Source organism: Megalopta genalis, chromosome 6, assembly GCF_051020955.1.
Source record: "Megalopta genalis isolate 19385.01 chromosome 6, iyMegGena1_principal, whole genome shotgun sequence".
Lineage (NCBI taxonomy): Eukaryota > Metazoa > Arthropoda > Insecta > Hymenoptera > Halictidae > Megalopta > Megalopta genalis.
Window position 1 is genome coordinate 3,806,647 of NC_135018.1, and position 240,648 is coordinate 4,047,294.

Here is a 240,648-nt window from a genome sequence, read left to right on the forward strand (position 1 = left end):
CGGATTCCCTCCCCCTAACCAGCTTGTCTCGCTCCCTCTTCCCTTCATCCAGCTCATTCCAGACCATTGCCTCCTTCTCCCTGTCTCGTTCCGTTAACCTCTTTGTCGGCAGTCTTTCTCCCTCCTTGCGTTCCTCTCGGTCACACGAATCCCCTCTTCCCCACCACCGTGTAATCGAACCACCCACCAGATCTCTCGTTCGCTTGGTTCGCGATCTTCTACGTTCCTCTCTCGCCACAGTTCTCTCTCCCTCTCATTTGTCCGAAGCTCGTCTCTCTCACCACAGCTCTTTCTCTCTCTTTCTCTCTCTCTCTCTCTCTCTTTCTCTCTCCCTAGCTCGTCCGTACTCGTTTCTCTCGTTCGTCGACGCCGTTGTTCCCGTCCTCGTCGGTCTCACAAGCTGGATTCTGAACCTTTCTCTCTCGGGCGCGCGATACCGTCGCCGGCACGGTCCTCGTCGCACCCGCTTGCCGGCTAATTAGACCGTCTCTGTCGGTCGGTCGTCGCCGGCGATCGTTCGGTCTTCGTCGGGCCCGTGGGCGCGGAGGCCGGCGCCACGAATCTCACCGACTCACCGCGGACATCTTCGGCCGCGCTCGGTCGGTTCCGGCTTGCGGCCAAAAGAATTCGTCAGTGTTCGCCGCGCTGCCCTGCCGGCAAGTTGTACAGGAACGGAACGGTAATTCGTTTCCCATCGTGCGTGTATGTATATATAGTCACGAGTGCGCGTGCCCTGCTACGGAGAGAGAGCCTTCGCGTTTAGTCGAGACGCGACGTGCACGCACGCATTACCAGCTAGCCTGGCAGGTAATCACCGTGGTTCGAGCCAGTCCCAGATGTAAACAATCCGAGAAGGAAAACCAGTGGGAAAGTACCGGCCGAGGATTTCGAATTTCCAAGAGGACGGGTCATTCGTGGACAGCCCCCGCGGATCCAGGAGCACATCGATGAGAAATAGGAGGGAAGATCGTCGACGAGGGAAGATCGCTTCGATCGGAAACGTTTCATCGACCTCGTATCTTGGCGGACGTGACGCGGCGATTCGGCCTCGCGAATCGATTCCTCGAAAGTGTTCGCAGCACCGTACTCGACACGAGATAGCGGAGCCAAAGATTCTCCTCTCCTCGCAGTGGGCCAAGTTCTCTATCAAAACATGGCCACGTGACCGACGGCGCGGCTTGTAAACACAGAGAGTTTAACCACGTGGTTTCCCCCCTCTTCTACCTACCGACGCTCTCTCTCTCTCTCACTCTCTCACTCTCTCTCTCTTTCCGCGTTTGTGTATGTGTGTGTCTTTCTCTTTCTCTGTCTGTTGCTGTTTACCTCTGTCTTCCTCTATCCCTCGCACCTTCTGCGTCTCTATCTTTCTCCTTCGCTCACGCAACACGCAAAACAACCTACAGCGTGTATTCTCGGCTGGTCCGTAGTCAGTCGCGGGAGAGTTCGATTCGAGTGATCCGCGACACACTCTGCCTGGCTTTTCCCGTCCCGTTTCTCCGCCCAAGATTCGACATCGTTGGGCGAGTTTTTCCAGGCCCGCGCGCGGAATCGTGGGAAACTGATAAAATAAGGTGACACTGTGACGATCTCGCCGCGGGTCTCGCGCCGCAAAATTCCGTTCGCGTTCTTTTGGAAAGAGTGCGGTCGATTAGCACGCGAATAGGCCGGCGGGCGAATCAGTGACCGAGGTGGTGACCGATCGTGGACGCGTTTTTTTTTGTTCCCGCCGTGTGCCGGTGGTAATCGTGGCCTGCCACGATTCTCGCGTGAGAGGAAAGCACGTTGCCTTGTCCGGGGAGAGAGAGACAGCACCTCGCGCGAGGTGATCTCGCTTTGCCAAAGTGGAGTATACGGAGGAGCCCAGCATGATGGACTCGGTGCCGGTTTCTGCTTCGGGGTCGAAGACCGGATTACCACCGCAGCAGCAGCAGCAGGGGGTACCGTACGACCTTGAGAGCGGATTCGAGCCACAGACGAGAGCTCGGTCGCACACGTGGCCGCTGCCAAGATCGGAGGAGTACAGCGAGGGGAACGTGGTGTCCGGGAGCAAGGAGGGCGTCGAGGGCGTCGAAAGTGGCACGCCGCCTCAGCACGCCGCTCTCGGCCAAGGTGCCGGCAGCCTGCTTCCGGTCAAGAAGAATTCGTCAAGACGGAACGCCTGGGGGAATCACAGTTACGCCGATCTGATCACCCAGGCGATCACCAGCGCTCCCGACGAACGTCTCACCCTTTCACAGATCTATGAATGGATGATACAGAATATCCCATACTTCAGGGAAAAGGGGGAGAGCAACAGCAGCGCTGGATGGAAGGTGAGTGCGGCTTTACCGACTAGTTTTCAATCAAATATTCGATTCTTTCTGAATTACTTTCACAGAGAACATACTCATCTTTCAGACATGCTGCTATTGTTACCATTACGGTTCACCATTCTACAGCCTAATTTTGCTCCCTTTTTCTGATTACCTTCCTTTCGTATCCTTTCCTCGGCAATAGCACTACTTGTTTGTCCGACTATATCTTATTTATTATATCTATATATTTATTGAAGTATATACTCTACGATTTCTTACTTTTTATTCTTACTTTTCTGTTGTATCATTATATATAATAATGATAACAATAATGATTTATTTATATATAGGTGTAAACAAATACTTTGTTGCAGAAGAAGAAGTAAAAGAATAGAGATTTTGAACAATAATTTTTTTCTCTTCCTATTGTACTTGAATGATGGTTATACGGGGGGGGGGGTAGAGAGAGAGAGAGAGAGAGAGAGAGAGAGAGAGAGAGAGAGAGAGAGAAATCTCTTTCCCTTTTTCTTCTTTTTCTACAACGAAAATTCTTTTGCCCATATACGTGACTAAATTATTATTATTATTATTATTATTATTATTATTATTATTATATTCTTTAGTTTATACCGAAACCGAATTATTTTGTCTCCGAGGTAAAAGCCGAACCAAATTAATAAATAAGATAAATTAATGTTAAATGAGTCAAAACAAGTTGCTACTTCATATTTAATTTATATTTATCTTATAATAATGCCTTCTTCCATCGAAAGAAGTACCGGTAACTATTTTCTTAAGTTTTCAGAATCTTTACTATACGTTTCTAAACGTTTATTTATTCTTTCTACTACATTTTGCTGCTGACTATGTTCTTGGACATATTCATGCATGAATGTTCTTTTCTTAGTTACATATTGACCCTTGTCCAATTAAATCGGGTTACTTTTCACCCACGATATAAAAGTGACTAGATAAAGTTTAAGAGACATAATCTGTTCTATAAATCGCTTTATTAATTCTAAACAACATGAAAAATTTACGTTAAAAGTTATCTCGTCTCATCTCAGGTTTTCATTCTTAAAGGTGGAATTGACGAAATTCATTATTTAGTATTTCATTTTTTGCATGGTGTCAATTTGATATTAAAAGCTAGATTATACTGTAGAAATGAGGGAGGGATGAGGGTTACGTAAAACATAATCCAATGAGAGTTGAGGTTTTGGGTGATTACAGAAATGGTTTGACATTTGAGTAGAACATTCTTGTCTTCTGATACCTGTGAAAATACCTGTAGCGATAATAGTTCACCTCACCTTTGTTACTTCAGGCTTTCTTCATAGGAGTGGAGCGGACAATCAGAGCATAATAATAATAATAATCGTATGTATATACTTTATTTATTGTAACAAATTCAAAGTTACCTTTGCTTCTTTTACATATGAACAATTAACAGAATCTCGTTTCGTATTTGTGAAATGTCTAAGTAGATCAGATTTGGATTAAGTTTGCGTTTACGTTAATTTTCCTTTATTCTTGCTTTCCATTTATTATTTTAATTTCATTTAATTATCCGTAGAAAATGCGATGCATGTGAAAAGTCGTATACAACGTAGATAATATTTTTTTCACCGACGAACGACGCACCATTCAACGTTTTTACCGGCATTATATAAAATACGTAGGCAATGTACAAAATTAAACTCTTTTTACATTACGCTCAATACACTGTGCTCACATACACAAAGTTACGGAAGGCTTCAACGAACGACCTCGAAGATGCGCGAAGGCCTAAGGGTGTGCTCGCAACGGTGTTCGACTCTCTCCGATTGCATCTCTGCAATTTAGACCCAATTGATTAATTGGCACTCTGAAAATTGCTGAAGTGATTGTTCTAATTTTATAATCTCTTTACGGAAATCACGACTATCTTCGAAATCGTGACTATCTTCAAAATCGTTATCATATCATCGTAATTTTATTTTCATTTTGGATAATTCACAAGGGGCTGAATTACACCCACTGTTTATGGTCGTGCTAAAGAATTATTTTTCGCCACTTTACTTTTAAGCCTTGAACACACACAGCGGTGCATGATTCAAATTTAATTTAGATTATAGATTCGAGTTGATTATATAATTTGAATTTTTGAATTAAATTTTCTAAAAATTTCCACAAACGTTGTGTTTACGATCGTTTGATAACGAATCTGGCGAAAGTATATGTTATCGCGACTACGACTTTCTTTATCTCTCGCCTTCGAATAATCCAATGAAAATGGAAAAATGATCTTTTGCTGGAAAGTGGTCACGTACAAATTGATTCTCGGTTTTAACGAATACTATTTTGTTTAAAATACACATTTGAAACATGCTTCCATTAATTTCATGGAAAATTAGGTTCTCCCGGAATGTTGTGAAACGACTATCTTTTAATATGAAGTTTCATAATTAAAATGTTAAATTTAAATTAAATTTTATACTTTCTATGTATGAGTTCCTCAGCTTTAGTGTTGGTTTTTCCGCACGGGCATGTAACAATCTTAAATGTAATTTAAAATGTGTTTCTTCACTTTTCCTGAAGTGAACGAATGAAAAGTGGACAGATGCAACAATACAAAATTATTCGTATGTGCAATGTTTATTCATATGTTATTCATAGTCTTTAACGCAGTGGTATTAATGTCAAATTCAAATCGCTTGATGCACCGACTGTCCGGATCAACGTACCTCGGTACTTTTCTAGATCATAATGCCGACACGGTAGTGTCGCAGCGGTGGTCCTCGCAGAGGAAGTAGGGTTCCTGCTCCCCAAGATCAGCGTTACACGGTTTGTAATTATGAACGGAACAAAATTCAGTCACAGGCAAGAAGCACTAACTAATGGTCGCTGATTGTTTGACGATGGCACTTCTTGTCTTTCGCTTTCTATTGGTTTCCCTATGTTTCTCACGTTCTACGAAGATGCTTTCTAACAGCACCACATACATGGATACAGATTTAACAAATAGATTTTCTCGATAAAAGCTTGTTTTTCATAAAAATTTGGTCTTAGAGCAAAATGTTTCAAATCCGTATTATACATATAAACTTTCGACGTAGAATTTTTATTCATTTCTCGTCCTTTTCTCGAAATAATGCTATAGTTAGGCTGCGGATCTTAATGCAAATTTTCATTTTCATATGGTTATCTACAAAGTTTAGTATTTAAGAAAATTTTCCTTCGTCAACTAAAAGAATGTAAAAGTTCTATTAGATCTTGCTGGTCTATACGCTTTCATGCACTTGAAAATCTGCATATACCATAAATGCATAAAGATCCGCACATATACCATATATGTTATATACCATAGATGCATAAAGTTATAGTAAAAGATTATATCGTATAACAAATTGACTTTGTATATTCCTTCTTAGAAAATAAAAATTAATAGTAAGTGGCGTAAGTTTCTGAGGGTAAAAATTCAGGGTGTTCTTTCTGTTGTCTTACAAATTATTTTAAAAATTTGAACTTTAAATTGTGCACTTCCGAAATAATTACATGAAAAATCCCAGGATACTTCACGCAATTTTCACACTTCGAATAAACAAATTCAGTTTTATTTGTAATTAGAGACGGATTTAGATTTTTGCCGCCCTAGGCTAACATATTTTTGATGTCCCGTAAGGGAAAGAAAAGATAATATGGTAAGCATATAAAATACTAGATTTAGTATTTTTTTTTTTTATGAAAACATATATTATTTATTATTTTAATTTTGTTGTGCTTTAACAAGGCGTCGGTCTCGACCAAGCTATTAGTCCAGTTGAAATGTAATATAATATGTAGGAAATAATTAATATTTTTTGTTCAATTCATAATAATCAGTTGTAAAGCTAGTTAAGGTCGTATGATTTTTTACTGTACATAGAAGAACCTAAAGTGGAATTTTCCACAAAAATCGCCTCTCTAGGCTAGAGGTTGTAACACCGGTAGTAACACGTTACTTATCTCAAGATATATGACAGATATTAATGCACGGTTCAGATATATGAATGTATAATGTAAAATGACTTTTGAACCACACTCATCGATACTACTTAGGTAAATACAGAACTTAACTTTTCTTACTGCTTTAAAATTGTGATATAAAGACGATGAAAGTTAATCCTACGCTCCATGATCAAGTCAGACTCGCGATGGAGATTTCAAACAGAATCTGCATAAATGTGCATGCTATTAATCTCTGCTGCATCGAAATCAAATTCTGTATAAATTTTAGAGAAGATATGGATATAGGACAAATATAAATGCTCATCTAAGAAATTATGAAAGTCAAGCGATTTCCAATCACTGTAGTTGTGCAAGAAATTCCAGATTGAGGAAATTTAAATAACTACGAATACGTTAAAAGTAGATTGCCATTATCAAGGGTTCTAACGAATAACGAAACTGAAGTCTTACAGTTTGGATCCTGAGAATCCGGGTACAGCTTCTGTCCACATGTATGGTTGCACCGGATGTGCCATATACGATGTCGATAAGACGCCAGACAAAATACTCGCGGATCAAATACTGAGTCCTCTGTAAGACAATGATGCTTCCAGGGAGGTACGCGCTGCATTCGCAACCTAATTCGTCTAAAGGGACAAGAATGATCCATAAATATCCTTAACTCTGTGATCGATCAAGAAGGTTCCCGCAATGCTGGTCGCAGAGTCCAGTCTATGAGAAAATAAAAATTTGTCCGGAACGTAACACGTCGAATAGAATGTTGAAAATCCAGCGTGGCACGCGACGAACGGTTTCCAAACAAAATGGCGGCGGCGAACGCGTTGAAATTCCTCGTCGGTGAACGGACGCAAGGAATTTATTTGCGATTTTTGTCGCCAGACGTCCGCCGGTGTTTCGCGTCGGTTCTCAGGAAAACGGAGATGAATTTACTGTATTAACGGATTTAAGACTTTTGATGCTGGATAAATAATCCTCCTTGGGCATTACTTTATAATACAAATAGCGAGGAGCAGCTTTATTTTGCTGAAAGGAATTAATGTGATACATGAAGATTAATTTTATTTTATTACTTTATTTATTTATTTAATTATTTTTATCCATCTGTGATCATTAAACTGCAGATCTTTATGTAAATTTTCACATTTTTATACGACATTTTACGAACTGCAGAAAGTTTCCTTTGACAACTAAAAGATTACTAATAATAATTATTATTATTCTAAGAAGAAAATAATAATATAATAGGCTATGTTAATTTATATATCTTGCATTTACAAAATTTCAACACGCATAAAAGTTCTAACGATTGTTAACAATTTCTCGATGCCAACATGATTTTTCACTCGAAAATAATATTTATTGTCTTCGAGTGAATAAAAAGTTGGTTTGGATTGATTAAACTTTCATCGACATATAGAGTTTTTTGGAAAACTCCATAAAATCCATAAAATTTCCAATGTAATTATAAAAAGTGTAAAATAAATCTTTGCCGCGCAAAGCTTTGTTATGTAAATGTTCTGGATTACTATACAGTTCTTCCGTTACTGCCCGAAGAATTGAGTCGAACGAGTTTGTACAAATGAAATCAACAATTGCACACAATGGCGTTTTATTGGTTACGCTGGCATCAGGCGAATGCGTGTTCGATCGAACCGATTCTAATGTTAATCGGACACTCCGTAAGATCTCCTTTTATGAAAGACGTATAGCCGTTGACCAAATGGATGTAGTAGCCATGACAGTTTGAGTAATCGTTGCCGAAAACTTCGAGAAACTCTGGTGTAATTGTAAAAGAGCCAGAAACTTTTTTTTTTACAAAATTACAAAATTGGTTACAAAATAATAAACAAAAACTATAAAATATAATGTAGTAATAATAAACATAAATAAGGATAAATAATATATATACTAATAAACAGATAATACAAAAGAATAAATTGCAACACTCTTTCATGACTTCACGCGTCTTGTGCTTCACTTCTAATTAGAATATTTGATGATTTTGATCATCTTCGCTATCTTATTTTCAGCGTAGACATTAAGGAAAAGATTCGAACCTGTCAGAGTGACGGTACACGATGAAAGGAGAAGGAATGGAAGTTGTTTACGATTTTTTGGCGTCGATTATATCGATTTGGGGTATTCCCAGCTGGTGAAAAATAACTGTGTTGAGACTCGGCGAACAGGTTCTCAAGATCTACCAGTTTCATACGGACACGTTGCTTTTCCTTATGGCACTTTCTGGTTTCTAGGATATTCAAGTAATTACATTAAAATCGAGGGAAACATGACGGTTTTCAGAAAAATATGCCGACCGTCCAGAATTTTCAAACAAAATCGATGTTGAAAATCGATCTGATTAGCACGTGGTCGCACTTAAAAGTAAAATTAGCTGTCGACGAACAGGCGTGTGTATGCGAGAGTCATTGAAATATACTTTTAAATATACATTTAAATACAGATTTTACGCAGGTTGATTATCATTCATGCGTTAAGTTACACGGGGATTCTATGTTACTTTTCTTTGATATATGCATATTTTGTATTGAAAATAGATTCTAAAATATGAAATGAATATTTCGGAATAATTCTTCACGAATAACGTTTCTAAACTAACATTAATCGCACTAAGAAAATTACTAATTGAGGACATATCAAGGTTGAAAAAGTAAGAAACGATAAGATCGTTATTGCGTGAAATAGGAAGCAGAAAAATGGGTGCTGTGTAAACTACAGACATTCGATTAGATTTCATACTTTTTAGAAAACAAATAAAATGCTAATTCCGCTTTGATATGCCATCTTCTGTCTTCATATTTCCTCGATGTCTGATGTTTTCAATAGTTTTGAATTGAAAAACACCGCAACTCGACATATATATATATATATATATATATATATATATATATATATATATATATATATATATAATACATTCACGATAGATAAATGTATAGAGACCGCAGTATAATTATTATATATATATATATATATATATATTATTATTATTATACTGCGGTCTCTATACATTTATCTATCGTGAATGCGTAAGCATAATTTAATAATTTAAAGCAGCAAACATATTCAAAGTATACTAGAGTATCAATATATCAGTCTCAGTTTATTAAAATTATTGAAAGGAGAAAGAAATGTCTATTTGTGGTTCCTGTTCCTTACAATCGATACAAACAATTTCTGTCTTGCATAAAGATCCGCAGACCAATAATAATGATAAAAGAAAATTAATAACTTAGGGTTCGACATAGTCTTAAAGAAATAAAGGTGTGCGTGAATGAAATAAACCTGCCAAACGTAACAAGGTTAAATGCAAAAATCTTTCGGCGAATATGGACAATTGAAAGATACAATCGAATACGAATGACGAGTTAACTTGTCTTCCCCAGTTATCAGGTTAAAAAAAGCCGCGTATATCGATTCACACACGCGGTTTAACAGTTTACGGAGCTAACTTCTTTCCGCGGTGTAGCACTTTTCCCTCAAAGCGAGCCACCCCGCTTTTGCGAGCTGCGCCTCTGAAATCGAGGGAAACAAGAAACTCGACCGGGTAAACCGGGTAAAAAAAAATATCGTGCACCTTATATGCTGCTCCAGTGATTCTTGCCGCTCGCAGTAGTCCATCAGGATATGGTTAAAGCGAACTAGAACCTTTGGGACACGTGGTCTTATGATTGTAGCGACCCACGGTTGTTGATTCTTCGAAACAAATGCACAAAAATCTATATTGCTCTTAAAATCTTATTAAAAGAATCGTATTAAAATCTTATGAAAAGAATGCAATGCACAGACTTGAATGGTATGATAATTTGGTCACCAGAATAACGCAGTCAAAATTGTACAGTTTCTAACACTAAACCTACCGTGTACTAAAAGTGACTGACGTCGTGTGTTGCATTATAAGAATGACGAAACTAAATTGATTTAAACTTGTCGACATTTTTATTATATGTGCTCTTGACAGTGTCTTTATGACTTCAAAAATTTTAAAATAATAAATGTGAAACGAATGTAAATAGTGCTAAGATTAGTGTCACATTTGAATTTTTTTACATGAAAAAGAACATTATTTACAAAAGATATTAACAAATCGTTGAATTCAACGATTATTATACATATTATCTGTGTAGTATTATTTACTTAAATGTACATTGCACACACGGATCAAGATCTTCATTTTCGTCGAACTTAGAAAGATATCAGTCGGTGATAAAGTATAGTCTTCATCGTTTTTAAAAAGCCGAAATGATTTCTTAAATAATATCAATAAGATCAACATCGGCATTCTTGAATTCTTTTAGTATTCATACTGTTTCAAATTACACCTACAAATTTTTGACATGAACGCATAAAATCCGCAGTCTAGTGATAAGTTAGAACTAAATTCAAAAGGTTTATTAATCAATTTGTTCGATATATGAGAACAAAAGAACGTATTAATTGCACCTATGAAAAATGTAGAGCGCGTAAATGTATGAATCAAAAGGTAAACATGTGCGAAAATACGTTAGCATTAGAAGATCCCGAAGAATCTGCACAGGAGCATCTATCTATTACTCTTTAACGGTAAGGGAGACTGTCTGAGGTATAAATTTGAATGGTTTCGAAGGGAGACTTCGGCATAAAAGAAAAGTTTTCTTCCCGGATAAGTTTTTTTTTCTCTGAAGTTCCTAAGATCACCGATATTTCACAGAAAAACCGTATCATTCTCTATTGCACATTGCAGCGAGTGTCATAGTACTACGTTCAGCGTGTTTAGGTTTTCATCTCGAAGCGAACCGAATGTAAATAGTTTAATCAAATTCAAGACAAGAATGACGATAGTATTTTTATATTAGCGATACTTATTCTCCGGGATACAGTATGTAGTGAAATGTTAAGCTGAGCAGAAAGTTTTGTCCATTTTCTTTTTATGGAGAAAATTCATTTATGTAACTGCCATTATTAATAAGTATTTAACAGAGCGCTAATAATATTATCTATTTAAACTGAATTATCTAAATCTAAACGGTTGAAAGCATGCTTTATAAGATTATCATTGATTTGTTAAATGATTTGTTAAATATTTTACTAACTTTTCCATGGAGTCCTTGTCATCGAAGCCAGTTCTTATGTAATTAGGAAATCGATAGTGCCTTAATAATCTAGAAACTGAAGAACAATCGAACGGCATTTTATCTCGTTTTTCGAGAATCATCGATCTACTTCGGACTGTTGCACAACAAAATGCATGCTCATAATAATATTAGTAAGTGACAATGTAAACTCGCTAATAGTATACGAGTCAGTTATTTTATCGTTCGGAAGTTATTCGATAACCAGTTAATACGTAATTACAAAGTTGTTGGGAATCGGATTACGATTGTGCTAAGATAAGATTGATTTTTACTAATTATTAATTGATCATTAGCGATTATAAAATAATGGAACAGGGTCATTGAAAATTGTGGACAAAGTGTCATTCATTAAACATATAGTAAATTGATTTATGTGTCCACGAAATTGGTGAAATATTCTCAACAAATCAATATTGGTTGAACAGAAATAACCAATTTTCTACAACCTCGTGCAAAACAGCTTACTGATAACAAAAATATGAAAGATTCCAGAAATTCTTTCCACAAATGACATCAATTTTGTTACTATAAACAGGACAAATAATTCGATCGCTCATGGAACTATATGCATATGAATGAGCAAAAATGATCGTAACGCAAATCCCGAAGTAGAAGACACTTTTATATGCACAGATAGATTATTCTACTCGAAAAGCTAATTTTCGGCGCATCAACCTGATATTAACGGATTGTTGCATCACCGTCGAAGTATCTGAAGCTTATGCGAAAATGTTCGAATAGTCGCAACCCTACTCGGGATGCGAGACACGAGACCGTGTCCAATCGCGTGGTGTCCGTGCCCCGTAGACATCTGCGTGTCCGGTGTGTGCTTTCTGCGCACGGTTGGCCGCGTGCGCGCGAGCGTATAAATAAACGAGAATAGTCGGCATTATCTGCGACGTGCATAACTATTGTGCTCGATGGCTGCAGTCCTCGGATCGAGACAGAGCTATTCGATGTTGCACTTTTCTCGCCGCACAAAGGGGGATAAAATGTCAGTCATTTTTCTAGTTTCTTTTCACCTATCCGTGCGTGGCTTCGACGATCGAAAGCACACTTTAGTTTAAACGCGCGTTACGTTTTGCCAGCGCGAGCTTGCACGATCCATAAAGCTCGAGATAAATTCCGTGATCGAAAGACATTTCCTATATTGTATGCATAGGTCGTTAATAATTAATGGGCATACTGTTTAATTTAATTTATTTCATTTAGCATAAGCGAACCAGATGCCCTCTTAATTTACCTACAATAAACTAACAAAATAGTAACAATAGAATAATAATGAAAACGGAAACAATATGATTACAATAAACACAAACTAAAAATCCTAGCTTCTAATAACGTCATACAGTTGATCTTTAAATTTATTGAAATCATCAATGTTGAAGTTAATGTCGTTAGTATAAGTGTTAGCCAAATTGTGAATCCTATTGAAAGGATCAGTATAGCTAAAACGACAGACATAGTGATGAGGCACAAAAACTTTGTGGGTTATTGTAAAAAATTGTGGATTGTTAAAATCGCTGATGTTTAATATAATTTCGCGCTGCAGTTTATATAATTTCTCATTTTGTTTTACGGAAGTCGTCCTTCCATTTATCGAGCAAGTTTTTCATTCAATTTTCGTTAAATTCTGGAATATTCACAGAGTTCTGCGCCAGTTAGAGCTTCGACTCCTCGATGTAGAACGCAGTCGTTGGTAGATTCCGTCTTGGCTTTCGCATAGGTAGAACACTGTATGTACTTTGAAATTTGGCAAACCACCTTCGAAATTCTTCGTCATACCAGACTGGCGTCATATCAGGTTAAGGTTTCTGATGCATTAGTTCTTTGAGGAAAATCTTCTTAGTACTTTAAAATATCCTCGTCCGCAAAGTGTTGAATAGCGTAAGAAGTAGCTCTTCTATTAACGCTAACACTTGTGATAGGAGATTAGAATATTAAATTCTAAACAGTCGGGTTATCAAACTCTGTTTAGCTATCTTGTCACCTGTGCACATGTCCGCACATTATCAAGCATCGTATTATGCTTCAAGACTGATGAAAATCTTATTACACAATTAGTAACGTATTATCACAGTGTTCCGGGGAACCAAAAGTGCTAATAAGCGCGTAAAATCTGCATTAGAGCGTAGAGCTGTTCGTGTGACACCATAGTTTAATGCTTCTATTCTGAAGTTTCACAACTTGTGTACCGAGGTCGATGAAAAAAGAGACCCTACGACGATAGAGAAGAACTAATGTCGCAATGTCACACATTGGGATTGTGTAGAAAACTTGTCCTATAAGAAAATAACTTCGGATATTGGAAAGTTCATCATACTGAAAACTTCAGACTCGTACTTATTGTAGCTGCGCCTCGTGCAGACGTTTATCGTCTTCCACCGATTTCTCTGGCTCCGCCCAGCGAACCTCCTTATAGGTCTAACGAGCATCAGGGAATTATGAAAAGGAGGAGTTTGTAGGACCAGACGGTGAGAGTTCCGTTGACAGTCGCCAAAACTCGAGCCATTCAATAAGGTGCTCATTCAGTGTTCGCGGTTGCAGCGATGTTTGCTTAATGGTCGCGGGTTCGGGACCTTATTGTGACCATTATCTGGAGAGGTAGAATTCCAGGAATTACCGACCGTTTCCTTTCTACAGCTACGCTCGGATCTGAATGGGCAGGGAGATCGAGTGAGACACGTCGGGAGCGGGTCAGATAAGTGGAGAGCTTATTTAGTAAACCAAAACACCTGTTCAACCACTAGAGGGGATAGAATGCGACTATCAACTGGAAAAGAAGAGTGACCGCCGAGCGGGAACCACTGTACTGTGCAAAGATGATAAGTTGGTTAGGGGAGCGTCGCGTAATCCGATTTTTAAACGTGACCATTTCAGCTAATAATGGCTAACATTTCAGCTAACATTGCCTGATGGGAGATGTCAGACACCAAAATTTTCCTAATATTTAATCTCTGTGTTCTGCTGCCATCTACATTCATAATTGCTGTGCTCTTGCGTTCATTGCGACCTACAATGAGTCACAGACAAAATCGTACACCATATATTACAAAATGTGTGTGTGTGTGTTACATCTCGTAAAAAAGTTTGGGGATGATTTGAAAAAATGAATTTGACAGGTATATATTGTAACTGTGTCTACATTTATTATGTATTACTGACAAAACAAATAGATCTTTTTAAGTACACAAAAAAAATGTAGTTACGAGGATTTTCAGAGTGGAAGATTCCTTACAGTTAAAATCATACATTTCAAAAAAATTGTTTAACAAGTTGCTTAAATTAAATCTTAGCATTTTGTTGGGTTCCTTCGATTACGCTCAACCGCAATCTATTTGGCATCAATCTTAACAGTTTTTTTTTTTTATAAAACTAGGTTCAATTTGAGCCTATTGCTCTATTAATGCTTTTTTCAAATTATTTTTATTGTTGGTGGCAAATGTCATTTTGATTGACAACAATCGGATGTTGATAGTTAACATACTGATTACGAATTCGACAATTTCGAAAGTTCCACCAAGTTAAGTATACAGACCTCGTGAAGGTCTCATTTGAAATAATCTTGAAGTTCTTCGTGGCCATTTACTTTAAAATAGAAGCAAATCATTCAGAACAATTATAGATGTTTATTAATATTTATTAGTTGGTTTGATTGTAATGTTAGAAAATTATTCTTCAAACTCATGAGGAAAATATCATATTTCATAACAGTAGAACGCTGCATCAGAGTGCAGCGACCGTAGACTATTGCTTTCATCCTTCTCCTGTCTCACGAGATTTCTTTCTTTCTCTGCACGTTATACTTTCCATACGATGATGAAATATGTTGGAATGAATGGAGCGAGGTGACACAATATTTTTATTTTAATTTTGATTGTAACAACTGGGTAATCAAAGTTTCAGTTCTATTTAACACATTCACTGCCGAGTCTAGTTTGAAGAAATCTGTTCATTTCTTTTTTCTTTAAATGAACAAATATAATAATAATAATAATAATAATAATAATAATAATAATAATAATAATAATAATAATAATAATAATAATAATAAATCATTTCTTTTTTTAGTAATGTACCTTCAACAGACGCGTTGTGATGGGCGTCTATCACGAGATCTCGCAGTTTACAGTGAATGAATTAATGGGTACATTTGGCCACGATGATGCTCTATGAAACAATCTTTTTGTGTGAAGTAAAATGGTTATTAAGCCTCGGAAGATTAACAGTTTCCGACAGTTGCGAGAGACGAATGCAGGGTCACTTTAATTCATAATAAAGTTTATGTTGGAAAGTGGTGTTTTATCGCTCGCGGGTCAAAATGACCCTGCATGCGACGTTCGTGGGTTAACGGCTTGCACTACTATTTCTTTCACATCTGCGTTGATTAGCACTTTTTCGTCTTTAATAATTTTCCTGATAGAACGAGGTAATTTCTGCTTCTTCTATGACATGTCTTCATTTGCTTTCGCACCTACAGTTTGATAAGAGAAGGCTCAATATTAGACAGTTATAATTGGAAAGTTAACGTGTATGATATTCAATACTATTTCGATTTATCTGCATTTTGCGGATTCTAATTATAGTTGGTATTTCATCTATATTTGGCTGATCATATGACTATCACCGTATTAAACATTAGAGGTGTACTTATGTTAAAGCGCTGAGACGCGATGGTAATAACCCTTGGAAAGTCCCTAATACTTGGTACATCTATAGCCCGCCCCCCCCCTTCCCCAATAAACTTCAAATACGTCCGATAAACTTACACAAAATTGGTTAGGTAGCCTAATGGATCAAGTTCATTGTAATTTACTGTCGTATAATTTAATTCTTTAAGTATTCTAAGTAGTATCTTAACGTTCAATCCTTTTTGTTTGTTACAGGTGAGTCAGATCGTTCTACGATCTCTTATTGTAAAAGCAGTTGTGTAATTATTATGATTTACGTTCAATGGAATTATGGAGGTTTGTTAAGCTATAATTATCAATTACATAAGGAAACGATTTGAATTGTCAGAAAATAGTTCATTGGGAATCTTTTCATAGAACGCAGCTAAAAGTGGCAGATAAAATCAAGAGTTCGAAAACATTCTCACAGAATCGGAAAACGAACACTTAAAGAACTGTTAACGAACCGTAGTAAATTAATTAGTATTGATGATCATTTTGATGACACACCATATTTTGCTGATTAATCTATATTTTCTCAAATTCAAATTCTCCGTAAAATTTTAAAAATATGACAAATATTTCATCGTTAATGACTAACATTATTCGATGATATTCGCCGACAATTAATACTATATAGGATGGATCGGAATTTGTAGTACAACCGAGCAGGGGGTGATTTTATGTGGAAAAATAAGAAACAAATTTGGTATAACATTTTTTTATCCGGGGTTCCGTTTCCGAGAAAATCGTCTTTAAAGCTTGTTCATATTTGTAAAGGATTTAGTTCTGTATTCTTCGATCGCAGTTGCCTCTCCGTCCGAGATAGCGTTTACAAAACACCATATTTGTATATTTCTATATTAGAAATAATAGAAAATAGAAATATGCAAATATAGAATTTTTGGTTTTTTCGGAAATATAAGAGAAGATGTAAAAGTTACTTTGAGTTTACAATTATTCGCAGAACTGTAGGTGGCCACTTTTAGTCGAGAGAGCCTGTATATTAAAAAAAAAACTTTGTTAAAAGATATTATATACAAATGTGATATTTTGTTAAGTTTTCGTTTAAATATTAGTAACAATGTAAACGGTATTTTGAGTCTATAATTATGCACGTCAGCGTATGCCAAGATGAGAAACAACATTTACACAACAAGGTTCAGACACAAATACGAAAATTGAAAATTAGTTGCTTTCATAAGAAATACATTGTCGTGATGAAAGGATTAAGGGCAGACAGTCCTCTATCTGTCATTGTCTCTCAGAGTTGAAAAAGTCGATTTAAAACCACTCTGAAAAGATAGCAGTCTATCACAATGGTAGGTGTATCACACATCGAGCTACGTTATCAATTCGTGCGCGAATTAGAGCAAAATAGGAGATACGAGGTGAAACGTGTTAAATGGCACGATATAAGCAACTCTCCCCTATATTTCGAGTGAGCGTTGTTGGGCGGGTTTAAAGCAGGCTTTGCGCGTTATTTTTGCGCGAGGCAACCTCTGGCGTCGTTGCCGCGTCTCCCTCTCGTCTCTCTCATTCTCTCTCTCTCTCTCTCTCTCTCTCTCTCTCTCTCTCTCTCCTGACTGTGCTCACGACCCTGCAACCGACCACGTTGCCGATATCATCATCGTCATCTTGAGGTCATCTCTCCGTTCGCCTGCTTTGGCCCCACGAAGATCAGGTCCGGCAGTGGCTTTCTCCGCCTTTTTTTCTTTTCATTTTTATTTTCATTCGTACATTTCCCTGCTTCCTTCGATCGCAGATCACACGGACGGAGCGTCGCACCGCGCTCAGCAGTGACCCAGAATGTCGAAGAAATCGGCATTTATTATTTATTTATTTATTCGTTCATTCGTCGAGGACTAGTTTTAATTTCGAGTGCCATTTTTCAGGTTGAGTTTGAATAGCTTTTTGGAAGAAATCGAAGCGTTGTTTCAGATTCACTTTTTGGACACGCGATGGTCATTGTTTCGAGTATCAAATACGATTTTTTTTTATATTGAAATACTTAATATTATAGTTATTCCTAGAAAATACATTCGAAGTTCCTGCTATCAGTTGTATAAAAATGTGGAGTACTTACTTCAAACACCGAAAAAATAGAATAATGAAATTGTCAAATTTTTAGAATAGAATACACTTATCTACCGTCAAAAGTTTAAGAAACATGTTACACGGATACATATTGTTGCTCGTAGTAAACCTTCTTAGCATAGGATAAAAATTTGTATTGCATCAACGTTTTTTCTAATTTTCTAATTTATTATTTAAATTTTATTCTACTATTTTTTATTTTTTTATCTTGTCTTATTTTTTTTTTTTACTTTTATTGCCTTGTTTATAAAATTTAAAATATCAAATTTTACTCAAATGTTAACGATATGTAAAGTTTCTTAACTTTTCTCTGCGAGTGTGTATCCTTGATGAGAGATAATGCCATATACAGTGAAATATTGAATCGTTCTACATTTCTCTACAATTTTCATTAAACTGGGTTTCATAAAATTGTAGATTTCATTAGGTAGTAAAGATTCCAGTACGGATTTTATTAGTCATTAAACATACTAGTACGGATTTTATTTGTCATTAAAGATTTCAGTACGCTTTAACTTAATTTAATTTATTTATAAATTTAATTTAATTTAATCCTTAGGCCAGTTACAGTATTTACGCCTTCCAATTTTCTCTATTAGAATTATCGTCGAGGTTTCTATCACCTGTTCGAAACAATCAAGCTTCAGGTTAAAAATCGTCTCGCGTAACGAAACACAAGCGACTTCGACAACACTCGAGTTCGAGTTGTTTCAGCGAACTTAACAAAATTGGTTCTCGGAGATCTTGGCTGCGAAGTTCTCCAGCATCTCACTCCGCCGAGACTTACTCCAGAGGATTACCACCTTTTCCACTCTCTTAAAAAATCAAAACCATTTCGAATCGAAATCAAAATCTGTTCAACTCGAGATCGGTTCGAGTTTCTCGCCGCAATGATATGAAACTGTAGAAACTTCAAAATTGTATTCGACCCGAACACACCGACTTCTCTGAACGAGGATTTAGGAAATGGGCAGAATGTTGGAAATACTGAACGAATATTTCGCTAAAATATTTAGCAGATCCAGCGTGTTACTAAATATTCATGGAATAAAATTACAATGCGGATTTTGCTGTAAAGTAAACATTTTCTTTATTTAATTAGTATTTATTAACTTATCATTGATTCTAACAATCTTACTAGCTTCGAAATAATGAAAAAGTATTTTTTAAGAGAGGTATAATTACGCAACCAACAAGTACTTAAATCGCTTTTTATTAATGAAATTTGTTTTTTTCTTCGCCAGTGTTGCTCTTAATCATATTGTGTTATGAGTTTATTTTGTTTTTACACCTATTGTTACATCTATTATCCCCTTTCATATTTTTCCTAATTTTCATTAATACAGTAGATCTTCTGTTTATCCGAATCATCATCATCATCTAAAGAAAAATTCATGCGCTTGCATACCATTCATTATAAATCGAATACTGTGCCTTATGATAAGACCGTAGATTTTTATGCAAACATAGCTCACTAAAATCTGAAGACAAATTAAAATATTCATTCTTTCTAATATTATTTTAGAACATTGATAATATTACCGTGGAGATGAAAATTCTTCTTTATTCCAGTTTCACGAGCATTGATAGTAAAACTACAATACTTCATAAACTTTCCTGGCCTTTTAACGGTGTGGTATTCAATGAGATGGAAATAAGCAGTAAGACTGGTAAATATCCGTCAGTAAATACAAAATAATGAAGAAAATTGAAAGTGGCATATGTAGGTACAGCTTCGTCAGTAAGGAAATACGGCGACGTCAAGGATTAGAATTACAACTCAAGGATGACAGACATTAAAATGCGAAAGCATGTCATTAAAAGTTCTTCACGCTTCACAAATTCGTCGAGTGCTTATGCTAATCGCAAGAATTCCGCGGTAAGAAGAAATGAAATAATCAAACATTGCACTTTGTCGCCGCTTTACATACGCAATGCACAGTACAGAAAATATCGTTATCTAAGTTAACATACGCGAAAAGGCTTTGGAATTTATATGGAAAGTTAAATGCAAATCTAAAATTTGCTGGAAAAAATTGTAACATGGTAACACAATTATTTAAACATTTTTTTAGCTTAATCCTAAACTTCAAGTGTGCTACAACATGTGGGAGTGAAATATTTGTGATGTACTGTTGTGAATACTTTTCGGGAACAAAGTGTTTCTAAAAGCCTGCAAAGTAAGTTTTAATCAAATTCTAATTGCAGACCGTTTGGTATGCTTTGTTTCTCGGGAACATCTTCATTACTCATAGCCGTGGTACATTAAAAGAGTGCTTTAAACAATTGCACTATATTATAAATTTGTACATCTTAAAAGTCAGTTTCTTTAGAAGATTTCGAGAGTGTATCAGCTTTTTCTTAATTAAATACAATGCGGTATTTCCTTTGATTCAACTGAATTTGTTTTACATAAACGATTCTAAGAATAGTACAAAGATTACTTTGTTTAATTACTTCACTTTATTCTGCTGGCATAATCTCCGTATCTTAGATTTATATCCATATATAATTATATCTGACAATTATACTGATCATATAATAAAATAACATATAAATAATTACTAGATAGCCATAAGACATGCTTGTTTATTAATCATTCACGAGAACGTTACGGGTTGATTATAATTGTATCATTTTTAATAGTTGTGTTACATATGATTATTTCGCGTCTACGCAGATAGATGCGTCACGAACTTTAGTAAAATACAATTATAATGAATATTTCTTGAAGTTTTTATGTTCTTGAATCTTCTTTATCTTTCTACTGTTTCAAATGTCATCTACTCATCTTCCTCACGAATTTATAAAATCAGTAATAATCTAGTAATCAAATAAAACGTTACGTCCGAATAATCGCAGGAAATTCGAATCGATGAAACCACAATTATTTTTGCATCAACCTAATAATTAGATTGCGGAGTTAAGTCAAACTTTATTGTCAGTAGTAACATTCCGAATGAGTTCTAAATAATCTAACGGGATTGTTAAATTTATCTCCTGTATGATCCGTTTGTATTCCATCTATTCACTTTTGTTATAAAATGCATAAAATCTGCAATCTGCTGATAAGTGCAGCGAGTAAGGATAATATTTCGATATCATTTGAAAACCTTTTTAAAATTGGACTCAGTAATTCGAATTTTTTGAGATGTTAGACTGACTAATTTCCTAATCAAGTTGTGAAAACATTTCTGCAAAAATTACGACTAATTGGAATAGTAGAAAGAAAAATATATAACGAAAATTTAAACAATGTATTTTGACGATCTCGGTAACTTATGAGCACGACGGATAGACTGTGGATTTTATGCGCTTGTAACAGAAATAGCTACGTGAAATATCAAACGATAAAGAAAAATTGGAGTACGTCCGTCCGTCTCTTTAATTTACTGAAATGATTAGAAGAAGAAATACATTTTCATTTAACTTTTATTTCTCACAATTCAATCAGAAAGCTTTTATTTTGCATAATCTGCACTCTTGTTATGAGCTTCAAACAATTAAATATAACTGTAAGAGATCTGGAAATTGTTACATCTTCCAATGCTTAACTATGCGTTAGCCGGTCTCTGAAATTTTCATTGTAAAGTTCGGATTGTTTAAATGTTCGTTGGGGGCAGTAAACCAGTCAGTCTAACGTTCCAAAACAATTCAAGTTATTCGGTCCAATTTATAATGATCATTTGGACTCGACTTTCAGGCGCTACTAAAAATTATCATGTTGCCATTAAAAACAATCTTTACATTACTAAATTGGTTTGTATTTAATAAATCGTTAGAAATTGAAGCGTGTGACAAGGTGCCGATTACTGTGGAGCGACCAATTGCTGAACCTTTGCTATAAAATTAATTATGCTTGAATAGAAACAACAAGCACGGTAATAAGCACCAGTACCTTAACACAGGCTGCTCGAACCCGATTTCGGAAAGGCGCTCTATCGGCTGCGGGATCATTGGCGATAGTCAACAGTCCATTTACCTTGCCTGGAGCAAGGCTGCAGTTTCTACGCCGTAAATTGTGACAGAATCATGCCAACCGTGTGCTGGCAGTCTCTCTCGGCCGTGCCACGCCGCCGCGGGAGCGACAGCGTTCACCTTTCTCTCGTAGAATTTCTCGCCTCGGGCGAGTCTCGAAGACGCGTCGTCGCGCGACAGGTTTCTTGTTATTTGAATTCCTTCCGCGAGCCGTGTCACCCTCAAATAAGCGCAATTATCGTTCACGGGGGCACGACGCAAGGTTCATGGAAGCCCAACAGCTTTTCACCTTGTCTATCAGCGCTCTGGGTGTGTGGCAGCCGGGAGGTGGTAATTGCGTACAACTCACCTGAATCGCGTACTATCTATCTTCGCTTTATTGCCTGTGGTAAACAGTGTGCCGGATGTCTTTTGGTACTTAGAAGTTTTTCAACAGTTGCTCTCTTTCACTCTGATCTTCCGTCCCGAAACACTGGAGAGGGAGGGCCTTAGAGTAGTGGAGTCGGTTACTGTGTGGTAACCAATTACTGTGCGTTTGGTGTTTTTTTTCGAACATAATTCACTTTGTATTTATCGAATAAGATATGTTAAATTTTTGTATTCAAAAATGAACGAAGGAAAAGAATAAAAGTATGCCAGTCATAGTTAAAATGTCAAATTGATTGAGTCAGTAATTCTTTGTTAATCGTGTCTCGACTATCTGTGAAAATCTCGAATCAAAAAAGCGTCTCGGTCGTTTTTGAAATTACGAATTTAAAAAAATTGACGAAGCTGTAGCGCAGCGAATGGAAACATTCAAGTTCAAGTAACGGACTTAAAACTGTGTATAGAAAAGCTCTTAATTAGATTTCGCATTTTGCAACAAACGACGACGGATCCTTTTCGCAAAAATATTAGTCGGTACGTTTAGGATCATTTATAATTTTATCTATCAACTTTTCCCTGCGTATTTTTCAACGTACTTATTCTAGACGTGTTAGTTTTCTTTTTGATAAAACTCAAAAAATCATATATTATTGATTTCTATTTAATTCGTATTAAATTATTTTTACTGATAACATCCTCAGTTTCTTATGCAAAATATGATTACGAATTTATAGAAATGAATGCTTATTGGAGGTGACTGGGTATAATTCCGTAGAAACAAATTACGTGCTCGTATAAGTTGAACGGTCATTTTCATTAAAGTTCTGGTTTCTAAATGATTCTATCAGTTTCTACGAATTTCGCATTTATACGAATACTGGAGTTCTCATTAAAGCCTGGCATCATTTAATGATCGAAGAATAATTAATAACATCTTCTAGACACCGCGAAAATCATTATAAATGCATCGATATCTGTAATTGTAATTTGCAAAGATGTTCCCACTGGTGGAATTCAAAATCCCAATTACCAGTCTCTTAATTACTATACTGCGGAAATTTTCACGTTTAATTTCGGTCTGTCTGGAAAATCAAATTTCATTTAATTTCAATGCTTTCTTTTTACCGATATAATGATATTATTACGGCGACTTGTCCAAATTAATTCTCTATAATGCGATACTGCTCTGTGATGGACAACACCTAATGGAATAATTGAAGATAGGGGTTGCGACGGAACTGTTGTACCGACAGACAGTTGATAATCGAGATTAAACCACCGAGCGATCAACTTACCGACATTTGAGCAGCCGTTGTATAATTATGTTGTGTTATTCTGTTATTGTAAATGAAATGCCGCGACGAGTTGTGCAGAGAGTTAATGAAATTCGCAACAGTATCTTTGTACTTACACGAGTGTAATACACAATGAACTAGCTCGATTTCAAAGTGTTCGCTGCCACAAGAAGGAGCATACTCGACTTTGTAATTGTAATTTATAAACGTTATTCAAGGTTTCGAGCGTAAATTATGGAAGAGTTGGCGATCGCGTACAGGTCACCTGAATCGCACACTATCTACCTGTACGCTTTTTACTCGCTGCAGAAAACGTATGGAAGGTAATATCATCTAATACAGTCTTGAAACTTGAAAGTGAAGGACTCCGTAACACGTGGGCAGGCGATAATTAAAATATTCCATCGAGTAATCAAGAAACTCGACGGCCGATTACGTCATTTGAAACGCAACATGGGAGAGTCGCGTGACATGGTAAAAGGTGTCCAGTTCGATCGCGATTCACCATTTACAAGATTCTTCCTTATTCATTTTTTATATATTGATTCGCGATAGCAATATTGTACAATTATTTCTTGCATAAGGGTGAAACATTACGTCGCAATCCTCTTTGCGAACGGTAAAACCGAGCTCGGAAGTAATAAATACATTTACGAAAAGAGAATTCGAGTATCATCTTCGGACCTTTTTTACAAACATTTTTTGAACATTTTACAAACATTTCTGACTATAGCACTTTTTAGAGTACTATTTTTCTATTGATCTTTTGCACATATTTTTACGATTATAAGCAACATTTTGCGGATGTCGCGGAAAGTTCCAGCATATTTCATGAAAATTCTTTGTATACCATTTTATACGAACGTCGCCCGCTGCTGGAACACGATGTCCCGCATATGCCAATGCTTCTAACATATTTTTAGAAAACGGCAATTAAAAAGAAATTTATTTCCTCCGTGACGCATTCTGAAAGTATAAAAATAAACGTGGAATCTGAGATGAATAGAACTGTTTAAATTAAAAACGGTATATATATATATGTTCGGAGGTCTAATTAGAATTCGAAGGTCTTTCCATCATTGTGTTGCCTCGAAAATTATTTTCGTAATCTAGTAAACGTAAAATTCTATGTCGAAATTGTAAAAAATAAGACGTCGAAATGCTTTTTATATTCTATGATCTAATAATGTGCAGAAAATTAAGAAATCTTTGAAATTGAAGATTTCAGTTTTTGTCTTTATTAAATGAGTTTCATCCGAAAATGTGCTTCGGATGCTCGAACTTTCAAGAACGTTGATATTCTTATGTTGCAATATACTTTCGGTATTCTGACACGGTTCCAAGAAAAATTCCCGACCCGACGTTTTCGGGAGCTCGTCCCAGCTCTTTCGTATGTAACTAAATAACTACATAAAATCGATCGCACAGAGAGTAGATATCATGACACAAATACTTTAAATAATTTCTAAATGATGCGTTTCATGAGAAATGTACAAGCATATATAAAAGTTGCCAGAATTATGTTTTGATCGTATAGTTAATGTTCGTTTCGCATTGGACCATAGGATTTTGACATTTCGTAGATTTGAGTATCAAACTTCGTTCTTTCCAATGGAATATTTTATTTATTATTTGAAGATCGGGGTTTTCATGAAGAAAATGTAAATATTCTTAAGACAAAATTAATTCCACAATTTTAGTATTATTGGAAATATTTATTTCAAGCAAAATAGAGTACGCAAGATTGGAGTCGTTAGATTTGTATAATTCTGGAAAAGCACTTGTGCTTGACTAGCCTTCAAATCTCATGTTTGAGTTACGTCTATTCAATCACTTTTTGTTCTTCTAATTACGGAATACCGCGCGCAGTTCTCCAAAGAAGTTACCAAGAAGATGTAAAATGAGAAAGGAGTGATAACTGTGTTATTCCTCATGGTACACGAGATAAGAGCCAGACAACGATCAACGTAATCGGCCACTATTAACACATTGTTGACCAGCAGTTTACGATGTCTGGGCATAAGTACACGAGTTAATTCGTGACCGATCATCAATGTGTTAACACTCTAATTCAAAATGTTGGTTGTTCCTATTTAATCGAGACAGTCGAGATAAAAAAAAAATTGAATTCATTGTTTCCTTACTTTTATTTCGCGAATAATATTTGCATGAATAACCTTTTGTCTGCTTTAAGTTGCTTGTGAAACTGGAGATCATTTCATTGTACTACTGCGCGGAGAAAATTCAAGTGCATATATGTCACTAAATCATTTTCAACGGTATAAACTTTATCATTAATCTTTTGTTGTTATGAAATGAAATTGTCGTAAAGCCTAAATACTGATAATCGAAATCAAATATAATAATATTTAGATAACAATGAGAATGTGACAAATTATATAATTATTATATCTAATTTAAATTTCCTGGAAAATAAATAACTGAATCCACATTTTTTTAGTGCACGATGGAAACTAATTCCCACCAACGGGCCATTCATGCCAAATACCATTTCCATCGCAAAGGACTAATTACTGCGGATTCTACGTTACATATGTATATAGGTATAACGTTCACTGACTTGTGCCTGACCCTTTCTCTTGGATTAGATTAGGGGAGATTTCTTGGAATGCATGCGACCCTTGTACTGCAACTAGGTCACTTCTTATCATTTTTATACTACAACTTTTGGCACTGAAACCTGCATATACATTGAAATAGTTATATTGAACGATATGACACAGCGAGGGTAGTCCCGGTCACGCATATTAACAGTATACAGTACGTTAACCTCTTACAGTTCATTAACTCACATGGTGTACCAATAGCGTCGAGAATTTTAGACATTCACGAGAAGTAACAGTATAAACGAGCATTGTCGTTAATTAATATTTCTTAGCCAATCATTCTCGAAACAAAAAATCATTTTACGAATCTTAAGAATCATGTTGTATATTAAATTATATAAATTTTCATATATCTGAAACTCGTCATTGTAATATTATAAAATTATATTAATAAACAAATGAGTTTATTATAACGTTCAGTTTGAGACAATTTAAAAGTGATTTGAACTTTCAAAGTGTTCGAACACTTTATCACGCTGTTTAAATACTTGTATTGGGTCGTTAGACGATTTTTAAGCGATCAGAGTAAAAAAATTTCTTGACATTTTTCTGATAGCTTTGAAATCTTATTAAAAGCTACATTGTTTTATATTTGGTAGATGTACAAGAATATTTATTATTCTATATCGATCTTGCTATTCTACTATAGTTATCCCATTTACTTAGTTCGTATACATCAACTACATTCGATTTTGATAAACGCTCAAATAATTCCTCCATATTCACGGTGTTGGTCGAACATTTTGTACAAAAGGGGTAGCGGCAACAAGAGGATAAAGAAACATTGGCAGCAAGAAATATTATGGACGTTGCCAAAACTGTAAATAATGGTTCGAAAGTGTGAACACGTGACCACCGTTATCATCCCGCAACGCGAGAAACAACGCGTTCGTAGAAACAGAACACAAAAGAAAACATAACGCAAGAGTAAAATCGTCCGTGGGCCGGTGCTAATTTCCAGTCGTGAAAATCGAGCGACTGCGATGAAAAAGGGAACAAGAAACCGAAAGAAACGTTTTCCCTTTCAACCATACACGGTATCGCGTTTCGGTGGCGCTTGCACGTTCTTCAGGCTAAACGCGGCTATTGCATGTGCATCGATAGATGCACACTCGATGACGTAATGGTCAGAGCCGGAGCGTAACCGCACTCTTCACGTAACATACCCTTGACTCTCCTAATGAGTATCGTACATTCGTTACGTGTGTTACGCTTCGCGGGCAGACGTGTGCACGCATCGCGCGGAGGCGCACCGATCACCGTGCAGATTGCACTCTGCTCGAACCAGAAAACAAAAGAAGCTTCTTTTCTTAATAGTTTTCCACGCGTCGAAATCTTGAATCTCGCGCGTACTTTGAATTTTCCATGGTTCACTCATGTATTGCAACCCGACCTGGATAAAAATATTTCAACTAAGAAATAGAAATATTTTCATACATACAATATTTTCATCAAATCTATTTTTGTGCGCTCGTTTTTATGTGATCTTTTGTGCGACTTTTTTCTGCGGTCCCTACCTACCGCACAAAAACAGATCATATACCGTATAAAATAATCGCCCCAAAAAATCGTATAAAAAAAGACCGCACGAAAACAGGTTTGAGTGTATACCATCCCTCTCAACTGCGCTTTCGTATCCTTCGTTAAATAAAAAAATAGTAATTTATTTCTGTATTAAATGAAATACTGATTGAAATACTTAATTGATGTTGCAAATACAAATACATTACGACGCGTAAAACTCTGTTTTATATATATTGTTCTACATCGAAGGAAAGTAATGCTAGACTGCACCTCGGTTTCAATATTTTTAGAACAAATGGAATTAATGACATTGCACATGTTACGTTATAATCAAGGTAGTACGTGACGATAATATTTGAATTCGATGGACAAACGTCGATATCATACGAAGCGTTTACGCTATCACTATCAAATTAGATAATAAAGGATAGAAATTAGATAATAATGTAGAATTTATTGAAAATTTCCACTCAGAGATGATGACGTGCGTGGATGTAGTGGTCAACAAAAAGATACTGCATCTGGTACCAGTTCCATGAATTTCACATAAATAGTAAGAAGTTAACGAATGCACACTTTAAGGATTGTGACGTCAAGACGCTAAATATAATTGCATGTTGTTTAGCATTTCATGATTATGTTACGATTCGTGTTGATCAATGCGTATAGAATTTTATATTCTCAGAAACAACAATATGAACGTCGTACATTGGCTAATTCGGTCGTTAGCCCCGAATTTTAGTCACAAAGAATGGATACCCAAATATTTAATGAACTAATTCTAGAAAATAAACTCTACTTTACTACTCTGTAAAAGAAACATGATAAAAAGTCTCATTATACGCATGCAAACTCGTATTTTAATTAGTACAAATGACCATTTTTGTCTTTGTACTTGAAATGTATTTTTATTCACACTTGAAATAATTTTTGTCTTGCCTTATAAAACATTCTTTAAACAGCGTTTTTATCTGTTCAGCTATTACAGTAAACTAAACTGTTGATAATGTTTATTTTTAAGGCACTATCTGTGACTATTGACATTAAGCTACCAAACCAGTCAAAACGAAATTGCAAAAATGTTTCGACGAGTAATTTCGCGATAGACTATACTTTATTCGAAAATATGTTGTAATGGAATTCGTATGAAGTTTGAATAAAGCGAATCTTGTCAATGTTATAAAACAATATACATTAGTTGCATATACGTAGGGCTTGGTGGTTTTAGTGTTAAGTTACTAATCCGTAGTTATTAAGACATAACTGATTTGCAAAATAATAAAAATTTTGAGAGACTGATGCATTTGCGACTCTAACGGGTTTCACGCTTACTGTTCGCGCTTGTTTTCACGCCTGATGGCCCGACTTAAACGAATGGCTTCGTGAATGCAGTTTCCATTCAGCGACAACAACAAATATTAGTAAGCTGGGATTTCGAACGACTGATCTTTTCTATCGGTAAAACCGCACCTACCAATAATAGTGTTACGTCTTTTCGAATCTGCAGCCTGTTATAATAGTACCGCGGGCAGCATTTACACGCACCTTGGTTTAGCATCGAACAAACCGACTCTTGCTGCAAATAAAACACAGCGACGCTTCGCGTCGTGTCGTGTCGTATCGTGTCGTGTCGGTTATACAGGCCGTTGTTGACTGCGACCAGATACAATGAATGAAAAATTGCGACATGAGCAGAACCGGCGATACTGCGTTTTTCCAGATAGCGGGAAACGACCTTGATCGGAAGCCCCGTTCAAAGAGCCGTCGCGCAGTTACCTGCGTACAAGTATGTATCTCGTACCTACTCAAGATATTTTGCGTATCCTATTTCCGTGATGTGGCGTGGCCGCGACTTAAGCAACTGATCTCCTAAGTCCTGCTCAGCAATTTCTAACATTCTATGTGTTTAGTTTGATCCTCTAACGGTCGATCGGGCTCGTGAGATTTTGTTACATCAATTTCGAATTAAATATTTTGAACTTCATTTCGATAGCAAATTAAATTGGAAAAGACATATTCAGGAAAAAACCTAGACAATCCGTGTGCAGTAAATTCTCCTCAAGTTCTCTCCAACCTGTAAACAAAAATGGACAATTTAGGAAGATGAGATAGGATTTTATTTGGGCTTCACGGCTCATTTTTTTTTTAATTATAAAAACTGGGTGCAAGGCTCGAGTAATCGTATCTCCTCTTCCCAAATTGTCCATTTTTGTTTACAAGCTGAAGGAAAATTAGGGAGTATTTACTGTATTGGCTTACAGGCAACCATTCAAAACAAAGTATCAACAACAAACTATGACTACATAAAAGAATTTTAGCGTATGCTGGCCGACGTCGGCCAGTTGGTTCGCATAGATAGTTGCTAGTACATAATTTCTTACTAGTGACGCCCACATGGTGGAACAGACATCGGCTGGCTCGCGGAAACTTATCCTTATAGTGACGTCCCTTTGACGAAATTGATATCGGCATGTCCATACCGGCATTTCCTTACCGAAACACTAAAATCGCATCAAATCTCCGACCACACAAAGCCACTAGGTCCTTGGCTCGTTACAAGATAAGAACTTTCTTCAACAACGATGAATTTCGAAATCTAGTTAAATATTAATGTCACTCATATACATATGTGATCGACGCAACACGCAACGTGTTAAAAAGAAAATAGTCTGGTCAATGTAGATATGAAAAAAATAAAATACGAAGGAGTTACTATTTTCGAATTTAGTTGAATTATTTAACACTTCGACCGCCGCGTTACCCTGAGATTTGAAAGCTAATTTTGACGATAACCTATTATGTATATCTTCCTAATTTGACTAGGATTCGCGAAACGTTAGAATTTAAAGAAAAAATTTGATTAAATGAAATACATTGATTTATACAATTGTTGAGATTGTTAGAGTAGTTAGTAATTAGTTAGTTAGTAATTAGTTAGTGAAGTGTTAAGAGAAATGTTTTTCATATTTTGGAGTATTCTGCAGTAGAATGTTAGATGTCTTCTTCATAGTCTCTATTAGAATGTCTTCTACTAAAAGAGTCGCCGCGAATTAGCAATTCCAAGTACTCCTCCACGTTTTTTTTTTATGTGACGTAATAGCTTTCCATGGATCGGGAAGATTTTTTTTTCGACACGATCGTTCCAAGGGATTTGCGTGTGGTGTAATCTTGACTGACGCGCCGCCGTACTTTCCGAACGAATTCGTGGCACTTCGAAACCCAATGACGAAACAACGCCGGCAGCGTCCGCCCCGACCGACCATCGCATCAGAACTTTCGTCGAGGAAATTCTGTTCTTGCCATCGGTGTTTCAGCCACGAATTCCGACGGTATCCTTGACCTTCCGCTCTTATTTACTTTCCACTGCTGCCCGAGGAATTCTATTTTGGCAGAGAAAAACTATTCCGAGACAATAATATCAGCTCGCCCCACGAGTCCTGTCGTTTTCTTACTTCGAATACACACACACAATTCTAATATTTATATAGTTACGTTTAATTATCAATATGCAGACTAACTTGTTGATTCCTGTTTTTATCTATTCTAATCAAAGCGAGATAAAATTTAAGTATAACCGTTTAATTTTTACTTGAAAAAATTTTGGTTACTAATTAATGATTAATAAATGACTAGATTATTGCTAGTTTTTATATTGACTAGAATTATATTGGCTAGAATTTTATATTGATTACGAATAACACACACCATTATCGACAGAATTTTATTTTAGTTACTTATTATATTTTAGTCCGGTTCTACATTGTTTATAAATAATCCATTCCTTTGTCTCATTTAATCGAAAAAAGATATTCACGTCGATGTTTGTTATGAAATTCGGAAACAGTAGTTTGTTACATTTTATTTGGGCCATTCTGTATTTATCTATTGATGTATTGCATCGAACATAAAACTCAGTTGAGTAACATGGTCTTGCGGCTATGGACGATATAACGTCACTCAATGAGCCGTAGTTTATTCTATATATTTTTCATTTGCTGTATATGCAAATGGCAGACAATTTCAAAACATTGTCGAATGAAAAAAATGTGTTCAAGATGAGTGGGACAAATTAGAAATGAAAAATTTAATAGATTTTTTCAAACAAAATTAAACTGGCGTAATTCAATTCAATTCTATTTGTATATGTTCATAGTCGTCTTATAAAAATCGTTTTTATAAAAACAAAACCTTGATTGTAATGTTAAATAAATAATCATCACTTATTCACTCGTTCTATTCAACGATACGATTTTTTTTGAAAATGTTTATCTTAAATAATTACAAATAAAAAGACATTAGATTGAGATACAACATTTCAATTAGGAAATTCAAAACAAAATTGTACACTAATAAAAATAACAGTATATTGTTGTGATTTGACTTGAAAACATTCTCGATGTTAATTTCAAGCGTTCGATATCGCCGAAATTTTTATCGCGTCAAAAATTCTTCAGTTGTCAGTATAACTGGTAATCGGTTGGTGAAAGGTCAGGGGATTATGCATATATATATAGCGTATGCGGTATGAATTCCTAATTGTAACGTTGAATCTTTCCGTAAGTTATTTTGGTTCAATCCGTGGGATTAATTAAAGTGATGATCACTTTTCCTGAACTTTCACCAACCACACACTCTAATGACCAGACAGCATTTCTTAATCAATAAAGTGTTTGACAAGATTGAATGATATTATCACTATCGAATTAACTTTTCAAGTCGATACACGAAAAATTCTGCGAATAAGAAATCAGTACATGGCATGTTTTTCACTGAAATATACGTATAATATAATAAATAAGAACTGAATTGAAAAAGCTCACAGTCATGGTCAATTCACTGCTATCGAGAAGACAATGTTAAACTTTTTTTAAAAAAATGCTTATAAACATTTTTATCATACAACTTCGTTAATTGTTGTGCATTTAATGAACCAAAACATAAATGAATAATCTTGTACCAATGAATACTGCGGCATAATATCAATACATACTACTAAATTCTCGTCACTCTGCGGATCTTTATGCAAAATAAAAATATTCTGTGCCAATATACAAAATTTCTTTCCTTAACAATTATAATACGATAACAATAGTATATTGAGATTCTCAAAGTTCTTCGCAAATTCTTTACCATAGTTTTTCATCTCAGTTTTTCAGTTCCGTCGTAAACGCGTCACGTTCACAGTCTGCACATCAAAAACATGCGTTTGTATTGCATTATTGCAACGGTGTACGTTAAAGTCCAGTATATATCACTCGAAAAATAAATAATTCGTTATTGAACACCTCCAAACAGTCCATCACAGATTGGTGGCACTAGACTTGATATATTACAATAACTATGAAATTATCGAATCTGAAAACTCCAACACACAGATCGCACGACTTACTGCTCTAAAACCAAACAAAATCGAAAAGGTACCGGATACTAAATATTTCGATCCTCGTTATGAACTGTTCAACTCGAAATCAATTCAACGAATAATACCTCCGTGAAACGAGCAGAAAGCAAGCGAGAAGTACTTATCGAGAACCAGCACGCTCGTTCATGCTCACGACGACACCGGTTCGCATAAAAATCCGCGCGCTTTTCGCGCGTCACGGTACCGCTCTCCAAAGTTGTTTTTTCTTCGACGCTTTTTTTTCGTTCATCGAGTGTCAAGTAGGTTCAAGAACACGCTCTTTGAGCGTAGCCGAGTTGCGTCACATTTCAATGATCACTCGCGCGCCCGTGCGCGTGTGTGCTCGCGCGTCTGCATGCGTGCATCGGTCCAACACGCGCGCGCGTGTTACCGAATATTTTATGCGGGACACCGTATCTCGCCGTGAGAAAAAGCAAAAGAGAAAATGAGATTCTCGCCGAGAGAAATGGAGAGAAGAGACAAAGTGAGGAGGCACGGGCTCGAAACTGTTGAGGACGGAGCGACGAGGATCGACAAGTATGACGACCACAGGGGACAGGGAGGCCAAAGAAGATGGCGGCGAAGAGGGACGAGAAGGGGCACGCGAGGTCACTGCCTCGAATCGGAGATCAGGCCCAATCAGTTCGAGACAGATAAAACTCATGTCGCGGTTCCCCGGCAAAAGCTTTCTGGCACTTCGCACGATTAGTGTGAAAGAAAAATCTTCTTGTTCCCTATCGTGTCCTTATGCTGACTTTGCAACCGATTAGTGTTACACAGTAGTGGCTTGCCGATGAATGGTCAAAATGTACTCTCAGGAGACAAAGCGTTATACGAAGCAGCATTGATGCTAACCGAGCCGGTCAAAACGCCCGGTTTCGCAATTTTTCTCTTCCAAAGTTGCTGTAATTCTGTAGACTCTTACGTAGGAAACGATTGAATGAATTTTTTAATCTGAACAAAATGGCGAAAGATTTAAATCAATCAACATTATCATAAAGTAATGTGCGCCAATTACTTTTAGGACTCGGCAGATTTAGTGTTAAGCTTTAGAGAGCTGGCATTTTTGCATTGAATAAAGCCGAATTTCTCTTAACCTTTAACTGGTGTAATGATGCTCATAAAAATGACCTATATCGTGGTCATGATAGATTCCAAATAAAAAGTGCAAGAGAACGTGTTAACCCTTAACTACACATCTATTGAAGCTTACGTGGCCGCCGCCGTTTTCGTAAAATCTTTCGGTTTGATCAGAATTTATATGAAAATTTTGCACAGCTATATTTAATTAAATTCTGTTACGAATAGATTGTGATTGGTCCTAATCTTTTGACCAGAAGATGTACGTTATACGACGTTTTTGGTTTGTTCGGAAAACAAAGAAATTCTTCCAGCAGGCTACGTGACGCCATGTTGCCTGGCATACATGGTATAATGAGATAGAGCAGAAGAACTCGTTGTCTACTAGAATTACGCGTAAATGATATACGAACCTGATGAACGTCTCCGCGAGTATTTTGCATAGTACGAGAAATATCATTGCGACATGTGAATGGTATTTAATATCGTAGAATGGAATTCATGTGGTTACGTATTAATTTTAAAATGTATTCATTTTTATCTATTAATTTTTTATTCGTTATTTGACATTTATTCTAATTTATCAAGTTGGAAAGGGAAACAGAGAACAACATTTTTCCAACAGAAATTATCTATCTATATATCAAGCTTACATATTACTTACCTTTTGTTTAAAATACTTGTATTATTATAACTCAAAATATATATCTATATATTGAGTTATAATATTTAATTTTCGTAAATTAACTGAATAATAAATATTTTAAAACGTTGGTATGTGATGTAAGATTGATTGTAGGTATACAAAGTTCATTGCGGTTCCAAAAATGAATTTCTGATCATTCTTGCAATAATAAAGTATCAATTTCGTACTTTTTAGCACTTCATTGTGTTTTCAATTTGATATGACTAGCAATGTAACAAAACTTCCAAAAAATGTTCCATAAGATGTGTCCAATTGCCTTTTTCTAGAAAGAAGAGATCGAATATCTCTATAAAATACTTTTCTTTTGTAATTTATCAGATTATTTATGAATCCACATTGATTTTTACGTTTTATCGTCCATTGTCAATACGAAAGGATTGAAGGTTACTTTGAATACCCTTCCCCAGCTATAACCCTTGTAAGATAACTTACACAACTTTACTGAGTGAACTTAAACTTTGTTGAGGAAGCTAAGAGGAATTATTCAAAGCGGTGGTTTATTGGGGATGAAAAGTGTTTCAAGAAAGTCCAACTGATAATTAGGTTAACGAATATGAGAGTACTGATTGTGTGGGTGATGTCAAAATTCCTTCGCCTAAGATGTCGCTATTAATAGTTACGATACAGCAAACTTATGAATTTTAGCAGATCATAAGCCTGCTCTCCAATTTCCAACAACTGAAGTTAAATTATTTGGTATCTAGGCAAAGGCAGTAAACACTATAAGCTAAACTAAAATTCGGACTAAACTAAAGTAGTAATAGTAACATATATCATGGTAACGAACGCGTTAACCTCAACGTGCACTGTGCGAATCTATTAATAATTTAAACGTCTCAATAAAATGGCGTATAATATGCGCATGACTGATATATATGTATGTACTACGATACTCTTATCTTTTCGAATCTCGTTTAAAGATGCACAGACTCGTCAGCGCGACTTAAATGTTAGCTCAAGTGTGCCAGAAGAAACAAAAACACGCATAAACTCAAAAATTGCTGGTGGATCGGCCCATTTCACAGATCGTTCGCTTCGTTCGTGGTCTGTATAACCAAGAAACATTAATGATAATTATTACGCCTGTGATAGACATTCAAAGATACAAGGAAGTTCTGTTCAGAGTGAAATTTTCGAAACTTATAATTTAGATGCTAGATTGCGGAAGCTTATTTATAGGTACATTTACATACACATTGCTGCTTGCTGTATATAAAACGCAATAAATATTGAATTTTGACTAAATATTTCTCTACGTTGGCTATTAATTCTCGCATCAGAGTTAATTTCGTAGTTTTAGTAAACGTATGTATTATTAATTTTATACAACCTTCTTCGAACGCAGAGCAGTGTCCGAAATTATTTTGATATCTTTAAATCTACATTTTTTTATTGGTTAAAGTAGAGAGCTTTTTTATTTTCTTTTGTCTTTCCAAGTAATAGTAAAATTAAAAAAAGCATGTTAGTCATTGTCTAGTAGACTAGTTCCCCAGTCATCTAAAATAAAAGTTACATAGTTACATAGTTACATAGTTAGTTAAATAGTTACATAGTTACATAGTACATAGTTTCGTACGTTGCTGTTCAGTCCATAATATGTAGTTTTCGGTGTTCATAGTGTTACATAAGTTATGTGATAAGATATTTATACCAGCATGATTAGGAGTCGGTCTACTTTCTAATAGCATTTTTATCTTTGTAATGAACGTAAAGTAGATATCAAATATTCTATATCAACCTCACTTTTCGAGTATCTTAAAATTATGGACTACAGCTATGTTGTTAGATTATTGTAGAAATAATGCAGCATTGTAGAAGTAATTTGATTACACGTTATGTCGATCCTGTTTGATGAACATGTGTTTAATGAGCTATTGTAAGAGACGCTTCACTGTAACAACTTTCGGCAGATATAAGATTTTACTATGACGAGTAATGAATAATTCGAATAAAATATTCGACTAAACAGAATTCATTCGGATAATTATCTTAGATAAACATTTATTCCAAATACATAATTCGAGTAATGCCAAACTCTGACTGGGAGCAAGCATAACTACATTTATATTATACTAGCTCTATGCTCCATACACTGTTCAAAAAAAAAATTTCGAAAGAAATCGAGAATAGTGCGCAAACTCCAAAATTTATTTTAGATAGTGATGCTTTCATCATTATCATCTACTACGATGCTCGTTCTTTACGCGACAATGAAAACGGGTAATTAGTCGATTTCCGAGAACGAACGGGTATCCGCCCGTGGCGGTAGTCGTTCCGTGATATGTTTTGCATATAGTTCACCGATGGCAATTGTGCAGATACAGTTACGCGTCTTCACACTCGTAACGGCTGCTCTTATCGGCACGCGATTTCGGCCGTCACAAGGGATATAATTTATAATTGGTTGACAAACATCGACTCCTATCGCTAGAAAACCGCTCACGTGCTCGCCGATGCAGACATAGTTGGCTTCACCCCGTTTTTCCTGTTCCTGGGGATGCGGTAGACGATCGGATATCTAAAGCAAATATTGAATAACCGTTCGCAAAGATGCCCCGTGGCTGCCCACCCCTCGAAATTTAACGAAATCTGGAGGATTGATTGTGGAACTTGTAAAATATTACTGAGAAAACAGCAGCTTTTGTAGACCACTGCAACACAATTGCAGCGGATAGGGTAAAATTACGTTTGAGACTTTTGACATGATTTTGGGCTCGTACACACCGCGACAAAACTATAAGACATTCACGAACATTGCGAAAAATTCTATGTGTAACTTAGAGATTTATTTTTCTTTCACTGATAGTATTATGTCGCATACTTTTTTACATCTAAAAGAGTATGTCGCTCAGCTGTACGACATATGTAAGTCAACGGTCTCGGAAACTGAGGCAAAGAATTTAAACATGTTACTCGATCCGCGACAAAACTAGATCGGCAAACTAAACACTACGAAAAGCCAGATTGGAATTTGCAGAACATCGGATACATTGGCGTAAAAAAGGTCTTTTATGATCTACTGCTATTAATAGGTTCCATTAACTGTCCAGGAAAATAATGATATTTTTTAACTATGTTTTTCCTTGCTGGAGAAAATACTTAAGATTAAGCTTAAACAAGCGTAGGTGCATTAAAATTGTAAAGCAAGTTTAAATAAAATAAAATAAAAACGCTTTTAAAACAAGCGTTTAAATAAAAAAGCATATAAAGTAAAGCGCATTTGTGTTTTACTTCACCAACTGAAGAATTACATACATACTATTGCATAGTTCCCGTACTTTCTCGCCTTAGTCATTTGTTCCGTAAATCCGAAGACTCTGCTGCGGAGTTTAATGTTTTTAACATGATTACACTGAAGATGCTATGTTTTTGTCGACGTCGGCAATTGTTATTTGTAGTGAAAACGTGCTTAGCGTGTGTACCATTATGATTAAAACACTTTTTGCCCATTTTTATACTTAGCATCATAAAATGAATAAAATCAAATGCTTTCACAAAAAAGGACGTGTAATCTTTTCCGCTGAAAATATGACTTCCTTTATCTCAGGCGCTTTGCTCCAAAAACGTGCCGGAGTTGCTGATAGGTAGTACTCGCGAAACGCGTGAAGCGCTAAAGGTTAAGATCCGTCATGGTGTTTCTCGCTGTAATACTAACAAACTGATACTAGTAATTACTTAAAATATATACATAAAATAATGAACAGCTATTAAATAGGAAGAAGTCGTGTGTTTGCTGAATCATAATTTAATCGACCTGATTCCCTTGTCACTGATAATTTTGATTATTTTCAGACGGAAATTTCTATTTGCAATGTACTGACTAAAAATTAAGTGTAGAATACGTATTAAATGAAATTACACGTTAATATGTTTGTATGATAATGATATCAATTTCAACTACATAATATATGTAATTTTCATTTACATACTTTCTTTTACTATCTTTATACCTCTGATAAGACTAATGAAATTTATGTCCCATTATAATAAATAATAATACTGAATACAATTCATGAATAACAATCTCGTGAACATTAAGATGCGGGATTTTAAGTTACGCTCACTCCAACTAAATGCCGTATAATATATTCCGCGTTGCTTCATGTTGAAAATATTTTGCAAACATTATGTGACGATGCTTATTACTTTCAAAAGTTTGTTTTACAGTGTACATAATAGAAGTTTTACAAGGTCATTAGTAAGCCGATATGGGTCCTTTACGTCGTTGTTAGATTATCGGCTGTCCGAAGGTTAATTCAACATCGAATCCACATCACGATTAGATGCACGATTTATTAATATTACAGTTAAGTATTATTACGAAACCGATCGGTGACATTCAATGTTATTTTTATCGCGGACAGCTGGCTTGAATTTTTTTCCATACGCTCACATGCGATCGAATCGCAATTATGATTTCGCTATAATGTGGTATACACGTGATAGAATGTAATCTGGCCGCTCTTTGTTTACATTTTTCATTGGTCATTCATTTCATATTTTTCCATTAGGTGTAGATTATACATACAGTAACTCCATTAATATTCGGATTAACTTTTTAAAACGCAATAACTTTTTTAAAACTGGAGTAAACGATTTGAATTTTTTTTTTTTTTAGATGATAGAGAGACTAGTATACTAGACAATGACTAAATTACTTTGTTACAATATTCCTATTACTTGAAATGATAAGACAATATAAAAGACTTTAACTTTTTTATCTGAGCCTATAACAAAAATTTTAAGAATGCGTTTTGTAGATCTTGGTAAGTTGTATACATGCTGAAAATTTCATCGTAGTCATTTACAAGCGTTCAAAGATTGTAAAAATTGCCAATTTCTCACATTTGTGAGAAAGGTTTGTTTGTTTACAGGTCAACCGATTTTGATGAAATTTCTAACATGCATATAACTTGTCGAAATCTACAAAACACATTTTTTAAATTTTCGTTGTAGGCTCAGATAAAAAAGTTAAGAAACGAGATTTTTTAAATTTTATTTTGTTATTCTAAGCGATAGCAAAGTTAAAAAAAAGCATTCTAGTTACGGTCTAGTAAACTGGTCGCTCTATCATCTATAAAAAAATTCAAGTCGTTTAGTCCAGTTCTAAGAAAGCTATTGCGTTTTGAAAAGTGTCCAAATATTATCGGAAGTCACTATATATATGTATTCGTTATATCCTAACAACGACTCTACGAACATAATTCTCAGATAAATGTAGCAGTCGAAAATAATTTATATTATTCAAACTGGAATATAAGTTATTTAAGTAGATGCGTAATAAAACAATGCATTATCCGTTGATACAGATAAACACGTATGAGCGGATTCCACGTTCGCAGTTAACGGATGAATTATGAAGAAGTTGATGTGCCATGCAGTGAGATATGAATTTGGTATATGCAACTCTTTGTTTTTTAAGCCATTTAGATTGATGCCAGAAAATTCAACTTTTGTACAATATCTTGCGTTTTGACATTTCTTTTCAATGTTATATGAGCAGGTGTAATAAATGATCAGTCCTCGAGTACTAATTCCACGAGCAGTGCATAACCGCGTATTCGAGCTACATTAATTAGTACCTCTGACGCGCTATGATCTATAGTCCACGGACATAACAAACCGATTTCGTTTTTTGTTAATCCTTTATCGAAGTAAGCCGCATTATATCTTCTATCTGTGATTAATTTATATAGATTGGCACAGATTCAACCTTATCAATGACTACTAAGTCTCGCAGCGAACAAAAGTTTTCCTACCTGTTTCATTTTTTCCAGTTAACACATTAAAGGCGGGAGTCGTAGTACTACAATTTATCTCGACTTCTCATAAATATGTACTTTAAAACATTTTTTCTAATTAGTGTTTATAGTTCTCTTTTAATATTTCTTTTAGTTTTAAGAGTTTAAATAAACTTTTTTAAGTCTAAATTTTTTTATGATTACGCGGGCGGTCGCCGCGTTACTAGCATACTTTCGTCAAGATCCCCTGCCTTTAATGTGTTAACAGACTAATAAGTAGTTCTCCAGTGTTTTTTTTTCAGTAAAAATTTATTCAGTTTTTATTTTAACCCTTTTAATGCCGAATAACGATATATCGTGTGTTTTCTTAATATTTTTATGAATAATGATTGAATAACAATGAATGAATAACAGTTTTATTTCTTAATTCATATTCCTCTAATTATCAGTGAAAAGATTCTAATTATCATATTATAATTTTTATAATTTCTTTCTCAAACAAATTATTTCTGGTTTAATCCGAATCCTAATTTCGCTCCATTCCTTGATAAGCTTCCGATAACAAACATCTGTTGGTGACGGACTTGTCGTTATTGGGAAAAAGACACCGGCGCGATTACTTTTGTACACTATTTTTTATATTATCAAATTCCTGTGATTTCGATAGAGACGTAACCGTGGCACTATTCGCTTCGAATAAACTGAATGGAGCGATTCAGATAACCGTAAATCATAAACAATTGTTAGCATTATTTATGACTCGATAACAAAGCGATCTTACTCCGATGATGCTTGCTGTTAATCGACAGTACTATTTTATTATACAACATGCCGATGTGAGTTGGGTACTATTTCCATCGTGTCGTTCGTAAGCTACGAAGGTCCGATGTAAATCCGATTGTATAGGCGAAAATAGAATTAATATTGCATTCTGTACCGTACGATTTTTAATAAGGGAGAGACACTTATAGAGATAATTCTATAGCGGTTAAAAATAGTACATAGCGATTCAATTAAATGAAAATGTTGTAAAAATAAAAATCAGAAGGAAACGTATGTGCCGCACGTTCGATTGATTAAGTATCATCAGGTCCAAAGGTGGAGCAACGAAAGATTATCTGTTAATATACTTATTACGTGTCTTACAAATTTTGCGTGCATGGATTCCTTCGTCGCAGTAATTCATTGCCTGTTGATCTAATTTCTCCAAAGAATTCAATGGAAATAATCAATAGTGAATTGTCGTATCTTTATTAGCAATCATTTTAGTATAGTTCAGACCAATCAGTAACAGCACAAAATTCTCCAAGATCAGAAATATCCACATAATACAATGAAAAACCGAAAAGTTAAGATTTATCTTTTTAACATTCTCGTATCGCACAGATCCTAATCGAATTCGCTACACCCGCTGTATGAACCAGAAATTAATTTTTTAATCTACGTATCAGTTGATAAAAATCGTCGTGACACAGAACATTGGCCAATCGAATGCAATAAACACGAGTTTGTAAATTAGTATTTCAGCTGGCCCTTCTATTATTTCTTTCTCCTTGGTTTAATCTGCTTCTTTGTCATTTCTCAGCTCTAACTTAATTACTTATGTACCGATTTACAGGAAGATGAACGAGGATTCCACAATTTTGTTTTTATACAAAACCAGAAATCATCAGGGAGTTGAAAGGATCTTACACAAAAGATTCTTCGATCCATTGGTATTCTTTCTCTTTAAGATATGACATCCTGAACAAGATTGATTGAATTAAGCAAACACACGAAATCGCAGACGTAAAGAAATCGAAGTTTCTGGAGTCTCTAAAACACTTTTCTACTCTTTCTAATGTTTTTTAATGTTTAAATTGCCGCTATCAATTCTTTTTATACAAAAATTTGCAGTTATCATGTATAAAAAATTATTCTGCGATTTAGTTGCCTTGCAAATAATCACTTTTGGTCATCCTTTAATTTCATCAAACGTTACTTTTAACTAGATTGCAGATCTTAGTCACTTTACAAACACTAAAATTAAAGAACAGCTTCCTTCGTTGATTAAAAATTGACTCGTTGTTGCCTTGCTTTGCTAAACTTCTTTTGTTTTGCATTTTGAAAATATGCACACGTCATATATGCATAAAGATCCACAGCTTACATACAATGTTCTACTTATAACATTCCACCTAAAATTAAATTGTCCAATTCCGGAAGTTATGCAGCACATTTTGCACTCGATGACGCATATGATACGTCAATGTCAGAGCCACTTATACACCAAATAATGATTTTAAACACGTTCATCATCCAGACATGGAAACATTAAAATGCTGAGTCTAAATTTAAACACTTTTGCACTGTTATCTATTCATCTGACAACATTTTTCCATCGTTGCTCTCTCGATTATTCCCTATATCAGATATACACTTCGCATGCATTTTAAGCAGACATTATTCAAAACTAATTGCAACTGCGATGCACATACGATCACATGCGATGCAAAATGCTGTCGAATTGCAGAATTTTGGAGGAAAATCGAACTAATCTCATAAATGACCACATGTTGCTATGTATTTGCGGAATATAAAATTAGTAAGTAAAATTTTACAAATTTTTTAATCTTAGTCGCTGTGTCTTCTGTTTCAGTACATTATTATCATTTGCAAATTATTAAAAATTCTTGATCGAATCGAATTCTTTCCTTCGCTCGTAATATAATTTCAGAATAATTTTTAGTCGTCTTATCTGAAATCGTTTCTCGATGCTTGAAGTTCTCTAACAAAAGATGAATAACATCCAGGGTGGCAGTTTGTTGTAGAAAAAAATTATACAGCAATGTAACACAACACCTTCTTGATACAAAATATTCAAAAGACTAATACTAAATATTCATAAACTACACAATATTTTCAGTCACTTCTTTAAAAACAATTTCAAGAGATAAGAAGTTTCTGAATTGTTATTACAGAAATTATTTTTCTAGTAATTAGGATGTAATTAGGATTTTTTTAGTAATGATATTTAACCCCTTAACGCGCAGAAACGTATTAACACGGGCGTGCAAAACCGGCCAAAATGTGCAGACCCGTATATATACGGTCGGCGTCGCAATTTATGTTATGTTACCTATATTAATTGAAAAACAGTACGATGGGTACAAAATTCGATCTGCAATGCGATTCAATATTCACTATAATTATTTATCCACTATTTTTATTGAATTTTTAGTAATTTTTGCATTTTTTTTACATATTTATTGAAATTAAGGTCCAAATATGTATTTTCTTAGATAAAAAAAATTGATTTTTTTTGGTCGGTTTTCTTTTTTTAAATTGTGCATTAAGGGGTTAATGGAACCTAACATATTCTATCGATCTTTTCGGGAAGTAATGTTTACATTTCACTTATCGTTTGATGATATTGCTAAACAATTAGTTAAAATCGTAGAAACAATTTCTCCAATTTTGCTCACAGATTACGTCAGAATACGTCAAGCGTGATTTTCGAAACGCCGAACCGTGCAGCTGGCTTTCTTTATCGGACTTATGTAGATACGTGGCTCTGTCATTTTGGCGCACCGAGTATTTACATTGAAATTATTTACGTCTATTAATAATTAGATGCCGAAGGGGCGCGAGTGGGTTCTATAATTGGTCCTCGGATCCACGATCGTCATCTCGATGCGTTGCGGCGGGGACACGACTCCGGGTGCCAAGACTGCCTTGGACTGTTTGTCAAGACTGTACATCGTGTTTCTTGTGCGTAGTAAACGAAGTAAGTACTGCTAGCGGAGCGGCACGGAGAGGTGGACCAATCGCCGCGCGCGACGAAAGGGGCACGACTGGCTCTCTACTCGCGTCGCAATTCGCAATTCCGCCGACTTCGTCGTTCGTCGTCCGTCGTACGTCGTCCGTCGTATGTACGTCGTTTCTAATGCGAGTGTGTTTGTGTTTAGAGCGCACGCAAACACACGCGTGTTTACGGCGCACGCAACATTGCATCGCGTCGCAGAGGATTTTCTGCGCCGGTGTGTTGTTTGTGTGCGCGCGCGCGCGGCGCGTATGCGTGCAAGTCGCGTACATAATTATACGCTACTCTCGTCACCAATCGCACTCGCCAGCTTGGGGTCAAAGTCAACCGCAGGCGGCTATAGATCGCCTGAACACGAACACTATAGTCGATCGAACGCGTAGGTATTTCGTGGTCCTCCGCCACGCTATTGGGGCAAGAGACATCTGAAAGCGGTAAAAAATCTCGATTTATAAGTGTCCATAAAATGAAAAGAGAGAAAACTACACAGGTTAGTTAGTTCGCTTAGTTAGTTCGCGATGTGGTATAATTTTTTTTTTCATTTTTATTAAGTCTAGCACGTCTAAGGAAGAGTCAAAAAATGTCCAGACAATTTTAAACGTGCATTTTTATTCCAACAACGTTCTTTTATAAATGTCTATGTTTTATTTCGGTAGCTAGTTAAATGTATTATTTAACAGCATTGCATAAATAAATATACCTCGAACAGATAAAATAATATTTACAGCTCAAACCTCCCGAACCTTCTAATACCCTAAGAGTCTTAGGGTTAATTATTAATACGGCTATACGATTTCAAAGAAACCCATCTCAAAATTACTAAAATATAATAAAATTATTATTTACAGTGCTGTTGTTTTTTTTTTTTAGATTGAAATCAGTGCACAAGGCATGTATTCGAATTATGTAAAATTTCATTTTGACGCGTTGCCGAGGTGAACTAATTAATAAAAGAATGTTACAGTAAGTGGTAAAATCAAAATTAGCCTTTTATTTTTCCAAGTTGACACGGTCACTGCAAAGTTGTTGTTCTATGTACGTAACACTGTTCTTTGGTTCGGTTTTCGAACTAAAACCGATTAAAGGATTAATTTACAGTTGCGGTTTCTCTAACACCTTGAAGAAGTGATTGAGAATTTACAATTTTGGCTAAAAATTCACAAGCATTATTTGTTTCAATGTTTGCTGTCTTTTTACATATCTTTATGTAGCTATCCGAAGTAATTAAGAGATCATGAACAAGATTACGTTAATAAGAATGAATGACATTTCTGGCCCATTTTTGTTGCAATAAATATTTTGGTTTTAGAAATAAGTTTCTTCGTTACTCTGACTTTTGTGAGATAATAAAAATGACAAACTATCCTACATAAAGATTTATGGTCCGACAGTAGCTGCGTTTCATTTAAAGATGATAGTTTATCCATCGGAAGTCTGGAACCATTTGCAGAAAACTAGCAATAAAGTTCATAAATATTCAAGTAACAATTAAACAATGATATAGATTTAGCATAAGACTCATAAAACATATGACTCGTTTTCTTGTATTTTATGAACCTTTTCTTTTTGCTGAAAGGTTGATTCGTACTCAAAACAACTGCGCAATTCTAGTTTTTAATATTGGAAAATAATTGATTTATTATTATCCGTTTACAAGCAAGAAGCTGCTCGTTCAAGTGCAAGCGCTTTGCAACGAATGGTAAATAGCTTTTTTACGTATTTATTATTTATTGAATGCTCCACGATTGCACACTTAAACATTGATGGCACTAATTAAGAACGAAAATAAAAATTACGCTGCTTTTATCTTACTCAAGACGATAAGTGCGTAATGGCGACGTTTGACGTAGAGACCGGTTTAGATGAACTGAACATAATCGAAAACACTTTCGATTATCTCACTTTCCAAAGATGCATTTCGCGCTGGCGTGGAACAGAAGTTGTTCGTATCTATAATACTAGGACAATTGCGTTTGCGTGGGTCTTATAGAGAATTCACAATGGAAGGTAACTCGAACAGTTCAATACCGGTGAGAACCGACTTCAACCTGAATCGCCCGAACGGCGAGCCGATATTTTAACATTGTTAGACGTATTGAAATAGTCCACAAGTTCTCTGATGAGATCAGTACTCATTTCTAACGAAATTGGGCGTAATAAAACCTTGATTATCTGAATTAATCACGGATTAGTCGTCGCTGTATGCGGGAAATTGGAATATTTTGTTAGTTCGAAAATTGCTGTGATTGTGCCATAGTAGCTCCTCTATTCTCTGAATCACGGGCCGTCATCCGTTGACGTTTCTAAATATGTAATAATATGCAATACAATTATTATAAAATAAGGTATCGAAGAGGTGAAAGACCTTTCTTGGTATCAGTTCTCGCACAATATTCAATTAACTTTACTGCAGTGTCGCAGAAAATCTGTGCTGGAATCCGCGATTTTCTAATTAGCAAATATCTATCTATGGTAGCTTAATTTCAGATTCTACAATGAAAAGAAATCGAAAACGGAATAGCAACAACGATAATGTCGTCTTTATTGTACGCAACGATTTAAAGTACATTGCGAGTAGAAAGTAAAAATCGAATGGCATAATAAAATAAATATAGAGCTCAAATATAATACTAATTTTTGTAAGAAGAGATAGAATTGTATAGACATATTAATTAATTAATTTCTTCGCACTCGAAAGAAAACAAACTTTTAGTAAAGAGTAAACAAAGTACTACTGTAAACGCCATGAGAATCTATGGCGTTAGACAAACTGCCCAACATATATTTGTATAAAATACAGAATAGCGAAATATTACATATAATTATAAAAATCAACTGTATCGTTATTCTTCATGTATTTATGGACACAAGTTTCTATCAGATTTGTCACATTTCGGTTAGATTGAGATGCTCCAATTAATTTCAACGTTGCCGATCACCGGTGACCACTGCGTTAGCGACGAACATCACGGCATTATCGCCTGTGACCAGCACTGCATCAGCATGTTTGTTAGTATAAAACCAAGGCCAACGGAATACTGCATTAAATATTACTTCCAAGGGCAAGGTACAGTAAACGCCGTTGTTCAACGTAACACAGTCGTTACAGTGACAGCTTAATAAGAAGAGAGTGTTCTTTGAATTTATGCATTTTCTACATCAACTTTATGAATTAGTTATGCAATTGTGTAACTGATTATATAAAATTTCATGTCATAAAGTATTTGTTAATGTGATGTGTTCACTTCGTATTAGAAATGCAACGAAACTAAATCTACGGAAAAAGGAAAACAAATTTTTCGTTGATTCCAGCAAACGTTAGATGGTGATTTGCGTAAAAGCCTGCACGGCACTAATTAGTGTTTGGTGCGTACTTGCACGGTAACCAGTTTTATTTTACTGGAGAACCAAGACGCACGACTTAGAATACGAAACATGACGAAACGGTGCCGCTGTGTCAGGATTTCGTAACAAAAACGCGCTCGAAAATACCGAAGAAAGTGGCTGCGGGTATGTTCGTTCGTATTGAAATTTGTTTCACATCCGTCTTCACTCCGCCACGGTTTAACGTTTTTGGGTCGCTCGGGGTTCGAACTGTGGAATTCAAGGTTCACCGCGAGATCAACGTCGTTTGCATACATTAAGGAACGTTATCCGAGTAATACGTGAACGCGATCGAAATTCTTCACTGATTTCATTCCATAAAGAATAATTTTATTAGTTGATATTAATATTTATTGAAACGACCGTCACAATTTCGGAATAGATTTTATTTGAATATTCACATTTGAAAATTATTAATAATTCGGACAAATTATTTTAAAATGTTGCGCGTTGTTGCGTACGAACAAACGAATAATATCTTCTTCGTAGTCTTTGAATATTCGGCTTGGAGTCGAATGATTTATTACTATACAGCAGATCTTTATGCAAAATAAAATTTGTCTACCTCGATTGCAATAAATCGCAGTCGAATAGAGACGTACTCGCTCTGTTGACAAATATAGTAAATTGAAAATAATAAAACAGTGTTTCTAAATTCTTCGATTGTGTTTTCGTTGTTCCACATTTCATCTAATCATTTTTCTCATAAATGCATAAAATTCGCTGTCCGTTTATTACTTTAATTTGCATTCCAAAAAGTTCATTATTTATGGACACGCAATGATCGAGTCCTTGCGCAGTGGATTAAAATGTAGTAAACATCGTCTCATATATCGACGACGATTTAACAAATTAAATAGTTTCCGAAGGTAATACGCCTTTGAAGAGAATATGAAATTCCTCGGTAAAGTTGTCGCATGTCACTTACAGTCTTAGTAATGAATGTATTAATATTTAATTTGTATTAATTTTCCGCTTTTGTTTTTGTTACCGTTCCTTTTACTTGTAAGAACGTAGTGAGTTACATAAAATATACATCCCGTTTAACTGACATTCTTATACTGCTGTTCCCGTTTCAAAGGCATCAGTTTTCGCGCGCTTTTTCTTATACCGTATCCTCATCTGAACACATTAAATCTAAATATCTCGAAAACAATACATTTTTAGGAAAAAATATTAAATACGAAAGTTACGCTTTAGAGCCTAAAAAAGAGCACTATGATATCGTACCATTTGACACAATTAACCTTACATTTCCTATAATATTTAAGAATAAATTGGGTTACTATAAAAAAAGGAGTAACTTAATACTTGTACGTGTTGTGTCAAGAAGTAAGTAGAAAATTAATACGTAACTGATATGACAATTTAACTTTCATATGTTAATCCGACGCTACATAATTTTTGCATGTATTTACAAATTCACGTAACTATAATTTACAAAAGCGCAGTTGGTGCCAGTTTGATCGAGCCAGAGTAAGACATTTTCGACATATTGTGTCATCATACTTTTATGTAACATTGTTATATTCTTGCAATTCGGGCGGCTCTTGTCTGCATTATTTCTTTCGTGGATAATGTTAATTCAATTGCATTTCTAAATTCACTAAATACTTTGCACAAGAAATTATAAGAAATCTTCTCAAAAATGGGGTTATCACGTTAATCCCTCATCCAGCAAATTCGAAGAACTCGATGAAATCAAAGCAGCTGATTTAATGAAATAACAGGTGTTACACTAAATGCAATTTGCGGATTTCAATTACACATCTACTACTAATTACGCTTCTAAATTTGGATAAATAATTTTCTCACACATATATGGGATTGTCAATATATTAATCGTTATTAATTCATTAATCCGTCATTTTACTGTTATCGAAATTCACTTCCGACGATGCTCAGTAGGTTGGAAATCCGTTTATCGTGTCCAAAATGATTTCAGCGTTCTTATAAGACTTATGATCATAATACAGGTCATAATAGCTCATTGTATTCGTCTAGGCATCAGCTATATATAATGTTATCAAATCAAAAATATACTATATATATATAGTATATTTTTGATGCTTATGATTTTGATATTTGATATTAATGTTTATAAACACTATCTTAGGCGGAGGCAAGTGCAGTAGAAGAACAGACGACAACTAAATCCTTTACAAAGATGAACAAACTTTAAAAACGATTTTCTCGAAAACGGAGTACCAGACAAAAAAATGTTATACCAAATTTTTTTTTCTTATTTTCTCAAGTAGAATATATACATATATATATGTATATATGTATATATATGTATATATTCTACTTGAGAAAATAAGAAAAAAAATTTGGTATAACATTTTTTTGTCTGGCACTCCGTTTTCGAGAAAATCGTTTTCAAACTTTGTTCATCTTTGTAAAGGATTTAGTTGTCGTCTACTCTTCTACTGCACTTGCCTCCGTCTAAGATAGTGTTTATAAACATTGACCATGATGGAAATATTCCGTTTACTACATACTTCGCAACAAGTAATGTTTGTAAACACTTTTCTAACGCTGGATTGCGAAACGCGGCAAAACTATTGATCTTTGTGCGAGCGTGGTTCGCCGCGGCTTTTCGCGTTTCGAACCGATTCGCGCCACTTGGATCGGCCGTTTCCGTCTTAGTTCGGTCTTTCTCGTGTTGCCACGGCTCTCGTGGTCTCGTTATCCAACAAGTGTCGGTAGCGCGGGTAGAAAGTGGCGGCCTGTGCGCGCGGGCATATCGTGGCGCTCTAAACTTAGCCACGCTCATATAAGCGCCGCACCGTGTGGTCGCCAGCTTGCGTAATCGTTCTGTACTTTTTAACGGCGCTCCGATGCAGATGTAGATAGGCGGGGTCCGATCGCTCGTCATGATAGCCGCCTTCGAAACTGTTATGTAAAGATAATGCTTGCGGAAAAAGAAAAAAAAAACAAATTTTTGCTCGGATAAAGGGAAACAAGGTGTGAACGCCGATTATTCAAATGACATTCGCCGGTCCTGTACGGAATAATACAGAAGTTAATTTGCAGACTGCAGAACCCTTGCACTGTCTTCAGTGAATCGCAACGTTCACTATTGCTTCACTGGCGAGGACAATCTATCGTGTTATGACATTTTTTCCTTGTCTTTCAGATTATTTTAAATTTATTATTTTATTTCAAAAATCTCTATCTGAACTATCAATCCATTAATCTGTCATAACTATAGATTGTTGAATTTTCAGTGAAACACAATCGCAAACGCAACAACAAAAAGTATATAGCACCGTTTAAAAAACGAGACACAGCCGTCGTATTTCCTAAAACAATAATACCGCAAAAAAATTGTACTCTGCCATAATTTCGGCCTCTCGTATTTATTAAATGTTATCGAAACATCTTTCTCACACCTATAATGTTTTAAGAGACAACGATCTATTTAAAATTGAACACGGACGCTATGTTTATGTTGACTGCAATTAACGGCGAAGGCTGCGTACATTACTATATGTATGTAGTAGTAATTAACCGCGCGTATTAGAAGCAATTAGATCCTGTGATAAAGCGTGAAATATTCCGAAAACGATAACTATTCCAAATCCTTACTATTTCGACGCTTTCTTTCATGATAGTAACGGCGTAGAATTAATCGTTTTACATCTGTTTGAATAATTTGCCATTGATCTACATTTACGTCAGAAGAATGAAAAGTATTCAGTATGAAGACTAAAAAATGTCAGTTATTTACAAACACATGAGTGAGCCTAATCTTTGACTAGGTCCGTCGATTTTCAAATTCCAACCTTATGGATGAAATTACTTTGATTTAGCAAGCATTTTTAAAACACTTTCGAGGTTAACAATTTTCACCGTCAAATAAAGATGAACATTGCACATCAGCTTCAGAAAATATTTTTCAATTAAGCCTTGTGCATCCATCCTGAATGTCTGATCTGCTCTAACGAAATTCATGACTAAACCTGCGGATTTTATGCATTTATGAAAAAAAATGAACAGATCTAATACAAAACAGTGAAAACATTATCATGTTTAGAGCAAAATCTGTTTCCATTTAGCCTGCGTTATAACATTCTGTGAAACATGCGAATATACATATATACCGCAGGTTTTAATAATATTTATTAAAATGTCTTGTACAAGTAATATTTAGGTACATTCTTTTATGATCGCAAAATTATTTAAAATTAATTTATATACAAACATATAATTACTTAAATTTTATATTGTCAGTCACCAGTGATTGACGCGGTCCGACATTGCCCTTAACGCGTTAAAAGAATATCAAAGTACAGTTGCATTATTTCCAAATTATTAAAACATGAAACAACGTCTGCGTATCTCCTGTATTTTGTAATTAGTGCAGACAATTATTATTCGCAGTCTATTCATAACCTAAAATAAAATCTCAACAATGACATTAATTGAAAAATTTGCACGTTTTCGGCTATATTTAAGACATTGAAATTTTGAATTGCCAAGTAGTGTCCATCGACGCTCTTCATAGTCAATGTTAAAGATGTTGGTATTCAGAATTATTTAATTAATTCATTAATTTATTTATTTATTAATACTTTAAACCAGATGGATTATTTGACAAATACAGAATCGTTACATGTACATATGTTCGATATCACTTATTATTAGTTTTCAAATTCTCTCTTACTGAACATTGTTTAATTAAATTATAAATTATTCTTAGCCCAATATCGGGATTACATAAGTAGAAACTAATGTCCTGGAAGCTTTGTTTCTAGTGTAACAATCATAATCAAATGTCAGAAAATTATTGATATTCACAGAATATAAGTTAAAAGCGTTTCATTCATTCAAATTCGGCAACCTGAAATTCGTAAGCCTACCAATTTTCGTAAAAATCGTACGAGGTTACGAATTGTGGTCAACTTTTTAAGAAAAGGTACCGCCGTACGTCGCAACTGCACGAGTTACAAAATCAGATTGTTAGCTTTCCAGATCGTTGTCGGCAATCCGCCTTCCGTTTGCCGCATCTATCGAACAATCAAAATCGCTAAACAATTCAATGAGTCAAACCGAAAACGGTCTTCGGTAAAAAAAGGGAAAACTTTGCGGACCGGCGACGAACCACGGAGCACGTTCGCGACGGTCACGTGCGGTCGGACGTCTCGATGAAATTCATTATCGCGATTGCGACGCGAACGCGCGGGAAAAATATTTATTCGATCGGGTTCGCGCAGAAAGAGACAACAGAGCGCTGAGAACGCTCCGAGTGCTCCTGGCCTTTTAATGGTGGCTGATAAATACGGGCCGTATTCGTATTGCGCATCAACGCCGGAGAGTTACACGGATAACCTATGATCCGTGAGCGGTATAGTGATTCCCCTGCGCGGAGCGCAAATCGTGCATGCGTAATTGCGAATTATCGCTTGATCGGCTTGCGCAATGCTTATAACTCGTGGCTCCAGAATTCAGAAAATTGGTCACGAAACAACGCGGAGTAACGCGAGGCTCGTGTCGCATTTGTCAGCAAGACATTGTCAATTAGAACTATATGTATGTAGAATTGTGGAGCATGCGCCAACACTAATTACTCGCGGAAAGTTGCTCGAACTCGTTCGCCGGTGAGGACAAAGTTGTTTGTAGTTTTATACTCCGCGTCGGTTCCTGCATACCTAGTTCATTGAAAATTCCTCGGCTTGATTCGATCATAATATTTTGTACGGGTATTATGGGATCAATCAGTTCAAATCATTTTCATTCATCTTTAATTGAGGCCATACGTACCAGAAGGGCGCGAGTGCAAGAAACTGATTATGGGAGAACGACATGGACCGAGAGAAGTATGTAGTCGTATGGATCTTTGAGAACGGTTTATGTAATCTTCAAGGCTGGCATATTACACGTTTTAATGCAAACGAAATATTTATATATAACGTTATGTCTTTCATGTTACAATAGTTTACAATACTTTAGATATTTTTATTGTTTTATCTACTCAGTTTTGTTATAAATTGGTAGAATTTACGGTCAAATTCTGAAACATAATATGTAATTTTATAATGACACAACGTCATGCTATTTTTGTAGCGGTCGAATTTAGAATCATCTCGTAATGCTTTCACTCGATTTATTAATTTATTTAACTGAGAAGTTTGCAAAAGGAAATCGAAAGGAAATTATTGTATGTATTATTAAATAGCATGTTAATATTTATCCGTAGTTCAGATTCTCTTTATCAATTCTCTTTACCAATACCGAACAGCGACGATAACATTTAACATAAATCAGTGATTACTATTATTAACGTGTTCTTCAGTTCCAGTGTTGCTTAAATAATAACTATTTATATTCTTATAGTCATGAATTCACACACGTACACACATAATTTACATTTAAGTTCTTCTCTATCTATATTTACGCTTCTGTGATTCTAATTTGAATTCGTATCTTTAGAATTACTTCATTGTTTATTACTATCATCAATTTATTGATAAGTATCAGTAAAATGAAACAAGCATCAATCATTCGAAGACTTATTTTTAAAAAATATAAAAAATGTTTGCCATCGCGCGAAACAATCGCGTTTCGCTAAATACGAGAAAAAAATGTGCATTCTAGTCGTTAAGCTTTGGCCTTGAAACGTGAGGACACAATTTCGAGTGCTAGTTAGAAGCTTCCCCGGATTGAAATTCGAAATCGCACGACTTGAAAAATAATCGCTTGCCTTTGAAACGCGAGCGCGGTCCCCGTAAAATTGTAAACAAAAATGCGAGGCAATCGTTCGAGTTGTTTGCTTTTGTTCATGTATTTTTTTCCTCCTTTTTTTCTTTTAAATATATAGGAATTTCGATGTAACCGAGTTCGAGCATAACCATACTCCATATACGGCGGGCCGAGCGTAATTTATTTCGTAACGTGAGACTCAAGTGTGCTTGTACGCGCGCAATAATATTACCGATCAATGAATGGACGTTCACGTAATTCCTTTCGATAAACAAAGTCGTAGTGTTTCGGTCACATCCCCCGTATTTTGACGTTCACGTCAATACACCGGCGTATTTAATTGCATCGGCTCTGTTTAACGGTTTCTATATAGAGGGGTGCCTGGAAATTCTATTATCCGAAATTAATTAATACGAATACGCGAATTTGTGTAATTCTAAGGCGACAGATTATTTTTTACACGGACTTCGTCCGAATCGATGCTGCAGACTTAAATGCTGCTAATTTATGTGCAATAAAAGTTTCATTCAATGATGAAGGTAATATCGATTAGTAGAAAATTTATGGTAATATTTTGTTGTACGAAGTTTAGAATGAATTGATATTGAAAAATCATCAAATTGCAAGTTCGTTCTTGCAAGCAGTAGAAACAGTCAGCCATGATCAGACCGTTCACTCCGAAATCATGGCGATTGATACTCTTCACCGAACTTCAAACTTGTCGTAGTACTGACAGCATTGTGAGATAATTTTATTGTAATTATTCCACTTACTTATTTGTACATACAGTAATGTCTCCCTAATCGTCACCGAAATTGTGCACTAAAATAGACAATTTGGGAAGAGGAGACGCGATTATTCGAGCCTTGCGGTTCGTTTTTTTATAATTACCGATTGTCAATACATATAAAAACGAGCCGCAAGGTTCGAATAATCGTATCTCCTCTTCCAAAATTGTCCATCTTTGTGGACAACGTGATCGTCAATTAGGGAGACATTACTGTACATGTTAATTAAAACGTCTTATGTGTTCGTACTACAAACCTATTTGCAATTATTAGAGATTTATAAGACAGAAGGAATACTAAATTGTTTGCAACCAGACCATGACTTTGTTGAAGACTTCCGCACACGATTTATTTCTCGAAAGTTTTCAGTTAGTTAATCAAAATTCAGTTATCCAATCATTGTTCAAAATTTTGAATTTTTACGTAATCTCGTATCAAATTCAAAAATCATCCCACTCAATTTATGCGCATAAAAATAGATTTCACATTTCTTTTATTGTATGAAGCGTGGACAGTTGACAAAGTACAATGTCTAAAATCTCATCTTTTATGTCACCGCGATCATGTGAACATTAAGCTAGCAAATTGTCGAGAGAAACTAAGTAACCGCTATAACGTTAATCCAATGTTTATATTCGAAACTGTTAACCTGCAATCATTTCCATAAATACAAGCGATAACAGATAACAACCACCCGAAGTTCAAAATTATTGGAAGATAATGATAACCCGTCTTGGCCGATGAACAAGTTAATTGCATAGCGTTCGTTCTCGTCTTATTTTAATCGTATAAGTTTATTAGTATTATTGCTACTGAACAGTAATTAGAAAATTAGAGATGTCAAATCGGTGACAGACTCTTATAATCCCTCGATTTAAATCTCTCAGAACGTCAACGCGATTTGTTTAAGAGATTTATTGGCAATTTCGATCGTACCATATAGAATATTTAAGGTGTTGGGTTAAGTGTAATCAGTGCGTGAGAAAGTATTCGATTGAATCGCTATGAAAATCCCGCAGACAGTCTCTGCCAAGGCGAATCGAATGAGTAATTCGAGCGAAAGGAGGATACATAAAATATATTAATATCTGACACTACCATCACAATCTCATATTTCATAAAGCTGTAATAGCATTCTTCGTTATATTTCCATGAGTGAGAGTAGTACATTTAACCCTTAGCTGGGGTGTATTGGGGTTATAAGTGTTTTGCACTTTTATATTTGAGGTCCACCTTAACCCCAGTGTGCCAGTTATTTTTATGCAAATCAACGCACCAGTGAAGCGCTAATTTTTTTGTCGTCTGACAGATTTTTTAAATTATACAACTTACTTTAAACATCCTCTTTATCGCCATACTTGTATCCCACAGGTCTGTAAATGTGTTTCCCACAATTTTATACAATTTTACAGCTAGCATTCTCTGAAAGACTGTGCAGCACCCACCCTGAGCAACTATAATTTAATTCAGACATATGTGACACATATATATATATATATATATATATATATATATATATATATATATATTCTTAACCAGAGTTGGACAAAAAGTAGTGTGGTTAATGATTAACAATTGTAATTTGTTGGTTATTATTATAAATTGGGCAAAACGTTACTTAACGGTCTGCACGGTATTGTACTTTAGAATGAATTTCTCTGTGAAAATAACACATTATTATTGAATAATAGTGATGTAGAACACGCGAAGAAAGGAAAATAGTATTTACAATGTGATCTAGTGTTGTCTTACTGAAGATTAGCGTTAAGCCATGGAAATATTGCGAGTCAGTCAATACTATCGGCGAAGCTGTAGCCACTTCTTGACGATTATTGCATGTATTAAACGGCAAATCAGTCATTTCAACCGGTTTCATAGCGCCCGTGTTAATTATCCACGAGCATCGCGTCCGTTTTACACTGTTCATCGTCGCGTGCATGGTTATCGTAATCGCGAAACATGCATCGTCATCCGCGCGCAATCTCGAGGACTTTTTTTTGTCCTCGGTATTCACCGTGCACGCTTACGGATAACGGAAACGGATACCCTTCCTCTGATCGCAGAAAAGAATGAGAATCACGATTTTGCCAACTCCGGTGATAGTTTCCTATACCTTGCAATCTGTATCGTGTGGATCATTAAGATCAACGGCAAACCTTACAAAGGCTGTGTTCTAGATGCTGATTGATGGCTGCTATCACGCGTGAACGTTTCCTATTTCACGATTGTTGGATACAGGTGCGGCTTTGATGCGTGCGCGATTCAAATGAATTGATGAGGAAATGAATAGAAAGGCTAAAAGAACTTCAAGGTATTATACAGTAAGGAGTAAAACTGAAACAATAATCGCAAAAATATTTCCATTTATCATCGTGAACTGTAATTCTTACAGAAAATAAAGATCACAACAACATTTCATATAGTGTAAGCTGCTACATATACATATATTTTGTGGAGAAATCAATTTTTTTAGACATTTGTAATCAAAATTCATTGTCTCGGTTTTGTAAGTACTACCGTGCGTCCGCCAGAAGAATGCACAGCAGTCCGTTGTCCCTCCTATGATCACAGCCAGTGATCGGCTATTGGCCGAAGAGGGTGACGTAGATCAACGGCGGGTCTCGAGCCAATGGCCGATCACTGCCTGTGATCATAGGAGGGATAGCGAACTGCCGCAGAAGTGGGAATGTAAACATACTATGTGCCTTCTTCTGGAGGACGCACAGTACATTTGTGCCGAGACCTGGCGCAGTGTTTGCTGTCGAATTATCAAATGTGTACTAGGGTGTTTACATGAGGAGATAGATGTATAAACATGAAAATGAAGGCAATGTTTTATGATACTATTAAAAAAAATCACTTCTGACATAAATGAAGGATTATTCGTTTAGCTTTGCACTTGACTGTGCACGGTTTTCAAATCGTTAAAATTATTAAACATGGAAATTTACGTCTGGCTCTTGTTTGTTGGTGAAGACAACTAATCTTCGTCTTTTGCTAACCAGTTTGTTCGTACTTTTTATGGAAATAAATAAATACTGACACACGTATCGTTCATTAATTTCATTTGCTCATTATAAATATCCTGCGGATTTTATGCATTCGTGACAAAAGCGTGCAAATAAACCACAAAACAACTGGACACATCAGATACAGGGTGGGCCGGAATTCGTAGTACAACCGAGCAGTGGGTGGTTCTACGTGAAAAAAATGAAAAACAAAGTTATAACATTTTTTTTATCCGGGGTTTCGTTTTCGAGAAGATCGTCTTTAAAGTTTGTTCATCTTTGTAAAGGATTTCGTGTCGTCTATTCTTCTACCGCAGTTGCCTTCGTTCGAGATACTCTTTATGAACATTAATTGTTGCGAAGAGTATGTTTTCATCATTGTCAATGTTTGTAAACACTAACTTGGACAGAGACACCTACGGTAGATAATAAACACAACGATATACAATTTTAAAGACGATTTTCTCGAAACCGGAGTCTCGGATAAAAAATGTTTTACCAAATTTGTTTCTACTACTACTACGAATTCCGGACCACCCTATATATAATACTTTGACATTCTTTATTACATTATATATTTTCTAAAAGTGTTACTATTAAACGAAACATGAAGAAAATCAGAAATATATTGTATACAGTATAATTACAGTAACTTACGCACTTTCCAAAGAGATTGCGACAGCTAACCGATTAAAAATGTAACACACATTCATTTTCATCAAATTATTCAAGGTATGCTGAGATTGAGAAATTTATTGAATCAATTTCTATGAAAAAGTCTTCACAATGTCAGCAATTTTAAAATGAAAAATGTTGCACCGGTTATTTTGACTAGTGCGCTAGGTTTCGTGTGAAATTTCCTCATCTTTCATTCAAGTTTATAGACAAACTAACGTTTTTCGGAGAGAGATATAATACAAAAATGTGATAAAACAATTGATGAAAAAAATTCCAAATAATATATAATCGGTTAGATTTTTGTCGGAAAGGTTCGTCGTTCGAGTGTTAAATCGTTGATGTGGGAACGTGAAATATTAGCGCGATGGGTGTTAAATGGGCGCGTGCGTCGCAGGATCGAAAGCGTGGCCATAAAAGAGGCCAATAGCAAGCAGGTCGTTGGAGGTGCTCGCGGTGTCTTGATTCCGATTCCCGTTCCTTTCTCGCCACTGCCCACCTTGCGCTGTGCTATTTCGACGCCGCGGGTACAGAAAACCGAGGGAACCGAGTCTGTGAGAGGTCGAGCACGTTCCAAAAATATACGGCGAGCCCATCGAGCGGCATTTATGCGTTCCCGCGGCGTGGGAGGAGGCGGTAAGGTCGACTGTGTTTTCGAACGTTACGTTAGCTCGCGCGAACGGAGCTTCCTATACCTACCTCTGATCTCGGTGAATTAGTTTAGTGCGATTTCGAAGAATTATGGGAACGCTTCGATGTATCCGAAGAAACGTTCAACCATTGTCACTGTCCGAAACTTTTTGACAGATAAACGGTTTTCTATTTACAGTCGTTGGAGAGATGACCGGTTCCGGATCCTTTATTTTAGAACTTTTTGACGAGAGAGCAACAGGGTGTACATCGAAATTTCACCAGTAGTCATTGCTTTTGAAAAATGAGGAGTATTTAAAAATTGAATGCAATGAATGTTTCGTAAGCGAAAAATGTCTAAAATCTAATCCGAGATTGCGCTCCAGCTTTTCTGTTCGATTTGTAATTATGTTTTACACTCTTTTACACGCGTCCACTCGAGTCAGATTTCAGTTGAACATGACAGGTAAATAAAATTTTATATCTTAGACGTATAATGGTTTAGTAAACTTTTAAGATACCAATAGGGATGGCTTCTGCTTGTAATCGATAGTCTGTTAAAATATTGATTCTGGATCATATTAAGCAATAAATTGCAAGAATTTTGGACTTATTTCAACGATAATGCCTAGAAATTTATTTGCATTTTCAACTAATTTGACACGCTTTCAGTAACGCGTCTCGTATTTCAATCATGTTGGAGTAACATCTTCTTCAGATACTGGCATACTTTCAATAACTTCGAATAAATGATGTTCCAAAATATCTCTTTAGTCGTGCAGATTCACAATACTTGCTACCAGACGCAGCGTGCCGTGGTTAATTTTTGTTTCATGGAACCAAACAGTTCTTTTTCACTATAGCACAATTTTTATGTTTCTCGATAACAGCGATGCGGCATTCAATAATTGCAATATATAATTTAATAATTTCGTATACAAAAAGAGATTCTATAATAGAGAACGGCTTTCTAAATCTAAAATGTTGAATGACATGGTCGGAGAAGTCTATTTAAAAAATTACTATATCATTATTTCGGAGCCATACGAGTCTGTCAGCGCTCCAAAATGTAAATCTAAAATATGGAAACTAAAGGATTAATCATTTCGTTTGTCAGTGGCCGACTTCATAATTCGATGAGCACGTTAGAACACAAAGCAAAAATTATGATTTTGCTATACAAAATTGAATTGAAACAGAAATCATTGGAATTGATGAATAATAGACTTTGTGTCTTTATTTATGTATTTTAGATAATTATCTTACAACATAAAAAATGTAATGATTAAAAAGAAATGTCACTTTGACATGAATATTGTACAGTGTCGTCGTGTCGTCGATATCCGAATTGTAATAAAAAATTGTAACGTAAAAATCAACCTATATTGTAGATGCGTTCGTGCATACCTGAAATGAATCTCAGTTGATATTTCCGATGTTCATTACAACAAGGGAGAAATAGGTTGAAATGAAATGAGATGAAATGAAAAGAGGGGACTTAGGAATGTTCAAGAGAAATTACCACCGGTAAAAAGAACGATAAGAAATGCCACTTTGACATGAACATTGTATAATGTCCCCATGTTGTCGATATTCGAATTGTAATAAATAATTGTAACGTAGAAATCAACTTTATATTGTAGATGCGTTCGTGCATACCTGAAATGAATCTCAGCTGATGTTTCCGATGTTCATTATAACAAAGAAGAAGTAGGTTGAAATGAAATGAAATGAAAAGAGAGGACTTTAGAATGTTCAAGGGAAATTACCACCGGTAAAAAGAACGATAAGGTACGGTAGAATCACGGTAACCTGGAGATATTGTTTCTCAGAATTATTGCAAGGATGAAAAACTCGAATCATAACAAGCCAGGCGCGCCGAGGTCATCTGGTCGTTGTTGACACATTGAACTATTGAAATATCAATCGATTTACAGTGTATCCAATCGTGCTAACAATTGATCCAGATGTATTGAATATCCGAGACCCCATTAATTTATGTTCAATTTCTTTTTACCTAAGCGCACGCAGAAAATTTTGCGTGGCATATTTAAATACTAAATAAATTGAAATCCACGTAAGAACAAAAAGGCTTAAGAATACACAATACAGTACAATAAATTGAAGCTCCGGATTTTTGTATACTTCTTCTTCATTTTGGGCGAGATAAAACCAGGGAACAATTAACCAAAACTGCTAACCAAAAATTGTTACGTATGACGAGAAAATAACCAAATAAATTTCGAAACAATTTGCATTGTTGACATTTTCTAAAGAGACCCTTAAGCTAAACTTATTTCCCTTTATGAAGTATGATTACAATTGAACAAGAAAATTAGGACTCGAAATTGATTTGACGTTCTTTACGTTTTAGTATATGCTTTATTGCTGTGATGATAACTCGAAATCTATCTATCTGTCTAAAACAGATGATTAATTTCATGTTAAATGTAATTTGGCAATTGTAATAATATTTCTAGTGCACGACATGTTACATTGAGTTTTATTCCCGGAGCTGTGTTTCATTATCGTTATCAATTTTATCATGGTTATTTGCACTACTATTTGATGATCGTTCGAAATATAAGTAAGCATAGCAGCATGCTCGTCGAAATCGTCGCGATCCTCGAAGACCGACGATCATTCTGTCATTTCATTACGCAACGGGTGAATGCCAATGCATTAATGTGCCATTAATGACTTCCTCGTGTCTAATTGCAAGCAACGAGACACCCGGCGTGTTGTAATCCCGGTGCTTTCGTTTCCTTGTGGTCACGTTCACGTGCGAGTTTTTCTTCGCAGAATGTTACGACGAGAAAATTTAATTACTAATTGCTAATAATCTCGTTACTTCTGAGTGACCGGAGCCGTCTGTTCTCTCGGATTTATCGGAAACTCACGTTTCGGTGTCTAGATTAATTCCACAGGATGGTATCCAATAAAGATTTTCATCAATGGTGATCTTCCCGTTTTGAACGAGAATCAAATGTTTCATATAATTTAAACTGTGGCTAATCATTTAAAATACTCACAATAATGGTAATTGTACCATTCTCTATTGTGCAGGTTCTTTTCGTGAACGCATTCATTACTGAACTCAATAAGGAGATACAGTCTGTCATGATCAGACAAGTTAGCAGATTCCTATTCAACCGTAAAATACAAAATTTTTAATTTGTCTGCAACCGTGTAAAGAAATACAAGTATATATTATAAAACGTATAAAAAATATATATTATATAACCTATAATACATAATAATATACAAGTAATAATAATATATGTATAATATATGATATATATAAAATATAAAATGTTTCATTATATTTAAGAAATAATAAATAATATTTTAAATATTAAGATCTTATTTTGGGTCGCCCCACGATGTTACTTATGCCGAAAAATAGGTGTTCGTTCAAAACTGATCGTTTCTTAGGAAATGAAATTTTGTGAAAGTTTGGGTCTCATTTAAAATCCTCTTACGTCGTATTTTCAACAAATTACAAGACATTCGCAGAGGAATCGAAAATTTTGCAGTGTCGTGAACAGAAAATTGTCCTTCCTGAATGATGCCAAAAATTATTGTCGAAGGTAAAAATGAACACGTGGAAATCCATGCGTGATCAGACTAGGACCGTGCGCGTGTATATCGCATGGTGGTTTTCCATTGAAATCTTCGTTCGATTCGAAACGGTCATGTAACGATCCTATTCGCGGAAGGAAATCATGCGGCGTGTCTCCTCGAACAGAAGGAATTCGAGCGAAGAGACGCGGTCGCGGCGCAAAGAACGGAATTCAGCGACACTTAAGCGAAACTGAATAAATTTCGGCCGTGCCGGAAAGGGCCGTGTGTTGTTCAATTTTGAAAGACCAGAGTGAAGCACAACAGCGTATGTAGGACGTGCACGTTGTACGTTACACATGTCGCAAGAAAACAGAGTCATTGGCGTGACATATGAGACGATATCGAGACGGGAATACCTGATAGAAATGTAGCCCGGTTCTTTTAGACACGCCGCTTCCCTTCAAAGGGTACTCGTTCCAATATCCTTCGGTCTGACAAACACGCGCAATGGAGTCGCTCGAAACAAAGAAAATAAATATACTTGTAATCTCGAACGATAATAGAGATACGAACCGTCGCGACGGTTAATATTAGAACTGGTCTCCTTTGCGCGACCATGTTCTCAATGGGGATCGATCAGCGACTGATTTTACGCAAAGAATCGTGAAAGTCTAAGTATCTCTTCTTCCCAGGACATTACTCGGCGATTTTTATAGCTGCGCATTCATCGACAAACAGTTTGCCATCAATAGGCTACTTCTCTGTCTAGACTTTGCACATTTATAACATTCATAAATACTTGAAATACAGGAAATGAAGATTGATATTGATTTTATTTCTAGCTCAAGCATTCATTGACAACATCAATTTTTCAGTGGTTTTGGCTTTTATGGAGTTAGCTGTGAAGGTAGAATTTGCATAAAGGGGTCTGCAGTTTTGAACGTGTATTTATGGTAAAGAGTGTTTCAACAACGATTTTCTTTTCACTGCTTACCGAAGATGTTAGCTTCGAATCCAAAAATTCAAACGAAGACTGTGGAGGCATGCCGTAATCGTTGAGTCTCACTACTATGATATCATGTGACAACTATTATATTGAGAACATTCATATAAACAAGGCATTTTCGAATTCGATCAATTAACTGAATTTAAACGAAAGTACAACGCTCGGATGTTAACGGGTACAGTGCGGATTTTATGCATTTATAGCGAAATCGAGTGAACAAAATGCAAAATAGTAAAGGCATCAAAATATTATATGGTTAAATTAAAATATTAATAATACTGTGATTATTATATATTTACGCTCAACTTCTGTTTTCCACAATTGATTTTTTCATTTTGCACGAAAATCCATAATCAGTTCACGGAAAAAGCTATAAATGAAAATTGTCAGAATTGATTTTATTTTTTAACTTGATCTCTTTCTATCTATCGACTTCTTTGCTAGCGATGGAATTACGTAAAAGTACGTGAACGATACAGAGACAAAAAAAGCGAAAAGTTAAGTACGAATGCCATCTGGTAGAGGAGTTATTCTTGGTTATTATCACCTATCATCGTTCGATTATTCTATTTATCGTAAGCACCAGTGTGTATGTCACATAGGCGATGTCGTCAATTCGAATTCGATGTCGTCAAAAACAGAATCTTCTACGAACAAATTCCATTTTACACTTTACTCCAAGACACCGTCATTTTTATGGTTATATCACAACTTCGGAAACACCCTGTACATGCACCGTCGATTCCGCGATGCACTGTTTGTGGCTTGCGTCGCGCTTGACCTTTGACTTCTTTTTTGCGATTGTGCGTTCACATTGACGGAAGTTGCAGCAATCGCTTAGCATTTCCCAAGCGGTGTCTTTCTCGTTCCACAATTATTTACGATGATTCGAGGAAGTTCTGTGAATACATTCGCACGATAATCGAATCGTGATTATTGCTCGAACCCTTTGATTTTCAAAGTGGACGGTTCTCTCGAAAATTGTTTACCCCAAAAGCTGCGTTCGATTATTCGAGACGAATCCCATATTCAGAAGTTCCTCCTGTAAACAGTAGTGCAATTTTGTGTTGATTGAGTACCTTATTATAAAAGTGCAATTTATTGTGCAATTAGTTGCAATTATTGTTTCCAATGAAATTGTTAAAAATGTTCGAGCAACAGCAAATATTCTGTTAATAAAAATATGTACGATTTCATCTAGTGGGTGAACGAACGATTTTAGAATAAACTGAATTTTGTTAAGATAGCAGACATTTAACTTTAAAGTACGATTTATCACAATAATGATATCTTTGCTTTTCATATAATTGTTTATGTGTTCGTTCTTGCTCGTTGTACAATAATCTCTTCGACATGATTTCTTGAATACTATTTATGAACTTATGCTTAACATTTTGCACTCGGATTCACCGATACGGCGACACGATATGTATATTCATGTCAGGGTGGCATTTCTTTTTAATTATTTATATTTATTTATATATTATATAATTATATATATATATATATAATTAAATAAAAACACAAAATCTTTTATTTATTAATTCCTATAAAATTTCACGTCAACTTGCTATAGCAAAATCACAATTTTTGCAAAATTTAAAATGCCTACAATTGCATTTTGCACGAAAACAATTAAGTAACTAGCAATTTTTATAACAGAAAAGTATTAATCGTTAATGAATATTACTATTTCCGTAATACATTCAAGAGAAATTTGTCGGGCGGTTTAGACTACAATATGGTGCAGGAATTCTTGAAATTGCATTATCGCGCCCGTTATCATGAGCACACCGATAAGTTTAAAACAATGCTCAATTTGATGACAAATTGTCGGGCCTCAAGGAGAAGCTGGTAATATTGATTCGTTTCCTTCTCGAACGGAAAGTTATACCGTTACCATTAATTAGACTGCTCGTTATTACGTAACTGTCGATGCACGTGAAATAATTTACGGAAACTTGAAACAAACGCAAGTTTGTTCATCTTTTTAGTCTTTTATCAGACTTCAAGGGAAATTAAAATCTAATTAAATTTGACGAAACCTTTTATTAGTTGTAGGGTTGAAACAGTTATCGACAATACAGTCAGCAAAACCAGATCACTTGTGCACATTGCAGCACAAATTTGCCAACAGTAAACCGGGCATATAATAATTTAACAAAATTTAATTAATGATTATAAATGTAAACGGAGGAAAATCATAACGACGATAGAAATTGATGATACTGATGAGACATAATAAGAATAATGTAAGAACTTGTATAATACTCTCTTCATTATTATGCAGTGTTAGGGTCAATGAAACTGGTAATAGATTCTGATAATTGTGTTATATAAATATTAAACGTGCGATTAGCTTTTGTACAAGACTATGTAACTACAGGTTAAAATATCTTTCTAACTTGTGTGCAAGTGATGTGCATTTCTGCAAGCAAAAACTTCATATCTTATTATTACATGATCTAATCTATATCTACATGTTACATCTATGTTATATGACCACAATATAAAGGTCAATGAATTCCATACTCTGGAATGAAATCATTAAGGAACAATGATAATTTATATTCATTGTTTTCTCAAGTTTCAATTTCTAAATTCAAAGTAAAAAATTTAGATCTCCCGATTAATTCTCATCTCTTGGTGATTTTGTAAATCTGGTTGATTCAGGAAGGTGATTTTTAATTGTTTGACATAGTAAGAGTTAATCGCGCAGCATAAAATTCAGTTTGTTCTAGGTATCATTCTTTTCTACAACGTCCAATTTTATTCTACAATATTATACGAATTAATACGAACGATTTAATTCATGTGGTACACAATTTAGTCCGATTTTTCCGTGTGACTAGGATCGGTATACATTTGGCAAGTTTCCCCTAAGGACCCTAGCAACAGCACAGAGCGGGTTGACAGCGTTTGAGGGTCGCGCGTTACGATCGCGACGTCACCGCTTGTTATCGTCGTTATCGTTATCAGCACGCCGGTTAATCTGCCGGATTTTTCGCTCCGCTCGGTAGAATTTTTGGCCGAGGAATTTCCAGGGGCTGAAAAGAAACGAGCCTCCGTTTCGTTACATTCGTGTTAACTTTCGTGACGAGACGCGGGTGTTATCTTGCCGCGTTATCGGCGCTTTATCGTCATGCTCTGTTTGACGTGGCTTATGTGCTGCCCGTGTACGTGCATACAATGACAATGCCGGCGTAGATTTCAATGGTTATTAAAACGATAATAGTCGGAATTCGTGCTCCTTCAGCAGACACGATGATACAGTTCGCGATCGGTATAGGTACATACATACTTAAGTACACAGTCTCGGTGCCATATTAAATGGAAAATGATCTTTCGACTTTTCATTTTCACACATATTGGCACACGTTGAGATTATATATTATGTATAAAATTTCAGGCTGACGTGCTAACAAGATTATAAAACAGTAAAGTCAGATTTGTGACGAAGATCTCGAACAAAATATGCTAAAATTACTTGTACTCGAACAGGACACTCGAGATTTAATCACAACATCCTGAGAACTAAACAATGTCCTCCTGAATGCATTTTATGTGGCGTACTTATTAGTATCCATCGTACATTACTTGACTATCCCAAGTATTCCCTGAAACGAAACAGATTCTTTATTAACAACAAATCCTATGGAAAATGATTGACTAATAAGCCTTTATTCAAGCATATAACTATAACGGAAATTATTAAAAGTACGAATAAACCAATAACTTTTAGTGCTCGGTAGGTTCAGTGTTAAGTATATAATTTAATATAAAATTATAATATAACATTTAATATAATTCAATATAAAATTCTATTAATCGGATTCGTTATTCTCGTTTGTAACGTCGCATTTATAGCTTAGTCATTAACGACGATATTTCCTGGATCTATACTTTAGCTTATACACTTCTCTTCTAGGAAATTATTAGCGATAAATAAGTTCAAATCGTTCTGGTCTGAGGATCGTACAGCAAATAGTTAATCGCGTTTTCCTCGATACATCTTTTTTACAGAAAAAGATCTTAACTCGTAATTTCTTCCATAGCTACGCTGATTAATCTTCCCTTTCAATCATTTCATATAGGAAGAAGAAAATTTATTTGTTTTCTATTACACTTACCAAATTCTTTCGAAATCTTCGTTGTCTCGATTAGATGGCAAATTTATTTTTTGTGACAAGCCTAAAAAAAGCAAGAGATTCGAGTAACATCTTAATACCCGCTCGTGTTATAGGCACACTAAATAATCAAAGAGCGGTTGTAAATTGTATAAATTTGATTAAATTTGAAATTATTCTTCACGTTTTATGCATACAAAACAGCTTCTACTAGACGAATTACGTCGATCTTCTTTTGATGATCAAGTGAAAACGAGCAGATCTGAGTAAAAATATTTGAGAAAAGGTATTAGAAAATTACTGATTCAGGTGATATTTCCTTAAGATGAACTGTAAATAATTATTTAAAATAGTACTCATGTGCCTTTTCTATTAATTATTTGAATTCTATTTCTTACTATTAATATTTATGAAAGAAAGCAAACCTATAGAAAGAGACAATTTGTTTTCCAAAACAAATTATTTTGAAAAATAAGCTGTTTCTTATATTTCCCATAATTAATGAATGTAATTGAAACATTTAACATCTGTTTGCTTTTATAATGTACATATTTCAAATAATACATATCTGAAATGCGAACACGAACGCCAAGAGACACTCGCAGTTGTAATAATGTTCAAATATTTCATTTTATGCACAATAAGACAAATATTTATTTCAATTAAGTATTTCAGGTTCATATATCGTAAAATCTATATTTTAAATACTTATTATATATTTGTAAAATCAATTAAGTATTTCAACTAGAATTCATTTAATACAAAAATAAATTATTATTTCAAATGAAGCATACGTAACAAAGTTGAGAGAAATAGTATTTGCAAATATTTGTATTTCTTAGTTGAAATATTTTTTTACCCAAGTCGGAAGTTAAATATGAAAATTAATTTACTGTGCCGGATGACACATACGGATGAACATATTTATGCATTAAAAGGTTAAAAAAGAACTGACCGCGCGAAATGCGCGCGCATTATGAGACGAATCGAGCGGAGTCAGCTTGAATTCAGCGGCAACTACCCCGGCGCGAATAAATATGACAGCTATCGATATCCGTACGTATATCATCGAGTCGTTGTATGTACATATGCCTCGCATTCATTACATTTTCCGAGCGAATTGCCACTTCTGTCACCGATCAAAGGATCGCAGCGGCTCGTTAATGGCGGCGTATTTATTCCTCGTTGCTCGTTTCCTCTCGTCCGCGACAGAGAAGAAAGTTCCTTGGCATTAGACTCGCTACTGCCGGATATTCGTACGGCCTTCGGCGGCGGGTTACGAGACGAATGTAAATTACAGATGAAGGGCCGAGAATCTGAGGACGTTGGTGTCCTCGTGCTCGCCGCATACTTCGAGTTCGGCTTCTCATTGCCTTGAACCCAGCTGTGACGAGGTCGCTGGCACTGTGAAAGGGCCTGGTCGTAGAAATAGTCGGCGCCAAATATATGATATTTGTCATGCTTCTTTTCGAAAAATATTTCGAAAAGCGCGAAGCCCTCTTGTTACGAAGATACGGGGGTAAAAATCCTTAACGCTATATACCTGATCTCCCTTAATGACTAGACTGTGGAATTTATTTGCAAAATAAAAATCATAAGTAAATTGTGGAAAACATATGCTAGCTGAAAATATCTATCCTCTTTTATTAATTACAATAAATTTAAAATAATGAAAAAATATCGATGGAACCTTCTTATGTCTTTATAATTGTGCATTTCACCTGTTATCGATTTTTGTCATAAATGCATAATATCCGCTGTCTAATCGATATGCAAATAGTAAATTCGCGTTAATTTCACCCCTTGCATTTTTCCTAAAATTTTGGGGAAGTTATTAAGGGCAGGAGAAAATATTGTTTAGGTATACTATAGTTTAAAGCAACCCTCTGAGTAAAAGAGTGTACTCGCCTAATTTGCCTCTCCCTAAAATTATTTTAGCATGTTCAGAAAAAGAATAATAAAACTGCTAATGAGTTTAAATTCTCTTGTGAAGTTTGTTTTCTAATAGAGAAAATTGATTGCGGTTACAAAATTTATTGTGTATCGTGACATTAAATTATGACCGCTTCGCTTCTCGTTTTCATGAAAAAAGAACAGCTAATTTGATGAGCCGTTTTTTACAGTGTTCGATGTAGCATTATCAATTAACAAATTAAATTATTTATCGCGGTATATAAAAAGTACGGTGTGTACAAATCAATATCTAGGACGTGCAATAGAGACGGAAGTTATTGCAATTTTGTAGATTGACCTGTTATCTTTGAAGCTAATAGTACTTTTTAGAGATCGAGTTATTACATCTTTGTCATTGATTGTTTCATATCAGAAGATTATTAATTTCATTCTGAACTGTTACTTCACCTTTATGTACAACATTTGTAACATCCATAAACGATTTTCCGTAACGATGTCATTCGAATCACGATTTTCTTTTCACCGTCGATACTTCATCAGCTTCTCAACCCATTTTCAGCACTATCTACTTGTGATAGTGCCGTATCGCGTACTAAACGCAGCAAAACAAATATTTTAATTTCATCGGTACATAACTCGTGCAAATACTCTTACGATATTGAAACAGTGCCGATTAACTTCGCTGTTCACTTACATTCCGTTCGATTATTATTTTTCATTTGACATTATTGCACCTATTTGCGTCTGTATATGTGACGTGTACAAGGGGACTGCGAATCTTACGCACTTTTGTAGCCATGTAGCACATGTAGCCATCAAAAAATGATATTTTTCTTATGTATATTATGATACACGATACAATTGTAGGTAACAATGAGCATAAAATGAATTTGATTTTCATTTTTTGAGCGGGATATAAAATAGTGGTCGCATATCTATTTAATTAACCCCTTGCCGTACTTTGACGAGTCCGACTCGTCGTGAAAATTTCTACTAATTACTTATTGAGTGTAAATGTTATTCTCTCTTTTAAAATTGGAATAAAATTCTAATCTCTTTTTATGAATATTTAAGCATTCAAGTAAATTTGGGCACACAGTAAGCATCAATTTTCTTTTCTTTCTATGAAATGATTGCAATCGAAAAATTTCTAATCACAGTAACTACGAAGAAAATGGTATGTCAAGGGGTTAATCCGAGAGCACGACACAAAATGTTTAACCATATCCGTTGCAGATCTCATTGCATGTACGAAATGCAACGGCCAAGATGCATCTCGTCAGGGGACGCGTTTACCGGTCAAATACCTACCGAAAGGCAGGTGATTTTTCCAGGGAAAAAACAAATGCACACTCGAACTAATCGCAAGTTGTGGAAATCCCCGGATAAGAATGCAAATAACGGGCTAAATCTAGCGGCAGAACGTTCCAATCAACCTAATATTTATTCGTGCTTCGATTACGATCGTCGAGGCTAAGCCGGCCGCTGGCGTTGTCTCATTTCGAGTAAATGAGAAACAGATAATCGTGTGGCAAGTGTGTCGCGATAAGATACTGTCGAGGATTTACCGAACTGCCGCCAGTTTCGACATGCGAACCAGACAAATTTCAATATAGCTTCTCGCGTCATTTTCTCCGAACTAAATCCAGGGTTTTCGAATATTTAGTAGGTGTTCGAACGCTGTATGTGTACCTAAATCTTGGATAACTTGCTATCCGAATAACAGCGTACATTGGGAAATGCGCTGGTGATTTAGGAACTGGTATAAGTTTTGCGTATTTCGTTTTGAGATATTTAGACTTTTGCATTCAGGCGTATTAAAAAATGTTTTTCTCTTATAGGACAAAATATTTTCTAAATTGTATGATGTTTCGCGATGTCAAATTTATATACCATTGTAAAATTTGTTTAATAACAAGCATAGAAAACGTATCTTCTGAATACTTCAATGACTTATACCACTTTCAAAATGAATAGTAAATCATAGACATTGACTTACAGTAAACAAAACTAATGAATTTGATTAAAAATACGATAAATGAGTGAACTTACTTACTGTTGTACTTACAACATACATGTATGTTGTATTTTTTTTTAGTTTAATTACCGAGGATTTTATTTCCGGCTACCAAACTTTGTAAATTTAAGTAAACACTTACTGTGTACTAATTAACGCAACATTTACCGGCGATCATCTTATAATTTCCAAAAGTCCATAATTTGTAGTTAAAAATTGCTTAATAAATTGTTTAGTGGTGCCAAATCTCAATTCTTTTGGTTTCATGAGTTCCACCACCTTCAAAATCACCGGCACAAATAAAGGCCACTGCATCAGTTCTACTTTAAAGATTCAATTATTATTTCTTTAAATACAATCATTCAGAAACATTTCATTAGATATTTACTCTGAATGCAGCAATTTTAAACAAAATTCATTCATCTTCTTAAAGATACTGTTACAACATTTCTAATCTTACACGTTGCCATTTTAGAATTACTTTAATGTTTGTTATAATATTTTAAGATAAATAATTGTATGCACCTTAGTCTCGTACAGGACACGGAAATTATTTTCAACAATAATATTTCGACGATGTGAACGGTATATGGACACACCAATGATATTGTTAACTCTGTTTACACTCCGATATTGTTTTCGCACATCTCCTTCGCTATCTTGTAAAGTGACGTATGTAGTACGTTCACGTCAACATCTACGAACGTGTTGAAACGTTCAAAAATATAATTGAAAGATTCACTTAGAAAAGTATTTTATCGAGAGTTCGTTTCCCTTGAGCCGTAATTATTTCTTCATCGTCACTGCGTTGTATTCCCTCTCTGTTCCAGTTCTTACGCTCGGCATCTTACATAAATAGATTTGTCGATCGCGTACGTTGCAACGTCAGTGTCAATATCACCGTTTCCGTAATTTCCGGCGTATAAAATCGAGGAGATCAGGAAACCTTGAGCGACGGGAACGCCGTCGCACTCGGAAAAACGTAGCGGCCCGATAAACCTTACATATTTATCCAGTTTATGCATGCGACCCTATAACATTTGATCTTTGCCGTTTTACGTAAAGGGCAATCCGCGTGGCTGTGATTTAATATTACGTCGAGGAGTAATCGTTTGTTTCGATATTTCTTCATAACTGCGTCAAATAAATTTGTCGATAATCATCGTTCGAAAGCGTAATAAATGTGAAAACCTGTCAGCAGCCTCAAATTAAACGAACTGTCAGTTTCCCGTTCTCACCTGCGCAAATTGAAGTATCAGATTAGATGCATGCGACATTGTTTTCTTGTAATTTGAATTTTTAATAAATTTAAATACGCTGATCAATTTATGCCAGTTCTTACAACATCTGTACTATAACAAAAATTAGGCAAATACGAACGTTATTTGTTCCCTCTAAATGGAAATTTTGCTCTCCTGTCTGTTATGAATAGACCGCGGGTTTTTATGCAAGATAAAAATTGTCCTCTTTAATTACAAGATATAGAGAAATTACATTGACATATATTTCTTTTCTTAAATCATTCTAATGAGTTCACAGTATAATACAATAATATTCTCAAATTGTATGAATGTTTTTGCTATTTTCCATTTGATCTATTGAATTGTTGTCAGAAATGCATAAAAATCCGCAGTCTAGTTATGAAAGTCTAGAAATGAAAGCAAATGAAGGCATATACGTATGAAAATCGTTTCGTACTATCAGGAAATGATTTTGTTAGTAGCGTAATTATCGTATTAAGTACATCGTATCCTCTTATAAAATCTGATAAAATGTCGTCAAAAAGCAGCTGTAAATTTCCCAATTTGTTGACAGTTTAAAAAGAAGTAGGTGAATCCGGCGTTTTCTTTCGGTAAAATATCGTGACTTTTCAGTGGATGTTAAGCAACGTGTAAAAATCGTTTGAAACGCGTTCGGAGTGGATTATTGAGACACTGCCGTCGTGAAAGGTGGATAAACAGGTGCGATATCTTTACTAAGGGTCGCACTTCCGCGGTATTCATATTATTTCCACGCGGAACGCGTAACAATAACAGCATCCTATTAAGTGTGTCGGCTATCGGCTATAAATAAACGATCGCATCGACAGCGGATCGAGAAAACATTCGTTAAGATACCCGGCCAATAGCGCGCATGCTAGGGGCTCGTATCTTCCGCGAATGTTCCGAGTTTCCCGCGGTTTTCGCACTTCGGCCCGCGAAGTTCGCTGTAAAAAATACAGAAAAGGTTTGGTAATAGCAGTTTTGATCGATGGTAACAGCTGCTTCTTGTCGATCACAGTTTTACCTATTGCACACTTGCGATAAAAGTGATATAACTGGAAAGGTGTTTCATTGCAGAAGCAGAAAGTAATTTCTGGACGTTAATAGATGTTATTTTCATTCATGAATAAGAAAAATGGAACGCATGAATGAAAGAAAGAAATTAAGTGTTTACCATTGCAACTGTTTTATGCATTTGATGAAGAAAATAGCTTCATTGACGATGAAGACGAATGTTGATCGTAAAAGTCGTCAGTAATTTTCGCATGTCGGTAGTTATGTGATTACATGGTTTAATGTAAAATTTAATTATTATAGATTTTTATTATAAATCTGAATTCTAATATATTTTTAATTGAACAGAGACAAAAGCATTTATCCTGTTATTTATATTTGCTCGAAATATCGTGAACATTTTTAATCCGTCAGAAAATATGCATTTCTTAATTTGATTAAGATTTGATTTACATTTGACGACTGACTAAATAACAAAAAATGGGACTGATAAACATGTCAATAATTCACATGCTCTTCATTCACTTTTTCAATATTTCGCAGTGCTCACTGTAAGACGATCACATTCTTATATGGTAATTTAACTAATATTATCATACTGTCCGTCAATATTTCTATGGTTTTTTCATGATCGCTTAGTCGCTTCACTCTCTAGCTAGTAATGCAGTGCAAACACATCTTCACTATAGGATCTTTCGATCGATAAATTAATCGATCGATTTCTTCTTAAAAATAAACAATAGACAGTAGCACTAATATTAACCACGAAGTGATTAAACAAAATAAAAAATTTTATAAAAAGAAATAAAAATAAGAAAAATTAAATGAGTCATAGTGGAGTACGCGGTCCGTTTACCTAAGTCGGGGCGAGCCGCAACCTTCTCCGCCCTACCCTAATTACAATTTACAGAGTATCCGCAAATCAAAAATTGGAATAGAAAGGGGGAGCTCACAGAAGTCGAACGTATTATTATCAAAAGCAAAAATACTTTTATTTTTTGTAAGAAATAAAATATTTTCATTTCTTGAAACAAAATTTTTTCGGGTATTTTCGAATCCTTTAAGGTTGCCAGAAAAAAATCTCGCAGCTATGTATCTTTAATAGTTTCAGAGTTATAAATTCAAATGTGAAGGCAGAGAAGCGGGAACCTTTGAGGGCTTGCAACCCTTGAAAAATTTCGAGATAAGACAAATGATGACTTAACCCCCCCTCCCCCTAATTGCATATGGACTACAACACATTTTAATACTATCAAAGTCTTTGACATCAAAGTACAAAAGTAATCCGCTTGGCATGGAACGCGGACCGGATGCAATATAATAATGAAATCTAACAAAGGCTTCGACGCTAAATAGATGCAAAAGTTGACCAAGTGGATTCTGAAGCATGAAAAAGATGACTAAATAATAAAGTTGAATGTCCGATAAGACGCCAAGAACGCGGCAATATCGTGGTTGCCACAATAGTTTACCTTTGGCTTTTAATATCCTCATTATGTACTCGTCGACTTCTGTACTATGCGGACACGTGGAAGTAGCTAAAATTCGTCTTTAATCCTACTCGTATCTAATGATGAAAGATTCCTTAATATTAATATTGCACCCGTTGTTGTGGTGCAAGGGGTTGAATTGAATTCGAAGCATACGAAGTGAAATCTTCGTTGTGGAGTCAGTGAGTCGCAATCAAAGGACACAGAACAGCGTGGAAACGCTTAGCTGGATTAGGTTAGTGTGCATTCCAGAGTCGGTTGCGTCGAAGTGTTTTTAATGCCAAACGTTGCCCGAGCTGAACAACATTGACAAACGGCGTCTGCTCGTCGTCGTAGATTGCTCCAAATGTATAACGGATGCGTTATTGGTGGGGAATAATTTCGTCGCGATTCAGAGGAGGTGGTAAAGGGAGAGGGAGGAGGAGGAGAAGGAGTGAGAGAGAGAGAGAGAAAAAGTGAGAGAGAGAGAGAGAAACCGATAACAGGCTCAGAGATAACCGGCTCTCTATCGCTCAAGTTTTCATAGAGGTTATCGTTCTGACCACCGTTGCCACGTCCATCGCTGAAACTGACGAGTGTTTTCCTTCATCTGCGCGTTTCATTCTCGAACAGTGCCATCGTTTTATCGGCGAGTCATCTTCCCTCTGCACGGTTGCTTAAAAATTAACCGCGCGCCGCATCGCGAAAGTAGTTTCCTTGTTATATGTTCATAGCTCCTTTTTCATGACTCCTTCGCGTATTATTTTCTTCACGTCTACATCGACTAGCCTGCTTTGTTGTTAAGCCTTTCAATGTGTAGACCAAACGTGGTACGGGCGATAGTGACGTAGTTTAACCTCTTGCACTATGACGAGCCCAGAGTTAGGACAAATTTTATTCGGATGACGGATTAGGGATAAAGACTGACGAATCAAATTTTATTCGGCGATATTTAATAAAAATTAGTGAAGATTTTATTCGAATAAGAATTTATTCGTCCAGAAATGCATACGGAAAATTATCGATTTGACTAAAAATGGTATACAATATAAAGTGTATTTGTTTAATAGTTTATCAACGTATTTCTTCCACATTGCTCTTTACAATTAACTTTCTTTCATATGTCGCATCGGAAAGTTTGTTAGTTTTGGGTAGAGTGTATATTTCTTGTATATCTTCATTTACTTTTATTTTTAGATTTTGATAATAGAAGAATCAATTTTATTTTGGTTTAGAAGAAATGAATAACGTCTATATTTAGTAGATCATGTATGAAATCTTCATTACGAGTTTGACTCATTATTATACTTGAAGGGATTATTGCGTTTGATGAATCCTTTTGGAGTTGGAGGGTCGATTAACCCCTCATCAGACGATTTACATCTTTTATTAGTTTTATCTTGTAACTAGGTTGCGGATTCTGTGCGTTTATGGAAAAGATTAGCTGTAGATCAAATATGAAATAACAGAAAGAGAAGTTTACAGACTTTGAACAAATTGTTGAATTTCTTTTCACCTTATTAAATTCTCAAAAGCTGAAATATGTTTATATTTCATTGTTGTTTCTTGTTATTAATGCCGGCAATATTTATATTGCATCAAAATCCGCAATCTACTTGTAACGTATTAGTCGAGTAAATAAAATCGTAGTTCATTAAAGTGTGTCCAGGAAAGGGGAAATTGCAGAAGTATTCACAGTTTTCTAATTAAGAAGAAAAGAGAAATCCATATTTAAAACTGGAATTACTGAACACTGAAGTATTTCTCATAAAAAGGACTAGATTACATTTTGCAAGTATAATTACATTAATATTTATTAAATTTGCGTTTTGTAATAAGAGATATATAAATTTTTGTAATAAGAGAAATTCCAATTTTTCAAAACCAGCTTCCGAAAGTTGATATCGCATAGAAATTAATACTTTCAAAGAGCTTTCATATATTCGATATGAAAAATTTCATAAAGTTTTATTGTGACGCGCTTGCAATTATGTTTTGCACATAAAAATATGTTACGAATGCATGTAGGTGTATTGGATATGAAACAATCAGAGATTGACAAGGTACAGATTTCAATGAATTTTTATTCTGATATTTGAAAGGAGATTTTCTGTAAACTAATTTTAAACATGTATTTAATTTTATTTTATTCTATAGAACGTGTACCTATGTAATATTACATTCATCATTTTACAAATTAAATATTTGATATATGAATTTTGTTTAGAATATGGGAATTTTGTGTATCTATGCCATAGATTACTTTAAAAAAATATATTTAAGAAATCGATTATATTACTGTTTTTCTCTAATTTAGACGAGTTTTATAAATACAATAGTTTATTTTTGTATCTTTTTCATCTTTATTTGGAACGTGTTTCTTAAGTATTTTGACAAGATGATGACAAAAACATATCAAACCTTATATCAGAAATTTAAAATATTTATTTCCGTATTGATTCACGGCTGTGAAATTTTATTTACAAAATTCAATATATTCAATTTAATATTGTTGTTCTTAAATATAAGTCAAATTATTGTCAGGGTATAGTAACCAGGGAATGGCACGATAATTGACGCACTTACCTTACATGGAGAAAAATATTATTCGATCAAAAGTCTAAAACTTCACCTGTTATCACTGATAAGAGGGGAAAAAATAATCACTATCGTACCGCAAGAAGCTCTCACAGATTTCCGTGTTCGTTATGGGACAATTCGTGGAATTGTGGTATATTTGTGGTTACCATTGGTAAACGCGTTGTCATAAAGATACGGTCACCGCATCCTATTTACGAGTGTCTTCAAACAGACCGGACAATTCGAATTTAGCACGATGTGCAATAATTCTTTTTGGTAATTAAACATTCCGAACGAATAAAATATCATTCGAACAATGAAAAACGCAGGCATCTGGCGGATGTCCAAATCCTATAAATAGATCATACATTTGTAACATATTATATTTATATTGATAAAACTCCATAGAATCTCCATTTTGTTTTTACCACCAGGAATCTTATGGTTAACAAAAGAAGTATCATCTTTACTTTAGTTTCCGTAAAATTAAGAGCGGAAATGAGAATTTGCGTGGATATCCGCAGTGAAGTGAAAGAATATTCATAGATGTATTATTTTTTATTTGAACTTTATAAAAATTGCATTTTGCATTTTCGAGATGCGCATAAGGAGACACTGCATACCAGAACTAATTTATCTAAAAGAACAATACTTATGCTTGGAAAATGTTCAACCTTATTAAAATACATGCGGCGGAATGAAATTTTTATAAAAAGATTTTGCATTAAGTACTTCAAACGTAACCACAGCAGAGTCGAATAAAATTATCTATTAATTTATTTTAACTTCCAAACGAAATTCTTTATAATATCAAACATTTTGATTCAGCGAAATGGATTTGAATTCCGTTAAATTGATGCTGACCAAAAAGTGCGCGATACATTTTTTGATATCGAGTCACTCCGTGCACAGGAATTCAATTGATTTGATTATCCGCGATTATTTGTAAATTATTGGCATTATAAAAAAACCATTATTTATATATATTATATTATATTATTTATTTATATTATTGTTATTTTTTACTTTTATTTATTGATTATACTTTTCACTTTAGGCGCTACCCATCAAGTTTTGTTGAACCTTTCCAATGCAATGGACGCATGTGCGTGTCTGGCGAAAGTTAGTGGACACATATGTGCCTCCGGCGAAAGTTAATGAACGCATATATATGCGTTTGATTAACACGCACACACGCTTTTAGCAATTAGCAATTTCAGCAGTTCAACATGCGTTATATTTTTGTATTTAGTAATAAATTATATGAAACCGTATGATATGGGATCATCTTCTTGTGCAAATGCATGAATGCCATGTATGTGAAGTGATGTCCACGTGCGCACAGATTACCCATACGGTACGATGCCACGCGCCAGCCGAGCGAAGTGTGCGCGAGCGCACGTGCTCGAGTTCGCAAATGCATCTTACAAGTTGCTGGGATAGAACAGGGGGAAAGAGCAGGAGGAATCCCGAGCGAATGGGCAACTTGTTGCATTTCGGCCGGGAACGGCTCGATAATATACTGCACAGGAATCCTATACATATACTGCACTGTGTACGTGCCAGGATTGTTTAAATTTCCTTTATCTCGGGCGCTCACGGTCCTATCACGTTGACTGCTGTGTCACTCATCCGTAGGTAACAGAGATTCCGGTTTGAAGCTAAAAATGAATATCGGTGGCAAGATGACTAATAAGAACAATTTAATCGAAATCCATAGTTTTCGGAAAACTGAAAATATGTATTTTCCATCCGCGTAGCCGTCGACAATGTAAAATTAAACAAATTATACTTGGATATGTATTTTTTTTTTCAAGTCATTATTGTATTAACGAAATGAAAATATAGTAATTTCTCCCTAATTCGCGCTTAGACTGCTCACAAAAATGGACAAATTGGGAAGAGGGGACGCGATTTATTCGAGCCTTGTTGACAATTGCTAACTATAAAAACGAGCCGCGAGGCTCGAATAATCGTATCATCTCTTCCCAAATCGTCTATATTTGTACGCAATCTGAGCGCGAATTAGGGAGAAATTATTGTAGTCCTGAAGTTTGTGGGCTTACCAACTATAATACATGCTATGATTATGATACTACATTTGGGAAATTATTATTTCAGGAGGAAAAAATTTTGATTTTTATAACATCTTCCTATGCGAAGTTGGGTAAACGTTTAAACCTGTCTTCTTCGAGATAATGTGACCAGTTATGTAGTATTTCTGGAATTATTCATTATTTTCTATGTGCATCGATACCATTAGCGAACATACTTTTCTTTATCCAAACATTCAATGAGCCCTCAAATTTCGACAAAATTTAATGAAATGTTGCGGCGAACATCAACAAATTCATGAAAACTTAGTAAAAGAAAGTACGTATCGAAGAAAAATCATTCGAAAAAAATTACGTGCGCAATGAAGATGAAGTCGAACTTCCAAATATTTCAAGAGACGAAGATGATGAGTTTGTGAAAATGAAAATGAAAAGTTGCAGTAGCGACAGTGACGTTAAGTTAAAAACTCTCGTTTGCTGAAATATAATGATTTTTTTGTTAAACTATATGAAATACGTGTGTATTTATAAAAATTGTATCAGCTTTTATATCCAATACTTTTTTTCTTATGTAGAGGGTTATAGAATATGTCAGAAACAAAATTACCTAAAAATCAATGTCGATGGTACCGGCGTCGCAAGAATGATAAAGACTGCAAAATGGTAGTCAGAAGTTAACGTTAACAGTCGGATAGAGTCCCTGTCGGTGATATTTTACGGAGTTTTATAATAAAACCGACGCGTGTTACTGTAGTAGACTGGCTGATTTACGGCGTCCCTCCGCGGAAGTCCAACGCCGCTGGAGACGCCGGCTTACCGTTTTCGTTCCTGGTTTTTCTCGAGCTAATGCTTTCATTTAATGTCTCTCGTCCTTCCGGTAATCTGTAACTTTGGCTCAGTTTGGGTTTTGCTTCCTCGATTGAAGTAGAATCATTCGTGCCATTTGTTGACGCCAACATCTCTTTGGCCATGGCTTGACAACCTTCTTGATAATAAGAAATAATTTAATGGTTGCCATTAAATTAACTCTTTAAATATAATATTGTAAAACCTGTCTAAACTTTTGATGTAATTGCAAATTCATGTAAACAAATTTTCGACATGAAACAGACGCAACAATTACAAGATGCAAGAGCGTTGACTTACCCCTAAATCATTGGCTTCAGATTCTTCTGATGAACACATGATTATATGTAATTACTAATTACTAATTAGTATCTTGATTAACATTTCGTTGCATTGTGCAGCAAACGTGCTGTACTATACACACATTTTTTTATTAAATATGTGTTCGATATTTGTGAAGTATAAGTGAAAATAATCGTAATTATAATAAATAATATATATATAATAATAATATAAATAATAATATATAATATAATAATAATGTAATAATATATAATAATAATAATATTACATTATTATTATATTATATATTATTATATATATATTATTTATTATAATTATGATTATTTTCACTTATACTTCATAAATATTGAATATATATATATATATATATATATATATATATATATATTATATATATTATATTATTATAATATATAATAATAATAATATAATAATAAATAATAATATATAAATAATCATAATCATAATTTTACGGATATCTTATGCCTATGTTAACATACAACATTAAGAACCTAAAGGTAATATCAAGAAACGAGAAAATGAAACACTATGCATAAACCAAATGACGCAAGGGGCAAGGGGAATCGGTCGCTCGCTCCACCTAGCCTCTTCTAATTTTCAGACTTTTAATTATTATTGGCTAAGTTACGCACTGAGCAATAGTGTGATTGGATGAAGCGGGCGACCGATCATCCTTGCTCCTCGCGTCGATTAGCTTGTGAATCTTCTCGTTTGCAAGTAGAAGTGCATCTCGGGAGGTCATAAAAGAGTGGGAACTACGTGCGTGCAGGTCAGGCGGAGCTAGTGGTATACACCCCTTGTCCCTCTATCTAAACAACTGACTTCTTCCGGGCAACGCGGACAGTAGTAAACGGAATGTTTCCATCGTTGTCAATGTTTGTAGACACTATCTCGGAAGGAGACAATTCGCTGTAGAAGAATAGGAATAACCAACTAAATAAAGCATTAAAGAATTCCTCCGTAAGAATATTGCAAATTCGAGTGTTTATCATTATCATGTTATAATGATGGTTTTAATAATTTCTGATTTTGTATGTTCAAGTAAAATTAAGTATAATTTCTGCTTTATTGCTCGACGTAACATCGGGCTGCTAGACTAGGATGTTTCACTAATTATGTCATGCAAGAGATGATATCTTGAATTTCATTTTAGTGGACCTAAGCCTTGCTCGTTCGTTGTGAAATTGATTAAATCTAACTAAAAATAGAAAATCGAGGACGCTTTCGTATTTTCCTAGATTGGAATTTAGACGTTATTTAAGATCTTCGTGTTCTGTACCAATGTCCATTAATTTTATCGCTAACCTTGTATGTACTTATGGACACATTACTAGGAAAACCGGAATGACACGATCGAATAATTCATTATCGATGGAACATAATCGTATAAATAAAGCAGTCGTATTAGTCGATCTCGGGAAGAAACTTCTTGCGTCTGTTAAATTAAAAAAGATACTTATTTATTGTTCCCTTAAGGAAGATATTATTGTGTCACTGTTTTAAATGTTGCTTGTACTTTACGTGGAATTTTTAACCAAGCTTTCAACTAAATAAAAAATTTAAGGCGCGTTTCAAAAAGAAAACTGGGTCTGTGAAATGATATAAGACGCGTACGTAACAGACACTTAGTTCGAAGTTAAAACATAAACGATTTATTCCGGAAAAAAACACTAAAACTAAAAATATGTCTGCAGATAAATAGATAAGTAAAATAATTTCTACGTTATAATATTAGAAGTTTCTAACAATTTTCCAACACCTACAACTTTATTTGCTAGTGCTTTACAGCTAACGAACCTTCCAATAACGCTTTGTTCGAAGCGTATATTGTTCGGATAGCAATAAGATATTCGGACAGACCGCTTTGCTACATTGTCAATGAAAAATGTTCTCAGATATAGAAACCTTGTCGTCGTCACGTTATCTTTGAACATGCACGACAAGGACACCGTACGCATTGCATTTTTCGCGTAATCCCCACTTGGCGGTCTTCGGGCACGATTTCAGAGCCGCTCTTCACTTTTACGCCAGTTGAAAGGTTGCTCAAATATCGATGCTGCTTTATACTTGCATAAACCCTATAAACGTAAGTAAGAACGGAACTTCGGGTTATTGCATTACACCGTGCTCGAAGTACATTAAAGACACAAGAATGTTGCAGGTATCGGGTGGTCAAAGTATTAATTTTGGATTTTACCGTAATGCGTGGCTGGTAATCGTTGCAGAAGTTAGTAATAATAAATTGTTCTCGTTCTATTCAAGATTGATTCGTAGCTAAATTCAACTGATTACCATTAACACCTAATTATAAATAAGGAGTTCAAGTTTCTTACTAAACATCCGGTTTTAGCATGTGTTACGAAGTGCCATTTCATGGGTTACAAATAGACCGCGGATTTGATGCATTTATGAGCAAAATGCGTAGATGGAACATAAAGTAGTGGAAAGATTGTAAGACCTTAAAATTGCTGTTGCATCACTTATATATTAAGAAAGAAGTCAAGCTATTATTTTACTTTAGTTTGCTGCAATTGAGGTAGACAATTTTTATTTCGCATAAAGACCCATAGCATAGTTATAAACGATTATAAAAAAACCGAACCCGAATGTGATTATGGCTGGGAACTCTGATTTGCAGCTTTACGATCATAACCCGGATTAGTGTCGAACATCTAGCAACCAGTTATCGAAACTACGTGGATTACGGGGATATTAACACGTTCGCGGAGAGTAAAAATTGTAATGAGCAGCAAAAATAGACCGGTGACTTATTCTTAAATCATTACATTAATGTGCGCAATAATTTCAAAAAATAATGTGACTTAAAAATTTGAATGTGTGTTAATAGCATTCATGTAATTTTGCATTACAAGAAAAATCAATGCTACAGCATTCACGTCCGCGAACATGTTTAGAACAGAATCTGATACAGGTTGCGTTTTTTATCTCTGCTAGACATAGAAAATGTTGACATATCTGTTTTGTATTGAGAGAGTGGCAACGAAACACTCACGATCCAACAAACGCCAAGGGTTTGCTTGACCTTCTTCGATGCGAAGTGTCTAAATAGTCCTGAACTGGGTCGCGTGTCATGGCAGCTCAGCTACCGTCGAAAGGGTGTAAAAGTCAGCCTTACCACCTGGGGATGTTTCCTTGTGATCAAGCTTAGCCCTGCGCTCTTCTATATTTAACCGATCCCCGCGTCAGCCTACCCCTTTGCCGCTCGAGTCGTTTCGAAATCTTTGCTCCTCGCCTCAAGAGTCTCTAAGGCTCCTCTCTCACGCCGGTCAGGGATAGGAAGAGCAGCGGCGTCCGCGTTAATGCAGAGTAACGAGGGCTTTGTAACGGAGGAGAGCTGCCTTATGGCGTTTGTTGGCAGAGGCGAGAAGCGAAGAGTCGCGGCCAACTGGGTTTGATCCAAGAGCACGTCCTCCCGCGAAGGGTAAGAAAGCTTGTAAGGAAATTACCGCGCGATTAAGTTCCCTTCGCGGGAAAGCGGAGCGACCAGCTCATTGAGCAACTTTCTTTGCTTTCTTCCCCCCTCTCTCCTTCTCTCCCCCCCCCCACTTCGCATAGAAATTGAGGAACGAAGAATGTCCGCTGCTCATTGGCACGCCACCACGGGCAAATTGCGCGTCTTGGCCCATTGGAGAGACTTGGGGAACTCTTCTGTCGCGTGCGTTTCTGCAGCGGCGATGTGTGGATTGAATAGAGGCGTGCAATAACTAAAAACTGTCGGGTCAGGAATTTTAATTGGGATCAGGTTGGGATTCTGGACGCTTTTTTCGGATAAAATGACAAAAACTAAGCGACCTATCTAATTTGAAAAGTGTATTTTGTCGCATTCATCAATTGGTTGTATTGAATGAGACAGGCGTACTCATAAATAGGACAATGTAATAAAATAAAGTAATGCTGATATTAATCTTATAAGTACTACTTTTTAATTCATTGTAAGTGCATATAATATTATATCTGATCTTAAATTATACATATACCAATCTTCCAGAATTCAAAGAAATAAATATTTTACAATAATAATAATAATCGGTTTATCGACCAACGGGAGAAAAGTCCCTGTGTTACAATAATATGTCTATATGCTGCACAAATAGCATAACAAAAAAAGAAAAGAAAGCAATGATACAATAAAAAGATATGGTAAAAGAGAAGAAAAAGGTGGTAAAGAAGAAGAAAATTATAAAGAACGGTACAGTAAAGATCCTTGATAGTAACATGAAAATTCATAGTTTCTGCGCTGATTTCAAATATGGTGAGAATCCAGTGAACTTCGTAAATAATGCATTTAAAATATTTATCGTGGTCAGACTCCACATGGAATCTTTCAGTCTCACAATCAGCTCTCGAAACGATGACCATGTGGTTCCAAAAATTGCAGGAACAGCGTTAGTGTGTTACCAGTCTCTTCCCCGATAGCAACTCTGTAATCCGCCCTTGAAACCGTCAGTTGTCTTTTATACGGTATCTGCAGGAGCTACACTCATTTCTTAGCACCTAATGTCATTACATATTTTGAACGCAAAAAATGATGTTCTTCCCAGAATTGTTGATAGTGCTAGTATCAATGTTGAATTTACTTTGTTTATCATCCTCATCCTTATTGCACCTAATATGATTTTATTTATCGTAATTTTCTTGTTGCTGCAGACGGATCTGTACCTTATTAACCAGTTAGCTGTTGCAATCTCTTTGAAATGTGTGTAAGTTACTGTAATTATACTGTATACGTTTGATTTTCTTCATATTTTGTTCAAATACAACGCTTTTATAAAATATATAATTTAACCAGTTAGTTGTTTCTGACGAGTACACCCGTCACGAAGAAATGGTAACATTCTGCTTTATGACGAGTATGCGCGACAAAAACAGCTAATTTGAACTTAATTACTAACTTGAACGAAAATAACATTTTCATAGATTATTTTACAAAACAAAGCAAAATGAGAGAAAGTTCTTTATGGTGGAAGTAGAGTAAAAGTGTAATTCATGTTTGTTGATATAAATGCTTTTGTAATACCTGATAATATAAGTGAACATTTTTCTGCACACTGTAATTTCTTCCTGTTACAGGTGAGTTCGCGCGTTCGAGTGCCTCAATTTTTGAACTCTTACAGTTAGAACGTGACAATTCGGTAAGCTGTACACTTACTGTAATTATTTTATACAATTCTCGGTTATTTAATGGAAGACTCTGGTTTGGAAAGTCAAAAATCGATGGCCCTCAGCGAACTTATCATAGTTCACTAAGAGTGTACTATGGTTCATTAGTGAAAACTAGTTACATATGTATATTTAGAAATTTTCTTGATTGCGAATATGGTGACCTGTTAAGTAGAATTTTCTTTCCTTACAATAACAGCTTTTGCGGATAAGTGATAACCAAGAACCATATATTTTTTTACCGATCTTTGTATGCTATCGTTCATTGAAAATTTTCTCAGTTTATAAATGCATGAGGTAGTCTAATAATAACCCAACGGCTGGGAGTAACTTGAAGAACAGAAGAAAGAACGAAGTCTTCCTTGCGAATGTAAAGAAATTGGAGCGTAGTAGCTGAGACAATCCCAAACGAAGAAAAATGACTGTCGTGAGCTGGTGGCTTGATAAGGTAGATGTGCTAGTAATTGCGTATTCCAATTTAACGATCGATCTAATGAAAATCACGCGTATTATTGTCCGTGGCGGGAATGTTGATCGCATTCGCTGAACTATTAACATATTAGCACCTTAATTACCGAATTGCAATATATAATACTGAATCTCCTGCAAACTCAAATACGTTTGCTAAAAGGATTTCACGTTGAGGAATCGAAAATAGATAATTATGAATGAAATATTAAACACTTGGAATATTCAAATACTGTTTTCTGGATACCTTGAAAATTAACGAAGATGGACGGGATTACTAAATATAAAAATTGATTATCTTCTTATAGAATTGTGTGACGGAGCAGTAAATAAATTAGTTACGTAATAACGGAAATCGAAATATTGACTCAGAATAATATGAAACAGAACTGTGTCTTGGATTTCAAAAATAATACTCGTCAGTGATTTTATCATTTACAAAATCAACTCGCGCGAGACCTGGATTCTTCAAAATGGTAGAAATTCAACAGAAATTAGATTTCTCTCGAGACAAAATTAATGAAATGTTTTTTAAACGTTTCGTCACTTCTTCCCCTGTTCGTAGGGAATCTAATAAATTAATGAGTACCAAATTACAAATTTGATACACGTTAAGAAATGTTAAGGATATCCAAGTAACAAATGACTTACACATCGATTCATTTAAAAAAGGAAACCTCTGAGAGATATAAGTGTTAGCGAGTAATTAATTGAAAATGTTCCTATTCACATTTTATTATACACGCGAAGTTTATTAGCAAGCTAATCTTTGCAATGTACAGGGTGTCGCAAAAGTTACTCAAAATTAGGAAATGAGAGGTTCCTGAGGTCATTGTAAGTAACTTTTTCCTTAGCGAAAATGCGAGCCGCAGCTTTGTTTACGAGTTATTAACGAATAACAGGGACCAATAAGAGGCGAGGTCATCTGGCGCGAGGCAGCCGAGCCAATGAGCGAAACTAGGCTTCGTCCGCCTTACGCCAGTGTACACATTGGTCAGTGTTTTTCGTTAATAACTCGTAAACAAATGTGCGGATTGCATTTGCGCTAAGGAAAATGTTAGTTTAACACGTTGACTGCCACGCGTATTTACAACAAAATCTCCTACAGGCCACCCATGCCGCTATAGGAAGGGTGCGCTGTTAATTCATGTCTGTTTCTGTTCCTGCATGAACAGTTGGAATCTTTGACAAGTACCGAATGGTATAACTTAAAATCTCTGCCCTTATTTTTTTCAATAATGAAAAGAGATCGGATTGCCCGGAAGGAGAAGCATAAATAGAATTACATCGTCAGATTCTGATTCGGATACTGATAAATACAATCTTAGTGATAATGAATGTTATGAAGATACTATTGACGAGATTTTACGAGAATTGGTCATGGAAGAAGAAAGAAATGTTGATGATACCGAGGAAGCTACAGTTCAAATAAAAGCTCAAATAAAAGATACGAAATGGACCGGTCAGAGGCACGAGCAAATCTGAAAAAACCAACAACTTTTTGTCCAAGCTGTCCTGATCAACCTCAACTTTGCAGAGAATGTTTTAATGTTATACACTGCGAATAATTTTTTTAATAAACCATTTTTATAAGAATTCAATAGTTTCATTACCTCTTGTAGAATATTTGTCGAAATATTTTCGGAAATCCTTTGTAAGTAGTCAAATCAGCGTCACCCGAATTACGGGTGACGTGGCCTGATGAGAACTTTTGCTGTCACCCGAATACGGGTGACGCGGCAGTCAACGTGTTAAATGACCTCAGATATAGTGTCAGGAAGTCATGAAGTATCGTCACGGTAAACTCGTGCAGACTCCTAGGTGTCTACCCATAGAATGACCTCTTCCGATGCCTTTTTGGGAGGGCTATTTATTTATGTCATTAGAAAAGGACAGGATCTCTTGTTAGACAAGGATAATCAAATGTCTGCGAGAAACGTCTGTGGCGTGAAAATTTGGAGGAGCAGTTATCGGTCGCGAGAGCCCCGGCTATCAGGTATGTACATATACCTGAGGTAACCGGACTCTTCTCGAACCAAGGTTACTCGCTGACGAAAATGGTACCGGTATGGGCGAGTCTAGTTGCCAGATGTGGCAAACCCCATCATAAACCAGCACGCACCGTGTCAAGGTAAAAGGTTGGGTTTCCCGGAACGTGGCAGCGATTAGGACACTATACATAGTTTCCCCCCAAAAAGTGCGAGAATATATTTCGGCCAACACCCAACGCATCCTCTAAACACGGGAACAATAGAGACGTATTCGAACACAGAAAAATCCGGCTGGTCCGACAGAAGCTGCAGCGGAATTTGGACGTGTTTTCTCAGCAACGTGAGCATGTATAATTTGACCGTTGGTGCAACGATACGTTGGCCGGTGCAATGCTGTCGCTGACGTCACTGGTTCGGACGATTAGTTTGTCAGTGGTTCTCCGTTTTGTTGATACTCTGTCTGGAGCGAAAGGTTAACGCGCAAAAACCGTCTGGTCCGTTCTCCGATTGCTTCGAGCGTGGCTAGACAGTGATTTCCCGTGTTGCACGGTGCACAGTGGTCTGGAAACCAGCTTTCTCTGACCTGAAATTGTGAATTCTGATGACCTTCTTTGAAATTGAATTTTTCGAATCCAACATCTCGAAAAACATTATTTCCGCTAGACAACGTTATTACGAAATCTCTTCAAAATATCGACATCCAAAATATTAATTTCTGACAATTTTTTGATCAATTTTTTGATCATTTTTTATCATTGTGGATTTTATGCATATGTATGTATATGACAAACAAGAGCAGCTATGAGTTTATCTGTAAATTTACCGAACGCGACTAATGCGTATTGTTTTATAACAATGACAAGATTGAATTTATTGAGAGTTTTTACAATTTCTATGATAATATGTGCTTGAACAAGGACGATTATTTAAAAATTTCACACGGAAACATTTTTACGATATCAGGATTTTATATGTACATCAGAAATTGTGGACTGGAGAATTTAAAGAAACTCATTTCTTTAGAACACAAAATCGTAAAATTCGAAATGAAATTGAGTATTTTGAATGCTGCCCATGAAGTGGCAGAATATTTTGAAATTATTTGTTTCTTGTCATAGCGGAATTCTTATTTTTACACTGAAAAATTCTATTCGACCTCGAATCTTTATTTTCAAGAATTTCCTTTATGCAACTTAAAGGCAAGAATTTTCTTGAAAAAAGTTCCATAAGTGCTGTTGTAAATAGAACCTATTAAAATGTTTAAGAACTTTCTCCATCCCTGGTATCAACCAAAACAGGGCAAATTTTATTTGAAATAAAAAAAAAAATAACTATTTGGAACAATATAATTCAGATCGTTATTTGAAAATAAAAATAATATCGATTCGTTTGGCATAAAGCAATATCGAATAATAATTTATTTCTTTATTTGTGGAATTGATCACAAAAAATAATGCTGAAAACAATAGTAAATAAAAAGATTTTATTTTATAGAATATTGAAAACGATTTGTTTAAAGCGAAAACATTAAATTTAACTTCATAATTATTTCAAATAGTGAAATAATATGTTATAGTAAATTCTCCATAATTGACCTTCAGCTTGGAGACAAAAATCGACAAACTGAGGGTCAATTGGTGAGAATTTACTATATTCGGAATGATGCTAATGATGAAAATAAATTTTCATTTCACTTCCTCTGCATTTTGCAGTTAACGAAGATCATTTTAATTTAGCATGAAACTTCGCAGTCTAGTCATTAAGAACTGTGTCCCGAACGCTCGATAAGGTCGTTTTATCGGCAAGAAATTGCTTCCACTCCAGAAAAACTGCAACACGATCGACAACGAGGATCGCAAGCTTGAAACGCGCATCGTTGGATTACGTAATATCACGGATTGCGTCGCGTTATCCGTAAACGCGAACAGTTCTCTCGAATTTTCCACTGGCGAGCAATTAAAAAGCGGTCGATCATCATCGACATCGGTATCGGTCGCCGCCTGTGTAATTACGCCCGAGGAAAAGTGAAGTCAACGGAAACGTAATCGTAATCGGTCGTTATCAGAGTCACGTACGGACTGCGACGATTCGAGGCGACGCTGCGCGGCGCGGCGACGCGCGACGCCGGCGATTCGTGCGATGTCATTTGCCGCGCAGTTGCGACGCTCACCAAGTTAATGCGGATAATTTGAATTTGCAAGTCTCATTGAAACGCGCGCGAACGCCACGGGCACGTACAGTAGCCCGTGAAAGTCTGTTTCGCGTCGCGATACACGGTTCCGAAGCCGGCCCGCGAATCCAGTCGTAATCGCGAATTTTTATTTCCGACACCACAAGTTCGAATCCGCCGAAATCTCGCGTTCGCAGCAGCATACTCTTTCTGCCAAACTTCTTGAAAATTCGGCGCAGGAGTTAACCGATGATCGTTGAATTTGCAGATGGAAATTCGAGATCTAGTTGTTGTTTTTTTTCACGTTTAACAAAGTTGTCGGATGCTTACAAGCATCCTGTATCTGAATTTGGATGTAGGTATAATCATGCTAGCAAACATTTACCGTGCAGAAAAGTCACGCGAGTGCTTACTATGCACGATCTGACTGACCCAAAACTCTATAAGTTGAAATGAAACAGTAAAATGATGCTAAATTCTCCTTATTGATTATATAAAACAGAATACGTAATAATGTATTCTTTCTTCGAATGAGATATTGATACAGTATTAAATAGAGCAACAGTATTTTTAAATTCTTCTCGTGTCTTCGCTTGTCTATATTTCATTTATCCGTTTCTGCTGAAAATTCATAAAATCCGCAGTCTAGTAATAATATTGTATCTGTGATATGTAGTGTTGCAGTTACTAATACATACGAAAACAAATTGTGTAAAAATATATATAGTTATACTCATAAAATTGAGCGTACATATTTAAACATTTTCAGCATGCATATAAGTTGCCGAAATCTACGAGAGGCGTTGGAAAAACGGGAGCTTTTTAAACCTTTTTTTTCGTAATTCTAAGTAATAGTAAAATTTAAAAGAAGACATTTTGGTCCCGCTATCATCTAAAAAAAAAAATTCAAGTCGCTTAGTCTGGTTTTGAAAAAGTTATTACGTTTTGAAAGATGTACGCTCAATTTTGTGAGTAACTGTATTTAGAAAGCACATTATCTTACAGTTTGTCTTAAGCAGTTTATTTGGTTGGTTAGGATCCGCAGTTATTACACTTACGACTTCTTAAAAAGAGTATAATCAAATATTTAGTAATTTCAATCAGGTTGTAATCTCTTTTGCAATGTGCTTTACAAAAATGATTCTTATGTAGGTTTTTCTAATATAAACTTTCTTGATAACTGCTTCTGAGAATCATCCATAAAAGTCTACATTTCATTACAATACATACATTTTTTATCATTATTCGAGAATAATTGCATTAATTCTGACTAAACAGAGGAAAAATGTCATATTTGCAATTTAAAGAAACTATTATTTATATAATAATTCAAGAGTTTACAATCGATTTCGAATCTGGAGGCTGTAGATATTTGTCTATTTCTACTAGCTGTTTTAATGCGAATATGATTCAAATTCATAACACAGAACAAGTACGGAAGCAAAAAAGTTGTAGCGGACTTCAACACTATCTATCTGACTCGTGTGATTACCAATTATAGGCTAGAAATGAAATGCTGCAAATGCTATGCCTTCTGTATGCAAAAGCTTCTCTTTTGCACATTCTTGAATTAGTCTTCGACCGAATATCTAAGATTTAAAAATCGATGCGCATTCTGCCAGGAGCATTTCATTAATTCGACAGTCTGGTATTTTACAAAAATAGAATTCACGAATGATTTCATTTCATACTTTCGGCCAACTGGATCGGCAATTTATCCCGCTACGCTTCGCGAGGTCCGATACGATAAGTCAGATAGAGAGAAAGAAAAAAAAGAGCAGAGGAGAGAAAGAGAGAGAGAGAGAGAGAGAGAGAGAGAGAGAGAAGCACTACGGCCGTCACTTTCGAGTTCTATTCTGAATCGGTGAATTTCCGTGGGGCCTTGAGCCTAAAAAATTCCTACGAGTCCGACGGCGACTTTATTAAAATGCCTTCTTTCTCAAACGGACGTAATATACATAAACGCATTTAAATTGAATCGACGAAGGTCACCAGCAAATGTCCAAAGAAGGCCCGATAAATTCGGTGAACGCGCGCGTATTTCGCACTACGCACATGCCTGTTTTTCATGGGGCAGCAGACGCGCGACGAGTCGGCCGAAAGGGAAACACAGAACTGCGCAAAAGAGTTCTCGAAATTCTGCAGACCGTTCCGCCGGACAAAGGTACAGCGAAAGATAAAAGTATTCGCGCGCGCCGTTGAATTTTTTGCTTGAACCGCCACGGCGGCGGATTATAATACGTGCACGTGAATCCGCTTGCTTTGGAAAACTCCAAAGTCTGTGCACTCGAATTTCCGACAGAGAACATATTCCTCCTTCACAAAATTCAATTCTTTTTCTTTTATTTCGAAAATCTCTTACTATTTCATTTAAAAATTTTGAGGCGAGAAACACATTTTTTTATATTTTCGAACAATTTTGACAGATCTTCACAGAAAGTGCAGACACAGTGATTGATAAAATATGTATGTATAAGTGTGATTTCAAAAAGTGATCCACTGAATGGAGAAATTAAATTGTAGAGAAAAGATTTTCGAAAATGTCCTTCCTGTTAAATTTATATAGGATTTTCATTAGTACTAAAAGACATTGGTCTAATTTGAATGGATTTGTTCTGCAATTATTATTATCGTAATTATTATAAGTTTAATTATTTCAACGTGGTCGCACTAACTCATTAGCGACCACTTGTCTTACAATTAACTATACCATAACTAACATGTACAATGGCATAAGCTATTTAAAGATGTTCTAGCATAATTAGATTCATCCCAATTGTTTCTAAGTGGCAACTTATTATTTATAATGACACAAAACAGAGTGAATTCTCCATTCAGTCCGATACATTGGTGTGCATAGTAAATGCAAAAGACGTTTCATTTATGGTAATTCATGCAAGCAACAAGAATTTTCAATCGTCGTTGCAGAATATTGAAGAAATCCGAGAAGACAGTGATAATGAAAAAAAGGTTGCTACGTTAATTTATGTTTTGAAAAAATGTTACTTGCACTAAGGCCACATGAAAAACGTTTGCTTTAATACGCTGACTGCCGATTCTTCAATCACAACAATTTCTTGAAAAAAAATTTTTTACTGCAACTAAAACTGAATGATTAAGATTTATCAGAGTGATTACTAGACTGCAGATCATTACGTGTTTTTGATATTTACACATTTTTACACTACTAGAAGACTACTTCCGCAATAAGGAATTTTCTAAATGGTAAATTGAATCCGTTCCTCTTTTTGGTTTTTATAAAATGATCCACGAAAATTAGATCTACTGATTACTCTTCTGTGCTCCTTACATATCTGATGATCCTCGACCATTACGACCTCGACCGTTACGTCGGCATAAAAGTTAATTTTTCAATCCGAACAAATAATTGTGACGTTCAACGCGTTAATCGTTCCAACCGATGCGACGTTAGAACGTGAAAATAAGAGACAATAGTGCGCGAATACTTTTTTGCTCCACTGTATGCGAAAGCCTGGAATCGGGATCTGTTACAAAAGCATCGGCCAGTTTTGTATTCGGCTGCAGTAAACGTGTCGCAGCTTTTTTTTCGTTTCTTTCTTCTTGTGTTTTGTATTCTTTTTTATACTCAAAACTGCACATGGTTTCCGTGAATCGCGGCGCGTACAGCATTGAATCTTTTTCAGCAGTGCAACGGAGAGATAAAAATGTCTGTTAACCACATGATGCGAGATTTTTCGTCGAAAATTCGGAGATCTCGTGAGGTTACGGAACGATGTACAGATCATTTCTTACTGATTATTTGGGAATATTGTGTTCTACGTCTCAAATTTGAAAATTGTATTCATTCGTTTCCTCCTTCACCTTGACAGCTTAAGGTACGGGACAGTCGTACAGTGACCACCGCTCTATGAGTTTTATTGTTATATCTTAGTTTAGAAAGAACAAAATTTGTATTTTAAAAAAATTTATTTGTAGTTGAGACAGTAGGTAATGGAAGGACGCAAAATGTTTTTTGTAACATTTAACAATAAGAATTGAAGATTGGAAAAAATACGAAAAAGCGTTTGTCTATTAGCTTCTTTTTTTTTCTTTATTTCTCTTGCTACAATCTCATTCTTTCTATTTTTCTTTGTTCCTCTTTCAATTTCTTTTTATTTGTATTTGCTATATTTTTCTTCTTTCAGTCTCTTTGTTTAAGTTTGCCTATGAAATCCTCTGAAGTGAAAATTTCAGACTGCTGTGTTCGTTGCTTTCTTTTTCTTCTTTCCTCTTGAGATTCGTGACACTTTTCTGTGCATAAAGACGAAAAGAAGACTGGAGTATTATATCCTGTAAATAATTTCAAAATCCCAATAGATCGTGTTACTTGCAAATAAAGAAAATTCGATTCTGACTCGATCGTAATAACTAGACTGCGGATCTTTACGCAAAATGCAAATTGTCTACATGTGTTGGAAAACACAGGAAAAGTTGCATTTTTTCTTTAATAATTTTAGTGGGAGGTCGAAAGTAATACATTGACATTGTTAAATGTTTTTAATCTTTCCACTGTTTGACATTACAAACCCTCGTTTTTGTCATAAACGCATAAAACCCACAGTCAAGTGATAATCGCTTGTTCATAATGTTTACTTAAGATTCTTTTGTTTAAAGACGAAGATGGCCTTAAGCGTTGGATATGCTTCGACACCAGTGAATAAAAACGAAATAGTTGATCTGTATATAGTAATATAAGATATTGTAGAAAGAAACGCATACGTAAATCCAGGAACATCTACGATGTTACATCGCTGTCGTCATGCTCGACCTTGATGACTATTCGATGCTTTGCTACGAAACCTTTCGGCATGTGTAGCTTGTACATATGTATATGATTCCATGGAAAGAGACGAGGGCCAGCTCGAACACTTTCTCTAAATGTAGATTGCCGTGCGTAATTCTGGTAGATCGTAACTATAAAATACTCGGTAATCCTAGGAATTTGTAATATTATTTGCGAATCGTTAAATTGATTTGCAAAATACGACTTTCTCATTGATTCGTAATTATATCAATTTACAACTGGGAGTTGCACTGCTTTTCTTCTCGATATTTATTATTATTATTACTATTATTATATGGGCAGGAAGTCCTTACATACATGTACATTGCTTAATTACAATAGCCGCTTGTGTGACAAAGTTTGACTGCATGACAAAGAAATGAATAGTAACTAGTCGAGCTGCAAATGGAAAATTACCAATTGAAAGCAATTCGTAAACGATGCTTAAATACATATCAGCACACTTCATATATTTATATATTGCATCGATTTTATTACATTAGTAATAACTGGGCTTTAAATCTAATAAGAATAAAATTTGTTGCTTAATATACAGTTTAACAAAGTCCCTTTCGATTTCAAAAACTTGAAATATGTTGTGAAGATCATCGTTTTTAACCATTTTTTCCTGTACATATAACAGGTGCTTTCTTATAGTTTTTGAAATGCTCGAAAAAAATGGTGCCGCTATTTTCTACCATTTTGCTATAGCTGCGATTTTTATCTGATTATGTAATATTGATATGTGTAAATTTATAAGGTAAAAAAAATTTTTTTTAAATCGTTTAGTATAGAGTAAATTTTAGGAAATTCTGTATGCTACTTCAGCGTCATAACGATCGAATAAATCCCAAAAATATCTCAAGGAAATGCGGCGGTTTTTGAAGTTAGTCATTTCTGGTCATTGTTGCATAACTCGAACGGTATCATATTTCTCAGATTTTAAATAGCACTCTATTGTATGCAAATATATTAAATGTTTAATATAAAATTATAATCCGAAGAATCCAAACAATAGAGTTGACGTCTGCACAATACTAAAAATAGTGCTTTCATTAGCCTTTATATCAGATGATCATTATTGATACATAGCAGTTGATTGAACTTCCTGTAATCCTTATCATTCGTGATTTCGTTATAGCTCTACCTATAAAAATTGAATTCTCAAGGTAAATTTACCCCCTTAAATAGACAATGTCAGTTAAACAGAAATTATTTATTAGTATCTCTGCCACATTTTAAACATGGAAACGTTTATATTGTTTATTCGGAAAGTAATTTCGTTCTTTCACAAGAAGATGAAAGACAATTCTTTAATATTTAAAGTAAATATTATTTAATGATGTATTGTTCTATAACTTTTTGATATTTTCTGGCAGTTTTGTAATCTTATGCTCGTACAAGTCATGTTTTTTATTGGCAAAATACTGAATCAAGAGCCTTTTTAATACTTTTACAGAACAGTGAAACAAAACAAAACAGTTTACAAAACAAGAGCCTTTTTAGTACTTTTACAAATTACTTTCCGAACCACCCATAGCTTAGTTTAGTTAGTCGTATACTAGAGTTGCCTAAGCCTGTATATTTTGCATCGAAAATTTTATTTAATATCACTTACAGTCTTATTGTAAATATTTTGTAAATATCAAAAACAAAAATGATAATTGAAAGTAAATGAAAGTTAAGTAAAAATTGTTATATTCTATCGCTGTTAAAATGAAGCCACGGAATATTCTTGCAACATATAAGAACACGGAGCAAAAACAATCAGTTTGTACTAATAAGATAATGTTTCCAATAATTTAAATAAACTCTGACTAATCGTATACATTTTAAACCAATACATTTACGAAACATAATAAAATCCGAAAAAAGGAGAGATTCACGAATTTCATTTCAAATTAATATTTTAAATTAACAAACGATGGCATCGCCGGAACTATCAGCGTAACCTAATATTGTGCCAATCCTGCGAAACGATTAACGTAACATTCCATTTAATTGCATTAGCTCGACATCTGTGTGCAAAAATGCGCGAGCTTGCACGAATATCCGCAGTCTAGTTATTTTATGCAATACGAAGCGGTAACTGTGTACAATTCTAAACGGTATTCATTTCGTCAGATTAATCGCTAAATAATTATCGCTAATAAATTATCATCCTCCGTTTGTTCCTCTGGTCGCGGAATATAATCGCGTTTCCGTTTCTGGAGGATGTATTCACCGGTTTTCCCCGGGACTGGCCCGTTCTTCCGATTTCACTGAGAAAATGTCACCGCACGATCTCGTGAGAACGATTTCCTGAAGCTCGTGTCACCGCTGAACCGGCGCGGTGGGAGAAAGATGGTGCAACAGAATAATATTCGAGTATCCGCGTTTTGCCTTCGCCGATTAAACCGATCCGGTTCTGTAAATCCGCCCGAAATATCAGAGGTTGAATTCGAACGCGAAACCACGTTTTTTTTTTTTCGCAGAATCGGTCTTGTTTCGCGGTTCGACGCGAATTTTTCGGAGTTCCCCCTACACAACGGTATTCCGTTCGACGCCTGCCACCCCGAGCAGCGGTTCTCAAACTTGTTGTGTTCTTCAGCTCCGAAAATGCGTAACACGAGCCCTAAAAAATAAAATTAATTGCAAAACAATCGAATCCTAGTCTGCAGATTTTTATGCATTTATAATAATAATAATGATAATAATAATAATAATAATTGTATTCGTATATATACAGGTATAAACAGAAGCCTTTGTTACAAACAAAAGAAATAAAAGAAAGAGATCTTGTATAAGACATATTTTCAGACATAGAAGTAATACCGTTATTAAAATAAGAATACAAAAGAAAGATGAAGAAAAAATGAAGGGAAAAATGAAAAAAAAATTAGGTTGTAAAATGGTGTGAACGCAATTCAAATACATAATCAATGTTTTTGTTTTTCTATAGTCTCGATATGTTTTATCAATACAATTAACTTTGTGATATTTAACTGAACATGGATCAGTACAGTATTGCACAGTATTTTCTTAAGCTTCTTCATAAGCTTTGTTGTAAAATTGAAATAATTTTTGTGGTATTTTATGAACTACTGTCTTTTACACGTTTAATCTCAACAAATAAATGTAAGCGTAAGTAAGCTAATTATGCTGAAAAATAAACTAAAGGCACTAAAAGGTCTGCTTTTTATATTACAATGCGTTGTTTTGTGCGTTCTATACTCAATTCGAGGAAGCTTATTTAAATTTGTACTACAACGGTTTCTTGACCGTGCAAACATGTCAGACATAGTTCAATATTCCTTTGTGCGAGGATTATTAAAATGTATGATGTGAAATATCAGGTATGCAAGAATGTATGAGGAAACTGTCTTGTGCGTAGTTGGACATTTTCGTTAATTCGGTACGTAATTTCCTTGTTAGATAGCACGTGTGGCACACCGGAGCAAAGTAACACTTTTTTTCCAGCTGGATCCTGGCCGCGTAAGATAAAGCAAAGCAATAAAGCAATATCAATCGCAACCAGCAGAGTGCTTTTCAAGTGTGAAACCACTTCGGAGATCTGATGTGAGAAGAAACAAGTTTGACGACGCATTTTAACTGGTTTTCTACGCAGCCGTCTGTTCACCAAATTTCGACGAAATTTTCACGGTTTCGCCATTGAAATGATAAATACTATCTGAATGGCAATAAATGTGCGAAGAAGGAACGAAGAAAAATTATAAATACAAATGGAAGAACAAATATTCAGAGAATGTATTCATATTGTGCGAGTCTTGAATGAATTGCAGATTTTATCCGTAGAATTATAATAGATATAAACTGAATAAAACATACATTATGTAAGCATAGCCCACTTTTCAAGCACCGTATTGGTGAAAGTTTGCCAAAAGATATGAGCCGTTCAAAGCAGAAATGTAAATTAAAAGAGTTAATTTTTTGGATAGTGACGGATTAATTAGAAGTTCTGTAAAATGCAATAACGTGAAAAATTGTTACCACACTTTTACGTAACCCACATTAAATTAAATATGATCTAATAATATTAAATCGACCTAGAAAAAAAATAACTTACAACACCTTCGCTTTAAATAGCTCATGTGTAACAATTAAACTTAATTTCTTTTTTACATAGCTCTCTTAAGTTGTGAGCAATACTATTTTCAAATTCTTTAAAAACGTTCTTATTGTTTTGCGTTTGGTCTAGTCATAGCCATCGTAAATGTACTAGAATTTCCAGTCTACACGGTACAAGAAGTGCCGATTTTAAAGTAGCTGCAATTATGGAAATAATTAGATTACTATTTATACTACTAAGGTAAATACGAAAAGGATTGCAAAGCTATATTTGCGTATTATTGAATTTTTGTCAGCGTTCTCCTTTGGAATTGTTCGTTCTTTGTACGTTGCATAGGCGAGGGGTCTTGCATTACTCGGCTTGCATTTTCAATCGAAATATGAATTACTCCATCAGTAGTGCTGGTCCAGATAAATGGTAGAGGCGGCCGTGTACGACCAGCAACACTGTCGTCGTCGGCTGCGTGAAATGCGCACTATGCGTTCGCGGAGAGAACTACAATGCACGTGATCGAAATTGTACTTTGATCATCTGTTTAGACTGTGTTACCACCATCGTGGAACGCGTGCGCGTTGCACCAGTGCAAAAACGCGGGGAAACACTCGAGATGTGCTCCGAGATTCTTATTAATGAGTGACGGGTACGATAATATTGTAAACGTGTCGGAACGTCGAAAATAAGTTATTTTTCGTAACAATGAAGCTGGACTTGTTTAATTTTACCAGATCGTTTTGGGAGGTAACTTCTTAATCCTCGTTCGATGGAATTGAAAATTCGATTTTTCAAATTGCATCATTTAAATGTATAACACCTTGAAAATATTTCCCCAAGATTCTAAAAACTCTTGAATTCATTAAAATGACAAAATTATAAATTACTTCTCAATTATGCCTCTCAGATTAGCAGTCAGTCTATCTCAACACAATGAGTCGATCAATCTTCACATTTTGTACACACGCGAAGCAGACGTCCCTTTATCTTGTAGACTGGGATTATGGCAATATTGACAATATTCTTCTCGCCGGTAGAAGTTACAATAAATATCTGCTATATACGAATACCGCTTTCGCAAGAAATAAAGAAAACGTAATCATTCATAATAATAAGCATAGTTGAAATTACATATAATTATAAGTAGAAGAAAGGTAACTTTACTTTGTGTGTTGAAATCGGATAAGCCACTTGCAAATCATTTTTGTACAAGTTACTTTTGAGATTGTTCTCCTTCGAATCATTTTTCTCAACACTTATTCATTTGCAAAGAAATATTTCATTTAGCGATAACCTTGGCACACACAACGATACCGCAATCCAGAGAATATCTGCGATAACTGATGTTCGTTTGTAATTAGCCATTTAGAGTGTATAATCTCTGCAGGATTGAACGGGACTGCTCGAGTGGCTCCTGATCGATTTTCTTCATGAAAATCGGATAAAAGCCGATCGATCCGCTTCGGACCATCATTCGGTCGGACAAAAAAGGCTTTATTATGCGCGTCAACGTACGGGTCCGTCCGTAGATGTCTGACGGACGGTCAGAATTAGATTGGAACGCAACCTACGCCAACCTTCAAATTTGTGAAGGTGACGCGAGACGAACGGTGATGCGCGTCAGACGCGTCTGGAAAAGAGATAGAGAGAGAGAGAGAGAGAGAGAGAGAGAGAGAGAGAGAGAGAGAGCGAAAAACGAAATCTGAGCGACGAGACGATTAGCTTTTTTTATCATGACCAATTAAATATGGTTTAACAAAAATTCTTTTTATTCTGGTCGGGTGATCTAAAAGATATCGAAGACATGATTTACAAGATACAAAATTTAGATTTTCATGAAAAAGAGCGTGGCAAAAAGACGGCCGCGTTAGCGGTGTAATGAATGCACTTTACTTTCAAGTAATTTTCGACATTATCTGCTTATAGCAATGCAATGTGACATCAGGTATTAATGTTAACATTCCGAAGGCCGGTAACACGCATACACGTGACTTCTCTGAGCGTGTTGTTATCGGCCGGTGTTGAATAGATGTGACATGTGACTATGCCCATGCTGCCTGTTGTAGCTGTAATTCTTGACGCAGTATTATTTCTTTTTACGGTGAGATAATATCTTGTATCATTTGTAAGTGTAACGCTAAGTTAATCATTTCCAAACAAGTATGTGCACGCAAACATTTATACATACGTGTACGGTGGAATTTTATGCGATTATTTTTACGAATGTAAAATCTACAACAATCTCGTTCACTCTCCATCTGTGTTAGATGAAGTGAAAGTTTTTAATACCTGATACACGTGTAAATTGAAAGCGCAAATGAATCGTACTTTGATGCATTATTTTAACAAATCGTTTATAGCTTCCAGGTATAAAAAATAATACATGAAAGTTGTGTATAAAATATGAAGAAATAATTTGGAGATATTCCAGTAAATTATGAATGTTTTATTAAATTTATTAATTGATGCTGCATAGCTTCCTATATCGGCATACACTTTGTTTTTAACATGCAACAGGTTCTTTATTGAAAGGACACGTGTTCGCACGTCACTTTTGCTCATCAGCTTTTCATTATCACTGAATGAACTCGAGCCAATATTTAAATATGTACAAAATCAATTTCTTAAAATAACTATAATATGCAATCGTTACAAACTATATCACGGTATCACTAAGAAAATATCTTTTGCATTGGAGTCAATCGCAAAGAATGTTGTCCTGTTCCATCATTTTATTTCATAATAAAACAAAAATTGCATATTAAATTTTTTGGGAGGTGGTTGCGAGGAAGAAGCCTGAATTTCCCATGCTATGTTCCACATTCACACATTCGTATTGTATATTTATATCCATATCATTGAAATTGTAATGTTTATTCTGCACATGTATTATATATATATATATATATATATATATATATATATATATATATATATATATATATATACATATTCTACACATAAACATGTAAGTTTAGAGTAATATTATTTTTTACAAGGTACAGTATAGATATAAATCCCTTACATATAGTCACTTCTTAACAGGGCACGTTATGCAAAAGAAAATATTTATACTTCAGAAACCTGGGAACCTGTACATGTCAGCAAAATTTGTGCGACAATTCTGTTAATGTGTACACCAAAATATCAATAATCAACTTATTACGATACTTTCTCATGCTTCACACCAGTTTCATTTAATCTCTAAATTTTCCCGAAACCACTGGCGTTCTAATTTACACGAGCAAACGAGTGAAAAATAATCACGAATAGGTATAAATAACACGAACTGCAAGAGATAGTAAAAGAAACTTTTCGACATTTTTCTGGCAGCTTTGAAATATTAATCCTCGTAAAAGTTCTGTTCTTTATTGTCGTAATACCAAATCGTGCGTCTTTTAACGTCCATACAAAACGAAATTTGATGAAGAACGTAACAACTTTCCGAGCGATCCAATGTATACCTTTGATACATATTCACTTAGAGAGAAATGCAACAACACACAATTTTGCTCAGCTATAATCGCGCTTTAGCCACTGTGCATTGGTCTCGCATAAGCGAGCCTCGAACGGCACGCGACCGTATTCGTCGTGAACACGTTCACGTACGAAAAGAATTCGACAGGTAGTCCCAGACCTAGTTTCGACCACCGGTGTTCGTTCCCATGACGAATGGGCAATGTTCAAGTGATTTTTCTCGCGTTTTTCAGCGCGCGCACGAGGGCGCAGGCGCGTTTGTAGTCGACACACGCGAACGAGCCCGATATCCACGCAGCAGCAGACAGAGAAATATCATCGCTTGCATATAGATAAACCAGGCGACTCGTTGTCCGAGGTCGGCGCTCAAGGTTGCCGATGACGTCACTGGACCTCTTCCTCGATCCCCCACCTCCTGCACCTACTACATCGTGTCGCCGCCACCTTCTAATATCGCGGGTCGCGTTTAAATCCGTGGCATGCCGCCGCGCCGCGCCGGTCCCACCTTTGCCACCTTGTTCCGTTCGCGCTCGAAGTTGTACGAGCAACGCACGCGCGAGCGCCAAGATTCATTTCCTGACAAGACGATGAGGATAGCTAGGAACGCTTCGAATTTTGTTCTTTGATTTCGATGATATCTGATCGTGGAATGGATCTGTTCATCCCCATTTTCGATTTTTCGAAAATTATTGATACGCGTTGTAATCTTGTAAGTCCTACAACAATAAACTTTAACTCGCTATGAAACTTAAATTTGTACAACTCATTGTTTATTTTTTATAAGATTTTGTTGCGCGATGTGGCGAATGCGAATTTGAAGATACAGTGGGTGTGAAAAGTATTCGTACAACCTTTTAAAACGGAATAACTTTGTTATAATTGACCCAAGCGATCTAAATTTTGGAGTGTTAGAGGAATTAGTTTACCAGACAATAGCTAAAAAATTGTTTTCAAAGATTGCAATTGGCTCGAAAGATACAAAAAAAATTAAAAAGTAATGTTTTTTCAACTTTTTCACCTGAGCCTGGAATGAAAATTTAAAGAATGCATTTTGTAGATCTCTGGGACTGGGTAGAAACAGACTTTTGAAATAGTAAAATACAGAATTTGGTAAACTGCTATTTTCACGAATTTTGCAATCTTTGCAATTACAATTTTTGAAAACAATTTTTTAACCATTGTTTAGTAAACTAATCCCTCCAACATACAACAAAAATGTAGATAGCTTGGTAGAATTATAAAAAGTTTGTCCCATTTAAAAAGATGCAGAAATACTTTTTACACCGATTGTATGTTTCTCGAAAATGTTGCAAATTGATATATCTTTAAATGCATTAGAAATCTGTTGTTGTCACTGGACAAAATATAGATTAGAAGATTGAAGTTTCCCATTTACAGTGTGACATATAAGAAGAATCATATCAAAGATTTAATTCACTTGTTTTTATTTAACTGCTTTGTATTGAACTATTTTTTAGATACAGTCCCGCTTTTGCTACTTTGTTTCACTGGCGCTCGAACCCCGAGGCAAGTGAAGTACGAATGTACTTGCTCCAAGGATTGTTATCTAAGATTCTCTTCTTGTCTAAAAATGTATTTTTGGGAGACTGCAGAACTTTGTTCACAAAGTACTACCTGACATTTTTATACACGATATTACTCATTTTTAACCCTATTAGGATGAACGTTGATGTACCTCCTTATTTTTTTCTAGACACATTGTCTTATATAAGGTATTATGCAGTTGTTAATTTTGTTGTGCGGTTATTAACAATATTATACAATTATTGTAAACTTATGGAATTTAGAGGTATTAATGCGAATTATTTTTATCTCTCTTTTGCGCGTAAACTCCGCGGATGACATTGTTATCCCATCTGTCCGAATATTGAGATGGTTTTGCTTAGAAATACGTTTCGGAAATTTTTGAATAGACGTAGACGGTTGAAGTTTTTGTACATGTTTGTTGTTACGTACCTTTCGCTGTGCAAACATATTTTTTAAAATGTCTGTTCTGTCTTTGTTATTTCATTCCGCTCGTGTTTCTTCACCCCGAATGACGCACGCGCACACCTGTCCACAGAATCACTGTGCAAAGAGGTCTTCTCATCTGGAACTACAATATCCTTCAGTGACTTTTGAAATTCCTTTTATACAAATTGAATGAACGCAATTACTTGAATTTATATACATATATTTTCACGCTCTCTTGATATTAATATAAATAATTTGCAGTAGAAATAGATAAATAAAATAAATTTATTACACGAAATGTTAATGATTTCAAAGAAAAGCATGAGACAGGGTCTGTGAGCCGAGTTTCGATAAACGATGTGTAATAGATTAATGGTAAGCGTAAAACGTCAACATAACTTTAAACGTGCCACGTTACTTATGATTCAATCTAATAGTGTATCTCGTGATTTCCGAGAAAAATATCTGCACGATTTCACTAATTGTGAAACGGAAAGTCTAGTTTCGTGAAAAGAAAGTGAAAAGAAAAGTCGACTTTCGTCGACGAAACGATGTTTTCTTCCTACATGTAAATGAATACCAATGGCCAGGAAATGTGTTAATCATGGGAAAAAATTTCATTTGTAAAATGAAAATTTTTATAAAATCCACATCAGCACTCGTTAAAGCAGGCATATACACACGTCAAAATGTCCTAAACTAATAAATACTGCGAATATAAAACAAATTATTATTCAGCTCTATGCAAACTTGATTGGCCAAATACTTTTTTCTAAGCATCGTTTTCTTTGTTCACTGAATTTTTCAAGAAGATAAACTAAAATATTGATTATGTGTCGCGTATTTATTCAATATACAATAAATTCTCTACAATTGTCCGCAAGCTTGTAAACTAAACTGGAGAATTTTGGAAGAGAAGATACGATTATTCGAGCCCTGCGTCTCGTTTTTATAGTTGTTGACAATCGGCGACTAATTCGAGTAGTTTACAACATACATTTGTGCCCATAATTATGAAAATGGTCTAAGTCATATATTTCTTGTTTCGAGATATTTAATGAATATTTTTACATTATGCGACATTTTAATTTATAATTTTATTAGTCTTGATTAATGGAAATTTATTATAGGTATGAAATTTTGTGTGAATTTCATAGGAAAATGTTGTTTTTAAAGCTTGAATTGACTTAGACCATTTTCAAAATTAACTGAATGTCCTATAATTGACTTAAAGTAATAAAAAATTGTGATTTTTATTTGAGCCGTTTATTTTGAAAGTGGTGTAAGTCCAATGTCGTCGAAAGAAATTGTAAGTGGCGTTGCGTGGGGTATTTAGACAATACAAGCTCAGATTCGGCATTTTGAATTTCTTTAAAAAGAAGAACTTATACCACTTTCAAAATAAACGGTCCATTTGAAACAACAACTTTAACGAAATAATTCATAAACATTTATTAATAATTTTTAAAAAGTAATCCATTTTTATCATAATTTCGAGTTTTTAAGATTTTTAAAATGTTCCTGAAAAACTGGAGGGATGTACGATAGTAAACACATAAGATCTTTATGTTTTTCTTCCGTTACTGGTCTAGTGGTGTTGTATAATGGAAGTAATTGAATATTTTCGTATATTTTTGGTCTTCCTCTTTTAGGTGAAAGATCCGAAACTTGGAATTCAGAATCATCTAAAGAAGTCTTATAAAACATTTTATAAGGTTCATTTTTCAAGAATCTCATCCATTGAATTTTTAGCCAAGAGACAGATTCGCCCGCGGTATTTTTTACTCTCCTTGTTATTGATTTTTCAAGTGATTTCGTTGAAATAAAATCCGGCTGCGACATTCGTTTGATCGAAAATGTATTTCTTCTTCTACAATTTTCGATCAATTCATAGTAATGTTGACTTAGTCCACTTTCATAATTAACACTAAATGAATTCCGTATAACGTTGTAATTACAACTACTATCTAAAGGTTCATTTTTGACGATATCGTAAAAATTACATTGAATAAATTTAGTTTAAAATCATGTCGTGTGTGAAATAAGTGATAAATTCATTTTTTTTTTAATTTTGACTTAGACCACTTTCATAATTATGGGCACATTTCGTCTCATTAGACTTACAAAATCTATGCCACGTTCGATCTAGTAACACTCCTTTTTTTTTAAAGCATTGTCTTACACCAGGAATATCATAGTTTGAAGTATACGCAACAACTGAATTGATTACTTTCCCATTGTTCTTCGTATGAAAAACGTAGAAGATAAACAGTAGTCTCCGATCCTTGTCGATGCGAGACTGTAGATTGGCGATTCGTTGCGCGTCGGAAGGAATGGAGCGTGAGGAATCTCTGCGACCTGCCCCGCAACGCCCACGCGTTAGGCGTGTACCTGCTCGAAACGTGTTACCTGTAAACGGTATAACGAGTCCGTCGAGTGAAAGGGTTGACACGGAGAGGTCTACGATTCACGTTTCTGTGGGATCGCCTAAAATGCACAGGTCGTCGTAGAAAAATCTACAGAGAACAAATTCCGAGAACAATTTTCAGACCTTTGCAATTCACCTTCAAAATACGTCGCACTCTTTGTTCTTAAGATTGCACGTGATCAGCTTATGCTGATTTAATTTGGAAATATAATATGAAAGTAGAGCTTCGATTATCCGAATTATCTTTAATAATTAAGATCGAATTTGTACACAACCGAACAAACTGACTATATTTGCAGGAAAACTATAACTGTAAACTCTTCTCCAACAACGATCAATTTTTCCGTGGATTGATTTCCAGCTAGCCTTTCTTAATATTAACCCTTTGCACTTGGACGTTGCCGATGTGTAAATCAGCATTTTTTTAAATTATCTTTTTTCATATCGTAAAGTAATCGTGTAAAATACATAAATAAAAGCACGCAATCTTTTATTGATTAATTCCTATGAAATTTCACAGCAGTATAATGATTTTCATTTCGATTCAACTTTGTACAGCAAAAAATCACAATTTTACGTCTACCAGAAAAATCATCCAAGCTCCTCGACTAAACTTTATAAGACTAACAACACTGAATTTACTTCGACCTCTCATCATTTCTATTGTAATGTTTGGATTCAGAAATTTATTGAACTAATTCTTGTGAAAAAGTCCATAGAATTTTAACGATCTTGCGAGAAAGGATGTGAAACATTTGGACCAATTTTTGAAAATATTTCTTCGTTTGAAAAAGCGTTAACATAGCTTCCGAGGCAAGTGTGTGTAAGACACATTCGCGAAAGAGTAGGCTTATAGGCTTTAGATCACATTTCCAGCACAGCTTCCCTATACGCGACGGTGGAAAAGTTTCCGTTGACATAGAAACTGCCATCACGACGGTGAAAAACACCTGTTAAACACCGATCACCCATATCCATGGCAACAACGGCATCGATCCTTAGAGAATTTTTTATAAAGGCACCCTTGTGCGTGCTCACGTCGCTCAGGTGCGTTCACGTAATGCGTGTACATGCATGTACACGACTGAACGGCGTACCTATATATAGGCTCGTGCTCAGATACGCAAACCTTGCGTATCTTTTATGAATATACAGTATGTTTCATTTGAGTTGTCCATGTAGAAATTGTTTGTGGAAGAAAATCGTCGATAAATTATTTTGCCTTTGGCCACTAAGCAAAATGTTCAAGGAAATTGATGCACGCACAAATCGCAATTTTGATTGAGTTATAATGAACGTATTAATCATTATACGTTACCATATTTCACTGGAATAATCGAGGTGAATAAAACACCCGTAACGTGATGTGCAATATCTTCTGCGTACGGAACTGTCTATTATCAACGGCGCGACGATATTGACAGCGTCAGTGAGTCAACGAAGGTTTCTTACAATGTGAAAACTGAAAAGTATGCGATATCGGTGATAGATCATTTTTTCCGAATTTTCTGAAGTTCTTTAGATTGTTTCCTTTAATCAAATGGAAATGATCAAAACAATCATGACCGAAATCTTTTAAACGGTGTTTTAGAATGAACTACTTTTTAATACGATCCTACTGCAGGAACTGAAAAAATTAGGATTTAATGGTACCTGATTTTGGGAAATTTAATACTTAATTAATAATACTTCGTATATATTTCTTTCGTTCTTCCCAAATTACAATTAATGTGCGCCATTCCACATTATTCCTAGATGTGGACTTGCTATGCCAACACTTATATTCATGACTGCAAAATTATTTCTATAAGTTTTTAAACCGATAAATTTGTACAAACGAATAGAAATCCTGGAAAGATTTGATTGTAGATTTTCGAAAGATTTTCTTGAAAAGAAATTATTGTTAACTCTTTGCATTCGAAGATATTTTAAATTCAGAACTTAATTCCTTTGAACCTTAAAGATTTCTATTCTTTCTCGACTTTTGTTCTCTTTTTGCATATGAAATTGAACACTTACTCACGATACGCTTGTATTGTTAGCAGTTTATTAAATAGAGATTATAGTAATATAAAAATTGTTTGAAATTACACATTATTATAAATTTTATTGTTACCTCAGAATCACCGTTTGAGTGCAAAGGTGTTAATGCATTGTATTTCGATTTTGTTCTATGTTTTTGAGGATCCGTCAGGCAGAAGCAACTGTACATTAATTACATATCAAAATTTCCAGTTCAGCTGTTCCACTGCTGCCGCCAAAGGTCTTTCAATTTTATCATGGAAAGTACTGTCGCTAGTTCTGCATCTCGCCTCCTTTCACTTCGAGTTGCCTATCAATACATATAGGTGGAAACATCTACCGTTACGTGCGAGCGTAGGTATGCATCGCTCACTATAAAAGCAGAGTGAAGTGCATACATATGCATACATATATAATGTAAGAATCAGCATCGACAACAAGTGTTCCGGTTTCCATTGAACACGGAAGTGTGCTTCAGCTGACGGTGTCGCTGAATACGAACGGCTCAACCTTTATAATCAATAGGTTTAATCAGTCCTGTGATAACAATCCTGATGTCTCGTCTCAATTGCGTCGTTTAATTAAGTATACGAAGCGAACTATTTGAGATTTCGAACTCTGCGAATGAAGTGCATGAAAAATGTTGAAAGTCGACAAAATTGTATCCAACGAGATATTATCTTCAATCTTCCATCGGTATTTTTGATTTATAATATGCGTATTATATGTATTTATTTATTATGTGTATTATAATATGCGTATTTATTACTAATTAAATGTTATTCATCGCGTATAGGTATTACTTTCATATATTGGGTACGCCTTTGTACAATTTTGTTTTTAATGTACAATATACACAAATTAATAACTATACATTAATATATATTATCAAATAATTCCTTTCCTCGTTGACGGTCATTCCTGATTTCCACTCGACGATCGATTATTTATAAGGGACATGTTTTGTCGCTTATTATTTTATTCGAACGATAGAGATTTTTATTCTTTACGAATATTCAACACTCTTTCAATCGTGCAATTTCTATCCTAAATTTCAGTTATCGGGTCTCAATTTATTTGCAATGTAAAAGAAAGTTTTGCGATGAAGTAGAAACTGCGTTTCTTTCGAGAAAAGTAATTTTTATGCCACGGCGATGATTAAAGCAAAGGATGAAAATAATCCGTGAAAATTAGCGTACGATATTTTAAACAAGAATTTCGAGCCTGTCAGCTCGTCATTCGAAATAGTTCGAATGTTATCAGAATATATGAATAGCGATAGAGAACTAATCGTGTAACTCGCATCAGAAATGATCGTATTCGAGTTGCCATTTTATTCTACTTTGGTTATCGTATTTCCGGAAGCAACGGAACAAATGCGTGCGAATAAAATGAGAGAGGTTTAACAATGCATTTATGAGCCCCGCTGATTTTCAAGTATTTGTACTCGGTCCAGATATCGACCGTAAAATCCAGCGTACCACCCGTAGCTCGGTATTTTTCATTTAAACACTCCCCGATCGCGTTTAATAAACGAGTAAAAGTTATGTTCGCCGTTAATAACGTTACGTCGCTGGACAATTGATCAAAGCACCCTTTCTCCATGTTCAAAACTCATTTTGCATTTGCCTGTCCAGTAGTGTCGACAAAAAACAGCATATTTCTCTGTTTTTTAATAAATTACGATAGGATTCTGCCATAGTCCTGTATTTTATAATAATAGGCGATAATAAACCGTTTATCCTGATAGATATATTTTTTATAATTGATCGTGAAAAAGAACGACATTACAATGTTCCTCTGAAACAATTCGTAACTTTTGACTATAATTAGAGAGACTTCTTAGATACCATTAATCAATCGATTATGGAAGTTTATGAAAAATAAAAATTGTCTGTATTTGTTGTCAAAAAAACCAAAGATTATTTATTGAGATTGTCAAAACACATTAATAGGGAACTTATATCGCTAACAATCGGAATAAATATATTCTTGTTATTTCTATAAAGTAATGAGAAAAAGTAATGAGAAGTTCCGTAATCATTCGCGTATACGAGGATTTCTTGAAATACTAAAAATAGTTTTCTCAAACAGCTACATTGTATGTGAAATTCGTAAATACTAAGGAAATGGAAAAATACATATTAGCAGCTGCAACTGCAATTCCAAATATTCAATACGACATCCTGATATCGTCGTATGACATAGGTTTCTTTTCAAAGTCTAGTAATCAGATAACAAATTTATTATACAGCACACTTTTATTTTCTCTTCTTCTTTTCTTCCTTCCTCTTTTCATGTTTTCTTTTCCTTTATCTTCTATTATCCTTATACTACCCAATTTGTATCATTTTGAGACCAATGGGTTCACCCGTAAACAACAAATAATAATAATAATAATACGAGGACATTGATCCATAAAAGATCAAAGTGATCTCACATTTTTATTATTTCGTATTTCGCTTCCTCCTTCTGATAAATACACAAAATCTAACAACGGAAATGATAATATATAACACTCTCTCATACAGAATCAAACCTCGAATTTTATTCTGCCGAACACACTCGTCCCCATCAACGGCACACGAAACCCGAAATCCATCGAGACGATTTCGTCGGTCATCATTGTGCAATCTGTTTCCGGTTTGCATAGCGTAACGCATCTGTCAATCCCGCAGCGTACGTGCGTCTGCCGATTCAGACGTAGATCGTCGATCCGTTTCGACGGGATCCGTAATCCTTTTCGTGGCGCCCAGCTGGCTGATTGTCGCCGCGACAACAGGGAAATAAGCAGATGGCCTAAAAATGCAGATCGGTCGCTCGGTTTCCGGGAAATTCGAGGAAAAAGGGTTAGTTCTTGGCCGTAGAAGTCGACAGATGTCGGATCGCGAAACGATCGATTAATAGCGCGACGATTATGAGCGGCTTTTCTCGTCGCTTTGCACCCTTTGCTCCCACGCTTCCCAGCCGGCCGACACAACATCCCCCGCGGAAGATGAATGGTCGAGATTTTTGCACAAAAGTCTTCCTTGCAGCCGCAAGCTGGGACAAATTGCCGATCTAGATGGCTAAAGTACCGGACGGAAGGGACTTAAGGGGAGATTCCGGTCTGCCGTCGGCGAATGTAACTAATTTTCGAGAATTAATTGAAAGAAAGTTGCGACAAATGATTTTATAGAGTTTAAACGTATTACGGAGGATCTTTTGTTTGATTGTTAAACTTGCTTCATAGTTATCAGTAGACTGCAGATTTTACGCATTTATGATAGAAATCACAAGATCAAATGCAAAAAACGAGAGTTTGAAAAGTCTGATGAATTATTAAAATATGAATTGAAAATGCTGTTGCAGAATTCATTAAAATCGTTATGCAAAGTAACGAATGTTTCCAACGCAAGTATCGCTCTTACAATAATATGTTATATGAAAAATGATTGACGTGACAATTGTATAAAATATTAATGTGTTGCGTTTAATATTATAATTCTATCTAATATCACTAGACCACAGATCTTTATTGCAAATTAAAAATTGCTTATAATCAATTGCAATAATCAGAAGCCATATAGAAACTTTTGTCCTCCATTAATGATTTTAAGAAGCTGAAACTGAAACATTGACATTTTTCAACACTTTTAATCAGTCCAAATATCACTTGGCAAAATGTGTACACTATGTCTTGTTTTACGTTTCACAGTTTGGTAAAAAGTATTTAAAAACGCCAAATTCATGTACGTAGTCTTGAAAAATTAAATGCTCTTTACTTCATACTTTATTCCACACGTTGAGCATAACACATTCGTTTCGTCGGTTTCTAGGAAAAGTTCTAAACGAGTAATTCTAGTTAATTTTTCCTTGGTGTACCCACTATGATTAATTTCTTTGTACTCGTAAGACGCAAAAAAAATCATTAACGCCGGGAATGATATTCCCTGCGGTAACTACAAAAATGACGCATGACTTCGAAACACGTGCGCGTCGCGATTATCGTTGTAAACGCGGTTCTACGATTTCTACATTACCGTATACACTTCGCGGGGTTCATTTTCGTGTACGGTTCGTGGGCGTGTCCATCGTATTTGCATATAAACGAACTATTACCTGTGAATCGGGCTATTCTCGGCGGTTCATTGATAAATTTTAATGAGAGAGTGTCGCCCACCCCAAGCGTTAATACAATTAGACGATTCTTTTTCCTTGGAACGATATTGGGCTGAAAATAAATTTAATTAAACGGTAGCTGCGAAGAAATGGTCTGTTTCCCGAGTTCTTCGATTGGTTCCAGACAAACGTTTCTCCGCCACGAGAAATAGGTACGGTTTAAATAATGTTCCGCATTTGACGCAAACAACGCACGTTTAACATGTATTAGATAGTGTTATGTATTCAAGTCGCAATCCCGCATCGACAAAAGTAAAAAAATTAATAAAAAGTTATATATTGATGAAAATATATTTTACGTGCACTCATTTACGAAAGTGAAGCATCTACTTTCGCATCATCAAATTTAGTTTTCCTACACAACTTCTCTTTTTATAAAATTTAAAAATGGATGACGAGCTACAGTTGCTTTCCTCCATTTGAAATTTTAAAGACCGATAAAAGGAAGGCATCTTTTTGTAATAACTTTTTAAAAGTTAATCTACATTTGTTTATCGCAATTTAATTGCAATTTGAATGAAATCCATGTATAATATTTAAGTCTGTAATTAAACCGTGAAATCTGTATTTTCATACTCTTGAACATAATTTTTGTTCAAAGGCCCTTCTCGTTGTAAATGGGAGTGAAAAGCTGAAGTTACTTTTTTATGAATCCTTTTTACTTTCTTATAAAAAGGTAACGTCAGTTTCCCACTTCGATTTACAACGGGAAAGGTATTTGAACAAAAATTATGTTTACGATTCTTTAATTTTGAATGACCGAATGCACCAGCGGTTAGCATCATACTATAGCCCACCAGCTCCTAGTATTTGCTTTTTAATAAGATCCATTATGAATTACCGAGCGCTTATACCATTAAACTCCGTTAAAATTTCATTGACGGAAATGGATCGCTTAATTAAGTAGTTTCAAAAAGTGTTACTGAACGGTTACATTTCAAGTAGCAAACAATACTAGTCTAGTTCGTAATATAAAGATTATAGGGTAGAAGTATCGGTTGTGACCACGTTAAGGATTTATATTCAACGCAAATATTCGTAAAGTCTTGGAGCACATAAGAAATGTGCACGTTTTAATAGATTATATGTATAATATCTTCACTTTTAATATCTCTAACTTGCAATAGGGTAACAAAATGATTAAAGAATTATTGCGACACAAAAATAATAAAATACGTATTTTCACCATTCATTTTTTTTTTGTGGCCACGTACAGCAGTTCTGGCCATGTTTAGTACCATTTCTGACCACCTAATAAATTTACTAATATTACGCGTACCATAAATTTGTAATAAGGGCGAATATAAGCGATTGAAATGCAACAAATTTTTAAAAAAATCTTGCTTTTATAATAATGATAATTATTATTATCATTTACTAGTTTGAAGTTCTGTTGATCGCTAGAAACTATAGCCTATTTTAAATAAAAAAATATGAATAATAATACAGATAGTCCGAAACGGTGCACTGGCCACACAACCGGTACATCTATCCCATTGAGGTTGAAACCGATTATAGTCGGTTGTGTACCGGTTATAGTCTTGAAATCTGTTTCATACGATACTTCTGGCCAGAGCGCTAGGGCGGCAAATTGTCCCTGTACGCGCAGCTGTCATTAAACGGCCATCTTGATCGGTGGTGAACACTTTAGATCCGGCGATCTGTTGATCAGCTCGACCGATTTCGCCAGTCGACGTTTACTCCCCCGTAATTTGTACTCCATTACGCGGGGCACACTGTTTGCATTATTAATAAGGTAATTAGTCGAAAGTCTGTGTCCGCTTACGATACGTCGGAACACTCGTATACGCGATGCATCGTGACGCACGCTGTGCATTAATAATGGCGGACAGCACGTATCCGATTATCACACAGTTACGAGAAGAAACGATCGATTTTTGTTTCATTTTCTCGCCTTAAAGTAGACGTCGCGAGAATCTCCATTGTTTCACAGTGGGCATTGTAATAACAAATAATTAGGTTATAAATAAATGTGAGCGATCATGCGAAATGCGGAAGGAAAAGAACAGATTTCGAGAAATATGGGTGTGAAGTTCGACCAATAAGTACAACTGAATGTGTAGAACTAGTAATTCTATTTATATTATATTCTATAATTATGTTGGTATTAAGAGTATTAATTAGTTTAATTCGACGGTATTATAAACTTAAATATATTAATCGAAAGTTCTAGATAAGTGTCTAGATAGTGTTATCTTCTTTGTTATTACATTCAGAAAAACGTTTTTATGTTTATGCCAATTATTCTCTTCGAAATCTTACATGTGAATGATTTTATTTTAAAAAAAACCAACAATTGAAATATTGATCCACACTTCTTTGAGTTTAAATATGCTTTCAGTCTTTGGATCGATTTACGAATTCTGATAATTTTCGGAAATGTACGAGTTTAGTTTTTGTAATAAAAAATGTCAATGTAAAATGTATAGTATAAAATCTGCATCGCATGATTATTTCAATTTTTTAAAATGTCTGTGGCACGCGCAACACGAAATATCACGTGTATATATAAACATTGAAATAATAAATAATAACTAATCTTAAAAGACTGTGTATAACTTATTTGTTTCAATAAATTCTAGTCATTGTTAGCAATTTATTAATGAAGAGCAGTAACTAGTTTTCGAGAACATATACAATGGGAAGTGATTTTTGTAATTTTGTTCGTTTTTATGACAATATTTACAATAAAAAGTATTATACTTTTAGAAGAGTATTATTAAGTTAGTTATTTTGAAATATAAGAAGCGACCGTTTCTGATTAGCGTTGATCAGTGAAATTGAATCTTCCAGTGATCTTGGTTAGACGGTACGAGTCGAGTATAAATGTTGAACAAAGTGTACAGTCATTGTTTCGAACATCTTAAATACAATTTAATTATTTATTTAAAGTTTACCTTTCAATTACAAAATGCATTCAACTTACGCTCACAGTTTCCTATAAATCCACTTTAGTCTCAGTCTTTACATTCCAGTTTCTCTCAACTTATTTAAAATATTCTACCTCTATTTCTTTGGTTTTCAGCTTATCCTACTTATGCATCTCTATCACCTAATTCTACTTTGTACAGTTACTCCGTTCTTATCTACAACTACTCTCTCGCTCCTTTTCTTTTACACTTCTCTAGGTTGCTCAGTCGTCCCGCTAACTTTTCAAGCCAAATCTTCTCCAAGAACAATTTTAAGTAAACCATAGGGAAAAGTTACCTATATGGTACTACTTTAGAAATTTTGAGAGATCTAATGAATGTAAACGGGAATATAATCCAAGCATTTCTAAAAATGATATTATTGATATTTAAAAGAATATGAAATATCACATTTGTATGAACAAATGATAGCTTTATAGAAACAACAAATTATAAATACTATATTTATCATTAGATGTTGAATGTATAAATAATAACGAATTAATTGACAGATCAACTGATGAGTGCTTACGTATTTGGAAACTTTTCTCCATTAACACGTTAAGTGCCGAGGATATCAACTCTAAAAATTCCCGCAATGTTAAAGTCATTTCGTTAATGAAACCAAAACTAAAAAATTCAAATTTACCATAGGAATTATTAATTGAACTCTTTTATATTCTAAACATCCTAATAACATTCAGTTTGTTCGGTATATTATAATAAAAATGAATTTCAAAACCTAGTTAAAAATTGGTATCATCCATATGTGATTGACGCGGCACTGAACATGTTAATTTGAATATTAAATTTGTGCGAATCACAGTGCTCATAGAAAAATTGTTCGGCAATTTCGACGATCCGTAAACCGGAAGCTTTCGCAAAGAAATTTCGAAATTTCGTTCATTCAGAGCTTGTGATCAGAGCTAAATCGACGACTTGTCCTATTCTCCGTGCACCATGAGGGAATACGTGGTGTTATTAATGGCGTGAACACAGCCGATGTGACAGGGCCGCGTTATCTTGATCACTATCGTTCGGGATTTTTCCGTCCGATTTCACTAGAACGCATAGTGTAAAATAATAGTCGGCCAACGGCCATCCTTCACTATTCCGTTTATCGGTTAAGCAATTAGCGACACGAGAATCTGTTGGCGCGGACGTTTTCGATCGCGTGTCAAGAAAAAATTATAGACTGTCCTTCTACTGTTTAAGATACTAACTATGATGCCTTAGTGGCACAGCAGTGAATATTCTTTCAATAGGTTGCGATCATTCATCGAGCAATTTATTGCAACAATTGAAACTATCCTGCAACTTTCACTGAAATTCGACATGTATCGAAAATACTTTAATTTGAAGAAATTAACTAAATAAAAGGATGATTTATAGCAGAGAGTTTCACTTTACTAAAGTAACCGATTATAATATAGTATTCTTTAAAAAAAATTCCTTGAAAATTGTTTTCCTGTTTCACACATCTCTCTAAGGTTTGTAGAAAAACTGACGTACCAAAAAGAAGTGTCTCCAAAATATGTATATTGCAAAACTTGCTAAATAAAATTATAAATCGTCTTAAGCACACTCAGTTTTATTTTTGTCGAATAGATCCGCTGTTTGAGTATTAAAAAGATATGCATTTTGCGACACCAAAATAAATGCAGTTAAACTTTTTTACATCATCTAAACGAAGAAAATGGATGGACTTTCACCTTGAACATATATGAGAGTGAAATCTTCGAGGTTTGCTATCAGCATCACTAGCGTACATAGTTATATTTATTGTATTTATAAGCACGCTTGGTAACGACCGTGTTAAAGTAGTTTTTGTTCAGAAGAATTTCTGAAAATCGTTTTCTTCGGTATAATTAAATATATATATATATATATATATATATATATATATATATATATATATATATATATATATATATATCTCAGGATAGAAGTGGAATCGTTCATAATTACCGGTGCTTTCAGTTTTGTTACGACATCGATTGATTTTGACGTGTCCGTTCAATTTTTCTGTTAACAGAATCTTTGATAAGAATTTGTGATAAATCGTAAGGCAAAGGGTTAATCGAGTTTCGACCGAATGATAGTCAATTAACCCAGAGACAGAAAGCAGCCTGGAAAGCGCGCCGTGGGTGCGAACTTTCAGGAACAGGCTTATTTTTATTCATCCCCAACTGTGTAATTTTCCCACGTGGATAATAGTTTCGGTCTTGGTTGTTCTTTTACCTGGCGTCGTCTTTCGTCGCTGGTTCCGCGGCGCTGTTTTATTGCGCCGCCGTGTTCACACGAACGTCCGCCTCTCTGTCTTTTATACGAACCTTAATTGCTCATTCGACGGTCCTTGGTTTCGAGTCGCGATCACCAATGGAGCGCGTGCACCGTTCGACGGTGAATTAAGGCGCTACAACTTATTTTTCATGCAAACTTTCGATCATGTCGCCGGCAGATTAGCCGCGGATGCTCGTGAACGTTTCATGCTATATTATTTAACACTGGATCTCTAAAACTGGCTATTATAGATTCTGATAGAACTTCGGTTATCCGAAGTAAGTCAGGGAAACATGAATGTTCGAATAATGGAACAGTTACCCGATTAAACAGCTCGATTAAATCTTTACTGATTTTACTGTCCATTAACAGTGTCGTATGTATGGCTTCTTGCATCGATTTATTCGTATATGTATACAACAATATTACAATTCTAACAAATTCATTATTAACCAACAATTTGGTTAATAATGAATTTAAATGTCGAAGGTTCGGATAATTGAGGTTGTAGTGTATTTCATTAAAAAATCAGGTTATTATATAATATTTTTATTATATTATTTATATATTATTTTTATTATATAATTATACACACTATTTGTAAGTGCAACGAACAGTGGTTGCAAAAAGGCACATGCGTATCAAACGAATGAAAAAATTGTTGTTATTGTTACTTTTAAAAAGTCTATTTTTAAAGTATACAATGCAATATGATGTGTTCAAGATCATAATGGTAATAATATAATTATACAGTCCCATTGATGATCAAAAACTCAAATAATGTATTGCACACTACAATTTTTGCTCAGTCAAACTTAATCGTGTTTTCCTGACATTTCCTTTTGTTATCGATAATAAATGAAATAGACAAAATGTTGAAATTATGCAATTGTTTTACCGATTTTGTCGATTGCACGTCTGCTAAGACGTATCTTGTTGAGCAGAATCTCGTGATCGGTTATTCAGATAGGAGAATTTGCCACGGCGTAGTAGACTTAAGTGCATTAAAAATGGCTGATGGAGCCGAGGCCAACTGCATTACAATTAAGAATGCTTCGTTATGCTTTTGAGATTATTGGCGATGCCCGTTGACCATGTCGAACTGGAGCCGGTTTTATATTTCGAGTAGCCCGTTGGGAATTGGTTCTCCTGCAATTAAGAGATTCAAATATATCTACTCTCAAGAGACGAAGAAATTTCTCTTCCTTTATATTTTATAAAAGTATCGACGTGTGAGCATTAATACGAGAACGTTAATTGTATACATTAATAGTTACAGTACTTTTCGCAGTAATGGTATTTGTTGCGAACAAAATGATAAAAGTTGATTAATAAATCCATATATAAACATTATTTTCTTCAGCTATTTCCATCGTGTATTGCAAAATAGAACATCAGTACAAAACGAGGTGAAATTAAAATTCTACTCCGTTTTTTTTTGTTACAGGTGAGTTCCCAGATCGCGATTCCTTCTCACAAGGACATTACATAATTGTACGTATATTGAATGTTCCTCACAATTGCTGAACTCTTACAAAATGATCAGGTATACTTCTATTTCTTTAAATTTATAAAGTATCTTTGCAAACAAAATTGCTCATTACTTTCTGTAATTATAATACCTTCGTTCAGTGAAATGCACTCAAATACGTTCATCGAAACAGATTTATCCATTACAGTTTGAAGCAGATTTTTTGACTGTAACGGATTATATTTATCATTTAAAAATGTTTGAAAAATAATATAATAAGAAAAATTGGAAGGAAATAACTGCGACGGTTATTCGCGACCGGTTTGAAATATTTTCACATTTTCGTGTGTCGCTAAATGAAAATACTGGTAAATCGAATGCATACGCAATTAACTTCTGAAATTCAGAGTAATGTAACACGAATATTGAATGAGATACCAAATACGGTACGATTACATGGATCCCATGTTGAAGTAAATGTATACCTGCAGGGCGAATTACGTGCCTTTCCATCTCAAATTATTCTCTTCCTAATGAATCCCTCGAAAATATTTTCATTGAAATAATAGGCTTGTGTTTCAAATAAATTCTCTTTCAAATAAATTCAAGTTCCCTTCTTTTAGTTTTATATAGACGAATTTATAATTCTCTTACAAGTGCTATATAAAATTTGTCTTTTTAAATACTTCTTCCTTAAATAATTCAAAAATAAATAAATAATTCCTTCAAATTCGTAAATAATTCCTTCTACGGGTATAAGAGTTAAAAATTAAGAAAATGAACCAAATATCATTTCGTTCTTTCCATTTATTTGCATAATCAACCCGCCATTGATAGTCAGTGTCGCTTCGTTTCAGAGAACAATTTCATTGTTAAATTTTATGAGATATACGCTTATTTTTCTCAATTGGGCCATCAAACCGACTCAATATATGAACCCTTTATCTCTCAGCAGTTTTTTAATAATTCTTTTAGTATCAAAGATCATCAGTTCAAAACTTTTTATTAAAATTTTTCAAAAACGACAATAAACTAAACACAGTCCATTAAATTATTTAGATTAATATAATGTAACAAATCCTCTCTTTTGAAATTATTACTTAAAAGAAAATTATCGAGGTTCTCAGTGACACCGTTCAGCCATTCTACCTTATTTAGAATCAGCTATCTTGTTAAATTAATTTAGTCCATTAGTAAGCACTTGTACCATAACCAGATAGTGTTAAAGTGCAGTCATTTCCGGTGTACAAATTAATTTTTACCGACGGACGCCACAAACTGATGCTACCAAATTTAGAAAAAATGCTTGCACTAATATACTGTAATTCGAAGTATAATACATTAGAATAACTGTAAAACGTTTCTTATCTGGGACGCTGTTTTCAAGAAAATCGACATTAAAGTTTGTATATCTTTGTAAAGGATTTAGTTGTCATCTATTCTTCTGTGTGTATTATTTACGCGACCACGTGCAAGCGAGACGTTCGACGGAAATAAACTGGCGTAAAACAATCGAGACAAAGTGACACAGACGCAACAATTACAAGATACATGAGCATTGACTTATCCCTAAAGCGTTAGCTTCAGATTCTTCTGATGAACACATGATTATATGTAATTGCTAATTACTAATTTATATCTTGATTAATTTCTCATTACATTGTACAGCAAACGTGCTGTACTATACATATATTTTTTATATTTATCTTGTATCATATGATTTTTTAAACGATTATCATACACGTCTTAGATATGTATTCAATGTTTATGAAGTATAAGTGAAAATAAGTGTGTGTAGCATTATTCTCATGTTCGCAGGCTTGCAATATATTCGAGTATAAGAATTTTACGGATATCTTACGCCTACGTTAACGTAAAACGTTAAGAATCTGAAGGGAATATCGAGAAACGAGAAAATGAAACGCTCTATGCATAAACTAAATGACGCAGGGGCGAAGGGCGAGGGGAATCGGTTGTCTGCTCCACTTAGCCTCCTCCAAATTTTGAGACTTGTGATTATTATTGACTAAGTCATGCGTTGAGCAAGAGACGTGATTGAGTAAGACAGGCGACCGATCCACCTTGCTCGTCGCGTCGATTAGCTTGTTAGCCTTCTCGTTTACCAATAGAAGTGGATTTCGGGAGGTCATAGAAAAGTGGGGGATTACGGGCGAGCAGGTCAGGCGGAGCTTTAGTGGTATACCCCCTTGTTCCTCTGCCTAAATAACTGACTTAAAACCTAAAACTGACTTAAAATTCCGTAAACAGAGAATGTTTCCAACATTGTCGATGTTTGTAAACACTAACTCGGACGGAGACACCTGCGGTAGAAGAATAAGTGACAACTAAATCCTTTTTAAAGATAAACAAACTTTGATGTCGATTTTCTCGAAAACGGAGTCCCAGATATGTTATATCAAATTTGTTTCTTATTTTTTCACGTAGAATCACACTTTGCTCGTTTGTACTATGAATTTCGATCCACCCTGTATATATAGTATAGTATAGTATAGTATATAGTATATTGTATACTATATATATACTATCCATGCACGAAAAATATGAAACATATGCACAAAAATGTGCAAAATACGCACGAAAATATCTTATAACCTTCGTGCATAAATGTCATATGCATTTCGCATATTTATCGCGCATAAACATCCGCAGTATATTCATATCACTACAGAGGGTAAAACAGTAGTCTTACAAAATTTTGATATTCTATTATGTACGATTGCGATTTTCCTTTGATCTCCATAGAAGCACGCTAAGAATCACAAGAAATTTGTTGCATTTGCCGTCGAAATTATCGCGTCTCTATTTTCTTACTATCAGAGAGCACTCGCGGTGCATCGTGAGCGCATAAAATTCGCAGTCTATTGATGGTCCGTCACAAGATGCGACATACTCTGCGTTCCCGTGTTGTGCACACCTGTCGAAAACCCTTTTCGCAGACGGCAACAACCAAAGCAGCAGCGCCGGATAGATTCAGGTTGATAAAGAGCGTTGCATTATGGATTGCCGAGATACACGGCCAGCCGAACGTGTGGCGAAACGCTGATTGAGAGGCGCTGCCTAGCAACTGGTGTCCTCGCAACCTTTTTCCACCCCTCGTGCTGCAACCTACTCGGCGCTGCGAGTCTTGTCGGCTCGTAACGGGTCGCCCCTTACCCGTTATCGAGCTTTTCAACCCCCGCGATGACGTCGTTTCACCTTCTGTCGACGATCTTCGATGTCTACCTGTGAATCTTGCTTTCCTATTTCACGCGCAGTGGAGGGTTCCCCGTGGCATACTTCTTGAAAGGATCGCTCCCAGCTAGGAAGCCGTGTAATTGTTACTCAACAAATTCGTTTCATATTCGTTTCACATCGTAGAAAAATTGTAATTTAACCTGCGTTGGACACGCGTAGTACGAGTTTTATTTATTTCCTTATCCGCGATCATTTAACAAAGTTAAATGACATACTCTAGTTTCATTTCATTGTACTATTGAGTTGTGTATCATTTTAATATATGAAGTATCATAATTTTGTGATTCAATACCTTACTTTCATACATTCAATCCGATACGTTAATCTCTTTTGCATGGATACGTACGAGTAATTATTGAACAGGATTAGGTTTAATAAATGAAATTGTTCGAATTGATATAAAATTGAATGAATGATTACAAAACAGAAAAGTCAAATAGGAGTGTATCTTTTCTTTGAATAGTTTTAATAAATGGAAAGGAATGTGTAACAATTTTCTTAAATTTTTCTGAGATCTTCACTGTTCTGTATTTTACTTAGCCACTTTTGCCATAAAAAATCCGCAGTATAATAATCACTTATAAATCCTGTACCAATATAGAGAATTTTCACGTTAGATGAAGGAATATGAAGAAACATAAAGTGTAGTAATAAATAATAAGGTATATAAAAAATTTGTCATTGTAAGTATTTGATAGTACATTTCGTCGTGTGAGTCCACATTCCTTGAAGGAAGTATTACGCATGAATCGTAAGTATTAAGCAGAAATTCAGGAAATACATTACATATTCGTCAGGGTCTATAGTGATCAATATCGGCCTTTGTAACGTTAATCAAGCATGAACCAAATATAGCTGAGGCGGAATCACAATAACACATATGGTGGAATGGCCGCAAACGTGGACGTTAATTGCTACGTATATGATAGATTTTATGCCGATCATTGGCCAGACAGCTTGAAATCAGCTCGGAAATTGTGTATTCTGTGGAAAACGGAGAACCAGATATCCATATTCATTTTGGCAGACACAAATCATTTCGCTGTTTATAAGTCATCGGACACCTGATTCTTTCAGGATGGACGTATGCAAATTGTAATGTATGGGTTTATAAAGCAATCTTACTGAATTGTTGTATTTTTTTTGTGAGATATTCGATGTCTCATGAATTATATGTCTCTTGAAATTATTTCTGATATAGTAAATTATTGAAATTAAAAATTTAATATTTTAATCGATATACGTCTTATTAAATTAAAACTTATTATAGCGAAGCATATAACACATTCTTTATATTGCAATATTGTTCTATTTAGTGCATGCAACAACAAAAAATTAGTAGAAGTAAGAAATAAATAAAAAAAATAAAAATTACAAATATATAAAATTACTATTTTCGTAGACACAATAGACATTTTTTTCTATGTTAAGAAGATCTGTGTAACGTGTTTCTTAACTTTTGTCGGCAAGTGTATGTATAATCATAATGTACGTTATATATTTGTTGTTGCTTATTAATAGTGTTTACTATATTCAGAAACAGCTTTCAACGAATTAAGTATGATCAAGTTCCATATAAATAAACTGAGTTCAACAAATGTCCCTCGATATATTACGATTCTCATCTAACATAATAGTTCTCATAAAATCGGTTTATAGATTTTCGTAAATTCCAAATTTACAAAAATTTTTAAGAATTCGTCAATGTATAAGTATAATTAGCTACAGCACGATAAATTGTCTTAAAAATTTCAGTATGAAATTTATCATCGTAAAAATATTACAAGCAGAGTGAAACAAAGGACGAAATATTAATTAATGCAATAGTGCCTTAGGATGCACTCGTGTGCTCGAATGTAACATTTCTACGTTTTGTAATAGCAGTATTAGCTTGTGCACTAATCAGCATGCAGATTCGCGTAGAAAAGAGCAGACGCAAACAATAAAGTCAGTCCAGCAATATAAATCCCATCATGAGGAGGAAAACAAAGATTGGCCTGGTTTCTCGCGCGTTATTTGTCTTCCGACAGAGAGGTGGCGGACAAAGGGAGGCTATTACGCCCCTCGGGAAAGGTGGCTAGGAGTCTGGGGAAGGTAAAAAGCGGAGAGCAAGGGATGTCACACTTGTTGCTGCTCCCTGAATTTCTCTTAGCCTGCACCTTTTCTACCGGGTGGCACACATCGAATCTGCGTTAACGGAATTAATTCTCAGACATTGAATAAATCATTCATTCGGGGATATCTATAAATCGAGATTGGATTAAGAGTTGTCAGAACTAAGATCTAGCAAACTGTCTGGCATGTCTTAAGAACGTACAATCAAAATTGTATGCAATTATGTTTTGTATTAACAGATTCGTTGCATTATTGTTCGCAACGTCTCGTTATAAGCGTCTTTCACAATACATGTTGAATTGTCTCCGATAATTCTTTAATGGAAAGTCCGAAATGCGTTTCGAGAAACGACAGATGTTTACGAAAAATTTTCGAACCAGAAAGCCAAGATTTCAGAGACCAAAGATAACAGTTACATAAAAAATTTGGTAGGAAAAAATCATCGAAGAAACTGATTTTTATTCACATAAGATATAAAGGGTAGTCATCATTAAATGTTGAAGAAAATTCTTAACAATGCAACGATCAGAAAAAATGAACTTTTCTATATAGTGGTTATTAATAAAAAATTATAAATGATTAGAATTTGTTTGGCTACCAATAATTATTATAAATGACTGAAACTGTTTTTGGTTACATATAACCATTATCGATGACAGAAATTGTTTTTCACTAGAAATAACAATTATCGATGACGAAAATGTTAATTTGTTACAGATAATTATAACTGAGGAAAACGGTTTTTGGTTTTGCATAACCATTACGTGTAACCGGAATTATATATTGGTTAGGAATAACCATTATCGACGAACAGAATTTTATTTTGGCCATTAATTAGTGATGAAAATCACTGTAAACAAAAATTTAACAGTTACACTGCAATTTCTTCTCGTTTTAGTTATAACAGTTATGGTCTCTGCTATATCATCATTTTATTTTAGATCAACATATAAATTAGTAAAAAATCTAATTCAATTTTACAGTATATTAGACGATAACACAGAACTATGTACCCGCGAACCGATTTTCTGTGCGCCACCCCGGTACATTTCGTTTCTTTCGTCGCGCGTTTCTCGTGCGTGAACCATAATGGGGTTACCAAAACGTGATCGGAATACATACGCCGGAATTTCGTTTTCTTAACAATTTCATCGCCGCAACTTCCGTCGAGCTTATTCTTGCTGTTCCTCTTCTGGTTCAACTCCCACTGTAACAGGCACTTGCTGATACACTTCTTGCTTCCTCGTTATCCATACGATCATGCCAGTCTTCGCTTTTATATGATCGTGAATCCGATCTTAATGTCTGTTATGCAAAAACGAAATTCTAAATGTCAAATTTCTAGTTTGTGAAATATCATTGTATTTAGGAATTTGAAATATCTAACTTCGGTTCTTCAAATTTTAAAGTTTACGTTCCTTGGTAACTCGAATTACATTCGAAGTTTATACTTTTTAAAGGCAATGCTGTCTAATTTGTTATACGACTAATGACCCATCAACTGTTTATCAAGGTTTGCGTTTTTTAAGGTTTATAATTCGCAATTTAAGTTTAATTGTATCGACAACCGTCGATTTTGGCGTAAGTCTAATTGGTATCGGTTAGAAACGTATGACCAGAACAAACCTTTAATTAAAAGAATAGAAACTTGTTTTATTGTAGAACCGAATAAACCAAGCATCTAAAAGATAAAAACAGCTTTGAAAACGTTACAACTCTGATATTTAATGAAATGAAAAATAAAATGAAAAAAGACTGAATTTCGTATGCATAAAATCTGCTATAAAATGGAAATACTGTAGATCAGACAAACTATTTTCAATTTAGAGTTTAAATGTCTTCGAGTGCGAAGGATTAAGGACGAAGAAATGCTAATCAACGTGACCGTGTCAGAAACCGTAGCACAAAGGGTTAAATAACGATCATTTTAACAAACATGTAGCCCAAATGTTAATTCCCTGGACATATTACACACAGAATTACAGTATTATTTTCTCTTCCTGCCTTAGCAGTAAGAAGCTAAGGTTATCACTCCGTCGATAAGGTACGAATACTTGCGAATACCTTATGAGAAACAAATTGCGCAATCGGGCGAACGTTCGGGCATGTCTCTGACTAATTGAAATCGATGACCCCAGTGTTGTCGCCTCTGCTTGTTAACGATTTCTCCTAGGTTCGTCGCGAATGTAGAACGCCTTGCAATTACACCAGGCACAAGAATACGCGCGGGAAACTCAATCGAGCTTAATTATCGCAAGTCTATTCGGATGTACCATCGGTAATCATTCGAGCTGCACCGATAAAATCCGTCGGACCCCATGATACGCCGATTGAATACGTTCAATTCCCGACAACAGGCCGAGCAACCTCCGCCCGGTAATCCTTGCCTATTAAATTAATTGTAAGCCGAGGAGGTAGACTGCTGTCGAAGAACTAGGCGCTCGTGGGACGTAGAACTGCTTCCATGCGACGAGAAACAACGCTATTCGCAAATAACTGCGTCACCTCGCGCGAAATGCGCTGCAGCTGTTGCCGGTAAATTGATCGGATACCTGTCTTCTATCCGACTGTCGCACCTGTCGACTTAGCGTTAGACGATACTCTCTAATCAAAAAAAGAAACATCGTGTTCGTCGGCACGCTCGCTCGGCCGACGAACGATGTGCCGCAGGTTCGGCTCTGCTGGACCGAAATTCTGCACCACGATTTCAGCTTCTGCGAGCAAGTTCACCTGTTTGTTTATTACGTTTACGATTATGCCAAATTTAACACGCGGGGACGATATGGATCCAGAGTATAAATGGTCGGCACAGACGCCGATCGGTAAATCCATTGCCTTAAAATTGAGATAAATAAGGATTTTGCAAATTGACTGTAAAAAAGATAACATTACCACTAATAATGCAAAGCACAATTTTTATTATAAGATGACATACAGATAAACCTAATCAAGAGGAAGTCAAAAGAAAAATGACAATGTTTTCTTTTAAGAAAAAATATAAGTGCTGTTGTCTATTGTTTATTTATGAAGAAAACGATTATATTGATTTATCGACCGAAAGATCCTATGATACACAGATGTGTTTCATTAATATCTATAGAAAAACTAACTTGTCTAGAAGGAGTACCTATAAAAAATATGTTGAGGAAATTCATAAACCGTAAGCATAAATGATCCTAAGCATACACAGTCATATCTGTACACAATTATGTACATCAAATTTTGTTCTATTAATTATTAAGAACTCACTGTACAAATTAACCAGCACCTATGAATATGAAACTTTTAATGACATTTTACTTCAATCTTATTTGTATTATTAGAATTTTCCTCTGGATTATTTTGATCTTATTGTCTTAAGTTTGGAATGAGTAAAAAAACAAATCGCGGATTACGTCGAGTCTTTAACACTGAACCTACCGAGCACTAAAGATGACTGACGTGCGATGCTTTACACTTTGCACGAATGACAAGACTGACTTTATTTAAACTTCTTCACCATTTTCATTACAATGTATAATCGACCTAAGAAATTTATTTAATTGCTACCTACGAAAGTGTCTCGAGAATTCTAACAATTTTAAAATACAAACTTTGTTGTGTGCCGGGCATTTCGAGCGGCTTGGTAGGTTTGGTGTTGAATGGTTGAGCACCAAAGTGCCGATTTACTTGTACTCCTATTTTAGTGCTGTAAATCACGGTTATTAAAGCATGAAACAATCCGTCGTGCCGGTAAAAAACACTCTGGCAGATGATCGGCCGAATAAATTCGGCCAGCTCTTAGCAGCGTTGGAGTTTGAATAATGACCTTGTTATGAACACTTTACGCGGGCACGTAACTTTTGCTACTCATTCTGCTACTCACCTTCCGCCATTAACGCCTTAAAAATCTGTCTAGCTCCCCGTGCCGATAATGATCGCAAGAAGCCCGTTTCCGTACGTTAATTCCCTGTCGGCTGGAAACCGATTAATCAAGGTTCGCTTCATTGAATTGTTTCGAGGCGTCGTGTTCATCGTTCCGTCGCACGACCGTCGTCGGAAGGCACTCGAGATAATTTTTCATAAGTTTCATTTTTATCCGTCCCCTAATCACCTGTGTTCACCCGCAATATTTTCGCTCGAGATACTCCGGAACATTCCGCGCACTTAACGGATCGTCTGATGAAAAACTCGTAATATTAGTAAACTGGAACCTAAATTAACCGATGTTATCAGTTTGTGCTTCATTCTGTGAGAAACCTTTGATCCTCTGAATCGTACTTCATTGAGTTCATGGAGAATAATCTGCATAACGAGCACACAGTTGTTTCCTTAACTTCGGCACACATTTTTTCGAGCACCTCTGTTGATCCGACAAAAAAATGTTTTCAACAAAAGTTTATCGATTTCCCGTCGGCTACGTAATAAAACGTTGAATTTGAGAAAATTATTATTTTTTGTCGATAAAAAGTCGTGGTCATCTACTTTTTAAACAGCATTACATAGTCTTTACTTCATATTATTCTAGTTCGTATGAAGACGAATTCAACGACCTACTATGGTCATACTAATTTTCAAGTGGAAACATAACAAATTTTAACGTTTAAATGAAAAGTGACCTTCTTTCGTGAAATAAAAAGATGTCATACGTTTAAAATAATATTAATATTGTTGGTGGACTGGTTGGATGAACTTACGGTGTTTAAGTAACGTCGATGTTTCAGATATCGGACATAAATTTGCTGACGAACTGTCGCGGTAGTACAATTTTACGAATTAAGAAAGACCCTTCAGCTTCTTTAGAGACGAGTTTAACGAGACACGAACCCTTGATTATGAAAGCAGATAGTAGAGGGAGGTACTCAAAGGAAGTTGCGTGAAAGGGTGGAAATGAGAATAGGTGAGCAAGGAGAGTGGGGTGAAGGAGTAAACGAGCGGAATTCAATGAGACCGAGGAAAACGAGGTAACACGCTGGTCCTAACCCCACCTTTCTATTACCCACCTGTTGAATTACGTGCAGCCAGCCGTGTGCTGACCATAGCCATTTACCTGTGTGCAATGCCACCCTAAATCATCCATCTCGTCGCCATGAACGGTGTTTCTGTATAATTTCATTGAAGTAATTGTGCTAACAATACACCCATTAACCGTGCCATTATCAGTATCGTTTTGAGGATTGTAACCTATGTTTAACCTATGTTAACCTATTAACCAAAGATAACGTTCCTTGGTAAAAATGCATTGAACATAGTGTAATCTATTGTCTTTATGTTGTTATTAAAATGTATATGTACGTTTATGCATTTATAGCAGTCGCAACACTAAACCTGTTAATAAGAGGTTTTACGGGACCCCCGTCAAGATGGCGGGTGCAAAATTTTTTAATTTGCAATAAGTGTCGCTAAAAATCCGAATATATATATTATTGTTACTTTTATAAAGTAATATGAAATAGTTAATTCCAGTGCCGGGTAAACCTAGTGTTACATAAAAATTTTGGACATTCAAGTTTTGCTTTTAAAAATTTTTTAATTGAAAATTGCGTAAAAAAATTCGCAGTATAGTTACAGTGTATGAAGAAATTGATATTACGAATGAAATATTAATTGAGGGGAAGAAGCTGTCTCGCCTCGAACGACTGTCACAAACGTGGCATAATTTTATTGTCAACTAATGTTAATCAACTGTTCAGTTTAAATATTGAAGCTGGCTGCCTTGTATGCCGAAATAGAAAATATTGTAATCGTTACTATAATTGATAATATATTTGGATGTAACAATATTCCAATGGTATGAAATATAAGAGTATATGATGTGATACTATGTGTTATTTTATGGTCGCTAGCTCACCACTGAACATACCAACTATTGAGGATTCCAGATGTAAGCCATATGCTCTTAACAAAATTATCGCTGCGTTTCGCTAACGCAGCAGTTGACTTCATCTGGAGATTAAATGACATAAAGATGCTGTTGCATATTTCGCGCTACATTAACATTAAAATGAATTCGCGCTAGTCAAAATCAATCGGCGACTGAAGATTTTAACGATTTAATGATTTATTTACATAAAACAATTGTGGCATTAATTGCAATTAATTTATGTTTTTATGAAGTATCGAAATGTTTTACTAGACAACTTGATTGCAGGCTTTGTTCCCTCAATCCTTTAAACTTAAAATAATAAATAATCGATTGATAGTGAAATTAGAGAAAAGCATTACAATCGTATCGTTACATGTAGGAGTTGATGTAATGAAGTACCTACTAAAATTATTGAAAATTATTGGGATATCCGGATGAGGAGTGGTGAAATAAGGAATCGGTTTAAGCACACATAACTAAGCTATATTAAATACTAATAATACGGCGAGTATCAAAGGTCGGCATTGCGTGCTAGTTGTAAGATACGTCCAGATCAATCTGCCGATCGTCGCCTTGTTCCTCGTAGCCTCCGCATAGCTCGCTGGGAAGCTCGCGGTCGGAGACGCTTACGCGAGAGTCGTTCGTCCGCGACGGGCATGAACTATGACCCAACAGAAATGTTAATAGAGTCGCTAAGGCACTCGCTGAAACGGCAACAATTGTTCTTTTTGTAAATTAGTCAAGAGAAACGCTACCATTTCACGCTAAATCGGTCACATTTGTAATCAATGTCTGGGATTTCGTATACATCATTTTGCTTGGTCCAAAATTGCAAAAAATATGCTGACCCTCAAAAATTATCTTCGTTCACTTTTATAAACGGTTTACTCGCGATACAGTTTGGAACTTCTCTACAGTTGTTTAATTTTTCAATTTCAATTTCGTGTTTCGAATGCAAAAATGTTGCCAATATTTTTAAGTGTACGGGATTCAACGTTTCCGAGTGAATGAATTGAAAGCAAGAGGATTAAAATAGATATGATCACAGAATATAGGTGTAAAACATGGTTTTGCCAAAAGAAAAATATCTTTAACAATTTCGTATATAAGTAGAAAGCTGTAGCATTTTAGAATTTGAAGTATACCATCATTTCTAATAGTACTCGAGATAAACTCGAAGTGGCTACCTTCGGATGGCGATAACTCTCCCATAAACTCGAATCTCCGCAATTACAAAACCGTATATGTATTACGAAGCGCACGATAAGACGAAACTATCGTGATCACTGTAATATAAATATATGATTCAGAATAAATGGTGAAGAAATCCAAATCATGGATCTCTAATAAACTAAAATTTCAATTGAAGTACATACGACCTCATCTTAACAATGCAAATGCATAATTAATATGGTGAAAAAATTTTCTTAGTACTTAAACATTCTTCGTACTAGTAGCGTTACAATAAGGATAGGTACGATGATTATAGAAATATAATTTGTCTTTATTACACGCGCTCGATCATTAGCAGAAATGCATAGGGAAGAAGAGAGAAAAAAAAGTATTGAGAGGCATCTCGTACCGTTAATAATGAATCGATCCGAATGATCACACCTATAAACCTAAGTTTCAAGAGTCGCGATGGTCCCATGGAAATGCTCTATAGTCGAGCGCTTTGTCGAAGTAATAAAGGTTTATCGTTCGCTCGCCTATCCTCCAACCGACCGCCATTGGATAGCCGACACTATAGGGCCAAAAGTTTGCCGATTTAATTTTTATAGTCGTCAGCGGTAATATCCATTATATGGCAACGAGTTCCACTTGGTTTCTGCTGGTCGTTCGAAAACTGTTATCTGAAAGCACTCGTCGTTCGACTCACTCTCTGTCCTTTTTTTTCTGCTCGTCGCTTCGCGTTGTCAGTGAATCGGATCGATCTGAAAACTTGAAATCTTGACGCTAGAGTCGCCGTGCAGCTGAAGCAACATTTTTTTTTTTTAGAATTATTACAGCAATTTTTCTGACTTTCGCGGAGTTATTGTGAAATTTAATTGCCAATTTTGTTGTTGTATTAATAGAAAAACTTCGCGGTTTTATAACAACGTGATCACGACTGGCAATATAAATAAGTGTCAAGAAAATTAGTTGAGTACTTATTTTATTACGTGCAGTTAGTTGCAGATGTGCAATAATTCACTTTTTTTTAAATGCTACTGTTTTTTGAATTCATAATTTCTTAATTTGAAAATAGATTCACGATATGGGTATCCCCGTAAACTAAGGAGATATTTTTGGATTTTGAGTTTCTGACAAATATAACAAAGACGCACAATGGATCGAACATATGGACATTCTGTAGATTTCTCTTAATTGTAAGGGGACAAAATAAACGCATCTGCAGATATGTGAATCATTAAAGAAAATACAATCTAATTTTTTTAATATTATTGTGATCTAATAATAATAATTAATCTAACAATATACTGTATTTATTGAAAATTGTTAACTACTCTTTTTGTAGTACTTTCAAAATGGGTTAAAAGGTTGCTTCTACATTAATTGCTATATGACGTAAGTCACTTTTTTACAAGAAAGATATCACTATGACATATAGGTATTCTTAAATTCTTTTTATCTTTTCACTATTTAAAATTTTACGTGGTCAATTTTGTATTGAATGCATAAAATCCGCAGTCTGATTAACATAATTACTATTCTTGCATCTTATTTTCTTACAATAAAGTTACGATCTGTTCTTAATTTTTTGTGAAGTATTGCACAAATGTCCAACCTTTATAATACTAAGAAGCAGGACTTATATTACTTGTCAACTAAGAGTGCTACTACTGACTACTGTGATTACTTGCACACTTTCGATCCCCTTGAATTCTAATCAAGTGTGTCGCGACAAGAATACATTTCCATCGACACGACGCGGCGATTAACGTGCCAGAAAATAGAACAGAAAGAAAGCTATTCGTTTGTGCCATCCTCGCTCAGAACACCCCCTAAAATTCGTAATGTTTGTCCATCGGGATCGACCACCTCGCTGACAAGTCGGTATGTGGGACCTGACTAATTCTCGCACGGCAAACGATCGGGCCCGATCAGACGCTGGCCGACGCCAGTGACATTTCTCACGACTGAAATCAGGAGCAATTGATCCCCAATTTTCCCTGCTTGATATGCGAGCTACGCGCGTTTCGTCCGCGTGAGGTTATATCCGCGAACACGCGCAGAATGAAGCCGGGCCATCCTCGCAGCGGTCTGGAGCGAGTTGACCCTGGCTGAGTTGCAATTGATCTCAATTAGAGCTCCCTCTCTTCGTTTCCCCCTGTCCTGGCCCCGCCCCGTCCCTCGGTCCTCTGTGAACATTTACTATCGTCCCTTTCCTGATCGCCATCGAGCCGTACCAATTTTTGTTCTGTTTCTTTCTTATTGCGGGAGGTGCTCAATAAACAGTGACCATTTTTTTAAGAGGAGCATCATTGGGCACTGCAAGGTGCGCCGGTACTCGATCAATAAAATTAAGCTTTACTTAAACGCAGGTTAAATGTTCCTACAAGAAGTTCGTACAAGCTTTTGTACGAGTTGAACTTTTATCTCTATACAATCCCATAAAGGTGTATTCTTGTCTTGAATGCGATTTTTCGAATAACTTTTAGGAATTGTTTATTTAAACCATTAAACATTTTGCATCAGGTTTAGTGTATGCATTCGTGGGCGGCTAATACATTTTTCTTCAGTTATAACAATCAAAGTTATGCGAGCTGTATTCTATTTTACTGAGAATGTTTTATAGAAATTGTATCCACTACTGAAATTATTTCGGGTATTTTGCTGCTCTTGAACAAATAATGAAGAATCTTTTTGTTTAGTATAATCTCGGCTATGGTAAAAACAAGAATAACATAGGAATCTTGATTATTTTTCAAGAAGCGCACTTTCCTTGTCTTCTAAAATTCGATATCTGTAAATTATCAGCGACGATGCTTACAAAAAAAAAACAACTTTAAACATACTTATGCATATTACAGGAAGGTCGCTAACAATGACACATTATAATAAACATGGTAGAGTGATAACAAAAATATGACAAATACGTCGAACGTACCCATTTTTTAAAAACACAGTTTGCACATTTAATACAGCCTGACCAAATTTCGATGTGTACAATTTTCAACTAAGTAAGTGGGTTTGCTTATAGTCGACTCATATAGATTATATATGAGTTTATGTAACATAAAATGTCTTGTTACTTATCAATTCCAAATTCCAAGGTTGCAACTTTTATCGATACTCTAAAAGCAAAAAGTTTACAAAAATGTGTTCAACTAGAAATGTGCCACATATTTGTTACGAAATATTTGTCATGAGTAGTATAAAATTAACAATTCAATATATTTGGAGGTAAGATATCGAGTTCTAATAAAGGAAACGCGATGTGTTCTAGAATGTTCAAATAATATTCTCAAAATCTTGGGGTCGCAATAGTAATGCTAGTTTTTGAGTGACAGTTTGAATACTGGACTGAGTTTAAGTGACGCGCAGTATGACATACGTGTTTCGCATAAAAAGCGTTAATCACTTACAGCGAGTAAGGATAATATTCGGGCACCAAATTTTTTTTTTTCCAAATTGGACCAGTTGACTTTAAACAGATTTTTGGGTAAATTACAATTGATTGTAATGACAAAAAAAAGGTTGGAATATCCGAGCATATAACGAAAGTTTGAGCAAAGAATCTTCTTGATCTGTTATTATATTTATTTATAAACAATTAAAGATTGCCACAATTACAGTTTTTCAATATAAAATAAAACCATTAGTCTTTCTCTTTGAATAATCTGACATTTCATACTACATGACCTAATATGCGATGTCCCCGATCGTGTTTGAGAATTATAATTACGAAAAATGATTTCTCGCCGTTTTCTGCATGGATCCCCGCTTCCGTTCCAAGGAACTGTGCAATATCGACGATGTCGGGTCGCCGGGATCGTAAAAGTAGAAAACGGTGGCGCGGTTGTTATGAATGCATCGCGAGGTAATGGTGTGCCACTAATAGTCGAACGGATCGTTTTTTTTCCGCCGTCTCCCCGCACCGTTCGCGGGGTTTTCAGCACTCCCGTTTTGCCCACAGTCCCTCCCCCGTTCTCCCTTCTATTTTCTCTTCCTCTTTTTAAGTTCGAGTTTAAGACGCACGGTTATGCTTCCTTTATTCGAAATTACGAGCTCGGCCATTTATGGCCTATCTGCAAGAAGAGCATCGCGTCGCCGACAAAAACTAGACGATCCTCCGGCATCTCCGTCGAACATCCGGAAACTCAAAAAGAAGCTCGATGAGAGCGAAAACTTTTCGTCTCTGCTATATCAACCGCGTGTCTCCGGCCGAACTTTCGGTTTCGACGTTTTTCCTCAGCTCTCCCGGTCACGTTCGCTGCGATGCCACTCTTAATCGTATGATTTCGTCGACAGTTGAGGCCCCAATGATTCTTCGATCACCTTAGTGTATTGACAACCCGAACAGATACAGCGAGGAACGATAACATTCGTACACCCTTTAAAATACAATAATCTTTTTCAAAATTGTACCAAGAGCTGGGCGGCGATCGATTATGTTGTGATTACTTTTGTAAAATTCTGTTCTTCCAATCTTTTTTATCCGAGTGTACAACAAAAATAACTTTCGTAGATCTGGTTACCTACATGTGTTCTGCCATTGAAAGCTGTAAAAATCTCTAGCTGCTTACAATTATCGATCGATGATCGTGAAAAACTGTAATTGTGGCAATCTTTAATTGTTTATAAATAAATATAATAACAGATCAAGAAGATTCTTTGCTCAAACTTTCGTTATATGCTCGGATATTCCAACCTTTTTTTGTCATTACAATCAATTGTAATTTACCCAAAAATCTGTTTAAAGTCAATTGGTCCAATTTGAAAAAAAATTATTGCGTTTCAAATGGTGCCCGAATATTATCCTTACTCGCTGTAAGTGATAACGCGATACAACACGCGTTTGGACTTTAACTTTGGACGGGCGATTCTTACAGATTTTCGTGCGCTTAAATTTCTGAAATAGTTCATTCCTAAAGGTAGTACCGATTTAGTATTGCATTATCTTTCGTCTGGAAATTCTTGAAAATCTTAATTTCTATGGGCCAGCTGATGTTTTAGAAAACATTCTTTTTTTTTGCCAAGATTACGTGAAACGCGTTATGGATTCTTCAATAGCCTAATCCGTTTACTTATTGTCTCAAACCGATACTATGATCAACTAGACTTCTTTTGTAATTCGTACATTTCGTTCAAGCATTCTGCCCGTAATGCTATTCGCCGTTCGTCTTCAAACTCTCTCAAATAATCAAATTCTTGTATTTTTTTTTTCTTGATTCTTGAGCTTTATATTTAAGTTTTTAGTTTTTGTATTTTATCCGTTCTTGTGTGATTGCTACATTATTATTCTCTGACTGTAACAAAGCGTTATCACGTCGATTAATAAAGTTATTATTATTATGTATAAGTAAAAACATTTAGATCGCGATTAGGATGAAATTACATTTAATTTTACACGCTAAATATGATGGAGAAAATATAATTTTCAACTTTTAATTAAGAAATTAGATTTCTAATTTTCTATTAGAAAGATCTTAATAAGAAATAAAAACGTATTTTATATACTTCGAGTAATAGTAAATATGTGCGCAAATGATCGATAGAAAACGATTTTCCCTTTTTTTTTTTTAAAAAAATTGCCTAAAATAGCCTAAAAATGGCATCTTAGCACAGAAGATTTCGTGAAAGAATTAGTATCACGGTGGATGAGGAATTTCAAATTAGGGGAAGTTCGTCTAGCTGGCGCACGCGTTTCTCTTCGGGCAAGAGGACTTTCCCGTAGCCAAGAAGACGCCCGATTTCAGGTCGTAGTTCGCAATCGACAGCGACGCCGAACTCTTTAATCACAGCCGTCACGAGCTCGCCGAATTTGGGATTCAAATACGCCCCCACAGGTCTTCTTTTGTTCCAACACCTCAACGCGGTCAGAATCCGATTCCTTATCCAAGTTCTTCATCTCTTATCCCTCTTATACCCTCATTTTTCGATCTTCCACGTCTTCTCCTTAACATTGCGAAATATTTTAACTTAACATTATTCCAGGGTTCGTCTAGTTAGCCCTTGTCCAGCGAATGCTCGTTCATTTTGACCTGTCCGACTTAGAACTAAATATGCGAGTCTCACCTAAATGCAATGACATGTTTCTACAGACAAATCTGAGAAAAATATTATTATGTTTTGTGTCAATATTTTCTGTTACGACGAGTACACTCGTCATGCGTGAAAAATTTCTGTTTAACAAGAACGCGTTTACCAGAAACGGGTAACGAAGTTGTTTGTCCGGATTCAAAGACGAATGTTTAGGCTAATATATCCAGTGTCCCAGAATTTCAGATATGCAATACGCAACAATAGTAAAACTACCAGCATGCATTCCAACATTTTCATTTCTATTTCGATAAACTACTTTACATTTTATCAGAAGGATAAATATATTCCACTGGACTTGTACTTTTTCCAGAGACTTTATAGTTTTTGTTAATAAATGTCGTTCCGATTATGAGAACGAACGTATTACACCAGAAACGAAGCTTCTCGAAAGCAAGTACTGCTTTTCTTTTTGAATTAGTTCCTTGTTATCTAATCCCGATGTAGAAGGACTAAGAATAATTTATAATTTTCATAAGCAATGTCCAGTAACTAATAATAATAAGAAATATCGAACATGGCTGTATGTAACAATTCCATATTTGCTACATTAAACCATGTGCTTTGAAGCATCGACAACTAAATAAATCAATCAATTAATCTGATCTCACGAAATGTTTGCTCGCCAGTGAAAGTGTTAAATCCGCTTTCGCTTCCAACCAACAACTCCGACTCAATTTAACGATAGTAGGTCGATCAATTTGATCGAATACTTTCCGTCAAGGGGTTGCATTCGAATATGCAGGCTGGCACGAAGCGATGTTATAACAAACGAGATTCTAGAGCCAATTAGCTCCGGCACGGCCCGTTACACTAGATGGCTGAATCGTTCCAGTGGGAACACGAAATAGGTTGACGATCACTGGTCTATGGGCTAGGCGAGGAACACGAAGAGGATGAGCAACGAATGTAGGGAGATGTTGGGCGGAGAACGAAGAGGTCGCACGAATACTACAGTACTATAGTTGATCTGCGCGCGAGCAGTCGGGGAAACCACCACTGCACAGCCGGCCGTGTCGGCACTGCCGTCGCCGACGCCGACGCCGCCGCGACGCCCGGCGCCGGCAGACTTTGGGTTTCAGATTAATGGATCATTTTTCTTCCCTCGACTCGACTCGACTCGACTCGACTCGACCCGACCCGACTCGACGCTCACCTATACCCAGTTTGCGAGCAGCTCACCCCTTCGACCACCTTCCTGCACCTTCGAAACTTCCATCTTCCGCTCACGCCAACCATCCTCCTCCTCCTCCTCCTCTTTCTACTCCTCCTTCTCTACAGCCTCCTCGTTCTCCTCTCATCCTTCTCATCCTCATCCTCATCCTCATCCTCCACCCTCTTCTTCCATGCGTTCCCGCGCCACCGTCCCGAATGCATCGTGCACCAGTGCGCTTCGCGATTTTCAATGCGCCCTCCAACCAGTCCGGGGATCGACCGTTCGATTTCGTGGAGGATCTTATTTTTTCGTTTTTTCTTCTTCTTTTTTTTCATCGTAGCTTTTATGGACCGATGAGAAACCCATTGTTCACGAGCAAGTGATTTATCGTTCGGCAGACGTTGCTAGACTGCGGATTTCGTGCATTTATTAGGTTTTTCGGTGGGTATACACGATGCGCCACCTTACACTCGCACCTGAATCGCTGGACGCGTATTTGTTGTTACGGAAGCGTGGGTTTACGGTGGTCGGGAGCTGAGTTGGGCATTATTTAAGTAAATGTACACTTAAATGATTGTTTACGTGGAAAATTATTTGTTACTTGAAAGTTTAAATGAAAGTAGTGTAGGAAGGAGGTATGAATTAAAAGGTTAAATTTTTAGTAGAAACAATATCTTCGTCATTGATAATTATTATTTAGAAGCGAAATACAAATTCTATTACCGATAAGTATTGCATGGAACTGAAATAAATTTCATTCGCTAATTACTACGATTAGCAACTCACAAACTTCGCCCGTGCGCGCGCACACACACGCGCACACATGTGTTAATATTTCTAATTTAAATTTACATGATTGATATGGGTATGACTAGTAAAAAATATTATTTCGCCACTTATAATGGTTATTTCGGACGAAAAACATTTTAAACGGTAGAGTAGTTGTGTCACTCTATGACTTTTTTCATTTTAACTGTAACGTTTATAGTTTTTGCTTTTTACTTGGCCATATCATCTTTATTACGCCGTACGATGACTACAAAGGAAATAATGGATTTTGAACGATTGTGTAACGTCATTCAAAGATTCTTGTTCTTTCGATTTACACGATAAGATATATGTACTAAGTTCCACTTGAAAAAGTCGATGTTGACTTCTAAATCCCTGAAATACCACCGCTTACAAACGAAGTAGATATCCACGTTACATTCTGTTCTTTTTTTTAAAACATGTTAACCCGTGAATCAACAATTTTACGAATTTGATAAAAAGCAAATTTTTTTTTTATTGTTTCACTACAAATATGCCAAGTTCTCAAAATAATATGCAACAAACAGATTACTTAAAAGTAATCTTTGCATCAATTTGCTTTGAACAGAACTCTTTCTCCAGAAAGTTCATCCTTAAGAGATTTTTGTCCGATTCCATCCAATATTGAAATAATATTTCAAATAACGTCATTCGAAATGTGTCCAGCTCTAATTCCTTCGCACTTCAAAAGTTCTGGTAAAGTTCAATTTATTCGTATAACAACGAAAATGAATTTCCGAGTCTAGCGAAAGATCGGCGCCTTCTTAAGCCCCTCTTTCCGACAATCCTGATGGTGTTTTATAATTTCGTTCGCCGGTACAATTACGGATGCCCTAGTGTAAGTTCTTCTACGTCATAAGACACGAAGGATAAGAATTCGTGTCGCAGACAGATTCATAAATTCCAAAGAAGCAACCAGCGACGATACCCGACGGAAGAATTCGTCTTCGGCGGGTCTCCGTGGCCGAGCTAATTCGTGTTAGTGCGCCGCAGAGTGTCCCGAAAAGCGGTCCCGAAGTAGCTCTTATTTCCCCGAAAGCGAGCGTAACCGCATCTCGTTCTCCGGGAAATTTCCCTAGTAAATCCGTGACCGAGTCACTTGGCCAGCTCGTAAGAAGCGTACAGCACCGTGGAGAGGGCGGATGAAGTATCGTCTCGGATGCTCGAAAGTCCAAGTGGCTTACAAATCGCGGATTTCCGTCGCGCCGGCACCATTTACGTGAATCCCGTTTCACCCCGTGCGTGGAATTTCGAAAATCTCTCGTCGATGCTCGATCAACGTCCGAAACTTCGATCCAGCCAAGAATTATTCGTCCCCGCGTTTTAACTTCTTTTGCGCCCTTTCTTCGTCCTTCATTTCAGAACCTCCATCAAGGAGCTGGCCAAAATATTACGCGATAGCAGAGGGTCTTATGTATGTCACAAAATTAGAAACTTGATCGAAATAACCCATTAGCTTTCTTTTTCGTAAAAATTCTGTTCGAACTGATGATGGCTTGCTTGAAGAAATTTATACCTTTTATTTATGGATATTTATTTATTCACTTTTTCGCGTAAAAAACTCTTTAAATACAACATGAAAGTAATATGTAAATAAGAAGAAAATAAAAATTATACACAACAGAATATACATATTATCGCTTATGAAGGTTAGTCAAAATAATTATTGTAGAATATGCTTTAAATGTGCTATAAGCTCTATTCAAAATGTTTGATTCGTTCTGTTCAAGATTTTCGGTAAGTGAAGCCATTTGATACATAATGTAATTATCGATTCACAGATCGAGTTGGAACTTTATCAGATAATACTCTTGTTATTTTAACTCGTCAAGCGGATATCTATTCGCGGCACCGGATGCGATATTTTTTTATAATTCTATCGAAATCCCTTTCACAAATTGTATTAGATTTTTTAATAAACGAAGCCGGAATAGTTTCTAGTTGACTGTATAAATCTTTAAGGTTGCACGTTCTCTTACGAACACAGTTAACTCTGTGTCTGCCTAGTAATTTGTTTTCTTCCGTTGAGTTCATTTCTCACTTTTAGAATTAGGTACACGATGTTTTAAAACATTTCAATTACTCGTGTCTTTTCGTATGGAATATTTCTTCGCTGAATATGAAATGGTGCTATGAAATCGACTATTATCTACTTTCGTACAAAGTTGCGGAATGGAAAAGTTCAATACTGATTTTGGGGAGGATATCATTATCTCAGTCCCTTGTTTAATTTCCATCGCTATCTCCATCGTTCGGTATATCATGTATCGTCACATTATATGGCTGGTACTATTATTACCAGAAACCTATTAAAGCATTTTCAATGATCGCGATACAAAATGAAGCAGTTCTAACATCTTCCTTGATAAATAATCCCAGAAGAAATCATTAGATAAAATTACTGGCGATAATTTCTTGGTTCTGTTACATCCTACCCTGCCACTTTAGTTCTAATTAGAAAATAAAAATAATAATAATTTTAATTCTTATTATCGTTGTTACCATTACTATTACTATTATTGTTATGACCATCACTTATCGTTGTTAACATTACATTGTATACCGCCCAATTCCTTTATCTTCTTATCAAACATCCCAAAATCTTCTACAAACCCATGATTTCACCCTTGACTCATCCCTAGACTCTGTTTCATCCTCGATCTTTGTCCTTGCCGCATCATATTCGAACCTTTGCCTGGCCACGTCATCTTCAAACCTTACCGTACTAGCTCTTACAATTCCTTAACTCCCACTGCTCAAGTTAGAAAATATCATATACATATACATATACATATACATATACATACACTGTTTTCCCTCAAATCATCAGCATCTTCCGAACGCATACCTAAAAGCTGTTGTATTATTTTTACGTTGTTAAGCATGAATGCCTACGTAGCCTCGGTATCTTGGAAATCATGCAGTCAATTTTTCTTTTGCATAAAAATTCACAGTCTATTTATAAAAATAAAAAGAACTTCGAACGAAACGAGAGACATAGGAATTTCGTAAGTCGGGACAAGAAGCAATCACATTTTTGGGAAACTCTCCCGTTGTGTTGCAGCAACGCAACAGTTTACGTTTCAAACTGTCACGAATCACAGATATTTATACATTATAAAATAGTTGTACTTGAATAGCGACCCTGAAGCGTTATTCAAAACTGCTATACATAATCTGAAGCAATTTACGTATCCCTAACATTTCTGCTTGCTAAATTGCTGAAGGTATAAGTGTTACATATGAGGACATGAAAATGTTCTTAGTTGCGTAAAACTTAAAGATCGATTAAATTGATAGTTTTCTAATTTAAATTGGTTACGAGTGCAAGGGGTTAATATTTTTCATAAATATCTATTCTCTGAGTTGCGTCACATTTACCGTAACCGTGCGATATAATATATCGGTAAGAAGACTCTTTTTGCAAGATATTCGAGCGATATCAGCGATCATGTGAGTTCGTATACTATCGGGTGGTAATGCAAGTATGTATGTCCAACATCTTATCGTTTGAAGTGATTCGCGACACGATAGGCAACTAGGTTAGACACCGTCTCGTAATATTCTTTTTAAGTCTCATCTGAAAAAGGGTCAGCCCCGATACTGTTCTGAAAACCATCCGAAAAGTTCGACGTATCCGTTTTGGAGGTACACCGATCACCTCTGTTCCTATTCCGCTCATTGTTCGTCGGGATCCGTCTGGTATTCATGCATTGGCTCCGCCGCAAGACCAGGCTGAACTACCCTCGCGCAGTCCTACAATTATTATGCTAATACGAGGAAATAAAGCTCGGTGGCTCTATCCCCGGTCTTCATCCCTCTCCGACCGGCGAGCCCGTCGTCTTATTTCTCTCTTCGTCCTCTCAATTTTTCTCTTCGGCTTCTCTCTTTCTCTCTCTCTCTCTCTTTCTCTCTCTCTCTCTCTTTCTCTCTCTCTCTCTCTCGACAACGGTTTTTGTTTCTGGTTCTGACCAGTCACCGGTTTCTTTCTTACTCCACGGTTCGATATCATGCGAGGTTCCGTTATCATTATTAAATGTTAAGGCTGACCGGCCGGTCGATATTTATCGGATTGCATCAACCCAGAGCTTGCGGCTGGAAATGTCCAACCGGACCAGAGACAATAGTGACGACGGTATCTCGTTAGCGGGGAATCTTCGGTTGCCGAATTACATAGAGCTGAAACACGCTTACAGGCAAGACACGCGGATCGTGCTCGGTCTGCGCAAAATCTACTATGTTCACATTAGCAGGTAGTTATCATATCAAGGAGGTCCGATCAAATACATAGAGTATACACATAATTGATAACTATATACAGGGTGTCCAATTTGAAATAACGCACTCAATTATCTCCTGAATTGTAAGTTCGTTTCAAAAAATGTTTCAAATGAACTTTATCCTGTTTTTCGGGGACAATGATCTATGATAGTCGCAAATTTTTTGCTGGGTGGACGTGTTTTTGAGACTGAGGTGACCTCGGCTTCTTTTTTTAACGAAACTGTATACGTATTTGTTTATTTAAACTGATAGCGTACTTTAGGGTCAATTCATTGACCTAAATACTTTGAAAACTGTTCAAGATCATTTAATGCTGTTTAAAATGTACCTTTTTTTTTAGTGCGAGTTCGTGTTATGTTTACATACGAAGCGACGAAATACTGAAGGGAGATGAAACTTTTGGGATATGCATATATATTAGAAAGTTAATTATATTGCACATACATTTCCCGACGTTGCGAACGGTCTGCATCGTTACACACAAATAATCTAATTTAATGGATAAATCACATCCCTTCATGATTTTCTCTTTGTCATGTGCAATGACGCAGGCCGTACGCAACGTCACTACAACGCAAGGAATTGTACGTGCAATATAGGAAATGTCATATTTAATAAAAGAATTGACTTTCATTGGCATTCTTTTGGGGATGAACATGAAAGGAAAGTAATAAATCGCTGAGAGATAGAGGTATAAAAATGCGAGTACATCCAATGCTTTTGAAAGGAAAATGCAGGGACGAGTATTATACATTCTTTCTCCATTTAGTAGACGATGAGGAAAAAGGTGGTACCTCATTTCCCAGGAAATCAAAAGATTTTAAAGGAAAGAACATGATTTGTGATAAGTGTGAAGCTAAAATGTCGATAGTCGCTATTATTTTTTCATTTTAGTCGTTTTATAAATGAATCTTACATTAAAATTTATATTTTATTGCGCAATTTAAAATGTATTTCTTAATTGAATAATTTGTGTATACAATATAAAGTAATAGGCAATATAAGAAATTCTATTCGTTCTTTGCATTGCGTGTTAGCTGTCAACGACGTTGGAACGAAAGATTGCGCACACTGTCCACATCGCACCAGTCCCGTCACGCTTTGTTTTGGTGCAATGTAACTTGCGTGGAACACAGGAGCGACACGCCTGTGTGTTTTGGCCCTTCAGGGGCAGACCACTCTGACATGGAACACTATTCACCGATGTTAAGCTTTGTGTAGGTCGAATGCATACATATAACGGACAAAAGATTGAGACATGCGAAAAATAAGGAAAGAAAGAAATTGTTCAAGTGCACGGTTTGGTTGCAAGTCTGTTCCAAAACGATGTCTCACGTATCGAAAACCATTAAACGATAATAATAACGATAACTTGATTCGAATAAACTTCATAAATTACGGACGGATCACGAAAATTCTCGTGCTTTCTATTCTAAAGCTTGTGGCCAATCACAAGAATTCTCGAATTTTCATTGTTGTCGTTCAGAGTGCAGCATCGTGGAGTTGGTCATTGGGTAAAACTAGCAATAAAAACTACGCAATGTGTTAATTCAATCAATAGCCACTACATCCGAATTTTTATGTTTGTATAATAAAATGACAAACGAATTCGTAGTGTCTCTCGCTGGAGAGGTTATCGTAAATTAATGTTCTTCTGATTGTCGTAAATTTCGCAGCCTTATGTTTGAGAATGTGAAGCTTTATGATTGAGAATGTGAAGCAAACTAAAACAATATGCGTATAACTGAACTGAAAATTCATAGTCTTAAATTGAATACCGTTATATGTACGTTACCGAGTTAAAGAATACGTAAATTACAAATACAATCAAACATTGGTTTGCACTACAAAGAATTAAAAAAGCTGGAAGAAAGGAATGCAATATACATATTCTCCTTAATTGACGCTCAGATTATGCACAAAAATGGACGATTTGGGAAGTGGAGATACGATTATTCGAGTCTTGCGGCTCGTTTTTATAGTTGTTGACAATAATCGATAGCTATAAAAACGAGCCGCAAGACTGGAATAATTGGAAGACTTCGCAAATTGTCCATTATATAATGGATGAGAATAACAGAGCAGACTATTTAAAATAAATCATATTTATTCTGTAAAAATGAGTTAGATGAAATACCAGACATTCGATTAAGTAAAAGTGATTTATTCGTCTGTGTTGCAAAATGAACAATTCCGGAATGAAAGAATCTTCTGAATATGTATATGGAATAATAGTGAATTATTTAGCCGTTCTTTTCAGTCTCTACTATTACTTTCCATTATTTCCTGCCTGCCAATTAAGCAGTTCCTTTTAATGTTATTATCTCATTAGACGTCCTTTGTGACTTGCTTTCATACCATTTTAATGCTGTTTCCATAGCAACGAATACTTCGGAGCATGTAGAGACCGAATTGAAATTATTTCTAGATTTCTTTCCTTGCTTTTATCTTTGTGATTGGCTTTGTCTCTCCTTTTACAATATTGTTTTATAATTAACAAGCCTGAGTCTCTGTTATTACTGTGTTCATACCGTCCTTTGCTGTTGCTAATCGTTCGAGTTTTCACTCAATTTTATTTGCATTTAAATGTGAACTCCCTGTAGCTTCTAGGTATTTTTTCGACGAAAGAAGAAGTGACATGTCTACTCCTGTTTGTGAAATTCACATGTGTCAGATAATGTCATATCTTTACATTATATGTTTTTTCATCGATTTTAACTCGTTTAAATGATTAAAAAACGAAAGAAATGTGTATGTAGCTCCTGGAGCTTGTGATAAGTGTCGACAATTTTTATTTCGCAGAAACATTCGCTGTTTAATAACAATAGATACGTATACTTCATGTTAAAATAGTACCAGAAAAATATGCTCTGAAATTTGAAAATAGTATCAAATTGATACCAGGAAGGGATGAGGGTTAATGTATTGTTAATTGATGTTTTAATAATCGATTCATGTTTCTTATGGTTTTCCTGAAGTAAGAAGGGTGCGAACTACCACCGAGAGCAGCTCAGAAAAATGAATTGCATCATCGTTTTACAATTTGACACGACCGAGGTGATACTCGAAGATTTCAGTTGCTGACAGTGAACTTATTTGCCCTTGGCACTTTTTGGGCTTTATGGATGTTGAGAAACCCATTAACGGAACTATGGCCGGAGCCTAATTTTTTTCCCTTGTTTAAAAAAGGAAGGAAATAGGGTCATGAGGAAGCCAAATCGCCGTTCCCGCGTCTTTCAGAGAGGAAGACCCAACGTCGATTTTTCGGCTCCTCTTCGCTAGACAAGTTTTCTTTGATCGATAACTGCGATCCCCCTCTCTGATTCCTTTCTCCTTCTGTGGAGCATCTATTCCATGCCTGTTGTATCTCTTTTTCCTTAAGCTTCTCCACGCAGGAGAAGTCTGTAACTTGAAATTATTTTATCAAAATTACCTAATCAGTGAAAATGATTAAGTTCAACTTTAAAACAATACCCATGATTTTATGTTCAAATTCTAAATATTCTTTTCGAATAGAATGTTGGAGAAATCAAGCGGTTCTGTATTAAATAAAGGTTTTAAAAACATTTTGCAGTCACGGAACATTGATTACAGATTTGAATGAAACCTTTTAAATAGTGAACATTCAAAAGCCGAAAATCCTACGACAATTTTTATATCTATCGTGAAAGTACAAACTGCGTACACCTATGCTTCGCTGCATACATTTTATAAAGTCATTCAAAACATTACAGTATCCTAATTATTTGTATCCCCAGTTTATAAAATTATCTGTGCCCATGTGTACGTATTTCACAACCTCTTTCTTTTTGTTTCAGGTAATACTCAAAACTCGTACAAATCTACTTAAAGTCGCGATAGTACAATTGGGGACAGGCGGAATTTCCTTACTGTAAACGTTTCCGTGTTGATATGTAAACAGAGGTGAGATTACAAAATCCAAGTACATATTTATTTGAGTATCTGTAACAGCGGAAAGGATGTACATACATATTTGGAAGAATCTAATATTTTTTTATCAAACACTACAATTGTAGGATATGATCAAATATTACGATGTTACATTAACAGACTACTGACAGACATTAACGGTCTACGACAGTACACTAACAGTCTACGCCACATATAGGAAATTCTAAGTAAACCTTACACGCTGTTATTGGTAATGGTAATTTCTGCAATGGATAACATTTATATCTAGCAGCTTACGTATAAAATCTTGATCACGGGTCCGACTCATTATAGCACAAGGGGTTAAGTCCCTGATACTTGATCTAGTTCTCCGAGGAAAGTAGTTTTAGCACTTTAAAAAATCCTCGTCCGCAAAGGATTAACCCTCCTCAGCACTTCGACTAGCCTGACTCATAACGAAAATCTCTAATAACAATCTGTTCAGTATAAATGTTATTTTGTTTTTTTTAAGTTAGAATAAAATATTCTGTTATCTTGCCAATATTTGGCAAGATCATAGACAACAATAGACACCAATATTTAAGCTCTCAAGTAAGTGTGATAACGGAGCCGGTTGCTGTTGGGTGACCAATTGCTGTGCTTGTCTCGGGCATGTTTAACTTTATATTTATCGAATAAGACATATTAAATTTTTGTATTCAAAAATTTACAGAATAGAAAAGTAAAAAGATCTGATATGTCTTAATCGATAAATATAAAAGTTAATTATGTCCGAAAACAAAGCAAAGGCACAGTGTAATTAGACACCCCACAGTAACCGGTACCACTAGTCAATCTAACTGTGCAGAAAATAGTACGGCAATGAGTTAATCAGCAGGATTCGATTTTTGATTACGCCAGTCTTGAAACTTTTCGAATATACCGTGTGATACTTTCATTCGCGACTGTAGCTACGCGCGTCCTGTCCAGGCAGTTTCCGTTCCATCCGTTCGGCCAGGTTTCGCCTTGTGTTGACTCATTGTGGCTCGTCTTCCCGGCATTCCACTCGAGGAAGGCCGTTCGCCGGAAGTTTTCCCCGCATAACAAATTCGCGAGACGCTCGCTCGGCCGCGGCGTAAACGATGGTTCCTTTATTGCACACACAACCAGTCCATAAACTCGCCCTATCGCAAACACGATAAAGGTCTCCTCTTTGTAATAGACAATCTATTTTTACGCGGCTGATCCCGCACGCTTATCGCGAGCACACTAAATCGGTTGTTCGTCGACATAAGCACCGCTTTCTTTCTATCCGTCCTCCTCGAACACGGTTGCGCGCGAGTCACCGCCAGCTTCGGTTTCCCATTTTAACGATCAATTAGTGCTTCTTCATGTTTTTCTGATACGTCGGAAAACAATTAATGACTCGCGCGCTTGTGCTGCCTTAACCCTGACAGCATGACTCGTGTTACTTTCTGGTCGGATTTACGCGCAAAACGTATCGAGCGTCTCTCTGTGCAAAGAAATGTTAAAAGTGTTCTTTCAAGTGGCGAATACACTACTTTGTTCAAATTTGAAAATTAATGTTTACGTTTAATCTGCTATATCTTCTTAATTTTATTGGGGTACGGAAAACGTAAGAATGCTGAAAAAGTAATCGATGTCATACAACTTGATATTTCAATGCTACCTCGATTAAACGAAATGCTTTAATTTTATGAAATTTTGAAGGCAGCAATCAAAATATTAAAGAGTGACGAAAAAATTCTATGATTATTAAATGTGAGTCAGTTGATCTTTATGCGATGTAAAAATTGTCTGCAGAATGCAGGAACTTAACAGACATGTATGTCGCTTCTAAATTATTTTAATGCGCGAATTTAATACAGTAATATCTTTAAATTCTTTAAACGTTTTCACTATTTTGAATCTGATCATTTTTACCATAAATGCATAAAATCCGCAGTCTAGTAGGATTGACATCATCAATTGTTTTGTGGAGCATTGTTTGATTTGAAGTGGTCAACGCATAAAATTACTTCGAGGTTATCATGATTAATTAAATTTACATTTTTCGTGATAAACGATCGCTTTCGTGCTTTTCTCGATGAAGTTGACCCAATCTAAAGGAACTGATGTACGACGTTGATCATGCAAATGTTATAACGACTGTTACAACGTGTAGTTCTTCTCGTTAAATTATAACTCGTGTGCAATTATGAAATATAAGTATAATAAATGAAATGATAAACTGAAGAATGATAAACCGAAAAGCTAATATCAAATAAGAAGTACATAAAGTATATTAAATGTTACATATTTACAATAGATGTACGTGTTTCGTATACATCTAGAATACATCCCTTCGAAAACAATTTATGTCGACATTTTCGTTTTCCCGTCGTTTTCACACCATTACGCTGCATCTTTGTTTACCGCTGTTTTTACTGAAATTAAGTTAAAAATATGTTTCTTTCAGTTTCTCTTAATAAATTTGTGAAAAAAACACGCGATTCAAGGGAGTTCTCACAAAATTGAATAACCATTTTCCTTATCTCGAACAGCGTTCGTCTAAACAGAATGTAAGAAAAAGATGAAAAAAGAAAATACCGAGATGAAATTAATTTGCCAAGGATGCCGTGTACCGGAACTCCGCGTGTCCCATTTTTCTCTTTTTATCGGTCTTACAGACCAAGAAAACAATTGTCGCCGACTTCGCCCCGTCTTATCGCTCTCCGCGAGTTTCTCGCATCACTCGCGGTTATTAATTACGAGGGCGAGAACCCGGATATCATAAACAGATTCAGTTTTCTCGAATACGTTGAGAGAAGGAGAAGAATTTTCAAACGAGTCGCGGTTTGCATTCATCACACGCAAAATAGATCCTGTTTCTTCATCTCTGTGCGTGTCTTATCTTTCCCTCCTTCTCCTCGATGCTATTCGTAATATTGTTTGCATCGTCGACTTGTTAGATCTTGCGTGATGTCATTAACACTAAACCTACCAGAGTGGTCAAGTGACCGCTGTCGGTGGAATTAGGTACATATTATATATGTTACCGTGAATGACCGAAATTGGAGAATGTCGACTTTCACCGGTGAATGTCAACAGATACCAAATACGTCGGTGGAAGATCGAATATTTCATTACATTGTTGTACATTCGGACCCTCTCCGGTGTGTGTCGACAATCACAGATATGCTCTGGTGGAGGTCCAAAACCTGTCATTGCAAAAGGAAGTGTTCCACAAATAAATGCAGTTGTAAAAGCAAGGGACTCTTGTGCAATTCAAAGTGTCATAATAGTTTAAGTTGTTGCAATAAATAAGATTTGAATCACATAAATAAGTAATTTTTTTATTACTATTATTTTCTTTTCTCATGTAGAATGTACCGTGTATTTTAAATTCTTGGTCATTCCTTTCAGAAAGAGAGGCGAAAAAGTTACGTCACCCTTGTGGCGTTTCATAGCGACTGAATTACGGAGAAGAAAATATAAATCTCCAACATGTTCAACATTCACCATTAGTGCATGGTGAATGTCAACATTTACCGGTGTAAGTCAGAAATAAGGGTATTTAGCAAATATTTCGGACATACACCAAGCGACTATGTGAATGTTGACATTCACCGGTGAAAGTCGACATTCTCCAGATTTCGGTGTTTCACTGTAACATATATACAAATTGTCGGTAGGTTTAGTGTTAACAGTACGCGTCGCTGACAAAGAAGATCAGTCGGTACGAGAATTCTCGATTACCAGTTGAAACGTCCGGCATTGGTATCACTTATTTGTGGTGACCGCAATTTTGTACTTCATTTAAAACGTGAAATTGATTTTGCATGCGTTGTTAGTCAAAGTTGAAACGGGCAGTGCGGTTGGAAAATTAGCGAAGGTTCTTTATTACATTGTTTAATATTTTATACAGAGGATTATGGTATCTTCAACAAAATGTTGCCAGTTTGAAGACCGTTTTATTAGGGGTAATAGTGAAGTACACGCATATAAGTAGCGGAGCGAATACGCAAATTTTTCAGCGGCAATCGTAAAATGACTAATATTTCATTTCGATTTTTCAATATAATATCCTGGCCCTCGCGAAATAAATTTTCATTTCGATGTACATGAATTATTCACGTTTATACGCTCGTTACATATGCTCACGCAATAGAAATTGCTGTTTTTATGTAGAAGAATGCAAATGGTATTGAATATTGAGTAACTGATTATGTATGAAAAGGAGACGTTGCAGTCATGATATTTATCCTTAAATATTCATATGTAGAGTATTCGTATTTGTTTGAAAATTACATAGCTTGTCAATGATAGAAGACTCAACATCGTTTAATAAATAACCTCTTAGAGGACCGTTAAATTCTACATTTAATTTCATACTATTTCGAGGAAAAGAAAATACATTTCGCACTTTTCTTATTTAATGGTTTGGACGAATTTGCGTGCATTACTTTTTCCTAATTGTAAGTTTATTAATAGACGAATTATCCAAGAAAGTTAAATTGTTAAAACGTGAGTGTTTATCTATCTGTCGACGATCTATATTCACGCGCAATTTATGTTTACTTGATTGTCCACCTAGATTCGTATGTGCACCGAAGATCGCGGGGATGACGGTGCAGAGAAGAGGAATCGTTATCAATGGTGTCAGGGTCGCTTTGTTGGTTTTATCCCCGAGTTATTCTATCATCCGAACGCGTTGACTTCGTTCGAGTGGTCGGGTTTAATCGTAGCGGTTGAAGTAGCTGTTGGCTCATAGTTTATCGCATTGCCAGTTAATCATCCATCACAATCATGTTTCCTGTCATCAAAAATAAGCTTGGGCTGCAGAAAAATTGTATTGAAAATGCAGTGATCACATAAACATCTATGAAAAAATATGTGTTGCAATTCTTCCTTTCACTTAATCTGTATTGGTTCATATTTTTTCATATTTATTTTAATTTATTAGATACAGAGGTATTTCTCAAATTTCATAGAGCATTTATTTGGTAATGACATTACTCGGACGCATAAATATTAGTTAATTTTTCCTGCAAATCATGCGTATTTATACTGATTTTTATACGAATAAAAAATTCTCTAAGTTAATTGTAACAAACGTAGCTTACATGGAGCTGTCTTTCTTTTTTTAATTATTGTAATATGTTTTATTTGTATATATATTTATTTATTTATTTATTATTATTTATATATTTTTTATGTAATATTTACTTCTATTGATCTGATTTAGTCTAGTAGAGACGTTCAGAATTTTATTGGAGTTTACCAGACAATAAGTTGGCTCACCTGTTGATAATGCGTTAAGATTCTTACACATGATATATGTCTCAAGTGTTTTTCCTCCGGGAGAGATAATTCTTAAATCCCATAGGGAATGCTTAGCATTACAGCCTTCTGCTGCTCTATATTTATCACAGGTTGATTAGAGATATGCCTGCCGTTTTATAGAAATGATTTTATGTCACATCTCGTTAATAATTTATGGATAGACGCGTGAACGTTTTGATTCATTTTTGGTTAATCACGAGAAGAGACTCTTTGAGGACATTTATAATATATCTTTTATTTTTATTTCGCTGTTCAGGCTATTCGCGTAAGTCAATGCACCTGAATGCTTCACTCAATTATCTTATCCGATGATAGTTTTATCGCATGGAAACGTGTGCACGAGATTCGTGTTTCCGTTACATAACGAATTATCAGGCACGTTGTTGCGATGCGTGCGCCCGTAACAGAAAAACGAACTCGTTTCGACAACACCCAGCGTGTAGTATCTTTTTCCCTGGTTGCGCCGAATTTGCTATACAAGAAAAGGAACTCGTATACACTTGCTAACCATTTCAGATTCCATAATGTGCACTTGTAAAGCTGCAACTATCCATAATTGATAATCTATACGTATGCCTACCTTTTTTATCTATACTTGTACCTATTTTTTGATTCGTTGCGCAATTTGTTGAGATTGTAGTAAATAATGGCCGAATAAAGTGTGATAATTCTGAAATAAAATAATTCCGAATAAAACCATTTTGACCAGCTTTTTAGACGAAATGCTCTACTGTACGTCGCTCCCGTGAATGTGCGACAGCCTCTCAATTTATCGGCCGAGCGGAAAGCGCAGGATTCACCAAGAAATCGAACGTTAACAGGGTGCTCGATGCAGAATCGGTGGCACGTCCTTCATGGTTTTTCGTCCACGGGCAATTAACCAATTTGCTAGATGATCGTGACGCGGCCGGGATACGGGGTTCGAGATTTCGATTCGCATTTCGCATGCCCCGGCTCGCAGCCGAGTTAGGAGGATTCGACGTTGGCCCAGGCTAGGCGTCGCGACGTCGCGTGGGCGTCAAGGGCATCCATCATGCCTTCGCGTGAATTACCGCCGTTCCAAACCTGACCTGAGTTGTTCCTAAAGAAGCGGCGGATCGGGGGAAAGCTGGAAGAAGGATGTCCGAACTGGATCTCACGGTCGGTTCGCGAGCGACGAATTTCCTCTGGTTCTATTTTGTTCTGGTCGCTCCTCGTTTTTTCTTCCCTTCTGCCTCCACCTTCGGTTCTCACGTCCTCGGCATCTTTTTTCCGCAATTTCGTTTACTTTCAATCATCGCTGTCCGGGAGCGAGTGATTTCTTCGTTCACAGTCGCAGAACGCGCTGCGTTTTAAAACACCGGCAATCCGACCTCGAAAAAATCAAAATGTTCGCCGTTCTTTATTATTGGACTGCAAACTACGCGAAATAAAAATTGCGTTCATTACAAATTACTTCTACTTATTTACTTAATAATTTGAGGAAGTTGAACAGCACTTTTAACGGCCACCCGATTCCCAAAGAGTAAACATTTTCACCGTTCTTTATTACTACAATAAACGGAGATTTCTACGGAAAATAAACATTGCGTCAATTACAAGATACTTATACTTACTTTCTTAATAATTTGAACAAGTTGAAGCTAACAACAATATCTTCATATTCCTGCGATGTTTTTACTATTTTGCATTCTACTCACTGCTTTCATAAATGCATAAGTTCCGCAGTCTAATAAATTGTAACATAATTCTGAGATCATGCTGCAATCTTTTTGCGATTTATTTCACTAGGACATCGCAGTTTTTATATATTTTTAATTAATTGTTTCTTAATTTGTTCAAATTTGAGACATTGATCGGTCGAATATCGACTATCCGACAGACGATTAACTAGATCCGCGCACCTTCCCTGCCCTAAATGTTGTAATTCAGTATCTTGTTTCAATTCCGAGCCAATTAATTCCGAGCCATTCAATTTATAAGCCAAGATCAAAGAGGATCAAATTTGAAAACTGTAATTATGAAGAGATCCATTGTTTCGTCTGTTCTGAATAATAAAGATTATTTAAAATAACATCGTCTGCGGCCCTAACATCACAGAAACATGTTGAAAATACCTTGAACTACCTAAAGGAAATTAACATTTACCCAAAAATGTAATCGACAGGAAGAAAGAAAACAGCACCAAGCCATCGCTAATAACCTGAAGGTCGATGCAACGTTAAACATCAAACAAACAAAAGAACACTACATTATGATTCGAAATAGCATAAAAATAGAATTATTTTTACATAGCTCAAATATTTTAAGAACCGTGATACTTGACGTCAAATATCACATCAAATTATGTATATTTGTGTCATATCTGTAAGTTGATGTATTTCCATCGACATAAAAACCCTCTCGACTGATTACCTGATAAATCATTCACACAATCGGACCGATTTACGTCTCTACTTGCCAATAAGTGTCGTTTCATTTATGGTATCTTAAATATACAGTGTTACAATTTTTATAAGACAATGCAAATTTGTCGCTTTTACCGCGTTTAGCATGGGCTAAAGCTATCATTTTGTCCACCGACATAATTCACAGTATCAATAACAAATTCGTCCATCAGGTATAATACAATCTAGATTACGCATTCGGCAGCTTTGCCTTAATTTACATTTTTTTAAATTAATTGATTTTCATTAATTTCAAATTACATTTTCCTCGTTGCGAGAAACAAGAAGTGTTGTTGTTTATCAACATGTCTATTGATTTCTTATCGAGTTTATTGTCAAGAGTTAATTTAGAACAACTTTATAATTTATTTCTCTTGTGTTTTTAACATTTCGGCATTATTGATTATATCTTAGAACACAAGTCATAATTTCCGAATATGTGATTTACGTCACTACGATTTTAGCCCACTCAATTGACGAAGGATCGTGTACACTTTAAGCCACGTATCTTGAGCGATCAAGTTGCGGATGATTGGATATTTCGTATCATAAGGCATGTTCTCAACTTCCGGGCCACACAACCTCTTCAAAACGGTTACGAACACCGCAAGGAACAGAAATTCTTCATCGGCAAATTGTCAGGCGTATAAATTCGCAAACCTGAAACAGAACCCCGGGAGGATTTTTGGTAGGATGATTCGTAATTTTCTCCTATTTCGGTCGTCGCTGGGCCGTGGACAGTGACGAATAATGGATATTCTGTCGTTGATAGAGAAGGCAGGGAGAGCAACGCGCATGAGGATCTTCCCGATAAATTCCAGCTATATTTTTCACGGCGAAGCCATCGCGCTGCCGCGTTCTCATAACTGGCACAAATTGTGCAAAAATACTGCCGCGTATAAATTGCGGACGAAATCGGTGTGCGCCGACAGTCTCGGAACTCCCGGATCTAATTCGAGCGAAAGCATTCTCTACTTCTGACCGATATCCTCCTTCGTGCGCATAGCCCTCGCCGATGCGACGGCAAAAGTGTCTCCGTATTCATTTTTAAAGATTTCCGCCACGTTCTGTTCCAGCCTTCCGTTTAATAGATACTGTCGCATGTCTCCTTTCGATCTCCGTCTGCGAATTCTTTCTACCATTCCCAAAATCGATGCTCCCTGCCGTGGGACTTTAACTCTATCGACGCGTTCGATAAAATACGATACCACTGTTGCAAGAAATTTAATATTATAAATTAAATAAGCAGCTTTTTTATTTGGTTTCCGAATTCTAAGCCGAGAGTTGTTACAGCCATCTTTGTTACAGAAATAATAAACGAGGCAAGAAATCAAGGAACGCGTCGAAACGAAATTCATTACCATGATTGTGAAGCATTTCTATACGTTTTCGAGGATATACAGTGGGTAAAAAAAGTATTCGCACACGTTTTGAAACGCAATAAATTTTTTAAAACTACGTTAAATGACTTGATTAGACAAGTATACTGGCTAATGTACTAGACAATGGCTAAAAAACTCTCGTTTTTTATCTTTTTTATTTGAGCCTATAACGAAAATTAAAAAAATTTTTCTCGGCATTTTCAAAGTCAGCTATCTCAATCGCACCCGTAACCTTTCTTAGCTACTGTTTAACAAAATTCGCTCCAATAAAATATTGTTTCATGTTTCAAGAATAATGCTTTATAAAAATTAATCACGATAATCTTACGTTTGCGCAGAGCACACCGAAACCTGTCAGAGATTCTATCAAGAGGAGTAATTGTCGTTGCTCTGTGTATACAAACATCGGACGACCGAAATCAATGATCTTTGTTATTGATTACAGGTGCGCGTGATGTTTCTGTGTATCTTACCTGGTCAGGATGATTCGTCAAAAAGAATTCGTAATGACAACGATCAAAGAGAGCTGACCTATCTGCATAACAAACCTCGATCGTTAGTCAAACTCGCCACGAAACGATTGAATTTTTTACTCAGCCGATCGCGGTCATGATCAATTCGCTATCATCGAATTCATTCTTAAATCATGCTGTAACAAGCATCGTAGAATGTACAGTTTCGTCTTTGTGACTACGTTAAATTTTTCAATGCAAGTGGCGGAGCTCTCAGCCGTATTCTGTGTTCACGTTTAACTTGCACGAATCTCGAGAGAAAGACGAGTAATTTATAAGGGAAGTTAAGGATCTTTCGAAAATTATGAAATTAAATTATGGTTATTATATAACCACTTAGCTGCGTCGATCTATTTTCAAGATCAATTTTTTATGCATTTTTTATCGATTACACTGTATGCAGTTTCTTTCGGCAAGTTATTCTAGAATTATTCTAAAATCTGCGAAATCGATAAATATGTTTCACAAGCATTTGAATCTAAATCGCAGAAGAAGCATTTTTGTTGTAAAATATAAAATTGGCATTTCCTTATGACGTTAAGCAAAATGAAAATTCTGTTTCTCGACTACAATGAAGTAGAACTAAATAGAAATTTATTCTCGTTCTTAATTGTCTTTAATAGCTCGAAAAAAATCTAACGAGATCACTAAATTTTTCTCCTACATTTACTGTTCTGTATTCAAGCCGCTTAGTTTTGTCAAAAATATATAAAATCCGCAGTCTAATTATGAGACCCTGTAGCGCGCAGATAAAACCATTCATGCTTAACCTTTTTCACGTGTTATTTTTACGCACTTACATCTCCTTTTACTCATTAAATCGTTCTAAATTAGCGCCTTTTCGCTCTTCAAGTTAATTGTACTGCGATCGAACTTTTTATCTGGAAATTTAGTTTACCTATCCTTAAAGTGGATAATCTTTCGAGCGAGATACCGTAAATTGCTACACCAATGACTCTTTTTTATTGCAGTTATTGGCATTCAAACAAGCTCGTGATTGAGCGTTTTGATAGCCTGGAAAATGGTTTTGACGAAATTGATCTCGTCAATGGAATTGGATTAGTGTGTACCGAGACATCCGTGGACATCGGCAGGATGGTCTCTTCTTGGCAGTCTTGATCGCTCGCTTTCCCAACCGCTATCTAATTACCTCCCAGCTGAAACGTGCGCGACATGAAATACTGTCGCGAAACCAGCCTCGCAACAGCGATCCAATATTGACAATACCATGATCGCTTCTAACACTTTCATGGCCATTGTACAAAAAACTGTACGCAAAACTGAGTCAATAGGTTTATCTTCTTATGCTAATTATTATTTAGTATATCGTATTATAACAGCTATAACAACATGTTCTGCCAAGGGGCATGTAAACCGATTTATTTGTCACATATTTTTACTTCGGTATCAATAATGATACACTGTTATTTACATACTTTTTTTCATTACATACACATCACATATATTTACATTATTAGTTACATACATTGTTTCATTACATACACATTATATACAGTTACATGCATATCCAACTGAACGACAATATATCGAAATATTCCGAAGAAAAGGTGACGATATTATAGTCGATCCAATGAGACAAGACGGTAAACATAAATTAATGCAATATGCACTATGCCAAACGAAATGAGTCTGTTAAAACGCTATTCGACATAAAAAGAACATGGTTTTGTGGCGGGACAGAAACGAGATACCAATTAGTCTAGTTAGATATTTCAATTAGTCTTTGAAGAAAATTATTGTTACCGTTCCCTTTGTCATATTTAGTCGAATGCGACTTTAGTGCCGTAAATAACTCGTGCGAAATTGATTACATTTCTATCTCAAATAAAGACTCTTTGCCGCACACGTCAAACTCGATAGGTACTTATTACATTATTTGGTTGTTCTGCAACGTAAAACAATAAAGTGAAACAAATTAATCATTAATGCTAATCATAAAACCTAAAAAGGATTGAGAAACACTAGGTTAGACAACAAACGTGTAAACTTTCGATCGCAACAAGTCAGCGAAATATCAGAATGTAGTGTGTGAAATCAAGCAAGGTAAAACTTGGTCTGCCCCGAATTGGGCTTTCAGGGAATCCGAAAAATCGACGGCCCTAAGTGAGCTAACAAAGAGCACGGTCCACCCTGGGGTTCGGGGCGTGTGCCAAGAGATATCGGAAAGGAGGCACGACTACACTCTCGCGTAGAGCAGCCGACGCTTGTAATTCTGCGACAAGAAGACTCGGTTAATTCGCCTCGAGTCTCGCAAGCTGTACCGGCGAGCGAATTCCGGCCGATTGCAACCACTTAAATCAGAGACCTGGACTGGCAGCCAAATGCGAGATCGAACGTACAATTCAGACGGCAGCGAACTGGCAGCGCTGGCTGAGGATAGAGAAGAGACGGGGACAGAGACGGAGTCGAGAAATGAGGAGCAAGGACGCCCGAGAAGGACGAGGACGCAGAGGTAGCACGAGAAAAAGACCGGATGAGAAAGGGAGTAATAGAAAGACCGGCGGAAGTGGATATAAGAGGGAAACAGTGAGCCAATTCGCTAATCCCGATTTCCGATCGCGCACGTCGATTCTTGCGTATTTACGTTAACAGCTCCAATCAGTTCTCTTCCCATTTTCTTGCTCTCAGATACCGGGAGCAGGCCCGGTATTCTCTCGGCTCCGTTCACCCCGGATCGCTTCCTTCTTTGATCAGCCGATTCGCATTCCACTGTGCTAGTTCCTCTCGTTCTCTTACCTAGACTTTTCTTTCCCGCCAACAATGCGTGTCTCCGCCGTTTCGAAGCCACATTACGCTGTAGCGAACCGTCGCGCATAGAGAAACACGCTAGCGTTCGTATTCGTGTCCGATTCCGTCATAGTATTTGAAAGATCTCCAAGAGTTTACGTGCTTTCTAGAGGACTTGACGTTTTGTGGGTCAAAACCGACTAGACTAGTCTAGTCAACTAGACTTCCGTCTCGCTTTAATCGTTACCACCTCGGAAACGCTTGTGCCAAACGTCCGAAAATTCCCGGTGTTAACGATGTGGTTTTCACATGGTTTAACCCTAGAAAGATAACCATATGACAACGTACGTAAAAGATAACCATACGCTTCAGAGGCGCATGCTTTTCTAAGGCGTCAATTTTATACTAACAATGGATATTTATTTAAGTTAATCTAGTCATTTTAAAGGTTTGGCATTATTGTAAAAATAAAATGCATTTATATTATATTTTTTTATATTTTAAGTAATTTTAAACTTAAATCACTAGACCTCTATGAAAAATTAACAAAAATCAACAGTCTTCGCAGGCGCCTCTGCGACGTAGGTTATCTTTCTCGGGTTAAGGTCATATGCAAGATCCGAGGTGCTGAAATTTTTATTCTTTCTGTTAGGTGTACGTTTATCTAGAATAGTATCAGGAACCGGTTCCTGTGAGGCGACCAATTCCTGTGCTTTTGATTCGTTTTCGGGCATAATTAATTTTGTATTTATCAAATAGAACATATTAGATTTACTTGTTCATAAATAACAGAATGAAAGAATGAACAAATTATACCCTTTATAGCGGAACTTCGATCTAAGTAGAGTGAATGTTCGGATAATGAAACGGTTAATTAGTTACAGTGGCAGATTCCATCTTCATTAATTTATACAGGAATTCGTTTTGCATATGGGTTGGCTTGGACTGTGCTGATTGCATGTGAAACGTATTTGGATAATAAAGAATTCTGGTGCTCGAGGACCGGATGAATAGTCGAGGTTCTAACTGTAAGCTAATGTAAAATGAAAATACTACAAATATTTATAATTTGCGCCACAAGAGGCCAGACGAATTCTGTGGACATTTTGCACATTCTTGAGGTATGAATCTAAAATGAAATTAGGGTATAACGTGCAAAATTAACTGCTTCAAAAAACAGGCATATTCGGTAGACACTCCATTACGAACACATATCGATTATGGGATGACAAAATATTAAGGGATGTAAAAGAAATCGAACACTTTTTGCTTTAATCGTTCATATTTTCTTATTATAGTTAATAAATAAATAAACCTAGCGAGTTATGTCCACAGTTTTATACGAAGGAGATTAAATTAATCTCGTCGGTTAAAATTATAACAAATAGCAGAATATTCGAAGAATTTATAACTCCTTTATAAGAACACATTCTTCCTTATTTTATAAAAGGACAGTTGTATTTATTGTAACCTCGACATGTTATAAAATATATATGAAGTACAACTTCAGTTATGCAAACGAAATTTTCGTTAATACCCGGTTTTGTAAATCCTAGCTGAGCTCCTATTATCTGAACTAGTACCGTACGTCACTCCAATTATACAAAATCAATTATACGATGGACTCGCAACTGTTACTATAATCCGACGACTAGCAAGACATACGAATTGAATCCACTTATCTGAACGTGAACTCTAATTATTTGAACGCAAAATGGCAAATAATGAGGGCAGTCGGTCAACTCCTATTATATGAACTACCTAGTTAGATGAACTGCTTGTCTCCCAACGGGTTCAGATGAATGAAGTTTTACTGTTCTATTAACCTTTCGCGTGTAACAGAGAGTCACGCTCCTGATCGAAATATATTATTCCGATATCAAACCCTACAACTAAAAGTAAATGCATATATAATAAGTATCTTTCTATTAGAGAAATGACTGAATACACATACAGAGATGTTTAATTTAAGAAAAAATATTAAACACGAAAAGGTTAAGGTTGTAGAAAACCTATCAGTGTTACTATACTCTCACAGCACAGGGATACATATACATCCAAAAACTCACAAGAATTTGAAATATACAAAATTTATATCTTAATATCGTACTGAGCAGTTCAAGAGCGTTCAATTGTGTTTTCTGAAAGTCCTTTCTAGCTCGGGATCTTCTTCAAAATCCCTACTTTGACGTCGTCGCGGGATAATTTCTAATATTCGACGGTATATTGTCTCTCGCGGATCATCCGACGCAAACGCGATGTCACAAAATAGCCGCTCTCTGACAGATTTTCGTAACATTGAGAGATTTCGCGTTCTTACAGCAAAACGTAGAAGATCCAACGCTAGCTAGAAACTATTAAATTGTATGTATATTCGAAAACGCCAACTCATAGTTTCGACATTTTTCATTTCCGAAAATTGACTGGACATAATCGTTAATAAAAGAATATAGTTGATAATGCAACACATGTATCACTTGCGTTAGACTTTTATTAAATTAAAAAAAAAAGATATTTCAAATTATGCGTCAAGTAACTCTATAGTTGAAAAAAGACACATCGTCCAAACATTCAACATTAAAGACACATCGCCCATACATGAATACACTAAATCTCTTGGCAGGAGAAAATTATACCTAAACCATCGGTCGAAAATCTTATTGATTCGTTCATTCTAGTGACCACTCCCGCGTATACAGCGTGACGATCAACTGCGTTAAGGTCAAACTCAGACCTGCACGTTTAATAAAATGTTTCAATTATGAAACTATAAGAAACTAAATAACAACTTGCTGACATCAACGATGGCGCTCCTAGACCATCCTTAACACGACATGTTTATCTATCTCAGCTACCACGAAAAAAAAGCAATTTCAGATAGCACTTTTTGAAACGCGCATCGCAGTCGCCGCTTATTACGTAATCGAATAGTTAAAATACGCTCGGTTTTAAGGTCAGCGACATTGCTCATCACTGAGTCCGCAGAGAAGATCGGGAATCTTTTGCGTTCTGTCGGACTCGAAAAAGCGATCCTCCCGGCAGATAAAGAAACAGATATATCGTGATCTCGCGGAAGCTGAAAAATTTCGTGGTCTGTGTTCTCCTGGACCCCGCCGTTGCGGTAATAGATTCTTTTATCGACTCGCCCTCAGAGTCTAGACCTCGCTCCGGTCTCTTTATCGCGGCTGAATTATCGGCAAATAGAAAAGAGTCGGCCAGATATCTCGAAGGAAAGTTCAAAAGTTTATCATGACATAGGTGCGGATAATTGATCGAAGCTCCCTGCGCTTTCCCTTCTCTCGGCTGTTTTCAAACTTTGCTGGCTGATGGAAGTTCCTGGATACGTAGATAGGTTCAGTGCCAGCCCCGTCACCTTGCAGTTTCATACGTTTTTTCCCAACTTCAATTAATCGATGGTTGATGAGCAGTGAAGTGGATCTGACACGCGTCTTTTGATTAAACGAGGTATTCTTCATATAATCGCGTTCATATCTGCAAGCTCTAACTGGAGGTGTACTCGGTATCGAATTTCTTTTGTATATTTCTCAACTCAATTTTTTGATCTTCTTTGACTTCTTAGATCTCTTATTAGAATTAATGTAAATAGATAACAATTTAAATTGTCTACTGAGAAGTTGGAATTTATGTGGGACGTTTTCGACTTTGGATCAATGTGATTCTGGTATCCATATAGTTCAACATGATCTTGTGGAGAGATCTTGTATCTTATGTTGTGTTAAACTGAGATTGTTTTACAGTTTTTCAATTATCGGACCTTAATTAGGTTGAAACCATATTACAGAAGCGTCCATATTAAAAAGGAAAAATTTATAAAAAATCAGCAGGGTAGTCAGACTAAATCCGCAAACGTGACCCACTTATGAGTATTAAATTAGTCACAACACTTTAACTAGCAACTCAATGACTTCCAAACTTTCATAAAACCAAACTGCAGTAGAACATCAATTATCCGAAGAACCGATTATCTAAATACACAATAAATTACATATGGAAACTATGTAACGCGCACGATGTTTATATTTTGGAACACTTATCTTTCTCGCTTGAAATTTCCTCCGTACTTAATTACTTGTCTTCGTTCTACAAGCATGCATATCACTTGAGTACCTATATTATGAGCATGAAGAGGAAAATAGTTGTGCTGAAATAAGAAGGGAAATTCAATTTAAATAGTTTGGAATAAGTGGTGCAAATGTCTGCCGTAAACAATGTTTGTCGTAAACAAGTGTCTTACCTTTCATATTAATCAGGAGATTAGAAAGATAAAACCAACGGTGGCTTCCTTAAATTTCGTAGCCCTATGTTTGAGATTAAGAAAGCGAAACATGCATCCGTTGATTTCGAAACGAAACAGACGAAATAAATAAGTAAGATTTATACAATATGCATACAACTGAATTTCAAATTCATCGTCTTTTTATGATCGCTGCTGTACGTGTGTTATTCGGGCACCAGCAAGAAAACCCAAAGATTTAACCATGAGTCATCTGGTGGGAATGCGTTAACCTTTTAGGCACGACGCGCCACTATAGTGGCTTTCGCGGATGTCATCTCTCTGGACGACGCGCCACTATAGTGGCTTGCTCTAGTAACTCACTCGCTCATCGTTTGAGTCAAATAATCGTCTTCATATGCATTGTTTCACACTTCTTTTGTCTTCACATCGATTTACAACAGTCTACAGGGTGTCCCAAAAATGTCTTGCAATCCGGAAATGGCGGGTTCCTCGGATCATTTGAAGCAACTTCTTCCTTTACAAAAATTTTCTCCGAGGCACCATTAAGGAGTTATTAACGAAAAACAGTGACCAATAAGAATCGAGTACGGCTGACGCGAGACGGCCCAGCTAACCAGCGCGCGAAGCCCAGTTCCGCTCCTTGGCTCGATCGCCTCGCGCCAGCCGAGCTCGCCTCTCATTGGTCACTGTTTTTCGTTAATAACTCGTTAACGGTGCCTCGGAGAAAATTTTTGTAGAGGAAAAAGTTGCTTGAAATGGCCCGAGGAACCCGCCACTTTCGGATTGCGAGACATTTTTGGGACACCCTGTATATACAGACAGAATATACAGTATCAGACTCTGTACAGTACATATCAGACTCTGTCGTCCAGAGAAATAGCCTCGCGCAGAATTCAGCCGTACGTAAAAGGTTAATGCGGGCAGACGATTAATCCGATGTTCGACGGTCATCGTGGATTACGCATCCGCGGGCCTTTAAACGGACCGTCTTCGCACTTTCGTCGCAGGAACGACTTTCGAGTTCCGTTATCGCGTCGCCCACGCGGAAGATTGTGGACGTCCGCGGCAGGACAGTCGGGACAAGTGTATACTCCATAAATTACGCGTTATACAGTCCATTCGGGAGCGAGATAACCACCCTCAGGCTCCAGCGGCTCCAGATCGGACTCCCCATCTTCGTCCTGTTCCTTTCGCCGGCGTACGACCGGCTGTTTCTACAGACTTTATACGGTTTTTGACGAAAGTGCTAGGGTTTATCGACGGTCGCAGGAGCACCGACAGTTCCCGCCGGAATCAACGAGCCACTTCGATAGAACCCGTTTCTCGATTGTCCCCCTGTCTCTTCTCTCGCAGCCCCCGCCGTTAGATCAGTCTCCTGCTACGAATAGTATACCGACATGCGAACGAACTATTCGGCGTGAAATTACGGTGTTCCCATGGACTGGGTGTTAGTCGTTCGGCGTCCTGACCAGCAATGAAAACTCGTATCGATATTGTGATTATTATCATTTAGCCTTATTGAGTCGAATGACACCCCAATTCTGTTTCCTGAGGCATTCCAACTAGCGCGAAGGATGCTGCGATTTCAGGAATTTGTTTTTGAGAGATGAAGACAGTTTTGCTAGTCCATATTGTGCAGTGATATTAGATCGAAGGCTAACTTGGAAATAACATATAAGAAATAAATGCGTCATATTGAAAAACAAGGTAAGATTGGAGGATCTTGGGTCTCGAAAGCATGCTCATTCTATAGAAAGCCATCTTGAAACTCATATGGACCTACTGGATACAACTATGGGATAGAGTCAGCACCTCGAATATTGAAATCCTAGAACACGATAATAATTGTACCATGTTAAAGAAAAGGGACTTCAATTGGTTATACCTACAGTTTTAAATAATTTACAAATTAATACTACTAACATAACTTTTCTTTTTCTTAATTTGCGATCAAACAATTCAAGTAATTGCGAGATTCGCCTATCGTATTTCTTTAACTCCTTCCACCTCAGCTCCTCGCATCAAAACTCTTCAGCTTCTTTCACCGACTCTCACTATATTCTCTAATATTTTTCTTATAAAAATACAATACAAATGGCAACTGTGTTACTTTCATGATTCTTCAGGCGGCAGCGACTGTTTAGAAGTTAGCAATGTTGTTAGGTTTACCTTTTTCCCTTTCTTGGAGAATGAATTGATAAAGGTTTGAACATTTCGGACTCCGAACATTATCCATAGAGTTTGTACTTTTGTTTCCACTTTTTCCGCGTTCAAGTACTCAGTAGAGATATTCTGCATGTTATCATTTTTCTAAAAATCGCAGAAAAAAGGCAATTAATGGTAGGAGATTCCGTAATATTTCTGTATATTTTCCAGTAGTATAAATATACGTTTATGAAATATCATATGTTTATGTAATAACACTGATTAAATTAAACGTAAAACGAAATGGTATCGAATATCATGAAAATGAATTCTGTTTCATATTTCGGAGGTTTTTAATTCATTGAATGCACCAAATTCTGCTCTTTAGATACGATATAGCGGGTAGAACATGAAAGGGGATACGAAACATATCAGAGCCAAAAGAAGGATTTCGGAGACGCGCTATTGCTGCGATGCTGTAATTAAAAGTCCATAAGCAGATGAGCTTCTGAATATATTTTGTACAGCTCTTTAGATTTCGACGCATTTGCTGGCTAACAAATTTTCCAATTATTATACTTTTATTTTAATTACAGTTTCACAGAAGCAGCTAGCGCACCTAGAGTAATTGCTTTAATTATATATATATATATATAATTATTATATATCTAATTATACATTATTATATATCTATTATACATTATTATATATCTATTATACATTATATATGTAATTATTATATATTATATATATAATATATAATATATATTATATAAAGCGATTGCTTTAATTAAAGCGATCGGAGAATTCCATTTTTAAACAATTTGACTAAACCAACAGGTACAACAATTTGAATAATAATTAGAAATATTTCTTTGTTACACAATTCGAAGTATAATGAAACATCGTGGCGAACCACCCTGTACAGAAAAATCTGTAGAAAATGGATCTGCTTCCTTATTACTGCAAACCCTTTATCGTACGAGGAACGCAATGCAACACTCATCACTTTGCGCGGCCGTTTCATATCCTCCATTTCTCTAAGAACAACTTGGCAAAAATATTAGGATTCCAGTTCGCACTATTTCTTTGTTAGCTCCTCCCACGACCTCTGATTGGCTTCTCCCAACAAGTCGGAGTCCGCTTAACTTCCAGCGATACATTTATGTGGCGTAGGACTCGTTTCTACGGATTCCGGTGTGGACACGGAACGGCGGAGGTCGATTTAAAAATCGGAACGACGGCGCCAAAAATGTTCTCATCTTCGGAGCGTACGGTCGATAAGGGCGGAGAAATGATAGAGCTGTAAAATTCTACCGTATAGTCAGCGACTGAACGACTCGAATAGCTCGGATCGTCGTCGTGAACCCTACGAGGTCTATCACCGTACAAAAGGTAAAAGGAATCGGCGATGCGAATCGATCGTAAAATCGCGTCCTCGCCGGTACTCGCGACAACGCCTCGTCAATAAATACTTCAGCTTTCCCGATGGCGACCGGCTGCTCCATGTATTCCGCGAAACGATCGGTCAACTTTGCAGCGTAAAGCTCGCAGTGAAAGTAACGAGTTTTAGGACGTATTTATCCATTGGGATCTCAGCGCGTACGGTGCACCACTATACATATGTATAACGCGAGGAATAAGTGCATCGATGTGCAAGCCTTACTGATTTCACGGATTTATATTAGGTGGTTTTGCTACATTTTTCTGTAACTTGTGGCAAAGAGAAATACTCGAGTATAAAGGGAGTACGCAGTCTTGTCGTGCTAACATATCGACGGTCGCGTCAGCCGTACGCGAGTGTTAGAATCGTTTATTTAGTTTTAAAAATTGATCTATGATATATTTCGAATTTTATTGTGAGACATTAAAAACGTGAGAATATAGAAAAAGTAATCAGTAGACTAGCGGGATCTTTATGCGAAATAAAAATTGTCTAAGTTAATTGCAAGAGAAATATAAATTAGATGGAAATGTCTTTCCTCTTCGAATAATTGTAACAAGTTGGAAATAATGTAAAGGCATCCTGAAATTCGTGAAATCTTTAAGGTTGTTAATGTGGCAATCAAAGTGTTGTGTGAAATTTATTTCGTTTAATTTTAACTATTCTTTGCACAATTATCTACATCTGTATGAGAAAAATAAACCAATTTATATGCCATAATACTTCCGAGGCACTACGTGTTGTGGAGAAAATAATTTTCGGTGTTTACGTACTTCTTACATATCGTATTTCACCGAATGGCAAATTGTTGATGAAAGAAGACTTAATTCATTATAAACTGAACCGACAGATGCGTTTATATTTTACGGTGTAGATACAGATTCTTTTACTTTAAGGGAAATGCAGTTTGAATGTTTAGGATGTTAATTTAAGATATATATTGCGCATATAATATATTTACAAATGTTTCGTAAATACATATACATACTGAACTTAAAGCAAATAATGAAACTTATCGGTGTGTTATACGGGATTTATTGTATACCAAATGTGTGCCAGGTGTACAACATAAATCTTTTATTAGATACGAAGGACCAATGAAATCTTGAATATACCTTGAATATTTTCGAAATTGTACATTTTTAAAAGAAAAAGTGAAGTCACTTTGAAAGTTTAAAGATTACACAAGAGTTAACAAAATTATTATGAACATTCTAATGCTTTTCTCATTGTCTCTTATAATTTGAAAAATATCTATATCTTCAATATTACCGCGCATCATATTTGATGAATGAAATAAATGAAGAAATAAATATTTACAAAAAAAAAAAAACTTAAATTATTTTTCTTAGACACTCTTACGTTTCTATTATAAACACCAAAAATTTTATTTATATCGGTTTGGTAGTTCAATAGGTATGATTTAATGGGAACAGGTTGACACTTTATTTTGTAGGCCCGTAAAATTAACAATTTTGGAGAGATCCTTCGAGATTTGTTCATATATGCCGAGGACACACCCAAATTTGACCAAAATTTGAAACAGTACTGCAAAAGGTGTTCGATATCGCGTGGAATGACCATGTGACAAGGGGGAACATTTTGGAGTGTACAATTCTCAGTGAAATAGACATTTTGCAGACTATTGGACAAACTTAATCGTACCTTTGCTCTCTTTGCCATGCAATTCCGAAAAAGTAATTTTTATTTGTCGCGGTATCGTGCCCTCTTTACTTAAAAGCTCCTTCGTCCCGCGTGGAAGACGAAGACGAAGGAAAATTGTTATCGCTTCGCGACGCTACTTTCATATTAGGGTAGAAGCTTTTCCGAAAATTTTTGGGAGGAAGTACCGGAGCGTCGTAGTCGATTCAATTTGCCTAATGAACAAGCCAGGAGGAACATGTCCCTGTCTACGGAGAACAGTATTATAAAACCTATCTCTTGTGACTCAGTCTCCCGGATCGATTTTGTACACTGTACGAAATGAGCCTGACAATGCAATCGCCCGTGTAGATTTCTGTCGGTCGCGTCACTCGCGAACCTAAGACAATAAAGAAGCTGGAATCGAAATATCGATAGCGGCGAGACAGTCGGTGAACTGAGAAGATGTACTTGGGTCCGAGAGTCGTAAATTTCGGCGGAATTGAAATCATACTGTTGCAGTGGGAACGGATCGGTGTGGCGTTCATTGAAAAATTGAACAGAATTTATTTGCTGCGCCGAGAAAATAATTGCCAAATTTAACTTTATTTCCATCCGAATCTATCGAATTTTTGCGGCACAAGCGATTCATTACATTACAGATTTAATGCATTTATGATAGTGATAAGTAGGCGGAATTTATAACTTTTAAATATTATTTTTAATTGTTGAATCTCGAATCTTAACGAACAATATTTTAATCTTGCATAAATATATGCAGTTCAGTCGTCATCAGTTTCTTAATTTATAAGCATAAATATTGTTTTCTTATTTTTACATTTCACTGTTTTTTATTCCCTTCGTATGGATGGAATTGATATATCAATTAGCATCATTGAGATCTGATACATTGATTTTGAGAAAATTTATGCAGGACAAGACTTTTAGAAGCTTCACCGACAAACGGTGAAACATTCTTTAGCAAATGAGAAAGAAAATAAAAAATGTAGAATACGAGAGAATAGAAATGATTTTTGGCTTACATGTCTACGTTATGAATGTAAATCAGCGTAAAATTGTCCAAAATATACTTGGTCAACGCGACCGCGAACGAAATAGAAACGCAAGTTGAATGTAGATACGCGAGAACTCAGTTAATGTTATCCTGGAATAGGAATTATTCGAAGCACGTCCTAATAAGTAAATGCTCTTTCTCTGTTCGCAGAATTCCATAAGACACAACCTGTCGTTGCACAGCAGATTCATGAGAGTTCAGAATGAAGGTACCGGAAAAAGTTCTTGGTGGATGATCAATCGGGACGCGAAACCTGGCAAGTCCTCGCGACGGAGGTAAACCACTCAACCTGTTGCCCCTCTGACCTGCAAATTAGTTGGCTGTGCGTGAAGTGTTTCACGTGATTCGCCGTGTTTCGCAGGGCTATAACAATGGAGTCTAACAAATTGGAGAAACGACCAGGTCGCACGAGAAAGAAGATCGAGGCGCTAAGGAATGGCGGACTGCAAGCTGATGTGACACCGAGCCCAAGTAACAGCGTGAACGAGGGCCTTGATCATTTCCCCGACAGCCCTCTTCAACACGGAAGTGGTTTTCAGCTCTCCCCTGATTTCCGGTAACTTGAATTCGAAGCAAATTGAAAAAACAAAACGAAGACAACTATTCGAAACATATACATTACAACTTGAACACGTTCAGTTCTTTGCGTCCACTACTCATTCTTAATGCTTTATCCACCGGAAAACTATTAATCGAAATTTCAACCAGTGTACCTCTTAGACTAGGAGGAATCTTGAACTTCTTTATAGGAAGAAACTTCTATAACTTCTTCTTATAGGAAGGAACTTCTTTATAGAATCATAGTGACATAAGTGACATTTTCGAATATTTTGACTTGTGTTTTAAAATGTAATCTATACATGCCAAAATATTAAAAAGACAAGAGAATCAATTATAAAGTTGCTAGAAATTAACTCTAAATAGCCTTAACAATCAATTTGATCAGTGAACAATACACATATTGGTAAACAATAACATTCCTTGTTCCTCACAATGAGGAAAACGTGATTTACGCTATCATGATTCTAACCCACTCATATGATAATTTCAAACAAAATTATTACATTATATTACTGAGAGTGACTTGTTGGTATACTACTGAAATTCTTATTTTCATTAAACAGTTCGTTACGAAGTTTTTAACTGTAAATTGTATACTTCCAAAAATTATAAAATCATTGTCGGCAGATAATTTGTCCATTGTACATGTTTCAACTGTGAATCACATATGACGAGACAGTGAGCTCGTTAATTTTATTTCGATTTTAAGGCAATTCAATCATTATTTTCGCTACGATACATTTTTACGACGACTTAATACGTTTTGCTCGGTTTAAGGAGTCAATAAAACTGAGAATAGAGACATTGGAATCATTTGTTATACTTATGTTTAACTGAGAGTGGAATTTCTTTTCATTCAAGTCCTCGAGCTCCAAGCAACGCCTCCTCCTGCGGTCGATTAAGTCCAATCCCTGTGCTCCCTGGGGAACCGGATTGGACACCAACATACACTACCTCTTATAGCCCAGAACAATTAGGTACGTGTCAATGTTTTCTATTTGGTTTCTTACGATGATGCGCTGATTATTTCTACACTGTTACACCGTCAGCAGAGAAGAAGCACGTCTCAAGGTTCAGATAAACAATTTAAAAAATAGAAATTTCAAAGTGCATTTTAGAGAGAGACTTACAAATTTATTCATACCGAAATTTCAGTTGTTTAGTCAAAATATGACCGCCAAATATTTTGACGACCAACTAAATATCAATTGTTACTTTCCCAAATCTTGAGTACCGTGAATGCATAATGTCCGCGTGAATGTTCGATTCTAAGAACAGCGATCTGCGTGTCAAACGTTTAATCGATTTTCTCTTCTTTCCAATGAACGCGAACGCAGCCGGTAGCTTTGCGGAAACGATGAAACTGGAATCTTATCAAATGTATCAGACATCGCCACCGAGCCATCAGCAACAGACCGGTCCACCGCCATCTTATTACGAGACCCAGTATCAGAGAAGCAACAGCCTTTCCGCGGGATCGCCTTCCTTCGCTTTGCAACCGACACCTCAGCCTGCGAGTCAGCAAAGATGCACGACTCACGGTCTGCAACCGTGTGCCTGTCAAATGGTGAGCAAAAAAATATTCTGTCGATGCGATCCACGTAAGTTGACACATTTTCGAGGAAATAAAACAATACTGAACTGTACGGTGTTTCCGATCAATTTGTCTCAATTGCGAACAATTACGCATTCTTAATCTTGTAAATTGTTTAACAACTTCCTCGAAATCATTTGCATTTTATATGGTCCCTATACTCTTCGTATACTTTATATCATCTGTATTTGCTCTACTCGGAATACTCTCTATACATTTTGCATATTCTACATACTCTATGTATACCCGCTGTACACAATAGTATATGTATATAGTATAATAATAACTGTAGATTTCCAGGTACTCTTAACTCTGTACAGTTGTCAGCGTATCTTTGGAATCACACGCTGATTTATTTCTTTTTTTTAGACCTAATTTCGTTTCTAGCCTTAACGTGGCAAAACTATGTTATTCTCTTATTTTTCCTACGTAATCGAGAAAGTTATACATCGTAATATCCAAAAATAATTCACATGCCAAGATAAATTAAATTTTATTAAGAATTGTGAAGCTGTTAAATCATATATAAATTTGTGTACATCCGTATAAAGATTCGGTCTATAAAGTGTTAAAGATTTTACATTGTAAACAGTCGAGCATATGGCAAAAATGTTTAGAAACACTGGAGACACAGCCTTAAAAATCACGCAGAAATTATAAAAACAGTTAATATCGATGCGACCGGACATGTTATTTGAATTTCCGTTTGCTCTTTTCAAAACGATATTAGACTGCAAGTCCAGTGGCTGGAATGTCACCGTCGTATCAGCAAAGCGAACCGAGTCCCACGGCTCTGGGTAACAGTCAACAGCAGACTCTGCAGTACATAATGCAGACGCAACAATGTCAACAGCAACAACAGCAACAGCCGCAGACTGTTCCGACAGGAGCTAGTCCGCCGCAGACACCAACACCATGTGGGCCCACACCGAGCACAATGATGGGGCAGTTAATGGGGGCACTAAATAACTCCACAATTCTTGACGATTTGAATATAAACATCGAGTCGTTGCACGGCGGATTCGACTGCAACGTCGAAGAAGTAAGTTTTAGTTTTTCCTTGCGTCTATTCTAAGCGACTATTCTATTGCGCCTCTTGTAAGCGGCTATTCTACTGCGCCTATTCAATGCTGCGTTTCGAGTACCGCAAATTTAAATCGGATGTTAACCTTGAAACGGTCAGTAATTAATGCAAACTAGAATTATCTCTCAAATCTAACGCAACGAATTAGTACCAACGGAAGACCTTCGTGTATTTATTCACTTGTTTCGATCTTCTATCCTCTATGCAGGGTTCAATACGCGACATCGATTCATACTTTCATTCTTCGCGAACTTAAACTTGCGGGCACAATGTAACGACGGCAATGTGCGCGTTGTTGAAGCATTCCAATGGGACGTATGCATAACACAAAAGCGACTTCGTTCGATAAGATTGCATGAGACTCGTGTTACCGCTAAGAAACAGGACTTACTTCTTTCGCGCAACGACGCAAAACCTGCTGCATGTTGCACTCGTAAAAAAAAGAAATAAAGGATGTCGGACTGGAAGTTGTACCACATCCTCTTCATACCCCAGACCTGTCATGACTATCGCTTGTATATTTCTGCGTCGCATTTTGTTGCGAAGAAACGCTTCAAAAACGTTGCCGTGCTCCAGGCAGTCTTTTACACTCGTGTCTCAGAGCTCTTGGCACCACTTCGCACGGGCGATAACCGATATTTTCAAGTATCGTTCACAAAAATCGGCTTGTTACAATGGTTAGAACTTTTTCAATCGTAATAATCTCTTAGATGAAAAAGAAAGTTTATATTTCTTGCATATCTACTATTCAAAAGCTAAAAGACGTGCCCTTACCAACAAACTAATCGACGCGAGCGGCAAAGGGAATCGACCTAATTCCTCCCACTTCTCAGATTCTGAGTCATGATTCGCTAAGTTAGTTAAATAAGTCACGCGCTGGGCACAAGACGTGATTGGGTGGAACGGGCGACCGATTCCTCTTGCCGCTCGCGTCGTTAAGATTATAAGTAGTTGCTCATCTTTTGGTTTTCGAACAGTGTGTGTTTAGTTCGGTGCTTAAATATCGGTGACAAGAGAATAGAATCTCCGTCAGACTCGTCAGAGTACGACAAGGAGTGAACTTCTTCCGGCAGTCCTTCCACGAAGTGAAAATTCGATTGGCAATCCTCTGAAAGGTTTATCGAACCCTTGTTGCAGGTGATCAAGCACGAGTTGTCGATGGACGGGACGTTGGACTTCAACTTTCCGCAGGGAGGCGTGATGGGCACGACCGCGATCCAGGTGAGCGACCGCAACGTCGGCCAAAACGGCTCGATGTCACAGAGCAACATTGTCGGAGGTGCGACCGGCAACGGAAGCGCAGGTGTCTATGTGACCAGTAGCGCCGCGACCCCAGCCGCGCCACCATCATGGGTCCATTAGCGATGGTATCCTTACTCCCGACGACCTCGTCATCTTTGTCGCCGAGCGGTCGGACAGGTATCCGAGGACCGTTCGCGGCACAGCTCATCGGTGAGTCAAGCATTATCTGTTAGAAGAAATACGCCCGGTCGTTGACAAACGACAGAGTTCTAATCGATCTCACGCCGGTGGTCCGTTTCGTCGCTGAGGAACAATCCTCGCGCTAGGGAATGAGTAATCGATTTGCAGAGATCGAGGCTCGAAGAGCTGGCTCACAAAGAAAGGCTGCAAACTCGAGAACTTGGATCGCGATCGAACCTTCTGGGATTATGAAGCACGATTGAATGAAACGATCTTTTTGTTTCAACGAGCTCACTTTGAATTGATACGATCATGCGTCGAATTCTATTCGTCTGATAGTGTGTCGGAATTAGGCAATAGTTGAGAAGGCTGTTAGTTCACGCGACTAGAATAAAATACATTTGAGAAGAGCTCAGAGAATCATCGGATCGAAGGACACCAGCCCCGATGTGTCCAAAACGCCGAGTTTCACGGTGTACACGGTGGTTAATCAAATTATTGGAGTCACGATACGAAAAAATATATTTATTGTTCCAGTAACGGACGATGTATGTAGTTTACGGTGTCGTTGCTGAACGTATACATGCAACTCGCAAACGTCAATACTTCATAGGAACTTTTTGTAGCTATTTCACTTAAAACTTGATTACATTGTTTCAACGTAAATTGGTCAGTCCAGACAAGTGGCTCTGATAATTTGGATACAATTTGTAGCTTCACTCAAAAGAGTTAAGCGAGAAATAATAAGAGACTGACTGCCATTAGGCGACATAAGTAGTAAGACCCAACGGTTGTGCCTGTTTTATTTTTTGGCAATTATTGATTGGGAAAGCTTGCGATTGGTCTCGGATCCAACTGAACCATAATCACTAACACAACTTCATTGTCCAATGGAGATTTGGATTTCGAGTTGTGTTCGGGGATTTCTGCTTAGCGCAATATGTTTTACGATCCCAAAACGTTCGATCAAAATTCGAATTTTCGCAGTTAGAAGTTTTCGTTGTTAGAAACTGCGAGTTGCCCGTTCACGTATTTGTTTATATATATTTCTATTCAGTTTGCTCTTTAAATATGTAACACCTGTTTTACCTCAACATTGTCGTACGACCTCCTCGACAGGAATACTGACGCATCCACACCATCGGTAGTTATTGTAATTGTGTATATTATCCGTATGTACAAAGTCTTCTATTAAATAAAGCCATTTATTGTTAAAGAAGTGAAACAAAAGAATATATTCGTTCGCGTGTTCCCGCGCGCCACCGAATCGTTGTCTTTATACTCGTGCAGGGTGTCTCAGAATCTCCGGTGCAATCGAGGAGACATTATAGTGAACGTTATACTGATGTTCGTGCACTTACAGGTTTTATTTAATCGAATTCCTAGTAAAAAAAATGTATGGCGTCTACTTTCTGCTAATAATTTAGATCAGTAGTCGAATACCGTAAAGCCGAACTCGTTTCAATCAGTGTGCCAGTAATTACAAAACTGGACTATCTGGTCTTCAAATATTTATTTATACGTAACAATTACGTATTGCTGAAAGGCAATTAATTGTTTCACGATGTGATCTTTAATGTTACTTTCAGTTTCGATTTCCTTCGAGTTTGCTTAATATCCACTTTCACCACTATTGGCACGCCTAAAAGGCACGAAAACCTGAACTTCTCCGGCAAAGCGATCCCGTTTGTTTCGCCAACTTAGTCCTTTTTTGAGGAAATCATCGAATCTGATATAATGTGCCGTTCATTTCGAAACACCCTGTACATCGGAATACCGTAAGCGTACGATAATGATTTCCTCTTAACCGTACCTGCTCAATACAATCTTCCGTTCTCTTCGTATGAACAAGGTGTTCGCCCAGCTAACGGCCAACAATTCCTCGTGAACGGTGAATATACGAAAGAAACCAAACTGGAGAATGTCTTGCTGTTTTTTTTTATAACGAACAGGATAGCATATGCAATCTTTTATACGGTGTTTCTTAAAAACACAAATGATTTTCAATCCTTTTATTTCTTTTATCCCCTGGATGCACTTTTTGTGCTTCATACGATGCTGACAATTGTGATGAATTCGACATTATAGCTATAATTAATCCATACATTCGCACAAGATTTTGACAGCATCACCAATTAATGAAGCTATTTAATTCAAAAGTGGTCACAGTCAATTTTATATTTTCTTAGTTCAACACCACTTTTCAAAAGCTTAATCTTTATCACCATACATATATATATAATTATATATTATTGCATTTTACAGAACTTTTAATTCATCCCTCATTATCCAGTAATCAGATGATTTTTATTTATGCCACCTTCGTATTAACTGGTGCAAATATAACGATACCTAGATTTGTGGTAAAGTTACGTAAATAAGTTACGTAAATAAAATAAATACGTATTCAAAATATGATTCTTTTTAAGCAATATACATAACACGTTCCTTAAAAGAGTGTAATACAATATTTTAATGAATATAAAGAACAACTTTTATTAATTAACTTAAAGTGCGTTAACATTACACACGAAAACGACTGAAAAACGTTATCTGAATTGAGTTGTTCAATCAAGACATTTTCAAATATCTCGATCATTAATCATTATTCCTACTACATTGTAATACTTTCTTTTTACGTAGAATAACGAGAGAGAGGGAGGGAGAGACAGATGGGGAGAGAGAGAGTGAGGAATTTGTCTCTATAAAAAGAAATAAGCATTTTCATTAAAAAAAAAAAAATACAATTGCTGATTCCATGTGCACCGCTAAGTTCCACTTTAAAGAAACTTGATCCTACAAATTTTGCATCCTTTAACACTAACCGTACTGCCGATCCAATCACCGGTTCGACAATTCTTATGCTACAATTATTGAAATTATAAGGACACATCTACCGGAAACCATTCAATAAATTTATTCATCCCAACATATATTAATATATAAAAAATCTAAATAAATTCAATACCGTACTTTGTATGCGACAACACAGACGAGTCACTCCTAACGCCCGGTACAGTTAGTATTAAACTATTCATCATCCAGTGCCATTGATCACGGGTTGACATTGAAACAGACACATTGAGCAGCACAAATAGAATCGTGTTATTATTTCATTGCAATTGCGTTTACAATTAAACTAATCAATTATTCATTAGACAAGTTTGAGTGACCAATTCGGGATCTTCTAACAGTGGTTGGAGATTAGCAAATTTACCCTGACTTTCAGCAGTTTATGCGAACGGGACTGAATCCAATTGCTGCGACCTATTTAAGTTAGCCGGCAGAAAATGAGAAGTCAGGCGAAACTTTTGAAACAGTGGGTTCGAATGATCCCAGGCGTCGTAATCCAACGCCGCTCTCGTCTCCCGGTAAATGTCAGAAGAATAAAGAACCGGTACACGCTATTTTTATTGTTATAAACAACAGCAGACCATTCTCCTAATTCACGTTTCTCGTGCACACATCGGTCACGGGAATAATGTTGATCGACGGCTGCGCAGCCACCTTGCTGAATTGTTCGCTCGGAACTCATCCGATCGCGTAATCGGTTTTCCGACAAGACAGGTGAATTTAACAATAGACAGTGAAAACTTCGTACACTTTTCATCAATGAAAAATTCTTCGAATATAGGTAGCCATTTCTATATTCTATGATGTGTAATTATATAGTTAATATAATAGGTACTAAGTTTATTGTAGACTATTATTAAAAAGTAATGGTGGTTAGTTCGAGAGGAAAAGCGCAGATATATGGTGAAACCTCCATTATCCAAACGTCTCGCTCTACGGAATCTTGAGAATTGTACATTCGTGTAAAAGTGTATATTTTTTGTCGTCGGTATGCCACTTCGTTGCCGATCGTATTCGAGCGTCGCGGATATTCTCGTTGTGAATGCGACGTTCCACGGTTTCACGCGAAAGATCGGTTCACGAACGCTAATCCGGGCCGAGAGGCATGCAAAAAAAACCGAGAAACGTCGCGCTCGAGAGAGAGAATTCGAAAGAAACGCGAAAGCGCAGTGTTTTCTTGCTGGAACTTTGATCGAGTTTGAAACTCCGCGGCGCGAACCGATTTCCAACAGCGACCATTTTGTTTCTGTGCGTCTTCGAAAGAGGCTCTGAAAGAAAGCGCTGCGCTTTTTAGGATTAAGATTCAGTTACGTGCGAAGCTTATCTCTAAGGACTTTTCTTGGTGAAAATAGTGATAGACGTGCGTACTGATGGTAGCGATATTGTTAAGAACATTTTGCTCCGTATTCACGAAGCGGCGAGGAAACCGATTGTTCCAGGGAAACGAGGAAATGGAAGTGGACAGTTCATTTCAACGATCGGAAACATCGAAATTCGTTCGTTTCACCTGTTAACCGGGGCAGACGGACCAGCCCGTCTGTTTTCGAATGTACCTTCCACAAATTTTTCGTCTCCTCATTATTTATTTAATGAAGAGACCCGGCGTTCTGTCATAATGACTGTAATGTTGTGAATTACACTGTGCTCGTGTTTATTGCGAAGCATATTACTTGTCTATACATAATTGTCGTTATGAAGAAATCCCCGGTTGACTGGTCTCGGATAAGTACCTAAATTACATATAGTCAGTCACACAAATTTATTTGTATAATTTATTTAACGCAAGCTTCTTCGAGAATGAAATAAAATATTAATATTATAGAAGGAACGTGTTTTTATTATACTCAGGTATAAATTGTTTAATCTAAAAAATAGTATTTAAAAGAATTTATTGTTAAATAAATATATATATATATTAAAAGATATAATAGTTTTTTGTATGAAAATATTTGTATATCGAATTTTTCTTTTAAAGCATTCTTGTTTAAGTTGATCGTTTCAGAGTAAATAGGAGATAATTTTTTATTTTTTGAAGGTATGATCGATTTTCGATTCGCATTGGAATGCTTGGGAGTGCATCGTGGTTTGTTACGAACAATTAGAATTCGCTAAATTGTTCTCGAAAACGTTGATTATATTACTGAAAGATAATTTAATTTACTTCAATTCCAACACAGTACTTCTGGTCAAGTAAGATAATTTATTGTTCTACTCGAGCAGTGCCGGAAAACATATTTCCTTTTTTTTTTACGACTACGTTTTATTTCTATCAACGCTAACTGGTATGGGATAAGTTTAGTCAGCATTAGTGTTTTGTAATTTTTTTTAATTTTAATTTCAATTTCGCATTATATTTCTCGCATCCTTATATATAGATTTCTGTGGCTGATTATACTCAACTAAAAAATGAAGCTTGTACGTTTGAGAACTTCCGTGAATGAACATTTTTGTTTGCACTGGAAAATCATATTCGAGATAAGTTTTCAAACACAGCAGATACCTTTACGTTTTAATATTTTCACCGAAAATGGACGATTAAATCGTTTCGAGTGAAGCTAAATGTAAAATTAGTACCACGAAATTCGAAAATATGGATCCCAGAAATTTACCGACATATACGTCGAAGTTATGTTACCTAAAACACTGTCGAAATATCCTCTTATTTATATGTGTTAGTTTGGATAGTGGATGTTCTACTGTACTATTAAAATAAAGTAATGAAATAAACTAATCTATGGTGAATGTTTATAGGAAGAAAACCCTCCATATTGAAATAATTATTATAAATAAAATGTTTCAAACATACTATAAGAAACATCAATGCCTATTAATTACCGGCTTTCATTCTTACTAAACGGCGGCATTATTATTTCTTAAATAAATATGTAAGAAGTATCAAAGTTATTGCAGTCTATGTTTTGATCAATTTTTAAATGCATGGTGCTGCACATAAAAGGCTTTTTGCAACTTCGTGAGAGATTCTTAGTATTGAAATTGAACGTTAAAAGTTGCATTATCTACCGAATATTATTTTAAACAAAAACTCATTTTAGAATTGTAATAAATTCTTATTAACCCTTAGCGGGGGGGGGGCTAGAAGTATTTCAAGTTTGCATACCGCCTAGTTCAAGTTATTTTTCATAGGAAGAAAAATTATTCGCTAAAGATTTTTATGTCAAGCACAGAAAAAAAAATTTAATTTATAAAAATTCATTGATATATTTTCATCAAAATCATCGTGTTTTTTCTTCCAAAGTTCCCTGCCAGATTTTACAGTTCTATTGATTTTCGCTGCTTACATGGCGAAATTGGATTCTTAAGGGTTGAAAGTTGAGTTCCTGATATTCGAGTGATTTAGTATGATCGCTCCAAAAAAATTACGTCAGTAAAAAAGGGGGCAGACACGCGTCGATGCACCCGCATTACATCGATTCTTGTACCAACGGAAGATAACATTTGCAGAGCTACGCCATAACAGTGGCGCCGGAATAATATTTAATAAATCTTTCCAATACTCGGTGTACGTGCCGACACGTGTTTGCATAGCCTGTATTTTGTCCGTGATCAGAATTGACTTAGCCTTAACAACAGTGACAGTTTTTACGATATTGAATTGTAACGAAAATATTTCATCATGTTCGTAAAAATACATCATAAAAATTTTTAACCACACAAACGATTTTCAACGCGTCCCTAATAAATCGATTGGGTAAGTATTGTTTTAAAGCGTTTTCAGATCACATGATTTCAACATTGATTGATTTCCAATTTCTGTATACCTATCGCCATCCGCTCACCTAACACCAAAGAAGTAAGTATAAAATTTAAAATACTGAGTCTGAATACTGTACATTTAAGAATAAGGTTGAGTTTTATTTCAAATCCATTTTTGAAAACTTAAAAGATAAATAGGTACATTTAGTTGTATGCGACAATTTTCTTTTATCAGAAAGTGGCTTTTTTATTCCTTAACAATGTTTTTTTCCAAAACATAAATGTCGTTTCCAAAACAGTGTACAAGGTAGAAATATAAAGTTTGGCACAAAGGGGTCGAAATTATATTGATCCTGCGCGAGCAATTAACTGTTAAAGAATTGTCTAGGGGCCACACTAGTGCTGCAATGTGACCCCGATGATTATCGGACACAGAAAAACACGGCTGATGTGTAAAGTAAAACCGACCTCCGGATATCGAATGTTAATAAGCTGATTCGTGTTAATCCTGTAGGTTTTAAACGGGCTTTAATTCGGGAAATCATGACAAATTGGAGGGCTTACAGTCGGCTCACGTATTTTCGATTGCCGTTGTTGGTTCATTGTCAGAGTTTGTTACCGTTTGTTTCACTTTTTAACTCGTTCAATTGAGCTACGACTGCAGCCGATTTAGTGCTTGTAAATCAGAGGGCACGGTGAATAGCACTCCCAGTAACAAATTTTTCTTTTCACAGTTAATAGTGTTAACGTACAAGTTGAGGACCTTTCTCAAGACATTAATCCTCATTTAATACTAACAGCGACTGCTACGTATTGTCTTTGAATAATTAACGTATTCAATTTATCTCGACGTTGCGCAAATTTTATTATAACGTGCGAATGAAAAAATATATTTATTCAATAATTATTCATGGAAGAACCCATATAATTTCAATAATATTGTATGGTATTTTATGTACTACTTATGAATAATTATGGCACTGCTACACAGCTTAAAACACTTTCCGAGATTTAATCGTAAACTTTATTCGAAATCTGTGGGTTAATACATATAACCAAACTGAATACAGAGCTAATATGATGTAGAAGTAGACCTGGAAATCTTTTTTGTTTATCTGTAAATGTATTAAGTACAAGAGAAATGTACCTATATTTCACTGAAAGAATAATTTGCGGAAAATTCATATTCATATTCCGATTTTGATAAAATCTGTGAAAATAAGAATTTATATAAAAGTGATATTATTTCTTTAAAAGACAATTTGTTGAAACTTGAACTTGTTTTTCAATTGCTTTAGGGCACTGATGAAAAATTCGAAAAACGTATTTTTGCCCAAAGCTTCAAACGTGCATAGCCCCTTAACGATTTCGGTACAAACAGATTCGTCAACGCCGCTAAAAATCCGCGTCACACTAGTTTTTCAGAACCGTTCCCCCTAAAATTACATATCGCGTTGCTGCTTTGAGAAAAAAGCTGTTGTCGCTCAACCAGTTCAACGTTATTAATTGCTTCTCAAGTCCTGTTTCGAAATGCATCTTTGTAGAGCCGTGAAAAATTGTGATTGCATTTAACTTGCTACGATACCTAACGAAAAAGGAATGTGAACAATAGAATTTTTAATCAAAGTGTTTGAAACTTGTTCTTGCGACAAGTGGAATTTAGATTTAGAATACAGAATAGATAAATTGACGTACGAACGTATTATTGAGTAAATAATAAATTCATTCGCCTCTACATCTTTATTTATATCGATTGAAATTTAGAAATTAGGCGATTTATAGCTAATACTTTTAATTGTTCTGTACTGTACATAAAAACTGTGATGTCTTTTTGGTCATAACTAAATAATGGGCAGCGTTTAATAACATTTCTTTATGTGTTATCGCAATTTTAATATATCAAGTAACAAAAGATTAATTTTTATCATGAAGACGAGTTTCATGTATAACGGCATTTACTGTACTGTTTCCTAACTGGCAAGAGAAACCTAATTAAAGAAAACACATGCATACATAAAAGACGATGTTTAATCTCCGCGTTGCAGATGTTCAATCTATGTAGTTGGAAGATATGGAAATATATACAGCTATAGTTACGTTGATTCTTGATTTTGCCAAAACAGGTCGCTGTTCACAGTTATTTCGAAATGAATCCTATAAAAAAATGTCAATAATAGTATCGACGTTAAAATGATAAAACCGGCGCTTAATATTGTTCGCAAAAATAAATCCAATCCAAACACAATAATATAATTCGCGAAAAATATATATCGTTTCTCATAACGTACATAAACAATATCGAAGTCGCAAATGTCAATAATAGTAACGATATTGAAATGATAAAACCGACGCCTAATATTGTTCGCAAAAATAAATCCAATCGAAACACAATAATATAACTCGCGAAAAACATGTATTTTTTCTCATAATTTACATAAGCAGTATCGAAGTCGCGAACGTCACAGCTAAATGATGTTACGAACATCAAAATATATCTGCAAATTATAATGTTCTATCTACCTTTTATCTTCGATTCTACCTTCAAATATCTTGAGAAACAAATGCTATATTTTTCGATTATATTCGACACACTTTCCTTTTCAATGGAAACGTTTGGCGTCCCATAATGCGTAAAACGCGTCGCATCGCAACGCATCAGTTGCGTTCAAGCTACTTTTTCCTCGGGCCGCGAAATATGCTCGCGCAATTTTCGCAAACGAGCCAATTTAGCGCGCAAACTTTCTCTCTGAGCGATGGAATCCTTGAATAAATTTAAAGTCGCCAGTTTTTCGAAGAAATTCATTGAAGCAGGCAACAGTTACGAGTCCTGTTCGACTCGACGATATTAAATGCATACTGTATTAGGCGTTATTGAAAAGACGCATTTTCGGCGGCCGTTCCGAAAGTTTTGTAATTTCGAGACCCACCGTATGCATTCCTAATGCAATACAATTTTCTCCGGTCGAGTGTTACAGCCGTATACGTAATGCTTATCTAATGCATACATTAGTTTCCATATCATGGCCGCTGCCAATTCTCGGACAAAATCACTAGAAAATCAGTGGAAACGATTGTTATTATCTACATCCAGCGGATTTTTACGCAAAATTAAAAATGATCAAGGTACTAGTGATGAACAGAAGTTAAATTGAAAATGCGTTCCTTTTTTTAATAATTTTAATAAAACGAATCTAACGTAACAATTAGACTGCGGCAGAAGAAATTTTTATGCAAGATAAAAATTTGTTGCGTCTGTTTCAAGAAACAGGAGTAACTTGGGAGTTTCATTCTTTGTTCAATCATTTTGATCGATCGAAAATAGCATATCGACATTATCAAATGTTTCTAATTTTTCTTGTTACAAACTACAGGTACTCATTTTTATCATAAATGCATGAAATACGTAGTCTGGTATTAATGCTCCTACATTGATGATTTTAGAGGGACAGCAATTTTGACGAAGATTAATTATAGTCACATGAGCATTGGTTTTTTTCTGTGTAACAAACGAACAGTGTGGATGATAGAGAAGTGTTTATCTTCGGTTGGAGTTTACTAAAGATGTGAAAGAAGAAAGTATCGTTATACAGCCTATAAACAGTTCGAGATTATTGAAAGATGCATTTCGCAACACCGGGCAAAAGAAGACAAATTTTGCAATTATTTAGGGTAAGGATAAAAACATGAGAGTGCTGCTGATCTTATAGTTCACCTGTTCATTGCTGCCATAACTTCATCTAAACTAACCCACATCTAAATATATCTATGATCTCGGCGAAGAATGTACAATATTTTACACGGATCAGAGGGCGATAAATCAATTTTAAGTAAAATAAACTTTTTCAAAATATTTATCTTCCATCCTGAATAATATATATTTTAAATTACACACGTCGCTGGATGCAACAACGTTAAAAACAAAAATATTTTAACTGTACATGTTTATTCATGGCTTTCGTTACATTCGCGAAAATTGTTGGGTAACCCAAGAACATGATTTCGAACAAAGGCACGTGTCTCCGTTACTGGAATAATATGTACGAAGATCATTTTCGGGTACAAATGCTGGGGGAGCTGTTTAGATCATCTAGCTAGAATTTTTAGTTAGTATTCGTAAGAAATGCGGTGCGTTGATCGTATGCGATGTATTGGTACGTATCTTGCAGAATTTCTGGTAGATATATTCGGCGGGAACGAGCGCCTACTCTGTTGTCGGTACTGGTGCGGATAGTATTTACACGGACGAATATCGGCACGGATTGATATTAGCTTTCAGGAAAATATTTTTCAGCGATGGACGGCGGCGAAAAAACACGCTGCCTGGCTGTTCCGGGGTCTAGCATATTAGCGCCTCCGGCATTTCTGCAATTTGTCCGTCGTATGAAACGTGAACAACGTTTCCCGGTAGTTCCGGATCGACATTCTTCCGCATTGTTCGTTTTTGTTCCCCTGGCTTTTGACTCGAATTTCGTAACGGTTTTGTAGCTTAGTACCATGTCGACAAATTTTGTTTGTGGCTCGGAATATTCTTTTCTTCTCTCTGCTGTATCTCTCTTCCGTCCACATCGGGCACAACATTCAAGAAATGAAATCACCGTTGACTATGACAGAACTGCTTGAACAACAATATGAAAATGATAAATGGCAAAAACAATAAGATTTGAAAAATTTTTAAGTATAGCGATTAATTTTTGAAGCACAATTAAACAAGTTCTAAGACAAAAACTCTACCAGTATATTTTATAGTAAGTAGAAATAAACAAATTACAAAATAATTAATATATAAAATAAGATATATTAGTATATTTTGTAACAAGTAGAAATAAACAAATTACAAAATCATTAATATATAAAATAAGATATATTAGTATATATTTTGTAATAAGTACAATCAAATAAATTTTAAAGCAATAACTATGTTAACAAATTACCGTCCGGATGATTAAAAATAGTCAAAAGTTAAATTGTAGTAGAATTGAGATCGATTCAGATCTATAACTTTCTACGATTACTATATACAAATTCCAAGCTGAGACTAAAACCGCTGCAGATTAAACTTAATTCTCGCATTCCAAGGGATAGATAAAAAAAAAGGTCGGGTTTGACGTGCCGTATATTACATTTAAATTAAAATTATATTTCACTTCAAGTGTGGTACGGACTATCCAGAGTTCGATGCAGCACGCTAACAAGGCATCTCGATACGAAAGTTCCCGAAGAAACTTTTCACCGCCTGGCTCGAAAGCCAATTGCTCGGGCGATCGGTTCGCGATTGATTAGAAAATCGGACGTACAGCGTAACCTAATGCGATCTAGACGAGGTAGCCAGCAGACCAAGCGATTCTGGTGTATGCACACGCGGCTCAATGGATCGATAAAAATCGGGCGATTCTTCAGCGCGGATAGGTAGATGGAAGGTGTGCAGACGTTCAAGTGGGGCAAAAGGGAACCACTTAGCCGAAACTACAGGAGTCTGGAAGTCAGCAGCTATTCGGCAGACGTCACTGGCGCCAGCGCGCGGACTACCTTAAACCTCCTCCCCTTCCCGTCCCAGCCTTCCAACCCCTCAACCCCTGTACACCGACAATCTCATTCCCCAAAAGCGTCGCAAGAATTATAAAGTTGGTGGAGGAGAGCACCGGGGTGACTTCTTCCCTCGACCGCCCACTCCTGTCAGCCAGCCATCCCCTTGCCTCTCGGTCCTCCAGCCACCACCTCGACCTACCGACTTCGTTTCTTCTCCCTCTCCTTCTCCGTCCTACACATCGACGTGTTCTATCCCGTTTTTCCACCTCTCTCTCTCTCTCTCTCTCTCCCTCTCTCTGTTTCTCTCCATTTTTCTCCGACTCTCTCGATTCCTCTGTCTCTAGCGATTCCTCCGCTTCTCTCTTGCTCTCTGTCTCTATCTATATCTCTTTTCTCTATCGCTCAATATCTCCGTCTCTCTCCCCCGATTTCTCTCTCCAGGTTTCTCGCTTCCCCGTCGTTGATCCGTGTCTCTCGCTGCACTCTTGTCTCTCTTTTTCGCGGGGCTCGGTGCTTTTTGCCCTCACTTCGAAGTTTCCAGCACGAGCTGAAGAATCGGTCCCTCGTTTTCGGGGGGGAGTTTCGTATCGTCGACGGCCCCGCGACGCTGAATCTGGTGTTCCCCGTGAAATGCGACGCGACGCAGGAAGTCGTTCAATTAGGGCCGTGTACCGTGTGATCTCGAAACAACACCGTCGTTCCGCGATCGATGGAGGATTCTCTGGTCCTTTAACACGTTCGCCGCGCAACTTTCCTCCGTTACAGAGGGGGGCCATCGTGATAAAATGCGCGCCGCCGAGGCTGAACTTTCGACGACCGAACATGCATTCGATGCATTCGAACTTCCAGCAGCCGGACTAATCGCGAGTCATGCTGTTCGGATAATCGAATCACGGTCCTCGCGGGGAGATCGTGTTCTTTGGCTACGAAAATCGTTGGCACGGAGGATTTGATGATGCCGGTTCTTAGTCGATGCGATTAATGACTGAATTTATGAAGATTTTCCTTCGAATTCTGTTTTTCTCAAATTTTGGATTTTTATGAGCTTGGGGTTACATTAGAGGAAAAGATTAGCATTGATAAAAAGTTTTAGATCACCGTAGATTTTACTATTACCGTAACTTCTATTTAAAAAATACAATTTGTATGAAAATGTATGGTAATATTTCTTTGCAATAAACACCCAACTTCGTGTTACGAATTTTTCGTGTTAAATCGTTATCAATTCTCCATCCTTTCGGATAGTATTCGGATGTAATGCAGTCATTCTTTGATAACATAATGTAAGAATATTAGGAATAATGTACTTCTTACTTATAACATTTCTCTGATTTGCCGAGTTATCATGTTTTTTAATCTGATCTCATTTTTAGCCGTATGAAATAAAAATTCGTCACTCACGCGTTGATGACAAATGTGTTAACGGAACCAGGCCAGTGATCTCAAATAATCCATCAGAGATAGGTTCTCTTATCGAGTCGATTGAAACGGCCTACAGTTAAGCCATTTAAAGCAACAGTGGTGTAAGTCAATTTTTTGTTAAGTTGATGCAATATAATTAGATCATATCCTAAGTTAAAGCTTGAAAGTAGCTTACAGAAAAGGTTCGTAACAATTTTTCATGTTATTGTATATTCATCCTTCATTATCCACAAATGAAATTAAATCTTCGATTTACATCGTTCCTGCTTCTAACGGCTCAGTTGTCTGATCCCCTCTCTGATTCCGTCTCTCTAACAAGATTCATCGGGTGTTACGTACAAGCCCGTTCCTATTTATGCAACCGACGCACCGCGTTCCTCTTCTCTCGATCGAGCCTTCTTTTCCACGGTCAGACGCCGTCGCGACATTTCCGTCGATAGGAATGCGTGCCCCCGGGGGTACGCATTATTGACATTATCGAGAAATCATCGAGGCCGTCAACTTCGAGAGTATCACTCTCACGGGTCTGGGAACGAGTACGGAAGAAGTGTACACCAAACAGCGCTGGGTGATACAGTATTTGCAATAGAAATTGAAAATATTTTCAGAGATTGTTTGCTCAGTTACAAATAATTAGTTACTCTCGCATCAATAGAAATATTTATTTGATTGTACAAGTACAATAAGCAATATGTATCTTCACCCTTCTATGGTGTTCCAGGTCTATGTATATCACACAGACCGTGTAATAGACTTATATGACATTTTTAAATTAGAATCTCACCAGTGGCATCATTGAATTCTGCAAATAAATTTCTACTTTCTCTTGTATTCTTATATTATTTATTTTTTAACCTTCCACACGTATAAGCTTAAAATAATAGGTTCAAAAATACATCTACCACGTAGCAGATTTCGGTAATGGAATCTCATCCCGAATAATCGTTTCTATCCATCGGATTTCCATTTTCAGAACTGATGAGAAAAGCAGCTAGAAATGGCTAGTTTTCAAACTCGGTATCGAAAAATCATGAGTATATCTTGATTGCCCATGCAACAGTCAAGTTAGTAGAAATAGGAGAACTTAGAATGGTGGGCGAGTGCGATTACAGAATCAATTAATTGGTCCTTTGAGAAGTCGATGGCCGTGATAATAAATTCAAGCCGCGATCCAACAACTCGACCGGCGTCGAAGATAAAATATGTCATCGTCGGCGATGCGAGTCATGCGCCGATAGTTGCCGGGAAAGTTCTCGTTTTGATGTGGCCACGAGAACCGGCCGAATATATGGGAGTGACGTGGCGCCAGGATCCGCGTGAAGAAGGGCGACACGAAATATCGTCGACGAAGTTTCATGCCTCCCGCCGTTCCCCGATACACGTTGGCCTACTTTTCGACCACGATTGCCCAGCGAGGCATGCGTCTATCCATGTGTACGGTGCTTAAGGGGTCTTCCTACTTTTATCCCCATGGAAATTGCCGTTTTCATAAATCTCCTTTCCGAAATTGCTGAACGAAGATTTCCGAAAATTAACATCTACATCGAGCTGCTCTAATTTCTGTGCGCTACAATACTGCTCATAGTGCGTTGACCCATGGACGAAAATAGAAAAATCAGTTTCATTTTTTGAACAGCTTCGCTGTTTAATCATATTCAGAAATGCTAGGTGGGATTTTAAGCACTGCTAGAATTGTTAAAAAAGCAAAATAACATCAGGATATGCCCATGTTCGTATTGTTTCAGATTTGTTACATTTATCAACATAAGTTATTTTATCGATTTACACTGATTTAAACATTACAATATTGGAATTTCTACACGCGAATCTCATGTCTCACGTTATTAGAACTTGATAATTACAGATTTAACGATGAATCATTCTAACACTTTAATCCTTTAGTGTTTAACTCACACACAACACAACCTGGCTTTAACTCCGTTTTTCTCTAAAATAATGAAAGGGGAAAGCTAATATATGTTCTAGACACATTTATTTACAATATTATTGAATGACACTCTGCCTTAATTTGCTTTTCTACTACACTCTACAGCGAAATTAAAGCATCAACAATTTCTGCTGTAACTCTGTTAAAAGCTACCAAGTCAAATCATGACTTCTTTAAAAATTAAAGTTCGAAGCCTCCACTTTTTGATACCATTTTCTAATTTTTAATATCATGCATCCCCCACGATTATCCACAATCTGAGGGTATGTTCGTCACACCGAGACACTGCAAAGTTTCGCGCCCTCTATGGAGTTGCAAAAATTTTCTTCGAGCATGCTGTAAACGATATCAAAAGGTTCGCATCTTTCCCTTTAATTCGAGGACAAAATTATGTCGCCACGATTTTTCCTCACAAAGATACATCACTTTAAATGAAAAATGTGCTGGCAAGAAAAAGAAAACATTTGTTATCATTTTTTACCCACTTCCGCTGAAGCTGTAAAAGAACGTTTCCAACGGAAATTAATTAATAATCATGCAACAATAAATTACAACAGCAAAAGTAAATACAAAAATTGTTTATTCAATTGGAAGTTCAAGTCATCTTAACTTTTTTATGTAATTGTATATTTTTTATAGGCATCAACGCAATTCTTATTCTTTTCAAAAAAAGTATTAGAGGTGTTATAAATTCTGATGTTATAAGTTGAATAAGTTCTGAAAGTTTCGAAAGTTCCAAATGTTCCGAATGTTCTGAAAGTTATCAATGTTCTTATTGTTCTTATTGTTCTTATTGTTCTTATTGCTCTTATTGCTCTTATTGCTTTTATTGCTCTTATTGCTCTTATTGCTCTTATTGCTCTTATTGCTCTTATTTCTCTTATTGCTCTTATTGTTCTTATTGTTCTTATTGTCCTTATTCCATTTTTGTTTATAGTATCAATATATGTCTATTACTAATTTATTAAGAGTTATTTTCTTAAAACCCGTTTTCACATGTAATCTCTATTTCTACAATTTCTTACAAATGGTGTGCAAACAACCTACGAACGGTTTGCGAACAGTCTACGTACGAACTGTGGTCTTTTAAACGTCTTAAAGACATCTTTGTGCAATCTGGGTTAGAAATTACGATTTTTGTTCCGAACGCTTATATACTCGACGCATTGTACAGCGTTACAGTGGCATTGGTAGCAGTGCATCGATGGTAGATGCGTTTATATATCGATAGTAGAGGAAGAATCACCGTCATAATTTGTTGAACCTGTTTCGATTTAATCAAATTAATATAATTAATCCTTTGCATTCGAGTGACGATTTCGAAGCACCACTGCGAATTGTTATATCAGATTCCAAAGTACTTGTTACATTGTCAAATTTATTTATATTTTAAAAAATTGTAAAAACTGTAGCTGTCGAATGAAAAACACCATACGTCGATAAAACTATTTCAGATTTAGTGTAAAGTGTAGAGGGTTAAATCTTTGAATTTCACCATTAATCAACGCCAAAAATCAACACCAAAAATTGCCAGAATTCCTAAATAATTTGATTAGTGAGAATGAAACTAGGAAGCGAAAATTGATCATAGAGGGTGGTCATTGAATTACATCCTAAACGTCGCAATAAAATTCAGTTTGTTCGAATAAATAATAATAAAAATGTGTATTGAAAATTAGTTAAAAATTAGTATTACTCATATGTGACTAACGTGGCATTCAACGTATTAACCCTCTTCGCTCGAGTCCATTCAAACTGTGTACACAAAATACTTCTTCCTACTTATAGTTTTTCAATTTTACATGATATTATATGCATATGAAATTCTTACACTTCTAAATTGTATAAAGTAAAAACTATTTTGGAATTAATAGTGATGCCTCAGGGTCATCATTGGAGCGCAAAGGGTTCATTTCATCCATTTTCACTTTGCTCACAACTTAAATTAACAGCAGACCTTAACAACGGACCTTCAGCAAAAGAGACGATGAGGATTAATCTCCTTCCATAAAATACAAAATCAAGGACACTGGAAATGCATGTGCGATGCTGGTAATGAATGCGTTTGTCGCAATTGCAGCTGTTCGTGGTACGTATCGATACGGTATTGCAATGAATACCGAACAAAAAAAGAGAAATCGAAAAAAAAAGAAGAAATGTGTCGCTCGGTTACCAAGACGCCGCTGCTCTTCGAGGACCAATTATGGTCGGGGAGCTCAGCGTTATCGGCTAGTTAACTCGGTAAATAGGGGAAAGAATTCCGCCTTGGTGATTCGGGGCGCGGCGGGGGATCTCGAAAGAAGGAATGACGAAGAAAAAGCGGCGTGCACACCGATAAGCGGAGCATGGAATTCCGCCGGACAGATGGAGCGCCACGCCGGCCTATATTCGCAGCTTATTTTAGAACTGCAAAAAGCGCGCGTGGAACACGCATCTCCATGAACATTGCGGGGACCTATTATGGCTTAGGACTGGGACTATCCGACAATTTATTTTAGGGGACTATCCGACAATTTATTTTCAACATCCCAAGAAACATAGCTCTTATTCTGAATCGATAATTTCAGCACGTTTCCGCATACCACGCCGATTTTAATCAAGCCACATGATGCATCATTGTGTTCATATTTTTTCCTTTTTTACTAGTTAATCATGTCAGTCCGCTGATGAACATCTAAATTTCTTAGTTTCGCGTATATATGAAGTTATAGGCATCCTATAATTGTCCAACATTTCAAAATAACTCAGGAAAAAGGATGATACACTAACAAAAAACTCTTAATTTGCAGGATATTTCGTTAATATTCACAGCAGCCTATTCGTAGGTGTCCCAACAGTTTTGAACAATAGTGGGAAAATCGAATTAATCGAAAAATTGCAATTATGCAGATTCGGAGACATCGGAGTACCGCGACAGTGCCGTCACAGAGCTCTGGCTGTTATGGGAGTGAATCGTGGAAAACCGGTGAGGAGGGTAACGACGTTAAGCGCAGAAATCTCGTTTCCGCGTGTTCGACTGTACGAATTAGCGGGCGAATTATTTAAATTATTCGTTTCCAATGGACGGCGGGTCACGGTAGCTCCTGCGTACCGGCTGTGAGACGGAGGCGCGACCAGTTAATAAAGAGCCGCTGACAGCGTGACAGTAAAGTAACTTCGTTCCCCGGAATTTAAAATTAGATTCATAAAAATTATTCTAATAGATTCTCGGGCTGGCGGAGTCGCCGCTCCGGGGCAAATGAGGCAAATTCGTTTTGACACGTGGCCGTTCCCGCATTCTTCTCCCGTTCCAGCCTCCCCCGCAACCTGAAGACGGTCTTCGCCTTTTTCCTTCCTTGGTCGTCCGTCTTCTTCGTCCCCTTACCCCACCGAAGAGCCCATACTCACGTCCTTGTCTCTTGGTTAACGTTCGCGGCGGCGGAAAAGGAGGACGTGAAAAGGGAAGAGGCGTCGGGTCGGTGGTGCGAGTTATGCAAATGCGACGATAACCGAACGTCAATCAGGAGGAAAGTTAAGTTCCAGGGATAGGGCTGGTCGTTCGAGCACCCGGAGACCGAGATGAAGAGAGCCGGCGAACGTTTCCTCTCTTGTCGAAGTTAAGGGTCGATCCCCACCCATCACCCTCGCGACTCGAAAAAATCGAGTTTTCTTCTGCTCCCACGGTTTTTCGAAACGTATCGGCAATCTGCTAGGCTCTGATATTGATGAATTTGCTGTTTCATTCAAGGATTGCTGTTTTGCTACTTCACTAATTTGTTTTAATGGTGCTTGAAAATTCTCTCTCAAGTAATAGTACTTTCACTGTGGCTTTACTATTTAACCCTCTAAGCGCGGGCGAGTTTTACTTGTTACGCAGACGCGTCCTAAGAATTAGATTGAAAAAGAAAGAGGAACAAAAATTAAAAAAAATAAAATTTTTTTAATAATAACGTGTTACTTCGGTGGAGTAACGCAGTTGAAATCATGCATCGTCATCACCTAATCACTACACAAGAGTATAGGTTTTTAGAAGAATAACAATCAAACACTCGAGAAACAGCGATTTTTTTGTTTGTTAAGGGGCTGGGGAAATGCAATAATACAGAATGAACGAAAACGTATTCATCGAAATGCGAGGAGTTAAAATACGAACCGTCGACTGTTAATTGGCTGCGGATGCAAGTTTTATGCGAAATAAATTTTAAACGAGTTTTAAGTATGCGACAAATTTCGAATACGAGTGCGGATTATTAATCAAAGTATTTGAAAAAGAAAATTTATAAATACGACCCACTTTTAGGAGGGGCGAAAGTTGGCGAACCCATTAAAAAAAGACCGATGATTGCCGCGGGACAGAATGACGAGAGGAACTAACTCTTTCGTACGTAATTTAAACTTCCTTGGTACTAATTCTGTCGGAGATTAAAGCGATTCGTTTAACCACAAACTTTGAGGAGGAGGTGGAGTGTCATCGTGGCCAAGATACTTCTGAAACAACTGGTAAATATAGCACATTATTATCTAATTTCTAATTTAGTTATATCATAAAACCGGGAATAAACGCCATACAAAACTATAAAACCAAAAAATATAAATTAACCATTTGTACCATGCCGCCGCTGTGATTGTTGTTATAAATATAAAGAAAAAGCCACGATTCAGTTGTCACTGTACGCTGGCATGAATTATTGTCATGTCTAAAACGTTTCAAAATTCTTATACGAAATATATATATTTCAAAATTAATTGCAAAATCAAGTACAAATCATTCCATTCGTTGCCTTTGAATAGACAATAATTTACTTATGATTCCGTCGTTCTTCATTTAATAAAATTTGAAATACCAAGAATAACACATTGCATTGCGATGAATAAACAGTTAAATTATAGAAGCAACGAATTGTAACTTCTATATTTAGACCTTGCATACATACATATATAATAAACCATAACGAATTAATTCACTAGGTACGATTCGAACGACCAATACGCATAATTATGCCAATTTTCCACCATGTAAAGTACAAAAGAGCAGGCAGCTGAAATAGTGGACTAAAGAGACTTTGGAAATCTTTCTACTGATATTATAGGTATGATCGTAATTCTATGACAGTTACTTGATATTTTACTGCACCGGCAAGTGAGTCCCTGAAAGAGATACACATCAGAGACTCGCAACGAGTAAAGTAGCTGCAAATAACCTCGGTAATCAGTGCAGAAATTAAGTCAATTAGTGTGAAGGCAGGGTCGTGGTCGAAGATCGGCGAAGGCAAAGGGGCTAATTTAAACTTAGTTCAAACGAATTTCATACCGCGTGCGCGCGCGCGCGCGCGCGTTTCCTCCCCCGTCCCCCGTCAGTCATTACCAAGAATAAAAAGAGACAGCGCGCAGCTCTCGAAACGGCAACCGTCGCAATTTATGTTTTTAAATGAAACACGATTACTCAAACGGGAAATCGCACAAGTACGGGGTTATCGTAATCATAAATATTCCGTTTTCGAAAGTTGCGATTGGTCGAAATACACGACGATGTTATTTTCCATGAATACTCAGAGATATTCATACAGACTCATCTGTATAGAAATTAATTCTATCAACACGATATACTAATTATAAGTATGATTTTATACGGCCATTTAATCCCTTGTATTATAACGAGCGAGATCCGCGATAAAAATTTCAGACGTATGACTATTTATAATAGCTTATATCTATACTATCTATTATATGTATAATAACTCATTTCTTCTAAATCTCGAAACAAAATTTGATTCTTCCGTTATGAAAGACTAGGAATAAAAGTAAATAATAACATACAAGAAACATAAATTGTTTCGTTCTATTAGGGAAATTATGAAGAACAAATTATTAAGTGCTAATCAACGCATTTGTGAAAGCAATCGTGGTGCAAATAACGTTGGCATAACATTCACAAATTAAGCGAAGGGTACAATAAACAAGATTAACAGAATTACATTTGGATGAATTTATCAATTGCCAGAAATAGTGCCTTGATGCAATTAAACGGAACTGTTAAAAATGTTTAACACTAGCAACGGGTAAGTTTTCCTTTACTTTGCATTACCTTAATCATATGACAACACAGATATTCGCAAACCAAGTTTGTATAGAGTACTAAATTCATTCTTCAAGTCATCAACTCACTATTGCTCGTTGTAAATTCGAAGTCGCATACAGATTTATTGGGTATTTTAATCTAATGTAATTTTTAGCAACAATGTGAGACAAAAGTACGTCGCTGTGTCACTTTTCCTAAAAAAAATATAATGCATCGCGATTTCCAACTTTCTTTCTTAAGTTGCGAATTCGTCGTTAATTTACATCTCGACTGACATTTCGTACGATATAAATTTTGTTTAACCATTCAGATCATAGAGGGTTAATACTGTCATTCCTCTAGTTAAATACACCATTCCACTAGATTTATCTATATTGATGTTTCGATTGTATTATATTTCATAAACTCATCTATTGCACATAAACACAAACTCCAATTGTTTGAATATCTTGTTTGCTCGTATATAAAACCGCCATGGTTCTCGTAGAGATCATAGTACTGTGAGCGCGTCAAAGTTTACACTCGGTCCACTGTTCGAGTTGCTCGTTCAAAATTTGCACAGAACAGATATCGTGCGTTGCAATGTTTTTCTACAAATTTAAGGACTATAGTGAGGATGTGCAAAAAGTGACCCAGTTTTCCTCAGCAGGTGTGTGCGAGACGACCCAGTATCTGTGTATCCTAGCTGCTGGGCACTTGTTGCTCCTCTGGCAAACCCCCTGGGTGTTTACACGCTAAATAAGTGTATACAACAGCACCGCCGACGAGTGGCTCGCTTCGCCACGGTGTTTTCAAAGCGTCAGCTTATCCCACCGTTTCGATCTTCCTGAACGCCAACACAAGAGAGACACGTTTCTTCGCGGCAGGATGTTCCTGTTGCGCGGAGATCTTTTTGCCGCGGCTATAGAGAACAAAAGTAACAAACATTTTTTCGTAATCGCCGATTCGAAGGTTCTTTAAGATATCCTAAGTTGTGTGTTCCATTCTTTCGGTCACCTTCAGGCGCACATCTTCAGGCCAACAAATACTATTAAAAAACCAAAAGATGAACCTCTGCCTACAAACCAATCGACGTAAGGGGCAAGGCGAATCAGCCGTTCGCTCCACCTGAACCGTCCCACTTTTCAGATTCTGAGTCATTATTGGCTAAGTTGCGAGATGGACAGAAGACGTGATTAGGTGAAGCGGGCGACCGATCCCCTTGCTTCTCTCGTTGTTTACTTTGGCGGAGCGGGCGACCGATTCCCTTTGCCCTTCACATCAATTAGTTTGTGGGTAGAGGCTCATCTTTTGGTTTTTGAACAGTACTAATGTAATTGGTCATGACACTCTATCACGAGCGAAAATATTGAGAATTTTTAATAGTTTAGCAAACTTTACTGGCTACGATCATTCTCGTAATCTGAAACGGTGGAAATTGAAAAAAGATTTATTAAGAGCTAATGCACTCTGAACTTTACTGTTCAATCACTGTGCCACTGTTCGCGACACCTTGTAAAAATCACTGAAACATTATTTCACGAAGTATTTTAGGTCTCGCATAATTGGATTGCGGATCTTCGTACAATTACTCAATTAAATGAATGATTCATTAAAAACAGAAAAAAATTCTATAAATTGAAGTGTGCATTGTTAAAAAGGCGGGGAAATCTTGTTTGAAATCACTGTCGCTTTGCTCCGGATTAACGTCACATTATTGAATGAAATATCCTTGTCCGTTATTTTTAATTTACAGCACACTTCGGTGAATGTTAGATCCAGTGATGCGTTCACGTTTAATTTTGTAACAGCTTCTTGAATCGAAGAGCTTAATCTGACGAACCTTTACGAAAGTCGACGTAACGAGTCGAATCGCCAAACGGGGATTACGTCGCTGAAAAATTCTCTCTAATACACTAAAGAAGGTAATTATATCATCGACTGAAAGTTCCAACGATAAATAATTTCTCAAGCAGCAAGAGAAATTGAACTTAATTGGCTTCTGAGCCGTTTAATTACGAGTGTTGTCTGGCTGTATCCTCCACGGATCAATTAGTCAAACAATTCCAACGCTTTACGCAATCGAACGATTCGTGTGCAGCAAGCAGCAACTCTAATAGATAAGTGCGAGCGAAAGACAGCATTTCTGTACTCACGGCGTCCGGAAAGGGAATAGAATGGCAGAAAATTTCTTTCGGAAGAAAGGCGCTTCATCGTGCGCTTGCACACAATGGGCGCAAACGAGCGGAGAGACGTAACAAGCGGAGAGAGTGTTCTCGTGTATACGCCGGGTTTGTAACGAGTACGAGGGCTCGCGGAAGGAGGATCAAAGCACTTATTTCCGCAAGTGTGTGCGCGCCGGCAATCAACACGAGCGTGAAGCGCTGCGTGACATGAGAACACGCGCGAACACGAGTATGAGGACAGTTAAAAGAATGCCTCGGTAAGTGGACTTCCCGTCAGCCTGTTTTCTAGAAACCAAAACGAATTATTAAACTTCATTAACCTATCAACACACCGGCAACTATCGGGGGTTAGTTGACAAATGCGAAATTATCACTGAAATCTGTACTCTGCGAATTATAATAATTATTTATTACTAGATGGCAGGTATTTATGCAAATTATCCCGTTTTCGAAATTATAAACTGTTATTAATGCACGCGTTTTCTTGTATTTTGACTCCTTGCACTCTGTGATTTCTTTCATGGTTACGTTGATTAGCACTTCTACGTCTTTAATCATTTCTTTAATAGAACGAGATCATTTTTGTTTTCCGTACGTTTCCATCTACTAGATTTCGATAATAGAAAAATCGGATTTTGTCTCGATTTAGAAAAGATGAGAAACATTTATATTCAGTAGATTATATATGAAATCTTTGTCACAAGTCTACTCGTTGTTATAGTGCAAAGAAATAAGAATTTATATATATAGCAATAGCACTTAAAAACCGTCTCAATTATAAGAGAGTATATATATATAGTTGAGACGGTTTTTGAGTGCTATTGCTTATTATACAATCTGTAAAACTTCCATCAGTTTTTGTCTGACTTTTATATATATATATATATATATATATATATATATATATATATATAAACTGATGGAAGTTTTACAGATTGTATAATAAGCAATAGCACTCAAAAACCGTCTCAACTATAAGAGAGTAGCCGATTATGGGAAAGAAAAATCCTTCAAAGATATAACAACTATTATTAATTGACTACGAATTTTGCGTTGAAGAAGAGAATTAGCCGTATTATCACTAGCGTTGATTGATCATGAATTTTAAAGCAGGACTAAGTCTGCGAAATTACGTAACCAGTCATTAAGCATGCCACTAACAATAGAAAAACTGCACGCGAGATAGATGCCGCTTTATCCTCGTGTGCCAACATATTCACAATCAGACAAAAGAACGTGAAACAATCAATTTTATTCGTACGCGCCATCTGCGTATCGTCTCTACAATGCAATTGTACCGAAAAATCAGACGTCGAAACGGAATATTATTATAGAAACTCTCAGTGATGTGACTTACCCTGTGGAAAGTAACGTTATAACGAGATATCGCGGGATGAATGGAAACGCAACAAGCTACACGCTGAATGTGCCAAATTGAGGAGGGTCATTTGTTTGATACAAGCGTCGCTGTGGTAACCCATGACAATTCCCCATCCTCTACCGTTCTGTACGTGACTATCTCGTTTTTCCATTTCCCTTTCTTTCTCTCTCTCTCTCTCCCTCTCTCTCTCGCGCTCTTCTTTTTTTCGTCGACGTCGTAATTTCACCGTCGGTGATCGACCTGTACTGGTTCCCGTGATTGGCACGCGTCAATGACAGGAACTGCGGCGCAGTCCCCCGCCATTTCTCACTCGGCCCACGGTGAAATGGTCCACGGTGTGGTCGTCATCGTGCAAAGGCTCGCGTTCGAGACTTTGACATCTGTGCCATAAAAGATTAATGGATCATTCGTCTGCTGCTTCGATCTCGATTCCGATTACTCTCTTTTTCTTGATTCCAGCGTGCGTCGCGCCGTTCATTTCTTCGTGACTATACTCGCTGATATTTCTCTGCAGTCACTGCTTTAAATGAAACAGAAACATTTCAACAAGAGACAGCACTCGTTGTACACTGAACGGTGGTTTCGTTTAGTTTTCATTCCGTTTTGCTTTATTCTCATCTGTTTACGTTCATTCGAGAATTCTTCGTTTTTGATACAATATAGAATAGTACCTTTTGCATCATTCTATTTTTGTAACATTCTTGGTTTCCTCTTTCGTTCTCCCTTTGCGTTACTATATGTATCCGGTTTTCTTTCCTTACGTAAAATTGAAAATTCTGGAAATATAGTATAAGAAATATCGTTGCTGCTACTGTGAAAATCAATGGTCGATATTTGGAGCTATTGTTCATGGAAATGCTCTGCGTAGCTAATATACCTCAACCATTTTGAATTTCCACACTGGCACGAATACTAAACGCAAACTGTGCTCGTCACGGTGATTTTTGAATCAGGAAAGTGCTAATTTCTTTTTCTCGTCACGAGTATCAGAGCGACGACAATTTATCCCGAGAATTCCGGGTTTTAGACAGTCTGCCTTTGGTATTGATCTTGATCCCAGCCACAGCTGCGACGTATTAGTTTATCTGTCGCGGATCGATCGGCAGAGGATCACGAGGGCGTTAATTCCTCAAAACGAGTGCGCCAAACCGCACTTCCTTCACCAGAGCCGTCTACTCTCTGCAAGACTCGGCTTTGCTCTCTCTCAGCACGTGAATCGTGATTACCGCCTATGTGCGATGCACCGTTGTCGACGTCGGTCGCTCGCACGAACGATTATCGACGGTGTAGCGCGCGTGCGAAGCGTTCGTTCGGTCCGCGTCTCTTCCTGGAAAGGATCGTAGATTGGTGACGCCTCAGGATCACTGGAGCAGCATGATCCGATGCGAGGGGTTTGCTCGATCGCGTATTCAGTGGCCTTGATATAATTACATCGGCCTGGTAGCCATCTAAGCGACACTCTTGTCCCGTTAACGACACTGTCTTGCGGCGTTTCTCGTCGACGAAGTTATCGACGCTCTTCTCTACATAATTAAGCGCGGCCGGCTACCACCACGTCGACAGACAAGCGTTTAGGACGAAGGAGAAACGTGCAAGGAATGCGTTTCACGCCACAGAAATGTAATTGGATCCCGAAAATCTCCATACACGAAATGTTTGATTTTTCAACAAATTATCGACATCTCTACTCAGAGTTGAGCGATTGTTAAGCGATGATTAACGATTATCGCTAACGCGAAATCATATTCATGATTAGGATTACTAATAAGTAATCGAGTAATCATGATCAATGAATAATTTAAGTAATTAAATGAAATGTAATTGTTGATCACGATTGACCCAGTAATCATTAATCGTGTAATGATTGCCTGAAAAATTGAGTATTGATAAATCTGAATAGTTTCTAGACAGTTCTTATTTGGGCCACACATACGAACTCGACAGCAAGTGAGGAGAAAAGATAAATTAATCATTCGTCCGTGATTACAGATTACCAAATGTAACCATGATTATTGATTTCTACTAGTAACGATTAATTGAGTAATAAATATGGTTACCATGATTACTTTCCGTAATCAATTACAAAAGTAATCATAAAATAATCGATTACTGCCCAACTCTATCTGTTGTCAATATCAATTAGAATTAGGGGAACCCCCAGTGTGCGAACAATGTGCCACACCAAACACCAGTGAGCATACCATAATGAATTGCAGAAACTAAGTCACTGAAAGAAGAAAGTTACATCTCCCTGACAATGTAGGCAGTACATATTCTGGATTCTGTGTACAGTATTTCAAAACTTGCTCAATAAAACTTTGCCAAAAACTATAAACGATTTAATAACTAGCCAATTCAATAGAAATATTCGGACAACAATTATGATACTGCTAATAACATCTGCTGTTGAAGCAGCAATAAAATTTATTTTGACAAAGAATACTTGTCACTTGTTTTATCAAAATCTTCGATTTTACTTGCACAAGGTTGAACAACTGCTGTGGTTACCAAAATATTTGTGCATCTAAAGACAAGGATAGCGAAGTTTTAGTGAGCGTTCGCCTTACTTGTGGTTGACAGTATTCACTAGATTACGGAACATTACGCGATTGTAGTCTACGAAATTCTTTAAACAGTATGCAACACAGGAATTTAGTAGCATACGGAAACGTTTTGTTTTATGTTTCATGTACTGAAATTGTTTCAGTCTTTTTAAGGTTTAGATTGCTAAACATTTATGTTTTACGAAAATATAGAGCTGTTTCGACAGAAAATTGGTAACTATTTTCAATGTTCATTCTTGTGTGTCAAATGCCAATTGGGTACTTCATTTTTCCACGTTGTTGGCAGAAAGAAGTGATTTTCTGATCTAGGTATAAAGTCAACGCTACGTTAGAAATCGGCAGTCACGGCTTAAAAGGTAAGTCGCATGATCGCTTTTCATATACTATTTTATAAAGTGATTTATAATAATCAATTTAGAATCTGCCAAACTTTTACCGATTCAAAGTTCAATACTTGTATACATGAAATTATTGCAAATGTCAATATTTGTATACAATTCTTTTCAAATGTGATTCTAAAACCATAATAACTGAATCGATAAAAAGATTATACATGAAATTATTGCAAATGTCAATATTTGTATACAATTCTTTTCAAATGTGATTCTAAAACCATAATAACTGAATCGATAAAAAGATTATACATGAAATTATTGCAAATGTCAATATCTGTATACAATTCTTTTCAAATGTGATTCTAAAACCATAACACCTGAATCGATAAAAAGATTAAAACAATCGATAAAAAGATTATACATGAAATTATTGCAAATGTCAATATTTGTATACAATTCTTTTCAAATGTGATTCTAAAACCATAATAACTGAATCGATAAAAAGATTATACATGAAATTATTGCAAATGTCAATATTTGTATACAATTCTTTTCAAATGTGATTCTAAAACCATAATACCTGAATCGATAAAAAGATTAAAACTATCCTCTTGCTTGATCTCTATGAAAACATTCCATCCAGCTTCATTGTACCATATGTGATGCATTCTTAATTATAGTTTATTATTCAAAACTATTCGCATTATTAGAGACATAAGACTCACGTTGAAAGTACCAACATGCCATAATACTCATAAAAATTATTCGCAACGAATGATGCGTTAGAATGGCATTCGAAAAACAAAACTCACTTTTCATTTGGCTAGAAATCAGTTTCGAAGAATAGCGAAGAAGAAGCAACGGCAGAGTGTCGGCTAGCGATTCTGGGAAGCCGGCGCGGCGTCGCGACGTCGCAGAACTAGCACTGTCACCGTTGACAAATCTACAACCGTCGTTCGCTGATAAATTCAATTAAATAATTATGCTTCACCTCCGGCCGGTGTCCCCTCCGTCGTTGCCACGTTGCAGCGCTCGCCAACCCTAATCTTCAAGACGCCGCGTCGCGTCGGGCCGGGCCGAGCCGGGTCGGGAAGGAACAAGCGAGGAGCCATTTCTGAAGTTTATAGCCGGTCCTGGATCAGCCGAAGCGGGCGAGAAACGGGGAGGGCGGTTCGTCTTAATATAAAGCGAGTTGGTAAGTTCGGCGCAGCCAGCAGAAGGTAACTTATAATGCGATTTGTTTAATCGGCGCCAACTACTTTGTTCCGCGCGGCATTTTCCTTCGTTCTTCGCGAGGAATGGGCCATCTTCTTCGGCTTCCCTCTCGTCGGAGTCTATCTTATTGTTAGCCACCTACCCAGTCCCATAGTGGCGATCTCTGATGTCGCGCAATACGTTCGACACGGTTCGTAGTAGCACGTCCAGCGATACTACAAAACGATAATCCTATGGTGAGCGCACCCGCGCGCTCCGTGCACGATAAAGCATGCAAAACCTTATCTATCAGTTTGGGTATTATTGGCTATTATTTTAGTCATGTTTTGCTCCTCGAAACGTGTTGTTGTAAATTAGCTGCAATTGATCGTTAAGGGTATTTTATCTTCAAATGAGAACATCGTTTAAGCGTCTTGAGGATAAAAATTGTTTAATATGTTTATTAACGCTCCTAGCGGTGTAACATTCAGTTTTTACGATCAAAATAACCCTAAAATCATAAAACGCGCCAGGGCGCGAAGCAACTGCACCGTGGTCGGGAAAGCCCAAGTCTGGATAGAACTGCGTTCCGAGGATTATATATATATGTATATATATATATATATATATATATATATATATATATATGCATACCGAAATTGTTAATATATAATACGATTATTATTTTATACTTCATTGTAATACGTTTATAAAACATATAGTATAAACATTTGAATCCCGAACAGACTGTGAATTATGATCATTCGATGATGAAATGCCAAATTCGTTGAAACTACCCTGCCATTCATTCTGTACACTGGGCGCGGAGGATTAAACGGCGAACATTAATCCCAAAAGTTTCCACAAAATCAAAGTAATTCTATTAGTATAACGGAAACTAGGAAGTTACAATCCATCATAATGGATAGTATTTTAACTATTTTGTATTCTAAACTTCATGGTATATATAAAATTTAGTTTCCTCGAATGTATATCATAATAGAAATAATTTGGAAAATTAGTCAAACATTAGTGTCATCCACATGTAACCGATGCGACGTGGCACATATTAATGTCTTTAATACGTTGAACGCCACGCCGGTTTTACAGAAATTGTCCGTGGCGCCACGATGAATTTTCTTTTATGTGATACATATAATGTTGGAATGTTATCTGCAATAGATAAGTTACACTGTATAACCATGTTTGACGTGTTAATTGCGACAGGGGTCACTGTTTGAATTGACGATGGTAATAATACAAAATTTTAGATATTGACATTTGTTTTAAATTATATATATATTTCTATCAATTTGGGCGCGTCGGTCACCGGTGGCCCCCATGGCGTCACCGCCAAGTTAAGTGCCGGTCACCGGTGACCCCCGTGGCATTCAACGTGTTAAACATTTTTATAGATTCGCAGTACAGGCTGCGATCATCGTTGGTTCGTAACAATGTTACAACAATTGTTCGATCAATAAATTAACAATTTATCTGCCGTGTTTGTCGGAAATAGAATACGGAGTTATTTGTTCAGACTTTAGGAAGAATTTTTGCGCTCACATGTTTAGTTCACCAAATATTTTTGGGTCTGCAAAACTTAAGAAGATTAACAGAAATATTGAATATCATACTTGTTAACACACTTTGAAATTTTTATTTCTTTAAATGAAGTACTTTGATTTTATAAAAATTTTGAAGTAACATGAGAAATGTAAATGCAATGTTAAACGCGCTCTATACAGTATTATACCGATAATAAATATGTCTGTCTACTTATACTTTGGAATTTTTGTATAGATGCTCATTAAATTTTGTGTACGATGTTTTGTCTATTTAACGTTTCATTATTTACATTACAAATAAACTTCGTCGCTCTACAAACTTGCATAAAAAGTTTTAATTATATTTCTAAATTAGTAAATAGAGTCGATAAGAAAACAATGAAAATTTTCCATAAAAGTGAGTCAAATGCAAGTTGTATACTCACTAAGATCCACCCAGAGTGTCTGACTATGGCTCACTGCTTCTACTTACTGTAACTTCAAACGCCTGCGTAACAGAACGATGTTCAAAGTCGAATTTCTAGAAAATAAGAACATATACGAACAGATGATTCCTATAGAGTACTACATATTATATCGCAAATCGTTCACGATCTATCGCTGAAAGTGTAAAATAACTGCAGTGGCATGCAATCTTACGCTGCACGTAGAATTTACACAAGCCGCATTACGACTGATCCACCCCGACCAGATAAACTCGTGAATCACGTAATATCAAAGAAAATCGAAGCTCGACAATTCGATTAACCTTTATTCATCGATCGGCCCTGACCACTAATTACAATGATCAGAGAAAAAATTTGTCCGATCAGTGAACGCGCGAAGGGATCGTGAGCTACCATAAAAATTTCTATAAACCTGAGATTCCGATTTATGAGCGGTTCTTGTCGATCCCCCTCGACCTCCGCGGCAATCAATACCGAAAAGATCTATATAACGTATCCAGCAACTCCTCAACGATTCAATGTTTTTACCGCAACGCTTCGCACCGGAAGCGCCGTTTCTTCCCGCCGCTGTCTCATTCCCGCTCGTCCTCACCAATCTTCCATTGCTCCCGGCCGGAAGGAGCCCCTCGTAGCTCTTCGCCGCCTGCTGCACCCGCGTCCCCCAGCCCTTCTCTCCGTGGCTTCTCTCCCCACGATCCGAGGCGAAGCTAGCCGAATTAATAGACACTTTACCTTCCCTTTTTGGACAATTTGAGAATTAGCGTCGACTGGATGTAACTCATTCATGGGTAGTTAACGACGGCCGTGGGGTGGGTCGGTGGAACTGCGGAGGGCTCGGGAGGACAAGGACGGCGCGGGGCGGCGGACGGTGTGCGCTTAATACGCGGATCATAAGTCCCGAAGTTCTTATACCGCGAGCTGCCCGTAAGGAATGGCCGAAAGGAAAGAAGCCGCAAAGAAACTCGAGAGAAAAAGAAGGTCGCGGCCGGATGACGAAGACGATGGCTGCTGGTGCTGGTGTCCCAACCCCTTCCCGCCCCAGCCGGATAGCGACGGTTGCCGATGAAGTGGAGGTGGAAGGAGCCGAAGCAGGCGGAGGAGGCGGAGGGCTGCAGGCGGCGGAGGTGGCGGCAGAAGAATATGCGGCTGCAAGAAAGAGCCGTCCAATATTTCAGCGCGGGACGATCGCGACTGAGCGACCAGAGCAGCGACCACTTGAAATATCTTGTCGCCGGGCGAAAACTTTCAGACCCCGGCGAACTGAAACATGCTGACGTAACCAGAGAAGATGGCGGACCGGGAAACCGGCGGCTCCGGTCGTCGCTGGAACAACCTACGATCGTCGATGACCACTCCACGACCTGTCCTGCTCCGCTTTCCTGTGTACGTATCGAGGCGCTCCTCGCGAGCAGAGTTTGATGCAGGGACCAGTGCTTCTCCTTTTTTTTTTTCTCTCCGCCTCTTTTCGATGGAAACTGGAGCAAGACCGGGGCCACGGTATCTGGAAATCGGTAACTGCTGGTAGATCGATGCTCCGCGAGACAGACGTGGGCAAGATTGAGGAATTTCGACAGTTTAACACGTTGACTGCCGCGTCACCCGTATTCGGGTGACAGCAAAAGTTCTCATCAGGCCGCGTCACCCGTAATTCGGGTGACGCTGATTTGACTACTTACAAAGGATTTCCGAAAATATTTCGACAAATATTCTACAGGAGGTAATGAAACTATTGAATTCTTATAAAAGTGGTTTATTAAAAAAATTATTCGCAGTGTATAACATTAAAACATTCTCTGCAAAGTTGAGGTTGATCAGGACAGCTTGGACAAAAAGTTGTTTGTTTTTTCAGATATGCTCGTGCCTCTGATCGGTCCATTTCGTATCTTTTATTTGAACTGTAGCTTCCTCGGTATCATCAACATTTCTTTCTTCTTCCATGACCAATTCTCGTAAAATCTCGTCAATAGTATCTTCATAACATTCATTATCACTACGATTATATTTATCAGTATCCAAATCAGAATCTGACGATGTAATTTTATTTATGCTTCTCCTTCCGGGCAATCCGATCTCTTTTCATTATTGAAAAAAAAATAAGGGCAGAGATTTTAAGTTATATCACTCGGTACTCGGCAAAGATTCCAACTGTTCATGCAGGAACAGAAACAGATATGAATTAACAGCGCACGCTTCCTATAGCGGCACGGGTGGCCTGTAGGAGATTTTGTTGTAAATACGCATGGCAGTCAACGTGTTAATGAACCTGCGAGGGCGTAGGGGTTTGTGGCAGAATTGTTGCACTGTGACGCACACTTGAAGTACAACAGAAGATCAAGTGTTTGGTTGCAAACAGAAAAGTTTGATAATGTACAGTCGCGGGCAAATATAGGCCGTTTATTTTATCCTGCACATTGAAATATCTTCGTTATTTTTACTGATATAAAAAAATGTATTCAGACTACTTTGTTTAGTTCAAAGCTAATACGATTATGATTCATGTTTTCTTTTTCTGTCGGGTTCACTTTTTTTTGAGGTATTGAAGGTCATCGCTATTATTTGCACATTAACTCCTATCTTTTTATAACACAGCACTGTGGTGCACATCAAGACGTATTCAACGACCCCTGACACCATGACCTTTAAATAACCTCGAATCACGCCAAAAATCACGCCAATTTTGAAAGGCAATCAGAAAATTTATAAATTTTGATTTTTCATAAGTAATGAAGGAAGACATTTCAATGTACATGATTAATTCATAATAATCCTGTATATGTGGACATCATTGAAAATGGAATAACCTTTCTTAAATTCGACCAAACGAAATGAATTTGTTTATATAGTTTATGCCTACGTGTTTCTGGGAAAATTAATCCATTTCGAATGGTTTCTTTTGTAATTTACGCGAAGTGCGTGTCCAACATTGGAATTCTAGGAGTTTTTAGGCAAAGCTATAGAAATTAAAAAAATGCCCATTTTTACCTGATAAAATTTAGTGTTCCTTCAATTTTGTGTATTGTTTACTTGGAATAAATAGATATATTGGAACAACGTGATGTTACGCTAAATTATGATAAAAGAGCGAAACGAGATTTAAAAATGCAAGTAATCCATGTCATGGAGGATTAACTTATCTTCGATGCCTTCGAAAATTGTGTGCGAATATTTCTTTCGTATCAAAAGAAACCATTCTTTGATGTATTACTTACCACAACGAAATTGAAAGCCTTTCTCTCCGTGTTCCAATGCCTCTAATTCTCCGTCTCTTTTTAATCAATCTGCAGAAAACCGTAAGAGCCTTAACCATTTCGCTACAAAGAGCCTATTATATGCATGATGTATGTATAAGTATATGATGTTATAGAAAATCACATTTTACTACAAACCTACTAGAACGAAAGCATTAAATGATTTCTCGCACATTCGTTAAAGAAACGAACAGATTTTATTCTGATTTTTCTCCCTTGATCGTGGATCATCTGTTTTGCTAACAGAAATTCCAAAGCCCAGTAATTTTAAACAAAGACTTTTCAACACTGAACTGACGTAGGCTGAATGTAGAAATCCTTTGAATTATCCAGCATTTCCCTCGAAAGTAAAAAATAATTACTTTTCTTTTAGCTATTGTGATACAGCGGTTTTTTTACCATTTCTCTTCATTAACGCGCGTGAACTTGAATATTCATAATATATAGATATTTACCAAAAATGTTAATAACACAATAAATATTTTTGCCTTTCTGCCAACTACTTCCTGCACTGAGGATCGCGTGAAAAATATACAAAATTGATCTGTTACGTGAAGAAAAGAGTGTAAGTCATACAACGTGTATAAACTATACACGTATTCCATTTAGAAATACTGTTCTATTTTTTAGAGCAACGACCAACATTATTAACTTTTCTAACATTATTTTGATCAAAATTCAAGTTATACTCTTTTTACTGCCCATGAGACGTATAACTGTGCAATACCATATTTCGTTATAAATCAACAATTCAACAATTTGTGATCTTGATCGAACACTTCCAGCCAGAGGTACGGTCTACAAGAAGTAGAATCGGTAACTGATGAACAGACACATCAGCCAATTCCTATTCTATATTACGCATAATCGCCTCATCATCAATCCCATTTTCTCCAAAATATCATTCTACATATTCATCATATTCCTGTCGAACCATCCCCACCACGGTTGTACCAACATTTTAACGCGATGACCAGCATGATTCTGTGAGTTGTCTTATAATTTCGTCGATCGCTCTAAAATACGACTAGTCAGTCAAATATAAATAGGGAAAAATGAAGCCCCAAAAATGATCATACTACGTATTCATTTTGTTCCTGCAGAACCGCCCCTTCTACGGTTGTACCATCATCCTCGTACAACGCCTAGCATACCCATTTACAGTATCTCATAATTTCATCGATCACTATAAAATACCAGAGTCAGACAAGTATAACCAGGACAATGCGCTTTCGAAATGTCATTCTACATATTCATCTTGTGCACAACGATCCTTTCCACTGTTGTACCATCATCCACGTGCGACGTTCAACATAGCCGTGCAAAGGGCCTCACGATTTTGTTGACCGCCGCAAAATACATTTTCTCCAAAACGAAGCCTCAAAACTAATCATTCTACAAATTCATCTTGTACAGAACAACCCTCCATACCGTTGTACCATCGACATCACGCAACGCCCAGCAGAATCGCGCAAAGCGTCTCATTATTTCCGTCACTGTAAAATGCGTTAATTGGTCCGACAGAGACACGCCGAATAAAATGAGGATGCTGCGAAAAGTGGTCCGCGGAACGCTTCCGCGTCGGTGTCTCGGTAGTCGGCGGGCGTGAGTCGAAGGTCGTGGCAGGCAAGTTAGCCGAAGAGGGAACAAGGTCGATACAGTCGATGTGTAATGTGGCCCGATATCAGCCGAGGCCGAATAATGCTGCGGAGGTGAGAGAGCCGCGCGTCTGGTTCCGCCGCTTAGGGGTTGAAGTGAAACTGAGCTCACGGGGACGAGCGGGACGTCGGCGCCGGGACGGCGCGCCACGGCGCCACGTGGCCAACCCCAACACCAACGCCGGAGGACACCCACACATCCACCGAACAGCTAAAGAGTGGAGGTAACCTTCCGCGTCCTTCTTTTTCCTCTTCCCTTTCCTTGCTTTTACTCACACTCGCGAGGCCGCGCGCACACACACATACACACCAACAGGACTATCTCAAATTGCCGGGGATATCGCGCTCCTTCTTTCTTTCTATCGGCGTCCGCCCCCCTACCCTTAGCGAACGGCGGAGGAGAGGGCTAGATATGTAGCAGAACAATTTCCCGATAATGCTCGTTACTCTAACTCATAAGATGTATCGGACCATTTTTGTACCGTTCATTCTGGGCCGGAGCGTCGATTTTCGGGCGTTTTACGGATTTCTCTTTTGGAAAATTGGTGAACTGCTTTTTGTATTGATTCGTCACAGGCTTGGTTACCGTTACTTCGATCTTCTATATGCTTTTTTGAAATCAAAACGCTTGACATTAAACCGAAGCGGTTTCCTCGTGGAAATGGAGAGACTGAATTTATTTAGTTTCTTGTCTAATTATGATATGAGAAATTTGGACAGTGATTATGAAATGTGAATTCGGCAATTGACTGCTTTCTTGAGAAATGTGTCTTACTAGCCTACAATGCCTTAGCTGTCCTAATAATTTGAAACAGAGGAATAAAGTAACTTGTTCGTCGTTGTAAATGTGGACATCTTGTTATATTTACTGAACATTTTGTAGATGTAAAAATGAAGGGAAATGTAATACGCATGTTAAGGAAACATGATTAATGATACGACATAATTAAAATATATTACAACACCTATTTCTTTTAATTAGTTTCCTATGATTATTCAACAGTGTTTAATGTGTATTAATAAATGTGGATCGTGTGTGTGTACGAACATATTAACGGCATTGAATTAAATATTACCGTATGAAAATGAATTTCTGATGCTGAATAGTGACGATCCTAACTATCATAAAAAGTATGAGATACTAGCCGAAAAAATTATGCTATACAAAAACAATTCTTCTCCATTCAAAACAAGTGGAACTAGTTCTATGATTTAATCTATTTTTTCATGTGCGTGGAGATGATCGGAATTCATTTATTTATTTATTTAACACGTCACTAGAAACGTGGAATACCCAAAACCATATAAATTTATACCCTGCGTACTATTCATGAAATTATCAGCCGACATTTAATTAACGGAAAAACCTTGTTAGTAAATCGATCGTGCTTGTATAAATTGTCGATAATAAACTAATTTACATATTCACACGACAGTAAGTATAATTGGAAGAGGCATTCCTTCTAGGTTAAATCGGTGTGTTGCAGTTTCTATCCCGATTTCAAACTGTTCGATTCTCTTCGAAACGAGGATACGTACGGCAATGTAACGTTCAAGCATATTTGACGTAACGATCTATGATTCACGAAAAATCTGATTGTCTGCGTGCACGTGTATTTTTGCGTCGACTGTCAGTCATAGTTAGAGTCTCTACCTACGTGGAAATCCAAACGCCTCTAAGAATAAATATACGTCTCGAGCTTCTATTGCATTCAGACAATTGGATTTATGGTTAGACTGTCAGCCGCTCCTGTTAGTAGTTCTGAAGTAACTCCTACAATACTTTTTGAAACGGTGTTTTCTAATTGATTCAAAGTCATATTTGAATGTCTGATCCCTCACCGTCCGAAATAGAATGATCGCTATCCCCCACTCTAATCGTGAAAAGCAAACAATTTTTGGAAATGAAACTAGAAAACGAGGAAAACCCAAAGTACTAACGAATATAGATTTTATGTTAGTGAAGTTGTATCACATTGAAAAACTTGTTCTTATATTATTTTACAATAAATTCAATAACAACGCGTATAAAATCGAAAAACAGTAATTTAAAAAAGAAGTAGGATACATACTTCGAAAGCTCGTCAAGAATAGTGTGTTCAAGTTGGTGGAGAGCGTATTATAATTACATGAAATTTTCATAAAATACGAAATCAAGTAATTGCTATTATCAGAAAATACCCGACATTTTACAACCTATTAAATTGTAAATTAAATACTGGAATTATCGAAAATACCGTGAACACCATAAATCTTGTCCAATGCGAATCCCATTATATTATATCAATGACTAGTTCAGATTAAAATAAGGTGTGCAAAAGTAATCCGAATCAAAAATATTATAAACGTCATAAACTCGTCATCAAATAGGTCAAAAATCCGCGATAAAGATCCTCCGTCCGCATTTTCGGAATTATTAAATTTGAACAAAAGCAAAAATATCGATAGTAAAAAAAAAAGGGAATAGAAAAACCGGGAACAGAGGTAGTTCGCAGGGCTAACAGATCGCGATCGAATGGAGAAAAAGGGAGTGGGGTCCTGGTCGCAGAGCCGGAAATGTGTTCCCTGAGAGAGCACGTGGTCCGAATAAATATGTCGGGCGCGCACGTGCCAAAATCCACGGAGCGTGGGTGGGATCGTAATTTCGCCCGGCGACGATTTTTCAAAATCAAACGTAACCAAAAGCCCGTACGATAAATCCGCTGGTGTTTCTCTCTGGCAGCAGGCGCGTCGCGTAAACGACACGTAACTCAATGTAATTCAATCGGCCTCGCATTTTTGCTCACGTTACCGCCGTATATCAGCTTGCAGATCATACATCGACAGCGTGGCACCGATGTGTGTTCCCTTTTTTTTTTTTTCGTTTTCGAAAGATGGCGGGTTGGGGGATGGAGGGATGGCTCGGCGTGTCAGTGATAGATAGAAACGACGCCTCCGATGGAAATTAAAAATATAAAAAATTGTCCGCTCCCTAGGGTGACGCCGCGAACCGAACTATTTTTTAAATTAAACTCTGCCACTTTCACAGTATTGGCATCGGTAGCCGACCTAGCAACCGTGCGTCGCCGTTTTACCGATGGCTGGATTATGGCTGCTACAATCTACTTCTTTCCGACGTGAGACACTGGATGGTAGAGTAACATTGGCAGGTCGCATTTGGAGCATTTTCAGAGAAGTGGAATTGCATAGTCACAGTTCTCGACCCAACAGTACGCTGTCACTACATGTGATTTATAATATACAGATAACTAAATAAACTATAAAATTGTAACTTTTATAAAATTATAACATTGCTTTGCAGTTTCTAAATTTTAACGATTACGGAGACTGTGTTTAACTCATTTACCATAATACACTTATTATGCAGGAAGTGATTATATGTCACTGACAGTGTAGTACTCTACAAAACGATGATACTCTTACGAGTCTTACAATATATTTAAAATATTCAATATGTACAAAATATATGAACAATATTCGAATTGAATGATATATTATTTAAAACGTATTTTTGTCGAAGTCTCATTCCAATTAAATTATTCCAAAAAAAGCAGCTTAGGCACTTGTAGGTCTTCTTCATTTGCGAGTGTGGGATAATTCAAAGAGAAATGGTACGAATTGGAAGACATCACTATATACCACTGAGTAGATTAATTTTAGCCGTACATTTCACTCCAGGGTAGATTTATTGACAAAACGATATCATCTCCAAATGCCAATCTCAAAGTAGAGCAACGTGATATTTAGAAACGGTTGGCAATTATGTCTAATGCTCGTAATTATGTTCCTTAACTACCAAGTGTCTATTCGAGACATGATCATACTTTGCTACTATTTTCGACCACGGTTCCATTTCTATCGAAATGATTATTTTGTCCTGGACTGCCTTTTCGGTAACTCGAGGTGATACGATTATTCGCGCGTCTATTTATCCCGTGAACAAAACGGTACTGTTATCGCTATCTTAATATCGTTATGTGTCGCTAATGTAATAGTTAAGAACAGTTCACTTAATCGTTTCGATTGCTCTTTTGAAAACTTCGCCAGTATTCGTTCGTATCTCCTTAATTTTAGTCATTTATGTTTAGTCATTATTATGACTTATTTTAGTCATTATTATGATCGGAAGTTCACAGTTATTCTGATTAACGTTTAAACATACATTATTTTCATAGTGATTGAGGCAGGTAGATAATTAAAATTAAAGTTTGAGAAACCCAATGACATTGGTCCAGAAGACTTAGATACAACTGACTTTAGATTGAGAAAATCCTAACGAGTTACTTTAATTAAGATTTACTGGTCTTTCTTATCATGTATATACTATATGTTTATACCATTATAATGTATAAACTAATTTATTCAATTAACATTACTCAATTTCTCAGAGTGACGTACATCATTTGGCGTCACAGAGCCGAAGAATGACACGATTTTATAAATACACCGTGCACTTTTTACAGTTTATATTGCAGTTGAATAAGGTACAAAATCACGCATCAATTGCGTACTTTCGTTTTTGCAATTATCGTATAAAAACAGCCTAGTTTTTTGGCTGTGGACATCACTGTACCACTGCAATGGTGGTACCAGACCCACCCATTTCTCCCGCCAAACTCCTTCAAGCCCATTACAGATTTTACAAGGACTGCTTCAGATGTGGCCCTCTCTGATTTAAATGTACTTTATGGAATAAAGGTTCACGTGATACCAAGGTGGGTGGCAAATTTTCAATATTTTTTTTAACAATTTACTGTTTAATTACTTTCTGTCAAACAAGTTTCAATTGTTCTGTAATTTCGAAAGTTGTTTTCATCTAACTTCAAGTGTAAAAGCTATGCGAACGATTCTGCAGGTTCTCCTAAATACAACGGTGCAGTCCACGTAAGTAGACTGCGGATCTTTATGCAAATTCTTATTTTCACGCGTCTTTTTACAAGAATTATAATTAAAGAAAAGCTTCTTTCATCGATTAAAAAATTGTTCATTCTAACAAGAAAATAAAAATGTTATGAGATTATAACATTATAAGTATGGAAATATAGATATCAATCAACGTAATCAATTTGCTCGGACATTGTTCATGTATTTCGGCAATTAACTCCTCTGTGATGACTGTTAGAAATTTAATCTTGTCCACATCAAATACGTCACTTTAATTTACCTACTCTTCTTCACTTTCCATTAAACAAAAAGAGTGCTTTATTTTCATCTCAGATTCTTGAATTTCGCGGATCCCCTAAGGAGCTAAGCACTTCAAAGACTGTAAAAAAGAGTTTTGTAACACAGATTTCAATTGCTTCCCATTCATCATCGGAATCGTAGGGGACCACGTCCGAAGCACCTCTCATGATCCCGCGCGGCTACCTAGCGAGTAATTGACACTCGGTTGTGGAACTGTGGCACCCGTTTGCCGATGTTCTTTCCGACGGACGTGATACGGGAAGAAAAAAAAAGAGATAGTGCTCCCAGCCGGAGTGAGAGGCAGAGGAAAATGTCGCGAGAAAGAGAGAGAGAGGAAGCGGGTAAAAGTTGGGGAACGCGTTGGTTGGGTACGTCGCATTGCATTGGTATTTTGCCAAAGCGACGGGACGATTGGTTACCGCGCGGCAAAGTGGATCAGCCGGTCGCATAAAACTCGTCCCGCACGCAGAAAAATTCTAAAACGCGGCGCGGCGCTTCGCTTGACCGGGAAACATTGCCGCGTGGACACTTTTCTTTTGCTGTCTCGCCGCATTCCCGTCCTCATAAACAAAGTAATGACACACGGACGCGAACAACCAATTCCCGGATTTCGACGCGCCCCCGTCCCCAGTTAGTAGTCATGCACGCGCGCATACATACGCGAGAACACTCCCGCCCGAGCCCGAGCCCGAGCCCGAGCCCGAGACTGAGCCCGAGTCCGAATCCGTAAAACGGGAGAACGGTGAAAAAGCGACGACGTCGACGACGACGTCCACGCGGAGAGCACGTCTGCTCCTCCTGTGTACCTATAGGTGCGCATGTATAAGCGTCCTATCCCACTTCCACGGCCTCGTTTCTCGCTAAACAAAGCTCACCGCTCGACAGGACACTCTCTCCGTCTCTTTCATTAACTTTCCGATCGCGTTTCCCCGTTTTCCGGCTACCACTGGCCGCCTGCCGATGATTCATTGACGCTGCCCGCGAAATGGTACCGTACTATGCTGTGTTACACTATCCCTCCCTTCGACCCCTTGACTCGTGATGACGAGTCCGACCAGTGTCAAAGATGTTCGTATGTACAGCAGCGGACAAAAAATTAATACTTAACACGATACTTCACACAATACTTCTTAATACAGAAAACATGAATCGTAATCTTATTAGCTTTGAACTAAACAAAGTAGTCTCAATACATTTTTTTATATCAGTAAAAATAACGAAGATATTTCAATGTGCAGGATAAAATAAACGGCCTGTATTTGCCCGCGACTGTACATTATCAAACTTTTCTGTTTGCAACCAAACACTTGATCTTCTGTTGTACTTCAAGTGTGCGTCACAGTAAAACAATTCTGCCACAAACCCCTATGCCCTCGCAGGTTCATTAACACGTTGACTGCCACGCGTATTTACAACAAAATCTCCTACAGGCCACCCGTGCCGCTATAGGAAGCGTGCGCTGTTAATTCAGGTCTGTTTCTGTTCCTGCATGAACAGTTGAAATCTTTGCCGAGTACCGAATGGTATAACTTAAAATCTCTGCCCTTATTTTTTTTCAATAATGAAAAGAGATCGGATTGCCCGGAAGGAGAAGCATAAATAGAATTACATCGTCAGATTCTGATTCGGATACTGATAAATACAATCTTAGTGATAATGAATGTTATGAAGATACTATTGACGAGATTTTACGAGAATTGGTCATGGAAGGAAAAAGAAATGTTGATAATACCGAGGAAGCTACAGTTCAAATAAAAGCTCAAATAAAAGATACGAAATGGACCGATCAGTGGCACGAGCAAATCTGAAAAAACCAACAACTTTTTGTCCAAGCTGTCCTGATCAACCTCAACTTTGCAGAGAACGTTTTAATGTTATACACTGCGAATAATCTTTTTAATAAACCATTTTTATAAGAATTCAATAGTTTCATTACCTCCTGTAGAATATTTGTCGAAATATTTTCGGAAATCCTTTGTAAGTAGTCAAATCAGCGTCACCCGAATTACGGGTGACGTGGCCTGATGAGAACTTTTGCTGTCACCCGAATACGGGTGACACGGCAGTCAACGTGTTAAAGAAGGAAAAACGTAATCGTTAAATCTTTTCCAAGACAACGTTTCGCATATCGCAATCCGTTAGAAGAAATACAATTGAACTCCGATTTGCCAATCCTGACGCGTCCAATGTTTATGGACCTTAGCTTATATTCAGCTTTCTGTTAACTAAAGTGTGTCAGGCAATGTTGAAGTTTATGGGAGGAGCTAACGATGTTAACGGGGGAAGGGATGCGGAAGACCAACCAATGAGTGTTAGCAGGAGGTACTAAGCGATGTTGGTTTCATAAATCGTATTGATTTATATCCAAAATCTGACTGACCCTTGAGCCGGTCAAATTTATTTCCGGTATAATAAAACACTGAAAACGAAGTGGATTCCACTTTAAAACGAACGAGAGCCTGTAAATGTTAACTGGAAGGTATTTTTTTTAATACAGATCTCGTGCAGCATTGTTTGTCATATATTATTTCCGACATATTCTGGCACAACGGATAACTTGCAATTTCATGAAGCCACCCGTACTAGAATGATTCAGAAAATCCTATGGTGGTACTATTTATAGAACTTTTCGACGTCTCAAAAAAGGTTTTATTTAATGTCGAAGTGAATATTAATATACTATATATATATATATGTAAATAATACGATACGTGCGAGACTTAATTAAACTGTAGAAAAAAAGATACTTTCAAAATTATATTGCTAATTAGACTTCATTTCATAAAATCAAAATTATTTTTAAGTGTAGGAATCAATACATTACTACCGGAATGGTTATATTATTGAAACAACAAACTGCAGATACCATATAATAAATAAAAATTATTTAATTTGCGATGTACTGTTTAGGCAATTAGTACTCTAATTGCAAATAGAACATGTGTCAATGAAATTAAATATATTTCGTAGCACATATTTTGAATGACTTCTGGGGCAACGCTATTTTCACATCGCCAATGAAGCCACGATGAAAAGTTCCTCGATCCGGCTATTTTTCCGGAAGAGAACGAGATATGATATTAAAATAGATGAATAATATTTGCATTAAGGAAACAAGCGGAGAGCGTAACTATACACGAAGCACCATTGATCGAGTTCTATTTAAGGTGTGTAATAATAATGACAATGGCTGCTCGCAAATATTTCTTTTGGGAAACGGGAACGTTCAAATACGTCCGAAAGACGCCGGCGTCAATATACATAAGGGTCTCCAGCTCGTTTTATGGTCGAAAAGAAACGGATACACCTTCTCCGACGACTATAACGAGCTATGAATTATTCTGGCTAATCTGTACATTTTCATTGTTCTTACGATTGTTCAATTTAACAAAAGAGCCGGGGTGTTTCGACGCAAGTCAACAAACACGTTTCCCCGCGTTGCAGTTCAGAACAGCGGCCCGTTATTATGTAAATATTTTGCAGCTCGGAACTCAGTAATTAAGGAGCCATCAAATCAACTCCCGCTGGGTTAATTACATATTGGAATTGCCGTTCCATCCTCCACTCGAACTGACAACAGTCTGAAAATTTTTCAACACTTGTTTCTTTTCCTTTTTAACAATCCATAGCCGTTCGCATATATTTGACAGGTTTCGAATTAATTTGATATTTCGAATTAAAATGATAGAATTCTTTGAGAAGTTTTAATTATCAAGTATGCACAATTTTTCTATTTAAAATCTTTCTGTAAAGTCTTCTGTAAAGTAAAAATCTCGTTTTGTTCAAGTTTCATGGTTTCCTAAAATTATACCTTTAAGTTACATGAAATATGTAATAAATATGTAATTCCATGTTATTTAGTATGTGCTTAATACTTAGATTTACTAAATTTAATATTATTACTAGCATATTTGATGAAGTACAAAATATAAAATTTCTTGAATTTATAAATATTCTCATTTTATAAATATTCACTTGGTCACATAAATTTCTATGTTATACGAAATGCTTAATAGTTATATAAAAAATGATGTTCATTCTTCTTATAAATAAGAAAAATGTATGAAAATAATATATTCGGTACATAAAAATAAAATTCTCTTTTCATGTACTATTTGTAGATATTTTTTCTGTTAGGAAATAGATTTGCAAACATTTTTCAAGTATGCATATTTAGTATGCATTTAGTATAAACGACAAGCAATGCATACAGTGGCGCCTTATCGTGAGAAACGTATGCTACTACTTGGCTTGTCTCTCACGACAGATAAGAATTATAGGCTTAAGATATCTGCTGGCTTATCATGCAAATCAATTTTCTGTTCACAGTTTTGAATTGTCAACACTTAACACGCAATGCATTTTTCTGTCTCAGGAGAATGGTGTAAAATGTAAGCTTCTTAGTAAGAATCGAATATTCTTATATACCTCATTTGGTTGAAGTTGCCGAAAGCTCGGTGTATATCGGACAGTGTATGTCACCGATTTCAAAAGCTTTGAAATGTATTATAAAGGAACAACTTTTGTAGGGATACGGAATAACTTTTTCTGAAATCTTTTGTTATTTGGGAACTTACCCCTATGGACGAAGAGAGATGGAAAAGAGGCTCTGCATCAATATGCACCGTATTGAAATTAATGCGAATTACCAACGTTATTGAAACGTAAAGCAAAACATATTATTTCTATACAATTTAACAAAATCACTCAAGTCAAGCAACTTTGCACGCGTAACGTCTAACACATAATTATAAGTCGCATCTTACCGTTGGAGCCAATAATTCTATCTATACAAGGCTTTACTCTGATCAAGATGCAGGAAAGGAAAAGAAATTGATTCGAATAAACCCATAACACAGATGGTTTATTGATAATAGAACACGTCTGTGGCTGCATCTCGTCTTCATCAGACAACTATACATTTGTAGATCATACTTAGGATCCTATCACGAACGAAGTATAGGAGTAGACTTGGTACCCAGTATATTATCGCAGACGAGGTATAGGAGTAGATTTGGTACTCAATGTATTATCGCAGACGAGGTATAGGAATAGACTTGGTATCCAATGTATTATCGCAGACGAGGTATAAGAGTAGACTTGGCATCTCATGTATTATCCTAGACGAGGTATAGGAGTAGACTTGACACCCAATGTATTATCGTAGACGAGGTATAGGGGTAGACTTGGCACCCAGTGTATTAACACAGACGAGATCCTCACGTACGATAGCGGACTCTACCGCTACGATAATTACACTCTACGATCTGCTAGTGACCTGCAATAAAAAAAAGTGTGTGTCTGAGATGGTTAAATTTACAGTATTGCTAGTTTTTAACCTTTTAGGCACGACGCGCCACTATAGTGGCTTTCACGGATGTCATCACTCTGGACGACGCGCCACTATAGTGGCTTGCTCTAGTAGCTCACTCGCTCATCGTTTGAATCAAATAATCGTCTTCATATGCATTGTTTCACACTTCTTTTGTCTTCACATCGATTTACAACAGTCTACAGGGTGTCCCAAAAATGTCTCGCAATCCGGAAATGCAAAGTTTCTGGGTTCATTTGAAGTAACTTTTTCCTTAACGAAAATGCAGCTCGTGGCTTTTTTTACGAATTATTAACGAAAAACACTGACCAATGAAAGGCGAGTTTGCCTAGCGCTAGGTGGCCGAGCTAATCGGCGGAACTGGGATTCGACCGCTCGACCGCTGGCGCCGTTGGCTCGGTCGCCTCGCCCCAGCTGAGCTGGGATTCGACCGCTCGACCGCTGGCGCCGTTGGCTCACGCGAGCTTAGCTGGCGCGAGGCGACCGAGCCAACGAGCAGTCGAAACCCAGTTTCGCTCATTGGCTCGGTCGCCTCGCGCCAGCATATCTCACTTCTCATTGGTCACTGTTTTTCGTTAATAACTCGTTAACGGTGCCTCGGAGAAAATTTTTGTAAAGGAAAAAGTTGCTTCAAATGGCCTGAGGAACCCGCCACTTGCGGATTGCGAGACATTTTTAGGACACCCTGTATATACAGTATCAGACTCTGTACAGTACACATCAGCCTCTGCCGTCCAGAGAAATAGCCTCGCGCAGAATTCAGCCGTACCTAAAAGGTTAAAAGTACATCGTTGCCGCGTTATATCTATCGATGCTTGCGTGAAAGCGTTCAAGCGATTTCTTCCTCGTTTGTCGGTGACGGCACAGACTTGGGATCCGTACGGATGCCCTCGTAGCATCGATGTTGCGTGAAGTCTTGTTCCGAACCCCGGTGTACAATATAACAATACTTATATTGAAAGATGTTATCGCAAAATAAAAAATACACACAAATAAATATTAAATTTAAAATATGAACTGTAAAGCTTATAAATTTATTATCGTTGTAAATATACCTTTCTGCAAGAAAAAAATATAGAAAATTATTGCTATACAGGTTGTTCCACAATTACTTTAACAGCCGAAAATGAGGGGTAGCTGAGGTCATTTGAAGTAACTTTTTCCTTTGCGAAAATGCAATCTGCGGCTTTGTTTACGAGTTATTAACGGAAAACACTGACCAATGAGAGGTGACGGCGCTAAGTTCAAGAGCCCGCAGCACGAGACTTTGACAGATGGTCGGGTTGGACTCGAGCCGCGTTCGAAGTATTGAAGAAATCACGAAGCGAGAATTTTCCGGATTTTTTTTAACTACGTAACAGTGATATTTTTAAGAAAAACGCTGTTTACCTTTACTTTAGAACGTCTGAAGAATATTTACTAATTTTTCGGGCCCGAAATAGTAAGTAATTTAACCGTGACGGCCGTTTTAATTTTCTAGTGTGCATGACACCTTGTGTGTAACATATGAAATTTTTAAACAAGGTGTACAGTGAAGATTAACACAGTACGTAAATCATGAACGAACACAGTTCAACGAATGATTCGCAAAGCTAATTTAATAAATAATAATCGTGTTGAAGGACGTTAGGGATATGTTTGTTAGAGAAATATGAAGAATATTATCAATAACCTTCACATAACCTTGACATAACCTTGACATGTCAAGGTTATATCAAGATTATGTCAAGGTCAACATATGAAATTTTTAAGCAAGGTGTACAGTGAAGATTAACAAAGTACGTAAATGATATTTTAATTTAAATAATTCCGTGTCCGAACACAGTTCAACGAATGATTCGCAAAGCTAATTTAATAAATAATAATCGTGTTAAAGGACGTAAGAGATATGTTTGTTGGAGAATATGAAGAATATTATCAATAAGATACTCACCCATTTAGTTGTAAAATCCACTTCATGTATCCGACGGCGACGAACAGAAGGATGTCTTCGGGCAGACAATTTCAACGTTTACTTTCACTGCATTATCACTAAACACTGATCACTTATCAATAATATTTATGGGCGAACTTTCCTGGGTTAATATGTATGGCTCTGAAAAGGGCCGATTTTTTTATGCGACGCGTTCGATGTTCTTACTGTTAACGGCACGTATGTACCGCGTTGTCGAGACGAACTGCAGAAGACTGGCACGATGGCCGACAGTGTTTCGTTTTCCTACGAGCGAATTTCAACTGTTTCCCATTGAACGCGACATTATCAGCCATCGTGCTAGTCTCCCGCAGTTCATCTCGTCAACGCGGTATGTGTTCTTAACGATATGAACTTCGAACGCGTCGCATAAAACAATCGGCTCTTTTCAGGGCCATACATATTAACCCAGGAAAGTTGGTCCATAAATATTATTGATAAGTGATCAGTGTTTTGTGATAATGCAGTGAAAGTAAACGTTGAAATTGCCTGCCCGGAGATATCCTTCTGTTCGTCGCCGTCGGATACAGATCAACTGCGCAGTTCATCATACATCGTACGAGGTCAATGCACTATCCTGCACACATTTCCGTGCATAAAGTGGATTTACAACTAAATGGGTGAGTTTTTTATTGATAATATTCTTCATATATCTCTAACAAACATATCCCTTACGTCCTTTAACACGATTATTATTTATTAAATTAGCTTTGCGAATCATTCGTTGAACTGTGTTCGGACACGGAATTATTTAAATTAAAATATCATTTACGTACTTTGTTAATCTTCACTGTACACCTTGCTTAAAAATTTCATATGTTGACCTTGACATAACCTTGACATGACCTTGACATAATCTTGATATGACCTTGATATGTCAAGGTTATTTCAAGCTTATGTCAAGGTTACTGATAATATTCTTCATATATCTCTAACAAACATATCCCTTACGTCCTTCAACACGATTATTATTTATTAAATTAGCTTTGCGAATCATTCGTTGAACTGTATTCGTTCATGATTTACATACTGTGTTAATCTTCTCTGTACACCTTGTTTAAAAATTTCATATGTTACACACAAGGTGTCATGCACACTAGAAAATTAAAACGGCCGTCACGGTTAAATTACTTACTGTTTCGGGTCCGAAAAATTAGTAAATATTCTTCAGACGCTCTAAAGTAAAGGTGAACAGCGTTTTTCTTAAAAATATCACTGTTACGTAGTAAAAAAAAGAATCCGGAATGTGTTCTCGCTTCGTGATTTGTTCAATACTTCGAACGCGACTCGAGTCCGTCCCGACCATCTGTCAAAGCCTCGTGCTGCGGGCTCTCGAACTTCGCGCCGTCACCTCTCATTGGTCAGTGTTTTCCGTTAATAACTCGTAAACAAAGCCGCAGATCGCATTTTCGCAAAGGAAGAAGTTACTTCAAATGACCTCAGCTACCCCTCATTTTCAGCTGTTAAAATAATTGTGGAATACCCTGTATATGTACCATCACTAATTATACAGGTAATTAGTAGAAATGATCGCTCAACTGTCCATAAAAATAATTACACTATATCGTATTTCTGTAGTACATGTTTCATAAACACTACAGTAAATTCTCCCTAATTGACGCTCAGAGATACAATTATTCGAGCCACGCGGCTCATTTTTATAGTTACCGATTGTCAACAACTATAATCTGCTCGTCCCAAATTGTCCATTTTTGTGCACAATCTGAGCGTCAATTAGGGAGAATTTATTGTATTTCGATCATTTAAATATTCGCGACGTACACGCTTATTGCCTCCAAATAATATTCGTAGTAAAAATGAAATATACAGGATATTCGCTTCTTGCTAACGTGCCTATTTTTCGTGAACTATCGGTAACGCTGAGTGCGACACGAAATGGTAACGGAGCTCTAGGTCTTCAGCTCTGGTATTATCATAGACTAGGTGGTACCAGTATTTTGTCACCCAAAAATGGGGCTATGGAAGTCCATTGTCATTTCCGTGTCGCACTCATTGTTATCGATATGTTAGAAATTTAAGCTTCTTAGTGAGAATCGAGTATTTCGTATAACTCATTTGTATTACGGTACGTTTCATGATTCGGATGCCACAAATTCAAACAGTGCGTATATTCAAATGACTCTTTTTTAAATCTGGAGTTGGAATCTTCACAAACTTTGAACTTTGTCCAACTTTTGTGGGCAACGAAAGTGATTTACCGAAATAATTTCTCGAAATATATACGCTTCGAAAGTTTCTTTATACCTCGAGTTCCGTCAGCTATTTTTGTTTCAACATTGTTAATAAAACAAACGAGAAAGTACTGGAAGGTATCATTAAGAAAAGAAATTCTTATAATTATTAAACAGCCAGAAATAATAAATTTATCAATAAAATATTTTCGATATAACATTCTTCACGCTTTAAAAATCACTCTACATGTTTGACGTTATTAATTATATCCATTAACATATTAAATAGCAAAATAGCTAAGGCGGTGCTTAATTATACCTCTAACAACCAGAATTGTTATCAATATTAAGAAACTAAGAATAATAAATTTATCAATAAAAGGAGTTAGATCTAATAATTCATCGATCAGTTTGTGCAATTAAAATTCTTTTGTTATTTAAATCTCGTTAGTATATTTTGTAAACAGTTTAGGTGATAAATTAATTTCGAAATCGAAATTAATATTTTTGTTTTTAATATTAAATCAAACCCGATGCTTAGGGTTATGATGCTGCTTTTCCTTCCTGCTGCTGCTTCTTTTCTCTTATTTTCATTAATTTTCGAATTGTAAATCGCATGCTCTGCTTTTATTAGTATTTTTCTCAATTTTACGAGTACTGTGATCACATACTTGTGAATTGTATTTTATATCTAGCTATAGTGTATTTTTCAATAATTCGCGTTTTCTGTATGAATTCAGTTGCAATTACCCTTCTTTTTCAAATAACTTCTGTGTCCACATTGATACGTATACAATTCTTTTTCTTGAAGAATAATTTGAAACTAATACCACACACGTACACACGCACACACTCTCTATTTTAAGCTAGAATTTTCTGATTATTTATTTTCAAATTAATACTACTCAAAATAAGACAAGAATTATTATATACAGGGTGGGCCGGAATTCGTAGTACAATCGAGCAGAGAGTGAAAAACACGAAGAACACTACATCAAAAACTACGAAACAAATTTGATTAGTTAAGAGAACCAACACAGTTAAAACGACTGTAAAATATATTGTTTCAGAAAACAAACTCAATTGATTAAATATGAAATATGCATAATTTGAGAATTATAATTTCGTAGAATGTATTTAAAATGAGATGTGCGATACTGATTATTTTAATTAATTGTATAATGTTATTTGCTTCTACATTATTATAAACATATTCTCAACATTTCAACCATTGGTCAGCGATTTTTAATGATCATCGTTTACTTCGCGTGATATGTCAGAGTGAACAGTTATCTTTGCTTTATCGAATTCTTGGATTTTCTATACACATACTATGCACATGCTGTGTCTAGTAGTATACGTATATGACCTAAGATGTGCACCTTCAATCGGTACAAATCAAATGACTACACTTTATTAACGTTAGATGTCTCGTATCTTCAACTTTAGCACGGAATTAAAGCCTAAGTCCTTACTTTCTCTCCAATCGAGTCGTATATCTAAATCTCTTTAATCTCTTTAATCTCTTTATTCTCTCTTCGCTTTGTCCTTATTCGCGTTCTGTTTTCCAATTTTCCTCTACTCCGGTTCATCTTCTCAATGCTTTCCTTCTCTCTCTCTCACCGTGCATTTCATTCACTTTCTATTTCTCTTTTCCAATCATTTTTCTTCTACCCGCTAACATCGTCTAATCAGAAGTTCGATGAAGAAAGAACGAGTGCGCTATTCCGAGTAATTGAAAACGACGTTTTTCAAGTACCCGTTTCAATATTGCTATGATAGTCGACGCGAAATGATGGAATGGCCAGCTATGCGTCGCTGGTTTGTATTTTATTGCATACTGTCGTCGCATAGCCGAGATACTGAGAAATGACAATATCTGCGACTGAGTGTTTTCTTTCTCGAAATGTCCTGCGAACTTTCACGTCGCGCTACATTCTCCGGATCATTATCCCGTCTCGATCAATTTGACCCGCAATTGGTTCATTTAATACCAGAGAAACCGCTCGGTCTATCGGCGATATTGCAATTCTGGTAACGCCGGTGCCTCCTTGATCTTAGATAGTGCTATCATCGCTAATTAAGTAGCACAGATTCATTAATAATAATATCCTGTCATTTTCCTTAATTAATGACCCGGCTCTGTGTCTTTATTACAGATTTAGAATCGTATGACTTTAACACGCGCGGTCGTGATAATAATGTAAATCCGCTTCATTTGTTTCGGGACGCGAAAACAACATTTATTTAAAGCGACGAAGAGAAGACAAGTACAAATTGAACGAACGAAGCGACATTTTATATGCATATGAGAGTTAGTAAACGAGAAAAAAAAAACAAATTTTCCACCGTATCTGATGATTGTGTTGAAGACAAATATTTTAATAGGAGAAACTGCGAAGGCCGCTTCAGTAAGACAGTCTTGTTTGAAAGTGTATGATGCAATTAATTAATTTTGTTCGCTCTATTTTATAAAACTTTCATTACGGAACGGTAAAATAGACTGCGCCGTAGAAATAACAGGTGGAGGACCGTTATTGCAACTCGCTTCGAACTTCCGTGAATAATACGTGGAATTGGTCGCGTCCCTAATACTTGAGCAGCATGCGATAGAAACGAGTTGACGACATATTACGGAAATCATTCCACTTACTCCGGATTTGCTCAAAATGTTTCAGTAATTTTGAACACAGCGAACCATTTATTGTTTCTCATGACTCGTTTAACTTCACTGTGACTTCACACAGTGTCAAACAAATACACAAGACGTTGCAATAAGTAGGCTGCATATTTTTGCACATTTCTACATCTCTATAAGTCAAATGTAGTGGCCATATAACGACGTCAAGAGTGATTTCAATCGAAATTGTTAAACCAAAATAATTTATACGAAGTATCAGCACATTGGCTCGAATTTAGTCATAACGATAGTAAAAATTAGATTATCCGGTCATTTTTCCTCCGTTGAACTGTTGGTCAAACATTTAAACAAACCTTCACACTGTGTTTAGTTGTATATTTAATTAAATATTCCTGTTATGGAAAAATGAATCCATCAACGACTGATTTAATTAATTTTCATGCATATGCAATAAAAACGAAGTTCTCGATCATCGAATATCATTGACCAATAACTTTGCTTTCAGTGTAGCAATATATTATGAAAATGATATAGGAAATTCGATAAAGTTGAATTGAATTTTCATTCGAGTTTAGGGATCACGTTTCCGATTCAACGTGTCTTAAACGATAATTATGAATTATTTCGCTCGTCCGCGACCACCGAGATCCGTGATCAAGCCGATAGTATGTACCAACGAGGAGAAGGAAATTTCTAATGCCTAGAAAACAGAAGAAATTAGTCATCCGATTTTTCCGTGACGATTTTCACGCGAACCGTTTTCGCTCTCTTCCAGCGACAGATCGGACACGCAGAATCTCTATCGGAGCGTGAAAATAGACGCGATAAGTTTGAGAAAACGGGGTCGAGTTAGATCAACGGCGACGAAGCTTGTGCCCGACGATTTATCTCGTCGCCACGCTGCGGAGAAAGCCCGCGAAATCATCGGGGGTTAAACCAGTTTCGGTTAGTACGTGCGGATAGTATCGACAACAATGGACATTTATTTGAGAATTAGTATTGGCATTAAAGCCGCATACGGACGCAAGGAAGGGCTCCGTTTCTTTGCGCGTCTTTTTCTTAATCATTCTCGTACGAAACGAATTGCGCGAGCCATCCGCGAACTTAGTTTACAGCGTTTTGCTTCTACACTCTTGCAATTAGAAAGTTAAATTACACCTAAGTGTGCATAACATATTGTTCGGACGTCGTGATAAAAAAGAGCGCGCTTAGTAAACAAGCAATTATGTATGGTTTCGATAAAATACGTTATGTTCGGTAAACAAAAACGTTTGAAATAGCAGAAGTGACTAGATGAAATAGAAAATCGCGGAAACATTAGAAGAATTTTAAAGTAACGACGCATTATTTCTAATGAATTAATAATAAGTAATAACGTCTGTACCGACTTGGTCTACGATATCCGTTTACATACATTTTTAATTGTTTTTATCATCGTACGATTATTACCTCAAAATCTGCAATTTTACCGCGAAAAGATGTGACTGTTGAAAGTATGTCACGACGAACACCGTGTATTTAGACTGTAGGATGTGCGCAATTTATAAGGTTTATTTAGATAAACAACTTATAAGATTTGATCAAACAAAAATCGAGCAATCCAATATTCATCGTACTAATTCGTGTTATGCCGTTGAATAATAATTACACTACTTCAACTGGACTTAATGCGGCCACTCTAGACGGGATTTATAATGGCGACAAATATACTTGGAAATTAAACTTCCACGTATCCGATACGAAACACGAAACACCTGCACATTTCTATCTAGGCCTAGGCTATAGCCGACAACATTCGAATATCATGACCTGCGATGAACACATGAATTGACAACAAAATCTTGTAGAGAATTCTTTTATTTCACATTTTTTTTCGGACTAGAGAATTAAAAGATTTTATCTCTGTCATGTCTTTCCCTTTTGAACATCATTCCATTTTACGCGATTGTAAACTATACCGTGGAAAATATAGTAATTTGATTAAAGACTGCTTTAACGGTACACGCCGTCGCCATTTTCTATTTCGCAAGCGGTCGCCTGCATTTCTAAATCTAGAATGCTAATTAATTAGGTAATTAACGAATCAAAATTACCCAAGAATGACACATAATATGGTAGGAAAAGGTAGAAATTGTGAGAAAATTATAGCCGCGCGCGCGTATTTACGCGAATAGGGGAACAATGTGTGCAACCACGTTCACGTATCTACCATCTTACTGTTTTGACTTTCCATGAGCATCGAATGCCGCGGGGAATCTCCACAGGTGTTTAAATCGGGGTCACGGTGCTGCTGTTACCAGTAACACAGCTATCCTATGGGAACACGTTGCATGTGCGCAAACAATATGCGTATACAGGGTGTCCGATTTGCGAGGAATCGATACAATCTATCCGAGCAATATAAAGATTATATGTATGCCCTGTTCTGATTAGCCGTTCTAAATGTTTACTTCGCATACTAAACGCTCGCAACATATACTATATACATAACAAGCTAAATAATTTGTTTCGTGCCTACACTGTAATTTTACGGAAAATATTTAATTGCTCGTAAAGTATTCGATAAAACGTACACCGTAATATTGTACAGCAAAAATGACGCAATACTATCTGAATTGCGTTGAGTTAATACGTTGTTGGTGTCCGAATTTTTCTTAGCACCAAAATGTATCTCCTGTTACATAGTTAATCTTTGAAGCAATTAGAGAAAGTATAAATAATTCTTTGAAATATTTAATGCACAGAGTAAATGGCATTATGTGCAAAATATCATGCGTTTCGTGTGATAATTGGAAACTCGACAGAGAGAAGATCGTATATACCATTCATAAAAATTTCGAGGTAATAATTTTGTAGTTACCGGAGTGTTATTAATTAGCAAAATAGGAAACTATATTCTTTTTAATTTTACTCACAAAATAAGAATCATCGGTGCCTTTTCATCTTTCACACTGACGAAAATTCCTGTCGTGATGTGAAGAGTTTCGTCCTACACTATGAGTTTTTATCCTATAAACAAACCCTATTGTTTGATAGGGTTAATATTTTTTCGAAGTAGAAATAATCGGTAACGGTCATGCATTGTGTTAAGGGATAATGCGTAAGATATAATTTCAAATTCAAAAATTGATTCTCTACAAATACCATTCTTCGTAATTATACCGATATAAAGGGTGTTACGGAAAATATATAACTTCTAGGCAAATGAAAATAAGAAAAAACAATGGAGGAAAAGCATTAAAGAAGGAACGAACATTGTTAATGTTGGTCAGAAAAACACAATAGTGGTGTGTCGTAATAACTTGATACTATCGGGAAAGAAATTGATCGATAAAGAACAGACAAGTAGAAACAGGTAGAAACATGCAACCACACAGAGACCGGGTATCAAGCAATCCTAAGATGCTTAGACTCAACTTTCTCATCAGTCCATACATGAAATGCTCTTTAGCACCCATATAACTTCCTGTTCTTTTCGCAATAGAAGGAAATTCACAGAAGTTGATTTCGATAAAACTAGAAGAGATAGTTGTTAGAAAAATATTGTATTATTCCTTCCCATTTTTTCATATCGGTCATCGTCTACATTCAGGGAGTGAAAATAATATACGGAGTTAAATGTTGAGAACACATTTTTCAAGGTACCTCAGAAACTAAAGGCTGTACGACGGTCTAACTTATTTTAAATAGAGGACATAGTAACTAAACAAAATTTCAGCAATTACAATTATATGATATTATAATTGAAAATATCTTGCGATACTTGTGATATCGGTTAATATTAACAGCTATACTAAAAGTGTGACCGAAGACAGACAAAATATCTGTTGCACGTTCCAATCGAAAAGAAACATCCACAGCATAGTCGATGCAAATGGAAAAAAAATTGTTCCGCGATCTTTTCGTCCACATTCTGAGTCGACCATTTTCGTCGGAAATGTAAAATATTTTGGTAATGGGTAGACGATCGCACATGTGGAAGGAGCGTTCAACGACCCGAAATTTTGAGGACGTGGCCGATCGTCGATCGATTCATATGCGCGCGAGTAGAGACGAATGTCATCGATTTATAGTCATGCCCGAGGACGACGACTAACGGAGAAACTTGATTCGGTCGGATTAGACACCTATTCGGTCGATGACCCAGCTTCGAGCCTGGACAGATAGTCTCTTCAGTGATCGGTACGAGATAGGTGGCCGATGACACACCGGTCGAGGGAACGCCCGAAACTTGGAAAGTGTGACATTTTCAGTGACACAACCGGAAGTCGGCGGGGATGCGAATTATATTGTTTATCGAGCGAACTTGAAGTTGTCGCGTGCAGACCTCGGGAGGAACTGAAAGAAGAACGGGTGATACTCGGCTGGAAGAGCTAACGACCACCCATGTCACGATGGAGGAATGTCGTTACCTCATTGATCTCGCTGCCGCGCTAGGTCTCTTCGTTCAGCATTTATTACCATTGTTAATAAACGTCAACGATGACGCGCTGATGAATGCGCGATCGCATGCGAGTCGTCCCGTTCGCAACGCGGCCATGGTATGTGGGTCAGGAAACCGACGTTACTGACAAGTGACTCGACACACCGCTACTTTCGTCGCACCGAATTTCCGCCTCGACCAAATTCGGCCCTACGCGAATCCCCCGTAACACCGTGACGCCGAAAGTGCCCTAGAAAAATAGAGAAAGGGACCAGGCGTTGACCGACAGCCATAGTTCACGCAATCGAGCGAAAAATACTTGAGTAGGACGTCCGATTCTAAGTGTGCGTATGCTGATTACTGTTTTATGGAAACCCGTCCTGCGGTTGGGAAACGTGAAACTGGGGCAAAAGAGGATTTTAGTCGTTAGATTAAAGCGTTGCTCGTCAACAGGTTTTCTTAATCAATTTTTCATTGGCAATAATGATTTGTACGAAGGATCGATTAATTAAGGTCAGTAACGTAAGGCGAGAGATGTAATCACTGCATCTGGGATTATTTCAGGATTATTGCGGACTTTTTTTTAGTGGTTATTCAGAGTTGTGGATATCTAAATCATGTTTTCGATAGCGGGAACAATTTAAACCACGGATCGATGAATCAAAAAATTTAGGTCATATACGGAATTAGGTCATATACTGTAAAATTCATTTCTAATATAGCAGGATCCGAGGAAATCTTATCAGCAGGCTACAGTTAGGTGAAGTGTTAATAGATACCGTATGCTAAAACGTTCAATACCAGAGACGAGGAAATGTATAAATGGAGACAGTATTTACAAAATGTCTTGGCATAATTACCAGCATTACTATAAGAATTACATTTATTTTCCTGTATTCCAAAAACTGTTTATAGATTTTTATATACATAAGTATGGCTGCATTTAATTTATATTATCCTGTGAATCGTTATAAGAATATCGTCTTGTTTGCAGAATTTATATTTTTCCTACTAAACGAGTTAATAAATTATTCATCATGATACACTCAACAGTGTATATACGGGGTGCCCCAAAATTATTGTCCAAGCGAGAAATGAGTGGTTCCTGAGATCATTTGAAGTAACTTCTTCCTTAGCGTAAATGCAATCCGCGGCTTTGTTTACGAGTTATTAACGAAAAACACTGACCAATGAGAGACGAGATCAGTTGGCGCGAAGCGGCTGACCGGTCCAAGTCCAGTTCCGCTCATCATCTCGCCTCTCATTGGTCAGTGTTTTTCGTTAATAACTCGTAAACGAAACCGCGGATTGCATTTTCGCTAAGGAAATAATTACTTCGAATGACCTCAGGATCCCCTCATTTCCCGCTTGTAGAATAATTTTAGGACACTGTAGACTTCTGTCAATGGCTCCATGGGGCTTCAATATACATACACTAGAGAATGAACAGATGCTATAACGGACGAGGTTTCAGAATAAATTAGTTGATTCTAGCATATCTCCCTGTATGTGTCGCTGGCAACGAACGTGTTAAGAATAATAAGTGCACACATGAATTCAGAGCCTTACCAAAAAAGGCGTCGAATTAATTTGTACACTTAGCCAAAAATAGAATGAATATCTGCAAAAGTTTTTGCAGATGAGAAGTTCCAAAATTGTACGTCAGCAATTTCGTAATCGATCAAAATGATAAACAAAAGAAAAAATTAAAGAAAATACTTGCAGATTCAAATCTATTTCAATAAATCCATCGTGGAGAGAATGAAGAAGGCTCGAGGATGTCTAAGAATAAGCAAGAAGAATAGGTATTATAGTTCAACCAGCCAACCGCGACACTTTAAGCCGGACTGTCTAACCCTCGATGGCCAGGCTTCCTTGTTTGAGATAATTGTTGTTTCTGGTTCGCTCCAACAATGAAACGCGTTCCCGTACCTTCACCTCGAGCACCGTTGATTATCACAGCCGTGAAATTTAATAGTCCGCGAGAAAGTGTTTCGGACGCTCGTGCTACACCACTGTTAACGATACTTTAAAAATCCTACTAATTTCTCAATAATCCTTATAAAAACATTTCCTGTGCACTGAATTTGTAAAATTTTATGGAATAAAAGTAATTTATTTAATGATATAAAAATTGCCTAACGATCGCCTGACTTAAATAAAATAAACATTCTCGACAGAATTTGTTAGACTGAATATATTAACGTCAAAATTTAATTACAAATCTGAGAAAGTAATTCTGTTATTCATATATGAGAGGCAATTTCTGTAAATGATTAACTTTAGAAATTTGTCTGCTTTATGAAAAAATGTTTTGCTAAAAGGACGTACTACAAAGTAAAAAATCAATGATGTGACATTAAGAAGAGAACTATGGCAGAAAGATTGCTAGTTCAAGTATTCGTTTTAACAAAATTGATATAACGATGCCTGAGACTAATTTCGATATCGTTGTTATTACAACAAATATTGACATAAATAGATATTGACCTAAGAAGAAGTGCAATTATTATCGTTCCTTATATTTCATTAAAGGACTACACCTGATGCAGGAGAATCGGGTGCTTTCCAACGATGTCACATGATGTATTACCCTACATAACGGAGGAAGAATGCATGCTAACTCTTCAGTAATCCCCTGTATTTTACAATTAGAAAGAAACCGCGCTATAATTCGTCTTACCTACATACTAAACCGTCCTACTCTTTCGATCAAAGCAAAGATTCCTCATATAATCCCTTAAATGATTTATATTATGTACGTGTTATATTATTATTATTATTATAACCCCTTAATTGAGTTATTTTACAAAAATCAGTCAAAATTTCTTGATTTTTTGCGTGGAATCAATTACAGTAGGAACGTGTTAACGCGCCATAAAGGAAATTAAGAGGTTGAGCATTTAATTCATTGCAGTCCAATTATCGATTAATTTCAATAAATCAACAGAAAGGGATGTGAAATCACATTTTATTCAAACTAGAAATTCAAGATTAACTAATATTCATGTTAATACTTTTAACTTTTCAATATTCATGTCATGAAATGAATGATCTTTTCTCATGACATTTTAGAAGTTGAGATCTTTTAAGATCTTTACCATAACGGATGTGTTCAAAAGCGAAAATATTTTAGTGATGAAATAAAGCGTTGGTTCATGTAGCTTCTTTATTGCGTCAATCATATTAAACACGCAATGCCATCTGTTCCGAAACCATCATATGTGCTAATTACTCGAAGCTACCTCCACTTGACACCAAGTGAAAGACCATAATTTTTCGAACGAAGTAGGATATAGAAAAAAAAAAGTGTAAAAGGTAGAGCTGCCTTGTTGTTGCAGCAAGCCCTTCGATTCTGCGCTTAGAATTGCTGCAACAATTTCTCGCACAGGAATTTCACTAAAATCCGCGTTGCTCCTGGCGCGAGGTAGTCCCATGATCTCTCGATCCAACGATGTCGCATGAAAAGTTGGCCTAAATACCGCGATACCAGCATACAGAGGAGTCGTAGGCAGTCAGTCGCCGAAGTCAGCCTCGTTCTCGCCGGCAACCGGCACATCGGTCGTTACCTGTCTGGAGAGGTGGTAACCGCTGTTGGTGGAAAGAGGAAAAGGTGCTAGAACACCTGGACGAGTACCTTCCAGGCGGCGTTGCCAGAAACGTGTACGCATATCAGGATATGCAAGAAGGGCTTGTCCAGTTAGTAAGACTATTTCTAGCAGGCCCTATCTTAAATCCTAAGATTTAGGCCACATTTATAGTAGAGCTGTAATAAACGATAAGGACATCGATAGGATGCTTGCGAAAGAGATTTTAATTAAACTGCAACGGATACCGAAATATACCCCCTTAATTTCGCCTTATACAACTGAATCTTGATGAAAAGATTGACGATCATCTCACGGTAGTAATGGAACCACGACACAATGATCGCCGATCCCAAAGCATCTGCAGCTTCGTTTTAGAAATTCGAATTAGCTCTGAAAGATGACCGCTCCTACGGCTCCTACTCATTGGATGACGTCTGAATACATACATTCTGTTGTATTGGGTTGTCCGGAAAGTTCGTGCCGATTTTCGGTAGGTAGCGTGAGAGACCTGACTGAATATATCACAATTATTGAAAACAAATGACATGTGTACATATTCTAAAAGAGATAACTTCAGCCATATTTTTGGAAAAAAGCTTGGTTACGATTCGTTCATTTTTATCAGTTTTGTACACCTTCGAATATGGTGGCAAATAAAGTGCATTATAGGCATTTAATGCTTTTCTTTTTCCGAAATGGCAAAAATGCCACACAAGCGGCAAATAAGATATGCGCTGTTTATGGCGAGGATGCTGTCGCCGAAAGAACTGTACAAAAGTGGTTTGCTCGGTTTAAAGCCGGAAATTTCGACCTTGAAGATAAAGAACGCCCAGGTAGGCCGTCCACCACAGACGAAGATATGATTAGAACAGAAATCGAGAATAACGCACGCTCAACATTACGTCGATTAGCAGGAATGCTAAATAAATCAAAATCAACCATCCACGATCATACTGTGAAGCTTGGCTCCAATATTTAAATAAGCTGCGTTTTAATTTTCCGAAAAAATCGGCTCGAACTTTCTGGACACCCCAATACTTTCACCGTGGCCCTGAAGGGTGTATGTTATGGATTTCCTGAATCTATGTCGTAGCGCGTGGTACAGCAGCGGTTTTGCTTTTTTTTGTTTTGCATGGTTCATCTAAGATAATGGTGAAGAAGAAGCATGTGATGACAGAAAGCTGGAATTTAGATATACAGGGTTCCCCGGAAAGAATCATCCGATTTCAAAAATTTATATTTTAAAAAATTACACACAGAAAATTATAATTCAAACACGAGTATAACGGGAAAATGTGCGAGTTTTACTTTTTACCCCATTGGCACTTGGAGATTCGGAATTTTCTTAACACGGAACTACCAAACCGTTTGATTGGTCGCAGTTCATCCGATAATATGGTTCTACACAGTTGGCCTCCGAGATCACCCGACCTAACCCCATGCGACTTCTTCCTTTGGGGATTTGTGAAGGATCTTGTCTTTGTACCACC

The 240,648-nt window shown here is 36.4% G+C and overlaps 1 protein-coding gene and 3 long non-coding RNA genes across 5 annotated transcripts; 3 read left to right on the forward strand and 1 right to left on the reverse strand.

Annotated features, from left to right (window-relative positions):
• The first annotated feature begins 617 nt into the window (after positions 1–617).
• foxo (forkhead box, sub-group O) lies at positions 618–183,331 on the forward strand. 2 transcript variants are annotated; one of them, XM_076523114.1, is made up of 8 exons: positions 2,105–2,312; positions 87,162–87,223; positions 173,237–173,361; positions 173,448–173,642; positions 174,509–174,624; positions 174,985–175,214; positions 175,972–176,283; positions 177,463–183,331. In XM_076523114.1, the coding sequence occupies exons 1-8, from the start codon at positions 2,246–2,248 to the stop codon at positions 177,685–177,687; spliced, it is 1,332 nt and encodes a 443-aa protein (XP_076379229.1). In that variant the 5' UTR covers positions 2,105–2,245; the 3' UTR covers positions 177,688–183,331. The 2 variants fall into 2 exon arrangements, with proteins under 2 accessions (XP_033332199.2, XP_076379229.1); XM_033476308.2 differs by lacking the exon at positions 87,162–87,223 and having other exon boundaries at positions 618–2,312.
• LOC143259718 (uncharacterized) lies at positions 42,726–44,633 on the reverse strand. Its single transcript, XR_013033738.1, has 2 exons — positions 44,498–44,633; positions 42,726–43,078 (listed from the first exon to the last, which is right to left on the reverse strand). It is a non-coding gene; the product is annotated as an uncharacterized LOC143259718 (long non-coding RNA).
• LOC143259717 (uncharacterized) lies at positions 45,055–47,534 on the forward strand. Its single transcript, XR_013033737.1, has 2 exons — positions 45,055–45,193; positions 45,574–47,534. It is a non-coding gene; the product is annotated as an uncharacterized LOC143259717 (long non-coding RNA).
• Positions 52,842–62,172, forward strand: LOC117223794 (uncharacterized). Its single transcript, XR_004491013.2, has 2 exons — positions 52,842–53,909; positions 60,093–62,172. It is a non-coding gene; the product is annotated as an uncharacterized LOC117223794 (long non-coding RNA).
• Positions 183,332–240,648: the final 57,317 nt, after the last annotated feature.

What these genes read in the sequence shown, in the direction of transcription:
- foxo (XM_033476308.2), top strand. Translation starts at nt 1,866, where the DNA reads ATGATGGACTCGGTGCCGGTTTCTGCTTCGGGGTCGAAGACCGGATTA. An exon ending in ACAGCAGCGCTGGATGGAAG is followed by an intron (nt 2,313 to 173,236) that starts GTGAGTGCGGCT and finishes CTCTGTTCGCAG; the next exon opens with AATTCCATAAGACACAACCT. An exon ending in TTATAGCCCAGAACAATTAG is followed by an intron (nt 174,625 to 174,984) that starts GTACGTGTCAAT and finishes ACGCGAACGCAG; the next exon opens with CCGGTAGCTTTGCGGAAACG.